At 44.3% G+C, this 288,358-nt stretch overlaps 1 protein-coding gene across 1 annotated transcript; it reads left to right on the top strand.

Annotated features, from left to right (window-relative positions):
* The first annotated feature begins 162,371 nt into the window (after positions 1-162,371).
* ADARB2 (adenosine deaminase RNA specific B2 (inactive)) lies at positions 162,372-281,965 on the top strand. The gene is made up of 9 exons (XM_038755785.1): positions 162,372-162,454; positions 176,862-177,778; positions 229,290-229,404; positions 242,251-242,419; positions 246,369-246,520; positions 254,680-254,848; positions 266,082-266,263; positions 274,236-274,414; positions 278,741-281,965. Exons 1-9 carry the CDS (start codon positions 162,433-162,435, stop codon positions 278,915-278,917), a joined length of 2,082 nt encoding a protein of 693 aa, XP_038611713.1. The 5' UTR covers positions 162,372-162,432; the 3' UTR covers positions 278,918-281,965.
* Positions 281,966-288,358: the final 6,393 nt, after the last annotated feature.

Genomic DNA, 288,358 nt, shown 5'->3' with positions numbered 1-288,358 from the left:
AATCTGTCTCACACGAGAATAGCTGAGAGCTATTGGAAGCGTTTGTGTGGTTCACCTTGGCCCACAAAGGAGAAAATACCCAGTTCCACTCGGTACCTTGAGTTCACCTCAACAAAGCATCCCGGGGTAGTCCTGCAAGCCAAGCAAGCCTTGTATTTGTAAGTCAATCCAAATAGAGTGAAAAGGGGCTTTTAAAAAACCATTGAAATGGTAATAAATATGCTTTATCAGTGTCTGATAAGGAGCTTCCTTTTTCAGAAAGATGCTCTGGGGCCAAGGAGTATTGAAGTATATACAGCTGTTTAGAACATGTGAAGTATTCTGTATTTGAAACAGGTTTTTAAATCAGTGTACTACATAGTGTCATGATGAGGAAATGAACAATTGAAAAATAATTTTCCCCCAGTGTCCCTGCTCCTTGGCGTAAATGTTGCAGAGTGGCTTAATGAACGGTTCACAGGATTAGGAGTCAGGAGACTAGGGTTTTACACCCAACCCCGTCATTCGTCTGCTATGCCCTTGAAGAGTCACTTCAATTCCCGGTGCCTCAGTTTCCTCATCTGTAAAATGGGAAGAAAGTACCCGCCTTCCCTAGCTCTTAAACTGTGACCTAGGGGTGGGAAAAGGATGGTGTCCGATCTAATTATCTTTTATCTATCCCCATATTGGGCGTATAGTAAGCGCTTAATGCAATCATTATTATTATTCGGAAGGGTTGGTTGGAACATGAACTAAATTTAATTATAGGAGGAATATTAAAGCAATGAACACATTATAGGTTAGTATCAATTTTCCAGACTTAGATCATCAGCATTCTTTACCCGTAATGATGGAGGGGAATTATTACCAGGGTTACTATGTAGCCTTCAATGGCTCTCTTGGGAAAATGTCTTAATAAAAAATGATTTCATAAATGCAGATCTAACAGTATTTAAGAGATCTCATCCCCCAGCTGCTAAACTCTTTCAAAGAGGAGTACGATTCAATCACTCACCAGGAGAATGATCACAAGTATATATTAAGACTCCTGGACTGCACACTCCTGGAATTCTGACCCTTCAGGGTGAACATGTGACCAAACCAAGTTGGGGAAGTGGCCACAACCCAATTTCTCCACCATAAAATGCAGTCTAGATTGGACAAATAGTCTATTCTTTTCAGTCCTGCGGTTATAGCCAAAAGCACTTTAAATTAGCATTGCTCTCCATATTAAAAATACTCCCAGAGAAGCCACTAAGGTTTTTACTCTTTCTTCTCCTCCAGTGATGAGTTGTACTTCAGTTATTACCAGCATCTAGAAATGAACATGTTCTGTAACCAGATGATTTATTAATAATAATAATAATGGGATTTGTTAAGCACTTACTATGTGCCATGCCCTGTTCTAAGTGCTGTGGTAGTTAGAAGGTAGTCAGGTTGTCTCACGTGGGGCTCACAGCCTTAATCTCCATTTTACAGATGAGGTAACTGAGACCCAGAGAACTGAAGTGACTTGTCCAAGGTCACATAGCAGTGGCAATTGTCATGCATCTTCTAAGGGAGTTTTTTCTCCACTTTTAAATGCCTGCTTCAAAGGGAACATCAAATACACAGTGTGGCCTAGTGGAAAGCTCACCTCCTCCAAGAGGCCTTCCCCGACTGAGCCCCCCTTTTCCTCTCCTCCTCCCCATCCCCCCCACCCTACCTCCTTCCCCTCCCCACAGCACTTGTATATATTTGTACAGATTTATGACTCTATTACCTGTACATATTTACTATTTATTTTGTCAATGATGTGCATATAGCTTTAATTCTGTTTGTTCTGACAATTTTGACACCTGTCCACATGTTTTGTTGTCTGTCTCCCCTTTCTAGACTGTGAGCCCGCTGTTGGGTAGGGACCGTCTCTATATGTTGCCGACTTGTACTTCCCCAGCGCTTAGTACAGTGCTCTGCACACAGTAAGCGCTCAATAAATATGATTGCATAAATGAATGAAAGAGCATGAGCCTGGGAGAGGACTTGGGTTCTAATTGCAGCTCTGCTACTTGCCTTCTGCGTAACCCTGGGCAAGTCACTTAACTTCTCTCTGCCCCAGTTTCCTCATTTGTGAAATGGGGATTCAGTACCGGTTCATTCAATCAATCATATTTATTGAGCATTTACTATGTGCAGAGCACTATACTAAGCGCTTGGGAGTACAGTGCAACAGTAAACAGGCATTCCCTGCCTACAACAAGGTTTTAGTCTAAAGATGACTTGTTCTCCGTCATACTTAGAATGTGAACCCGGGTTGGGACAGGACCTGTGGCTAAGCTAAATATCTGGTATCTGTCCCAGTGCTTAAAGTAAAGTGATCACCACATATAAGTGCTTAAAAAAATATCTTTATTATTATTATCATCATCATCATTATTGAACAACTAGACATCCTAGCATTCAGAGCAAGGAAGAAAACTTTCATTCTCTACCGCAGCTGGTTTTAGAGTCCAGCACAAGTAGTTTGGCAGACCTAGGCTTCAAGGGAGAGGGAGGACAGAAGGGTTTTAGGAGTAAGTGAACCTTCCTACCACCCTTTCCCAGATTGAGTCCTGAAGGCATTGGATCTGAGGATCGATAGGGAATGATTTGATGAATGAACCAAGGCAGCAAGTAGTTCCTATATTAAGCCATCCATCCAAGACCCGTGAACTGCACCTTGCTCGAGACCACCAACTTTTCCAACCCCTTGACTGCCACCTGTACAACTGCCCCACTCAAATCACCCTAGTTATAAAGCCTTGCAACAAGCAGGAAGTCAACTGGTATTTTAGGTGAGTGCTGAGAGGGCATGGAAGGATAATTGTATGGTGCATGACTACAGTGGGATCCTTTTTCAGATTTATGATGTCCAGCTTTAGTTCTAGATCAACGTTGACCTTTGAGATGAACCCGCCTTGATAGTCCTCTCACCTCAGCCCATTAGATGATTGCTTATTGCTAACTAATCTATATGCATAACAATGTCGGATTCAACTAGGGGTATATTCACCAAGCAAGAATATATATTTAAACTGTTCAGCAATTCCTGCTGTCTCCTATAGACCCGGGTTTGAATTCTTACCAGTCTGAGTAAACCAAGGAAGCAGATTGTGCAGTTGAATGTCCATTTTGCTATACCCACTTTAACTGAATTTTGCATTGAAACTAGTCATTGGAGAAGACTCAGTTAACGCCTTACCACAGGGGACTTTGAGCCTTGGAAGAGCTAGGTTGGAAGCATTACCCACTGAGGAAAAAGCTTGGAACATGGTATTAATTTGCAGCATGCAAAGCAGGTTGCAGTTGGCCGACCAAGAGAGTCTAACAGACCAACCATACAAAATTCAGTTCAGCCGAAGGCCCAGATGCAGTTCTTTCTGCATGTTCCTTGTCAGTCTCTGTTAACGGCATCAATAGGCTGAGTCTCACACTTGATTTCTGTGACTGAGAGGTCAGAACAAGAGGAACCACGTGTATCTTAGAATTCCTTCCCCCTGTACTTCTATTGTCTATACCATTGCCTTTTGCAGCATTTTACATTTCTTACTTTTGAGCAGTAATATCCTATGTTAAAAGAATATCCTATCCATTTCATTCATTCATTCAATCGTATTTATTGAGTGCTTACTGTATGCAGAGCACTGTACTAAGCACTTGAGAAGTACAAGTCGGCAACATATAGAGACGGTCCCTATCCAGCAATGGGCTCACAGTCTAGAAGGGGGAGACATTTCATGTGGCAGTAATGGGGAGAATATTTTATGGTGCCACTCTAGAATGGTTTTTCTCTAAAGGCTATCAGTGGAACTAGTCTGAAACATTCTAACGTTCTAGAAAATTGCAGTTGAAAAGAAAAAGCCCCAAACTACCCATATATCTTATGGAGAACTCTATGGTTATTTATCTTTTTTAATTGTACCTCAAAAGGAACTTGCTGTAGCCATAAATAACAAAGGCAGCAGCGTGGAGTGTTGTCACATGGTTTACGTTTTTCCTCTCGATTTTTAACCTTGATTTTTAAAGCGACAAGGGTTTTTCCTCCCTTGCCGTTTGATGGATTCCAGACTGCTGTATTTCTGGAATCCAGTGAAACCCAGCTGCTGGCTGATTAAGGGTGTACAGGCGATGGCAGGATGACATTAGTATGATGCATGTGCTGTTACTAGGGGACTAGCAATTTCCCAAATTTAGTGCCAGGCACACACACATGGTCACACCTGAGCACATTGGAAATGCCATGCTTCTACTGGAGTCTCGGTAGACTGCCCGAAAACTGAATCGTCTTCCTGAAAAATCAGAAGTGGGAAACTCAGTGGCCAGGAAGGAAATAATTTTGAGGGATCCATTTAGTTGCGGGGAAAAAAAGACATGCCCTACTTAGCTCTGTCTGAGAGCTGTGCCTCAGTTCTGATCAGGCGATTTGCGCTGTGGTGTTGACGAGTCAAAGACGACGACTTTTCTGTAATCATGCTGTTGGCAGTATGACAGTTCATCATTCCGACAGCCCCAACAACTATGTCATAATTTCAGAAGCTTAGCAGTCTTTCAGATTTAGATCAGCATGGGAGAAGAGTTGGGATTTTTTTTTTTTTGCAAGGGTTTTTTTTTTTTCCTCCCTTTGGAAAAAAAAATAGGAGTGGAAATATGGAATATAGATCATCCTTCTCATTAGCATTTTAATGGCCTTTCAATTTTTAACACACTATGTACGTACCAGAAAGATAAGGCTGAGTTCTGATTTATTCTATACCTTTCAAGCCCAGAAGTCACTCAGTTTTTGTTTCACTAAGGGATATTCAGACCTTGCTGGAAAGTGGCAGCCCTTTAGTTGTCTAGAAGTGCATGGGAATTTTCTGGTTATTTTCAGGCTATGCATGTGAGAGGTTTCCTACCTGGAAATAAGCATTCAGATGCGCTCCATAGTGAGCCATTCTGCTATCACTCCTTTGTTCCATAAATTGGAAGGGAGATGGAAAGACCACTTATCCCTCTTTCCTCCAGTTTTGGAGGTCGGAATGTTAAAAGGCTGAGACACACCAAATTCTTCTACTTATCCATTTATCAGGGAATTTTAGAAATGGCCACCGTATCGAGTATCCCAACATTTCAAATGCCCACATTTCCTTACCGTACTGTCTGGAATTCCAGAGGAAGGGGGTGAATGATTCCACAGGCTGGTTATGGAGAGGCTACTGCCATGCTGCACAAAAATTGTGCTTCTCACAGCACACACAGACATCCCACCTGGGATGAATCAACTTGATAAATATGTAGAGGATGTGGGGGACTGGGACCAGGCTGACTGTGTTTTGGCTAACTCCCATTATGGAGAAGATGAAGGTGAAACAAGAGGAGTAACTGGTCTGGCCAGCCGCCTGGCATGGAGGGCCTCTACTTTTCATACTTTGGAATACTAGATGTCGTTCATATAGTGAGTGACAGAACCAAGAGCCTCTTTCCTCTTCCCCAGAGAAGCAGCATGGATCAGTGGAAAGAGCACAGACTTGGGAGTCAGTGGTCATGGGTTCTAATCCCGGCTCCCCCACATGTCTGCTGTGTGACCCTGGGCAAGTCACTTAACTTCTCTGAGCCTGTTACCTCATGTGTAAAATGGGGATTAAGACTGTGAGCCCCACGTGGGACAATGTGATCAGCTTATATCCTCCCCAGCTCTTAGTGCTTTGCACATAGTAAGCGCTCAACAAATGCCATTATTATTATTATTATTATTCCCACTTAGAAGGTGAGCTCCAGAAAAGCAGGGATTCCTATCTTTCCTACCTCCTCATAATGTCCTGCCCAAGGTAGCGTCTCAGCCAGTACTCCCAGCTCACAGTTCTTCCATTCACAATTAAACAAGGAAAAGTGGAGAAGGAACAGCAATCATCATTTTAAAATCCCCTTCTCCTAAAATGTATTGAAATGGTTTTAAGCACAGAAATAATCCCGATATTGCAGATATCAATGTCTCAGTGCTGTAGGCTCTTTCTTCTCTTTTCCATCCTGATATGCTCAATCCCCACTGATGTGGGATATCAGTTTTTTCTAACCTAGGAGCATTTGCTGTTCCTGTAGGATTGCTTTTCTTCAATCCAGAAGCGGATTATGGACTGAATATTTTTTATATATAGCGAACATTTATATGACACAGTACTCATCCAGAGATAGTATCAGCAAAGCCCTCAATCTTGCAGAGAGCAAGCCTCCTTTTGTCTTTCGGAGTGGAAATTTTCAAGTCATAAATTTTGATCCTAAAAAGAGAGCAAAATATTAGGGAGTTCAGGGCCTGCTAAAAGCTGTATTTTATCAGGCAAATCACTTAGTCTTCATAAAATAGTCGAGAAAATGAGACACAGCAATGCTTCAGAACTCGAGATGCTCCAGTCAAGGCAAGAAAAATTACCCATGTGGCAGCCTGATCCACCAACTGTCCGCTCCACCCTGGCACGCGGTAGGAAAAGACAAAGCTAAGGTGACAGCCTGAGAAACAGCCTGTACATTTCTCTGTCAGTGCTTGTGATAACCTGTGGCCCCACAAGCGTCTGTGTTGTTTTTAAGAAAAGGCTGGTGTATTTTTTTTTCCTACCCTGAAGCCTTGAGAGGAAATTGTCTTGATAGATGTAGATGGCCAAAAATAGTGTATTTTGCATGTAACATACAAGCAAGTGAATAATTCTCTGCCGCACTCAGGATGCCAAGGGATGGGGAAAAAACCTGATGATAGTGGCGGCTAAAGGCACCGTGATGGAGCACCGCTCCCTGCACAGTAAATCAGTGGGAGCACAGCTCAGCACACTTGCAAATGCTGCTGCAGCCTAAGGAAAGCCCTGGAGAAATACTTCCTGTGTTTAAAACTTACACTTTAGCTGTTCATGGTTTATGCAGGCGATTTGATCATTTCTCCTGGCAACACAAAAATGGTGCTGCTGCCATGAATGTTGGCCTCATTATATGAGCTGCCTCCTTCCCTGCTTCCCAGATCATCCGGAATCTCAATCATCAGCCAGGCGGATCTCTTAGAATGCTGTGTATGTGTGTAATTTGTTGGTGTGTAATTGTAGTGGTGTTCATTGTTTAATGACATCCAGGGAGAATGGTGCACACCCACTTTGGGTTTCCCATTACCAGTTTAATGTAGCATCCAGCCTGACCTTTTTTATTTGTTTTTTTTTTAAATGATATTTAAGCACTTACTATGTGCCAGGCACTGTATTAATTGCTGGGGTAGATACAACCAAATCACGTTGGATACAATTCATGGCCCACATGGGGCGCACAGTCTTAATCCCCATTTTACAGATGAGGTAACCGAGGCACAGAGAAGTTAAGTGACTTGTCCAAGGTCACCCAGCAGACAAGTAGAGCGGGATTAAAACCCAGGTCCTCCTAACTCCTAGGCACCTGCTCTATCCAATAGACCATACAGTGCTAAGCGCTTAGTACAGTGCTCTGCACATAGTAAGTGCTCAATAAATACTATTGATGATGATGATGACCACACTATGAATGAACGCCTTTTAGCAACCATCAGTATCTTCAGTCCCTTTCCCATTCTACATCCCCACACTCCCAAATCATCCTCAGTGCTCTGGGATTTGGTTTTCATTTCTGCAGAGATGACACATTTACCAGAGGATTTCTGTTTGATTTGGGGGATGAACATCAGGCCCTTCCCTACCACTCATCCCCACATTTTTTTGTTCGTGGTCTGAAGTCCAGAAATTGTCAGTGCCCCCTGCACCCTGGAATTGTGAACACTGCTATCAGTCATTCAGTAGTATTTATTGAGCGCTTATTCAGACCACTGTATTAAGCACTTGGGAGAGCTCCATACAACCAGGCACATTCCATACCCACAACAAGCTTACAGTCCAGAGGGGGAAACAGACATTAAAAATAAAGTTACATAATGCTACAGCGTTAGGAGAGGGGTTGAATAAAGGGAGCAAGGCAGGGTGGCACAGAAGTGGGTGGGAGAAGGGGAAAGGAGGGTTTAGGGAAGTTCTCTTGGAGGAGATGTATCTTCCGTAAGGCTTTGAAGGAAGTTGGACAGAGTAATTAATTAGAGTTGGGTGATGAAGGTCAAGACTTTCCCTACCTGCTCTCCTCCTCTTCCCCCCATTTTTTTGTTCTTGATATACAGTCCAAAAATTTTGAATGCCCCCAGCTCCCTGGAGCTGTAGAGTCTGCTGAACTTGTAACCTGATTCCAACAAAGGAAGATTCCTTTTGTGCCAGCGGTTTCCTCAAGAAGCAGCATGGTTTAGTGGATAGAGCAGAGGCCTGAGGGTCAGAGGGACCTGGGTTCTAATCCCTCTTCTGCTACATGTCTGCTGTGTGACCTTGGGCAAGTCACTTAACTTTTCTGCCATGGTTACCTCATCCTCCAAAAGTGGGGATTAAGAATGTGAGCCCAGTGTGGGACAGGGACTGTGTCCAACGTGGTTAACTTGTATCTACCCCAGCACTTAGAATAGTGCTTAACACATAGTAAGCACTTAACAAATACCATCATTATTAAGTGCTTAACAAGTACCATTATTAGTACCATTATTAGTATTATTGACAGGAGGAATTCAGAATGGGCAACTGCGGATTTGAAAATATAGGCGAAGAGAAATTCATTCCAAAAGATTTAAGTGAAAATTTTAAAAACAAAAAGTTAGAAAAGTGTAGATTGTAAGATCTTCTGAGGGCAGGGATCATACCAACTGATTCTGTTGTACTTTCCCAAGTGATTAGGAGAGTGCTCTGCACTAAGTGATCAATAAATGCCAATGATATAGATTGAAGGAGTCCTCACTGTTACAAAAAGCAAAAATAAATACAACCTAATTTGAATGGCAGTTCAAGGCTCAAATATGTAATTGTGTAAATGGAGTTTTAATTATTTAGTTCTAAGAAGGTTGGGATTTTTACTTGAGATTATGGTTGTTTATCACCATACTGTTGAAAGTGGAAGAGAAAATACTCCTTTTGCTCTTTAAAAATATACTGCAGTGAGCAAAGATCCAGACAGTTGCAAGAACTGTTATAGGACGTGCACATGATTATCCAAATGAGATTTCAATTATATGCCCTCTGCATGCAATCACGTTCAGTGCAGCAAGTACAAGGACATGGCTAGAACATCTTTTGGGGACTTCTTTGAAGGCTATCTCGATCTTCAGATCATTTCAAGGTACCTCACTGCCTTTAATAGCCAGTTTTTCGATTTCATTAATGAAAGATGATTTCATTGGAATTTAATGTCAGGTTTTTAAAATTCTTTAACAGTGCTTAAACTGGCACTTCTTGGTTGCTATATTAACCTTGGCCTGCTCCTTGAATCGGGAATTTGTACTTTGTTGAAGCTTTGCCTGGAATTGGCTCATCCTAATCTCTCTCTCTCTCTCTCTCTCTCTCTCTCTCTCTCTCTCTCTCTCTCTCTCTCTCTATGGCAGAACTAATTACCCAAGTTCTTTACCTAAAGCTAAATGTGCTCTGTGGGTATTTAGGGCTCTTAGCAACTTTATAGGGTAATTCTTTCCAGTCCAAGCAAAGGGGAACTACCTTCATTTCAATGCTTAATTTAGCCCCTGCCCCGTATATTCTCACTCTGTTCAAATGCTTTCCAGGCCTCATACATCTTTTCCAATTGGTCATTGCCCCTAACAACTCGATCTGTTTAGAGGATCCATGGAACTAATCAATCCATTTGTCTAACAATTTTCTAGATTGAAAACTTATTGGTAAGGAATGTGCCTACCAACTCTGTTATATTGTACTCTCCCAAGCACTTAATACAGTGCTCTGCACTCCATCAAGGTTCAATAAATACAACTGATTAACAACCCTTCAGACAAGGAGGCACAGAAGGGTTGGAACTGCCTTTCTGAGTAGCTCCGACTAGGATGCATTGTCTGACCCATTGGTCTGCCCTTCCAAAAGGAACACATTGGTCAGTTTTGAGTCGTGATTCTTAAAGGGCCAAGCATCCTAAATAGCATCAAGCACTTGGGTAATTTAGACACTCCCCCGAGGGATACTCAAAAGGTATCTTACACCTTTTCCATCTCTTGGGGGTTTAATTTTCTCAACTTCACTTCCCTATGAGGCAGAGTCTGCACTGTTTCTGTAGATCAAAAGCCAAGGCAACGATTCTTTTCTTCTCTTCAGTCCGGGGAGGTGACCAGTTCTTTGCCATTAAAGGAGTTTCCTTTGAGGATCCTTCCAAGCTAGGACACTGGTCGAACCTCTTTAAAAGGGAGTAAGTGAGCTCCTGGAACATCTTGTACTTCCTATACACCTCAACACTGTGCTTTAGTGGGGTTGCAGATTGCAAATAATGACAGTCCTTTCTACTCTGAAATGTGTTTTCATTGCAGACTTGGCTAAGATCTGATGTGTTTTGGGGAATTTCCTCACAATATGAATCTATTTAGGTATAACACAAGCAATAGGTTAGCACAAGTGAATTTTGTGTACCAAGAAACTTGCGCATGTGTGCAGCAAAAGTGACAGTATATGTCTGTAGACTTTGTGGAGGCCTTGCAGAGGCCGGTTCTGAAAGTATATTGCATGGTTTAAAAGTCATATCTAAAAATCAGTGTTGTTTGTCTACCAATAGCCAATGATTATGGTAATTGACTTTGAGAAGAACCAACAGAGCCAGATGAATGAGCAAATTCACTGGATGCTTATAAAGAAGGGTTGGGTGTCTTAAGCTATGTTCATGTTAGCTTTTGTAGCTCCCATTTTCATATTTATCTAGCAAGGTCTGTTAGAAAATTACACTAACATACGTGTGTGTGTGTGTGCATATATATATAAATAATGCACACACATATGTGTATATACGTTTATGTATTGTTTTTCATTTAAATGAACTTTATCCCAAAGACACATTGGGTAAATGGGTCACCTTTTTCCAGTATCATTGCTAATTGAAAAGCTAATGAAAGGTTTGCGTCCACTTTCATTTATTGGCATGCAATTCTAGTGTTCTAGTGTCTTTTTTCTTTTATTGAATGATGAAAAGTCTCTTCATTTGTATTGTGTCTCAAGTCTGGTGTAATTTGGAAATGTGATAGTCGTTAATGAGACACCAGACGGAATCTTTCACTGTTGCACAATTTCTGCTGCTGTCATGGAAGCAAAACTGAAATTCCCTCATTCTGTTCTGCCCTGACAGCCAATGATCCAGGCTGCTGCAGACAAGGTAATTGAATGGCCATTATGACCATACAATGTGGAGGCTCCTTTGAGGTTGCCCCTTTCAAAATCAGTTCCAATTGTGTGAGCAGGTTTCATAGTGTTTGCTGAGCTTTTACTGGAAGCTAGAGGTAAACAAGCTTGGCTCCCCTCCTACCTCTTTTTCTCCCCCTTCCCCACACCCACCCACCCACCTAATATTTACAGTTAAAATCAAGAGATTCACTTCAACCACTCCCCCTCCCACCCCCCAGGTAACTGCTTTGTTTCCCAGCCCCCATCCCTGGTCCCTACATCCAGTTCCAGTGAGGCAAAGATACATGAAAGGAGCAGAAGGACCTTGCTAATTAAACTACAGATAGTCAGGCACTTAAAAGGCTTTAGAGCCCTCCTTGCATGTTAATTTAGTTGTGAAATGAATTATTCAAACTAATTGATTAATAAATCATTAGGTGCAAATTTTGTTCTTAGAATGCTTCTAAGTTCAAAATATATACAGCATTGCCCGCGATCTTGGTCCAAGACAAAATTAGTGAGATGCTTTTCTGAGTGTACCCCACCTGAATTTCCCAGGGTCAACCATGAAGGATACTCTATACTTTCTCCTGGTGGTGTGGCGATGTTTCTTTGCTCACCTCTTCCCATCCATTACCCTTGAAATTGCGGTTATCATTTTCTAGTTCTGGTTCCATTTTATTAAGACAGTCCTGCTGCGAGTGTCACAATTTTTGAGTGGGATCGGTGGGGGCGTGTGTGGGGGTTGGGGATTTGGTGTCCTGTGACTTGGTTTGAAACAGAAAATATTTCGGTGGGTTTCACATGTCAGAACTTTCAGAGAACTAGAACAGAACCGCCGAGGGAGAGGTCTTTCTGGAGGCCAGGAGTCCTCTCTGAGCAGGGATTCTGGCTACATTCTCCAGCCAGATGGAAGCGTGACCAGAAGTGGAGGGGTATTCGGGCCTTCTACCGTCCCAGTTCCAGTCAAGGAGACACTGAACCACCCAGCTTTTGTCGGGGTTGGACTAAATCGGTGCCTATAGAGTCTCTGGGGAACTGCTAGGCTTCGTAAACAGGATCAATCACCCTCATTCTTGGAGGTGGCGGTGATGAACTAGGTGACCCCTGAAAGTCTCATGAACTCTTGGGGTGTATAAATACGCTTATAACAAGCTTGATTAATTTCTCACCAGCCTTAGCTATAACAGCTCTTCTGTCATCTCTAGCATTTATGAGTCATTTATGAGAAGCAGCATGGCCTAGTGGAAAGAGCATGGGCCTGGGAATCAGGACCTGGTAATCTGCCATTTACCGCCTGTGTGACCCTGGGGAAGTCACTTAACTTTTCTGTGCCTCAGCTTCCTCATCTGCAAAATGGAGATTGGATACCTCTTCTCCCTCCTACTTAGACTAGGAGCCCCACATGGGACCTGATTATCTTGCGCCTACCCCAGTGCTTAATATAGTGCCTGGCACATAGTAAGCACTTGACAGATACCACAATTATTTTTAATTATAGCTGTTTTCACCCTTCTTAGCACCCATCTGTATACTATTTAAGTAGTTATAACTGACGGTTTTGTAAAATACTTTTTCCTCCATTAGAGAGTAAGATTCTTGTGGGCAGGGAACATATCACTTTATTATCCTGTCCTTCCCAAATACCTAGTAGAGAGCATTGCACAAAGCGGGTGTTCAAATGCTGCTTTTTCCTTTGTATCTGCATTTAGTCTACAGGGTGCATATAGTCTATCCCTGAGTTGCAATTAATAAATGCTCATTAGGTTTATAGTGGTGGACACTGTGCTGTAGGGCACACTAAAATACTTTCAAAATACAAATTTAAATTGCCTGTGTATAGACATACATTTGCATGTAGAGCTGTTAAAGAACCTAGTCGATTTGAATTATAAGCATTAATCAATTTAAAATAGATTTGGAAAAATGCAATGTGCCATAAAACGGTATTAGTTTCAGTTACAACATGCCCAATTTCAAAAATGTATTAGTTTCAGTTAATATGCATTGGATCCTAGAGAGATGCTGAGGTTTAAACCAGCTTTCGAGAGTTTAAAAGAAAATTGGCTTCTGTAAATACTAACTGGTTTACTTAAACGCATCCAACTGTGACAAAGAGTTGGTAGGAGTAAAAATAAATCAGAAGAAATTAAAATGCATTTGTTTTAGAAAGTATCTACTGGTTTCTGTGAAAGCTTAGAGTTAATGAAAATGGTGTTATTAATGAATATTTGCTCATTTTTTCAAGATATATCATTTTCAGTAACAGTATTGGTTCTTATGGTAATGAAGCAGATTCAATTAAAGTATTGTCATCATACATACATTATCTCAGCAAAAAGCATGCCAATTGGAAAAATTAAAAAAGGTACTGTTGCACCTCAGGTTCTTGAGGGAAAGTAGAATCCTGTTAAAATTGATAGCTCCAAATATACACAAAATAGGGAGAAAATAGTATGTTAATTATAGGTATGATCAGTTAATATAATGATATTGAGTAGCTTTTCTTTCTACTTTCCAAAGTAGAGTAAATCAAACCTCAGGTGACTTGGGAGAAAGTAACCAAAAGGAAATCAAGTCTGTGACTACTGTTTTTCAAAACTAATTTTTTATTACGTTAGCTGTGGCTATGCAACTTCTAAATTCAGAATGTAAATTCTTATGGGTAGGATAGGTGTCTTTTGGTTCACTGATCACGCAGCACTATGAAACTGTGGATATTTGATGTAAACTACCATGATTCTGAGTGGGTTACTATGGGCCAAAGTGAAAGAGTAAAAACAGTGGTAGCATCTTCTGATTCTAAAGCACTTTCATACCCATCATCCCATCTGCCGAACAACATTTCTATGAGGCAGGGAGTGGCAGGTGTTCGTGATTTATCCAGCATATGGGGAAACTGAGGCACAAAGTGATTAAGGGATTGTTGCTGTGACACAGTAGGCCATGGCATCCTGAGATGGTAACCCAGGAGTTCTGCCTCCCTCCCGGACACTTCCTTTGAGACCATTCTGAAGTATGATCGTGGCACTGAAGGATCTGAATTTCTTTTTCCATGAATATTTTAGGAAAAGTGCCTTTGCTGAATCTTATTCTTTCTCACTCTTGATGTGCTCCCACTAAAGGAGGCTGGGGAGGAAAAATCCTGGGGTTTGTCTTTGGTATCCTGTGAATCCTTCAATATCTAATTAAGATTTTTTTTTGAATGAAGGGGTTTCAAAAATTTGAAATTAAAATTTTCTGTGTCTGAATTGTAACATCCTTTGACTTTAGTAAAAATGTGTGGCATTTCTCATTTACAGTTTTGCACTGCATTTTTAGCAGTTGGATGGGTCTATGTTGTTAATGTTGTAGGTATGTAATACAAAGCTTTATATATTCCTGAGTTCATTATCATGCCATTTAGATTATCCCATTTCTGTATAAGCAGCAATTGTGAACTAAAAGTGACTCCTTTTTAAGAAACCCAACTTTAAAAATCATCGTTAGCATTTCATTAAAATGGATGTTATTCCTACCACACTACCCAAATGTATTTTATTCATACCGATTTTCTCTTTGAAAATAAAATGTTCTCTAGAGATAATACATGTTATTCAAGATGACACTAATTGATAGCTCTTTCAGCAGTTTTAATAGAGGTGAACATTTTAATGAGAAGGATTATTATTATTTAGCATTTCTACAGCACTTTATATTTGCAAAACTACCACATGACAATTTGGGTAAACTCATCCAATAGCCCTAAATAGGTGTCAGGAATTTTTATGATTCCTCAAATCTTTCCTCCCCTTCCCACAACATACATACCTTTTGAAGGAAGAAAATCTCTGATGTAAAGATACCAAGTAGCATGTCAAAGGCTCAGAAGATTTTGGAAGACGTAGATCTAGATCTCATTTTCCTCCTTTTATTAACTCCCTACCTGACGATGTACTCATTTTAGAGTTCCACCACCAAGTTAATGTATTTTCTCCTAGGAATGGAAGGTGGAGCCCAGCGGTATTTGTGCTAAGACTCCATCTTGACATTGCCATCATACCAGCCGAGTCTGTCATGAATAAATTCCCAGACATGTCCTGTTATCTCAGGGTGGTGCTGACAAGACTTGGATGAAGATATTGTCATTTTTGGAACTACAAACTAGACCAGCGGTGGGTGGCTTGAGCTTAAAGGGCACTTACTATGTTCGGTAAATAGCTGCCAAGGTGGAAGATTCAAGTGCGGTCATTTCTTCCCGATTTTAAATCAGGCACAGATCCAGTTTGTATCCCCCCTTGGTGCCACTGGTCTCAGGCTGCAATGGAGATAGGGATAAGCCGCTTGGCAAGCTGGAACTGGCTCCTGGACCATTCTTGGCCCCCCCTGACCTAGACCTTGCTTTTTTTGCAGTTTTAGGGTGAATCATGGATCCAGGATTCTTTCATGCCTATGCACACTTTTTTTCTGATTAATTTTTCAGTATTGTATGTTGAATCAACAGACTGCATATGGTACTTCCTACCATAGTAGTTAGTGAGCATCCACTAGATGAAAGGCCTGGTACCAAGCACTTGGGAAATAGAAAACAAGCAAATGAACACAATCCTTGCCTAGAAGGAGCTTACTCTCTAGAAGTATTGGCATGCATCAAATCCTTACTGAGACAAAGCCCCAAAATACTTGGGAAAGTATGACAGAAGCACAAGACCCATTTCTTGCCCACAGGGAGTTCACAGTCTCTCTAAGGTAATCTCAGCTGAGACCATAGTCCAATGGCAGGTATTCTGTCCTTGAAGGAGCACGACCAAACCTCCTCAGTCCTGCAAAGGGATTCACAGTCACTCTCAGGACACTCAGTGGCTTAGTTGAGGGAAAGCTGACATCCAAGAGTCTTCAGAATTGCCAGGTTTAGGAAACCTCAAGAAGAGGTCACTCTCATGCCTCAAATATATTTCTTAAATTCTGAGAATTACACCTTCCGTTTACCAAAGGTGACATGCAATTTCTTGGAACCAGGTGACTTTTGGGGGAAAAAAAGTGGTTAATAACAGATGACAGAATACCAGAATATTTCATAGTAAGTTTATGTAAGGGAATAAAACACACATATGTGTGTTTCCATATCCCTAGTACTTAAAAATGCACCTGTATGCCTATACCCCCATCTATGTATTCCCTAAAACATAATATTCAATAGCCTATTTTTGCCATTTCCCATCCATCAGGCTAGGCCTGGGCACACTTTTCCTCTGAGGCAGTACAGTGATAGTATTAATAGTGAGAAAGTATAGTAATCATTTGGTTTGTGGCTCCCTTCTCTCTGATGTTCTCTATCTACTGTAGCTTCTACTCTTTAAGCAGACTAGTGATAGCCATGTAATACCATCATCTCTCTCTGTGATGTAATATCCAAGAAATTTTATTGTTCCTATTCCTCCCACTAGCCTTTAAAAGTGCACTACCAGAGTTTTCCCCCGCCTTCCCCTCCCAGATCTTCAGCATGGCTGGGTTGTTTGCCTTTTTCACTGTCATTTCTGTTGAACCAGTAATCACATTGTTTTATATCAGACTAGACAGAGATGTACATGCAACAGTTATCTTGGGCTGTAGATTTTGTTCCGGAATAAAGATCCAAGAGAGTGGATTTATAGGCATTTCAAACTCTTTAACAGATTGAAGTTATTTGCTTGTTTTATGGGTCTCTTAAATATTTTACATTTTGATTTTTTTTCCCTGATATTTGATTCTGTTCTTTTGGAACTTGAAAAGTCATAGTAGAACACAGATTCCTCCTGACTGCATTATCTAGGCAACTCAACGCATTGTTTCTATTCTCCAGAACAGGGCAAATTGGTGAGAATGGAGAAAAAAAGATGCCCAGAATGTTCCAAAACAACTGTTTAATTTTTTTTTTTCAATCATCAGCTGGGGCTCCCTAGCTCTCAATAGACAGAGCTTCTCTGTCCTGAAGAGACATAATGCACAACAAGAGGGTGATGGGATTGACCCTGATGTAGCTTTGCTTTTTTCTTTTTTCTCATAGTCTCTGAAACCCTCCATCACACAACTTGATTGAAATCTCAATTCAGACTCCTTGAAGTGCCTTTCTCCCATCTCAGGGTGGTCTTTTCCATGCAGCCTCATGTAATGCATAAACAATTTAAATGGGACTACTTTCAGAGCACCCCTTAGCCACTCTAACTTTCTTTTTGAAGGTGGAATCTATCTGGATTTAAAGTCCAAATGGTTCTGCATAGTGAAATCAACCTGGGAACAGAAATACTTCTTTTGTTCGGTCCAGCGTGTTCGATGAAATTACCTAGCTGCAAATTTAGAATGGTGGTCTCTTTATTTTGCCCAGGCCTACGTTATCATCACCCATACTTTGGTAATCCGTGAGACCGATAATGAATCACAGGCTCATCACCCAGCTGGCAAGGGAGGACTGGGAGTTTGAAATGGGGTAAAGAGGGCAGAGGAGCACAGGGTGAGGAATGGAAAGGGGGGAAAATGGGAGCAGAAAGGCACTGGAACAAATGACAGGCAGGATGGGAGAAGAGGGAGAATGGGCTACAAGGCATTGATGAGGAAAAAACCGGAGAAGGCCAAAGGTGGACAAATTTAGGAAAGGACAGAGTAAGTTAAGAGGTGGCAAAAAGAGAAATGAGGGACAGTGCATCATATTTGAGTGCTTACAGTGTGTGGAGCGCTGTACTAGGAGTTTGGGAGAATACGCTGTAACAGATTTGGTAGTCATGATCCCTGCCCACAGGGAGCTAAGAGTTTAGAGAGGAGAAGAGAAGACAGCAATAAAAGGACAGATAAGCTGGAAAAGGATGGGTAAAAAAAACCCACAAGTGTTGAGGGCCATCTGGTAGAGGAGGCCATGGTAGAGGGAGGGGAAGGTGACAGTGGATTACAAGAAGAGCAGAAGAAATGGAAAGATAAAGAGGGGGTGAAAAATGTGTCTACCAAACCTGGAAGAAAATTGGATATATCCACTTTGTAGTACAGAAAACTTTCTTCTCTGTTTCAACAGCCTTATGCCTTGTTTTGGAGTTTGAAAGCCCTTGAATACTACTAAGGTATTTCCTGTCTGAAAAAGTCCTGACAATCACACGTTGAATCCCTTGGTTGGAAAGGTTCAGGGCCTGGTCCATGACGTTCTGGCGCTTTGGAATTTCAAATTAGGCCTCTCCCTTGTTTTGGAGTCTGTCAGAATTAAACAGACAAAACTGCTTGAGGGCATTCTCTAAAGGGCCCAATAAAGCGGGATCAACCTAGAATTGAAATCTGAATTCTGGCAGGTAACATTCTGACATCTTGAAAGGTGTAAAACCTCAGTCTAAATCGTAATATTGATGTTGGAGAAACTCGATTTTTGGAGTGCATTAATAAGCGAGACCTCACATCAGGGAATTCATCTCTTCAACTGGGGTAGTAGCCTAATAGTATTTTATAGTTCATGAGACGTTATTGCCTCTTCATGTAGGTACTCAGTATTCTTCCAATTCACAAGGGGAGCAATAACAAGAACTTGATGGAAAAAAATATACGCAAAGCTTGGGAGTTTAAATTCTTCCCCTTTTTATCTTGCTTTCTGGCTCAGATACCAGAAGATACTGCTCTCTGAGTAGGTGGATTAAAAAATAAATTCCAGTGAAGTCAAGTTGGGATGTTGACATTTAGCAGGATGTTAGAGCACCTTACAGTCTGTGATAGCTTGGTAATAGAGAATGTAATTAAATTATTTGGAGCTTTTTAAAAAGTATGTGTTTGTCTTTCTCATGTAGAACGGCGGCTTATTAAATTCTTCTCAATGCTGTTACAGTACCAGAATTCTAAAATGTTTTGAAAACATCCCTTAGAGCCACACAACAATAATTAACAGCACAGCAAATGCTGAGCAGCAAGTTGCTGATAATAGCACAGTCTAATGATGACTGAATGCAATTAATCATGGATACAACCCATAGAGCCCAGGATTTATAATCAGTTACCATAAAGCACTGATGAGGTCCCCTCTCGATCCTTCTCATTGTGTGTATTAAGGGTATCTCTTCCCCAGAAGCAGAAGAAAGCAGAAGGAACGCTTGGAGACTTGTATTTCTTAATATGTTTACTATCACTCCATTATGCAGTTAGTCACCAGTATCCTCAGAGGATGCCAGTATCGTGGATAGCAGCAGCAGCTCATCTGCCTAATCTTTCCAGCAGATGTGACAACAGGCAATCAACAGCACAATTCCAAAGTCATGAGCTAAAGTCGGTGTTGAGACTATGCTCCTTTCCCCCATCTGCCATTGCTGGTTGGCAACGGCTGTCTGCAGGCGATCGTCTTTGCCTAGATTTAGGAAGGGATGAGCAGTGTCCTTATTGGGGTAAAGGGAGCTTTGATTTGGAAGGCATGAAAAAAACGACGTGACCTTTCCCTTTCTTTTTGCTCTAGCACTACTTGACAAATCGGCTATAGTCACTTCATAACATTGGCTGGAACCTTGGCCATCCAGTCAAGTCTGTGATGAGTATAATGGATAGATGTCCACCACTTCACAGAAAGACTCCAAAATTATCGGCCTGTCATTCCTCTAGACTCAAGCCTGTTGTGGGCAGGGAACGTGTCTACCAAGTCTGTTTGTATTCAACTCTCCCAAGCGCTTGGTACTGTGCATTCTACACACAGTAAGTGTTTGGTAGAGTTGGTAGACCCTGCCCACAGGGAACTCTCAGTCTAGAGAAAAAACTCATTCTCCCCATTTTATATAGGATCAAAAATCTAACTTCCCTACGAAAGTGTCAAGGACAGAAAGAAATGTTTGGTATGAAAGGATTTTCAGTCCCACATCAAAACAAACCTAGTATATTCTGGGTTTACTTTCTTCCCGCTGTCAAAGCCTGACTCCTTATTTTCAGATATATGCATATCTGTAATTTATGTTAATATCTGTCTCCCCATCTAGACTGTAAACTTGTGGACAGGGAATGTGTGTACTGTTCTTATATTGTACTCTCCCAAGCACTTAGTAAAGTAAGCACTCAATAAATTCGATAGAATGAATGAATGGTGAACCTGGAAATCAGGAAAATCCATCAGTGATATATATTGAGCCCTTACCCTGTGCAGAACACTACTAAAAACTTGGGAGCGTATAGTAAAGTTAGTAGACATGATCCCTGCCCTCAAGGAATTTGCAAACTTGCAGGGAGTAGACGTTAAAATAAGTTACAGTTAAGTGGGAAGCAAGAGAGTTTACAAATTCATTAAAAGCTGCAGAGGGGGAGAGGGTGACATGAGTACCCAAGTGCTTAGGGAACGGAGACTCGTGTGCAGAGGTGATAGGGAAGTGTTGAAGCGGCAGTGGGACCGGGCAGAGGAAGTAGGGGATAAATGGTGTGTTGTAATCCTCCTGCCTTGCCACACTTCCTGTTTCGGGAACACCATCCCAGGTGGTGTACATTTATTTTTCCAACCCACCCCCTATCATTGCTGCCCACTCCTTAGCAGGCTGAGAAGTTGTCAGGTGGAGCAAGGCACATGGAGTGGCAGAGGAGCAGGGTTTTTTTGCATTTTTCCCAGTGGAAATTAGCCCCACTCATGAAAAAGTGAATTGTGGTGCCAATGCAAGTTTCACTTGAGCCTGTTTCCCCTGTGTAAGGGGAAAGCAAGCAGGAGTGCCTGAGAATTGGGCCTGATAGGTGTCAGTCATTGATTGTGGTTCTTTGAATAGAAAAGCAATGAAGTCAACAAAGCTTCTTGCTCTGAAGAATGAGGCCACCCCCTTATTGGTTACTCTTGAAGACCTGCCTTGGAAAAATGTGATGCGAACTCTCGACTATCCCCATTTCTCTCCAACTCTGGGGGAAATAAAAAAGCAACCTATCGGCCCTGTTTCCCCAGTGAATCATAATGGCTTAAAAGGAATTTTATAGTGAATATGTTTTGTTTTGTTCTCTGTCTCCCCCTTCTAGACTGTGAGCCCACTGTTGGGTAGGGACCGTCTCTATATGTTGCCAACTTGTACTTCCCAAGTGCTTAGTACAGTGCTGTGCACACAGTAAGCGCTCAATAAATACGATTGAATGAATGAATGGTCTCTCCAAATTGCTGTGAGAACCTAGAGAAGTTGAATTTTGCCCACTCAGCTAGGGAATGAGTTGGGGAGGGAAGGATAGATAGAGTCGTTGACCACCGTTGGAGTAACTACATAATTTGTCAAATTCCACCGGGAGGGACAGAGACTGCTTTGAGGTTCATTATTGTAACCCAGCTTTACTGCTGGTTCAAGTTTCCCGTCGCCATTCATTCTGCTGTCTTAAATGTGGCTTCCACCTTGACTCATTTCAGCAACATTAGATGGCAAGACTGGAAAGGGCCTTGTGGGTTTTCTGCTCCCAAGATTCATCATTAATTCTGAATAATACATGGCATTCTTGCCATTCTTTGTGAATACAGCCAAGTGCAAATTTATCCAGAGAGCTCCCCAAAGTGTTTAGTTAAAATAGCAGGGAAGGGGATGGTTTTTTTTAGCTCCCATTCATTTTTCTTTAATTGGACATTTGCTTTGAATTAATGGAAAAACACTAAGGCTTTTATCTGTGATCTTAAAAAAAGACCACTCTTTTTCATCCTAAAACCTACAAAAACTCAATCTATGTCTTCACAGTGGGACTACCATTTTTCTAAAAGCCATCTTACTTTTAATACTCTAAGGATGAAATTAGAAGTAATTTTGCACCTGGAATATTCTCATTGAATAATTATGTTGTCACGCTGTGCATAACTATTAATGTAAAGGATACCTTTTTTATTTCCAGGAGTTTATTTATTTTTAAAAAATGAAGTATCATATCCATGTGTGACTCTCTTAGATGAATGAATGCTATTTTCAGAGGGGGAGAATTGTCATAACCTAGTGAAGCTTTATTCTGTTTTTGGGAAACAGACTTGGACACAGAACTCACTGGGCTTTCAAAGAGCTAAAAAGCAACATGATTCTGTGATCCAAACAATGGAGTCACTATGAAACTGTGGGCCAGAATTTGGAACCAACCACGGCCTAGGACAGCCTACTTGGAAACTGGACAAAATGGAGAAGAAGAAACATTAGAAAAGCCACTGCTGCTCTGTCTTTTTTTTTTTCCCCCCCTTGATGTCAATGTGTTCTTTCAGGGAAGACCCACGATTTTGCTGCATACAAGAAGCAGCATAGCAGAGTGGATAGAGCACAGGCCTGGAACTCAGAAGTACATGGGTTTTAATCCTGGCTCTACTACTTGTCTACTGTGTAACCTTAAGCAAGTCACTTCACATCTCTGGGCCTCAGGTACTTCACCTATAAAGTGAGGATTGAGACTTTGAATCCCATGTCGGACATGGACTGTGTCCAACCTGATTTGCTTGTATCTACCCCAGTGCTTAGTACAGTGCCTGGAATATAGTAAGTGCTTAACAAATTCTTCTAGACTGTGAGCCCGCTGTTGGGTAGGGACCGTCTCTATATGTTGCCAACTTGTACTTCCCAAGTGCTTAGTACAGTGCTGTGCACACAGTAAGCGCTCAATAAATATGATTGATTGGTTGAAATAAGGCTGCAAGCCCTATGTAGGACAGAGACTGTGTATAACCATATAAACTTGTTTCTACCCCAGCTCTTAATACAGTGACTGGCACTTAACAAATGCCATTTAAAAAGTATACTGAGAATTGGTGTAAATAGACGGGAATCGGGTCATACAGTCTCTGTCCCACATAAGGCTCACAGCTTAACAGGGAGGGGAAATGGCTATTTAATTCCCATTTTATAACTAAGGAAACTGAGGCCCAGAGAAATGTGGGACTTGCCCAAGATCACAGAAAGGGATTAGAACTTATGTCCTCTGACTCTCAGGCCTGTGCTCTTCCTGTTAGGCCATGTTACTTTTAACAGAAGGTCCCAGTAAGAGTGATTGTGGTATTTGTTAAGCACTTATTGTGTGTCAAGCACTATTCTAAGTCCTGGGGACGATAGAGGATTATCAGATCAAACACATGCCCTGTCCTACATGGGCTCCCAGTCTAAGTTGGAAGGAGAACAGGTACGGATGAGGTAACTAAAGCACAGAGACATTGAGATTTCTCCAAGGTCACACAGCAGGTATGTGGTGAAGTCAGGATTAGAACCCAGGTGCTCTGTCTCCTAGGCCTCACTAGGCCTAGCCACTTCCCAACAGCACTGTCCTCAAGGCGGGGGGGGGGGGGGGGGAACCAGGGTATATTTCTCAATAAGAAATATTGCATGTGATGCAATAATAATAATAATATTGCATGTGAATTTGCATTGCAAATATAATAATAATATTGCATGTTATGCAAGAAATAAGCATGTGATGACTCATTTATTTTGGTCCCAAGGATCAGAACTCAGAACTTCTGATGAGCCTTTTTGGTGGGACAGAATTTTTTTTTTCTCTTCCATTTATTCTTCGCTCACTCTCCTGAGTGCCTATTGTGGACTTTGCACCTTGTGCTGATGCTTCCCTAAAGATGAGAGTTTCTAGACTGTGAGCCCGTTGTTGGGTAGGGACCTTCTCTATGTGTTGTCAACATGTACTTCCCAAGAGCTTAATACAGTGCTCTGCACACAGTAAGCGCTCAATAAGTACGATTGAATGAATGATGGCAAACAAACCAAGTACAAATCAATTAATGGTGTTTACTGAGTTTTAGGCACTATACTTTTAAGTGTTTGGAAGAGTTCAACTCCTTGAAGGAGTTCAAGGCATTTCCATTCTCTTGGGAACAGGGAGGAAGGTTTACTGACTTTCCGCAGGCCTCTGCCTGGTTTCTTTTGTAATCAGAGCACTCAGTCGTATCCTCGTAACCTTGGTTGGTTTGATTCCTGTCACCTCACTACTAGCAGAAGACTATATCTGCTCCAGTTTTATCATGAAACATGTAGACTCAGTTAATGTCCATATTAAACCTGGTCACTTCTTGATTGAATAGACAGTTGGGAGCTTGGGGTGGGGTCAAAATTCATAACGTTTCCCAGAGTTTTCTACTCCTAGCTTCTCAAGTGTAATGTTCAAAGAGCTTAATGGGTAGCCAGTCTAGTGTAATGAAACCTAATCATTTTAATTAATTATTATATAATTATATTTATATCTATATTATACAATTAAATATATTGAATTATTTAATGACCTTGTATCTACCCCAGTGCTTAGAACAGTGCTTGGCCCATAGGAAGCACTTAAGAAATACCATCGTCATCGGCATTAAAAACAGTCTTCTATGTTACACACTATTAATTGTTTATGCTGAAGATTTTTTTTAATTCATTGAAAACTATGAATCGCTGTTCTTTTGATTCTGAAACTCAGGAAACCTGCTAGCCGAATTTACCAAGGATACCTAATTTTAGACTTCAGTGCTCAAAAGGAGAATGCTTGTTAGAGGTGAAAATGAGTTTTTATTACAACTGTTAAATTCCCCTGCGGTCAATTATTCCAGCATCAGCGTTCATTGTGAATATAATTATCAGGGTTGTAGAATCTTCTGTATGTTCCTCAGCTTGTTAACATAAGCGGTCTTGTCTAGTGTTGTGGGGAGCTATTTTTGCTCGTCACCCATTTTTCCAGTTCAGAAACTCTTGATTTTTCTGATGTGCGAATCTTCTGCCATTACCCAGGAGGCATCTTCAAGTAGATTTTTGTCCTCATTTCTTACTTTAAGGAGATCAGGATCACATGGCATGGATTACAGATGTTTCCTTCCTTATCAGAGCCCTCTATCCCTAGAATTGTATATCCCATTTTGACTCTGGGACAACCCAGTAGTGAAATGTCCCAGTAGCTTTAGCAGAAAATATCAACATGTTTTGAAAACATTCTTCAGGATGTTTCTTACTCCTCAAAAAGTCCTGTTGCTCAGAACTATCCAAATTAACCAATGTTTTCTACATGGTTGGGCTTCCTTCCTGTTTTGTTAATAACAGTAATAATGTGGTAACTTAAGCACTTACTACATAACAAGCACTAGGCTAAACATAGGGACGGATTCAAGATAATCAGATTGGATGTAGCCCTATCCAGTGTGGAGCTCACAGTCTGAGAGAGGGAGAACAGGTATTTAATCCTTATTTTACTGATAAGGGAACTGAGGTTTGGAGGGAAAAAATGAGTTTCCCAGGGTTGCACATCAGTTGCCAGCACTGAGACTAAAAGCCCCACCCTTTATCCATTAGGCCCCATCCTTCTTGGGAAGCCGCAAGAACTTCCCATGCTGCTAAATCATTTTCATATGTGCTTTAGATTCTAACAGTAAAAGTTGAATTTGACTCCTTGAAGTTGAGCTAATCTGTCAACCAGTGGTATTTCTGGAGCACATACTATGTGCATAGCACTGTACCAAGCAGGCTGGTAAGCACATTCCCCGCCCACAATGAGCTTTTAGTCTAGAGTGGGGAACATCATTAAATGTTCTTGGGTGCTTGCTTGAGTCGCCTAGCTAAAGAGAAGCAAGAAACTGGTGAGACTCCTCCAATATCTCAGATCTGTATTAGAGTTAAGAAATTTAATCAACTTTTCCCGTGCTTCACTTGTCTTCGTACAATATTTTAACCTCTAATTACTTCAGGTTGAATTTTTTCTTTTCTCAGCAGAAGATGGAAAACTAAGTTTCTCACTTTAACCACCCCCAGCTGCTCTTGGGTCTGAATTAATGTCTCTGTCTAAGTGTTATTCACATGATGGACATTTAGACTTCAAGGTATGATTTTCCTCAAAGTCATTTTATTTCCATCTCAATAAGCACTCTATCGTACTAACCGAGTCAAACAAAGTTATTATTTGGCTTTTTGCCAAGGCGGAGAATGTAGAAAGGTCATATTTTTAATAGCTTTGCACTCCATAGTAATCAAATTTGTAAGCCCGAAGAAATAAACTATTTGAATATATCAGTGTTCCCTATGCATGTTTAACCACTGTCATGCTGTTTGCAAGGCACAGTCCTAGAAAGGTACAACAGCCTGCTTCAGGTTTAACTGTTATTAGTGTTGTACATGAAGGCAGAATGTGCCAATCAGAAACTTGCAGGAAATAGCTAATGAGATGCACATTTTACTGAACTCTTACTTTAAAGACTGCTCTGAGGTAGCTGGACCGATCAAATTTGAGCTCCCGGACAAACCAAATTGCACTGTTGCCTACTTAAAGTGTTAATGGCTCCTCGAATCAACATTAATTAGAAAGAACACCTGCTTTAAAAGTCACTTTTGCTCCAGATGACAGCATTGTATTTCTTGAAAATGTACACTGAAAGCTTCTGAGTGTAGATAGTATAAACTTGGATATGTTTCTCTAAAACTGATGATAAATTATCCTAGTGCTCTTTTATATATTTTAACTCACAGCCTCTATGGCATGAGGTGTGAATGCCAAGGAAGAGGTTGTCATGTCATGAATTTGGGGTCAAATATACTGCCACTCTCTTGGCATATTTAATTATTTCTTCTGAGTAAGTTAAAGAGAAGCAAGAGTTACAGATTTCAGCAGCTATGAGATTGATGTGATCTCTGGGCTCGCAAGCCTTGAAGATCCAAGAACAAAAAGAAAAGATTGGGTCCTCATGGCAGGCAGCCATTTTATTCAGGGTTTCCAAAATGGCCTTGCTTCGAAGAACCCAAGCATAACCATTCCCAACTGGCCTTCTGAACAACGAGAAAAGTGCTGCCCTTACGTCATTGCTGAAAACCCGATACTTCATGGGGAAAATGAACACCCAACAGTTAAACGGTTGTGCTTCTGTCCATTCTGTCCACTAACAACAGGTGAAAAACATTTACAGAGTGACACTGTGCACACTTTGCAAGCATCCCACTCAACTTTCCCTATTCTAAACCACTCCAGACTGGCACTTTTGCTGCTTTCTTTCTTGGCACTTTGCCACCTTCATCCCTGGCACTTTCATTACATAAAACTGAGAGAGTTCTGCATAAAGCAACAGGGAATAGACATTCTGCAGTGGATAAGGACTGTGGGATAGAGCCAGGATCCCAGTGGGGAACAAAGAGACATCATAGAGGAGGTCTACCAGCACCTAGGATGAGTTCTCCAGGTCTTCATTGTCCATTATTCTTTAGGGCTTTCCACCCTGAAAATTCCAAATGATTTTTTGCGTTTCGTACAGTTCCTTGTGGGCAGAAATAACAACTATGGTATTTAAGTGCTTTTGTGCCAAACCTTGAGCTAAGTGCTAGTGTGGATTCCATATTAAGCAGATCAGAGACAACCTCTGTTCCACATGTCTCTTGGTTCTGCATTACTTTCCAGAAAGCTAAATACAGTACATTGTGCTCTGGTGCTTATTAAATGCCATTACTACTAAAATAGCTATTTAGTGAGTAGAATTCCCAGGATCTTACCGTGTAGAGATAAAATAGACCACCTTTGACCATTGATTGAAGTCAAGTGGGATGAGGTGATTGTTTTACATTGGGTGAAATGCCATACCTTCTCTGCTTTATCGAAGAATACTTCTTGGAAGAAGGGAGTTACACATTACTCCCTGGCTTGGAGAATGTGGGAGGGGATAAGAACAGAGGAAATTGGGAAATAAACTGTAGGGAATTTGAATGATTGAAAAATTTTCTGCTTCCCTATCTTGGATAACTGTCCAAGACTCTGTTTCCCATTTCCAATATCAGGAAGGCGAAAGGGGCACGTGCAGAAATTGAATCTGTAGGAAGAACGTGGTTGAACAATATTTTAAGTCCTTTCAGTCCCAACAGGCAATCAATTAGTGCTGCTAAAGAGAAAGGAAGACAGTGTTTCAGGACTGACTACCAGAGCTATTTAGGACAAGGATTGTATCTACCAACTCTATTGTGTTTAGCCTTGTGCTCTGCACACAGTAAGTGCTCAGTATATCAGGCAATCGGTGGTATTTATTGAATGCTTACTATGTGCAGAGTGCTGTACTAAACGCTTGAGAGAGTACAACACAATAGAGTTAGTAGATACTTTCCCTGCCCACAGTGAGCTTTCAGCCTAGAGGATACTATTGTTAGTTATTTCCTGAATCAATACACTTTGATTTTTTTCCTCTTCCTTGTCACCTCCCCAAATCCTGTCTGGGCCCAACTTGTTATCTTACTACATTAGGATCTTTCCTCATTTCAAGTGGCGGAGCTGCAAGCCACTTTAAAGAGAAGACTATGATCATTAATTGCTGCCTATTACGTTTTATCACTGTGCCATTTAATGCCTCTGACCTGTTGAGCGCTCTCATAATCAAGCCGTCTTAAAAACTAAAATAGGCAGTAAAAATACAGAAGACATAGCAGTCCATTTCTGCCTGTGGCCGCCCATGCTTGAAGGTCTCTGGGTGCCGCAGCCTAAAGAACCCAAAACAAAATTATAATAAACAGAAGCATTATGGTGCCTGCTCTGAGGCAGCCCTCCTCAAATCATAATGAAAAGGGCAGAGCAAACACCGCCAAGCCGCTCCGCTATTAATTGCTTGCCTTTAAATGGAGGAAATGTGTATTTAAACCAGACACCTGGAGGAGCTAGTCTCTAATTGTATGCATGGTAATGACTCTAGACACACGGCATAAAATCCCATTACTGTTCCGAAACTTACCCTGTCCACACAGATTTAATAGATTGACTCAGGCGACACCTGCATTCCTTTCACCATGGCCATAGTTACTGAAACCACAGAGGGGTGAAAGTGTGTCCATAGTACATTCCAGTCGTCATCCCTCAGGTCTGCCGCCCCTGTACATTTAGGAGGGCATGAAGGCTGATGCCGTAGCAAAAGGGGAACCTTAAAATAGTCACTGTGAAATGGAAGAGGAGGAAGAAGGATGCTACATTTCTAGTAACGTAATTCACTAAAGGAATGAAATGATGAAATCGTAGTCACCCAGAAACTAAACATCATCTGGTATTGTGCTCCTCATATTTTTGTTCATACAGGTATTACTTAGTCCATGCCCCATGTGAGGCTCACAGTATGAGTCTGACCTGATGAACTATATTAATATATTCCCCGCCCCCCCCCCCCCCCCCAGATTGTAAGCTCATTGTGGGCAGGGAATGTATCCGCTTATTGTTGTATTGTACTCTCCCTAGTTCTTACTACCATGCTCTGCAAACATTAAGTGCTCAATAAAGATTGTATGAATGAAGTGCCTAACAAATACAGTAATTACTGAAATTATCAGAGCCATCTGAAGTCTGTGTCTATGTGTAGCTTTTTATACATCCATTTAGAGATAGAAAACTATATGTACAGACATCCCCATTTTCAGTCCTCTCCAAAAAAAAAAAAATTTTAATCAAATTGGAGACACTAAAGCAGAGGATGGGGAAGAGGCAGGATGCTGAGTTTCCTTTTGTGCTCTATTTATATCAAAACCCAGGGACAGCAAAGGGTTAACGGAGGAAGACAAAACCCACTGTGACCAGCAGGTCTCTGTGCAATCATCAGTAGAACTAGCTATTATAGCCAATTTAATAGCTTGAAAATGAACTCATTAGTGGTCTTTTATCAGTGGAAAAAAGTCTATTAAATCCGGATGTGTGAAGAAGCAGTCCAGAGGCTCATTTCCATCCCACTTGTGACCTGAACAAATCAGAGAAATGCTTTTCAAGGAACAGGGTCAGGCTTGACTGCAATAAGATATTTTCTACACCCCGCTCCAAACTTGTATCTTTCCTTCAGGTTTCTAATGCAGTGAATTTTAATTTACAATCTGTTTGTCGCTGCCCCCTCCTTCCTCACCACAGGCATCTTCCACAATCTCGCATGCCGTTTACAGGGCAAGGCAAAAAGCTGCTGGGTGCTGGATTTCTAAATTATTGTATAATAATGGAACCCATCAGGATGATCAGGGCCTGCTCAGACTTTTTTTTAAAAATGGTATTCAAGGGCTTATTATGTGCCAGGCAGCGTACTGAGTGCTGGGATAGATACAGGTTAACCAGGATAACCGGGTCCCTCATGGGGCTCACAGTCTTAATCCCCATTTCACAGATCAGGTAACTGGGGCACAGAGAAGTGAAGTGACTTGCCCAGGGTCACACAGCAGGCAAGTGGCAGAGGCAGTATTAGAACCCCAGGTCCTTGGGGCTCCTAGGCCCTTGCTCTATCCACTAGGCTATGCTGCGAACCTGGCATTATGGGACTGAGCCCCCTCCTTCCCCTCCCCATCCCCCCCGCCTTACCTCCTTCCCCTCCCCACAGCACCTATATATAAAGATATATATATATATATATATATGTTTGTACGTATTTATTACTCTATTTTGTACACATTTATTCTATTTATTTTATTTTATTTTGTTAATATGTTTTGTTGTCTGTCTCCCCCTTCCAGACTGAGCCCGCTGTTGTGTAGGGACCGTCTCTATATGTTGCCAACTTGTACTTCCTAAGCGCTTAGTACAGTGCGCACAGTAAGTGTGCAATAAATACAATTGAATGAATGAATGAATGGCACATACAAGGACTTGAGGTCAGTGGAGCTGTCCTGATGAGTGCTTGTTAGCATGTACTGTGCATCATCATTTTTCTTTCCTGATCTTTAAAGTTACCCCACTCCAGTGATTCTCTTCCTCGGGAACAGGAGGCAGGGAAAAGTTGTGAAATGAAGCTCACTGCCAATCTACAGCTTCATTTCTGCCTGCTGGTCTACCCCATTCATTTTAAATAGCAGGACGCAATGTAGCCTAGTGGAAAGAGCTTGGGCGTCAGAGGACCTGGGTTCTAATACCGGCTCTGCTTTTGCCTGCTGTGTGTCATTGGGCAAATCACAACTTCTCTGTGCCTCAATTTCCTCAACTGTAAAAGATTCAATACCTGTTCTCCTTCATACTTAGGTTGAGAGCCCCGTATGGGGCAGGGACTGTGTCCTACTTGATTAACTTGTTTCTACTCCAGCTCTTAGAACTGTGCTGGACACTTAGTAAGTACTTAAAAAATACCATTTTAAGAGGGGGAAAAATCTTCTTCACCATAACTTTTGTTCAGGTGATTACATGGCGCTTTCGTTTTCACCATGTCATTTCCCTCACCCACAATCTCCTGGATGGGACTAAAGTCTAGCAAAGTGGACGAAAGGCAGGCAGAGAAGAGAACCACCAAAAACTTGATTTATCTGTAAAGTGGGTAATGAGCCTGAATAATTGAGTGTTTGCTATCGCTCCCAAGAATACAAACACAAATCAAAAAGCCCCAATAACTCCAGGCCAAAGGCTGGCCACCTGGAGCACACAGGTGAGGGTTTGGTCCATCAGGCCATCAATCAATCACATGATATTTTTTGAGCAATTTATTGTGATATTTATTGGCAAGGAGTGTGTCTGCTAATTCTGTTATACTGTACTCTACCAAGGGCTTGATACAGTTCTCTGCACATAGTAAGCGCTCAACAAATACCACTGACTGAGTGCCTAATTTGTGCAGAGGTTATATTAGGCTAATCTTCCTAGAAGCCTAGTCCCAGACTCCTCTTCAGTCACACCACCACTGCCTATATCAGTCCAAAAGCCTTGTCTTTCCTTCTCTACTGTGGCCGCCCTGGGTTTCTTTCTGCTCTCCCCATCTAGATTGTAAATTCGTTGAGTGCAGGGAACATGTCTGCCAACCCTGTGATATTGGACTCTCACGAGTGGTTAATATAGTGCTTTGCACACAATACAAACAACTGATCGATTATGACCCCACCTCTGGCAGAAGGGCCTAGGAAGAGGATGTATTTCTGAGGTCACCAGCTTAGTGCAGAGCCTTTGCAAAGGGTGGATGGTCGGGATAGGTGCCTGAGGCCCTCCAAACTGGAAGGTTGTCAGTTACACAAACCCTCACTTGATGCCAAAGGGGCCGCTACCCTAGGGTGACCTTTCCCTTGGAAATAGCCCTGACTGTCCCATGATACTCATTCCAGAACCTCTGCCTCCCTCTTGACCATGGACTGGTAAGAGCTATGAAGATACCGGTAAATGAAGAATCATTGTCCAGTGTTGGTTCCTGCTATGCCTATCATTTATCTACTCCAATACTTAATATCAGGCACTTACTGTAGGCCAAGCACTGTGCTAAGCACAGGGGGAGCTAAAAAAACTATAACAGATCATAACATGCTTGGAACCTGGCAAGCACTTTATAAATACCATAACTACTGGGGTGATATTTCCTTCACAATAGTGATTGGTAAAGAGAATTTTTGTGTTTCCATCCAAAAATGAACACTGATACGTAGCTTTTATAGTACAAATGGGTTTTTATTTGTCATGATTAATTCTTTACTGATTCTCTATTGATTTGATGGTAGGAGGATGGCGTCATTCATCTGGTGGTTAATGTGACGTAACATCCCTGTCCCGCATTCCCCTCGAAGTGGCCAACAGCCACGTTGTGCCGCTGCCTTATGATGAGGACGCTTGTGCCCCAAGGGCCGGATTAGAGTGTGGCAATCTCGTTCCCTGCCAAAACGGCTGCTGAAGGGGTCCTCTGATTTCTGGAAGGGAGGCCAGTGAGCTGGCCTCTTAGGTCATCTGGTCCCAGCCAACAAGGCCGTGGACATCACCTTAATTAAAGTAGAAACTGCATGTAATCAAAAAAACCTGATTAGATTAGTGCCTGGCGATCCTCGGAAGGTTCATTTGAAATCGCAGACTGATAGGAATGAGAGAGCAATGGACCTGCCGGGTCAAGTCCGGCCTTTGACTGTGAGGAAGGAGGGAGGGGAGTAGAGCAGAGCTAGCGCCGTGTTGCCCATTGCAATAGTGCTGTATCAGGGAAGCTACCACTGTGATGAGGTTTCTGCCCCCTTTGGTTATCTCATCTAAGAGATACTGCCATTAGTAAACTATTTTCTAGGACGGTAGCAAACTCCATTTACTACTTCTTAATTTCATTCTGCGCTGAGTATCTATACTAATGGATTTCCCCCCCACCCCGCCTCCCTCTGGACTGTAAGCTCACTGTGGTCAGGGAATGTGTCTCTTATATTGGTGTTGTATTCTCCTAAACACTCAGTACAGTGTTCTGCACATAGTAGACACTTGATCAGTAAGATTGGTTTTCCTATAGGAAAACAACAGAATGAGGGATCCAGAAACCTATTCCATTCAGTCTTCACATTGCCTTGTTCTGAGTTTGCGTGAGCACATGTGGGTTGCTCAAAATACTGGCAGCACTTGGGGGTTTTTTTGTTGTTGGTTTTTTTTTTTATGGTATTAAACACGTACTCCGTTCCAGGCACTGTATTAAGCACCAGGGTAGATACAAGATAGTCAGTTTGGACACAGTCCATGTCCCACAGGGGGCTCAGTCTCAGTCCCCATTTTGCAGATGTGTTAACTGAAGCTCAGAGAAGTAAAGTGACTTAACCAAGGTCGCCCAGCAGACAGGTGGTGAAAACGGGATTAGAACCCAAGCCCTCTGACACCCAGGCCCATGCTCTTTCCACTAGGCTGCACTTGTTTCCTTGACCTCCCCACGTCACCTCTGCCCCATCACACGTGACCCGAGGCTCAGCTGTGGCCTTAAGGTGGTCATTTGGGCAGGCGGGAGGAGAGACCAGTAAACCTTGGAGGGAAGACCCTGGCCTAGGGAGGCAGGCGATTGGGGTTCTAATCTTAGCTCTACCACTTGAATGGCCCACAGCCTACCACCCTCCGTTTTCGAAAGCTTACTAAAATCACATCTCCAAAAGGCCTTCCCTGACTAACCCCTCATTTCCCCACCCTTTTCACACTCTTTTCTGCATCATTTATGCACTGGGGGCTTATCCTCCTTAAACACTTTTAATACCTCACCCCCAACTCCCTTGGGCTTATGGACTCCACTGCTGCTTCTCTCTGTAATGGATTTTAATTCAGTCTCCCCCACTAGGCTGGAAGCTCCTTGTGGGCAGGATCATATCTACCAACTCTGTTGTACTCTTAAACTTAATTTCAGGGCTCTGCCCACAGAACGAGCTCAATAAAAACAATTGATTGATTTTAAGAACGTCACTTAACCTTTCTTTGCTTCAATTTCTTCATTTGTAAGACGGGATAAAATACCTGTTCCCCCTTCCCCTTAGACTGTGAGCCCATGTGGGACAGAGAATGTGCCTGAACTAATTGTCTGGTATCTTCAGTGCTTAGTGCAGCATTTGGCACCGTTGGATGGTTGTCTTCCATTGAAATGAGAGACAAGACTCATTTCTGTATATATGTTTGTACATATTTATTACTCTATTTTACTTGTACATATCTATACTATTTATTTTATTTTGTTAATATATTTGGTTTTGTTCTCTGTCTCCCCCTTCTAGACTGTGAGCCCACTGTTGGGTAGGGACTGTTTCTATATGTTGCCAACTTGTACTTCCCAAGTGCTTAGTACAGTGCTCTGCACACAGTAAGCACTCAATAAATATGATTGATTGATTGATTGATTCCCCACTTGCAGAACCAAGGGGACCTTGCATTTCCTGATTCTCGGAGCCGTGCTCTTTCCTCATTATAGCATGGTCTAGTGGAATGAGCGTGGGCCTGGGATCGAATCCCGACTCTGCCACTTATCTGCTCTGTGACCTTGGGGAAGTCACTTCACATCTCTGCCTCAGTTCCCTCATCTGCAAAATGGGAATTAAATACCTGTTGGCCCTCCCGCTTAGAATGTGAGCCCCACATGGGACTTTATTATCTTGTATCTACCCCATTGCGTGGCCCATAGTATGTGCTTAACAAATACCACAATTATTATTATTATTACTACTAAACATTTCGTAAAAGGGAAAATCCTAAGCAAATGAGAAACCTTCTGTCTGCTTCTGAACTTGAAATGACAGTGATATTTTTCAGGGCTCCTTTGGTCCCATATACTTTTAGAGCTTTTGGGCAACACCAGACTGTATCCACAGGCTGAGAGAAAATGGAGAAGTAGCATTTTGTGTGCAAAATATCAAGACAGTATAGAATCACTTACCCTACTTGGGAAAGCTCTTTGCAAGCTGCCAACTTCTATGCAAAACTCTCCTGGGCTTTTCATAAAAACACATACTAACAACTGCCTAGAATGAATTGTAACTGTGAAGTAATTTGATGTTACCTGAAGACCTATTTTTATATATTACAAAGTCTTTCTCCACACCTGACCGGCCAAGTTAAGCTTTCACAAAGGCAGTGAGAACGAGGGATCTAATAACAACATGAACACTGATATCTTGTTGCCCTTTTATTCCTCAGTCTTCGTGCACTATGCAAGAAAAAAAAAGTCATCTATCCCCTTGCTAAAGAAACTGTCGTTCCTAATTCGTTTATACAGGGCCCTATAGATGCCTAGAGCAAACTGAAATAGCTTTTGAACACAATTAATCTAGTCAAACTGAAGTTTACTGGGTTTTTTTGTAAAAAAAAAAATATATTAAACTCCTTAGGAAGAGTAGGTACCGTGATTTTGTGGGTTCACCTTTCGTGTCACCTGCTATCTTTGTGCCGAGAAAAAACTGGAGAATGATAACTGTGGTATTTAAGTGCTTAGGTGGTATGAGAGCTTGTGGCTCTGAAGCATCATTTCTAGCTCTGTTGCTGGTGCTAGCTGCCATGTCACCTTTCTTAATCAAGGGCATGAGGGAGAAATAGTGTGGCTAGTCAAAACAGCGTAGACCTTGGAGTCAGAGGACTTGGGTTCTAATCCCTGCTCGGGCACTTCATTCATATTCGGCCATTTATCGAGCGCTTACTGTGTACAGGGCACTGTGACGTGCTCCGTGACATTACCTGCTGTGTAACCTTGGGCAAATTATTTAATTTCTCTTCCTGTTTCCTCAATTGTAAAATGATTCATACATTCTCCCTACTACGTAGATTGAAAGCCTCATGTGGGAGGGGACTGTGTCCAACCTGATTATCTGGTATCTAGCCCAGTGCTGAGAATCAATAATCAATCAATCAATCGTATTTATTGAGCGCTTACTGTGTGCAGAGCACTGTACTAAGTGCTTGGGAAGTACAAGTTTGCAACATGATATAATAATATTTGTTAAGTGCTTACTGTGCACTGGGGTAGATACGAATTAAGACTGTGAGCCTGTTGTGCAGGGACTGTCTCTATATAATGCCGACTTGTACTTCCCAAGCGCTTAGTACAGTGCTGTGCACACAGTAAGCACTCAATAAATACGATTGAATGAATCAGTGAATTAGACACCAACCCTGTCCCATATGGGGTGCATAGTCTAGAGGGAGGACAGGTATTGACTCACCGTTATACAGATGAGGAAGCTGAAGCATAGAAAAGTTAACTGACTTGCCCAAGGTCCCACAGCAGACAAGTTGCGTAGCCGGGATTAGAACTCATGACCTTCTGAGTCCCAGAGCCATGCTCTTTCCACTAGGCTATGCTGCTTCTCTAGTTAGTATTCAACAAATACCACAATTATTTTATCATTATTATTTGGCCATCGTTATCCTGCCCGCTCCACTCCAGGTTTCCTTTTCTTCTGAGTAAAAAGATGGCCTAATCACCTTTTTGTCTCTCAGGTGCTTCACAGTGAGGTCAGTAGTTGAAGACATTCTCGGGTTCCAGAGAAAAGTTGATTGGGAAAGGAGTTTGAGTCTTGATGATTACTGTTTCTTAGATCACCATACCCATTGGTTCCTTGTTCAAAGTCATAGAAGTACAGTAAAGCCCTACATACCATGACTTCAGGAGTTGCTGACTTACCAACACATTTATATACCAACCCCCAGGGTTGTCCTGTAACTTGCAAGCCAAATTTAAACTAAACTCGGTGGGAGGTTAATTAGGGGGAAATACCCATAAGAGGGAAATAATCGGCCACGTTTGCAGCAAGGGCTTTAAAGCTTTAATTTGAACAAGTGGCAACAGTCAGAGCTGCCTCCCGCCAAGGAATAAGAGACCAAGGGAACCTGGGGGAGAAGTGAAAGAAAATCACTTAGGGTGGGAGGGGGGAACTCAAGGTAATCAGAATGCTAATGTGTCTGGTAGCCAGATGGGATTCTGGTCAGGCTGCCAAGGACTTCCAACTGACTCATGCCTTCAAGGCAGTTCCACCAGCTCCTAGGAAGCTGTGGAGCAAAGTTGACTGTGCCTTGGGGAGCCCAGCATGCTTAGTGTTTTGGGATATGTAAGCAGCAGGGCCTAGCAGAAAGAGCCCCAGCTTGGGAGTCAGAAGACCTGCTTTCTGATCCTGACTCCACCACTGCTGTGTGACCTTGGGCAAATCATTTCACTTCTCTGTGCCTAAATTACCTGATTTTTTAAAATGGGGATTAAGCCTGTGAGCCCTGTGTGACTGGGACTTTGTATAACCTGATTAGCTTTTACCTACCTCAGTGTTTAGTACAGTTCCTGGCGCATAGTAAGTGCTCAACAAATACCTGTTGTTTTTTTAAAGGCACCCCTTAGGGAAAGCCAGTGAAAAGAGAGGAGACAGGGAAAAGAGAGTCATGGGAAGTTTGTGTGCTATGGGGTTAACAGTAATAGGAAACAGAGACCCCAGGAGAAAAGGCTGTAATATCCTCCTAGTGTTATCGCTGCCACTGCTCGGGAGCAGCAGTTTTACGAAAGGTAGTTCCAACAGTTTTTATACGGTTTTTCCATCTTCCAGGAGCCTTTCTTCTCTCCCAGGGTTCCTGGGGGCCCATTCGTTACCTGAGTTTCATCATCACCATCTCAAATGAACCTCCCCACCCTTATCAAAGGCTTGAGTCTCCCAGATCAGACAGAATAACTGGCTTTCCTCAAGTTGTGCTAACATCTCTACCTTGGGTGCAAAATCTGGCAAGTAGATCTCACAGGGCTGTTTGTCCAGTCTTCTCCATGGCATTGAGAATGGACCAGGGGTCCCCTCAAGGCAGCAGCACTAACCCGTTCCCCAGGTTTCTTTGACCCCACTGAGAAAAATGCCACAGGATGGTCAGGCAGGACCTGGTTTTCCGGTGAAAGGAAAGAAAGTGTCTATTGACAGCCACGAGACAGGAGTGTTTTCGAACGGTGGACCGCTGAAGGATGAACTGAAACTGGGAGCTAGCTGTCTTATGTGTGAGTCAACACTTGTATTCAAAATGCATTACAGAGATCAAATCAATAAGTAAAGCCAAAGAATGCAGTGCTCTCATCCATCAATCAGCACATTTCTTGACTGCTCATTTGGGCAACATACACTTCCCTGGAAGGATTATTATGACTAGGTGAAGAATCCCTTATAAATTGCTACCATGCTAACAAGATGACAGCAGTATCTGATAATTACTTACACGTTCAAGCCATCCTTATGTCACCGTTTCCTTCTTCAGACAGATGAATTTCATAAAACTACAGTCGATAGGCCCCGTAAATATAGCCGTTCTGATCCTGGAGTCACTGGCTTCTAATGAAAGTGAACTCGGGAAGCCAATGTGTGATTCATTTTGATTTACAAGATAAGAAAGAATGATCTTTTTCTTATAAAGGTGTTTGGCCAGAGAGGGATAATTTAGAAGTTGTCTTCTGAACCGGTCAGCCACATATCATAGTTTTATTGCTCTTCCAGCCAAATGGGTTTTAATATCATTTCATGTTTACTGAATTAATTACTTCCCGACTGGTCATCCTAATTCTTCTCGGAAACTGACGAGGATTAATTGATTCCCTTTTTTTTTTCGTATTTTTCATCAGGCTGGATTGTTCAGGATGCAAGCTGGCTCTAGGTAGATCCTTCTGCCCCACCCTCAGTATTACTTTTGGTACCTTCCATCCTGGTGGAAGCTAAGCTACGCTACAGCAGCGAAGTTGAGATGAACACCCCATCAACCCAGACAGGCGGAAGGAAATCTTATTACTCAAACATATACTTTCCCACACACCCAGACAAACAAGGCTTAAAACCATCCGATTTCCTTATGAGACCACTTCTGAGAAAACTCATTAGCTGTTAATCCTAACAGGAGGTGGGCACCCAGTTTCTCTAGCCAGCTACATTTAGTTAGCCTCCGTGAAGCATCTGCATGAATTAACGTTACGTGAATCGTGTTTCATCTTGATGTGAGAATGTGCTGGTGTGTGCATTTCTAGCTCTTCAGTTTTGAAGATGCTACCTACCTATATGCACGAAAAGGATTTCACCATACAATACTGATGAATGTATTACCCTTAAGGGTCAGTTGTTTCTAGTACCCCTAATAATCAGTCAAGTGGTCTTTCCAAAATTTCCACTCCGAGTCTCCCAGTTCACATTGCTCTATGTCAGACAAACTGTTTTCTGCTGATGTCTCCCACCTCTTTCGAGGTTTGGCTTTGTTATGCTTTAAACTTTAAAAACTAAAATTTAGTTTTTACCATATTTCAGCTCACTTGGGGAGGAGCCCTATAGGTATTCTATTTTCATCCGGAGCCAACGTATGTCCACCCCACCAAAGGTATATTGTGCGGAGGGTTGCCTTAATTCTGGTGGACTGACTTCATTTTAGGACCTCAGTATCTATGAGTCCGGCTTACTGCCCAATAAATATTGCACGTGGGTGGTACTAGTGAAAATCCTTTAGAAATTGGCTGAACTTTCTACATTAGGTCAGGGTTTCCCAGCCAAAAGCATTACAATTGCTCCGTAGACCTTCGGTTGGCTCTAAAAGTCGTGTCAGTGTCACATTTGGTCTTACAGTTTTCTGAAACATGAACTAGGATTCTTGATTCATGTGCCAACCAGGTTTTCTGTCCTTGGGTCCTTGAATGGTGTGCTGCCTTTTTAGCAGAAATCAATTTTGCCTTCAGTTCTGTCATTTTGCCTTGGTATGGGATTTCTTGGGCTCAGACTTTTTCACAGACTTGATCCTCTTCTGGCAATTGCCAGTCCAGAGAGCTTTACTGATTCTGAGAAGTCATTCATAATCTTGTGCTTGTCTTTTTCTTTTTAATGGTATTCGTTAACCTCTTTCATTGCCAGGAACTGTACTAAGCAGTGGGTTAGCTACCCGCTAATCAGGTTGGACACAGTCCATGTCCTACATGAGACTCATTGTAGTAATCCCTATTTTACAGGTGAGGGAACTGAGGCCCAGAGAAGTGAAGGGACTTGTTCAAAGTCTCAAGGCCGGCAAGGAGAGGAGCCTAGACTAGAACCAGGGTCTTCTGATTCCCAGACCTGTGGTCTTTCCACGTGGCTTCTCACTGCATGTTGTACACTGTCTTGGGTGGTGCTTCCAGAGCACAGGGAGCAGCATATAGGAGCCCTTGGGTGAGTAAGGTTTTCAGGGGGTGCATTCAGCCTAGCTCTATTTTTTGATGATGATGGTATTTATTAAGTGCTTACAATGTGCCAAGCACTGTTTTATGCGCTGGGGTGGATACAGTGTAAGCAAGTTATCCCACGTGGGGCTCATAGTCTTAAACTCCATTTTACAGATGAGGAAACTGAGACAGAGAAGTTGTGACTTGCCCAAAGTCACATAGCTGACAAGTGGCAGAGCCAGGATTAGAACCCACGACCTCTGACTCCCAAGCCCGGGCTCTTTCCAGTAAGCCACGCTGCTATTTTTTGGCCTTCAAATTTGAAGTTGCTGTATGCATTCTTGCCCCTCAGAATGAAGTGGCCCAGGTGCTATCAGGACATCCAGTGTTGTACTCTCCCAAGCGCTTGGTACAATGCTCTGCACACAGTAAGCGCTCAATAAATACAGTTGACTATGCTGATCCTGGGAGCCACTCTTCCAGTTTTCTCACCTGTGTGGTATCATAAATACTTGTCTCACACGGTTCTCTTCAGCTTGCCGTGTGTTTCAGCTGTTCCGACCTGTTTGATATAGTATGAGACGCTTCCTGGTGCTTTCTGTTTGTATTTGTTCTCTCTCACCTTGATTCCAAGCAAGCTCTTCTTTGATCAGTGACCTGTGACCAGCAGTTTCCCATTAGGCCTGCTGGAGATAGTAATTCTGAACCGGGTGCCGAACATTTCAGCGCCAGCCCATCAAGGTAGATGACGTCTGCGGATATTTCTTCCATCTCTGGTCTAACAACTTCAAAGACCCCCGTAGATACAGAGGGGATGCATTTTCCCACACACCCTTCTGAGTTGGCTAGTGTGAAGCAGTTGGGGCGGGCCGGGAAAATCACCACTGCACGAAAAGTGATTCACACCAGTGAAGCAGGCTCAAAGCAGGAAGCCAGTGATGGAAAGATTTTAGAATTTTATTGTTGGAATAACCAGGGCTTCAACCAAGACCATAGTGTATAGTCTTGGTTGAAGCCCCAGTTATTTCCTTATTGTTACATGTATATTATATATCACATGATATATTGTTTGTGTACATATGCGTGTGTATACGTATTATATCTATATATATATAATATGTATATACATGCACACTCACCTATAGGAGGAATATACACACACATATGTACATATATATATGAGGAATATACGTATACATATAATAATGATAGCGTTTATTAAGCGCTTACCATGTGCAAGGCACTGTTTTAAGCGCTGGGGAGGTTACAGGGTGATCAGGTTGTCCCACATGGGGCTCACAGTCTTAATCCCCATTTTCCAGGTGAGGTAACTGAGGCACAGAGAAGTTAAGTGACTTGCCCAAAGCCACACAGCTGGCAATTGGCGGAGCCAGGATTTGAACCCAAAGCCCGTGCTCTTTCCACTGAGCCATGCTGCTTCTTTATGTACATATATACATATATACATATATATGTAGGAAAAGGATGTAGCCCTGTACAACAGGCAGTAATATCTTGGAATATATCTTATCATGGGCAGAGAATGTCTACCAACTCTTTTGTGTTGTACTCTCCCAAGAGCTTAATACAGTATTCTGCACATAGTAAGTACTCAATGAATACCATTCACTAAATAGATTTACAGACTGTACCACAAGCTCTCTGTATGATAAGGACCAGAGAAGGGTTGCGTTCTTTTGAAACCCTATTTGATGGAAACTCATGCTGTAGTAATCACCATGCCCGACGCCCATGCAACGTGCAAAATGCTTTTGTCCCAACACTGCAGCATGCTGCATACAAACAAGCTTGCCTGGTCAAACCCAGATTCCTGAATGTGTAGCCAAAATGTGTAAAGAAGTCATAGCAGAGCTGAGCATACAGAAGTGCTAATTGAGAGAGGTGGGGAAACCTGAACAATTCAAGACACATGGGCCTTTTAGTAATGGTACAGACAGCCCCTCTGAAATTTCATAAGCTGGTCATTACTGGATATAGAAGGATGCCTTTATTGTTTACATTTCTTACTACAGTTGCCTTGGAGATAAAATTTTCTCTGACACTTGTCAGATGCTGGAGAGAGACTCAGAAACACACATACACACACACACACACACACACACACAAAAAAAAAAAATCTTTTGCCCTTCCATTGAATAATTGATTTGGTCTAGTCTGTGCTGTTTTTATTTTCATTTTTCTTCTGCACACTGGAATCATGCAACCATCTCTACTCTGGGTGCAAAATCTGGCAAGCAGGTCCCTCTGGGCCATTTGTTCGGTTATCCACGGCCTGAAGCCGCCTGCCTCCTCTGCATCGTTTCTTACTGCTCCCCCTCCCCCTTGACTCTCCCTAACCGTCCCGTGCACCACCAGGATGAGGCGAGACTAAAAGGCCTTTCCTTCATTCCCAGACACCAAACACTTGGGTTTTTATCATCAGTCATGTCCCAGTTCATTGCACGGCGCTCAGAGAAATTGTACTCGCTAGGTTTTTGAACTCTTGTCTTCCTACAAAAAAGAAAGATCTGGGTATTTCAGTAGGGCCCAAGTTCCTACAGTTGAGAGCTTAGCCTTTCTCCCTCTGCTTTTTCAAGGCAGTCAAATTTAATTCTCATACTCCTGGCATGAATATTATCATTAATTCATTCAACATAGACATCTCTGGATAGACAGCACAGTGAAGTACATTTAACACTAACTTCCCTTTTGCATTCCTTTTTTTCATTACTACAGTTAGATCATTAGAGCACTTGGCAGAACACTGAGGAACTCTTGCTTTATCTGAAAGGAATGGGAGTTGGGCCAAATAATAATAATAATGATGGCATTTGTTAAGTGCTTATGATGTCAAGCACTGCTCTAAGCGCTGGGGGGAGGGACGGGATACAAGGTGATCAGGTTGTCCCACGTGGGGCTCACAGTCTTAATCCCCATTTTACAGATGAGGTAACTGAGGCCCAGAGAATAATAATAGTAATAATGGTATTTAAGTGCTTACTATGTGCAAAGCACTGGTCTAAGCACTGGGGGGATACAAGGTGATCAGGTTGTCCCACGGGGGGCTCACAGTCTTAATCCCCATTTTACAGATGAGGTAACTGAGGCCCAGAGAAGTTACGTGACTTGCCCAAAGCCACACAGCTGACAAGTGGTGGAGCTGGGATTTGAACCCATGACCTCTGGCTCTCAAGCCCATGCTCTTTCCACTGAGCCACGGTGCTTCTCTAAAGAAAAGAGTGGTGTCGGTGTAACACAGTTGTAATTATTTCTTTAGTAAAACTTATTTGTGGAGGAACATTCATTCTTGAAAAAAGTACAAAGAATTTACAATCCATTTACCAACTCACTTTTCCCGTGGAGAGACACCGTTATTAAAAAAAAAAAATGAGGTGATCCGGTGGTCATGAATTGGCAAAGTCCATGTCCTTAAAAATGTCAAAATTTGAATTAGGTTGTTTTAGTATTTGTATTTAAGTGTCCCCTAAGTGTATTGAACTGTACTCAGCACTTGAAGTACCATACAGAGAAGGGACATATTACCTGCTCACAAGGAGCTTCCACTGTGAGGGTTAGGAACAAAAGTAAGTGTAAGAAAATCTTTAGCAATATCTTTCTATCAGTGGTATTTGTTGAGTGTTTACTGTGTGGTGAGCACTGTACTAAGCTCTTGGAAGAGTACCATACAACAGAGTTTGTAGACACATTCCCTTCCCATTAAGGACCTTACAGTTTAGATGGGGAGACAGACATTAAAATAAATTATGGATATGTTAAGTGCTGTGGGGCTGAGGGTAGGGTGAATAGCAAGTGTTTCAAGGGTATAGTATAGGAAGAGGGTGAATTGTTTAGTTAATTCTTGGCATGTTAGTGTCACATGTGAGATTTGGAGATGTTGATTGTTCAAACCAGTACTCAGTTCTGCCAGAACACTCCAGCAGAATCAGGGAATATACTTCTGACCACACAAGCCCATCTGAGCACAGCACGAAGCTGTATTGGAGAGCACAGGCCTAATGGAAAGAGCACATGCCTGGGAATCAGGACCTGGATTCTAATGCCGGCCTTACAGCTTTTCTGCTAGTGACCTTGGTCAACTCACTTAACCACCCGTGCTTCAATTTCCCCATTTGTACAGTGCCTCGCACATAGTAGGTGCTTAACAAGAACCATAATTGTTATCCGGCAGGGGAAAAGAAGTGTTTCTACAGGCTGGTCAGAGCAACTGGGAGTACCTGTCTCCCTATCCTTCTCCCTGTTTCCTCAAAGTCATTGCTTCCAGAGCAGATTCCATTTCCACATCCAAGGGAGAAGTCTGATCCCAAGCCAGAAGTCCTCTGAAATGTCTGTGTCATCCTGCTGGCCAGGGGGCTGGTTGGACCAGACTGGATCCCTAAATCTACCCAACTACCCTGCTGCGATGGGCTTTTATCCCAGGCACGCTTATACCTCCCTCTCACAATTCCTTCCTCTCTGGCCCCACCGACCCTCCCATAAGCCTGCAGTGGGATCAGCCAGAGGATACCTGAATGGAACAAATCTTTTATTCACTAACAGGCTCTTTCATTTTGAAACTGGCAGCTGTACTTTAGGGAATGCCGAGCCTTAACCTGCTACAGAGCAGCTGAATTTCTCAGATGCCTTGTAATGTCTTTAGCTTCTTAGCCAGGTGGCAGCTGATTGTTTTGGAAATTTCCCAGTCTGTACACAAGCCCTGTGAACCAATATTTTACCAAGGATTTGGTTTTTTTTTTTTAAATGTTTATTCAGGGTTAGGTATTTGTCAAAAATTGTATTCAGGAAAACTGGGAGTGCAGGCTAATCCACCAATAAATATATTAATTTTCCTCCCACTAATAGTAGTTGGGCTCTGTGACAAGTAAATATCAGTGGGAATTAATGATAATCATTACCAAAACTTTTTTTTTTGCAACTCAACTAGATGGAAAGCTTCTTACTGCCAAGCTCTAGATTTAAATAACCCTTTGGACAAAATCTTTCCCAAGTAGGAGAGAACAGTCATATTAATTCTTCTTGCTGCCAGAAGCCTAATAATTAACTTCCAGAGGGCTTTAATTGCAAAGCACTAGGCCTCTTTCCCAGCCCTTTGCCCTGGACCTCACTCATGGTGGCTTTTGATTTCAAACCCTATGGGAACCCAAACTAGCGAAGCCTCTCCTGAAGGATGGGAGGAGACAGGAGTTACAACATCGACACTGTCTCCACTGCAGTTGCCTTCCCTCAGTGAATAAAACACTTGGGGTTTCTTTGGCTTCCCCAGCTGGACACTTTTGCTCTTTGCTTTTCCAATTCTCTACCAGTTGGGCTAGCGGGATGTTTTGCATGAAACTAATTTATCATGATTCAGAGACTGCTGAATAATAGATGAAATTGTACTGAACCAAGTCCTCGCCCTAAGGAACTCTTACAGTAAAAAGATCTGCAGAACCATGTAAGACAACAGAAAACAATGTTTGATCAAATAGAACAGATTGATTAAGAGGTTTAGGAAGGGAAAGGGATGAGCGCGGATTGGTAGACCGTCTCCAAATAGTGAGTTTTGGGGGCAGTGTAAGGGGAGACAAGTGAATGAAAGAGCTGAAGAAAGGGGGAAAGAAAGCCCGTCAAGTTACTTCTTGATGTTAAAAATGGGAACCGAGAAGTCACATGGACCATTTTTTTTTAAAAAAAAGACCCCCTGCCTGAGGAATGATACCAATGTCGTTTTCTGACAGTGGAAGGAGATTAGGCAAAGAACCTACCTCATATTGGCAGAACCACACAAACTTCTTTGTTCCTGGAGCCTCATTCTCCATCCCAAAAGTGGATGAAAAGCAGAATTTCTGGAGTAGACCGGCCCCCTTGATGATGATGATGATAATAATAATAATGATAATGGTATTTAAGTGCTCACTGTGTGCCGAGCACTGTTCTCCCCCTTCAGTGAGATTATGGATGGAAGAGGAAAGGGCAGAAACAGAGAGAGAAGTTGGAGAGAACTGAGTACTAGAAAGCCTGGAGAAATGCTAAGAGAAGTCCTTCATTCCCATGTTCCACTGAAATCAATCAGTGGGACTAATTGAGTGCTTACTGTGTGCAGAACACTGTACTAAGGGCTTGAAATAGTTCAGTATAGCATAATTGGTCGACACATTCCCTAGAACTTCAGGAACCCCACTGCCACCTGGAATTAGGGTTGCCATTTGTCCGGCTTTATACCAGGAAGTCCGCCTTTTCTGTTGGTCATCCCACCCCCATCTGATAAGGATTCTGCATGTCACCTTTATGTTTGCCGTGTTTCTTTGCAGTGCCCAACTTACCTCCACCGCCTGGCTGGAAGCTTTTTTTTTTTTTTTAATGGCATTTATTAAGCACTTGCTATGTGCAAAGCACTTGATTTTTCCCACTGGCCATCTATACCTGGGGTTTTAGTGCAACCGTTTTGGACTTTCAGAAGCAGTCCCAGTTAGACTTATTTTCAGTAGCAGCCAAAAGACACTAGACTGGTTTTTATGATAATTAACATAGGCTCGTTGGAGCAAGTAGAGAACTGGATTGTAGCTTGCAATAATCTAAAGGTTGTGAGTTCACACAGGTACTCCTGCATAAGATTTTCTGGTCGTTTTCTGGCTCATCTTCTTGGCTAATACAGCAAGGGGATTTATCTTTAACAGAGTGGAATTGCCTGAGGGCCATTTTCCTAACCCACTACCATGCTGCTATATCCGATGGCTTTATCTCGCATTCCCGGATGGTTAGTCTGCTCTGTTTCCCAGTGTTCTCTGTCCGGCTCTGAGTGCGTTATCCCATCCGCTTCATCTCGGGGCAATGATCAAAAGGTGGATTGCCCTTGCTGCTGGGTCGCTGTCGGACTTATCTGCTCCGAGTGTCCCCGGGCCTATCTCCGAGCAACCATGGACTGGTCAGATGACCACACTTACAGAAAGGGTTCCTGGATGGGTATGCTCGTGGAAGTCAGAAAAGGCTTTTGGAACCCAAATGTTTCTCAACTGCCAAGTCATAGCTCACTCTCTAAATAGATAGTGTTAAGGGAGGATTTGAGGTTAGAAACTTCGATCAGCCTGAGATTATAAAGAAGGGTTCCTTTTTTTGCTAAGGTTGTATGCTCAAATTGTGTGCTTCTTTATTGGTCTAATAATCCGCTCATCAACAAATGTTGGGTTGGGGATATGGGGAGAGCTTCAAACGTGCACGCCCCATAGTAAATGGAAAATGACAAAGTTGAAAACCAGTTTTATCTTAGAAATAATTTTGATGCCCTAAGATTGGGTCATTTGATTTAGTAATGACTCCAGTGTAACAGCATAAAAGAAGTCCTCCCTTACCTGCCAAGTTCCTTTTTGCATGCAATTCTTTATAAATGATTTATATGAATATCTGTCTCCCTGCTAGACTGCATGTTTGTTGTGGGCAGAGAACGTGTCAGTCAAATTTGTTGTAGTGTACTCTCTCAAGTGTTTAATACAGTGGTCTGCACACAGTAAGCACTCAAAACAGAAGCAATGTAGCACCTGAGTTCATTCGTTCATTTGATCGTATTTATTGAGCGCTTACTGTGTACAGAGCACTGTACTAAGCGCTTGGGAAGTACAAGTTGGCAACATATAGACATGGTCCCTACCCAACAACGGGCTCACAGTCTAGAAGCGGGAGACAAAATTCCAATCCGGGCTCCATCACTTGCCTGCTGGGTGACCTTGGACAAGTCACTTAACTTCTCCATGCCTCAATTACCTCATCTGTAAAATGGGGATTAAAATTGTGAGCCCTCTGTGCCCTGTGAGCCCAACAAAGGGCTCACAGTCTAGAAGGGGGAGACAGACAACAAAACAAAACATGTGGACAGGTGTCAAGTCATCAGAACAAATAGAATTAAAGCTAAATGCACATCATTAGCAAAATAAATAGAATAGTAAATATGTACAAGTAAAATAAATAGAGTAATAAATCTTTACAAACATATATACTGGTGCTGTGGGAAGGGGAAGGAGGTAGGGCGGGGGATGGGGAGGAGGAGAGGAAAAAGGGGGCTCAGTCTGGGAAAAAGGGGGCCATATGATTGGATGGATTGATTCCATCCTACAATAAAACAAACATAACCAGAACTGTCTAAGTGTGCTTCATCCATCTGTCTCCGCCCGGGGAAACAAGTGCTCAAAGAACAGGATGGGGATCAGCCTGGCATAGTAGATAGAGCACAGGCCTGGGAATCAGAAGGTTGTGGGTTCTAATCCTAGCTATGCCATTTGTCTGCTGTGTGACCTTGGGCAAATCACTTTACTTCTCTGTGCCTCATTTATCTCATATGTAAAGTGGGGGTTGAGACTGTGAGCCCCATGTGGAACAGGGACTGTGTCCAACCCAATTTGCTTGTATCCACTGCAGCGCTTAGTATGATGCCTTGGCACATAGTAAGAGCTTAACAAATACCACAGTTATTATTATTATTACTTTAGTGCCAAGATCAGTACTTGGCACACAGTGGATTCTCAATAAATGCTCTGATTAATGAGGCATAATGGCTCTCTTCCAAAACCAATTTTTCCACCTCAAAGTAAGGCGAGGGTGGTTTCGCCCGACCATAAAGCCACATCAGTGGCAAAGTGCAGTAGCGCTGATATAATTTTGGGGATAAATGAGGCCAAAAAAAATCTCTTCTATTTAAGACTTTCTAGGGCTTGCATTATTCAGATTAACTATCTAGTAGCGTGGCCTAGTGGATAGAGCACAGCTCTGGGAGTCAGAAGGATTTAGCTTCTAATCCCGGTTTTGCCACTTGTCTGCTGTGTGACCTTGGTCAAGTCACTTCTCTGGGCCTCAGTGCACTCATCTGCAATATGAGGATTAAAACTAAGCCTTATGTGGCACAGGGACTACGTAGAGACAATTACCTTACCTTGTCTCTACCCCCATCGCTTAGTACAGTCCCTGACACATAGTAAATGCTTACTTAAAAACACCATTACAAATAAACAAATCTCAATCTGATATTAACAATTCTGGGCCCCTTGGCGTTTATAGTTGTAGGTTGGATGTGGTCAGATTTGAACATCTCAGTAACCAGGGGTGTGAGAAAATAGCCCATAAGGGTTGGGGCGACGGAACCTATTTGTGGTATCTGTCCATGGCTTAGAAATAGACCAGCAACCAGGAGCAACACAGAGTCAGGCTTTCCACACTGCAGAACCTGAGAGATGATCGGGTCCAAAACTCATTTCTGAAGATTGAGTGGCATGTCTGAGCAGGTGGGCCGGAGAATTCTTCCAAGCAAGAAGCAGGCAACTGTCCCTAGTGAACCTCATGGAAAAGCTTTGGCAATTTTATGTTTTATAAATCAGTTTGCTTCTAAAATGGTCGGTGAAGGTTAGGGGCTGGAGCAGAGGGGCTGGAGGATATCAACCACACAGCCTGGGAAAACCATGTTTCTTAATAGGGGAAGGAGAAGCTAAAATAAGAGCGGCCCATAAAATGGAACCGTGAAGTCTTGGATTCCTAAGCTCACGGTTTAGGCAAGTTCAGATTTCATTTATGAACTGCCCACTCTCTTGTTTTTGGTTTCTCCTCAGGATCCAAAACAAATTTAGTAAGTATCTGTGGACCTTGAAAAATGTGTCCAAAGTGTGCCATGGTGCCTTCTCAGCCCTAACTAATCTCAAGATCTATGGGCGGTTTCAGGTAAAAGAGGCCACCGGGCTTAAAATGTACAACACCCTGTTCAGTTTTTAATTTTAAAAGCTTTGGCTGCTGTGCAAAGGTCATACAGTCAACTTTTAATTACACACTCTAATGGAGGAGGGAAGTGGTATGGATAATACAGAGCAGGGAATAAAAAAATGGGGAAATGGCATGTTCTCCAAAGCAGCTGGGGAAAGTGGCATAAAGAGTTAGATTGTGAACCCTTTAGGGTCAAGGACTTGTCCCATTTCATTGCAGGGATCATGTCTGCCAACAGTATCGTACTCTCCCAAGGGCTTAGTGCAGTGCTCTGCACACACTGAGTGCTCAATATATATTTTTTGTTGGCTGATTTTTCCCAGTACTTAGTGCATAGAGGAGCTTAATAGGTACTATTCCTAGTACTAAGTGGGAAAAGGCAGGTCTGGGTCAGAAAATCCTTGAGAGACAAGGGCTCCAGAAAGGGTGAAGCAGCATGCCATAATGGGAGTCAGAAGGTCATGGGTTCTAATCCTGGCTCTGCCACTTGTCTGCTGTGTGACCTTGGGTAAGTCACTTAACTTCTCTGTGACTCAGTGGTCTCATCTGTAAAATGGGGATTGAGACTGTGAGCCCCACATGGGACAGGGACTGTGTCCAACCTGGTTTGCTTGTATCTACCGCAGCGCTTAGTAAAGTGCAAGGCACATAGTAAGCCCTTAACAAATACTATTATTATTATTATTATTATTATTATTATTATTATGTCCCTTATTGGTCAGGGGCTGGGGGGTAAAGAGGGAGCTGTCCCAAATGTTCAGAGTCTCCACTGCTTCATGTTGGACACCGTTTGGCTGAAGAAAGGTGTCTGTCTTCCCCGTTAATTGTAAGCTCCTTGAGGGCAGGAATCATGTCTACCAATTCTGTTGTACTGGCCAAAACATTCAGTACAGTGCTGTCTACACACAGGTACTTAATAAATCCGATTGATTGACTGCCTCAATACCTGCTCACACATCTCCTTCCCTTTGCAGGGGAAAAAGAACCAGAGGAGAGTAAATGGATGGAAGGGGAAAGAGAAGATCCATAGTGGTAGTGTCTGCCCAAGCTGTGGGTAGCAGCTTCCCTATGCTGGGCCTGACATAGGGGCAAAAGATGTGCCCAATACCTAGGCATATCTGTCCTGGCACACAGTAGTAACCACACGTTTTAGATTGTGAGCCCTTTGAGAGATAGGAACTGTGCCTAATTCCCACCTGTGTATGTTTTCCCAGCGATTAGCTAGAGAAGCACTGTGGCTTAGTGGAAAAGAGCCCGGGCTTTGGAGTCAGAGGTCATGGGTTCAAGTCCAGGCTCCACCACTTGTCAGTTGTGTGACTTTGGGCAAGTCACCTAACTTCTCTGGGCCTCAGTTCCCTCATCTGTAAAATGGGGATTAAGACTGTGAGCCCGCCGTGGGACAACCTGATCACCTTGTAACCTCCCCAGTGCTAAGAGAAGCAGCGTGGCTCAGTGGAAAGAGCCCGGGCTTTGGAGTCAGAGGTCATGGGTTCAAATCCTGGATCCGCCAGTTGTCAGCTATGTGACTTTGGGCAAGTCACTTCACTTTCCTGTGCCTCATCTGTAAAATGGGGATGAAGACTGTGAGCCTCATGTGGGACAACCTGATCACCTTGTAACCTCCCCAGTGCTTAGAACAGTGCTTTGCACATAGTAAGCGCTTAATAAATGCCATAAAAAAAGATTAGTACCGTGCTCTGCACATAGAAAGGGCTTAATAAATACTGTTATTACTTTTCTGGTGACTTTAGACTCTCTCTCCAAAACAGTGGCACCCATCCAGAATACTAAAAGCTTATGCTTTTGGTTCACTGGAAAAAGTCTTTGCTGATATAGATTCTGTTAACGGAATCTATGTTGGACATTTTTTGAGCATCTGTCCTAATAAGATGCTGGGTAAAGGCCCATACAAAGTAAACTGGCCATAATCTCTGCCCTCCAGGAATTTACAATCTCAGTCCAGCCATACACAAATTAAATGTACCCTTACCACGTTTAGAGCAAGGGGTATGAGCATTTGGGAGTTAGTAATTAGAGTTGATCATGGCAGCTTGACCTAAACATGCCAGGTGGTAGATATTTGTAATTCTGCATTATAAAGGAATGCATTTTTTAATGTCTGAAGAATGGATTTTGAATACTTCTTTTTCTGAAATAGAGAATTAGGGAGCTTAAATCCTAATTAAAAAGTCTGTTCATTCTTATTCCAGCAGATTGTATCTCATTCCAGTTTCGCTCATTAAAATGTAAATGATAATAAAGAGATCAGTTGATTTGTTTTGTTCTGCCCCATAAATATTTGACCTAGAAGTCATGTCTACCTAGTATATACTTGACTCATTAAAGTCATTTTAGCTGCATCTTCAACTTGAGTCAAATAATTGAAGATAAGCTGCTAAAGCATTGCTGGTCTCTAGGGGGACTGGATTGGCCAATTTCAAGAAAAAAGGAATTTCAATTTTCCACAAGAAATGTAGTCCAGAGGGGCCACTTTGGGCCCTGCTGAAGGGAACACCAAATACTCAATTCTGGAGGTTTCCTCATTTAGTGTGTACTTCAGTGGGGGAAAAGAAACAAACTGTAGTGTCAAAGGCTTTATTTAAAACACTTTTAAGATGCTGCTATTTTGTAATTAATGTCATGAAGAGACTTCCCTTCTTGGTTGAGCCTGAGATACTTGAATCCAAAAGGAATTAGGAAATATGAGTGAGGCAGACCTGTGTTGCTGTCGCTTTTCCCTTCTTTCTTTCCTGCAGTAAATAAGAGCTGGTGCTTGGAGAATGCTGTTTAAATTTTTTTGCAAAATACTTTCACAAAAATGATCTCATTACCTTGGCAGCATTCCTGGGAAAGTAGGATGAGTCAGGTAGTTGAATCCCCATTTTGCAGATGAGAAAACAGAGGCACATAGAGGTGGTGAGCTTTCCATGTTTGCCCAGCTGGCCGATGGTAGTGCTGGAATTCAAACTCAGACCTCCAGACCCCAGGCCCCCAGGCCCTTTCCACTAGGCTACACTGGCTCATTGTCAGGAGTTGACCTGACACTTGTCTTAGGAGGAAAGGTGGAAAATGACTGATCACTGAATATTGAGAAGCAGTGTGGCTCAGTGGAAAGAGCGTGGGCTTGGGAGTTCGAGGTCATGGGTTCTAATGCCGGTTCCACCTCTTCTCAGCTGTGTGACTTTGGGTAAGTCACTTAACTTCTCTTTGCCTGTTACCTCATCTGTAAAATGGGGATTAAAACTGTGAGCCCCATGTGGGACAGCCTGATTACCTTGTATCCCCCCGGTGCTTAGAACAGTGCTTGGCACATAGTAAGCGCTTAACAAATGCTATTATTATTATTATTATTATTACTATCTATAAGACAAGCAAAGTGGTGTTCTCCAAAGTTGACGTAGCAAAAAGTGTTGCCTGCTATTACTGGAAGTAGCAGATTTAGTTCCGAAGTTTAGATGGGTTTTATTTTTCATTGGAGAAGCATCAGGTTTCTCATCAACCTGGCAAAAGCTAAGAAAAAGTTTAATATTGAAGGACTTCTTAGACTTTTGGGGCTAGAAGGACAAAAGGACACTATCTCAAACTGAGGCATGATTATCGCAAAACAGTTGCAGAAGACTATACATGAATAGGAATCTGACAGTAGATCAGTCAGCTCATTCGCTGATTTTTTTTTTCTCTTACCAACACAAAGCTTCACAGATGGAAAGCAGAATCAATGCTAATATGATTTGTTGTAAATGAGGCTCTTCCTTGGGATGCTGGCATCCAACCTTATCTTAAGGTGTCAGGATCTTGGGCAGCATGGTCTAGTGAAATGAGAATGAGAGTCACAGGATTCAGGTCCTAAATCCTCCTCTGCCACTCTCCTGCTGAGTGACCTTGGACAAGTTGCTCAAACTCTCTGTATGTCAACTTCCTCATCTGTAAAATGGATATAAAATGCCCATTCTCCCTATCTTTTAGGCTGTACTTGGCCCAGAGTAAGCCTGTAGTAAATGCAATATTATTATTACAAGCCCTGTATTCAGGCCCAGCTTCCCAAAGATTTCTCCCATAATGCCCTGTGAAACCTGAAGCTAATATGTTAAATTTAAATAGCATGTGCTAATAATAATAATAATGGTATTTGTTAAGCACTTACTCTGCACCAAGCCCTGTTCTAAGCACTGGGTAGATACAGTGCAATCAGGTTGGACACAGACCTTGTCCCACGTGCGGCTCTCAGTCTCAATCCCCATTTTACAGATGAGCTTACTGAAGCACAGAGAAATTAAGTGACTTTCCTAAGGTCACACAGCAGACAAGTGGCGGAGCGGGGATTAGAACCCGTCAACTCTGATTCCCAAGCCCGTGTTCTTGCCACTAGGCCATTCTACTTATGAGAAGGTATTTTTTCTAACTGGTGAGCCAGAGAATTGACACTGAATTTTGCTCCACAAATCCCAGTCGGTAAGGCTAAAATCCGCAGCAAAGGGGGGGTGGGGGAGGGTAAATAAGATCAAGATCAAAAAAGTGTTTACGCTAGGCTTCTATGAATTCTCATTCCTGTAGCAACAGCAAGTCTAGTAACATGGAATTATGTCCTTTTCCTATTCCAGCTGAAGTATTTGGGATGGAGGCAAGCTTCGAGATGATTTTCACTTCTGTCCCAAGGTGCTCATCCACTACTTAATCCATTTCCACATCTCATCCATCATGTAAATGAAATGTGGAACAGCCCCAAGTTTCTTCAAGAGGCTATTAGCCCGCTACGTCAAGTATTTTAGAGTTGATTAGATTAAGTAGGTCTTCTTGGACTTCCGATTATCGATGCAGTCTGAGTGAGGTTGTTAGACAGTAAAAGACAGAATGTGGCTCCTCTCATTGTCCGGTATTGTCTTGGTTTCTCAGCAGCTCAAAAATCTCAATTTAATAATAAAAATAATAACAATTACAGTATTTAAGCGATTACTACGTGTCAGGCACTGTTCTAAGCACTGGGGTAGATACAAGATAATCGGGTTGGACACAGTTTATGTCCCACATAGGGCTCACTGTCTTAATCCCCATTTTACAGATGAGGGAACTGAGGCACAGAGAAGTGAAGTGACTTGCCCAAGGTCACACAGCAGACAAGTAGCAGAGCCGGGATTAGAACCCATGACCTTCTGATTACCAGGCCCATGCTTTATCCACTAGCCCCATGCTGCTTCTGCCTCCCAAGTTAAATCTGTGTGGTAGGATTTTTTAAATACATAGCCAGTAATATTCAGGGTTTATATTTAATGCTTAAAGTTGGCCCACTTTTGTCATGTCAGAGGGCCCCTTAATAAACACGGGAAATCCAAGGAAGGGCTCACGTTTTCCAGTTCTGTTTCCTCATCTTTGTTCCACGGTTCAAAAGGTGGACTTTTCATTTGTGGGACAGGAAGGTTGACTGTCTTTTGAAGCCCTTTTTTTTGACATTCTTCCCTAATTCTAAGTCTAGTCTCCAGTTTCACCCTGGCCTCTGTATTCAGAGGTTGTGTGGGTGGTTTGGTAGTAAGATGGTGCCACTAATGCAGTCTTTTATTCTGCTATGACATGCTAAATTCCAGCTCCTTCTGAAAAAAAAGGGAGGAAGAGAGGGGCAAAGTGTTGAGTTTATTTTGGCAGTTTTTAGGCCTCCTCTAGTAGAGCATCCATATGGATCCAAACCGAAGAGCATCTGTTTCACTAGCTATGTATCAGTGTATTGATTTTACAGTTGAGTGACTATCTCATTATAAGGGCCAAGTGGCTTCTCTTGGGCCAAGAAAAAGACAATTTTAAATTGTGAACATCCGGTCATTTCCTTATTTCGAAGCTTTTTCAAGCAGGAGAAAAAAAAGAATGTATGAACTCAGCCACAAAATGAAGTACATACTCAGGGCTAAAGGAACTTGGAGACTAGCCTAAAAGAAATGCATTATATATTCCTTCTTCCTTCAGGAATTCCTATTTTCTGCCAACTGTGCTCTCTTAGCCTTATGGGGAGCAGGAGAAGGGACAGGCAGTGGCATTGGTATATGTGAGCAAAGGCCAATGAAAATTTTGCAAACTGAGGAGCATTTCTGTAGGCCTAATGATTTTTGAAACTATTTGCAAGGCTGCCATAAATTATAAAATAACCCCTAGGCCCCGGGAACAATAAATCGACATCCTTCCAGTAAAAGAAATGACATTTTCCATTTTCCCCAACTCCCATGTGGTAAAAAGACTCAGAAGCACTCCAATGGCTAGGTAACAAACTGAGCCTCCTAAAGAAATTAGGGTAAAGAAAGGACCTCGTTCCTTCATTGTGTGGGCTTGCTTATCTGATTTCCCACACTGACCTCTTTCACACCCTTCATATAAAAGGGGCAGGCATGGCTAAAAATAGAAAAATGAAAAAGGGGTTCTAATATGCAGTTCAGTAAGTAAAAAATTCCAGATCTATGGTGTGATTTTGCCCCAGAACCTATTGTCTTACTCCAGAACACTGGTTTAGTTGATCCAGTAAAAAGCAGCAGCTCAGGTAAACTAGGTTCTAGTCTTGATTCTACTGCTGTTTTACTATGTGATCTGGGGCAAGCCATTCAATCTTTCCTTGCCTCAGTTTCTGCATTTGTAAAATGGAGTTAATGATATAGTATACAATGTACCGTCTATAAAAGGAATGTTGGAAGAGAAAATGAGACACACTGAAGCAATTTGAGTTTTCTGGAAGGAAGACGATTGTAAGCTGAATGACGTATTATTGCTTTTTGTAGTTTCTATGGAGTGGCAGTGGTTAGGACTAAGGATTGGTTCAGTAGAGATAGACTGTTTCTGCATAACATCTTTATTGGATTTGGTGTGGGTTTGTTGGAAAGAGCCATCTGGCCTCCTTTCTCTCCACTCCCCTCTCTATAACTTGAGATCTTTGAAATTTAGGAGGGCAGACTTGGCAGATTCCTGCTGCTAGCAAGGGAGATAACACGAGGCACAGAGTTGATGGGTTTGTGTGAATACATTGAAGCAGACTGTGCCTTTTTCACAACCATAGCAAAATTTTTTGCCAACTACCAAGTGGTTTTCACTTCCTGGGTCAGAGTGAACTCCAGTGTGAATATCACTAGTCATGTGACACCCATAAGCACATGAATATGTGTGCTAGTGACACCTTTAAGGGTGATTCTGTTCTCTGATTCCCACAGGCAAGTGTGTCAGAAATAGGTTCATCTTCCCCCTCCACCCCCACAAAAAGGTCCGAAGGAATAAAACAAAATCAAACTATCATTGTTTTAATGAGCCAAGTTCACCAGACCCTAATTTATGGCTAGTTTCATGCAGCCATGGGCATATATCAGTTTTATTTTTTTCTTTTTAAGAAAAGCAATATAAAAACAGATATTACTTTGTGCACACATGGTTATTTTTCTGGATTACAAGAGAAGTAGCAAGGGGACTCCAGCACTCCCGGAGAGGGCCGCATTTCAGCCTCCCCTCAGTATTGGCTTCTGCTCCTCTGGCTCCCTCAATAAACCTACTGCCTTGTCGTCTTTGTCTACTGGACTTCGTGCTCCAGTCACGATGCTGGGTGTTACTAAGCATGTGCAACCAGGGCTCTATTAGTAAGAGCAATACAGAGACTGCCAGAGGCCATTTGTATTCAAGGGAGCGAGGTATAATGTGACATTGACAGGGCGACCTTCCTGTTTTCAACATTCATCATCTGAACAAATAGAAGCCGTAGCTCCTCTGGCTCGTTGTTAATTCCTAACCAACCATTTTGAAGCTGTAAAGTCCAATTTCGAAGCCTGGCTGACATCCCTCCATGCTTACACTTCCCTCCTTGAGTGTGCCATCCCAGGCCCATGCCCTGTGAAGCGGCTGGTGAATGGTGTGTGGGACAAAGCCAGTGAGCCAGTACCCCCCACCCCAGTTGGCAAGATCAGGAGCTGGGAGGAGGAGGAGGAGGAGGAAGAGAGAAGGGCTGCTGCACTAAGTGAATGTTTGCAGACAAAACCCCCTTTTATTTTCCAGCTTCCTGATCTAAAACCAGAAACACTAATTCCCAGATCAGTTATCGGCTGAAAACAGTCATTGTATAACAGAAAGCTACAGCCTGGCTGAGCAACGCTGCAGATGTTTAAATATCGGGCCTGCCCTCCCCAGAGACCCAAGGGCCATGGGGCCCCGAAAAAGCTCTTGGGGGAAGGGAGATTGACAGAGTGCAAAGGGTTGGCACAGACCCCAAGACAGCTTAATTGCCCACCACCCAGCTCCGCTTCCCAGAGAAGCCAACGAAAGTCCTTTCATAGCCAAAATGTTCGTGTAAAATAAAAAAAGATGAATAGTCGATGCGCATCAGGAGAACCATCAAGGCCCATGTGGTGCTTAGAAACACGCATTAGCAGAAAACAAACAGAGGGATAATGTCCTATTACAGGAAGGCCTTGTGGGGGCCACTTTAGCAAGTGTGGCTCCTTGAAATGCCATTATGGGTCCTTAGGAGGTTCTGTTTTCCAGCATCTGTGCTCTAGTCCTCCACTTCAGCATTGAATTTCTCTCAAGCCCCCCAGGAAGCAGACAGGAAAGAATGGGAAAGAGCCACCATGCATCCCAGTACAATAGTGGCACCCTCCTTAAAATTTAACATGCAGCCTTTCAGAGGGTGTTGCACAGAGCTTGGCATAACTATTATTTTAAGAATTTCCTTGCCAGCCATAAGAGCCAGCTCACTATCATACTCACCTTTCTGGGGAGAAAGTCACAGCGAGTCTCAGTAATTCAGGCAGTGTGCTAAGTAAATATGATTAATTGATTAATTAGGGAAAGCTTGAGAAGCAGTGCAGTCTAGTGGATAGAGCACGGGCCTGGGAGACATAAAGACCTGGGTTCTAGTCCCGGCTCTGCCACTTGTATGCTGTATGACCTTTGTCAAGTCACTTAACTTCTCCGTATTTAAAATGGGGATTAAATCTGTGAGCACTATGTGGGAGAAACTGATTTGCTTGTACCCACCCCAGCGCTTAGAAAAATGCCCAACAAATAGTAAGCGCTTAACAAATACCATTATTATTATTAGTGTTGGGAGGGAAACACGTCCAATCGGTTTGGAGCCTATCCCAGTCTTTAGCACAGTAAATATCTTATGTATTATAAATCATATTAATGTCTGCTCCCCCCCTAGACTGTGCACTCATTATGGACAAGGAACATGTCTGCTCATTCTGTTGTATTCCTCTAAGTACTTAGTACAAGTGCTCTGCACATAGTAAGTACTTAGTGATACACTTGATTGATGGTGTGGCATTGTAATACCTGTATCCTCTGGTTCTTTTGGCCACAACATCCTCTGAATCTAAGTGATTACATTGGCTTTTCTTCCCCAGCCCACACTGTGCCTTCATAGGATTTGGTTCTTATGTTTCTAGAAAGGGAATCCTCTGCAGGAACACCATTATGAGTTGAAGTTAGAGTATAGCACTTCGTGGGGCTAGAAATAGGTTATGAAATGAGAACTGTTGATCAGAAAAAATCCCAAAATAGACAAACACCAACAGTTTTGAACATGGATTTTTTTCCCCCCTTTCTTGAAATGTCTGTGTTGGGGAAATTCAGTAAAAGGGCTTGACAGACACAAATCACCCTCTGTTCTGATTTAAGAACCCCGGGCCCCCATGGACTTCTCTTTTGGTCCCTGCAAACCAGTTTGTGAGGGAGAATCCAGTTCCACTGAACTCTTACTTAAATGAACTTTGTCCTTGAGGTCTCAGATTGACACCACGTCACTTGCAGAAATTTTCATCTCTCTTTGTTCTGATGGGTAAACCAAAGGCAAGAGACTGACCCAAGGTCACAATCAAATCGATGGTTGAGTCAGACCAAAAACGAGTCCTCAGCTGGCTTTCAAATGCATGTTAGCTGAGGGAGCCCCGTGCTTTGCCTGATCGTTCTGAAAGGATCTGCCCCCAAAATAACCAACTCTTGGTGGGCATGACAATCCAAACAACCAGCAGAATGAACACAGCCTTGCCCCTTCTATTCCATAGCTCCATAGATATTGTCCTGCAGCGTGGCTTAGTGATGATGATAGCATTTGTTAAGCGCTTACTATGTGCAAAGCACTGTTCTAAGCGCTGGGGGAGGTTACAAGGTGATCAAGTTGTCCCACGGGGGCTCACAGTTTTAATCCCCATTTCACAGATGAGGTAACTGAGGCACAGAGAAGTAAAGTGACTTGCCCAAAGTCACACAGCTGACAGTTGGCAGAGCTGGGATTTGAACCCATGATCTCTGACTCCAAAGCCCGTGCTCTTTCCACTGAGCCACGCTGCTTCTCCATGCTCCAAGCCATGCTGCTTTCTCTTAGTGGAAAGAGCACGGGCTTGGGAGTCAGATCGTGGGTTCTAATCCCGGCTCTGCCACTTCTCAGCTGTGTGACTTTGGGCAAGTCACTCAACTTCTCTGTGCCTCAGTAACCTCGTCTGTAAAATGGGGATTAAGACTGTGAGCCTCGCATGGGACAACCTGATTACCTTGTATCTACCCCAGCGCTTAGAACAGTGCTTGGCACACAGTAAGCCCTTAACAAATACTATTATTATTATTATTATTTATTAGAGCACAGGGATTGGGATACAAGTAAATTTTTCAGGAGTTGATTAAATCATTTAACTCTGCAGCTGGAACAATGTTCCAGTACCTCTATGTAAATCATAAGGGAAAAATTTTAAGAAGGTGAAAAGCAGAAACACAGGGAATCTTTCTCACAGTAAGGGCTCAATACCCTTAGGGATGGCTGTTTATTTGTAAATGGGTCACCACTGGGTTTTCCTTACAGAATCAATAATTTAAGTTTTATATAGGCCTGGGTTGCAAATTCAATATAGAACTTTCTGACCTTAGTTTGGAACCCACTGTATAACAATATGCAGTGATGTGTTCCCAGAGGAAGATGGACAGCTAGTTCTCTGGCTGCTGGAAATAAATAGTTTCCAACTATGGCATGAACTGCTTTCTTCCAAAAGTGAATTTCTTTGACTTAATAATTTATTAAGCCAAGAAAACCATGATGGATGGTGCAAATCATTTTTAGTTTTCCTTTTTGATTTAAGTAATAATTGCCAGTATCCCAAGGCAGTATGGAAATGTAGGAATAAGACAATATACACCCATGTCACTTTTTCAAGGAAAAGTAAATTGCAGAAAATGCTGTGGTGCATTATATATTAACAAAAGTATTGTCTTTTGGCAGAAACCATTTGTCTGATATATATTAAGCTCACTGTGGGTGGGGAATAACTCTGCCAACTCTGTACTCTTATGGTACTCTTCCAAGCGCTTCATACAGTACATTGCATGCAGCAAGCACTCAATAATAAATACGATTGATTAAAGCAAAATATTATCAGCCATATAGACAATTTAACCTTTAACCCATATGAAGAGATGCCAAGGTAGCATTTCTAATTTTTAGATGTTGGCCTACAAACACTTACTTCCTAGGGCTTTTCTCTCTGAGGCTTATCAAGGTGGACTTTAAGGATAAAATTAGGAATTGAAAGACAGGCTGTAGGAGAACCCAGAGGTGGCAACTCCTGTTGACCTCATTTTGTAGTTCACACGTTGACTTTAACAGCGTTTCTCCCCGATGGGAACAGGAAACACAGCATTCTCTGATGCATAGCGCTCCTTTCCTACAGCTATATCTGTCCTGCTCTTTCACTCCATCAAGGTACCAGGGAACAGAAAGATATCTTCTCCAAGTTGCTTAAAGTTCTGGAAAAAAAAAATTGCAGGAAACCCATGAATGTCCCCACAGCCTAATGAAGCAATTGTAGCATCAGGGACTTTCTCCCTTCCGTGTTCCTTGCTGGGCCCATTGTCTGTCTTCCCCACTTTCCCACACATACTGCTCTCTTAATTTCCTTACTTTTCCCCCCAGCTTTTCTTTAAGTCAAAGTGGTGATGGCTTTACCAAGTCTGTTTTCAGTTAATGAAAAAGTCCTGCTTGGGGACAGGAGGCCCCTCTGCCACAGAGTGGAATGGCAGCATGCCAACATATTAGGAGCATGGGACTAGGAGTCAGAATAATCGGGTTCAAATCCTGACACTGCCACAAGCCTCCTGTGTGACCTTGAGCAGGCCACTTCACCTCTCTGTGCCTCACCTATAAACTGCGGATCAAAATACCTGTTCTCCGTACCTTGTAGAGTGTGAGATCCATGTGTGACAGGCCCCTTCTCTGATCTGATTATGCTGCATCTGCCCCAGGGCTTACCATATAGCAAGTGCTTAATAAATGCATTATTTTTATTCTTGTTCCAAGGAGTCTTTTAAAATGGTCTGAGCTTTGTTTTCACCACCAGAGTAGACCTGTGCAGAAATCCACCAGAGAGCAATGGCCACCTCACTTTATACCCTTTCCGTGTAGTAGGACCACCAAACAAGCAGGTTTTGTCTGAGGCCAGATTTGTGGGTTCTACAGATTGCTCCAGCTGATGACTGTGAAATCAATTCCAGCTAATCAGTTTGCCATTAAATGGCTGCACCTTTTGTTGGTTGGACCATTTGTAATTGCGAACCACTGGCCTATCTGTATCATCAGCTGAACTGCAATCTGCCCCAGTGGCGAGCTCTTGGGAGGAAGCCCCTTACTCTAATTTTTCCTCCGATGCAGCATCCTCCTCTCTGGTCCCCAGGAAGTCCATTGTTCTCTGCTGAGCCCACTTTCCTCATGCCCCCATGCTGAACTCTTCAATTTTTTTCTTTGTCAGGGAATCCGCTAGTCAGAGCCGAAGAACAGGGACTCTCACAGCTTTTTCTCGGGTGAGAAGCAAACCGAGTTGCCACACCTTCCTACTGCCACTGATGTTACTAATGTTTAGCGACCCAGTTGCTTGGAACTAATGATCACCTTTGGGGATTTGCAGTCGGCTCGCCTAGTGCCAGTGGTGGTTAGAGGTAATCGATAAGCCTGCCAGTGAAGGTTTTTCATGTTGAATTTCCCACTAGAATCAAATGAATGTGCCGTTGCTGATCAAGGGGGCTTGTCCGTCATGAGAAGTACTTCTGCATTAGAATAATTTCAGTTAAAAGGATTACTCAGGTCCAAAACCAAAGGTAAATAATGTCTAGTAGAAGATCAACAGAAAACAACTGAGGATTTCTACTCTCTCTTATGCATGCTTTATGCTAAAGGAGTAAAATAGATCATATTTGAATGAATTCTTCCTTGTTTCCAACCTTGTTCCCAGTCTTTTGACCATACATCTTGAAGGTTTCTATCCCTTTTTAGTGGTAACATTTTATTAGGCACTTATTGCAGGCAGAATACTTTTCTAAGCACTGGTAAAGAATCTCTCAATCACAGCCAGTTGTTATACAGCCATGAAAATTGTTCTCTTAGGCTACTGGGTTTTCTTTATTTTTGTTTTCCAGCCATATGGAGGTTTTATTTTCCCTGAAATCCAACCAAGCACAGACCAGAAGATATGTCATTACCATGTAACTGGGGAATTTTAGCAATTAAAATGGTTAAAAGTAAACAGTGAATGACTTTCAGCTGTCAATAGAAGGTGCACATCACTATATCTAACCAAGTGACATTTATTTTTTAATTAATGATTAGAGTTGTAATTCCTTTAGTTTCCCCACCATCTGTTATTGCAAAATAAATAGCACTTTGACAAGTGCCAATTGTTGCACTGACAGTGAATGTACTAACTCTCTGACTGTGGAGACTTCCACCAAACTGCTGTACTAGGTTCTCTATCCTTGAGTGTCCAGTGTCTCCGTGGACAGAGTTAATGAATGGAAGTTAGTATAATGAGCAACGGCTTTGGGCATCAGAAGACCTGGATTCTAATCCCAGCTTCGTGCCTTGTCTGCTCTGTGACCTTGGGCAAGTCACTTAACTTCTCTGTGCCTCAGTTCCCTCATCTGCAAAATGAGGATTCAATAACTATTCTCCCTGTTACTTAGACTATGAGCCCCATGTGGGGCCTGATTATCTTGCATCTAACCCAGTGCTTAGTACCGTGTTTGACACATAGTTAAGCACTTAACAAATGCCACAATTATTAATACGTACTTGACAGGTCTATAGGATCCTTCGTTATTCCTTTGTTAAATAGTAATTCCATTTTTTTAAACTGGGTTTTCACTTTTAAGTCCTTTTTTCATACTGCTCTGCTTTTTTGTATCTTCGAAAACCTTTTTCAGATGATCTCAATAAGCGCATTTATAGGAGAAACTGGTAACTCCAGCCTTTATAAAAATTAAATATTTCCATAATTTATTACCATTCCTCAGTAGCCACTCTTCTGCCAGTGGATTTTGAATAGGGTCCAAAATGTTTTTCTGCCATGTAACTCTGGAAATTTAGCAATTAAAATCAGATAATGCTAAATGATTTATTACTTACAGATGTCAAAGTATGATTGAAATCACTGAATATTGTACCAGCAAACTGATATTTACTTGGTAATTAATGATGAAAATAGTAATTCCTCCAAGGTTACCAACCACCTGCTGATTCATGACACAAACAGATCAGTCTTCCTGTTACCATATGGACTCTAAACCTCGTCAATCCATCAAAAGTATTTAAGTGCCTTCGTAGTACAGAGCACACATGGGCAAGTGCTTTTAGAAAGAAAATAAAGACCCTTATTTCAACAGTAAAAAAAAAAAAAGATATTTCTGTCCTTCTTTCCTTACCAATGTCATATAGATCACCTAGGCCTAATAAGAAAACGCTGGGATCGGAGGTGGGGGAAAATAGAAGGGGATTTTTCAGTCAATCGTTCAGTGGTATTTAAGGGTTTACAGTGTGCGGCACACTGTACTAAGCCCTTGGGAAAGTGCAACAGAGTTGGAGAATGTGTCTGCCAACTCTGTTACAGTGTACTCTCCTTAGTGCTTAGTACAGTGCTCTGCGCACAGTAAGTGCTCAATAACCTTGCTCGATTGATGGACACGTTCCCTACCCATGGCAAGCTTACAGTCTTCCTCTAAAAACACAAATCTGAGTTTATTCTAGGCAGAGTTTTGGGCAAACAACTCCCAACAGCCTTCTAGCAACTTTTCCATTCTCACATTTCAGTAGTCAGCCCCTCTCTCATCTATGGGTCTTGGATGGATGGTTTCCAGAGACAGACACCGCTTAGATGCCACTCCAGAGGCCACCTGCTCCAGCAGATTGGAACCCCAAAAAGCTATTTCAATTTTCAAATTGGGTTTTGGCCTGCTGGAATTTGCAGTGATTATGCAGACATAAGTGGATGGCATTGTCACAACAAGGCAGTCGAGACCAAAAAAATGAGAAAGCCAAAGCACAATTATCATCATTATTCATCAGACTATAAGCTCTTTGAAGACATAGTTTCTGGCCTTAAAAAGCGTCTAGAATAATAAATATTGCTGACAAACACAAGCAGATGGAGGAAAAAGAAAGGAAGCTGCAGCTACTGATAATAGGGATATGGATGTTACTCTTGATGAATTGTTAGCTCTTTAAGGGCAGTGATCTTGCCTACTATTTATTTTGCACGCCCGCAAACATTTAGTTCAGTTCTCTGCAGGCAGTAGCCATTCGGTAAATATTTTTGATTGGCAAATAGAAAAATAAATAAGTATAAGTTACTGTTATAAAATGACATCCTCTCAGCAGCTCTAATTGTTTTTTATCTCATTTATCATCTTTATCATCATTCTTATTATTGTCAGACATTTCCTGTGCATGGCAGGTAACACAATATCAAGTACTGTGGAGTTTATAAAATTTTACTGAGATGTTTCCTTGTCCTCAGGAAACTTACCATCGAAATGCTTGGATTTTTGACCCTTTGATTACACAAAACGTAGCAGCCTGCCCTAAAGGGAAAGAGCATGAGCCTGTAAGTCAGAAGACCTGGGTTCCAATTCCAATTCTGTCACTTACATGCCGTGTGACCTGGGGCAAGTCACATAACTTCTCTGAGCCTCAGTTTCCTTTCTAGGACAACCTGATCACCTTGTAACCTCCCCAGCGCCTAGAACAGTGCTTTGCACATAGTAAGTGCTTAATAAATGCCATCATTATTATTAGTAGTAGTAGTATTAGTATTATTATTACTGTGGTCAATAAAAGGGCATCAGATTGGACCCAGGCCCTATCCCACATCGTTTCACAGTCTAAAATTCTAGTGACCTGCCAAGATATAACTTGGTGGGCAGAGCTAGGACAATCAGTCGAACATGCTGAGAAGCAGCACAGTCGAGCACGGGCCTGGGAATCAGCAGGACCTGGGTTCTAATCCCAGCTCCACCACACGCTTGCTGTGCAACCTTGGGCAAATCACTTAACTTCTCTGTGCCTGTTCCCTCATCTGTAAAATGGGGACTAAGACTTAGTCCCATTTGAGACACGGACTGTGTCCAAGCTAAGTAGCTTGCATCTACCCCAGTACTTAATACAGTGCCTGGAACATAGTAAACACTTAACAAATGCCATAAAAAAAGCCAATCAATCAGTGGTATTTATTGAGCACTCACTGTCTACAGAGCACTGCATTAAGCTGCTTGGGAAAGTACAAGAGAGTTGGTCGACACTTTCCCTGCTCACAACCTAGAGGGACCAGTGGCAGGGACTGGTCAAAGTGGTGTCTTGGGAATTTTCCCTGGAAATTGTCTCCGAGGTGGCAATTCTGTGGACAAAATTCTAGGGAAAGAGGCACCTGCCTCCGCTAACAAGTTCAGTGCTGCAAAGGAACACTGGGAAACAGGCCACCTCTCCTTGCTGATAGAAGAGACATTCAAACAGAACTGCTTGGATTGACTAGATTTCCATCTTTTCAAATATCAGATGCTTTCAGACCACACTTGTCGTATAGGCTAGTGTTCATGTGAGACTTAAGCTTGCAGTTCTCTGGGAGACATCGACTTTTCTGTACATATGAGCCATTCAGCCTTAATGAACTACTAAGCTTACACAGTGTCTTATGAAACCATTGGTGGTAGAAATATTAATTTTTTCTATTCTTTTTTTCGGTTCTTAAAGTCCAGGTTGGCAGTGAAGGTTCCCCGGAGCTTGTAAAATCAGCCAAATTGCACTGAACCTCTCACAGGAATGGACTCTTTCAGAAAATATCCACTCCTCCCTGCTGTCAGGTCACAGATACATTGAAGACAGCGTATTCCACATTATTTTGAAGGCTGTACTTCCAGGAAAAAACACCCAAACTGAGTAGTAAAGAGATGCTTGAAAATTTGCGGTGGGGGAGGAAAAAGAAAAGCAATTCAAACATAGCTGATGCTCTCTGTGTAGTCTCTAGGTGGATAACAGGCTCTGAATGGAATCTTTGGCCGACTGAGTCTGCATTCATTCATTCATTCAATCGTATTTATTGAGTGCTTACTGTTTGCAGAGCACTGTACTAAGCGCTTGAGAAGTACAAGTCGGCAACATATAGAGACGGTCCCTACCCAACAACAGGCTCACAGTCTAGAAGGGGGAGACAGACGACAAAACAAAACATGTAGACAGGTGTCAAAACCTGTCTAAACCTGTCAAAACCATCATTAACAAAATAGAGTAGTAAATATGTACAAGTAAAATAGAGTAATAAATCTGTACAAATATATATAAGTGCTGTGGGGAGGGGAAGTGGGTAGGGCAGTTTACAGCCAGAATGGGTGACCCGAGTCAGGAGAATCATAGTATTGGAGTAACTGGGGTGTGTTTTGGGGCTCCAGTAGAAGGAGCAAGCTATGAAAAATCACATACCATGTGTTGTATTACCTGGAGATCTATCAGTGGTATTTATTGAGCACTTACTTTGTGCAGAGCACTGTGCTAAGCGCTTGGGAGAGTACACAATGACAGAGTTGGTAGACAAGTGACCTGCCCGCAATGCACTTGGAGCCTAGAGGGCAAGTAGACTTTAATGTAAATAATATATATATATATATTATAGATATATAATATATATATATTATAGATATATAGATATCTCTATATCTATAAATTATATTTTTTATATATATATAGATTTATTTATATATATATATGGTGGGGCAGAGCAAGGACAATCAATCGAACATGCTGAGAAGCAGCACAGTCAAGCACAGAACCCAGGTTCTAATCCTAGCTCTACCATACGCTTGCTGTGCAACCTTGGCCAAATCACTTAACTTCTCTGTGCCTGTTCCCTCTATACCTGTTCCCTCTATACTTATTATATATTATACACACACACACACCTAGAAGGGGAGACAGACATTAACATAAATGAATAACTAAGAGCTATGTACACAAGTGCTGTGGTGTTGAGGGTGAGGTGAATACCAAATGTCCAAAGCGTCCTTTACCTCACTTGAAATGTCTCTCCGAGTGTCCGTCCGGGCTGCTCCACCACTTTCTTCTCCTCCTCATCCAGTTTCCCCATTTCTTCCCCCCACCCAAGACCCCACTGTGGCTGGGTGTTTTGGCTGAATCCCATGCATTCAGAATTAGCAAATGTGGAGTCCCAGCCCTAATCCACCCCCACCCCCTGTCAACCCCCACCCAGTCCCCTGAAGCAGTGCGGTCTAGTGGAAAGAGCACAGAGTCAGAGGACCTGGCTTCTAATCCCAGCTCTGCCAATTGCATGATGCATGACCCTGGGCAAGTCACTTAACTTCTCTGTGCTTGTTATCCTCTTCTCCTTCCTATGCAGACTGTGAGCCCCATGTGGGACAGGGACTGGGTTCAACCCAATTAATTTGTAGCCACCTCAGTGCTTAGAACAATGTTTGACACATAGTAAGCACTTAGCAGATACTATAAGGAAAAAAAGTAGTATTAGAAAAACAAATCTGATCAGAAATGTCTTGGGATCCATTTGTACCCTTTGGGCAATGGTATTCACCCCATTCTCAACCCCACAGCACTAATGTCGTTATACAAAATATTGTGCACCTCCCTCTCTAGACTGTAAACTGTATGTGGGCAGGAAGTGTATCTACCAACTCTGTTGTGCTCCCCCAAATGCTTTGCACTCAATAAGAAATCAATAAATTTCAGTGATTGATTGATTGATCTGTAGTAATTCAGTAGCTTCTCAGCCAAAAACCAAAGCGCTCACTTGTAGCAAAAAAAACCCTCAATTTAGTAGACCTCAGCAGGAGGAGATGTTAATGCCGTAGAATAGAGAATGGGGTATTTGTGGTATTTATTCCAAGAAAATTGGTGAAAGAATGCTGTGTCTTAAAGAGGTACAGTAAAGCCTTATTCCTTTCTCCCTAGCTCAGCATATGATGATTAATTTTAGTGGCTTATCCAGCTTTCTGGTGAGCAGTTTGTCAAGTTCATTTCAGGTGGAACTGTTATCAGCAGATAGGTAATGGGTTCTGCAACCTTTCACCTCCCACTCACCATTTCCACCCTAACCCAGGTTGGTGGACTCTGAAAATCATTACCTCTTGGGGGCTTGCAGATGGCCTCTCTGGGAGGGATTTCCAGCCTCCCACAGAATGGGCAAGTAGACATGCTTGGAATTAATTATCTTCTCACCCTAGAGTCCAGGACAAGGACCACGTTAGGGAAATGGCCATTGTCTGGCCTGAACAAAATGATTTCTTGGTAGGGGTGTTCCTATCCAGTGATAGTGATTTTTCGTAATACCAAGTTCACTCAGGGAAAAATCCATGGCCGAGCCTGTGATGTTTAATTCCAATATTCTTTGAAGACTACTCTGATGACATTCCTGATATACTGGCTTCCCTATTTATTTTGTTTTTCTGACTTAAATTTTTTGTGGGGGGACTGCGGCGGAGTGTTTTGTTCTTTTTTCTATTCCTCCCTTTTGGCCTCTGGTCGTACTCCTTGACAACTCCAAAGAAGTGGACAAAGAAAGGGAAAGGAGGTGAACCCCAAAGCAGGTGGTTTAACTTCAGTGCAGGCAGGGCCAGTGCTGCAACTTTAGTGGCCGGGAGATCCTGGCATGTTTTGGCCTAACACCTGGAGATGGAGACGGGGAAGCGAGGGGCGATGGTTCTGAAGGGTTGTTGTCTTGTCTGGTTGTCTTGTTCGCCTTGTTGTCCAGGCAAACGTGGGATGGATTGGTTTGGGGGTCTCACTCCTCCATGAAGGAGACAGCTTAAGGTTTGAAGCTACTGCCAGAAAAGTAGTTTCATTCTGTAAATATTGCTTCCTTCCCCTTTTCTTTGGATTGAACTAGGACCGTGAAATGCAGGCCATTAGATTGTAAATTCCTTAGGGGCATGTTTCTTGCTTTTCTTGTGTTCTACCAGGCACTTGGTATATTGCTCTGTGCTCAAATGCTCAACAGATGGGATGGATGAGGATGACAATGTAATGCCATTGACCTAACAGGGAGGTAGAGAGATCCTGTCAGGGTGTCTCTCTCCCACCTACATGGGGAGGGTGGAGCCATTCAAAGTACAGATTCCAGACAGAGGCTTAATTTTCTTCCCAATAATAATAATAATAATAATCAATCAATCAATCAATCAATCGTATTTATTGAGCGCTTACTATGTGCAGAGCACTGTACTAAGCGCTTGGGAAGTACAAATTGGCATCACATAGAGACAGTCCCTACCCAACAGTGGGCTCACAGTCTAAAAGGGGGAGACAGAGAACAGAACCAAACATACAACAAAATAAAATAAGTAGGATAGAAGTGTACAAGTAAAATAAATAAATAAATAAATAAATAGAGTAATAAATATGTACAACCATATATACATATATACAGGTGCTGTGGGGAAGGGAAGGAGGTAAGACGGGGGGATGGAGAGGGGGACGAGGTGGAGAGGAAAGAAGGGGCTCAGTCTGGGAAGGCCTCCTGGAGGAGGTGAGCTCTCAGCAGGGCCTTGAAGGGAGGAAGAGAGCTAGCGCGGTGGATGGGCAGAGGGAGGGCATTCCAGGCCCGGGGGATGACGTGGGCCGGGGGTCGATGGCGGGACAGGCGAGAGCGAGGTACAGTGAGGAGATTAGTGGTGGAGGAGCGGAGGGTGCGGGCTGGGCAGTAGAAGGAGAGAAGGGAGGTGAGGTAGGAGGGGGCGAGGTGATGGAGAGCCTTGAAGCCCAGGGTGAGGAGTTTCTGCTTGATGCGCAGATTGATCGGTAGCCATTGGAGGTTTTTGAGGAGGGGAGTAATATGTCCAGAGCGTTTCTGGACAAAGATAATCCGGGCAGCAGCATGAAGTATGGATTGAAGTGGAGAGAGACACGAGGATGGGAGATCAGAGAGAAGGCTAGTGCAGTAGTCCAGACGGGATAGGATGAGAGCTTGAATTAGCAGGGTAGCGGTTTGGATGGAGAGGAAAGGGCGGATCTTGGCAATGTTGCGGAGCTGAGACCGGCAGGTTTTGGTGACGGCTTGGATGTGAGGGGTGAATGAGAGAGCGGAGTCGAGGATGACACCAAGGTTGCGGGCTTGTGAGACGGGAAGGATGGTAGTGCCGTCAACAGAGATGGGAAAGTCAGGGAGAGGACAAGGTTTGGGAGGGAAGACAAGGAGCTCAGTCTTCGACATGTTGAGCTTTAGGTGGCGGGCGGACATCCAGATGGAGATGTCCTGAAGGCAGGAGGAGATGCGAGCCTGGAGGGAGGGGGAGAGCCTGGAGGGAGGGGGAGATAATGGCATTTATTAAGCACTTACTATGTGCAAAGCACTGTTCTAAGCGCTGGGGAGGTTACAAGGTGATCAGGTTGTCCCATGGGGGGCTCACAGTCTTAATCCCCATTTTACAGATGAGGTAACTGAGGCCCAGAGAAGTTAAGTGACTTGCCCAAGGATGGAGCCAGGATTTGAACCCATGACCTCTGACTCCAGAGTCCGTGCTCTTTCCACTAAGTCAGAGTGGCTCTGACTTGAGTTACCTGTTCCGGTGAAAAGTTCGGCAGGAGCCAGGATGGAAACAGTTGACTTAAAGTGAATTTTGGAGTTTGTCGGTGGATTCTGGGGATCCAGGCTCTCCAGTGACCTGATAGAATAGGTAAATCAACTGTATATTATTTAACATGAAATAAATATCTCATATTTAAAAGCTGAAAGTGTGTGAATTGTTTATAGAAACATAGATATGGAAATATTTGTAAATGTCAGCCTTGATGGCTTGTGGCATTTTTTAATGAGTATGCAGCCCTGTCAACATTATTTCCCGTTGCTTTTCAGTGACAGGGTTACTGTGATAAGAAATAGTGGCATTATTACCGTAAGGTAAGGAGAGACAGTTTTATCACCACGGCAATAGAGCAACCAACAGCAAATTCACCATTTTCAGATATTCAGGTTGAGCGTCAGCCTTTATGTAACTGCAGATCTCTTTTTTTATGGTATTTGTTAACAGCTTCCTATGTGCCAGGCACAGTGCAAAGTGCTGGGGCAGATACGAGCTCTAAAGGTTGGACACAGTCCATGCCCCACATGGGGCTCATGGGGCTCACAATCGTCATCCCCATTTTACAGATGAACTATCTGAGGCACAGAGAAGTTAAGTGACTTGCCCAAAGTCAACCAGCAGGGAAGTGGCAGAGTGAGGATTAGAACCCAGGTCCTCTATCAGTCATCTGTATTGAGCACTTACTATATGCAGAGCCCTGTACTGAGCACTTCGGAGAGTACAATACAACAGAATCAGCAGGATGCGTTCCCAGCCTATAATAAGTTTACACTCGGGAGGGGGTGATAGATGTTAATATGAATAAAAGACATTAATATGAATAATTCCACCATCCACTAGACCACCCTGCTTCTCAGTGTGGGTTAGGGGACATCCACTTTCTACTGTCTTTGTCATTTTCTTGGAAGTCTCTAGAATTAGGATCTCTAGAACCTGACAGCCCATGTCTTCAGGTGGCTAAATAGCCTTCACAGACTTTAATACCTTTTTGAATTCCCTGTACCTTGGACACAGTAGACAGGTATCTCTCACCGAGACTCGTTTTCATCGTCGTTGCGAGGCCTGGTTCTCCTCCTTTTCTGCCCATCTTTCTCTGAATACTTTGTTGGCTCCTTCTCTCTTTTTGCCTTTTAACTGTGGGTGTTCCTTAATGTTCAGCTCTGAATTCTTCTTGCTAATAAATACAAGGGATTGATTGTTCACACGCTTGCTTGGGGCATTCAGCTGCTCACAAGGTTTCAGCTTTGATCTCGCTGCAGATAATTTTCAAAATCTACAGCAGCAACCCTGACCTCTTACCAACTCTTACGTCTTACATTCTCTCATTTTCTCTGGCCCCTAAGATATGTCCACCTGCATTTCCCACTGCCTCGTCCGGTTTAGCAAGTAAAAGTCTGAGCCCTTCATTTTCCCTCTTAGACCTTCACATCCCCACAGAACTTCTTTATGGTGGGCAGCACACTCACTGAGTTGCCTACCACCCTCATAGAGAGTTATCTAAGACTTTTCTCATTCAGCCCCTGACATCACCGCCGTCAATCAGATGCTACTCATATCAAATTAGCCCTCATGTCTCTGGGTTCTCCACATGACTCCCTCAAATTTTACTGCCCTGCTTCCCCACTGTTTGTCTGCCTGAAGCAGTGTGGTCTAGTGGAAAGAGCACTCCTCTAGGCTGTAAGCTCATTGTGGGCAGGGAACATGTCTGCTAGCTCTGTTGTATTGTAATAATAATAATAATAATAATAATAATAGCATTTATTAAGCACTTACTATGTGCAAAGCACTGTTCAAAGTGTTGGGGAGGTTACATGGTGACCAGGTTGTCCCATGGGGGACTCACAGTCTTAATCCGCATTTTACAGATGAGGTAACTGAGGCCCAGTGAAGTGACTTCCCCAAAGTCACACAGCTGGCAACTGGCAGAGCTGGGATTCGAACCCATGACCTCTGACTTCAAAGCCTGTGCTCTTTCCACTGAGCCACGCTGCTATCGTACTCTCCCAGGTACGTGCTCTGCACGTAGTAAGTGCTCGGTAAATACCATTGATTACTCGTGACCCAGAATTGAATTTAAAGAATGGCCCTTTCCTATTTCAGGTTATTCCTTTATTCAGTCACATTTATTGAGTGCTTACTGTGTGCAGAGCACTGTTCTAAGCGCCTGGGAGAGTATTCAGTCACTAAGCAATGTCCTCTATGTGCAACATTGTATTAGGTAAGGGTACTAATGGTAAACTAAATCATCTCTTTCTCTGGTACTGAGCAGCACATAATAACAATAATAATGATAATAGTAATTGAGAAGCAGTATGGCCTATTGGAAAGGACACCAGCCTGAGAGTCAGGGGACCTGGGTTCTAGTCCTGGTTCTTCCACTTGTCTGCTCTGTGACCTTGGAGAGGTCATTTACCTTCTCTGTGCCTCAGTTCCCTCATCTGTAAAATGGGGATTAAGACTGTGAGCACCATGTGGGACATGGGCTGTGTCCAACCTGTGCCCAGCAGTTAGTACAGTGTCTGGCACGTAGTATGCGCTTAATAAGTACTACTAAAAAATAATGTTCATTATTAAGCTGTTATTACACGCCAAGCACTCTTCTGAACACAAATATAAGTTTTGGATTTAAAGATGGTGGGTAGTGCAGTAAGGTTGGGGCTAGAAGACCTCAATTTGTTTCTTTCGTATTATCATACATTGGGTTCCAGTGCTGTTTAGGGAAAAGTATGGAAAGCTACTTCCTTCTTACCTTGAGACGATGTTTACAACAACTTTCTTCACCGTAAAAAGGCTTTTATCTGTCCATCATTAGTCTGACTACGTAAACCAACCTAACAAGAGTCTCTTCTCTCTTTGAAGCACGAGAAACACTTAGAGGAGCAATGGGGAGGAATGGGTAACCACTGGTGGCCATGGTGAACTGTATTGGGTATTCCTAGAACTTCCTGTTCTTATAGGCCTCAATCATATACCTTTCAAAATTACTCGAAATTTTGTTTTTAATCAAAGCTCTGATCAGCCCTTTAAAATATACAGTCGATCACGGTTTTGCAAAGAGAAGAGAGTTTGAGATCAGATTTGACTGAGTTTTGGTGTGGCGTGTTGATTTTTGTCAGGAGCTGTCTTCCGTCATAATGGCAGTCATAAATTTAATACTTCTCTGCTGCTTGAGCCAATAATTTAATCTGGCGTTCCTCCCTGCAAAGTGCTGAAAGCGGATGTAAATTCGTCGTTATCAGAAAGAATGTAGGAACAAATATTTCCATTTTCCTCTGATGAATTTTTGGTTCACTGCCTCATTTTTCAGATGCATCCCATACTTCACATGCTTGCACTCATCCAATAAGGAATTGTTGGTTGAAATTTATGTTTCTACTGGTGTTAACATATTTTTTCCGTGTGAAATCTCTGCCTGCCAAATGTTAGTGTGGATATGAATAGTTTGGAGATTGAGCAATGCAGCAGTAGATAATGTCATTTGTAAATGACTGTGACGCCTAAATTGTTCTTTAATTAAACTCAAGAGTTTCATGAGGGTTTAAATTAATACTCTTTTTGATACAATGAGCTGCCAAAAATGGAATTTTAAACAGTGTCTGTTGGCGGGGTCCGTGAAAAAGATTAGGACAATATTTTGAAATGAGGGAGCCATGAGCTTTCTGACTCCAAGGATGCTGCTTCTAAGTCTACAAATCCACCTCTGCCTGTGCCAAGCTTAGTACAGTGTTAAGCGCTTAGTATAGTGCTCTGCACACAGTAAGCGCTCAATAAATACGATTGATTGATTGTACCCTGGGGTTCCCTGATGATCTGGGCTAACTGGGCACCTTGGACTCCAGGAGAATCCCACCTGCACAATGAAGTCCCTCATGGTTTCAGCTTCCATTTCAGAAACTCGGCCCCTTCGTGCCAATGTATTAATAATCGTGTTTTGGCTTTCTCGTTCTTTTGGCCATGATTTCCGTATTTTGCCAATGCCATCCACTTTTGTCTGCGTAGTCATTGAAAATTCCAGCAGGCCAAAACCCAATTTGTAAATTGAAATAGCTTTTTGGGGTCCCAATCTGCTGGAGCAGGTAGCCCCTGGAGTGGTGTCTAAACAGGGTCTCTCTTTGGAAACCATCCATCCAAGACCCGTAGATGAGAGGGGCTGACTGCTGAAATATAAGAATGGAGAAGTTGTCAGAAGGCTGTTGGGAGTTGTTTGCCAAGAATAAGCTCTGATCCATGTCTTTTAGACAACTGAGCATCTATTCTACTGAAAGACTGTAAGCTTGTGGGTGAGGAACCAATCAATCAATCAATCGTATTTATTGAGTGTTTACTATGTGCAGAGCACTGTACTAAGCGCTTGGGAAGTACAAATTGGCAACAGATAGAGACAGTCCCTACCCAACAGTGGGCTCACAGTCTAAAAGGGGGAGACAGAGAACAGAACCAAACATACCAACAAAATAAAATAAATAGGAAAGAAATGTACAAGTAAAATAAATAAATAAATAAATAGAGTAATAAATATATTTACTGCTCACTGTGCGCAGGGTATTGTACTAAACACTTAGGAGAGCACACTATACACATTCCCCAACTCTGCACTCTCCCAAGTGCGTAGTACAGTGCTCTGTACACAGTAAACCCTCAATAAATACCACTGATAGATTGATTGAAAAATCCCCTTCTATTTTTCCCCACCTCCCAACCCACCATTTTCCTATTAGGCCTAAGTGAGCTATATGATATTGATAAGAAAAGAAGGAACAGAAATGATATATTTTAATTTTTTCTCTGTTATTGCTGAAATAGGAGCCTTTATTTTCTTTCCAGCTCAAAGGAGCCCTAGTTTCCACTGCTCAGATAAAATCCGAACTGTCTGTTAAACCTCTAATTATTAGCTTGCCTTGTGGGTAAAATGGTATCGTTCAATTATTGTTTTTTGTTCGCTTGTCAGCTGCAAAAATACCTATTATCACTGCTTTTCAAACCAGCAAAAAGAACAGAAATTCGGCAAATAGCTTTCTGAATGTAGTTACTTCAGACCTAATACCTCTCTGCAGAGTGTCAAAAATTGTATAATGCTGTGTTGCTTGCAAATCGTATTTAATGTAGCTGTTTCAATGATTTGTTTTACATTATATAATTTTATTGAAATGATTTTCTCTGCCACCACTTTACATGTGGTGCATTTTGACACGTCCTACTTACCACGTAAAATATATGGTTTATCAAACCATTGTAAACAAAAGCAAATTTGCCAAAAAGGGGTTTGTTGATTTAAAGACCTGTGAGGCAAGAGGGGAAAAAAGGCACTTTTTGGAGAATGGTCATTTCAGTATTACATTAAAGATCACCCTACTGTTAACTATTCAGGAGGCTGGCTGGGTCCAAATAATTTACCCTTCCTCTTTATTATTTCTAGGAAACTGTTACTGCCTTTTTAGATCACAGCTGTCCCAGCTCCCCTGAATCCTAGTCTAGCTATAATCCATGGCTCTAACTGCCATGAATTTTGGAAACCGAATCTCTTGAATCTGCTGAAATAGAGGCAAAGAGGACTTTGACCCATTAATATCATACCTTGAATTTAAGGGCTTTAGTTTTTCCAAAGCACTTCATATCAATTATCATCTCATCATAACCTGTGCCCAGCATGGTCCTAGGCCTTTGGATGAAGTATAATATTATAGAACATACTATATACTAAGAGGTAAAATATGTGATTCCTACCCTTGACCCGTTACAGGCAATGGAAGAGAGGCAGATGGTCTATGAAGAGTTGAGTTGGAGAATAGATATAAAAAACAAACACAAATGGATGATTTTTCATGGTATTTGTTTAGCACTTACTATGTGCCAATCACTGTACTAAGCGCTGGGGTAGCTATAAGGTTGGACACAGTCCATGTCCCTCATGAGGCGCAGTCTTAATCCCCATTTTACAGGTGAGGTAACTGAGGCCCAGAGAAGTTAAGCACCTTGCCCAAAGTCACACAGCGGACAAGTGGCGGAGCCAGGATTAGAACCCAGGTGCTCTGTGTGACTTTGGGCAAGGCACTTAATTTCTCTGGACCTCAGCTACCTCATCTGTAAAATGGGGATTAATACTGAGCTCCATGAAGGGCATGGACTATGTTCAGCCTTGTATCTACTGGGAACTCTGATTACACCTAAAACGGTTGATGTCACAAATGTTTGTGCATCACAACTAGCACACGTCAAATCCAAGAGGAATCAAAGCTCCATACCTTTAGGCTGAAAGGGACAAAATCAAAGCCCCAAGATATTTTTTAAGTCTCCAATGCTGCTTTTTTTCACGGGAGAAACCATCTGTGTCGTACTCTTCCAGCCCCCCTAAAAAATACTTTCTGGACCAGACGTCTGCTTAAAAAAAAAGAATTGTACCATTAAGTTGGTACTGGGCTCTCCTAGTAGCCACCCAACAAAAGTAAACTGGGCCCTGACATGATGTAGAACTAGGTGTGAATTTTGACAGCAGGCACTCACAGAAGGAGATAAAGAACTTTGATTGTGTGTTTTTAAGGTGGGGAGAAGGGGACAGTTTCATATTTTGCCATGACACAAAGTAGAGTTAGGAAACAACTTGGCCCAAGTTCTTCTGGCTTTCCCCGTTGTTCGGTCTTTACTACATGACAGATATGGTTTTGACTTCTGTCGACTAAGAGAAGACCGCAAGAGGTCAGAGGCAAGGAGATTCAGTGAGGCCAAGCAACCCCACATCCATCCAAGAAAAAGTCATACCTCATTAGGAAGCGGGCAGGTATCGGAGTCTTAGATGTGTTTCAGACCCTGTTTGCAAAGGTACCTTGACAGCTTGAATTATGTTGACAGGCTTTCCTCAAAGGGAAAGAGTGTGTCATGCAGGAGAGATGAAACATGTTTCACTGTCACCCTCCACACAGAATAAATGGATGGCCTAGAATCTTGCCATCAGCGACATTCCCGTCTGGGGAAAAATGGAAGAGTTAAGTTTGATGTTATAAATCACCATAATTTGTTACAATTTCCGAAGACAAATATGACAGGGTGGAATTACTTTGCAGCACTGAGACAGTCATTTGCAGAAGCCATAAAGTGCCAGTATAAATCTGAGGGTGAGATATATTTAATCTGAGGAAACAGAGCACAATATCATCTTGGTATATTGTGTTTACCAAGAACTTAGCTACACTGATGCTGAAGTATTGCAAGATGTTCATTTCATTTTACCCTGTGAATCAACCTGACTCTTGTATAAAGATTACATTAGCAGCTATAAAGGAGCCCCTCTATGTTTTCACATTTACCAAGTTGAAAAACAGAAGGGAGTTGTTTCTGACACCTAACTATAATATGTCTGATGAAATAAGTAATTTTAGTGTGACCCTGTAACCAGTGAGAGTAAGTGTTTGTGGGGTTTTTGCTTTGTCAAAATAGAACACGATTATTCTGTTTCCCATTCCTATTTCAGTGTCACATTATTATCACCTTATTGATGAGGCCGCAGAACAGCAGTTTACGAATAATAATAATAATAATAATAATAATAATAATAGTGGTATTTAAACACATAGCAATAAATCAGTGTTGTTTATTATACAGTTACTATGTGCCAAGGACTGTACTAAGGGCTGGGGTAGATGCAAGGTAATCAGTTCCCATATAGGGCTCACAATCTAAGTAGGAGGGAGAACAGGTTTGCAGTTGAGGGAACTGAGGCACAGAGAAGTTAAGCAACTTTCCAAAGGTCACACAGCAGGTAGTGGCAGAACCAGGATTAGAACCCAGGTCCTCTACCTCCTAGGCCTCTGCTCTTTCCAGTAGGTCACGCTGTTTCTAGTCACAAATGTAAACTACATCTGGTAATGAGGCACTTGGGTTAGAATGTCTCACAGAGAAGTTGGCACTGGAATTTGGTTCCTCAGTCTACTCTGTTGTCTGTTCTGTAAAACAGGTTCAAAAAGAATTACATCCCAAGGGTACCAATCCTATAATCACCAATGAAGTCGTGGAGAAAAGGAAAACGGAGTTCCTATCCAAATGTTGCATCTTCCTCCCCAGCCAAATGACCACCTTTAAAAAGCAAGCAAGGTCTGGAAGTAATAACTGGTTGATTGGTGCAATTGTGATCTATCAAATGGTCAGATTTTCAAGAGCCTAAAATAGACAAGGACTTCTAGGGTTCAGAATTAAAGCAACAAAGGTGTGGAGTTTGTTCTTGAAGAAGCAATGACTGAAGGCTCCACTCCACTACGTACTTCATTTCAGCGTTCTTCCGCTTGCTTTTATCTGCTTTCATTCATCCATTCAATCGTATTTATTGAGTGCTTAGTGAGAGCAGAGCACTGTACTAAGCACTTGCAAAGTACAATTAGGCAACAATAGAGACAATTGCCACCCAGCAACGGGCTCACAGTCTAGAAGGGGGAGACAGACAACAAAACAAGTAGACAGGCATCAATACCATCAAAATAGATCAATAGAATTATAGATACGTACACATCAATAGAATTATAAATATGTACAAATATACACAAGTGCTGTGGGGCAGGAAAGGGGGTAGAGCAGAGGGAGGGAGTAGGGGTGATGGGGAGGGAAGGAGGAGCAGAGGAAAAGGGAGGCTCAGTTTGGGAAGGCCTCCTGGTGGAGGTGAGCTCTCAGGAGGGCTTTGAAGAGGGGAAGAGAGCTAGTTAGGTGGAAAAATATGGGACGCTTCACAAATTTGCGCCTTCAGCCTTGCCCCAGTTGTGGGCTCACTCCTTGAGCTCTGAGTCACATTTTCTACAGCAACGATGCTTCATTTCCCCAGGTTTGGAGTAGTAGAGAAGCTTGAGGAAGAAGTCTGATGATTGCCTTCCCTCTGTTGATTCAGCCAATCCAAGTGGGTGGCTGAGGTGAAGCACCAAGTCTTCCCTTACGCTCACGTGTTGGGGGGACCAGACCTTGTAGTGAGGGATGAAGGATTATAGGCCATGGGTAGCCCAGCTGAAATAGGCCTACTTTTCTGCCTCAGTTGTCTTCCTTATTGCTTTTGTGGCTGAAAGCTCCACTTCTTCAGTGTTAGAGGTGATGTGATTTATCCCCATTTTACAGACGGGAAGCTGAGGCCAGAGGTCTTAAGTGATCTATCTCAAGATGGGCGGTCCCTCCGAGGGACCTGAGAAAAGACCCCACGGGACCTAACTCTCAGCCCCACTCTCTTCTGCTAGTGGACCGTCTCTGAAAGGCCTCTGGGCCCTTCTGGCCCTGCTCCCAGTTCCTCCCATAGGGGTACAGAGGAATGTCAAGCAACAAAAAGCCACAAACCCATCATTCCCTCTCCCAGAGGCTTTCTGAGGAGAAAAGCAGTGTGGTCTAGTGGAAAGAGCATGGTTCCCGGGGATCAGAGGACTTGGGTCCTAATCCCAGCTTCATCACTTGTCATCTGTGTCCTTGGGCATGCCACTTAATTTTTCGGTGTTTCAGTTTTCTCATCTGTAAAATGGGAATTCAGTCCCATTTCCTCCTAATTAAACTGAGAGCCCAATGTGCAGCAGGGACTGTGTCCAACCTGAATACTTCGGATCTATCCCAGTGCTTAGAACAGGGCTTGGCCCATATAAGCACTTGGCAAATGCCATTAAAAAGGAGAGAGAGAGAGAGAGTTTGTCAGCTTGGGAAGGCTGCTCCCCAGCCAAGATCCCGAACTCCCCGGACCCTGGCATCGGATTCCACAATGAGAGCTACCAGAAAGGCATAAACTCCTCAGGGGCTACTGGCCAAAATTAAAAATCCCACCTTAAACAGACCCAAGCACGGGGAGTTTACTGCTTACACATTGGTGATTATGGGCATCGAGATTATTCAGATCATAATGATCGGGACATCGAATGTTTCCCAGGGGAAAACTTGTACTGAGGGTACACTTGAATTTAAAAAACAGAGCCACCCTGATTGGGTCAAAACATCAGGAACCCAGCCCTGCAGAGCCCTAGAGGGAAATAAAATGTGATTGTTAAGCTCCTGAGAAATTGTTTGTTCCCCCCGGTTCTCATTTAAGGATGCTGTCATTCCACACGTTCTGGATGGTTGTGGGTTTGTGGTAGCCTCTTGAGGAGAAACCTGAGGATTTGAGACTCACCTTGTTATCAGGATTTATGTCCCTTGAAATCATACACAAGCTCATACTTTTTTAGGGTCTGGCCTGATTTTTTTTTTCCCCTTGAACTAAAGGAATTATTGACCAACCGGGAGAATGTGCCTCTAACCATTAACCCCAGCTGGTCATTAATTCCTGAAGAAATGCCTTGGTCTTCGATCACTGTTGGTGGTGTTTCGGTTTATATAAGCCTCCAAATAACATCATTATGTTCTTTCTGTGACCCCGCTGTCCAGCAGAGCCCTGCCGTCAGAAGAAAGTTGGCAGCCGCCACTGCCTGACTGAACGATTCTGAATTATTGTGATTACCTACTTAACACCTTTTATTTAGAATTTCCAGAGCACTTTTATCTTTCCTGGGATTTTTCTTATTTTTCCCCTCCATGAGCCTGAGAGGTCTATATGACAGCTAGGAAAACTGAGGTACAGAGCGGCCAAATCGTTTTCCCTCAGATCAGTCAGTTACTGTTGGACCTCCTAGCCCCTCAGTTTTTAATCAGTTCAGAAACACCCTTCATGTCACCACTGGCTGGTCCCTTTCACTACAGAGGCCAGTTAGTTCCCCTCTTTGAGTCCCGTCTCCTCTTTAGTTGACAGATAATTGGGGTCCTCCTCAATAGGCTGTTAGGCCACAGTCGTTTAGGCCAGCAACCAGAGCAGAGCCAGGTGGGCTGGGGCCCAGAGAATAGCCACTGGGTCGCCTTGTTGTGGGGGCACTGGCTTTGGGAAAGAGGGGGCTGTCACGGGAGAAGTGGGTGAGCCTGTCCTCCCCTAAGCCCCCACTCCTCACCCCACCATTTCACATAGGCTGTGGGACAGAAAGGTGGTAGGAGAGAGGAAACAGGGCTCAAGTCACCTGTATCTACCCCAGTGTGTAGTATAGTGTCTGGCAAATAGCAAGCCTTTAACAAGTATTATTATTATTATTATTATTATTATTATTATTATTATTATTATTATTATTATTATTCCAAAGGGGTGCCAGAGGGACTTGTCATGTGGAATCTCCTTTGTTCCAGGGCTGTCTCTGCCGCTACCTCAGTTTCCTCGGACAGTGAGGTGAGCGTGCTGATGAGAGCAGCTGTCACACAAGGAGGTGTATGTGAGTCACTGACCATCATTACCATCTCCTTTCTTCTTTTTTTTTTTTGGCATTTCCTCTCCCCCCACCAGGGGATTGAAGTGGATAATAATGATGGTATTTGCTAAGCGCTTACTATGTACCAAGCACTGTTCTAAGCACTGGGGTAGATTCAGGATAATCAAGTCCGGGTTCAAATCCCGGCTCCGCCACTTGTCAGCTTTGTGACTTCGGGCAAGTCACTTCACTTCTTTGGTCCTCAGTTACCTCATCTGGAAAATGGGGATTAAGACTGTGAGCCCCCCGTGGGACAACCTGACAACCTTGTATCCTCCCAGCGCTTAGAACAGTGCTTTGCACATAGTAAGTGCTTAATAAATGCCATCATTATAATCAAGTGGGACTCACAGTCTTAATCCCCATTTTACAGTTGAAGTAACTGAGGCACGGAGAAGTTGTTACACTTAACGGAGAAGTTAAGTTACAGCCCAAAGTTACACAGCTGACCAGTGGCCAAGATGGGATTAGAACCCATGACCTCTGACTCTTTCCACTAAGCCACGCTGCTTCTCGTGGAGTGCATGAGCTGTAGAAGTACTTGAAGGTTAGTGATAATAATAATAATGATGGCATTTGTTAAGCGCTTACTATGTGCCAAGCACTGTTCTAAGCGCTGGGGGAATACAAGGTAATCAGATTGTCCCACATGGGCTCATAGTCTTCATCCCCATTTTAAGATGAGCTAACTGAGGCACAGAGAAGTTAAGTGATTTGCCCAAAGTCACACAGCTGACAAGTGGCAGAGCCAGGATTAGAACTCATGACCTCTCTTTCCACTGAGCCACACTGCTTCTCTCACAAGTTAATTATAATCACAATAAATTAAATAATAATAAGTTTCAGAAGCAGCGTGCACATGCACACCCTCCTCACACACACATACCCTCCACGCAACCCTCTGTCCTGCTGCCTGGGCCTCAGGACTCAAGCAATATTTAGCTAAATGTCTTTTAAAGAAATGCTCTCTTGCCCCTCATTCTTTCTGCACCTTCTGTGTTGCAGCCTCATTCGAGCGGCAGCTTTTTGTGGGAAAACCATGGAAAAGTGGTTCCCCGGCTGGACACAGTTCCGGGGGGTTGAGGGGAGATGTCAACTAAAGGCAGAGGGAGCTGCCAAGGGAACACAGGGAAAAGGGAGCTCAAGGCTGCAAGCTCTTTGTGTCGGCCCCTGAATGCACTTGTGATGCGGGGCCTGTTTTAACAGCAAGAGTGGCAGGCTTCCTGACAGCTCAGCCCTGGGCTCATTCTCTAGATTCGAGCCTTCGTAGGGTTTTCCAAGTTACTTTCCGAATTGGCGTCTTATTTCCTGGAGCACAGATGGGCCTGTGGTTTTTTAGACTGTGAGCCCACTGTTGGGTAGGGACTGTCTCTATATGTTGCCAATTTGTACTTCCCAAGTGCTTAGTACAGTGCTCTGCACATAGTAAGCGCTCAATAAATACGATTGATGATGATGAAGACTGGGTTTCTTTGGAGAGGAGGGGGTTTTTAAATAATAATAATAATAATAATGATGATGGTATTTGTTAAGAGAAGCAGCGTGGCTCAGTGGAAAGAGCACGGGCTTGGGAGTCATTCATTCATTCAATCGTATTTATTGAGCGCTTGCTGTGTGCAGAGCACTGTACTAAGCGCTTGGGAAGTACAAGTTGGCAACATATAGAGACGGTCCCTACCCAACAGTGGGCTCAGAGTCTAGAAGGGGGAGACAGACAACAAAACATATGAACAAAATAACATAAATAGGATAAATATGTACAAATAAAATAGAGTAATTCATTCATTCAATCGTACTTATTGAGCGCTTACTGTGTGCAAAGCACTGTACCAAGCGAGTCAGAGATCATGGGTTCGAATTCTGACTCTGCTACTTGTCAGCTGGGTGACCTTGGGCAAGCCACTTAATTTCTCTGAGCCTCCGTCACCTCATCTGTAAAATGGGGATTAAGACTGTGAGCCCCATGTGGGACAACCTGATCACCTTGTAGCCTCCCCAGTGCTTAGAGCAGTGCTTTGCACATAGTAAGTGCTTAATAAATGCCATCATTATTATTATTTATGTCAGTGGAAGTTGCCTTGCTAAATCCCTGGGTGCTCCTTGGAAAATAAACCCTTCTTCCCCACACCGTCTTTCCCCCTGACGACACAATTTGCAGGCATCTGCGTGTAACTTGTCAAACTTGCCAAATCCATCAAAAGTGTCCCAGTTACTTCAGCAAATGCTCCTGGCCCATTCCATCAGTGTTATCTAAAAGGCATTATTACCATGCAAACTTCTTCGTGAAAATCAAGATTAGCTTGAGTGAAACATTAGACATAATAGTTGGAATTAATGGAGATGTTTTGTTCCCAGATTTGCTCAAAGAGAAGGGAAACAGGCATGCAACATTGCCTGATTTAAAGTCACTGCTCCACCCTAGAGGTCACTGACAGGAGGAGAAATGGAGGCTTTGGAGCACAAAGATCATACACCGTGTGATAAAGTTTTAGGGAAGAGGAAATAGTATTGACTGGGCTCTCCTCAGTGTAATAAAGTGTTTATTAACTGCACAAGATTTGGAGACAGGACCTGATAAAGTCCTGAATTCACAGGCTATTGGCCATTTTAAGAAAAGAGAGGAGGAGGAGGATGTCAACAGAAACTGGGAGTGTTGTTGCATTGATCAATATGAGTCCCAATAGACCACAGATTATCCTGTATCTACCCTGGTGGTTAGTACAGTGCCTGACACATGGTAAGTGCTTAACAACTACCATTTAAAAAAGGGGTGGGAAGGGGAAGGAACTTAATGTGAGAATATTGAGGTTGAATACCAGGAATACACTTAACAAGAACTTATAGACTAGAAATAAATGGGCAGATGCCCTTTAAGTTGAGGCTTATAAATTAGTTGGGGCAAAATACTAGAAGGTCTTTGTCAAGGAGAAAATCTGCCCTCCGTCCCTAGGTATGGACAGGATCCAGTTAAGTTTTCAACATCTCTAATTTATATTTCCCCTTCGATATAATGCATGAATCGTTCATGCCGTCAGCAGGACCAGCTCTACGTTTACCAAGCTGGGTTGAGAATTAATCCCTATTATTCAGGAGGTGGGTTACAGTATCTCTTCACCATTGATTGTCACCCAAAACGATCACAATTAGAACTGACTTCGGTGCTTTATCGAAACTAATGTGCTATAAGCCACGGTGAAGAGTCTAACTCCTTATATTTCAGCAGAAAAGAGGATGAGATTCAATACACTGGAGACCAGTCAGAAGTTTCCCATTTCCTCTTAGTAACCTGACAGCTAAACAATACAATCTGCTTTAAAAAATACCGTCTTGCCACAGAGTCCTACCTGGGGATGGAGCAGGAAAAAGGAAACATTTGAATGTTCTACATCTCTGTTGTGCCTATCTGTCAAGGTTTAGATGGGCTTTTAGAAGCTGCTATTAGGATAGAAGGGTTGAATTGAGAAACTGCTGTTCAAAGTGGAGAATTTCTTCCCCAGAGGCTTAGGGGTGGTAGAAGAGGCAGTGACTGGCCTTTGTTGCAGTAAGATTGCAAGAGCCCATTGTTAAGGTAGGAAGAAGTATTTTCTCTTTTCCTTTTCTGGTTTATCTTCCAAGTCCATATACATTTTCTTTGCATGTGTTAGATAAAACCTCTCTCCTCCATCCCAGCTCACTTCTGTTCACAAATGGCCATGCTGCTGCCCAAGGGGATTTTCCTAACTGGGAATCGAACCCGAGCTGCAGCGGTGAAAGCGCCATATCCCAAGTACTAGGCCACGAGGGTATACATTTACCATGCTGGGTTGAGAATTAATCCCGATTACACAGTAGTTGTGTTTCAGTATCTCTTCACCATTGATTCTGACCCAAAACAATCAAAATTAGGTCAGATGAGAGCATAGTTAGATGTGTATCTACGTGGCCCCAAAACAAGTTAGATTAGAAAACTCCTCCACTAGATTGTAAACACCTAAACAATATAGATTATTTCACGCTGCAGAGAAGCAGCGTGGCTTAGTGGAAACAGCCCGGGCTTTGGAGGCTGAGGTCATGGGTTCAAATCCCAGCTCCACCAGTTGTCAGCTGTGTGATTTTGGTCAAGTCACTTAACTTCTCTGTGCCTCAGTTACCTCATCTGTAAAATGGGGATTAAGACTGTGAGCCCCACGTGGGACAACCTGATCACCTTGTAACACCTCCCCGGTGCTTAGAACAGTGCTTGGCACATAGTAAGCGCTTAATAAATGCTATTATTATTATTATTATAGATCATACCACAGCACCATAGTAATCATGATTACTGTTATTATTATCATTATTTGGGTATTTGCTAAGCACCTTTGCCAAGCAGCGTACCAAGTGCTGGGGTAGATGCGTGATAATTGGGTCAGACACCGTCCCTGTCCTACAGGGAGCTCACAGTATAAATAATCAATCAGTGGTATTTATTGAGCACTTACTATGTGCAGAGCACTATTCTACGTTCTTGGGAGAGTACAGTACAAGAGAACTAGAAGACATGCCCCCTGCCCATAATGAGTTTGCAGTCACGAGAAAGTACAGGGATTCCCCATTTTACAGATGGGGAAACTGAACCACAGAGAAGTTGAGTGACTTGCCCCAGGCCTAAACGGCAGCAAGTGGTAGAACTGGGATTGGAAAGTAGCATGGCAATTGTCTGCTGTGTGAACCCATGACTGGCATCATCATCATCATCAATCGTATTTATTGAGCGCTTACTGTGTGCAGAGCACTGTACCAAGTGCTTAACCTGCCATGGCATGACCTGCCATGACTTGGCAGGAGAATCCAACACACAGAAGATATGTGTTCAGTCAATCAATTGTATTTACTGAGTGCTTACTGTGTACTGTACTGTACTAAGCCCTTGTATTTTCAAATATAGTTGGAATGAGGACCCTTTTAAATAACTTCCAAACTGGCTCAACCTATCTAGGCCCACAGCTTATTGGGCCTGCAGCTAAATGCATCTCCTCCAACTATCCCAACCCAGTGAGAAAAGAAACTGCATTCGTGGCTTTCACACATCAGAGAACCTAAGCAGCCTTTTGTGTCAGGCTGAAACAGTGTCATTCCCTAGGAAACAAAGTCATCCTCTAGGAAATAGACATATTTAGATTACAGGGACTTCAAACAAGTCCCAAATCACAATACAAAGCACCAAGGTTAGAAATGTGAGCTCTGTTGAGGAAAAAGAAGCAGATCAAATGCTTCCCGGAGCTGATAATGGCCAGGCTGTCTGAAAGAGATGCCTTTAAGAAGGCTACAAAAGTAATAAAAATAGCCCTTATTCGTAAGTAGAAATAGAAATTAGCCTCTGTTTGAGAGCTGTCCCATAACTATTAGTGTGAAAGAAGGTTCATTTGGGAGATATGAGAAGATATCGTGCCCTCTCAATTACTGTTTTCCGAAAAATCTGATTATCTTATCGATCAGTCAAAATGTCCACTGGTCATCATTCATCATGCTGAATGTAAAAGGACATGAAATCAACTGCTCAGAATGAAAATCTAAATGAAACAGTCATAAAAAGCAAATCATTTTTCTCTTCAAACAGTTTCTTGACAACTGCCCCGATCTTCCAAAGATCGAGCAAGATGAATTCTTGGAGTGTTCCCTGCATAATACACATTTCCCACAAATCAGTATTTCTTTGAAATGGTTTTTTGCCAAGCACAGACCTTCTGAAGCACTTTTATAATTATTAATAATTGCCTTCCGTATTGCAGTCTAATGTATATAGCGTGTATCATATGAGGCATCAATACAAACAGTAATCCAAAGAATATTCCTAAACCTGGACAATCAACTTCCAACCCACTTCAATCCATACTTCATGCTGCTGCCCGGATTATCTTTGTCCAGAAATGCTCTGGGCATATTACTCCCCTCCTCAAAAATCTCCAGTGGCTACCAGTCAATCTGCGCATCAGGCAGAAACTCCTCACCCTGGGCTTCAAGGCTGTCCATCCCCTCGCCCCCTCCTACCTCACCTCCCTTCTCTCCTTCTCCAGCCCAGCCCGCACCCTCCGCTCCTCTGCCGCTAATCTCCTCACCGTACCTCGTTCTCGCCTGTCCTGCCATCGACCCCCAGCCCACGTCATCCCCCGGGCCTGGAATGCCCTCCCTCTGCCCATCCACCAAGCTAGCTCTCTTCCTCCCTTCAAGGCCCTACTGAGAGCTCACCTCCTCCAGGAGGCCTTCCCAGACTGAGCCCCTTCCTTCCTCTCCCCCTCGTCCCCCCTCCATCCCCCAATCTTACCTCCTTCCCTTCCCCACAGCACCTGTATATAGGTATATATGCTTGTACATATTTATTACTCTATTTTACTTGTACATATCTATTCTTTTTATTTTGTTATTGTGTTTGGTTTTGTTCTCTGTCTCCCCCTTTTAGACTGTGAGCCCACTGTTGGGTAGGGACTGTCTCTATATGTTGCCAACTTGTACTTCCCAAGCGCTTAGTACAGTGCTCTGCACACAGTAAGTGCTCAATAAATGCGATTGATAACTTGAGTTTATACTTAAGAGTTTATGCCTATCAAGAAACATAGGCAGAGTCTAGGTCTAATTTCTAGGTCTAATTTGTGGGGTAGGAAATTTTTGCTTTGAATTTACGTCATCTTAATAGGATTCTATCTTTATTGACAGAGTGTTTGTTTTTCTACTAGAAATCCCTCCCAAAACTAAGCCTGGGGAAAGGCAGAGGGGGGATAAGACTTCTCATTAACGTTGGTACCAACCGTTTGAGCTGGAGGCTCTGTCAAGTGGTGGCCAGGAAAACATCCCACTAATCTTCCTTCTATTTTCATAGCCTCGGTGTTTGCTCTTGTTATAGTGGTGCGTATGCACTAGCACTGCCCGAGTGGTTGAGGATCCTGAACTCCAAACGTGGAGGGCTCCTGGATTATAGTCAAGCCAGTTTCAGGAGTTGTGATTACCCAATATGACCTAGGAGCTCTGCTTATTTATAAAAAAATTTTTAGTAATTCATAATTTGCACTGTTAGTGCATCACTCAGATGTAGACTTTTAAGCATTTTTAAGTATTTTCTTTTTCAAGCATCGCTAGAGGCATCAGTGATCAACGGTTCTAATTATAATATAGAAAAAATGAGACTCCTATTTATTTAATGTACTGTGTGTTTTCTGACTCACAAGATGCCAAAATAAAAACTCAGCAGTCCTAAGTGTTCACTTCCTGTTCCACCCCCGCCTTTTTTTCAAAGTTTTCAAAGTTTTTTCAAAGCATCCTACTTCTACTACAACATACCTAAATGATTTTTAAAAAAAAAAGACAGGTGAGGATGAAAACAGAAGTGTCTCCAGTCTCTACAAGAACAAGGGCCTAAAAATAGCCTGCGTTCCAGGGGATCTTCAAGGCCTCAATGAATCTTTAAAGACCTTAACAATTGTGCCTTGTTTCTTGCCAGTATTGCTTACTCTGCATTAGTTGTTGATCAGTGTCCTTTTGTGCCTAATGATAGCCTTGCGTTGGACAAAAATGCGACTTCATAGATAAAATGATCAATCTTGTTGACTCCACTAGTAAACATGTTTCATCAGGGGGTCACTAATATGCTTTTATTACCTCACTGTCAGAGATGATACCATTACCGAGCTTGATAGAGTATTCTGTGGAGGGTTCCTTTTAATTTTTTTATGTGATCATGGGAGACCATAAACCAATAAATTTAGCTCAATGCTTCCTCACTATTAACTAATTCTGAGACTCTCCTCTGGGACAGGCACAAACACTTCAAAGAATTTTTGCAGGATATTGAAAATGATCTCTACCCTGGGACAGAGGTTTAAGTACTGATCTGCCACTGTTTCCCTGCCATTAGAGTTACAATACGGATAAATGTCATTTAGTTAAAACACTGTATTAGGAAGGATTTTCAGGGTGGGCTGGCTATTTACTTTTAATAAATTCACTGCACCAGAGAAGCTGCATTGTACTATTTGTTTGAGAAAGAAAGTGTGGATGGTACCAAACTGCTGTTACACCATGTCTCATTAGCTCTGTGCTGGCTCAGAGTGCTCAAATCCAAATTAAGCTCAAGAGCCTTTTTGGAAAAAAGCTGTGCCAGCTGCAGAAGGGAAAAGGGAATTGACATAAAGGCCTCTGATGGAGAATCTCTGGGCAGTTTATAGAGCCCTAAAACTCAAGGCCCAGGAAGGGAGAGGGGAGAGTTGGGTTTTACTGGTGCTAGCACTGAGTGTCTAGACAGGAATTCACAAGGAAGCTTCCATCCCCTTGACTGGAAGATGGGAAAGAAACACCAACCATCCTCCCACCTCCTCCCTCGTTTTCTCCACTGGGAGCTAGTTATGCCAGCCCTGATGGGGAGGCAGAACCAAACCCCAGGCTCCAGCCCACCCAGCTTCTCTGAAGTCATTAGGAAAGGGGGTGCAGGGGTGTGGTGGACACCAGGTTGAAGGGTGCCTGACCTTGCTATTTCGACTCCCTAAAATGGTCCTTTAATACATCCCCGATGTTCTGTTCCTACGTGGAACTTCCCATTTGAAGCCGGTGGGACAGAGGGGCTGTCAAAAAAACTCCATCAGGAAGTCCTTTCCATTTCTGTTTCTATGAAGCTTATGTCCATGTTCCCCCTCACACTGTTCAAGCTTCTCTCCCTTCCTCCATCTCACCCCCTGCCCCAATACAGAGAGTAGGCAGCAATTTTGTCTTTCTGGTTTGACTTGAGTCCTAGGGGGAAACTGAGGGGGTGGAAGGGGACATGTCTACTGACTCTTTTTGTATCACCTTCTCCCATGCACTTTTTATGGTGCTCAGCCCACAGTAAGCGCTTAATAAATACAATTGATGGCTTGACTAATAGATAATGGGTTCAGTAAGCTCGAGAGTTCTCTTTCAGCCCACAGAATGCAATATCCAAAAGTCCATTTTAGGGATTCACTGACAATATTGGTGGAAATCTGTTGCTTGAAATATAATATTCTTAGATTTGCTTGATATATTATTCATTCATTCATTCAATCGTATTTATTGAGCGCTTACTGTGTGCAGAGCACTATACCAAGTGCTTGGGAAGTGCAAGTTGGCAACATATAGAGACGGCCCCTACCCAACAATGGGCCCAAAGTCTAGAAATGGGCTTACAGTCTAGAACACAGATGAGACCCCTGCCTTCAAGGAACTTACAGTCCAATGGGGGCGACAAGGTTACCCAAATCAATACCTTACAGGTAAAAGAATGCATACTACTAATAAAGACCCAAGTAAGCAATTGGCGTAGTGGATAGAGCACGAACCTGAGAGAAGGTCATAGGTTCTAATCCACTTGTCTGCTGTGTGACCCTGGGCAAGCCACCTCACCTCTCTGTGCCTCAAGGATCACTCATGTAGGTCACTGAAAACAAACTTTTTTTGTTCTCCTACAACTTTCATCAATTTCACCAGATGAGAGAGTAGTATTATGAATGCAACATTCTGTACTAAGCACTTGCGAAGTACCAGATAATAATATTAATAATGATAACGGTGTTATTGTGGTATTTGTTATATGCTTACCTATGTGCCAAGTGTTACATTTAATGCTGGGGTATATACAAGGTAATCAGGTTGGACACAGTCCCTGTCCCACAAGAGGTTCACAGATGCACGTGGCACATTCCTGGCACACAAATGAATAACTGTACAAGCAGAAGTGCTGAGGATGACTGTAAATTGGCACACAAGTGCTAGAGAGAGCTGATGCTAGACAGGGATGTGATTGGAGATGCTGGGAATTAATCCACTGAGATGAGAGGAGGGTGCTATTTCTACAATGTTTGAATCATCTTCCCCATAAATTATTTGCCCTTAAAACAAAGGTTGACAACATACATTTTTGACAATGTAGTTTTCCAGATAGTGTATAATTCACTATCTATAATCAAATAATTACGAGACCAGGAGGAGGAAGCTCAGAAGCAGCTGAGGCATCAAGAGGAGTGGTTTACATATCTCTGGCTCAAATAAAGACTGACTTTTGTCGCTACTGATCGTTCAGACTTCTTTCAAATACAGAAATACTACAAAAATCATTAGCCTTCACCATTTCTATTCTGGTTTTCCCAGACCTAAGGGCATAATCCCACTCTGGATGAAAACCTCCTCCGAGAATACTCCCGGCCCGGATAGGAGACTTCAGATTTTCGCGCTCTTGGCTTGAGAAAGTTACTGGTGATTCCTCACCAGAAAGTAGCATATTTTTTTCTCCCTAAGAGGTAGAGTGCAAGTTCTAACTCACCCATCATCCAGTCATCTATTCTAATCAAACACCATTCACAATGGGCGTCTGTTGACTTACTGATCATATTTATTGAGTGCTTTCTCTGGGCAGAGCACTGTACTAAGCACTCGAGAAAGTACAATATTGCATGTAGACATGTTTTCTGCCCACAACGAGCTTATGGTATAGAGGGGGAGATGGGCATTTACCTAAATTAAGGATATGTGAATAATAATGTTGGTATTTAAGTGCTATGTGCCAAGCACTGTTCTAAACACTAGGGTAGATACAAGGTCATCAGGTTGTCCCACATGGGGCTCACAGTCTTAATCCCCATTTTTATAGATGAGGGAACTGAGGCCCAGAGAAGTGAAGTGACTTGCCCAGAGTCACACAGCTGTCAAGTGGCAGAGCCGGGATTAGAACCCACGACTCCCAAGCCCTGGCTCTTGCCACTGAGCCACGCTGCTTCCCGATAAAGACTGTGGACCTGAGGAAGGGGTGAATAATGGGTGCAAATCCAAGCGTGAGGGTGATGCAGAAGGGATTGAGAGATGAGGAAATGAGGGCCTAGTCAAGGAAGGCCTCTTGGAGGAGATGGGCCTTCAAATAAGGCTTTGAAGGTAGAGAGAGTGATTGTCTGTTGGCTATGAAGAGGGAGGGTGTTCCAGGGCAGAGGCAGGATGTGGGTGAGAGGTCTGGGGTGAGATAGATGAGACTGAGGTACAGTGAGTAAGTTGGCATAGAGGAGTGAAGTGTATGGGCTGGATTATAGTAAGAAAGCAGGAGGCAAGGTGACCTAAAACCTTAAAGTTGATGGTAAGGAGTTCGTTGCGTTGGCTGTTCCCTGCTTTAGAAAATGAAGTTTAGCAATATTTCTTATGATACTGTCACCTGATTACAAGGCATGATCAGGAACAGAAGGAAAACACTTATTTCAGTGGAGTCTCCTAATGCCTTCCAAAGTGCAGTTCCTCATAAGCATAAGCGCTTAGTACAGTGCTCTGCACACAGTAAGCGCTCAATAAATATGATTGAATGAATGAGTCCCTCTTCCACATATACGTATATTTATATATGTATGCTTCTGTTAGAGAGTAATTTATAAAAGGATGCACAAAATAGATGAAAAAGGCCTCCTTTTAAGCATTCTTATTTCAAAGGTCTCATCCAGTGATTCCAAACTGCTGCTCAGCCTGAAATTTGATTTTAAACGTATTTGTTTAGGGCTAGAGCTTCCATGCACTAAGTTGGAGGAAAGTCGTTTTTCATTTTAAGTACCGACGGAGATCGGGACCAGGTCAGTGCTTTTTCCCAGCTTTTCATCTCTGTGCTTACTGAGAGCAGGAGGGAAGTGTTGATTCCGGTGATTCAGACTGTTAGTCCCCTATCTTACTCGAGGAATAACTTCCATTACAGAATTTAAAATTCCAAGTTTGAACACGGGCAGCAAGTGCTTGAGAGAGCCTGTCACTCAGTGAGTGCCCAGAAAATAAGGGAGATAAAAAGCAGTGAAGGAAACCTGACAGCAGCACCATTTGCATAAATAGTGAGTTGAGCAGAAAAACGATCGGTGGTCATATTTTTTAGAAGGTATTTGCTAAGCCCTTACTATCTGCCAAGGACTCTACTAAGCAAGCTAATCAGGATGGGCATAGGCCATGCCCCCCTGCCTGGAGCTCACAATCTTAAGTCCTCATTTTACAGAGAAGGAAACTGAGGCACAAAGAAGTTAAGTGAGTTGCTCAATGTCACACAGCGTGCTAGTGGTGGAGATTGGATTAGAACCCAGGTCCTTCTGATTCCCGGATCCATTCTGTATCCACTACACCACACTGCTTCTCAGCATTTCCCGACATGAAACACATTTTATTCACATTAATCAGTAGAGTCATAGTTACTTGTCCTCTCTTATTAAAGGGATAAGGAGGAGAAGAGATCTTGGAATTGTATAGATTGCTAGAGGAAGAAGACAATCATGGGAATGCAGTATTGCCACTGGTAAATTAATAGTTTCACTGGTTGCCACTTATTGGTCAAATTAATTACCTTTGATTTCTTTTAGAAATTGATTTAGAGAAACTACACTGGGCACTTCCTCCTGACTTTGAATCTGGTGTTTACCTCTCCACAGCTGCCTTTGTTAAACTCAAATTAACCTCCTGCTGAGAAAGCGCCACAGTATCCAAATTTGCAGATAAAAATCCTGGTGATCTTTCTGCTGCAAGAGTATTTCTGTGAATACTCGGAGGCAAGAAGGGATTTACTCCTTGGACTCGTTCTGGGCATGGGATGTATCTGCTAATTCTGTTGCATTGTACTTTCCCAAGGACTTAGTACAGTGCTCTGCACATAGTAAGCGCTCAATAAATACATTTGATTAAGTGGACACCGGAGAGGACTCAGATCCTTGGAGACTTGTTTTAGTTCCTCTCCAGTAAATATATGGTCGTAAAGACGGTGATGGTGGTATTGTTTGAGCCTCCCTGGGTATCATACATTGTACCAAGGTCTTGGAAAAGCACACAAAATAATGACACAATAGTCTCCCTACAATGTATTTACCTTCTAGTGGGATAAATGGGTATTAAAAATAGTTACAAATAACCTGCATATAGAAACAGCATGGTATTTGGATAGAGCATGCTCCTGGGAGTCAAAAGGTCTTGGGTTCTAATTATGGCTCTGCCACTTGTCTGCCGCATGGCCTTGGGCAAGTTACTTCACTTCTCTGGGCCTCAGTTACCTCATCTGGAAAATGGGGATTAAAACTGTGAGCCCCATCCGGGACAGGGACTGTGTCCAACCCAATTTGACTGAATCCACCCCAGTGCTTAGTTCAATGCCTGGCACATAGTAAGGGTTTAGCAAATAGCACAATTATTATTATTGTTTTTATTATTAAGCGCTTAACAAATGCCATCATTATTATTATTATTATTAATAATGATAATAAAAGAACTAAGTGGTAGAAAGCAGCAGCTCCAGAGACCATTATATGGATTCTTTTGTTTTTTTAAGAGATAATAAATCACTCCTTTGCTAACTTCTCATTGGGAAATGAGACCCTTCTCTTCAAAATCCATATCAGCAAAGAAGCCATGTCTTAGTAGTAGTAATAATAATGATTGAGGTATTTAAGTGCCTGCTCTGGGCCAAGCATTGTACTAAGTTCTGTGGTAGATATATGATAATCAGGTCCCATGTCAGGCTCACAGTCTGAGGGAGAACAGGTATTGAATCCCCATTTTGCAGTTGAAGGAACTGCAAATTTAAGTAATTCACCCAAGGTTACACAACAGACAAGTGTCAGAATCAGGATTAGAACCCAGATCTCCTGGCTTCCAGGCTCACGCTCTTTCCAGTAGGCCACACTGCTTCCCGAGAACAGATGGCCAAGAATTTGCAAGAGATAGGTATCCAGGATGCAGGCTAGTAATCTCCTTCCTCAGAGGAGACTTCTTTGTTTAGAAGTAAATGTCAGTGACTCAGAGCTGAAGGTGCCTGGTTTCTAATTCTGGAAGACCTGCAGCCTGTAGAGTGTGGGTGTATGAAAGAGTGCTTGCCAGAGAGAGAAGAAAAGGAGAGGGATGGAGGGAGGGAGAGGAGACTTGGAGAAGTCATCTAACTTCCATGTGCATTCATTACTTAGTCCCTCAGGAAAACCTGCTAGGAATTCAGGCTGCTTACTCCTTACAAATGACAGCCCCAAAATGTTTATGCCTTGCTCAACCTCCATCTGAAAAAGCACCAAATGGAAAAAGTTGAATCCCAACAATATGAGGTTCATCCAAACCATATTTGTGCTCAGCATTTAAAATGAGTGGATACCACTCTTCACACAAAACATCCCCCTGAAATCAATCAGTGGTATTTATTGAGTGCTCTCTGAGTGCAGAACACTATACTAAGTGCTTGAGAGATTATAATAGAGTTGGCAGAAACAATCCATGCACTCAAGAAGCTTATAATCCACTGGAGGAGTTTCAGGAGATCCCCAAGGCACATTGAATAATACCAAGTCCGTGTCCCTTTTCTATTCTGGGATTGACAAATTTTATTTACAGTATACTCAGTTCCCTCTAACAGAGGGCTCATGTTTTTGCAAAAGACCACTTTCAGGAAAACTCAGAGTACTCCCATGTTCTAGGACCTGTGGATATGCAGAAGCATTTATTCTGAACTTGAGACACACTGCATTATAATAAATTGGCATTTATTAACTACTTAATATGTGCTGAGCATTGGGCTAGTAGATGCATGATAATCAGACCAGACAGTCTGTGTCCCACAAGGGGCCCACAGTCTGAGCGTGTACTTTATCAGAACATTCCTTAATTCTACTGTCTCATTCTAGCCAAAACGCATGCACACACACACACACACACATATACACACACCTCTTCCTCCCCTTTCTGGTAGAACTGAGTATATTCTTCTGTCAAGAAAAACTGGAGTGGTTTATGGATCTCAGTCCAAGAAACTCTAATTTAGTTCCACCCCATTTCCAGAGTTTATGGAATTTATTCGGCATGGAATATGCTTTCTGGTCTTCTTTCCATAGACCTATTCATATGGGTCCTGCGAGTGTTAAACCTGGCACAATATTAAGGGAAAAAACCACATACACATAGGCTCTTCTTGCTACCATTGTTTCTTGTCAAGTTAGTTATTGCTTCTTCTCACTCTACTCAAAGTCTTTCACTCTTTTCTCTCCACAGACCCAATCTTAATCTTGTCCCCAGTATATGTTTCTGAAAGTTCTTTATTAAAAATAATTAAAACACTCTCTTTGATGATGGAGCATAATGAAAATATGAACCGCCTTGTATCTGAAGAGACAGGGTTCCACCTTTGGGGCAATAATAGGCATTCCTTAAAATACCTTTATGAAAATAAATTCCTGTTTGTGGTCTTAGAGTCATTCCTTCCTAGAAGCCAGACACTTGCTTCCGTTTCGCTTTTACTGTTATCCCTTGAAAGGGAAAAGTGAAATAAAAGTTGAGTAAAGTAAGCCGATTGGGCGGAAAGGGGAAATGCTGCAGGTTCTTAGCTGGGCAATGCTAATTCACCATGATCGCATGATGAATTCTCATGTTTAGAGTTCCTCATGTACCAGCTGCTGAATGGGTGGTTCAATAATTCGTGGGCGGGTAGGTGAAAGACAAGTAAGGCATCTTCCATCCTGCTGGCCTGTTAATCTTCATGTGTTCCCTCAGATGTGAACTTGACCAGTTTTTCTTAACCGAAATCTGGAAAGCCTTAAATGGCCTTTGGAAATGACCCCAAGCCAACAGAGGCAGAGTGGGGGGCTCTTTTACAGATCTTTCAGTCTAAGAAGAGCTCACCTCCTCCAGGAGGCCTTCCCAGTCTGAGCCCCTTCCTTCCTCTCCCCCTCATCCCCCTCTCCATCCCCCCATCTTACCTCCTTCCCTTCCCCACAGCACCTGTATATATGTATATATGTTTGTACATATTTATTACTCTATTTATTTATCTATTTATTTTACTTGTACATATCTATTCTATTTATTTTATTTTGTTAGTATGTTTGGTTTTGTTCTCTGTCTCCCCCTTTTAGACTGTGAGCCCACTGTTGGGTAGGGACTGTCTCTATCTGTTGCCAAATTGTACTTCCCAAGCGCTTAGTACAGTGCTCTGCACACAGTAAGTGCTCAATAAATACAATTGATGATGATGATCATCATTTCATCTAGCACCTACAGCTGATTGACCTTGGGCTAGCCACTTAACTTCTCTGTGCCTCTAGTCAAAAATTAAATGATCTCGCTTTAAGAACACATAGCTATTTGCATTGAAAATTAGTTATGCAAGTGTTTAGAGATGGGTTTTTATTAGAAGCTATAGAAAAGAGTGTCTTTATCATATTGCTGATTGATAATGGTGGTATTTGTTAAGCACTTATTGCCACTGTGCTAAGTGCTGGAGTAGTTACAAATAATCAGATCAGATAAAGTCTCTCACAAATAGAGCTCACAGTCTGAGTGTTGGGAGGAGGGGAGATATTTAAACCCCATTTTGCAGATGACGAAACTGAAGCACAGAGAAGGAAAGTGACTTGCCCAGAATCACACAGCAGCGAAGTAGCAGAACTGTTTGTGTCCTGTCTCTACCAACCTGGAGTAAAAGGGGTACAAGATTCCAAGTCTTCTCAAGAGCAAGTGCTATGTTATCTCTGTAAATCTCCACACTGTTTAGGACAGGGTATTGCACAGAGCTGATACTCTATAAATGTTACTTCCTAACTTGAGTTCTGTGCTTTCTCACAGTATTAACTGCTGAATGGATTAACAGTCACTGAAAGGTTTATGATCTCTGGACTCAGCAACTTGGCACTTTTAATATCACTCACAAAACCATTCATTCATTCAATCGTATTTATTGAGTGCTTACTGTGTGCAGAGCACTGTACCAAGGGCTTGGGAAGTACAAGTTGGCAACATATAGAGACGGTCCCTACCCAACAGTGGGCTCACAGTCTAGAAGGGGGAGACGGACAGCAAAACAAAACATGTGGACAGGTGTCAAGTCACCAGAATAAATAAAAATAAAGCTAGATACACGTCATTAACAAAGTAAATAGAATAGTAAATATGTTCAGATAAAATAGAGTAATAAATCTGTACAAACATATATGCAGGTGCTGTGGGGAGGGGAAGGAGGTAGGGCAGGGGGGATGGGGAGGGGCCATAACCCTTCCTATTTAAGAAGCAAAGATCAAAAATGCAACAGGCACTTAAGAAAATACACCCACACACAATGCGCGCACACACACACACACACACACACACACACACGATATACTGATGAGCTCAACAACCAGGGGATTTAGCAGATGTGACAGAAGACGGGAAGAAGGCTGAGGGAGTTTTTTCCCCCTCAGACCCTTTATCCTTGCCACAAACACTGCTGTTAGCAGGTATAACTCCAACTTCCATACTCCCCTTTTTTCAAGGAGCTTTCTTATTAGGAGGAAAAAGACTGTGAGCTCATTGTGGTCAGGGAATGTTTCTACCAATGTGGATGTATTGTACTCTTCCAAGTGCATAGTACAGTGGTCTACACGCAGAAGGGCTCAATAAATATGATTGATTTGGATATTGGGAGGAGTGTGGTAGGCCATCAATTTCAGAGGCTATATGATCCCCAAACTCTAGAAATCTATAGAAAGTATATTAAAATAGCAAAGACCTGTGGAAAATCTCATTGTATGGGCAGAGTAGTTATTATAAAGAGATTGTATTTTCTGGGGCTCAAGCCAGAGAAATGTCTCGCTATCATCCCCCACTGTGAAAAACAAGTTATTTTTCTTGGGATTTCATAGCTTTAGATGGTAATAGCTATCATACATTACCCATCCTTTCTGGCAGTCCAACCATGTCAATTATTTTCCTGCAAGAGTGAATTTGTCCAATTAATTGTAAATTGAGTGAAGAAAGATTTGTCTTCCCTTCATTTAGTTATAGTATTTTTTTTTGAATACCTATGGTTGGAAGGGCACTCTCCTAAGTGTTTGGCAGAGTACAGTAGAATTAGTAGACGTGACCCTGGCCCTCAAGGAGAAGTTATATAATTTCGTTGCCCAAATCCTCATTTTAGTATGCTCAGACAAGTTCAGAAAAATTGGCAGAGGAAGCACTGATCCTCTTTTTATTTTGCCCTGCATAGTTGGAAAAAGATAAACCAGATAAAGACTCTCACAGGAAGAAAATGAAAATGAACTTTTTCCTCTGTGGGAGAGAATCATTTTTTAGCTTTACCCATCTTCATTTTTTATTCTCATGGAATGTGAAAAAGCCAGCTGCACAAAGGCAGCTTGCTGAGGAAAAGGAAAGCTGTGTATTTTGTTTGGCTTTAAGGCTAAGCGGGCAAATAAGAAGGAGCCTGGTGTCGTGGTACCAGTGCTACTTTGAAGAACCTTTCAGTTTTTTGCTTGGGTGCAAAAATCCTTTAACACGCAATCCCCAGTTAATAAACCAGATGCCATTTTGTTTGTAGTTATTTAATCACTCTAAAACTGCACATTACTGGTGTCACATGGCTGTAGTAAATTTTCCATATTTCAAGGGAAGCAGAGCTGAAGGGTAAGCGAGGGCTTGTTGTTCTGCCAAGCTGAAAATAGCATTTAACAGGCTTTTAATCTATTGCATAGGTTATTGTCCCCCCGAGTGCTGTTAGAATCCTCAGATAAGAAAAATGAGAACAAAGGGTTATTTTCACTTACAATTCAGCCACTGATGGGATTATTACTGTGCTATTAGTAATCAAAAAGAGGTTCACTAATAATCGAATCCTTTAAAACGCTATAAGGCTGTAAATATTTATGGCAATGCAGAAGTAAACAGGCAGCAGAAATTAAAACTGTTCCAGACCAGAGCAGCCGATAGAACACCTACAAATCCAAGTCTCAGAAGGAGACTGCTCTGCACACAGTAAGCGCTCAATAAATATGATTGATGATACATACGATTGATGATGATTGAATGAATGAGACATCCACCTATGATTTGGTGAATTTCTGAAAGATCTTAGTCTACTTGTGTTGACAAAATGTTTGAACAGGAAATGCACTTAACTCATAAATTTATTTCATCCTGTCATACCTTTAAATCTTGACCCCTAAGTGGAATCAGAAAGAAGGAAAGAAATACTATGGTAACACTTTTGTCCAGAGCAGTGTAGTTAATTCTTTTTAAATTATTCTTTCTCCTGACCTAAACCCCCTCCCTCCAGTATTGAGGTACAAATCCACATGTTTTTGTTTCCATGTATTTTTATCTTGCAAAGTTTCAGTAAGGTAAGGGTGAATAGTGGCACAAAGGGAATTGCTTTTGGAAATTCTGGGCCCTTTACGCCCCGCCCCCTTGGCCTTGTGTCACAAGACATTATCTCATTTCTAGGCCATCCTAAGTTTTGGGGGGTTTTTTAAGTAGTAACTTGAGACTGGAGCCTTCTCTCCATGAACTGAATAGCTGAAATGTGTTTTAGACAATCGTGATGAGCAGCACTACGAGAAACACAAGCAATTTCTTCCAAAACATAGCGCAGGTTGGTGCAAATTCCCAATTGTATTCCAGCTAAAAACACGTATTGAAAACTTGCATTCTGGCAGAACCAAGTGTACATTCATTTGCATTTCCTGTGTGAATGATGGACCTTGTTTTTAGCACTATTTAAATGAAAGTAGTGTGACTTCTGAAGGGAAAGGAGTGTTGAGTCACCAAGGCTCAGAGAAGCAGCGTGGCTCAGTGGAAAGAGCCCGGGCTTTGGAGTCAGAGGTCATGGGTTCAAATCCCAGCTCTGCCAATTGTCAGCTTTGTGACTTTGGGCAAGTCACTTAAATTCTCTGTGCCTGTTACCTCATCTGTAAAATGGGGATTAAGACTGTGAGCCCCCCATGGTACAACCTGATCACCTTGTAACATCCCCAGTGCTTAGAATAGTGCTTTGCACATAGTAAGTGCTTAATAAATGCCATAAAAAAGGCTGGAGGACAATGGGTAGTATTAGTAATAATAATAACAATGGTATTTATTACTAAGTAGTTACTATGTGTTGAGCACTGTGGTAAGCACAAGGGTAGGTGCGAGAAAATCAGGACAGACACAGTCCCTATCATAAGTGGAAGAGAGAATAAGTATTTTGTCCCACTCACAGTTGAGGAAACTGAGGCACAGAGAAGCAAAGTGAATCGCTCAGACCACACAGCAAGCAGGTGGCAGAGCTGGGATTAGAATCTGGGTTTCCTGACTCCCAATCCTCTCTCTTTCCACTAGCCCAGCGCACGGGGGACTAGCTTCTGGGATTGGACTCCTTCCGGCTCATTTTTTTCTGCCTGGCAGGGTAGCGTGGAGTAGGAGCAGACTTGAAAGTCTCCTGGAATGCCATCCCAGAAAAACATTAAGGGCTAGTACAGCCATTCCGGGAGGAATTACTTTGAAGCAGACTGTTTTTCCCCTTCAGCGCCCACCCTCCCTCTTTGGTGGCTGAGTTGAGCCCTGGCCAGGGATCAGGAGAGCTGGAGCAGCTACTCCAGGACGACTCAGGGCCCGGATGATACCTCACTTGGCTTAGGGGCTCACATACTTGGCACGGATTCAGTGACCACTGGAGACGCAGGCCCTAGGCCATCAACGATGCCATCTGCTGTCATGTGACTTAGAAAGCTGGGGGCCATGGGGAAAATCCAGCCTCCTCACTCTGCTCCAGCAGCCCACATCCTCCACTACAGACCCAGAACCTGGTGGCTCCTTGCATCCTCTCCAGAAAAAAATTAATTGTGAAGATAAGGGACTGCTGTATGGAAAATAACTTTATAGCCTATCTCATCTTCCCACTTAATAATCAAGAGTTCATCTCTAGGGCCTTGAAAATTTCTAAAAACACCGAGCCTAATCCGAGATTCCAAGGGGTTGTTCTACCCTCGCCAGTTTAAACCTAGATTTTACCCTGGATCTGCTATATTTGCTGCTGTCTTGCTTATTCTTTCTCAAACAGAACTGCTTACAACATCCCAGTTACTTGGCAGAAAAGATAAAGAATGTTGTTGCTTTCTTCAAGGAGCAAACATTCTAAGTCCAGAAGGGAAACATTCTCCCCAGATGCTTAGGCTCTTCTCGAACCAAGTATGTGATTGTCCACCTCCCTGAAAAGATGCATTCCTCAGTAGATGCATTGGCATTAACTAAATGACCTCTCGTAGCCTTCCTCATTCTGGGATTCGAGTTTTCCTAATGGGATTTTTAGAAATAATCTTCCACCTTCGATTCTTTTTCTCAGTGACTCAACAAACTATTCGAGATTGAAGTATAGATTATCTCTCCCATTAGTCAGAAATATTCCACTCTGTTCATTGAGAAGCAGCGTGGCTCAGTGGAAAGAGCATGGGCTTCGGAGTCAGAGGTCATGGGTTCAAATCCTGGCTCCGCCAGTTGTCAGCTGTGTGACTTTGGGCAACTCACTTCACTTCTCTGGGCCTCAGTTAACTCATCTGTAAAATGAGGATGAAGATTGTGAGCCCCCCGAGGGACAGCGTGATCACCTTGTAACCTCTCCAGTGCATAGAACAGTGCTTTGCACATAGAAAGTGCTTAATAAATGCCATTATTATTATTCAGATGCTCTGCAGGCTGCACAAAGGTCAGCAGAAATTGGGAAAGTGGAGAAGTGGGCAAATCTCTATTCAGACACTGTAAGTAATTACTCTAATGGTATTCCCATTTTCCTGTTTTCACAAGACCCCACCCGCTGCCCAAAGTGTGCCCTGAGGAAAGCCTGGAAGGAAGCATCCACAGGGAAGTTGATCACTGGAAGGGAATCCTGGGAGTATTCTGGTTGCCACTGTTGTGGTCAAAAAAGCCTCACTCCCTGAAAAGGGAGATCCAATGGCCATACTATTCACCCTAAAAGACAGAAGTCATTTGGGGGGTGGTGAGAGTACAGACAGCAGAGAAGGAAGAAATAATAAATAAATAATGATTGTATTTGTTAAGCGATTACTATGTGCCCAGCACTGTTCTAAGCACTGGGGTAGATGCAAGGTAATCAGGTTGTCCCACGTAGGCCTTACAGTCTTAATCCCCATTTTACCGTTGAGGTATCTGAGGCACAGAGATGTTAAGTGACTTGCCCCAAGTCACACAGCTGTTAAGTGGAGGAGTCGGGAATGGAACCCACGACCTCTGACTCCCAAGCCCGGGCTCTTTCCACTAAGCCACACTGCTTCTCAATGAGGACAGAATAGAAGAGAGGAGGAGAGTAAGAGTTCAGAGAGCATAGACGGCGTTAAGACTGAAAGAGGGACAGAAAAGATACGGGGAGGAGAAAGACAGATGAAATGGAGAGGCTGCAATTCAACCAAGTACAATGTCAGAATAGATGAGGGACTTTAGGGACAAGGAATGGCAGAAACAGGAAAAGAGGAAAATTGAGTGTTCAGCAAAGAGAAAAGGGAAAGTGCAGGGACAAATGGGAGAGAGAGGGATATAAATGGTACGTTGGTATATAAAAGGAGAGAAGGAGAGGCAGACAGGCCAGCAGAAGAGTTGGTGGTAAGACAGTGGATGTCGGGGTGGGGAGATTTCAGGAAGGGGGAAAAGTGAATCATCATCTTGAAGCATCACTCAGACCATATCTCCTTCTCAAAACGTTTCAGTGAGTTTCTGGGGGTCTCCAAATTAAACAGAAACTCCTCACGATTGGCTTGAAGACTCTGCAACATAACCAACCTTACCATCAGATTGCTTCAACTGCTCTATTCCCAACTCCCTCTCTTCGTTCCTCCCGAGCCAATCTTCTAGCGGTACTGGAAGTACCCACCACACACACACACACACACCAACTCTGACAGACCACAGCTCTCACCACATTCAGTTGGACCAGCCAGTAAGATAAGAAGTCCGTGACCAATACAATCTGTGGCTTTAACCACAACGAACTGTCTTTTCTTTATTAAAATTACTTGTCCGCTGCACAGAGATGAATGAGAAATTGGAGACTCTCTCTCTACACTCCAGTGGGAGTCCATATTTCTTCCTGTAAGTTTCCATTTAGGAAGACACACCCTCTCCCCCCTTCCCTGGGGCCGCAACAAGCATTCAGTCCTAAATTTCAGTCAATCCGTGGTATTTATTGGGCTCATACCCTGTGTGGAGCACTGTAATAAATGCTTGGGAGAGTACAATAGAATTAGTAGACGTGATCCTTGCCCTTAAGGAGCTCACAGTCTAGCTGGGGAGACAGACACTAAGATTACAGATAGGGCATCAAGCACTTAGCATAGTGTTCTGCACACAGTAAGTGCTCAATAAATACTATTGATTGATGAGGAAGCAGCAGAGTTTAAACATTGGTCCAGATGTGCTATTGGGATTTGCTACCATGGATTAGGCCTGCAGAAACAGAGCTGAAAGAACTCACCTTGGCTGCCCTAGGAAGGAGAAAATTTCTTTCCTATTTATTCTTTTCAACATTGCATTCCAGAAAAAGTTATATATGCACATATGAAGTATAGCAGCAAGAGGCCCGAGAACACTTTCCTCACGGGACATTGGATGTGGAACATCCATTAAAAAGGATAGTCATAGCTAAATACCATTTTTCTCTCCTTTGTATTGAGAATTCACTACTCTGAGAATGCAGAGCTAATTGATTACTATAAGTATATCACAGCCGCTTAGATAGCCATAATAGCAGAATCTTCAAAGGGGAAAAAAAATACAATGAATGCCACCCCACAGTTTCACTAGTGCTGTTTGGGTGTTTATTTTTATATCAATTTAGGAATGCACTCCCTGAAGGTCACTCTTTAGGAAAGGCCTTAATTAAGATTTCTGCCTGCAGCAAATTGTGGGAACTATAATACATCACACTGTAAGCAACCCAGATACAGATCATTGGCTACCCTGATCTCATCATTTGGTATGAACAAACATCACCATTTTCATTTTGCTGAGGATATGATTTGAATATAATTTAAAATGTAGCACCCACCATACGTTTTTGCCAAACCAAGGAAGTGTGCATGAACCCCCTTTTAAAGGAAATGTCTCTTCTGTAAAAAAAAAAAAAAAAAAAAAAAAAAAAAGTACCATTTTGAATTTGGGGGCAAAAAGTTCTCAGATTTATGTTTTCACCTATTCGCACACCAACAGAGTATGCAGAGACATATGTTCACATCCCATCAACTGGTATTAAGAATTTCCAGTTATTATATAGTGAATTATATTTGTTAAGCGCTTAATGTGTGAAGCACTATACAGAGCACTGGAGTTGATGAAAGATAATCAGGTCAGACACAAAGCAGTTACAAGTCTTTAATCTGCTCTAAACTCAATGCATTTTCTTCCATCTAATTTTAATATCCTCTCCACCACAAACTTTGATCCATTCTTCCCAATTTGTGGATTCCCTCCTACATCGATTGAAAGTGAATGTTCACCTCCCCTACCAAAGGTGCCCTAAATGTCTGATGATCGTAGTTCCAAACTCAACCATCGTTTCTGACCGTGCATTCACATCGTTCTGTCTTCTGATTTCCAAACCAAATAGTGAAAACTCTCAAAACACTTCCACATAGCAAATAATTAAGAATTGGTTCCTGCTGGCTTTATAGTGGCACGTGAGTTAGTAGACATAATCCCTGCTCTCAAGGAGTATAAAATCTAGCTGGCTGTACAGTACAGAACCAGAATGGAGCCATACACTCTGGGGGGAGTGTATTTATTGATGTCTGTGAAGTGGAGAGTTCGGGCCATTATCTGGATAATTCAAACCAAAATACCTTCTTCCATGGAAAAAAAAAGCTTCTGGGTGGTGGGTTGGAGCAAGAGGAAGATGAGGAAAGGGAAATGATCTACACTGAGCCATTGACCAGTCAGTGGTATTGAGTGTTTACCACGTGCAGAGTCCCAAACTAAATACTTGAAAGAATACAATGCAACAGAATTAGCAGACACTTGACCATGATGAGTGGTCAAAATACCTGCCCTCAAGAAATTTACAATCTCATGTGGGAGATGGAAATTAAAATAAATTGCAGCTAGGGGAAGTGGTTGAATATGAGGATATGTGCATAAGTGCTGTGGGGGTGGGGTGAGTATCAAAATGTTTAAAGAGTGTAGAGCCAAGTGCATAGAGGATGCGGAAGGGAGGGTGAATAGGGTGGGGAAAAAAAAAGACTATTCAAGGAAGGCTACTTGGAGGAGAATATGATTTTAACTGGGAGTGAGTGAGAAGATGGCATATAAGAATACTTCTACTTAGTGTCTGTCCATTAGTAGCATCCTCTGTCGTACCAGAATTCATCTACAAAAATATTTCTATATGTAGAGATAATTCAGACTTTGCTGCAATCTCAGGATACCATTTCTTCCAACAGCTTCAGTAATAATTCAATTGATTATGTTTATTGATTGCCCGGTGGGATGCAGAGTACCATACTAAGCGCTTGGGAAGAGAAGTGAAAAACACAATCCCGCCCCTCAAGGATTTTGCGGCCTAACCGATCATAATATTATAGTTCAGTGGATTCATAATCTACAGGATAAACCCCCAATTCTCCTAGAATTAGAAGGTCATGGTCTGGACAAACCTTGAGTTAGGGAAAACCCATGCTGTAACCCACACATTTGGACTATGTGGCAGATGTGCTCACAATATTTTCTTTTTGTATTGCCTAACATTTTTGTTTTGCTTTTATGGTATTTGTTAAGAGCTTACTCTGCTCCAGGCACTGTTCTAAGCACTAGGGTAGATGCAGAATAATCAGGTTGGACACAGTCCTTGTACCAAGTGGGGCTCACAGTCTTAATCCCCATTTTACTGTTGAGTCAAATGAGGCGCAGAAAAGTGAAGTGATTTGCCCAGGGTCATCCAGCAGACAAGTGGCAGAGCCGGGGTTAGAACCCAGGTCCTTCTGACTCCCAAGCCCAAGCTCTGTCCACTAGGCCGTCCAGGCAGAAGCCCGCGGCCGCAAGAATGAAACCTGATTCCCCCACAGTGTATTACCCAAAATGTGCAGGGAAGAAGGTGTTCTTGGACAACTGAGTGGACCCAATTTGGGCTTAAGTGGTTAACCCTGACACCACCTGAAACTGGATCCACTTTATTCCAGGTAGCTGTGGGTGAGCCAAGAATGCTTCCTCCCCAACCTGCCCCAAGTTTCCAAGAGCTGAAATGGTTACACGTTCCCTAGCACTGACTCTCCAATATCACACTGCTGAGGCCTATTGGTGCCGCTAAAGGAAGGGCTGGAAAGGGAAATATATTCCTCCTCTGGATCATGGCTGAATGCTCCATTCCAAGGCCAGAAAATGTCTGTTCCTTTCATCTCACCCGTCAGCCTCTGCGCAGGTGTGATCCTGAATTTTGCAATATTTTTTTTTTTTGAGGGAACGTGAAGAAAATGCTCAGGCACCTTATTTTTGTGCTGTTAAACGATGCTTCTTGTAAACCTAGCCTGTTGTTGCAGAGGGGTTTTTTTTATTATTATTATTGTCTGCCAAGGCATATGTCACTGCAAGGTGACAATGCTGCAATGAGCAAGTTAGTGTTTTAGCCTTGTCGGTCAGACAAGGCTACTGATCAAAGGATGCTAGCAAAAGCCTCTGTAACATTTATTATAGCCCCTCCTCGGCCTGGATGGCAGGAGCCCTGGCCTTACAAGCCCAATACTGGAAAAAATGAAGCAAGGTTTCAAAATCTATCTTCTCCTTCCAGGCAGTCATGGAAATAAGACAAAACATACACCCAGGCCGTAAACGAAGGAGCCCTGGGAAGCGATGTGGCCTAGTGGATAAAGTGCGGGCCTGGGAGCCAAAAGACCTGGGTTCTAATTTTGACTCCACCACTTGCTTCCTGTGTGTCCTTGGGCAAGTCACTTAACTTCTCTGTGCCTCAGTTCCCTCCTCTGTAACATAGGGATTAAGGCTGTGAGCCCCATTTGGGGCGTGGACCGCGTCCAACCTGATTAATTTGTATCTCCTGCGGCGCTTAGTACAGTGTCTGGCACATAGTAAGCACTGTACAAATACCCTAAAGAATAAAAGAAAAACAGAGACATTAGGGCAGATCTAAAGAAAATCAGGATGTGGGTCTAATAAAAATTAGAGGACCTGATGAGGGGGTTGACATGCTCCTGGTTCTCCTATAGAGCAAGAAAACTCACGTTAATGATAGCTTGGTGTAGTGGAAAGAGCTCAAGTTAGGGAGTCCGGACATCTGGGTTCTAATTCTGACTGCAGCCCTTGCCTGCTGTGGGATCATGGGTTAATCGCTTAATTTCTCGGGGCCTCAGTTTCCTCATCTGTGAAATGGGGATTTAGTACCTTTTCTCCTTCCCCCTTAGACTGTGAGCTCCATGTAGGACAAGGACTGCTTATATTGTATCTACTGCAGTGCTTATCACATCGTAAGCCCTTAACAAATACCACAGCTATTGTTATTTACAATTGGAAAAACTCAGGCTGCAGCACTGACTCAATCCAACACCATATGCATAAACCATTTCTCCCACAACATGTCAGGCGAGCCCAGACAGACTTGTGCTGTGTGCAGAGCTCTGTACTAGGTACTTGGGAGAATACAAAAGAGTTGGACGACACATTCCCTTCCCACAAGGAGCTTATGCTCTAGAGCAGAAGACGCATTAAAATTAGTTACAGTTATGTACGTAAGTGCTGTGGAGTGAGGGTGGGTGAATGCCAAATTACGTTCCAACCAAAGTACGGACAGAAAACACACAGTCTGGCCGTTCCGAGTGGACTTTCTACTTAATAATAATGGCATTTATTAAGCACTTACTATGTGCAAAGCACAGTTCTAAGCACTGGGGAGGTTACAAGGCAATCAGGTTGTCCCATGGGGGACTCACACTCTTAATCCCCATTTTACAGATGAGGGAACTGAGGCACAGAGAAGTGAAGTGACTTGCCCAAAGTCACACAGCTGACCACTGGTGGAGCCGGGATTTGAACCCATGACCTCTGTCTCCAAAGCCTGGGCTCTTTCCACTGAGCCACGCTGCTACTTGTGTTCCAGTTCCAAGAGACTCCGTGTTGGCAGAGGGATGTGGGTATATATGCTGCAGACAGGAGCTTGCATGGTTGAGATGTAAAAGGAGGGGGGTAGACGAAGGATGTAAGGAAGAGATGGGCCGGACCACCTAGAATTTTGAGGGGGTCTGGTGATTTTGGAAAACTGCATAATAAGTTTCCCTGAGAAGCAGGGCAGAGAAAAGTCTTTTCTGACATATAAGGAGAGCAAGTAATGCAACCAGTTGTAAATCACAGTGGCATTTGAAAGCAGAAGTGGGATGCCAGGGCAATATGAGTGACCTTTTTAATATCTGTCCACCATGGTGCGTGTGGGTTAACATACTGATGCATCATGAAATGTTTTCCAAGTTTCCTGTGGTGAGCACAGACCCCTTTACCTGTGCTCTTCTTGCACATCGTTTTTCAAACCAACTTTCCGGGATTCTTTTCTTTGCAGCCAAATGAGAGAAATATAACCTGCATGCGAGAGATAGTATTGTCCTGGGAAATATCCGGTGGATTAATGTATTTCGACTGAAGCGAGTAGGAAATTGTATTTCAGTTTGTGCTTATGAGCTTATTGTGACTACGTCATATCAAGAGCAATTTGTTCAACAAGAAATATAAGATGTAAAAGGAAGGTAGAAGAAACTGGGGAAGTCCAGTTCTATAATTGCTTTGCTGTGTATCTGCCTTGTTAATAGCTGAAATGCGACATGCCAGATTCTTTCCTACTTTAAAAGAGAAATTCTCCATTTCGCGGTGAAACAAGGAGGGATGCTGTCATTTAATTTATTTCAATGTCACGTCTGAAACTGGCTTGATAAGGTATTCCAGCATGGCTGATTTATAAATTTCCTTGGAAGTCAGACTATTTTAATGAGCTAAAATGGGTTTAACTTGATTAAATGTCACTATATTCCATATTTCCGTCATTTTAGGTAAACTATCTCAGAAATGCAGACTTCTTGAAGAAAAGCAGAAACAGGATTTTGAAACACCTGACTAGCTAGGATGTCATTGTACCATAAATAGATGACCTCACTGAAGCAGGCCCAGGAGTGAACTATGAAGGGTCATTAATAACAAGTTGGAAATAACCTCGAGTCATACGATTCCTCGTACTTTTCTATGGCTCTGGCTTCAGCTTTGGTAGGGAGAAGAGGAGAGTTGTTCTCTTTATTTTGATGGTCTCAGTCTTGCCAAGACCATCTTCTGGAGTGTGTCCAGGGAGAACACCTATTGATGGATCAGAAATAAGTCATTGTAAATTAGCCAGAAAAAGGAAATCTTTTACTCTTCCAGGTATATCTTGATTCCCTGACACCCCCCCCCCCCCCCCCCCCCCCAGCTGGAAACTGTCTTCAGAGAGCCTCATTTTGTAGCGGGCTGGTAAAAGAACGATTAAAATGTCTTTCAAAAGATTATATTCTAGTTGCACGTTGCAGCAAGAGGGGACTCAGAGTCCTGAAGCTTTGTATAGCCACTGCTAAAGAACATTATGTGGTTTGTGCAATGGGATGTCCAGTAGGGTGCAAGGCCTGGCAAAGATTTAGAAAACCATTACTGTGTGGTGTAAGAATGGAGGCATTAACCTGCCATCTTGATGCCGTAGCATTCTTGCCCCGAATTAGGCCTATCACCTTAATCAGCTCAGTTTTGTCAGTAGAAAGCAGGTGAGAAATGGGACTTCCAAATCATAGATTTCTATTACAAATTTAGGAAATCTGGTACCTTTCCAGGCAAGTTCCCACCTCCTTTTGGGTGGCCCAACTCTCAGTTGCATCATCAAAAATTTACGTGACTAAAACGAAAGTTTTAATGAGAACTATTCACTTTGACACCTAAAGTCCAATTTGATGCCCTGTATTTAAGGGTTTTCCTCTCGGAATACATATTTTTCAAACCTCTGCACTGAAGCCATCAAGTAACACTTAATTGCCTAAAACAATTTCAAGGTAAACATGTCCCTAAAAATCTGCTTTCTGTAAATTTATGCAGAAATTTATCTGTAGACATATCTTCCAAAAAGGGTTACTTTTATGAGGGAGAGGAATTTTTGTTATTTCAAAATTTAAAAAATGCCCTGTTAATAATGTGACATTTAAGTGAACCAAGGAGCCAGCTAGTATAATAGATGTGGGTAAGGAAAAAAGTATGACAGAGATGAGGGGAAAATATTTTTTAAAATATGGTGTAATATTCTGAACTATGAATAGCTGGAAGTGCCTAAATTTGTTGTCAGATTAGGTTGTAAAATTCCCTGAGGGCAGCCACTTTGGGTTTTAGGGTATCTGTTTAGGGTATCATAATTGCTTATTGAGTGCTATTGGTGATTTATGCCTTCGTTCACGATTCTCAATACTTTTTCTTTTCATAATCCCTATAAACTATTCCCTAACACACACTCTCTCTCTCTCTCTCTCCCTCTCTCCCTCTCTGCCTCAGTTCAGAAGACACCTAAGGTCATTAGTGATGATAATCACAGTAATAATAATGATAATTGTGACATATATTAAGCACTTACTGTGTGCCAAGCACTGTACTAAGTGCTGGAGTAGATAAAATCTGATCCAATCGGATGTTATCCTTATCTCAGATACATCTCATAGTCTGAGGAAGGGAGAACAAGCACTAAATTCCCATTTTACAGATGAGGCAATGGAGGTACAGATAAGGTAGGCGACTTAACCCAAGGTCACACGTGAGGCAAGTGGCAGAGCTTGGATTATAACCCACATCCTCTGACTGATTAGAACCCAGGTCCTCTGCATCTTATATCATTGCAAGAATTAATAAGGAAAGCACCAATATGCACCCAAAAGGCATACTGTAAAATACACATGACCTCCCCAGTATAACAAAATAAAGCAATAGACTATTGATAGGGCTACTCCAGAAAATATTCAGGACACCTGGCATCATTGAGTGTTGTTTTTTTTAATTGTCTTTATGGAGCTACCCTTGGGAGCAGATCTTTAGTACCAAGGAGAATGATTCCTATTTTAATTCTTCCTTTCTCCCTCGGGAGGATTCAGGGTGGCACATAAGATGGCTGCCTTTGCCTCTCCTGGAGGAGGGTGGTATTGCCTCACTGTTGTTGAAATCCATCTACTGTACAAATAAGAGTACTCGCTGCTGGTGGCCTTTCTGATCCGGTTTCCATGGAAACCTTGGTCAGATGGAAGAGGGTAAGGTAAGGGAAAGTTATAAAAAGAAGTCTGTCTTTAAAACCCTTACCTTGTTTCCCCCAATCTCTTGTCTGTTTCCATGGAAGCAGAAGCAATAACCATCCACCAGATGTGTCTAGGGGCCTTCGGTTTCCCCGGCTGTCAATCAGGCCCCTTTCTTGCTCACTAAATTCAGATTTTACAAAACCGGGAATTTTATGAGTGCATTTACAAGGCAGTTTCGTAGAACAGTGGTGGAGAAAAAGAGCGTGAACTTTCCCCATCCTGCTCTGGCAACACCTCTTGTTCCTGATTCTAACACCCCTAGCCTTCCTAAGCAGAGACGGGAGACCGAAGGCAAGCAATGTGTTGGAATGTTGTAATGGAGCCAGAAGGCCAACAGCACAAGTTACTGGATCAGGGCCTCCTCACTGCCTGTTGGTGCTCACACTCTCTCGCTGTCTCTTTCTCTCCAGTCCTTCCTGCCCCTCCAATCTCCTATCCCTGCACATCTTCCTTTGCCGTTTTCCCCATTCTGTAACCAAAATGGCAGATGGGGAAAGCCAGTGTGTTTAAGAACTAGCGGCCTAAATATGGAGGCAGAGGACCCCAGCTTAATAGAGGAGAAAGAGTCAGTGAAGGATTGGCCAGGGAGCAGAGAATCCTGCTGACAGGATTTTGGAAGAGGGTCCTCTGCCCTAAGATGATCTGATAGCTTGATTTAGATGGGACTGTTCTGAAATTTGGGGATTTGGCCCACCTCAAACTTTAGGCTCTTTAGGTACCAAAGAAGCCTAAAGAAAAGAACGTGGCTGGCTGCGAGGAGCTTGTGTCTCGGTTAATAGGGTGGTCACTACCCAAGGGAGGATTCAGATTAGACTGGAAACCCCATTTGGGATTGGGATTGGATCTGACCTGTTTATCTGGGATCTGCTCTAGAGTTTAGTACAGTGCATAGCACATAGTAAGCATTTAACAAATCACAATCAATCAATAGAACACTTACTATATGCAGAGATCTGTACTAAGCACTTTGCGAGAAGCAGCATTGCCTAGCGGATAGAGCACGGGCCAGGCACTGCTCTAAACCCTAGGGTGGATACAAGCTAATCAGGTTGAACGGTGTCCCCGTCCCACGTGGGGCTCACAGTCTTAATCCCCATTTTACAAATGAGGGAACTGTGGCCCAGAGAAGTTAAGTGACTTGCCCCAGGTCACACAGCAGACAAGTGGCAGAGTCAGGATTAAAACCCAGGACCTTCTGATTCCCAGGCCCATGCTCTGTCCAACAGGCTATGCTGCTTCTCGCAAAATGCTTTGTATTAAGGCACACGGCAAACCAGCAGCAGAGCTGAGAAGAGAACTTAAGTCCACCCGCTCTTTTGGTCCCATCTCTCAGAATTTCAAGCATATTTAAAATAACTGTGAAAATAAAGGAGGGTTCTTAGGCTTAGGTCCTTTAAGAAATCAGGCAGCTGGACTAAGAAAAATCAAGCCTCAAGATTTAAAAAAAATGGAATATCCCTCATTTGTCTTTCACCTTCCTTTTAGTTTGGCTTTCCTGTGTGGGTGAACACTTATGTATTTGTTCAGTCAATCATTAGCATTTGCAGAGCACTGTACTGAGCAAGTATGTTTTTTCCATGATTACTTTGCTGTTTTGGTGGGAGAAAAGCTAGGCCTGCAGAGTCCAGGTGTAGAAGTCCAAGAATTTAAAGAAAGTAAGAGCGAGTGAGATCTGGTCTTAAGTAGCCAGCCACTCTATCCAGGACAATACCAATCCACGGACAGATGAATTTAATTCTAAAATGTCCCTCAACCACCTACTGAATTGTTGGACTGACCCAGCTAAACAAGCTTGAATGTACAGTCAGTCTGTTTCTAACCCAGTCTGGTACTGACATGCCCTGTACCTTTCTTTCTTTGGGATTTAGTTTTCTTTTCCACAAATTGAAGGTGATTCCTCCCTCCCCTCATCTCACAGCAGTGCAGCAGTGCTGGGAGGACAGAATGACATAGTTGATGAGAAAGTGTATTGGACAAATGGAAGCATGATATAAAATTACTATAATAGTGTTATCAAGGGAGCAGATTAAATTTCTTGTGAATAGTCCTTGGCTCCAAGTAGTAGCAACCCAAACACAAAAACGCCCTTTAATCTTCATTACCAACATTCTCACTCTCCATTTTTGTCCAGAGCCATAGAGCACTAGTCCTCGCTATATCAATTAACTGTATTTTTTGAGTCCTTACTGTGTGCAGAACACTGTACTAAGCACTACAACAGAGGTGGTAGAAACGTTCCCTGTCTACAGTGAGCTTACAGGGGCCTGAGGGAAGGGATCGTGTGTACTTTGCTGTACTCTGCCAAGCCCTTAGTACAGGATTCTGCGCAAAGGAGGTGCTTAATAGATATCTCTGATTGATTGATGTTACCCTTTGGAAGCTGAGATTTCTCCCTTTGTTTTCTGTCAGAAACCCTAGGGGTTGACTGGTGTCCTTTGCATTTCATGCTGTTTTTAATGCAATCGCACCTGCTGCAGCAGTGGTGCCCTGCAATGGGATAACAACATGGGTGTGAGACAACTGTACATAATAGGAGTCGATTAACTGCACAATGAACATTATGGGAGGAGGAGATTTAGTGGATGTCAGGTAGTTATCGGGCATCATCCACAGGGTAAGGCTCATTAGCCAATTGTTTTACAGCTGAGATCGAAAGCATTTCCTTATAGCATTGCTTCCCTCTCTCCAGTGGTCCAAATTCTCTCTGCATCCTCGCTCCCCTCTCTCCCATCCAACTCTCCCCACCCTCACAGTCATTTTCTCTGTCAAAAATTCAATCGCAAAAAAAACCCTGGCTTCTGTTTTTGTTGGGCTTGATATAAGTGCGTGTTTTTTTCTCTTTTGATTGCGTAAATATTTACATTTTCAATTGATTTGTGGCACTTTACAAAAAAGAAAGCTAGAAAAAACCCCTAGGTGAATAAAGGAAGGGTGCCTGACAGGCTTGCGTAGTGACATATTAAAAACATATTGGCTGCAAAGTGACTATTATAAATAGCTGGCATGGTAGCTCAATACATTAGTGTTCTAGTCTTTTGATTCCACTATAATTATAGAATGAAAGCTTCAATCCCTGCAGTGGGCGAGCATTTAAAATTACAGCTGAGGTAGTAAATTACCGGTCCTCAATGTCCTAGTCAGACAGATTGCTTTCAGTTCATGAAGAGGGACTCGACGCTGTGTCAGAGCCAAATTCCCCCGGTGAGCTTAATGTGTTCTATTTAAAAGCAAAAACGGAGTAAAGGAAGTAGTAGGAGATTTTACAATTCAGCAGCAGCAACATTTATTTTTGTTTTCCAAAACACACAATGCCGGCTTTGCATCCTGAATGCGAACATGATTCGTATTGATATTAGCTTTACATGTCCCCAGGAACAAAGCTGCCCGGTTAATAGCCTGTTTTTATTGGTTTCACTGGGCACCGTTTCAGTAATGGGTTTAACTCAAGAAGGTGGCATTTTGCCTTTTGTATCTATCGCTTTGCATTCGCTCCAAACCTCCATCTTGCCCCTGTGCCAACCCACCGAAGCAATGTGCTGCTCCAGTATGGCAACCCAGCCCAAACAGAAAACAATTGGAACAGAACTGTGATTCTCTTTCCAACCTCAGACTCATTTCATTTTCAAGGGTAGGCTAGGAGGAGACAAGGAAAGAGAAAATCAGATCTCGAGAAGAAGATCTGCTATCCCAATCGATGATATTTTTTAAATGGTACTTGTTAAGCACTTACTGTGTGTCAAGAACAGTTTTAAACACTGGGGTAGATGCGAGAAAATTAGGCTGGTTAAGGTCCCTGTCCCACGTGGGGCTCACCGTCTAGGTAGGTGGAAGAACAAGGTATTGAATCCCCATTTTGCAGTTGAGGAAAATGAGGCACAGAGAAATGAAGTGACTTACCCAAGATCACACAGCATGCAGTTGATGGAGCCAGGATTAGAACCCAGGTCCCTTAACACCCAGGACCATGCTTTGTGCACTAGGACACACTGCTTGATCAATAAATCAATATTACTACACAAAGGGTACTGTGCTTGGGAGAGTAGACTACTTCAGTAGAGTTGGTAGGCAGAAATCCGTGACTGCAAGGAGCTTACAGTCTAGAGGGGATGTATAGGCATTAAATCAGGTACAGATTGGGCAAATGGCAAAGAGTAAGGATATGTACGTACGTGCAGTGGGGCTGAGGTAAATGGCGGGATAAGGTGATAATCTGTAAATTATAGTGATGTCTGTCTCCCCCTCTAGATTGTAAGCTGGTCTTGGGCAGCGAATGTGTGTGTTTATTGTGATTTTTCACTCTCCCAAAGGCTTAGTACAGTGCTCTGCACACAGTAAGCACTCAATAAATACGATTGAATGAATGAATGAAAATGCTTAAGAGGTAGAGATCCAAGGCATAGAAGGGAGGGGTGAGAAGAGGAAATAATAATAATAATAATCGTGATATTCATTAAGCTCTTACTACGTGCCAGTCACTGTTCCAAATGCTAGATAAAAGCAAATTGGGTTGGACAGAGTCCCTGACCCACGTGAGGCTCACTGTTTAAATTCCCATTTTACAGATGAGGGAACTGAGACACACAGAAGTGAAGGGACTTGCCCAAGTTCACGTGGCAGATAAGTAGCAGAGTCAGGATTAGAACCCAGGTCCTTCTGACTCCCGGGCCCATTCTCTATCCACTAGGCCATGCTGCTTCTCTACTCTCCCACTGCCTCCTCTCCAGGGTGCCCAAAGCTCATTTACTTTTAGTCTCTGGGATAATAATGATGGCATTTATTAAGCGCTTACTATGTGCCAAAGCACTGTTCTAAGTGCCGGATAACCTTGTGTGGCCCCAAGCCCTGAGTATAACAAATCGTAGATATGCTGACTGAACTTCCCAGTCACTTATTTCCGAAGAGAAATGCAAATGTTTGGGCAAAGAGCTCTACCAGTTGAACTGGTTGCTTAATATATTTTTATAAATTAAAAATTCCCCAAAATAAATGGAAGTTGCAAAAGGGGCTCATTAGGCCTTCTTTTGCTCATTGGTTTGGATGCAGTTTGTGTGAGTTTGCTTGTCCTTCTCTGTGGTGTCCCAGTTGTTGTTATAAATCCTTACTCAAAGAGTTAAAGAAGAAAGCTGCACACAGACCAGACAGGCAGCAAAATGTTTGCCAGGGATAAGGTCTCCTTTTCTTGTTTAGCTCCACTTGTCTTACATTCTTCAGAGTTTGAGTGGTGGAAACCAGAGGGAAATGGGAAATTTGGAGTGATTTTTGCCATTTTGAACCCAGATGGACCTTTAGCAGCCTTCTTTGCCATAAGCTAATATTTTCAAGTCAAACTGCCCAAAACCTTGGTCACAAATCTAACAAAAATAAAAAGCGAAGCTTTCCCCTTGGGGTTCACTTTATGGCAAAATGAAAACATTCTACTGGCCAGATGTAAGCCCACTGTCATTACAAACATGCTCTATAAGCTCCTTATGGGCAGGGAATGTGTCTGCCAACTCTGTTGTATTCTGCCAAGCACTTAGTTCATTGCCTCTACACATCGTAAACACTAAATGAATACCATTTTTTGATTGATTTCACTTCCGTTGGACTTCAGCTGAGTTCGAGATGACCGCGGTTGATGAACTGGAAACCACTGGGTTATTACAAAATACAGTTTCACTTGGAACCACCCGCCCACTCAATCAGTCAGCAGAATTTATGGAGGTCTTACTGTGTGCAGAGCACTGTACTAAGCACATTGGGGAGTAGTACAACAGAGTCGGTTACAATGATTCCTCAAGAAGCCTGTAATATAGTTGGAGAGACAGACATTAAAATCCATTTCAAACTCCCTTTTGTATTAGATTTGCACTAGGATTTGCACCCTTTAGTCACTCCTCTTTCAGCTCCACAGCACTTTATGTTCCTGTCCATAGTTTATATTTATGTTTGTCTCCCTGTCTAGACTGTAGACTGTAAGCTTGCTATGGGCAGGGAGCATGTCTACCAACTCTGTTATAGTATTTTCTCCCAAGTCCTTAGTAAAGTGCTCTGCACACACTAAGCCCCCAGTAGATATGGCAGGATATAAGAATATTTACCCAAATGATGTGGGCCTGGGGTGGGGGGAATACCATAGTATTTAAGGGTGATGTGGGTTGGGGAAAGAATCAAGGTGTTTTAGGGGTACAGAGCCAATTGCATAGACACAGAAGGAAGTTGGAAAAATGAGAGCTTAGTCAGAGAAGACCTCTTGGAGGAGGTGTGATTTGCCTAGGGCTTTGAAGAGGGGGGGAGTAGTGGTCTGTCAGATGTGAATGGGAAGGGAATTCTGGGTCAAAGGGATGATGTGGGCAAGGAGTGAGAAACTCTATTCACAAATTTAGAGAAAGTCCATCTGTGAACATTTGTAATGATGCTGTGGTGGTGACATACAGCGCCTTGTCAGTGGGAGTGATTTTTATGAATTCTCAAGGACACAGTGATTGCAAAAAGCCTCCAGATCTGCCTTTTGATTCCAACCCCACACCCCAGTGAGCTGATGAAGTTTCATACTTCTCCCAAAGGGGGACCCGGGATGTGCAAAATGTTTAGTGGAACCAGAAGTCATCAGATGGATGTAAACATTCCAGCCAAATAAACTGGGAATCCAATGTCCTTGGTCCCTTCTGGTTTTGCTCAGTCTAAACGGTTGCCTGCAAGTTAAAGGAATTGGGAGCTAATTTCTCACTTCCCTCCTATGCCTATGGTGTGCTTTATACTGAGCATTCTGAAACCTTGTACCATCTGGGTCATTCTCCATGATGTCATTAATCCCGTCTGAGGTGTCAGAAGAAGTTCCTATAGGAAGAATTGCATTTTTCTCATTCATGCAGAGCACAGTGGGGTCAGGGAGTTGAGTCACCAACAGAAGTGTCTTGTTGAAATGGTGATAGTAATCGTTCTACCCGAGATGTACGTAAGAAACAGAAAGTTTCTCACTGTGTAGATCATGCATGATCTCAACAACAGAATTTGTTGCGGAGAGTCAAACCTTGTCATCATCGATACTCAGAGGGCAGCTGATGGCTTCTTGTAGACAAAAACATCAATCATATTTATTGAGTGCTTAATGTGCAGAGTACTGTACAGAGCACTTGGGAGAGTTCCAGATAGAGTTGGTTCATGCGTTCCCTACCCACATCGAGTTTACTGTCTAAAAACATGAGCATCCCATCCCTTTCCAATGGTTTCCAAAGTTATTTCCTGGTTCTCTTGCCTCCTTTACTGTTGTTCATCCTACAGCACTACAAATTTACAGTCTGTACCATAAAACAAAGCAAGTTTCATTTACTAGAAAATTATGCATTTTAATTCAGGGAATATTTGAATCCACATGAAGTTACATAAGCTTGGACTCCAGCAGGACTTGTACTTATTTACTTAACAGTTCATTGGTGCCATAAGAATTTATGGCTACTGGGATAGCGGTCTGAAGTGCTTGTTTTGCACATGGGAATTATTTGCACAAAATTAGAATGCAGACATACGCTAATCTTGCTGGAGAGACTTTGAGAGATGCATATATGTGTCTATTAAGGGCAAAACAGGGAAGCTAGAAAGGCAGTCATATGTTTTTATGTATATAGGTTAATGAAGTGTATCTTCCATCCCACAGCTAGAAGTCTTTTATAGTGGCAGATTCAGAAAAGAGTGAGAGAGAGAAATTGAAGAGGGAGAGAGCGAAAGAGAAAGAGAAACAAACTGACCCAAGAAGCAAGCTTGAAGCTGCTTTCAATAGCTAATTCAGAAACATTCAGGAGATTGTGAGCTCCCTTGCAGCAGGAATCATGTCTCCCAATTCTACTGTATTGTACTCTCCCAAGAGCTTAATACAGTGCTCTGCGCAGTACTCAAATTCCACTGATTGATTGGTGGTCTGCACCATCAGTTTGTTTTTTTCCAAACTTCTCATTCTTTTAGAGTTCTGCCTACCTTTGTCTTGCGTTGGAGACCTTGGTTGGCCCTGATCTTCAAGGGGAAAGACAAATTTTAAAGCTGCTAGCCAACATTTCTGATTTTGGGTCACCTGATCAAAGAGATGTTCACCAAAATGAAAATCTGGGGTCTTGAAGAGTGACTGTATGACCAGAAAGGAGTGTTTGCCAGGAAATGAAAAAGATGCGATTTTTTCCCCCTAAAATATAGGCCAACTTCCACTGTGGCTCCAGAAAGGCTAGAGTTGGAGATTAGTGGAGGAGTGGAAGGAAAGGAATCATACCCTTCCTTCCAGGTACTGAAGAAACTTTTAAGAGAAAGTAGCTCCTACATCAGGCTGCCACTGACCAAGCCTCTTCCTTCCAAAGAGGGCCTTTGGATTTTCTTTATTTTCAGATCCTACACTAGACAGGGGTGGGTGGGTGGAAGTTATCCACTGGGCACAGCTGGCTCCTAAGTGCATGTGAAACCACATGCAAAGTGCCAGAAAGGGTCAGAAACAAAAAGGCATCTCTTTAATACAATGAACTTTCAATTCGTAAAGTACTAAATCAGTAAATTAGATTGAGACTCTTTGGTCTGTTTGTAATTATATAGCTGAGGTTATCTCATCTATTAATTACCCTAGAAGAGGCACATTAATATCATCAGAATGATATTATGTTCTCTGGGAAAAGAGTCTCTGTATAATGAATGAAGTCTCTACCCGGGGACTTACATAGTCTTTTAAGGAGTTGGCTAAGGAAAACTTTTGCCCCATATGAACTAGTAAATGGCTTGCTATTGAGAAAAAGAACAGGTTTCTTGATTGGAGGTAAACTAGTACACTTGAATATTCAATTCGAGATCAGTTCCAAATCCACAGGTGTCACTGAAGCTAATGGATTTGCCCCCAAATGGTTTCCGTACCCAATGGTGAGCAGCTGAAGCTAGGCTTTCCCAGACCTTGGAGCCAGAAGGAGAGCAGAGGTGGAGCTAAGATGGCATCAGGGTCCCAGCCAAGATGGTGCCAAGAAGAGGCAGACACCCCCATTGCTGCGACACCTCTAGTACTTGCTAAGTATTGAGTGTGAGAGGTTTTCACCCCAAACTCCCATGAGAAAGAGCCATCCATCTGCCCATCTTCCCCCTTCCAGATATGCTCAGGAAGCCTGGAGTTTTCCCTGCTGGTGAGGGTCAGAGTACTGGAGTCCCAGCAGCTGCAGTGCACAAACCACTGGATGCATATTTTCTCCTCCACTTTGGGGTTGGAATTGGCGTCAGCAGCAATGGAACTGGGTTGCTTCTTCCTCATGATCAGCATCAGGTGGCAGATTCTGGCTTGAAAGAGGAGAAACAATGATGCTGCCCCAGAGTGCTCTGGAACTCTGACCCCCAGTCCAGCCCCAGTGGATTCCCTGGGCCACCTGAGGAGAACAGGTGGTTGAAAGGTAGATGATCAGTACCTCCTTTTGGGGCTCTGGACTGAATGAGGGCCAGAACAACTCCTCAGGGCCCAATGAGGCCCAGAAATATGACAGTGGAGAAGGGAGGGCACACATATTTAGGTATCCTTTCTCTCCTCTTCCTTCCCCTCTTTCTCTCCTCTTTGCTGCCATTCGTCTTCCCTCATTTCCTCTCTTCCCCTCCTCTGCTCCCTTAGTGGTCTTCCCTCCCAACACTCCACTCTAAAATTTGCCCCCACACTCAAAATGAAAAGCTGGCATCCTTGGTGGAAATATATTTTGGATTGGATTTGTGATGTTTGGAAGCTTGCAAATCATGAATGACATTTCTTTCCTCAGAAAGAGTGATAAAGAAATGGCAAAATGTCACAATAATGAGAAAATTTAAAACCCAGAAGCCCAGTGTTGTCGATTACCAGAAGCTTAGCTTTCCATAAAGACATTAAATTCAGCTGGGACTGAGTAGTATTTATCCAAATAAATAAAAAAAAACCCCTGAAGACATAGGAGGCATTTTTCATTGTTCTAATTTTTGGAAATCTGCAAGAGTAAGAATTACCCTACTTTTATCATCACCTGGTTTACTAGTCACCCTCTGTTAGTAAATTAATTTCTTAGTCACTTGTACCAGTCCTAAAACATTATAAATGAACATTTTAAATTCAAAGAATGAATATTTTAGAATGCATAGCCAATGATTAAATTCCTTCCAGGTGGTACTTGATATGCATCTGGCAAAAGAATATGGAAGCATCTGCTCTTCAACAAATAGCCTTCTTTTCACCTGTACGTTCTTACTAACAAGCATCTGTTGGCTGGTTGTCTTGGTAAGCAGGACTTGGAATTTGCTTGTAAATAAATTGTACCTGTGAAAATTATGTTGCACAGTGTTAGGTATTGAGAATCTCCATGGGGATTAAAAAAAACTTTTAAGGATCTTGTTCTAGCACTGTGGTACAAGCAACTTTATGTGATACTTTAAAACTCATTTAGAACATGCTGTGCAATTTGTGATGCTGAAATAAGGATTGGCAACTAGTAAAAGTATGCAAAGCTCTATAGGTCACCAAGGGCTTATAGGTCACCAAGGGCTTATTTTGTTTTCCCTTGCAGGGCTAGGCAAATGTCTTTTCTCAGTTTTTCAGTATATCTCTGGGCTTTCATTTGGTTGACTGTAGGTAGAAGGGGTTGGGAAAGGCATTTTGGTTGATCTAGACAAATAGGTGGTGGTTGATTTTAACCGCTGCATTGGGCCAGTGGACGATACTTGTTGCTTTCTTCTCCTGGGCCCCAGTTACTCAAAGAGCAACACTCTTGAAGTTACCTTGACTCAGACATTTTCCAAAGAGATTATCTCCAGTGCTGACTAGGATGAATGGAATCGTACTATGCCTGGCACATAGTAAGTGCTTAATACCATAAAAAAAATTAACTCCTACTCATGAACTGAGTTGGTGTTGTCCACCTGCAGGTTATATGATCCTCTGTTGGGAAGCACACACTCCCCAGGGCAATGTGTGAAATAAATGGTAATTCAGCAGTGGGTACCAAAGGCAGAGCTTTGGCGATTAAAAAGGAGAGCATTCTGGTTCTGTAGGCCAGCCTTCACCAGCTGGGGGAAGCATCATGTATTTTAAATGCACGTGAATGTGGCCATGTAACATGTTACTCTCAGGGTCTGTAACGAAGCAGCATGGCCTAGTGGTTAGAGTACGGGTCTGGGACTCAGAAGGACCTGGGTTCTAATCTTGGATCCGCCACTTGCCTGCTGTGTGACCTTGAGCAAGTCACTTCACTTCTCTGGGCCACAGTTTCCTCATCCGTGAAATGGGGAATCAGTACCTGTTCTGCCTCCTGCATAGGCTGTAGGACGGAGACCAGGTCCAACCTGATTATCTTGAATCTGCCCCAGTGCCTTGGCACAGGATAAGCCCTTAGTAAATATTATTGTTATCATTAGCTTTATTATTATTCTCTTTATTGCTGTTATCGTCATCGTCGAGTTGAATTCGTTCCCTCTCCAACACAGGACTTGTCATTCAAGTTGGGATAGGTAAATCCCAGCTTCGTCTCCCAAAGCTGTCCAGCGAGAATGGGTGATGTGGGGAAGACTGTAGCGGGGATTGCTGGCATCCTGGCTCCGAGGGGAATTTGCAGGAGCAGCAATCTGGGAGGTTCGATTAATGGGGAAGTTTGAGTCTGATCTACCAACCTTCTGCCCCTCCCCCGGAGTGTGTGTTTGCTTGTTTGTTTTTTTTACACTGGTATGTACAATTCATAAGATATTTGTTACTCATTGACTAGGTAGAGGTTATCTGTCTACAAGACTTTCTCCAAACAATGAAATTCTCCAATGCCCTGCTATGGGACAAGGAAGATTCAGATGCTGGTGGTATCAAATATTTCTTTCTGCATCCAATATTTGAGACATGTACAAGACTGTGTTGAAAATACGATTGAGACTTTTTCCTCTTGTCTGGGTCATCACAACACTATGTTAGGAAATATTTGGACAGTGTTAACAGCCATTGGAAAACGTTTAGTACATATTTACTGTTCTTTTTATTTTGTTAATGATGTGCATCTAGCTTTAATTCTGTTTGTTCTGACGATTTTGGCACCTGTCTACATGTTTTGTTTTGTTATCTGTCTCCCCCTTCTAAACTGTGAGCCCATTGTTGGGTAGGAACCATCTCTATATGTTGCCGACTTGTACTTCCCTAGCGCTTAATACAGTGCTCTGCACACAGTAAGCGCTCAATAAATACGATTGAATGAATGAATAAATAAATAACAGTTGTGGCTATAGGCCACAGCTTTGGGGATGAATATTTCAGCCTTCCCGGCTTATAGTTTGGGAAAGAGTGAGGCGGGTGTATCGAGGTGATGGTTGGGAGGGCAAAAAAGGCTCTGAACTTCGGGAAACCCCTAAGCGGTTCTGGAATTCATGAGGTGGAGGCAGCTCCAGACTTGAGACGGGGCTTCTCCTGTTAGGGGCAGTTCTCTTTGTCAGTCTTCAAAATCAGAATGGATCTGTTTGGGATGGCTTAACCGTGGCTTTGCCCTGTGACAGTGGGATGGAGAGGACGACCTCTTAAGGTCCCTCCCAGCCTTATTTCTCTGAGAACAGATAATGGTTTTACTCAAATCCGAGGTCAGTAGAGTAGGTTTTCCATCATTAAACAAGCCTACCGATTGTCAAGAAGAACACCTTGCACACTAGAGATTAAAGATCAGGGGTAAGAAGTCCAAATATTCATTTCTTGGGTCATTTCCTAGTAAGCAAAAATTGATTAGAGATTTAATATTAGTTCTCTTAATGAATTCAAGAAAAATCCATGATTTTTTCTCTTTTGGTGTGAATTTTATTCAAGGAAGCCTTCAAGGTTATTGTGAAATAAATGTTATTTAAATGCATCATTAAAAATATTTGTGTCAGTGCTCTGGGGAGGGTACCATTGATTTCCGGGAATGGTGGGTTCTGCCTCCCTCTTGACTAAAATTGTGTGCCAAAGCCAAGGGCGTGTTGCAGAAATCACTTCAAACAACTAGACGTCCCTGGTGTTAGTTACTTGTTTCACAAAGACAATTCATCTTCAGCTAGCGAGTGCCAGTGCAGTGACTGCATAGGTTTTCCTTTGGTAGTTAAAGCTTTTTTTATTTGGTGTGGTTCTCTTTGGTAGTTTACTTGGCAGTTTACAGTGCTATTTAAGAATTGCTTACTATGTACCAAGCCCTGGGGTAGATTCAAACCAATTAGGACACAGTCTGTCACCTGCACAGGGCTCAAGGTCTAAGAGAGAGGGACGACAGAAGAGCTGATTTTCTGTTGTCAGCTAGTCGCTTATCACTAGTGTTGATAGCATCATTACAGGGGATCATTATAATTATTTTAGACTTAGGACTGTAACATTGTATTTAAATGCCAAATAATATTGTACTTAGGCTGTCAATTAGAGAGGTTGCCATTCTTGAATACTGCAGAATACTGAATACTGTGAAGCACTAAGATGGAGTAGACCTCTTAGTAATGATTTTGATGAGTTTCTTGGAAACCAAATCATAAGCAAAGTATGTAGATGAGTAGAGCATACGCTACACTGAACAAAATTCTAGGGAAACATAGGCAAGAGGAACTGCTGAAATTGCAGGAATAGCCTGCTTAGTTTATGACTTTTAAGATGGAGGAGACAGGTTGAATGACTTTTTTTCTTTCTTTAGCATGAGTATGCTTCAAGGCAGAGGGAGAAAAGATGAATATGAGAGAGGAGAGAGAGACACATGATGATGAAGGAAGGAATACTCAATCTATCAATGGTATTTATTTAGTGCTTACTATGCATTGAGCACTATTTTAAGCACTTGGAAATGGCAAGGTTTCTCAGCAGTCAGAGATGGAGTCGAGAAAAAAGCTTCATGTGTTAAGGGATTTTTACATAGGAGCCTATGGGACAATCGGGACTGGAAGCCTTGCAGGAGGAAAGGTGAATAGAAGCAGAGATAAACAAGTGGGGAAAGAGAATGGGGTAGCTATGGACTTCTTGACCTGACAGATTTGAAGTGTTTTGCCATTGGAAACCAGAATTTGAATTTTTAGATGTCTTTAAGCCTCCATGTCTTAGGTCAGAGAAGGAAGAAAGAGGAGGCAAGCATTCTCTATAAGTGAAAAGGAAGGGGGTTGGAAGTGTGGGTAAAATTTGAAAGCAGAATAGAGATCTCCTCTTGAGAGATGTCTGGGAAGAATGAGAGCAGAAATGGGAATAGGAGAGAGTTGAAAGTGAGGTAGAGACTCTGGGGCACTCGTGCTTGATGGCAAAGTCATCGGGGGTGAAAGAGAGGAGAGTCTGGGGCATTGGAGGCTTCAGAAAGGAACTGAAGGTCTGACAAATGGTAGGGACAAAGGGCATGGAAATCTGAGGGAGAAGAGTACTGTTGTCAAGTGGAAGAGGGGATGGAGTTAAAACCTGTAAGAATGAATTTAAAGTGCCTAAAGTCAACATAAGTGCTTAGTACAGTGCTCGGCACACAGTCAGTTACTGGGTGATTTGGTGGAATAGAAAACCCATGTCGCTTAGTGGAAAATGAGAATTAAGACAGTGAGCCCCGTATGAGACGTGAACTGTGTCCAAATTGATTAGCTTGCATCTACCCCAGTGCTCAGTACAGTGCCTGGCTCATAGTAAGCACTTAACAAATACCAAAGAAAACAGCTCCCGCCCTGCCCCAGAAACACATTCTAGGTTCTGCAGATTCCAACAAAAATCTGTTCCCGGGCTTTTTTGCCATCGTTTCATCACTTTACATAACCTATGTAATGCAACATGCGTTTATTGCTTCCAGGTCGGCAGAGGGGTTTGCTAGGGCTGCAAGTAGCCAACCTACCCTAGTTGGAAGGTCCCAAGAGTCAGGCACCAGAGGAAGAGAGAGGTGTTCCCAAAACTCATGTGAGGGTTCTGCAGGCAGGTCTTTCACTTGTCAAATGAAGTCCCCTGGCAGGCTAGGGGGTAACAGTATCCCCATTTAGATTGTAAGCTCCTTTGAGGGCAGGGATTGCACCTGCATACTCTCTATTGTACTCTCTCAAGCGCTTTGTACAGAGCTTGCACACAGTAAGCTCTCAAATACGAGGGTTTATTGCGCTTTTTTATGGTATATGTTAAGAACTTACCAAGTATCAAACGCTGTTCTAAGCTCTGGGGTAGGTACAGGTTACTTAGGTTGGACACAATCCCTGTCTCACATGGGGCTCTCGCTCTGGGAGGGAGAGAATGGGTTTTTAATCCCCATTTTCCAGCTGAGGAACTGAGGCACCGAGAAATCCAGCGACTAGCCCAAGGTCACGCAGCGAGCGGTTGGCAGAGCCGGAATTAGAACACAGGTCCAAAGGCTCCCAGGCCCATGCTCTTTCCACTAAGCTGCGTTTGGATATTGGGTGCCTAGAATTGCATAGGACGCCATTCTATACGATATTTTTATTTAAAACACCCGTCTCCCTCCATCTTGACTACCGAAACTGGGGTTCCATGTCCAGTGGGACCCGAGAGGGGAAAGCAAAACTCTGGAATGAGGTGGGGAAAGGTGTGCCCCTGGCAACTTGTTCCGCAGCTCTAGGTTCTGGAGTGTTCTGCCATATCCTACAAAAAAATCTTCCTGTGTGTGTCAGTCAGTCAATCATTGGTGTTTATTGAATGCTTACTGTGAGTGGAGCGCTGTACTAAGCTCTTGGACGAGTACCATACATCAGCGTTGGTAGACACGTTCCCTGCCCACAACAAGCACCCCTTCTTTAAGGGGACAGCAGTGAGGGAGTGCAGAATTCTTTAGCACCATCTTTGGCTACCCCAATATTAGCCCTTAGTCTTTTCAGCCTCAATTACTCAACTCGTAGAGGATTCCATTAGTTTCCGAAACAGAATGAGCCAGTCATGCTGCTACATAGGCCAGAAGAGGCAATTTCCTGCAGTTCAGGTGGAAAAGATGGAACATCAGTAGGCTAATTCCATATTACTTTTATGTAAATGTGCCAGAGATACTCAGCCTTCTAAATGGAAAACTAAACAAAATAATATGGCATTAAATATGAATCGATATAAAAATTATGTCTGGAAAGGGTATTTTCTCCCTTACAAAAAAAAAATCCTGCCTTTTAGTAGAAAATATATATTTTTTTCCCTTTTACCAAGACTCTTTTCTCCTTTTCCCCTTTTTGAAAATCACTTTCTAAAATTGGTCACACTGCCTGTCAAATGTATTTGGAGAGTAGGAAAAGAGGTTTTCTAATTCCCTCATTTCTCCATTCGCAATACTTTCAAAATAGATAAGTGTTCTTTAACTCTGCTCACAGTGTACAATAGACTAGCTTATTCAGGTGAACAGAATATATTCAGTATTGCAAATGTATTTACCCAAATATGTAACTACTGAATTTTTCCAATTTTTACCCAAATGGCGTGAACACAGATACTGTGAGATTAATACAAAATGCCAAGGAATGAGAAATAGAAGGCTTACTGCATAATGTCTTCAAGGTGAGTCTTCCTGAAGGAGTGTATAGTCAATAATAAATCAAGATGCTGCAGGGTTACATGAAGAAACTGCCTTTTCATCACAGAAAATAAGACCCTTTTATTTGAATTAAATCACTAGTTTAAAAGCAGAAAGTAGGACCTGAAATGATAGTTAAGGATTCTCCCCCAAGGGAAATTTAAATAAATCTGTGTGCATTAACGTCCTTTAATGTCCTTTTCTTAAAAAGCTCTTTGAAGTGTAGGGACTTTTTAGAATTCAGAAATAAAATTTTCTTCCTACTAATGTTTTTTGTTGTAAAATTGTTTACAGTAGTACCCTTTTAGACCAAGGATCATTCCATTCAAGTCTGAACATTGTCACATTCTATTGCGTTTTGTCACATAAAAGTATCTATGGAAGGAAAAGTCCAACATAATTGCCATTTATACTATCAGCACAGGCAGCCTTTTTGTAAGACAGATATAAATACAATCACAAAAATAAATGGTAATTAATTCTTTTAAAGAAGCTATTCTTAACTGAACTCAGAAAAGTTGAAAAGAGCTGATGGAAAATTGCAGGCTGCTTGTTATTGTTCTCAGGGTGGCAAACATTCAGTGAATTTATGAACGGTTCATAAATGTAAATGTTTCTGAAGAGATGCTACATTTGCATAAAAGTATTCATTCTCTTCACACAAAAGAAACCTGGGAGTTTTTCTAGATTTATTTCCATAATAAAAAGATGTTGCCTTACAAAGAATGATGATTGGTGTGGTGAACCTAAAATATCCTTTTGCCTTTTCTAGTTTATAAATCATTCCACCCATTCAGCTACATTTTCTTGGTTAATAAGACATATAGCCAGAAAAGTACTATGCTCAGCAAGAGAAATGGGCAAACTAGTTGAAATAGTATTTGCAAATGTACTATAAAAGTCCCTCGTACCTGAGCAAAAAGAAAAATACAGAAAGAGTTCATCATACTCAGAATGTGTTTCTTTCTTAGGTCAGCTACCCCAGTCATAGATTGGTTCAGTTGATTGGCTAATATACATTTGTTCTTCAAACTATTGTCAGTTGAAGAATTAAGATGGTATAAAGAAACAAAATACAGAATCTCAAGTTTCCTATCGTATCCTTCTCTTCCAGCAATACTTTTATCTTTCTATTTACCCAGAGATCTAGCAATACCTACCAAAGCACTATATGTGACAATTTCCATAAAAGCAGTAGCCCTGTTTTGTAGAGTAGCTGAGATTATAAAACCTTAATACACTATTTCCAACCATGATTGATACCCGAAGGAAGAAATTGGTTTATAAAACCTCAACCACATCAGGTTTTCTTTAAGGCCAGCACAATAGACTGATTATGAGGATTAATCCAGTTGATCCCATTAAGGTTCCTATCTGGCAGTAGCCTGCTTTGGGCAACACAGCCAAACCAAAAACACAGGTCTCCCACTGTAAAAACCCTTCTACATCCACACCAGAAATGTTGCCAGCGGGTCTGGTCACTGCCTGTTAGGGAGGGAGAGAGAAGTAACCAAAATAACCAGAGATGGAGCAGTGCTGCCCTGAAGATGGCTGAAAAGCATAAGCCGCTCCATTTTGGTGAGAAGGGGACAATTTTAGTTTGCTTCTTGTTCTTCAAGCAGCCTATGGTGCCACTGTGAGACAGAAAATGTGCCAGTTGAATCCCTGGCATACCTCACGTTCTTAGGAATCTTTCTGGCTACAGCCTCTTCCTTATATCCTCTGATCCCCTTTCCTACACCTTCACTCCAGCCAGGCAGCCTCTTCTTAGCTCATTGTGGGCAGGGAATGTGTCTGTTCTACAATTATATAGTGCTCTCCCAAGGGTTTAGTACAGTACTGTGCACACAGTAAGTGCTCAATAAATCCTGTTGATTGATTGATTAGTTCTGATGTTTCCACTGCCAACTGCTGTCTTCCACCAATTTCTTGGGCAAGAATAACCTCACACTGTCCTCTGTCAGCCACTGTTTTCCCCTCATTCTCAAGCTCTCCTCCTCCTAGAAGTCTGCTCCAGTAGCTGAACGTGACTGACAGCCCCCTTTCTGCCATTCTCTTGCCCCCACCACCAAAACTTAAGGATAAATGATTTTAAAGCAGCCCACAGCCCGCCCCCGCATAGGCTAGACAGAATATAAATCCAGCCAGTGACCGTGCTATATCTAGCATTTCAGTCATTCATTCAATCATATTTATTGTGCGCTGTGTATAGAGCGCTGTACTAAGCGCTTGGAAAGTACAATTTGGCAACTGATAGAGACAATCCCTACCCAACAACAGGTTCACAGTCTAGCACTGGAGTAGACTAAATACTGTAAACATGAATGAAGTCTTATGAGAGCCCAAGGATACAGCCACCTTCTGAAGTATACAATAGGTTTGTTTCATAGTTCTGCTACATCTGTTACCATTCCTAGTAGCCTGGTATTTCATGGAAAATGGTCTTGAATGGGATGCCTTGCTGATGCTAAGCTGATTTCTCTAAGTGCCACTCAGAAAATACACATTTTGATCCCGCTGTATCTTTATCTTGCCTATTTTCAAATAGAATATTTTTCTCCACATTTCCTTCCCTATCTTCTTTCCAGCTCATTAAATGTGATGTTTGACAGACTCAGAAGCTGACATTAGGGAGGTCTGATGATTGACCATCAGAGCTTGACTGGAAGCAAGGTGATTGGTCCAAAATATTCCTACCTAGGTCACACGTCCTTCTCCTCTTTCAGCATCAAGCATATCCCTTCCCACTGGGAGAGAAAAAGATAGAAATTCTGGGCATTTTCATACTGTGCAAAACTATCATCACTAGAGAAGACATGGGCGGGGGAGAGAGCCCTTTCTTCTGTAGAAAGGATATGCAGACCTAAAATAAAGAAAGATGTGATATGTTCATCAAATTTCTCCAATCTGTGAAATTAGACACTAAAGGGCTCAAAGGGGCAGAATTCCTTTAAGGTTTCCTTTTATCTCCTGTTGATTTAGAAATAAAAATGAATTGTCTTTCCCAGGAAGTATGAGAAAATAAAGAAGGACTTTTGGTCAAGTTGCTCAAACTTAAAATCCTGAATGAAAATGTCCTTTATGGAAGAGAGAGGGGAGGTGAGCAGAGGCACAGGTTGTTAGTCATTCCTTCCCAAATGGAATTAATAGTCCACCAAATCCAGTGGTTAAATAATCAAGGCAAAACACCCCAGACCCTGGTCCCACATCCACGGTCCTGAGTGGGTTTGACATCTTTCTTTTCCTCCCTCTCTCCCTCATTGTTGGAGCCCACCTCTCAAGCCTCAATTCTGCAGATCTCCTATTACACCCCTCCTTGTTGTCCCATCCCCAAAATTAAACTCCCTTGCCCCCATCCCTCTGTCAGTTTCACATCACCAACCCTCAGCCCTGGATCATCTCTGCCGCTTCCTCATACCTCCTCCTAGAAGCTCTCCCTGATTGGTTTATAATTTCCCCAGGCTGGATTCCTGACAGTGGCTACCTCAGCATTTCTGCACCAACTGAGTACTTGTCAACTCTTAGGTCCCCGTAGCATTTATGTATATATCTTACACACCTATTACTTAAATACTAGCTCCCGTCTTTTCTCTTTTCTCCTACCTGAAAATTATATGTGTCTATTCCCTCCCTCCAAACCCCAAAGAATATAAGCTCACTGAAGACAGGAACCACCTACTGTGTGTACAGTGCTCTGCTTAAAGTAGACGCTCAATAAACACTATTAATTGATATTCAGAGGCTGATTATCCAGACTGGGGTTTACCCACATCCGTAATCTCTTCCCCTTCCTTCAGTAGTTGTCTTCTGACCAGTATCACCTCCACCAGGGGATAGGCAGGAAAAAGACAGTGAAATGACATCAGTAAATGTTGCTACCTATTAGTAGCTTTAGCCAAATATGGATGAGTAAGCGGTAAAGACTATTGGATACAGTGCAATTTGGGGATTATCCACAAATTTTAGACTGGGTCCAACCTGATTAACTGTATCTACCCACAGTGCTTAGTACAGTGACCGGCACGTAAGTAAGCGCTTAACAGATACACTGTAAAAAGCATTAGCCTGTTCTCCTCCTCTTGGGGCACCTTAGGAGAGGTTGCAGAATACGAGTACCGTAAAATGCAATACTCACATTACTCATCTCTGCAGATCAGTGCATCAACCCCATTATATTACTTGAAGTCATGTTAGGGATTAAGGTGGGCAGGAATTGGGGGAGGGAGAGAGAGAAAGAGAGAGTGTGCGCACACAAAATTGAATACTGTCCTTTAGACGAGGCCTATTATACCATGTTAAAGAAGTTACCAATTCTTATTTTAGTGTAGGGTGCAATTCATATTTTGCATAAATAACCATTAGAATGTATTGATTTTTTATTAAGTCCTGATATGGACCGCATTCAGTTTCAAGGATCACAAGAGGAAAGATTCAGAATCTCATTAGTAAATACCCAGAACTGCTGTGGCTTAGAGCTTTATCTTAAAATGAAACCATTGATCGCCCTAATTATATACCCATACCCTGGAAAAGTTCAGCATTTCTAACATCACCTTTGAGCAAGGCACCTACTACTTCGAGATAGGTAAAACGGACAGCAAAAATGTGGTTTATCAAAAGAAAACCTTGTCTTGTCTGTCCCAGCTACTCTCCAGAACAAAGCCTGGTTTATCATTCAATGCTGCTGTGGGCCTAGTGGCAGTTTGAAAAGTCTAAACAGTGAGAAGAGCTTATTATCAAATTAGACCCTCAGAATAACAAGCTCCATTATTGCATGTTCAATTCCCAAAGTATTCTACTCAAAACATGTTTTGCAGTCAGGAAAATGAGTCCTGATTCTGAAGACACCCACGAATTTACTCTATTTGCTATAGAAGTTGAGGGATTTTTTTTTTGCCTCATTGTGGAGCCCTTTGTCTCTTCCAGACATGTAACACAGGGAACAGGAGGATTTAGATGTCCCTGAAAACATTGTAGTTCTGTAGTCATTACTCTAAGGGTGTCATTACTCTGTGATTCACTCTGAATTCAGTCATGCAAATAGGTTCAGTAATTTTGGGGGCTTGCAAAAATGTCTGTGTGCCCTTGACATAAATTCATATCAACCTACAAGTCTCAAAGCCCTTGACCAGGTGGACCAAAGCCTGCTAGTTCATCTAGACCAACTTGTACTACTCTTCCTGTAGTAGCCACTTCTTTCTCCAGCACCCACTCTTTGTAAATAATTTTTGTCTCCCTCCCCTAATAGATTAGAAGCCCCTGAAGCACAGGGAATTTCCATATCACCCTTAACCAGAGCAGCCTGCAAATATTAAACCACAAAAAGCAATCTTTTCTCTATAAATGTAAGCTTTGTGATCAGTCATTTGAGAGGATTATATATATATATATATATATATATGTACCCTTTGTGTGTGTGTGTGTGTGTGTGTGTGTGTATTCAATTCATTCAATCGTGCTTCATTCGAGTGCTTACTGTGTGCAGAGCACTGTACTAAGCGCTTGGGAAGTGATACACACACACACACACACACACACACATATGTATAGGGTACATGTATATATTCCTTTCAAATGAGATTTTAGACAGACCTAGAGGAGAAACAGGCTTGTTCTCCAATTTAAGTGACAGGCCTCCCGTCTTGAACATCTTACATGCCTTTAGAGCTCATGTTAAAATTTTAGTTTGTATTAAAAAAAAAAAAATCCCAGTCAGTGTTTCTTGGAACAGCTGGTGATTTCCAGCATTTGCTCCCAAGTGGCCAGCAGTCAAAATTTGTGACTACCCTTGTCTTCAGCCATCTCGGGGCGACCAAATTGCGACAGGATGACAGATAGTCCTCTCAATAGATACTGACAAACAAATTAGTACAAAGATGCTCTTCATTGCATACCAGATGTGTTGAGTTCTATCATATGGAACAAGCAATGAAAAACTGTCCACGTCCCATCTGTGCTTTTTTTTTTCCAATCACTGATGCACTAGCTGTGGAATATAAAGCACAGTAAACATTAGGTCTGGGTTTCTGTGGGAAATAAAAAGACGATTTGAAGGCTTGGCCTCGTCACTGTTGTCGGGCATTTTCATGGGATGTGTCTGGGATGGTATTAACCCAAAGAGAATTCTCCAGTGGTGTTTAGCATGTGTTTTCAATTCTCAAATAGAAGTTTAGTATATATAAATTAATAAGCATCAGAAGAGTGTGGTGAAATGTTCTCCCCGCTCCGTCCCCCCTCCGGCTGGAAGAGGCAGCTATGATCTCCCATTAAAAACTCTGCCTAAAAAAGGGCTATTGGGATTTGCATCATCACCTCTTATATTGGGCTCAGCTGCCCTCAGCCTAACCAGATTTTAGTTCTTTGAGCTTAAGGTATCTATGTGAGCTATTCTAGGCTTACTGAGGCACGAACACTTTGGCTGATTTGTCCATTGTCCACTGTTGCATCTTCCATTGTGATTCTTTAAGTGCCATAAAAAAACAAAGCCTTTCTCTAGTTGTGTTATGTCTCTGTAGCCCATGAGGGCATAGTGGAGGGTTTTACTCACCCTCTGTGAGCAAGGCTGTTTGAGAGAAGTGACTTATGAATTGGCAGAACCCTGGTCTCGTATTACATGGGGTTTGTGCATCCCCACGGGCAGTTTCTTTGCTATCATAGCACGCTTAGTCCAAACAGAGGTATGCTGTAGGAAGAACTTTCCCTAATTCCCTATCCACATTCTAGCCAGAATGTGTGCTAAAGGCACACGTTCTGTGGATGGACTGTACCAGAATTTCTGTAGGGGAAGTGAAAACCATCAATAGTCCAGACACAGCTGCATGCTGGTTAATAGTAGAGGTTTATGTATTTGAGATACAGAATACCATGCTGATGTCATTTAGCCCTGCTTAACTGGCACGGAGAGAAGTGCTGGGATGCTGAGGATTGGCATCTCCCCCATTGTCAGCTGGCAGATTGAGACTGGGGAAGGGGAAGCTCCTCTACTTGCTGGCATTGGCTCAGGTTGAGGTTGGCAGTTCCATCTAGTCAAGAACCGCTGCCCTCCTCTCATCCACAGCACCCTCTGACAGCACCCTTCCAGTTTATAGCACCCTGTAGCCCTTGGGCTCAGTCCAGAGATGGGCTGGGACCCTATTCAGTCGTACTGAGCTTCATCCTAGATTCCGTACTTATCCACAGCCCAAATCGGGGGCTCTTTTCCTCTCACCAGGGAACAGCACTGCCTCCACTCTTGTGTTCTAATTCTAACCTTGCTAACTTAGGTTCTCTGGCCCACTACGTTTGGCTTTTCCTTGATCACCTTGTGAGATCAGAGCTGTAAATCAAAGTGAAAGAGAACTAGGGCAGTGGATGGACGAAATCTGAAAATGTAGTTTAAGGTTTAGGAGAATCTTATTTCCAAGGAGAAGTGTTAGCAATGAGAGAATCAGGTTCAATAGAGATAATAATGGAGGTATTTTTTAAGTTCCTACTATGTGCCAAGCACTGTACTAAGGACCAGGATTAATCACAAGATACTCAGATTGGACACAGTCCCTGTCCCACATGGAGCTCCCCATCTAAGGGTGGGGCTCACAGTCAACTTGGCTTACAGAACCCCCAAAATTTAGCGACTTGTAAATATTTTCATTTGCTTTTTCCATCGTAATCATTTCTCCCCCTGACTTCTCGAATGACTGTGACAGCACCTGTTCTCAAGTAAAGTCAGAGTTCATTATCAGGCATCAACTCCTAGGGAGAGAGAGGCAGAGCTCATCCCATTTCCTTTAGACAGCCTGATCGTTCCTGGACTCCAGACAACAGAAAATGGCCCTGGCTGTACTGTATTATAGCCTCACTCCATTTTCTTATTCCCTTGCAGACTTCTCATAATCGTCCAACCTGCATGTTAGTCCACTGATTGTCAGGATGGGCCCAAAGCGAGCACCTTCACTTAATATTTGGCAGTTTTACGATTCCATTTCCTCTGCTTTTCAATTTGATTCTTCCTTTTGGAGGACAAGGACTTATCTATCTGGCACTTTATTCTTCATCATGCAAAACCGTTGCTTGGAAGCCTGCTTCTGCTAAGCATGAAGAGACTGAAGATCAGCCTTGAGTCAGGGTTTTTTAAACCTCTTTTATCAAAATCCCCTCCGACGTGACTGTGCTGTCTCAGTAATTAGAAAAATACACCAGGCCACTTGTTACTAGTCCAGCACAGGAACTAATTGTATTATTTTCCATGACTGCACTAGTGTAATGATCCTTCATCAAATAGCATGTCTCTGTATCTGCCTATGCCGTTTTTTGTCAGCCTCGCCTGTCGCTGTCGATGTAAAAATACTTAGAAAAATGAGTTTCTAAGGTAAAAATCACACATTATGAGAGAATGAAACCAAAACGTGGTATGAGGATGTTTTTATGTTGATATCCAGAACTTTAAATATTTTCACTAAGGAAGTGCCATGAGTTTTTAAATTCTCATTTAGTTATTTACCAACAGTTCCTGACTCATGGTTGAATGTTTTCTCTTGTGCTTCAATTCTGTGCTCCAGATTATTGAAAATTGACTTTAAAGTATTTATTTTACTTATCTGCCTGAGCCAGACTGAGCTTAGCCCACAGATTTGTGAATTATTAATTTTTAAAGGCAGTTTGTTCTAGATTCTACACTCGAGTTATGTCCAGAGGGAAACAGACCTCTAGCCCAAAACTTAAGAGAATTGGATCACTTTGATTCATCTTTAATCTAAGGACTTTTAAAACGGGCACCCAAAGATGTAAGACGTAATGAATCTCTCCAGTGTAATGCTTAAAGCTAACAAGCAGTTAGTTAACATTTAGGAGCATGTGATGAAAGAGAAAAACTACAGTTTCAATAGGTTATCTGAGCAATAACCTTGGACAACATAATTCATTCAGTCTTATAACCAGAACTATTTAGGAACATAATGAGAAACTAATAAAGGTCATTGTGCCTACAAAAACCTATATATCACCCATATCCTATTACAGCAATCCAATACTATCTCTCCCTCCCTCCCTCCCTCCCTCTCTCTCTCTTTCTCTATCTATGTATACACATATATATAGATATATCTCCTACTTTAGTCATCCCATATATACCCAAAAAGTATAAAAAATTTGGATTTAGAAAATTCAGAAAGCATTCTATTAGGTTTGTGGGATAAAACAAAATAATTCTTCAGATTTTAAGTTCCTAATTTGGGAGGGGGGTAGGGGGTTGTAATACATTAGTTTTATAAAGCTGTGTTTGCCTGGCTCGGCTATTTTGCCGAGGCAACCCCATGGGGATAAATTGCCCTGTTTCCCAGGATGAGCAGGTGCAGACACAGGAGGAGTCAGAACCCCCTAATTTCTCCACTGCGAAACAAACATGCTGCAGCAAAGGAGAATTTCTAAAACAAAAATGATTATTATGCAAACTCCAGAGAAACACCTATCAAATAGCAAACCGTTCCCGTCAACAGACTTCAGCATTCAAATAAAAAGCCATTTTCTCATTAAGGAGGGTTCCGTCTAGCTCAAGATCCCCATTTTCCTTCTGGAAAATTATTTTTGTGTTCCACGTCTCAATGAGCTTTTTTAAAAAAAAGATCTCTCATAAGCCCAAGCATCTTTGCAAACAAATCAGGAGTCAGCCCATCATTTTGGTAGAGCAGAATAGCTGTTTCATGGTTGTCAGGAGAAACTTTGAGGGCAGGGATCATGTCTTTAACCTCTTCTGTACAGAAACCAACAAAGTACATTATTCCAACGAGCATCCAATAAATGCTTTTGATGAGGATGAAAGAAATGCCTCCAGTGCTGCCTTCTGAAAATACTAGCCATGTTCCCCTTCAAAGAAAACATGTTCTGCTCTTTCTTATCCAAAGGTCTTTTGCATCCTGTGGATTCCCCCTCCTGTACAAATAAACAAGACATGCCAGCCATCAAAGGCTTCATTCCACAGCTACCCTATGAAATAATTGAATAGGCTTTCCTTGAAGCTTGTCAGTACCTGTGGCCTTATACAAAAGCAACACAATCAGTCAGTTGAGCCCTGCTGATCGTCCTCGGGACTAGGAGGGAGCGCGACTCTTCCTATTTGCAGTCACTGCTACCAGGCCCAGGTTCAGACTCATCCCGGTTCTGCTCCATTTCTTCTTCCATCCTTTTCCCCATTCTGATCTAGCGACTGATGGAAAAGTTGTCTGTCCTCCTGGTGTATGTACCTTTAAATTGATGTAGATATCTGTAAACTACATATTTTAAATTTACTCATATTAATGCCAGTCTCCCCCTCTAGACTGTAAGCTCGTTATGGGCAGGCAACATGTCTGATAGTTCTGTTGTATTATACGCTCCCACGTGGTGAGTACAGTGTTCTGTATGTCATTAGCTCTCAATTAATGCCATTGACTGAGGCTGGAGGAGTGTTTCGGAGCATTTGTGCAGCACTGTATAGTCTCTTCCAAATGCAGAAGTGAAGGTCTTGAGTCTACTTTTCATTCTAATAAGAATATTAATTGTGGTATGTGTCCAAAACCATTTCTCAGTAATCCAAAGAATCTTACTTAGAAGCAGTGTGGCTTAGTGGATAGAGCATGGATCTGGGAGTTTCTAGACTGTGATCGTGGTGTTAGGTAGGGATTGTCTCGATTTGTTGCTGAATTGTACTTTTCAAGCGCTTAGTACAGTGCTCTGCACAAAGCAAGTGCTCAATGAATACGATTGAATGAATAAGTCAGAAGGATCTGGGTTTTAATCCTGGCTCTGTCACATGCCTGCTGTGTGACCTTGGGTAGGTCACTTCTCTTCTCTGGAATTTCTTCATCTGTAAAATGGAGATTAAGACTATGAGCCCCATGTGGGACAGGGACGGTGTCAACCTGATTAACTGGTATCTCTCCCAGTGCCTAGAACAGTGCTTGGCACAGAAGGAAGCACTTAGCAAGTAACTTAACAAGTAACACTTAACACGAGCACAGGCTTTGGAGTCAGAGGTCATGGGTTCAAATCTCGGCTCCGCCAATTGTCAGCGGTGTGACTGGGCAAGTCAGTTAACTTCTCTGGGCCTCAGTTACCTCATCTGTAAACTGGAGATTAAGACTGAGAGCCCCACATGGGACAAACTGATCACCTTGTAACCTCCCCAGCGCTTAGAACAGTGCTTTGCACATAGTAAGTGCTTAATAAATGCCATCATTATTATTATTATTATGTTTAGTTATTTATTTAAAACACACTACCATTGCCTTCAATTTCTTGATGTGTTAGAATTAGCTTTGTTGCATTTACAACTTCAGAGTTTGAATTCAAAAATGAATTTGAACCAGACATTTTGAGGGTATCTGGGAAGGCTCATTTCCTTCTTATTTTACATTTTACACAGTAAGCGCTCAATAAATACGATTGATTGATTTCAGCATTTCCTTTTGCCAGCCAACACCCAACTTTTAAGCCCAGTCCTCCAGAATTTTTTCAGCTATGTTTCAAAACCCCAAAAGGATCAGATAGCTCAGAGCAATCTTTTGGTAAGCAATCTGACCTTCTCAACATGCTAAGCATTATCCTAGGACTGCTTTCTCCCGGTACTTAGTTCAGTAGCTTCACTTTCTCTCTATTTGGAGGCCCTTTAGAGATGATACGAACATCTCTGCTCATAGTTCAATATTCAGTATCCGTTTTAGATTTTCTGAATGAATGCTTCCTCGAAACTGATTTTCAGGTAGCTTGTGGAGAAAAATAAGAAATGCTGTTGTATCTGTTTTGCATTTGAAAATATTATAATATCAGAGCTTCTGAGAATCCCCAGAAAAAGGAGTTTGAGTTGCATAACAGGAACTTGATGGGTTGGAATTATCCTACAAAACTGAAATCCTATTATTTTGGGGATATTATGCTAATGATTCAGAGTTGTCATTTTAATGGATTGCCATCTGGCTAGTCAGGGTGTACACCAAGAGCAGAATGAACATCCATACCACCTGACCTTGTCAGTGCTAGAGTGAGTCTCCTCCATAGACAGGCCTTTAGTTTCTGCTAATATTTTAAGCGTTTGCATGAATAACAAAGGGCAAGAGTAGTAAAAGGAATGGCATTTATTGAGCTCCTGAGTGCAATCCACTGTACTAAGTCCTTGGACAGGTTTAACAGAAGCACAAACAAGATCTGTTTCCTTCCCACAAGGAGCTTACACTCTAATGGGGAATTTATAAAGTTTTCCAATGGTGAAATCAGAATAAATACATTGAATGTTCACTCAAAATATACAGATTTACACACATGCTAAAGAAGGAAAGGGATAGGATGGTCCCCAGTGTCCTCATTTTGTTTCCTACATATGTCTACAGTGCACGTACTCTTTCCTGAGACATTTCAGTGTAACATTTCAGGGCCCCAAATGCAAACTCAGATGATTTCATGTATTCCCATGATGATAACCAAATAGTGCACTTACGGAGCCAAGGAAATGGAAAACAAAAATGTGGGGTGGAAAAAGGCAGCTTGGATTTAGCTATAAGTAACATTCAGGTTGCAAAACAGACTGACCAAAGCTGGGAAATTCATTGTTTGAATGATGTTATTATAGCAGGGAAAGATCTTGGTGGAGGGGTTGAAAAGATCCCAACTGAATGATATGGTAATGCCCCTCTCATGCTCTATTATCCCATTCGGGTGGGCCAGCTTTCGTCGTGTGTCTTTATAATGAGGTCTTTATGTGATATAAAATAAATGTGGACAATGGGCTGAGAGTGGACTGTAATCAAATACAGCCATCCCTCCATCAGAGCCAGCCGTAAAATTGAGTAGGCTCGCATTAATCACCCACCTCCACCATGCTGGTTTGGAGGGAAGTGTCTGCCTTCGTAACCAAGAGAATCCCTCCCTTGAGAAGCAACGTGATGTAGTGAACAAAGCACGGGCCTAGGTTCTAGGTCCGGCTCCATCACATGTCTGCTATGTGACCCTGGGCAAGTCATTTCACTTCTCTGTGCCTCAGCTTACCTCATCTGTAAAATGGGGATTGAGACTGTGAGTTCCATGTGGGATGGACTGTGTCCAACCCGATTTGCTTGTATCCACCCCAACACTCAGTACAGTGCTTGACATACAGTAAGTGCTTAACAAATACCACAATTAGTATTATTATCGTGATTATTATTATTCAGTTAAGATGCAACATCTCTCTGCTCTACCAAAAAATAGAAGCTATAAGGGTGTAAAACTTAGCAGTGTTCAGAGTCACTGGCAAATGCATAATGAATAGGCAGTGCAGTTGGCATTATTTATTTTTCTGAGGAAAACCTTCTAAGGTTATAGATGATACTTCTCAGAGGATGAAGATTGAGAGCAAACATATGACTTTGAGCTAAGTATGCCATTAAAGTGATTTCATTTTCCAGGAGATATGTGGTTTTTGTGCCTTCCCTCCAAACCCCAACAGCTATAGTGTGTGTTTGTTTTTTCAGTCAGACAACAAATATTGATTACACTCCCAGTGGATTTACGGCACTGTACTGAACACTTGGGGGACATGTTAAAGGGAACGTGCCTGCTGATTCTGTAGTATTTGTGCTCTCCCAAGCGCTTAGTTCAGTGCTCTGCACATAGTAAGTCCTTAATAAATATCACTGATTGATGAGAAAGCCTAGTCCCAGTCCCTGACCACCAGGAGCTTACAATCTACTACAGGCTTTTGTGGTTTCAGAGAGCTGTACCTGCAGGTCATGGTTACTCAAGGGAATCATTTATAGAGTCACAGGTGGGAGGCTGTTATATGAGGTGTGTGGTGCCTTAGGGTTGCCCTAATGTAAAATTCAATCCAAAAGACCACTTGGTCTACAAGGAGTGTCTGTGAGTTCTCATATGCTTTGCTGAGCCCGCTGCCTGCTTTGAAATCGTTTACCAAGTCTAATAAAACAACAAGAAAAGGGCCAATGTGGGGGAATGACGTACAGGTTGGGGAGAAGAGATTGACCAGTGGATGAATCCAAAAACCATCCCCAGCGGACGACAAATAGGGGTTAAAAGCAGCCACCAAGTGATGGGAAAATCTCTTCAGAAAGGACAGGCGGGGACGCACAGCTTGGACTCCAGCCCTGGTGTGAAGCATCAGGGGTCAGTAACGGGAGCCACTAGGGTGATGGGAAGGTCACCACAGGTCTGTTGTCCTGGGAGACCTCTGAAGGGAGATGAGTGAAAGAGGGAGACGATTAAAAGTAAATTCATTCAATTGTATTTATTGAGCGCTTACTGTGTGCAGAGCACTGTACTGCTTGGGAAGTACAAGTTGGTAAATGAGGCTTCCCTCCTAAACCAATCCCTTCTGTGATAGGAACAGTGACTGTTCCCGCTGCAAATCAATGTGCTAAATCAACTCAGCTCCCTTGTGACTCCTGTCATTCATTCATTCAGTCGTATTTATTGAGCGCTTACTGTGTGCAGAGCACTATACTAAGCACTTGGGAAGTACAAGTCGGCAACATATAGAGACGGTCCCTATCCAACAATGGGCTCACAGTCTAGAAAGGGGGAGACAGACAACAAAACAAAACATGTAGACAGGTGTCAAAATCGTCAGGACAAATAGAAATAAAGCTTTAAGCACATCATTAGCAAAATAAATAGAATAGTAAATATGTACAAGTAAAATAGAGTAGTAAATCTGTACAAATATATATACAAGTGCTGTGGGGAGGGGAAGGAGGTAGGGCGGGGGGATGGGGAGGAGGAGAGGAGAAAGGGGGCTCAGTCTGGGAAGGCCTTCTGGAGGAGGTGAGCTCTTATTAGGGCTTTGCAGGGAGGAAGAGAGCTAGCTTGGCGGATGTGCGGAGGGAGGGCATTGCAGGCCAGGGGAAGGACGTGGGCCAGGGGTCGATGGTGGGACAGGCGAGAACGAGGTACGGTGAGGAGGTTAGCGGCAGAGGAGCGGAGGGTGCAGGCTGGGCTGGAGAAGGAGAGAAGGGAAGTGAGGTAGGAGGGGGCGAGGAGATGGACAGCCTTGAAGCCGAGAGTGAGGAGTTCTTGCTTGATTCGTAGTTTGACAGGCGCCACTGGAGATTTTTGAGGAGGGGAGTAATGTGCCCAGAGCGTTTCTGCACAAAAATAATTTGGGCAGCAGAGTGAAATATCGACTGAAGTGGGGAGAGACAGGAGGATGGGAGATCAGAGAGGAGGCTGATGCAATAATACAGTCGGAATAGGATGAGAGATTGAACCAGCAAGGTAACAGTTTGGATGGAGAGGACTGTCACTGTGGCAGTCCCTAACAAGGGAATAAAGAGTGCCTTTATTGGATATTTAGAGGACTTTTTAGTGCTTGTATAAAATAGCATTGAATTTAATGCAAAGTTATAAATGCAGTTGGGTTTTATGGACATTGGAGCTGCAGCGTGACTGAGAATGAGTATATCTGTTGAAGACTCTCAAGAACTTTTCGAACTGACCCAGAAATATCGATTAGGAGTTGCTGCTGTGAGAAATTTGGCTTTTTCAAGCTGTCTCATTGCCTCTTCTCCCTTTCAAGTAGGCAGGGAACATGTGTCCCAACTCTGTTCTACTGTACTCTCCCAAGTGCTTAGTACAGTGCTCTGCACAGAGTAAGTGCTCAATAAATGAGGCTGATTGATCGATTGAAGTAATCCAGGCCTACAAGTGTCACTGGAGTGACTGATGTGGGATGGATAATTAATTAGTCAATTAATTGTGATATTTAATGAGCACTCACTGCTTGTAGAGCATTATACCTAGTGCATGGGTGAGTACGATAGAATTAGTCGGGAGCTATGATCCAAAAATTCTTGGTGCTTATGAACACCCTCCCACATTGCTTTCAAAGTAGGATAGATCCTTGTGAGACTGATGAGTTTTTCATTCTTCTTTCTCACATCCTGGTCCTCTCCTCTCCTCTCTTCTAGAAGAGCCTTTCCTTTAGGAGACCATGTTGCTGGCCTGACTGCCCACCCGGCTATCAGTGGTATTTACTTAGCATTCACTGGAGTTGGAAGGACCTGTGTTCTAATCCTCGGTCCACTCCTTGTCTACTGTGTGACCTTGGACAAGTCACTTCACTTCTCTGTATCTCACTTACCTCAACTGTAAAATGGGGATTAAGACTGTGAACCCTATTGGGGACATGGACTGTGTACAACCTGATCACTTTGTATCTAACCCAGCACTTAGAGCAGTGCCTGACATAGTAAGCACTTAACAAATGCCATAAAAAATAATTAGCAAGAGCTACAGAAGAACCTCCCCATGGGCACCTTTGGACCACTATAGAAAAGATTCCCTTTGTGACTTTCTTGAGATCTTGGACATCTCACCTCGCTAACCAGAAAAAACATACGGGGCCTCAAAGATTTAAATGCCGAACATGGAAAGGGTATCATTTAATAGAATTTATTGAGCATCTACTAAAAGTGGCGCGCCATACTATGTGCTTGAGAGAGTACAAGAGAATGAGTAGATGTGATTGGGGCTCTCAGGGAGTTTACAGTCTAACAGGGGAAATAGACACTAAAATAAATTACAGACGGTAAGAAATCTCGAAGTATAAAATTATTCACACAAGTGCCGCAAAGGGGGAAAGTACTGCAGTGGCAGTTGGGGATATGAGATGGGGAGGTTGGAAATCCATCAGGGCAGACTACTTGGAGGAGATGTGATTTCACAAGGGAGAGCAACGGCCTGCCGGATACGAAGTGAGGGGAGTTTCAGACAGGAGGCAGGAGGACAGTGGTGGAAAAGATAGGCACGAAGTACAGGACAGAATTGACTTGGGAATAGAAACTGTTAAGGAGAGAGATGTGGGAGGGGCTGATTCTATGCGGAACTTATACTGAAATCCATTGAAATGAAACAGATGGAGAATTGTCTCCCGAGAGGAAGATTGATTGGCCCTTTGTTTCAATTATGAACATTTGTGCCTGATCCCATGAGGAAGCACGTTGCAAAGGAATCGATACTGTTGCACCCAGAGGAGAGCAAAATGGCCCTGATGTTTCTTTTCCCATATCCCACGTCGACAGTTCAAATGCAGTACACATCAACCCATCCAAGGGGGTTATTGAGCACCTGCTGAAAGCAGAAAACTGTACAAAGCACTCAAGTGAGTAGAACAAAAGCTAAACACACATTCCCTGCCCGCAAAGAGTTTACAGTTTAATGGGGGAGACAGGCGAGCAAAAAACATTTACGAGTAATGGGAGTTGGAAGAACAACGAAGATATGAGCATCAAAGATAGAAGCAGCGTGGCTCAGTGGAAAGAGCACAGGCTTTGGAGTCAGAGGTCAGGGGTTCAAATCCCAGCTCCACCAATTGTTAGCTGTGTGACTTTGGACAAGTCACTTAACTTCTCTGTGCCTCAATTACCTCATCTGTAAAATGGGGATTAAGACTGTGAGCCCCCCATGGGACAACCTGATCACCTTGTAACCCCCCTGTGCTTAGAACAGTGCTTTGCACATAGTAAGTGCTTAATAAATGCCGTCATCATCATCATTATCATTATTATTATATATCAGGATAAAACATCAGAATAAACAGTTGACCATACAGTTGACCGTACGAGTATACATAAGTACTGAGGATGGGTAGAAATCCAGAAGTGCTGAGGGGCAATTGAATAGAAAGTGCTGGAGGGGTTGGAAATTAATTAAGGAGGGCTTCCTGGAGGAGGTGGGTTTCTAGAAAGGCTTTGAAGATGGAGATCTGGTGTGTAAATTGGGGCAGGTAAGCCAACCGTCTGAGTAAGGGATTGGAGGCAGGAGAGTCAAGAGTGAGGTACAGATAGGAGGTGAACTTGGAAGGAGTGAGGGGTAGGAGCTAGGGAGAGTTGGCTGAAGAGAGCCAGTTTGGATGACGAGGATGCTTGTCCGGAGCAGCCTGGACCTTTGGGAGTCTGCCCTACATTCCAGTTTTTTTCAGGAATTTCACTGTGGAATGATCGGCATTCAAGCAGCCCCAAGTCAGATTTCTTTTTATTCTGGGCTTGGGGCTATCGCTTTGCCATCCACTAAGCCCTATAGTGCCATCATTTAAAAAAAAAAAAAAAGATAGCCTAGTCACATAATGATGTATTTAAAAAAAAAAATGCACCCGAGCCAGTGGTGAAGTTTGTACTCTTTAATATACATCAATCCCAAATCATCCTAACGCGATGCTATCCTTGGAAGTACTTACTCTGACAGGCGGTACTTCTGGGAATGCTATAAAAATGCCAGTGGAGCTGCGACAGCATAGAAAATAAGCTACCTCATCTTTGGAGAGTTATTGGACGTTCCTGACACTCAAGGGTACACTGTCAGCACTCTGCCTGGGAACCAAGATGCACGGCCCCCATTATTGTTGCTGATGGGAGTCGCATAGCCGGAGCAACGCCTGGAAAATCCCCCCCGCCAAAGCCCGCAGAACTCCACAAGGGTCTCCTCTTCCTCAGTGATGCCTCTGCAGCAAACAGCGTCCACTCTGTGTGTCCCCTGTTTGGGCTCGTGCTGCAGCCAGTTGGTTATCCGGCAGCTTCCCCTCACCTCAAATATTATTATTATTCATAATAATAATAATAGTGATAGTTTTTAAGCACTTACTATATGTCAAGCACTGTTCTAAGCACTAGGGTAGATACAATAATAATAATAATAATGACGTTTGTTAAGCACTTACTATGTGCAAAAGCACTGTTCTAAGCGCTGGGGAGGATACAAGGCGATCAGGTTGTCCCACGGGGGGCTCACAGTCTTAATCTCTGTTTTACAGATGAGGTAACTGAGGTAATCAGGTTGGTCAAAGCCCCCGCCCCGCAGGGCTCACAGACTTAATCCCCGTTTTACAGATGAGGTAACTGAGGCCCAGCGAAGTTAAGTGACTTGCCCAAGGTCACACAGTAGACAAAGGGCGGTTTGTGGCTCAGCCCCTTCAGTAACTACAAAATTCACACGCCCCAGCTGGGTCACAGAGATTCAGGGTTGGCCTGCGTCACGACAAAATGGGGTGTCCTGAGGAACAGGGTGTAATGAGCTGGGAGGCCTGGTTAAAACATCCCACCCAACGGAGCTCTGATAAATCTATCACATGCAGTCCAGCCGAAGGGAAAGCGGTGACCTGTATATATGTTTGTACATATTTGTTCCTCTATTTATTTATTTTACTTGTACAAATCTATTCTATTTATTTTATCTTGTTAGTATGTTTGGTTTTGTTCTCTGTCTCCCCCTTTAAGACTGTGAGCCCACTGTTGGGTAGGGACTGTCTCTATATGTTGCCAACTTGTACTTCCCAAGCGCTTAGTACAGTGCTCTGCACACAGTAAGCGCTCAATAAATACGATTGATGATGATGATGATGACGACCTGTAGCTCGCCCTTCTGACACTGTTCAGGAGGTGAGCTATTCAGATTCGCTAGCTATTCGCTATTCAGATTCAAAAAATGGAAAACATCCATATGCCAGACATCATTATAAAACCATGCGAAATGCAGAAGAAACTCATGACAAACGAGCCTTCTGATAATGGGAAAGGCTTGCATCCCCCCGTTATTTGTAAACTGCATTGTATTTTCGAAGGCAGATCGCTTAGAAAATACATAATACTGTGTAATTCTCACCCAGACGGAGGTGCACATAAACTGATAATAACTCGAGGTATTTTATCACTGTGTGTCCTCAGGCTAGGCATCAGAAGGGGAAAGCACTCTTGAAACAAAATTAAATAGTTTTAGATCTAATTTTACCAGGCTGAACAAGATTTCAGATTGATTTCCACCGAATCTAATAGAGAACAACACACACATTGCCTATCTTATAGAAAATCCATCTACCACATTGTGCTTTTTACTTACTTTGCTGTTTACTAGAAGTAATAAGAAACTAATATTTCACAATGCAATGTGTTTCATTCTGTAAACGGCCTTTCATTTTAAAGGCGCTCAGCGTAGGCTGTTATGGACTGCCGAAGTGGAGCCTCTGAGATTTGTCTCCTCAAATGCCTGTTTACATTTATATTGAAACACTGCTCCCGAAATCCACCTTCTTCATTCTGCTGAGTGGGAAGGCTTGTAGTAATCGATCGATCAATCAGTGGCCATTATCAAGCGTGTACCATGTTGCAAAGCCCCATACTGCTAACTGTGACGAGTACTACAGAAGCAAGGCATCGGTCCTGTCCTCAAGGTGCTTACAGTCAAATGTAGTAGAAGCCTTGTGATGCCAAAGGGATGGAGTATCCCATTGGGAATGATAACTGAGGCTTGACGAGGAGGATGATGATGATGGTATTTGTTAAGCGCTTACTATGTGCCAAAGCACTGTTCTAAGTGCAGGGTAGATACAAGGTAATCAGGTTGTCCCACGTGGGGCTCACAGTCTTAATCCCCATTTTACAGATGAAAAATGAAAAAGGATGGAAAGCCTGTGTTCCAGGAATTGATTAGGGGGCTCATAGCCTGTGCAGTGGCACTGGCATTAATACTATTACTACTACTAATAATAATAATTGTGGTACTTGTAATAATAATAATAATGGCATTTTTTAAGTGCTTACTATGTGCCAAGTACTGTTCTAAGTGCTGGAGCACTTAGTACAGTGCTCTGCACACAGTAAGCGCTCAATAAATACGATTGATTGATTGGAGGGGATGCAAGTTTATCCAGTTGTCCCACATGGGGCTCACGGTCTTAATCCCCATTTTACAGATGAGGTAACTGAGGCACAGAGAAGTTAAGTGACTTGCCCAAAGTGACACAGCTCACAAGTGGCGGGGCCGGGATTAGAACCCATGTCCTCTGACTCCCAAGCCCGTGCTCTTTCCACTGAGCCATGCTGCTTCTCTGCTTGTAAAGCGCTTACTCTGTGCCAAGCACTGATCTAAGCGCTGGGGTAGATACAAGGTAATCAGGTTGGACACGGTCCCTGTCCCACAGGGGGTTCACCATCTTAATCCCCATTTTACAGATGAGTTCACTCAAAAGCTAAGTGACTTGCCCAAGATCACACAGCAGACAAGTGGCGGAGCCAGGATTAGAACCCAGGACCTCTGACTCGTAGGCTTGAGCTGTTTCCACAAGGCCACATTCTCTCTTCCCTGTCAGTTTATGCCTGCCGGAACACAGAACGCAAGGAGCAAGTAGGTGGGCAATGGTGTAGCACAGTGCAGAATTACAGCACGTGTTGCGTTTGAGAGCAGCATGGCCTCATGGAAAGAAAGCAGTTAGGAGACCTGGGTTCTAATCCTGGCGCTGCCACTTGCTTGCTGTGTGGCCTTGGGCAATTCACTTCTCTCCTGTGTACCAGCAAGCCTGGTACCCAGGTCTGCTGACCCCCAGAGCAGTGCTCTTTCCCCTCTCCATCCCCCCCGTCTTACCTCCTTCCCTTCCCCACAGCACCTGTATATATGTATATATGTTTGTACATATTTACTACTCTATTTATTTTACTTGTACATATCTATTCTATTTATTTTATTTTGTTAATATGTTTGGTTTTGTTCTCTGTCTCCCCCTTCTAGACTGTGAGCCCACTGTTGGGTAGGGACTGTCTCTATATGTTGCCAACTTGTACTTCCCAAGCGCTTAGTACAGTCCTCTGCACACAGTAAGCGCTCAATAAATATGACTGATTGATTGCTTAGGTCATTGCGAGCCACCAGCATCGGTAATGCTACCTTTCTGGTGGTTAGTTGACTGCGGTCTGTCAAATCCGAGGACGAAAGGCTCATTGAAAAAGGCTATTTTTCTCCGTCCCGTGGTGGTTTGTTCCTTTCGCTGTTCGGTTTCAGTGGACGCAGAATCATGAGGTTACAGCCATCACCCTTGGCAAGCTCGTTTGCCCCACAAGGCATCTTCAGTGCCAGAATCTTCCTCCTGTTGCTCGTCAGCCTCAGTCGGAATCTGGCTTACAGAAGCGGAGGTTCTTGAAACTGGAAAGGAATCCTGCAAATTAAATCGGATTTATTGAGCGCTTACTGTGTGCAGAGCACTGTACTAAGCGCTTGGGAAGTAAAAGTTGGCAACATATAGAGACGGTTCCTACCCAACAGTGGGCTTACAGTCTAGAAGGGGGAGTCAGAGAACAAAACAAAACATATTAACAAAATAAATTATATTGCAGCCCTCTGGACATCCCATCCTTTGCCTCTCTCTCTCTCTCACTCCTTGCTTGCCGTGTGACCTCGGGCAAGTCTCCATGCCTCAGTTTCCTCAACTGTAAAATGGAGATTAAATCCTACTCCCTCCTACTTAGACTGTGAGCTCCGTGTGGTTCAGGGACTGTGTCTGACATAAATAACTCTTATCTACCCCAGTGCTTAGAACAGGGCTTGGCACATAATAAGCACTTAAATACAATGATAATAATTATTGGCCTGAGTGGGAATAGAGGCCAGCCAGTGGCTCAGTGGAAAGAACACGGGCTTTGGAGTCAGAGGGCATGGATTCAAATCCCGGCTCCGCCACTTGTCAGCTGTGTGACTTTGGGCAAATAGGTTCTCTGTGCCTCAGTTACCTCATCTGTAAAATGGGGATTAAGACTGTGAGCCCCGTGTGGGACAACCTGTTCACCTTCAAAGAACAGTGCTTTGCACATAGTAAATGCTTAATAAATGCTATTATGATGATGATGATTCCAGACTCCACTCTCAGTTCACAAAAGCAGTGATCCAGAGTGCACCAACAGGTACGGAAGGCAAGGATAGCCAACTAAAGGGAAGTGCGAAAGTTAACTGGCGAATCCACCGTCGTCCTCAAATGTGACCGAGTGTCCACTGTGCTGGACAGTACAGTCACCCACTTAGGGAAGGGAAACACTGAACTGTTTCACCACCTGTTGCACCTCCTGAGAAGATAGTTTGGCCGTGGGCTGGTAAACCTTTGATACTTATATGCTTGGCTGTTTCCATTTAGGCTACCCTGTCCTTGCAGCATTAGCTAAGCTTCCGCTTAGAGAGGGGAGAGGTTCCCCCAAGCCTTCTGCAGTGTTCTGGCTGGAGGAGGGGACAACTGGGTGATTAGCAGTTATCTCCTCCCATCAGCGTATTTATTGAACACTTACTACGTGCAGAGAACTGTACTAAGTGCTTGGGAAAGCACAATGCAGCAGAATGAGCAGGTGCATTCCCTGCCCATAGCGAGCTTACAGAGGGTGAGACGGACCCTGCACACCTCCAAGGACAGGAGAAACCGGATGCTCACTCCCCTGATTTTTCTTTCCTTTTTTTTTTTTTGTTGTTGGATGATCTGCCAGGTGACAAGATATGCAGCGAGGTTGCAGGGCGACTCTAAACTCCAGCCTGGGTGACACTTGTTTTCAGCCTGGATTGTTTAGCCTGGTAACTGGTAACTTAGTAACCAGTTTAGTATCCAACTTAGACTTAGTAACCATCTTCAGGGACAGGAAGGATTCCTATAAAGGTAGATAGATGGTGGTCAGTTGTTCTCCAGCCTCAGAACAAAGAACAAGAGGAATTTGGCTGAAATTGCAGAGAAAGGGTTTGGTTAGACTTGGCTATAAAGAGGATGGAAAGTTGGAACTGTCAGCAATCATCTGTCCTGCAAATAGAAAACTGGATCTCTTTAATGTCCTTTCTAGTTCTAAGCTGTTATTATTATTAGGGTGAGAGGATGAAGGTGTTTCCTGCCTTATGTGTCGTATATGACACCACAGTGAGAAGAGGGAGCTTGATATTAGTATAAAAAAATAAAGTATGGTTAGGTACATAATTCCTGTGGGGCTGAGGAAGAGATGAATAAAGGACGCAAATCCGAGTGCAAGGGTGATGCAGAAAGGAATGGGAGAAGAAGAATTGAAGGCTTAGTCAGTGATGGCCTCTTGGAGGAGGTGGGCCTTCAATAAGGCTGTGAAGGTAGGGAAAGTGACAGCCTGGCAAATATGAAGAGGGAGGGCATTCCAGCCCAATGTGGATCAGGGACTATGTCTGACCTGATTATCTTGTAGCCACGCCAGCGCTTAGGCCAATGTTTAGCACCTAGTACATGCTTAAAAAATAAGATTATTATTAGCAGTAGTTAATATCTCCACAGGAATGCACAGACATCGGAAGGTTCTTCTAAACTCCCTGCTTACCAGACAGTTAGGTTAGCATCAGATTCGAAAAAGGAGCATTTAACTATTCTCAGTGGACCAGAGACAGGAGGGACAAATGAAGCCTATTAGAAAGGTTAAAATAATAATAATAAACATGGTCATTTTCATCTATTATCCAGACACAAGCTGGATTCTAATGGAAGATAATCAAGTGAGTTACATGCAAAGTCAGGTATTGCCACTCTGACCTGCTCTCAAAAAAATTACTCTATGTGATCCCTCAAATTTAACTTATTACGGAATCTAAACCATCTGATCATGCATTGGAAGAGATGAGGAAGTAAAGACAAAATGGTGTCAATTATAGGTGGGGTTTAATCTCTGAAATGGGGCCAGATCAAGCTGAAGAAGCTTCTCTGTGAATTTTAAAACTCCAAGTGAATTCGTAGGGGGGGTTTTCCCCCTTTTCTGCTGCAGCCCCGAAAGCTCTTTCATCTCTCAGCACTTAGAACAGTGTCAGCGCTTAGAACGGTGCTTTGCACATTGTAAGCGCTTCATAAATGCCATTATTATTATTATTATTATTAAATGTGATTTCAGAGGTGCTCCAAAGCTGCTACTACAGGCAAAGTGGAAATGTACTTTAAGCAGGTGACTTTCCCAAGGTCACACATCAGTGTAGTACTCCACAGCATCAGCCTTCCCCAGTCAAGGCCCTCTGGGGTCAATTCCTCTAAACCAGATGATTCCCGCTGAACCCCTCACCTTGTCAGCAATCATGTGACCAGACTATGGCTAGTGGAACTTACACCCTGGAAAGGAAAGCTCTGAGCCAAGGGCAAAGCGTTTCTCTGGAAGCACCCGCTATTATCACTCAACGGGTTGATTTCCTGTTGTTGTGATAAAATACATCATGATGCTTTCAACCTTTACGCTCTTCCACAGTGGGACCCCTACCAGTCCCTGAAAGAATCGGCTCTCCCCACTTCTTCAAGGCCTACCCTGTCTCCCCTTTGACTTGGTGCAAAGTCTCCCAGAGAAAAAGAAAAGTCACGTCTGCTTGAGGTGGACGTTAGTAGGCCTGTGCTGCTGACACCCTCTGATTCTTTTCCTTTCCTCCGCACATGACCCAGGCTGGCAGCAAATGGATGCAAAAACCGCTTGCAATATTTAAATACCGTTAAGAGGTTCCTGGCCGTATTTTTTGTAATTCAGAATCGTATAGGTTTGTGTATATTATTCCTAAGATGTTCCTAAGTCTTCGGTCTTACCGTTTGTGTCCTCCTTTCTATAGGGACATTTAATTAGAAACGGCTGTGGCGTTCACGTGGGGCAGCAAGCTTTCATGCCACCAATGCTGTTACTTTGTCTGAAGGACCACCAAAGGCGGGGAGTGGCATGAGGAGTGTGAGAGGGGAGAGAAACTCTTCCCTCATCCCAGATCCCTGAAGTAGATTCCATGAGAAAGGAAAAGGATTGAAGTTAGCCAGATTTAAGGAATACTAGCTGGGTGGTCTCTTCACAGGCAAATTAAAGTGGATAACTGAGCAATTTCCTCGTTACTAGAGATAGCCAAATAATGTCTATTCTAGCCATAAAGGCCGTGTAACTTCCAGATGGTACTTTGAAACCCCAGACAAGAATAGAACCAGAGGAAACGTTAGTAAAAGATCTAAACAGTTGTTCAGTGGGAATGGTTAGTAACGGAGGGGGATCCTGCTGGCGCTCGAGCTGTGAGATTGAACTTTTAGGAATGTCCAGAGCAGATTATTTCCCAGTGTCCACCTCCATTTAATTATCCTGCCATCTCCCACCTTCCCCTTCTGGGATTCAGCGATTCTTTTATATTAGGTGTTCACAGCAATCCTCCCTCTCTTAGATCATTCGCTCAGTAATCCCTCCCCCCTGCTTCTTCCTTCCAGACGAGCAGTAAATCTTCCATTCCTCTGCCGACCAATAGGTTTGAAATCAGAATGATCATCTTTATTACTTTTATTGATTGAGCTGCGTCCTTGGGTATATTGGGGCCATGTCAGATGTGGCGTATAATTACTTCTCGAGGTCTGATTTCCCGAGCTGTTCCCTTTGCTATTCCAAGAGGAGGGTCATGTCAGGCCTTCTCGTGCCCAAACAGCAAAGGGTTCTTTAACCTTAGGGAATAGGAAGTCCACACATTAAGACCCCTTTACAAATCTCCCACCTACAGGAGCGTTTGGGACTTTCACATGTATCTTGACATACTCCTTCGATCTCCAAGCTCTCTAATTGCTGAATGTCATTACCAAAATGTTCAAACACTCCTGGAAAGGTATAGGAGCATGGTTACGCTTCTTTCACCAATTACATTCCAAGATTAAAGCCCCACATGTTTATTCCCCGAGCCATAATGGGACCCTTTAGAAAAGCAATCAAATGAAAATTTCCTTTTCCACCAGAACGGTCGACTTCAATTTAGAAACACAGAAGAAAAACATGGGGAGGAGGGAAAGGGCAGGAGGTGACACAGGGGTAATCTTGGGGTAGCCCAGAAGCAGCATGGCCCAATGGATGGGAACAGGCCTGAGAGTCAGAGGATCTGGGTTCTAGTCCTAGCTCCACTAAGTGCCTGCTGTGTGACCTTGGACAAGTCATTTAACTTTTCTGGGCCTCAGTTTTCTCATCTGTAAAACTGGTATTCAATACCTGTTCTCCTTCCTACATTAACCGTGAGCCCCCTATGGGGGACAGGGACTGTTTTCTGCCTTCTTATCTTGTATATACCCCAGTGCTTAGCACAGTGCATGGTGTGGAAATACTATTCATTCATTCAGTCATATTTATTGAGCGCTTACTATGTGCAGAGCACTGTACTAAGCGCTTGGGAAGTACAGGTTGGCAACATATAGAGATGGTCCCTACCCAGCAGTGGGCTCACAGTCTAGAAGGGGGAGACAGAGAACAAAACATATTAACAAAATAAAATAAATAGAATAAATATGTACAAATATGTACAAATAAAATAAATATTACTTTATTATTACCTCAGAAAAGCAGCTTTTGGCAGCATGCAAAAGGGTAAAGATCCCAGAAATTCACCTTCTCACAGCCAGAGACTAGTGGGAGAATGTCCTGCATTCTTGAGCAGTAATTGGTTTGTGCTTATTTGTAAAACTGATGTATAGTTGGTCCTCCAGAAAGGTTAAAAGACCACCTATTGACCTACATCAATGTTTTACCAGCTCATAAAATTTTCACCAACTCTTTCAAAGCCTTTAAGTAAAATCATTTACCCCTTAACCAATTTGGCTTTAAAGTGCTTATCCAGCCCCTGCAAGAAAGAAGAGTCCTTTAGCCAGGCAAGTTCCGTAGAGTAGAGGGTACCTGGCTTCCACTGACCAGCCTTCGAGGAAGGAGGAGGAGGAAGCAATGCGCAAACATAGCTCCCCGTCTGCCTCAAACACTCCCCATCGTCACCTTCCCTACATCTGCTTCTGTCTCCTTGATATCCCCCATCATCATCTCCCCGACCTGCACTCTCCCACCCTGATAAAGCCAGTGCCCACCTTCTACCCGCCACTTCATCATCATCAGTGCTATTTATTGAGCACCTACCATGTGCAGAGAACTGTACCAAGCATTTGGGACAGTACAGTACAACAGAGTCGATAGCTGCCCACAGCAAGCTATTTCCATTAAGAAGAGAGACAGGGAATGTATGGGATGGGGGAAGAGTTTCTCTCCCCTCTCACACTCCCCATACATCCCCAAGGGATATTTCATACTGGACAGGATATTCGGGTTTCATTTCAAAGAGTAGTCATGCCGACATGGTTCTGACCCTCTGGAAACTCACAGTCTAATTGCAGAGACACACAAGGGAAACATGCCCTCATCATTAAAGAGTACAGATAGGTGCAATAATAAGGATGGATTGAAAAGGGAGTAGAGGGTCAACAATTGTGATTGAAAGTTAAGCACCAAGCAGTGGGACTTAGAAATATAGACACATTTGGGGACCGCAAAGGGAATTACCCCATCTAGTTCACAGTTTACCATAAAGGCTGTGTAGGACATTACATGTGCGATCATTTATAAATTATTTCTCCATTTCATCTCCTGAAAGAGGCCATTTGACAGTTAGAGACACTAAAGGGGACAGAAAGTAAGATCGGGGAAATAGAGTAAATCAGCACAAATCAAGAACTTGAAAGCTTGGACACCTTTCTTCCCTGCCCCGTGCTTAATTCCTTAGGCCTTGTTTCAACTTTTATCAATTCAGTAGTCACTGTAAACCCAGTACCTTAATATTTTCACCAGCCTTTTCACAGTCACTCACCAGAAAAACAAGGATGTTCTTGAACTATGGATAAACTTCTCAGATCATTTTGTATCAATTTTTTCTAGTCATTTGCTTCACTTGCAGCTATAAGATTGGCTGATATCAAACAATGTGAGTTTTAGTGTTGCTTTTGAATGCTGTATTTCAGGTCAAGGCACATTTTTTATGAACAAGTGGGTAAACGTCTAAAAATAGCATCTCATTGGTCTTCATTTATTAAAACGGTGTCATGTCCAGCTGGACTTTTTTTTTCAGTCACAATGTTTCCTGAACATCTGTTAGCTAAAATATTTATATTTTCTGGGTGAAGAAAATGAATCTCAGGAGCGGCCCTGGAAACATTGTCCCAGCTCCACCTCATTTATTGTTCCCTTCTTCTCCTCTGCCAAATACGTGCTCTTATTTTCCTGGTCTCGTCTTCCTCTGTTTTCCTCACAGGGTCAAGGCCTTGTATTTTACCATCAGAAGGCTACTAGCAGCGAACTACTAGAATACTAATCTGCGAGGTGGCTGTACCAAAGTGGGAGTTGTCCTCTGGCTACTCCCTGGGGTATTTGATACCAGAGTCAAGGGTACCTATAGTGAGTGTGGGATTTGCCTTCAAATCATTCATGATTTCCATAAGTCCAGATTTGCGGCATCTTCCTTGACAGTTTGCTAGGCTTTGTTTGCTTTTTCACGGTTGCGATATTCAGACAGCCGCATCGGCTCTAGGACTTATGGCTGGAAGAGAGGAAGAAGGAGGGGTCAGAGGTGTGCAGAGAGGAAGCTCACTGGACTCTATCCCCAAGCCAGCCCCTGGGGAGGAGGCCAGCTGGCATACTTGGCCTTCGTCCTGGCCTTTGTCCAACCCGAGTTGGGAGATTAAAGACTCTTTAATTACAGCTGTCCTAACTGGGAGGCAATAGAAGCCAAAGCACCCAAGTCAAAACTGGAATAGGATTTTGCCATTGGCTATCACTTACTAGCCAAAGATCACTCTTTGCCCAGACAGCTTTTTAATGCACCTTCAGCAGGTGAAGACTCCTAAGTCCTGAAAATGTCAAGCGAGTGCCTTCTAGTCGCAAAGTCTGTTGGAACCACAGCTAAGGATGGCACCCATAATCCTGTGCCCCTGCTCTAACCGACTCTTTGTTCTCTATCTTAATGGTGCGGCCAAATGGAGTCCTAAAGGATAGGAGAACAAGTGAATAAATACTGTAGCACCCTTCAATTCCGCAGAGAATGTGTCTACTAACTCTGTTACATTGTACTGTCCCAAGCGCTCTGCACAGACTTAAGTGCTCTATAAATAAGATTGATTGATTGAAAGGCAAAATTTCTCCTTTGCAATAGAGGCACTGTGTTTATTCCAGGGGCAGTCAGGCATATTTTCTTGGAATGGTTGTGACCCCTTCCATGGTTTTGAGATTGTCATTTCATTTTGTGATTCTCCTGACTAAAACATTTGAGCTTCACACTCTGTGTTCATAACATCGTGAGAATCAGTCAATGAAATTAAAACAAGCATTCTCTGCTTGTGAATTGGCCTGGGCCAAGGGATTCTGGGGCAGAGCCCTGAGTTCATTCCCACTGGATGCAGGCATACAAAAGACCTTTTGTAGACTTCCTATTGCACTTGAGTAAGTCCTCCTTTTGAGTTGGTCCTCCCTCCCCTCTAGATTGTGAGCTCCTTGTGTCAGGGAATGTTAAATTGTATTCTCCCAAGGGCTTAGCACAGTTTTCTGCATATAATGAGTGCTCAATAAATGTGATTGATTAATTGCTCTAAGCATAGTTGTGGATGAATGTTGCCAATGTTAGTCCTTCTGAAGTTTGATCTCAGGAAATCAATGCTAAAAAGGGAAAAACCCCATATCAGAACTGAGAGAGCTTCATTTCAGAGCAGGCAGAGTGTGAAACAGAATTACTACTACAACAGACTACTGTTGATTCATCACAGAAGTCTTAATTTGGAGGGAAAAAGTTTCAAACACCTCGGGGCTAAAATGAATCCAAATCATTTGTAACGGTTCAGCGGCTTTTCTGACAAGAGGCAGACTCATTTTCAAAATGATTCTGCCCCACTACAATTCAGAAAGTATCCTGGAAATGTCAATGTGTAACCTACTTCTTTATAATGTTCTGGTAAATAATGGGAAATTATTCTTATTTGATAATGTGACATCTCCCAAGTGGTTATGGCTGTGTTAACCAAGGTCATTACTCTGAAATAAATTTGGTCAAGAGCCGCAAACTTTTTCTGCAGTATTTTTGGCACCGAGAGCCTCAAACTTTTTCCACAGTATTTTTGGTACCGAGATGGGAAAGCCAGTCTTCCAACTGGCACTCAGGGATCTGGATTTCTGAAGCAAATGTTTCCAGCACTCCTCAAAGCATCATTGAAATGATTTCTTTTCTCAGAATGAATATTTGCAAAAGCAAGGAAAGAGGGCACAAGGGGAGAGGAAAGGAGCAACAGAAAAAGGCGCAAATCCCATTTAATGTTTAATGCAAGAGCATTTTACTAAGAAACAGATTTTCTAGAATGCCCATTCACCATCAGCTCAGTTCAGTAGGAGTGGGATGCCTTACTATAATCAGTGTTGCTTTTGGCTCCCATTAGCATCTCTCCTTCTCTGGTCACTCCTCCCCACATCTGTCTTCACACCCCTTTACTCTGACTTCTTGCGGGAGAGATGCCCTTTTTCTACATAGCATGAGCCACCTTGCCTCTTTTCTTCCTGGGGGGCCATAGCCTTACGCCGATATTTCACTTGTGTGTTAAGGCTACTGCCTATTATTTCTCTTCAGACTTCATCAGTTTTTAAATACTCAACTCATGATCCATGGAAAAAATTGGTCCAGGCAAAATAAAAAGTGCTAGTGCTATTTTCTTTATACTAGTTTCAGAAGCAACCAAGTCCTCACTAGGTGGAAACAGTGCCCCATCTGGGATTTAGTAAGGATTCTGACAATAGAGCTATTACTTGAAGTTTTAACATCTCTCTCTGCCCTTAGAGGTGGGGAAGGAAAATGCCAAAAGCGAGAAGGCATGAAAGATAGAAATCATCATCTACAAAATTGGGTGGAGGGAAGAATTTGATAAAATGCTGTCAGAAATTCAATGAAGGACTGAGCCAGAAATAAAATGGTTGAAGCCGAAGCCACCTCCTGACCTTTCTTGTCTGAAGAATCAGTAATAAGAAAATATGAGCAGTTTGGTACTTGTGAAACACTTGTGACAAGAGTGTCTCTCCTTTTTTTTTTTCTCCAGAAAAAGTAAACCTGTTATCAACCTTCATCACTCCCTTCAAGTACCTCAGCCCTGCTGCCCCAAATATGGAAGACGAAGACAATTTAAGTAAGCTGCTTCTCTTCTCCATACAGAGACAAATAGTAAGGCAAATTTGAAGTATTGTGTGTATTGCTGGAGCCAGTAGCTTAGGGCAGGCAACTGCAGGGCTTGGACTATCAATCTCTTGCTCCCAAAAGGAAATTAACTCAAAACATGAAACCGGCCCAAATCTTAAGCCAGCTCAGGAATGAAGCCAGATGGGGGCCTTCATATCCCACAGTCAATGCCCCATGATCAGCTCTGGCTCATTTGACCTGCCTTAGCCATTGTTACCTCCCGGAATCAGGGCAGCATCTTGGTTCAGGAAAAGGTCCAGGGATTATCCTTCCTCTGCTGAACATAAAGGGAAAGAAAGATCAAATTGCAGGCCGTGACACTGAGAAGAGTAGTGTCAATCCATCTATTGTTTTATGGTATTTATTGCATGCCTACTGAGTGCAAAGCACTGTGCTAAGAGCTTGGGAGGGCATAACAACAACAAATAGCATGTTCCTGTCCCTCAAAGAGCTAACAGTGTAATGGAGGAGATGGACAGGAAAAAAACTGGTTACCAATAGTGGGGCAGGATATTGCAGGGAGTGGACAAAGGTTTCAGAATGAAATAGCTGAGTAGATCTAGAACTCACAAATAAATATCAATCAATCATACTTATTGAGCACTTCTTGTGTGCAGCATACTCCACTGAGCATTTGGGAGAATACACTATAACAGAGTTGGTGAACATTCCCTGCACACAGTGCTTAGAGTCTAGAGGGGAAAACAGACATTAGTGTGATTAAATTACAGATACGTACATAAGTGATGCAGAGCTGAGGGTGGGGTGAATAAAAAGTACAAATCCAAGTGCAAGGGTGATGCAGAGGGAGTGGGAAAAGAAATGATGCCTTAGAGAGGGAAGGCCTCTTGGAGGATACTTACTTATTATAGATATATGTGCATATAACATATGTCATATAAATAGACATGTTCAAAAGTGCTGGGGATAGGATTAAGATGTGTTAGGATCAATGGTGACCGTTGGGTTGAAGCGAATAGGAGAAGACTTTCTGGAGGAAGAGTAGGGAATTTTTAGGGTGGCTTTGAAGGTAGGGAGAGTTGCAGTCTGGTGGTTGTAAAAGGGGAAGGAATTCCTCACTGGGGGAACAGCGTGAAGGTGAGGAAGTCCATTAGAAGTGAGCTTGGGAAGAACAGAAGGTGCAATCTGGGGAGTAGCCGGTGAACAAGAGGGAACATGCAAGATGGGATGGGCTGGTATGCGAGCGTTAAGTGGCCTTTCTCCATTCTGAGAGCGTAGGTGAAACGCCTGGCACCAATTAGCGAACATCATGCTGCCGTCTTGTTTGTGACATATTGTTGGGCACTTAAAATACGCAGATAAATATTCCAAACCTTACGAACACCTCTTTGCATTTTAATGTCACCGAACAGATGGGTTACTTTGTGAGCCAGAAGCGGTAAAACGTTGTTCTCCTCGAACGGGGAGGGGGAGGCTGGGGGATTTTGTCAGTGCGGCGGCGAATCTTTCCTGGTTTGACCGTGGAAAGACGGAGGGAGGGATTTCCTGGAAGGTTGTGGCCTTTTCTGCCATTAGCCCAGGCGGCAGGCACTAGACCCGACCCGAGTACCTACGTTGGCAGGTATCGACAACGCCTTTAAGGACCAGTAACTTGGACGATGTTGAGATTCCCCTGGGGATGACCACCCCAGCCCAGGAGTATATAATCTGCAAAGGCCCATCTGAATTCAGCTGTTTCCACACTGACACTGGAGGGTCTTGAAAATCGTCTCCGATTTGTTCGTGGCCAAAGGCAGACACTGCCGGACCCTTTACTGACGATGGCAATTCGGACATTAGCAAAAACTCCAGAGCATATTTTCTGTTAGAATGATATTAGTAGCAGAGCTCCTCTCTAAACCATAAGCTCCCTTGGGGCGGGGAACGTCTACTAACGCTATTGTACGCTCTCCAAGCATTCAGTACAGTGCTCTGCACACAGTAAGTGTGTATTGACTGATTGATTGCAGTACATCATACCGTGCATTCGGGAGAGCGTATAGCGGGCATGAATTATATTCCCTTCAATTGAACAAACAATTGAATGTGCCTATACACACGACTGCTGAGGACGTGGGTACGTAAAAGTACGTAAGTTCCGGTTGTCGCTGTCAAGTTGACACGACTCTGGCTGCTGGCAATTAATCGGGGAAGGTTTGTTGGAAGACCAATCCAGCAGGGAAAGAGAATGGTCTAGAGACAGTTTAAGCCAGTTTGGAAGCTGTTTTTCACGGTCCAGTCAAGGCCTCAAAGGACTCCCCCAGGTATAGTGTGTTTTGAAAATGCAGCATTAATCTACCCTGTGCCTTTCAGCACCTGAGCTGCACCAAGACGTAGCCTAGAGGTACAAAAGCTCTTCAGGTGACATCAAAGGGACTAAAATTGCTATTTTCTCTTAAAGAAATGGGGAATCCTGTGCCTCTCCTTCTGTTTTCCCTTTTAATGCTTAAAAGCTGTCATTTGCCCATCTCTGCACTCCCACGTTTATGTGAATTAAACACTGCTTCCTGTCATTAGCAAAATGACTTATGAGTTATAAATCACTTTAACTCCTCCAAAAAGAGAGCATTCCAAGACCGAGAGGCTTTCTAGAGTAGGTATCCACGGAAAGCTGGGCTCTTCCTAGGTGCAGAAACCAGGCCCTGTAACACAAGGGCTCACAATCTAAGAGGAAGCAGCAACAGGTTTCTTACCCCCATTTTACAGCTGGGGAAACCGATGCCCGGAAAGGTTAAGTGATGTGCCCAGAGTCACCCAATAAGCCAGGGGCAGAGCTGGGGCTAGGCCCTTCGGACCCTTGGTCTTTTCCACTAGGCCATGCTGCTTTCTCCTGACAGAGTGACTACACACTGGTTTGCCTTTGGTGCTTTTTCAGGTGACCCGCCTCTTTCTTTCTCTGTGCCGCTGCTCGCAGAGTTTCAGTTAAAACATTCTTTTAGTTGCAGCCCTGCTCACCAGACAACTGCAGCTGAAGCTCTCCCCCCTAACCCAGAACTGGGAATCCAAAAATTTAGAAGCCCAGAACTTAAAGTAGCTATACCCATTCTTCCTTTCTTTCTTGGGCCTCCCAATCCTAGGCATATCAGCCAGTCCTTTCCTTTACATTATTTGGAACACGTATGTGTCCCAGTGAACCTAAAACAGAAGATGGGAAAGACTCCTCCTTTTCTTCTCCCCTGCCTGGTCACTTTAACTCAGACAATCACCTGGTCTACCTGCTCTCAAGGCAGGAAGCCTGGCTACCTTGAGAGATCAAGGAAATCTCCAAAATTCCCTCGTGTTGAAATAATCCCTAAACTATAACAAAGGAAGATAATATGAGTGGGCCAGGTTCTAGCTTATAAAGACAGTAAAGTGTACCTCCTAAACTGGGCAGATAACTGTCGTGAGATGCGGAGGTCAGTTGAAGATGAAAATTCAAATTCAAATGGCAGAAAGTTTTAAAAAAAAAAAAAAACCTGGATCATCCCAAATATATGAATTAGTTTAATATGGACACAGGCACGATCCATATCTCTTTATTTGCTGACACAAACTAAATTGATGGCTGTATAGCACCTAACGAGTTCATTGTTATCAAGTAGTATTAGAAGCAGCATGGCTCAGTGGAAAGAGCCCGGGCTTTGGAGTCAGAGGTCATGGGTTCAAATTCCGGCTCCGTCAATTGTCAGCTGTGTGACTTTGGGCAAGTCACTTCACTTCTCTGTGCCTCAGTTACCTCATCTGTAAAATGGGGATTAAGATTGTGAGCCCCACGAGGGACAACCTGATCACTTTGTAACCTCCCCAGCGCTTAGAACAGTGCTTTGCACATAGTAAGCGCTTAATAAATGCCATTATTATTCTTATTTATTAAGGCTCTATCTGCAAATGGCTTAAGCTGAACTGGTGCTGGCTTCTAGAGGCCTCCTATCATCTCGTATAAGACATCGTCATTCAGAAGTCCCTTTTGATTTTTTTAAATTGTGTTTCTGACTCACTTTCCTCGCAGTTTGTACCAGTGGAAGTACCATTTGACCCGGATAGGTCATTACATGTCCAACTCCTCTTCCCAGCTTGGACCCGGCATATTTCTGTTTGAGCGTTGGGTGGGGGAAGTTATGGACCGATCATGTTCCAGGGGGAAGAACTTCCATTTCTAAACTGTCCCCTCACGCCAAGCCTTTACCTCCTACCTCCAGGGCTTCCACCTGGGGCATTTCCCAGTGCCTGATTACCTTACATCTGCCCCAGCACTCAGTACAGTACTAGGCATATGGTAAGCGCTTAACAAGTAGCACAGCTCTTAGTTACTAATCGGCAAAAGCGGTGGACACTGACGACGGCAGTAAGGCAAATCCACGCACCCTTCTGCCCTCATAAAATACAGTAATAATAATAATGAGACTGGGAGGCCACTGTTGGGTAGGGACCGTCTCTATATGTTGCCAGTTTGTACTTTCCAAGCGCTTAGTACAGTGCTCTGCACACAGTAAGCGCTCAATAAATACGACTGATTGATTGTATTAAGCGCTTAACAAGTAGCACAGCTCTTAGTTACTAATCGGGAAAAGCGGTGGACACTGACGACGGCAGTAAGGCAAATCCATGCACCCTTCTGCCCACATAAAGTACAGTAATAATAATAATAATATAATAATATGATGGCATTTACTAAAAGCTTACTATGTGCAAAGCACTGTAATAATAACAATGAGACTGAGAGCCCACTGTTGTGTAGGGACCGTCTCTATATGTTGCCAATTTGTACTTCCCAAGCGCTTAGTACAGTGCTCTGCACACAGTAAGCGCTCAATAAATACGATTGATTGATGTATTAAGCATTTCCTATGTGCAAAGCTATGTTTTAAGTACTGTGGGGGTTACAGGGTGATCATGTTTTCCCACGGGGGGCTCACAGTCTTAATCCCCATTTTACAGATGAGGTAACTGAGGCCCAGAGAAGTTAAGTGACTTGCCCAGAGTCACACAGCTGGCAAGTGGCGGAGCCGGGATTTGAACCCATGACCTCTGTCTCCAAAGCCCGGGCTTTTTCCACTGAGCCACGCTGCTTCACATAGGGATAGGTGCCATGAGAACGTGTGAGAAAATTATTTGATGAAGCTCACCGAACCTCGAGTCCATCTCCAGGAGGCCCCAGCCTCTTCATTGCTCCAGAATTGTTGTCTTCAACTCCCAGTTCCCCGGAAACAAGCGCGCCGAGCCAGGGGTGTGGACCCATGCCGGACGTAAAGGAATCTAGTGCAACATCAGTTTGGGACAGGGGGCAATCAGTCGGTCATTTGTACTGAATGAGCGCTTACTGTGTACTGTACTGTACACTGTACTAAGTGCACTAAGCACACTGTACTAAGTGTACTAAGCATACTGTACTAAGTGTACTCAGTGGAAAGAGCCTGGGTTTTGGAGTCAGAGGTCATGGGTTCAAATCCCAGCTCCGCCACTTGTCAGCTGTGTGACTTTGGGCAAGTCACTTAACTTCTCTGCGCCTCAGTTCCCTCATCTGTCAAATGGGGATTAAGACTGTGAGCCCCCTTGGGACAACTTGATCACCTTGTAATCTCTCCAGTGCTTAGAACAGTGCTTTGCACATAATATGTGCTTAATAAATGCCATCATTATTATTATTATTACTAAGCAAAGTGTACTAAGTACACTGTGCTGTGTACTAAGTACACTGTACTGAGTGTACTAAGCACACTACTAAGTGCACTAAGCACATTGTACTAAGTGCACTAAGCACACTACTAAATGCACTAAGCACACTGTACTAAGTGCACTAAGCACACTGTATTAATTGCACTAAGCACACTGTACTAAGTGCACTAAGCACATTACTAAATGCAGTAAGCACACTGTACTAAGTGCACTAAGCACACTGTACTAAGTGCACTAAGCACACTGTACTAAGTGCACTAAGCACACTGTACTAAGTGCACTAAGCACACTGTACTAAGTGCACTAAGCACACTGTACTAAGTGCACTATGCACACTACTAAGTGCACTATGCACACTGTACTAAGTGCACTAAGCACACTGTACTAAGTGCACTAAGCACACTGTACTAAGTGCAGTAAGCACACTACTAAATGCAGTAAGCACACTGTACTAAGTGCACTAAGCACACTGTACTAAGTGCACTAAGCACACTACTAAATGTAGTAAGCACATTGTACTAAGTGCACTAAGCACACTACTAAATGCACTAAGCACACTGTACTAAGTGCACTAAGCACACTGTATTAATTGCACTAAGCACACTGTACTAAGTGCACTAAGCACATTACTAAATGCAGTAAGCACACTGTACTAAGTGCACTAAGCACACTGTACTAAGTGCACTAAGCACACTGTACTAAGTGCACTAAGCACACTGTACTAAGTGCACTAAGCACACTGTACTAAGTGCACTAAGCACACTGTACTAAGTGCACTATGCACACTACTAAGTGCACTATGCACACTGTACTAAGTGCACTAAGCACACTGTACTAAGTGCACTAAGCACACTGTACTAAGTGCAGTAAGCACACTACTAAATGCAGTAAGCACACTGTACTAAGTGCACTAAGCACACTGTACTAAGTGCACTAAGCACACTACTAAATGTAGTAAGCACACTGTACTAAGTGCACTAGGCACAGCGTACTAAGTGCACTAGGCACAGCGTACTAAGTGCACTAAGCACAGCGTACTAAGTGCACTAAGCACACTATACTAAAAGTGCACTAAGCACACTGTACTCAGCACTTGGGGGAGTGAGATATAGCAGAATCAGTGGACACGTTCCCTGCCCACAAGGAGTTTACAGTCCTTGTAAACCTGCTGGTTTAATAATAATAATGTTGGTATTTGTTAAGCGCTTACTATGTGCAAAGCACTGTTCTAAGCGCTGGGGGGAACACAAGGAGATGAGGTTGTCCCGTGTGGGGCTCACAGTCTTAATCCCCATTTTACAGATGAGGGAACTGAGGCACAGAGAAGTGAAGTGACTTGCCCAAGGTCACACAGCAGACATGTGGGGGAGGTGGGATGCAGAGGAAGACCTGCTGAATACTGGGCTGGTTGGTGTAAAACCAGTGGGGTGGCAACCCCCGAAGTCCGGGGCCGTGAACTTCACCCTTGCCCAGTGGCAGCCCTCTAAGGGTGCCCAGAGTAACCTCCAACCCCTCTTGCCTGCAGCCCCCGAGTGCAAGCAGAGACTGGGCTGAGCAGCTCTTCCTCTTCCCCGTGTACGGGGCTGCTTGGCAACAGGGTAACCTTCAGCAGGAACAATATTATCTCTTCAAATGTAGCGTGGAGAATCGGATGGCTAGTTCTCCAGAGCCCTTCTGACCCGGAGACATAGGCAGTGTCATTATTAGTGATGCATTATAGTTCTGAAAAGCACTTGATGATGCAGGCTAGCCCAGTTAACTCTTGTGTGCATAATAACCAGAGGAGGGAAAAAGGCAGAAATGAAAGGGGAGAGGAGAAGGGTGAGAAAATGAGTAAATACACGTAAACCCGGTAACGTCTTTCTTTCACGCTATTAAAGTTGATAACAATAACAGCATGGTGTTACAAAGCAAAGAAAGCCTTCCCCAAGCCTCTCCAATTTCTGAAAGATGATAATCAGGGCAGTTCATGTAGGGACTATTATAATGGCGAAGTCCCATCAAAAACAAGACATTTTACTTTGAAAGCAAAATGGCAACAAGAACTGCAAATCTGTATTTTAGTTCCTCAAAAATGCCACTTCTTTTATGTCTTAAACCTTTAAACTTGGCTCTATGTTCGAGGACATCTATTGTCAAATTAGATAATGGAGTGTTGGCTCCTCAAGGGAAAAAAACCAGGGTGAGTTAACAAGGAAGAAAATGATCTCATTGTGCTTTCCCCCCCAACATATGCATCTCTGACTTCCACATTTCCTTTTAATCCTTTGCAGTTTTGAAATTGTCCGTGATTGTTCTGTTATGGCTGCTTACAGTGTTTTTCTAATGTAGTTTGGAGTCATTGGCCTGCCTTTTCTGATTTTCACAATAGGCATTCAGTCCTTATGCAACTGTGAGATAATCTCATGTTGTCTGCCAAGATCCTCAAAAAACCGTATTTTCCAGATATGCCATTGCAAAAATGTCTGAGATATAAAGTAACCTAGTAGCCGGTTTAGGTAGAAGCGAATGTTGCCTGTCAGGCCACCAGATTTCCAAGTATCTTCAGAAGGTTATTCCTTTTAGAATTTGGTCCGAAAATTCCTTCCTCGAAGCCCATTAAATGGATAGAGGAACGTAATGGGATTTGGGGATTAGATTGTCGGATCGAAAACGTAGAGACCTCGGTTCTGCTACTGACTCCACCACTGACGAGTGTGGCCTAAAGAAGAGCAGGTCACCACGGTGTTGGACAGAGCTGAAAATTGTGGCTAAAAAACACACACCTGACACGAGTGGGAGTGGAGGCGTCTGCGGCTCAGACACCTTCCTGCTGCAGTCGGTGGCTGCTTTGACAGAGGAAGTCAACTGAGGTCTCAGAGTCGCAGGGAAGAGTTTGCAAAATGTCCAGGAGTGAAAGTTGTGGATTAAAAAAAATGCAAAGGGAAGTGACAGTGAACAAAGTGGAAACCCCTGGTTTCCCAGGCCTTGAACCTTCCTGAAGGAACGGGTTGAAATTGATCCAACTGGTGGAGGCCAGTTTTATTCTCTTACCCTGCCTTTTGTTTACTACCTGAACTAGCCTTAGTTGGTAAAACCAACTGGTGAAAAATAAGTTCAGCCAATCGACAGTATTAATTGAGCCCTTGTTGTGGCAAGAGTACTGTAGTAAGTGCTTAGGAAAATGTCAGTCAATCAGTTGTATTTATTGAGCACTTACTGCAGAGCACTGTACTAAACGGTTGGGAGACTACAATACTGAACAGACACAGTCCTTGCCCTAAAGGACCTTTTAACTGAGTGGGGTAGACTGACGTTCAAATGACTCACAGCTGGAGAACTAGAAGAGTTGTTATTATTATTATTATTATTATTATTATTATTATTATTATATCTGCTGTGTGACCTTGGCCAAGTCACTTCATTTCTCTGTGCTTCAGTTACCTCATCTGTAAAATGGGTATTAAGACTCTGAGCTGGTGTGGGACAGGGACTGTGTCCAACCCGATTTGCTTGTATTTTCCCCCCCAGTGTTTAGTACAGTGCCTGGCACATAGTAAGCACTTAACAAATACCACAATTAGTAGTAGTAGTAGGTAACAGTAGTAGTGGTAGTAGTAGTAGTAGTATTGAAGAGGAGGAGACCTATAGAGATGAGCATTGTTCTCTGGTCTTTCTGCACAGTTTTTCCAGGGATTGGGTGTCCATGTCCACTGGATAGGCCAGTTTTCACCCATCTATTATGATTTGGCCATGGACACCTCCATGTCTACTATTTTTATTTCAAGCACTTAACCTACCTCCCCCTTGGCTAGTCCTGTGGCTCATAAGTGGCACCGGTGTTTTCAGGGTCCAGGGAAGGGAACAAAATGCGTGGAGGAAGGGGGAGGGTTAGGGATACCCCCAGAAACATGTTCCAGGTTCTCTGGATTTCTACAGAAGTTTGTGCACGACATCGTTATGTTCCTTTCTGTAATGCAGCATTGAGAAGCACCATGAAATAGTGGCTAGAGCATGGGCCTGCGAGTCAGAAGGTCATGGGTTCTAATCCTGTTCTGTCATCTGTCTGCTGTGTGACCTTGGGCAAGTCACTTCATTTCTCTACGCCTCAGTTACCTCATCTATAAAATGGGGATTGAGACTGCGAGCCTCACATGGGATGGGGACTGTGTCCAACTCGACTGGCTTGTATCCACCCGAGCGCTTAGTACAGTGCTTGGCACTTAGTAAGCACTTAACAAATACCTTCATTACTATTTTTATTATTATAAATTAATTAATGGTGTTTATTGAGGGCTTACTGTATGCAGAGCCGTGTACTAAAATGCTTGGGAAAGCACAGTCAGAGTTGCACAGGACTTAAGCCTGTTTCTTCTGCGTCGAGAAAGGCCCTTCCAGAATTAGCAAGTGCCGTCAGTGTTTGCCTGAGCCATGATCTGACCTGTGTCTAAAACATTTAGACTTCTAAGCCCCTGCCAACCCCTACATCTACAGGTGTGAATTTAGCGGAAATCAGAGTGAATCTGCTGAATACCCACATGGACCCTAACAAACATACACACGCACGCACACATGCAAGACAACAAGACACAAGCCCAGCAGCAAGAGCTATGGCTATAAGTAATCCCCTAAATGTTCTTAGACTGAGATATGTTTTAGTCATTAAGGCTGAGAGTCAACTAAACGGAAACATAATCGATAAATAGGCTTTTAAAACTTGACTACCAAGTTCCCTTTTTCTTTTTCCCCTTCCCTGCCTCTGGAGTCATTACGCATGCTAATTAGGCTTGAAAAAACCTATTAAGTAAAAAGAGTGCAAGGTGAGGTGAGACATATAAAGCTTTAATAGTTCCTTAAAAAAAAAAGGGGGGAGTCCTAAACATTTCATGAAGGAAAGAAAAAAAGCCAAAATTGTAAAGGAGCCAGTGTAACCTTTAAGTATGCAACTTTAAAACAATCAAGGCAGAAATTTGTTCATTCCATAGTATCTGTTGAGCGCTTACTGTGTGCAGAGCACTGTACTAAGCACTTAGAGACAATCCCTACCCAACAACGGGCTCACAGTCTAGAAGGGGGAGACAGACAACAAAACAAAACAAGCAGACAGGCATCAAAACAGCTAGCAGAGATAAATGAAGTTTGGCAAGTTGGATCCAGTCACTGTTCCTGGCTGACACTTTCCTTTACATGGAGCTTAAAGGAAACTGGTTACATTTTCCTGAACCTGCGACAGGATTGCGTTCCTTTGTCTCACTTTCTTCCACTATCATTTCTCCCCTCATTCTACTCTGGCTTCCCCACTCCCATCACCCCCACTGAAAGTGGTCCTTCTGACTCTGCTCTCATTTTCATACTAGGCAGCAGGTTAGGAGCAAAATAAATGTCCCAAGAGAAGTGCGTGTTTTGAGTGTTAATGACTCTCCCATTGCTTTCATTAAGTGGGTTGAGATATATATAAATGAAAATACAGGCAGTGGACTGAACTACAGTCCTAAAACAGCTTAGTGCTGTGGGAGCCAGAAGGAAGAAATTTATTCTGGTACTGTGATGAGGAGTGAAGTAGCCATAACCTTGATTTGTGATTTCAAAGCACAGCCAACGGTGAGGTCACATGAAGCTTGAGGGTGTTATCAATTGAAACAGCAGCCTGACTAAGTTTTGAAATTAGAGGGTCAGGTCCAGAGCTTAAAAAGTGGGGTCTGGGAAGGTAGCACAGGAAATTCAAAGATAGTGGAGGGATCAAGGACTCCGCTGGAGAAATATTCTAGGTTTGGAGCAATGTTTACTGCCATAAAAAGGGCGCGTGTGATATCCTGTTATGCCCCATTGCTGGGGACTCTCTCAGGGCACATCAAGATTGGAACTCGAGCCTGGGAGTCAGAAGGACCAGGGTTCTAATTCCAGCTCTGCTACTTGTCTGCTCTGTGACCTTGGGAAAGTCACCTGACTTCTCTGTGCCTCAGTTACCTTATCTGCAAAATGAGATTAAGACTGTGAGCCCCAGGTGGGACATGGACTGGGTCCAACTTGATTAGCTTGTGTCTACCCCAGTGCTTAGTACAGTGCCCGGCACAGAGTAAGCGTTTAACAACCTCCATAAAAGCAACAAAACGTGATGGCTCCTGGAAGAAGATTGGGTGTCACTCTGCAGGCCACAAGAGTGGTCCCTTGGGAGAATCTGCACCTCTGATGTAGCCAGGAGAGGTGGCTGGGGTGACCAGGCCAAGTCGGCGGTCTTTCCAATGAAATCGTAGACCGTTTCCTGGCCACTTTTGGCCCTTGAAAGATCCCAGGGCATTTTTCATCCAAGCAAGGGAGCTAAGCCACAGTGTCCTGGCAGCAGCCCAGCCTCAGTAATTGCATTCTGCTTCCACTCTCTGTCTTTCCCTGGAGTTTCAGGTTGGACCCAGCATCCTTGGCTTCCTGACATAAATGGAGGCGCAGCGTGACCGTGCTCTCTCAAAGTGCAGCCCAGGCCCAAGTCGGGGGAGAAGGACACTGACGCTGTGTCACCTGCCTCAGAGTAGGGGGAGGGAAGGGTGCCCGGGGCAGGGAGGACCGCCAACCAGCTCCTAGGCCCGAAGCGCTCAGAATGGTTTCCGTGGGAGGGCAGAGAGAGTAGCAGCTGCTGGGTTTCCTGTAGCGGAACAACTCCCTGACAGCTCTCTGCCCTCTCCCAGCCTGAGATCTCAAAGCTCTTACAGAGGCAGTCAAGGGTGCCCATGGATTCCGAGATCAGCACTTGAAATCATCAGATAAGTCACAGCCCCTGTCTCCCAACAGGGCTCACAGTCCAAGGGGCAGGGAGAACAGGAATTTAATCCCCATTTTACAGGTGAGGAAATCGAGGCACAGGGAAGTTGAGTGGCTTGCCCAAGGTGACACACCAGACAAGTGGTCCCCTGACTCCCGGGCCCCTTTCCACTAAGCCACAGTAACCGCAAGGTGATTCTGCAGGTTAAAGGTGACCCTCATTTAAGCCAGGGCTAATGTTCCCAATTTTCCATCACCCCTCTTTCTCTCTGTTGGTCTTTACCCTGATGATTAGGACCTCCACTTGAGAGAAGTGATAAACCAAACTGGGCTGCTTGTTGGTGGCGCTTATAAAAACAAGAAGTCTAAGATCCTTGCGGTCAGGGAATGGGTCTCCTCCTTGTTATGTACTTGCTTGGCACATAGTAAGTGCTTAACAGATACCAGCACTCCTAAGCACTTAGAACTGTACCTAGAATAATCACTTAGAGCTGTGAGGATACCTAGACGAGAGGAGATAGGAGCCCAGAAGATCAGTTCAGCAGCCTGGCTGAGGAGAGAAGCGGCCTAGCCTAGTGGGTAGAGCACAGGCCTGGGAATCAGAAGGAACTGGGCTCTAATTCCAGCTCCGCCACTTCTCTGCTGTGTGACCTTGGGCCAGTCGCTTCATTTCTCTCTGCCTCAGTTACCTCATCTGTAAAAATGGGGTTTACGACTATGAGCCCCATGTGAGACAGGGACTGTGTCCACCCTGATTAGCTTGTGTCTACCCCAGAACTTAGTACAGTGCCTGGCACATAGTAAGCGTTTAACAAGTACCACTTTATTGTAGGTGTGAGGCCCCGGGGGGGAGCAAGCAGGGCAGCAGCCTTCCAGAAGTGGGGGGAAGGTGGTAAGACCTGAATTCTGCAGGGCACCCAGGAAACGCAGTGGGGAATCAGCCCAAACTGGGAATTTACAAACAAATTTCCTCTAGACACAGACTAGACACCCTACGCTAGCGTGAATTGGGAAGTCTCTCCATTGCAAAAGGCTTCCGTGCTCACATGCATAGCCAGCTTTGCGCAAAGCCACTGACCTGGGTGAGAAATGATTATGCCAGGCAAGAAGTAGAACTGCTAGTCTCATTGATTTCATACCATTAATCACCTATGGGCTTGAAATGTTATTAATAATGAGGAGCAGTGTGCCCTAATGGATAGAGCACGGGCCTCGGAGTCAGAAGGACCTGGGTTCTAATCCCAGCTCTGCCACTTGTCTGCTGTGTGACCTTGGTCAAGTCACTTCACTTCTTTGTTTCTCAGTTCTCATCCGTAAAATGGGGATTAAGATTGTGAGCCCCATGTGGGGCGTGGACTGTGTCCAACCTGATGATCCTGTTTCCACCCCAGTGCTTTGTACATTCATTCATTCTATCGTATTTATTGAGCGCTTACTGTGTGCAGAGAACTGTACTAAGCGCTAAGTACAGTGCCTGGCCCATAGTAAGAGCTTAACCAATACTGTTAAAAAATAGTAATAATTGTTGCATGTATTAAGTGCTTACTGTGTACCAAGTGCTTCACTAGGCACTGGGGTAGATACAGGGCTCACAGTCTAAACAGGAAGGAGAATAAAGCCGTTTACCTCTACTTTACAGATGAGGAAACTGAGGCATAGAGAAGTTAAGTGACTCGCCCAAGGTCTCATGGCAAGCAGGTCTCCTGACTCCCAGTCCCTTGTTCTTTCCACTGGGCCCTGCTGTTTTTCAAGTGCATGGTCAGTGATGTGAACTTATTCCAGCGCTTAGAACAGTGCTTTGCACATAGAGCTTAATAAATGCCATCATTATTATTATCATTATTTACAATACCGATTTACCTATGTTTTTTGTGCCTCTCGGGTTCCAAGCCCCACGATGTTATTTCATTGCAATGGCAACAACGCATCTCCTCCTGCATCTGAGTGTATTTATTTTTGCCCCTCAGGTACCAGCAGCACAGAAGTCAAGGAAAACCGAAACGTGGGAAACCTAGAAGCGAAACCACTCCCCGCCAGCGACAGGTCGCGGGGAGGGTCGGCAAGCGTGAAGAGGAAAAGGCCCCTAGAGGAAGGGAACAGCGGTCCTTTCTGCAAACTGCAGCTGATCTGGAAGAAGCTCTCGTGGTCGGTGGCCCCCAAGAACGCTCTGGTCCAGCTCCACGAGCTGAAACCCGGTCTGCAGTACCGGACGGTCTCCCAGACGGGCCCGGTCCACGCCCCCATCTTCGCCGTGGCCGTGGAAGTGAACGGACTGACGTTCGAAGGCACGGGCCCCACGAAGAAGAAAGCGAAGATGCGGGCGGCCGAGTTAGCCCTGCGATCGTTCATTCAGTTCCCCAACGCCTGCCAGGCTCACTTCGCCATGGGCAACGGCGCCAGCCCGCCCACGGATTTCACCTCGGACCAGGCCGACTTCCCGGACAGCCTGTTCAAGGAGTTCGAGCCGTCGGCCCGCGGCCAGGACTTGCCGGGCTGCCACCCCGTGAGCGGCCCGTGGCTGGCCGGCCCCCGGAGGCGCGCGCTGCCCTTCCGCCACACGCTGGACTTGGTGGCCGCCCCCCAGCCGCCGCCGAACCCCGCCAAGACGCCGCCGTCCTCCGTCGAGAGCGAAAAGAACCCGGTAGTGCTCCTGAATGAGCTGCGAGCGGGACTGAGGTACGTCTGCCTTTCGGAGACCGTGGAGAAGCGGCACCCCAAGAGTTTTGTGATGGCAGTGAGAGTGGATGGGAGAACGTTTGAAGGCTCAGGACGTAGCAAGAAGCTGGCCAAAGGCCAAGCAGCGCAGGCTGCACTGCAGGCCCTCTTTCACGTTCGGCTGCCCTCCCGCATCCCCAGCAGGAGTAAATGTACCCGTTTGCCACAGGTGAGACCCATCAGGGAGCCGTCACCCAGGTGAAAGAATGCTAAGATGCATGCGAATTGTTATTGTTCTTGCTGTAACTGAGGACCGTCCAACCACTCTCCTCCAGTTACCGTAAGCACCCGGCCCCTTCGCCGCCTGCCATCGAGCGCTTCCTTCCCCCAAAACGAGGCTTCACCACCGCGCACGCACAGAGGCCTTCCGGGTACTTATCGTTAGGAGCAATTTTGCAGGCTTTTTTGGTGAGAGGGCTGGGTGAATGGAAGGAGAGGAGAGCAGAGAATGTCAACACTCCAACCTCCCCCCAGGTAATGAGAGAATTAATGAAGCCAGGTAATTGTGGTAATGATGCCGCCGACTGCCGGAGCAGAGGCTGGAAGGAAAGCCCGCGGGGACGGGGCGGGGAGCGTCTTAGGTCTTACGGAGAGATTGCGTTCAGCTGGGAGGGGTGCGGGGGCGATGGTCCCGTTTCTCTGAGGACTGATGACGGGGAGGTGCGCTTCCCACCGCTAGCTCTCCGGCACCCTCGGAGGGCGTGGTGATGTGGGCTTCTTTTCTTCAGGAAACGGCTGCTATCGGTGGCTTTTTTTAACTTTCGGAGGTAGACTTTGAGGTTGTTGGAGAAAACCAGCAAAATGAGAAACGGCAGCTATTCCCCCGTGGATCCAAATGGAGTCTCCTTTCCCCTTAACGTTTCCCATTCTCGACTTTGGCTGCCACCTCTGGGCTGCCCTCTGCCACGTGAGGCCAAAACCCGGGCGGAATAGAGGGTCCTGTCGCTAGGTTTGAAATGCCACTGAAGTTGGGGAAGAAGTGGGGACGGTTCATTCATTCAATCGTATTTATTGAGCACTGACTGTGTGCAGAGTACTGTATAAAGTGCTTAGAAAATACAATTCGGCAACATATAGAGACAGTCCCTACCCAACAACGGGCTCGCCGTCTAGAAGGGGGGAGACAGACAGCAAAACTGAACAAGTAGACAGGTGTCAGGTGGAAAGGCTGTAGGAGCGCTCCGCATCGGGCCTCGCCAGCCAATTCCTGATCACCTCTGAGTAGTTATACTAGTACATTACTACTAGTAGCTGCACGTGATTTGGTTCAGGCCGCTGAATTAGGTGCTTGGAAAATACAGAATAAAGAAGTGGACATGTTTCCTGCCATTGATAGTAATAATAATAAGCACTGGGCAAAAGCGCCAGGGTACATCCAGATAATCAGTTCCAGTACAGTCCTTGATCCACATGAGGCTCACAAGAGACTTAATCTCTAAAGGAGGAGACCAATATAAGAACACTTACAGCTGGAGTGGACAAAGTAAGCATATATTCATGAGTGCTGGTAGAGCTACTTGGGGAAAAGCCTTGGAGCTGATTGTGACGAGTTTTTGTTTGAGGTGGAGACTCACGGGAAAGCATTGGAGGGTTCTGAGGAGAAAAGGAGACATGGGCCAAATGATGCTTCGGAAAGATGATCTGTGCAACGGGATGAAATGTAGATTGGAAGACGGAGAGGCTGGAGGGTGGGAGAGAGGTGAGGAGGCTCACGCAGTTGTCTAGCCAAGGGGAGACCAGAGCTCACACTGGGTGGATCCAGGAGGCAGAAAGAACCGACAGGATTTGGAAGTGGATCACATGAAAAAAAGTTGTAAGAGAATGATACCGAGGCTGCAAGCCTCTGGGAAGGGGAGGATGGTGGTGGTGTGTACTGAGATGGGAAAGTTAGGGGAAAGAACTGGTTTAGGGGGACAAAATGAGGTGCTCTGTTTCAGACAAGTTGAGCTTGAGGTGCTAGTGGGACATCCAAGTGGAGATGCCCCGAAAGGAAGAGGAGATGTAGGATTGCAGGTCAGGTGAGAGGTCACAGCTCTGAAGCAAGGCCGTTTACCCTCTTACCCTGCAGTTTTATTCGGACAGGTCACTGCCACTTCTTAGACCAAACGAATGCTTTCCAAACATGCAGCCGAGCTTCAGGGCCCCAGATCAGAGGGCAGCTGACAGTCGCCTTCAGAACTTTCCATTCCCACTCACCAGCCCTTAACCTTACTTTTGAGGACACTTTTCTTTTAAAGAATGGAAAACGATCCCCATCCTTCATTAATAGAGGATTAGCAAATGAAAGAAACACTTAGGGTGGAATTATTAACAGTGTCCTGGCCTTCATCACCTTATCCTTGTAATTAGATTCCATTTTCCTGTTCTGCTAGACGCAAAGGTCACAGATCTATTTAAACAATGCTCAGCATCACAAAAAATGTCCCCACATTATCAGGGAATGTTTCTGTGGATCAGCATAAAATAGCCACACAGATGTCTCATGTAAATAAACCCCCTCTAGAGATGAATAACAGGGATTATAGAGTAGTAATATTTACTCTCACAACCTGACATCCTTACTAACTACACATGCTGCTGGTTTAATCTCAGCTTTAAGCGAATTTCTGTTTAAAGGTCTTGACTACAGTGGGTGTATGGTCTTGGTAGCGAACTATTTGGAATATCACAACTGGTCTTTTTATGGGCTCGGGATTCTTCCTAGTATTAATAGTATTTATGAAGCCCTTACTGCGTGCAGAAGACTGTAGTGAGCACTGGGAGGAAATATCCAGGTGGGAATTAGCCTCAAGGAGGTAGGGGGGCTCACGTTAATTCGGTGGTATTTATTGAGCACTTTTTGTGTGCAGAGCTGTGGACTAAGTACTTGGGAGCATAGAATATAACAGAGTCGGGAGTGGATGATGAGAGAAGCAGCATGGCGTAGTGGATAGAGCACAGGCCTAGGATTCAGAAGGTCGTGGGTTCTGATTCCTGCTCTGCTACGTGTCTGCTGTGTGACCTTAGCCAAAACACTTCACTTCTCTGGGCCTCAGTTTCCTCATCTGTAAAGTGGGGGTTGAGGCTGTGAGCCCCATGTGGGACAGGGACTGTGTCCAACCCAATTTGCTTGTTTCCACCCCAGCACTAAGTACAGTGCCTGGTGCATAGTAAGTGCTTAACAAATGCCATCATTATTATTATTATTATTGTAAGCATCAGCCCAGGCCCCTCCTCTCATGTAGTGCTTCGCTCCCTGCTTGTCATCATCAGTGGTATTTATGGAGGGCTTACCAGTGCAGAGCTCAGTACTAAGCGCTGGCCATCACAGCTACTGGCCTGGAAGTTGAGGCGTGGGGGACACTGTGAACCGAACCCTCTTCCGCCAGCCCACGATGAACGGCGTCGGCAAATCTTCGCCCCGCTGCCGTCTTCCCCGCACCGTGGCGGAGCAGGGCACCGCTGCTACTTTGTAATAGTCTTTTGACCCCGGCGTGCAACACATCGGTTAAAGCCACCGCTGCTAAATTATTTTTTCTGACAGTCCACTAACCAGCGCGACTAGATGATGAAGGGCACGCCGCACAGCCCTCGTTGCAGGCTATTTATCACCCCCAGCGGCATCGCCGTCACTCCAGAAGGCTCATTAACCTCCTCTCTGGTTTCCTCCTCACCCGGCTCCCTCACTCTCCGTAGCCGGCTGCCGAGGCGACGGTTACCGGAGCCAATCGCCAACACCGGGGCGCCTCGATTTTGGCGTCCCGCGGGAAGAATGGGGGTTTTCCCAGTGGAAAAACCTAGATCCAGGGAAGTCATCTTGAAATGCTGTTCTCTTCCCGCAGCCTGGCCTCCCCCAGTTTTTTACTCCAGCTTCATTCAGCACCCTTCCCATGGGGTCACCCCTTTTGGTTCCAAGTGGCCGAGGGCCCCACCAGGGGTAAGGAGGGTGGTCAGCGACTTAGGAGAGAGAGCGTGAACATCGCCAAGGGACGGAGCAGCCACAGTACCTGCCCTGAAAGGGGTTCTCTGAGACACTTCGCTTTTCTGGACTCAGTTGTCCTCCCACCATTGCAATGACCCTGAAAAGCAATCCCCAGTAGGACATGAGATGGAGTATGTAGGTGTGTGTGTTTTCCTGCGTTCACCAATCAATCAGTAATACTTACCGATAGAGCACTTATCGTGTGCAGAGCACTGTACTGAGCACTTGGGAGAGTACAGTACGACAGAGCTCGTAGAAACGTTCCCTGCTCACAAGAAGCTTAAAGTCTAGAGGGGGAGACTGATGTTAATATGACTGAATTATGGATAGGGACATAAGGGCTGTGGGGCTGAGGGCGGGGTGAATAAAGGGGTGAATAAATCAAAGTACAGGGGTGATGCAGAAGGAAGTGGGAGAAGAAAAGCCTCTGGAGGTGCCTCCATTAAGGCTCTGATGTGTGCAAACACACCCTCATAGTGTATAGAAAGAGAGCGAGAGACCCCTTGGGTGCTAGTTCATCTTTTCACCCACCTCTCAGGCAGCCTTCCTAGACAGTCACCCACATGCTCTTTCCGAAGGCACAAGGATGCTACTTCAGTGAGTGGAACAAAGTGTAGGATGATGCCAAAAGCAGGGCACCTGGCTTTGGGTCCTTCTGTGGTACTATCATTGTTGTTATTATTCTTGTTGTTGTATTTGGTGAGCACTTACTATGCCGCAAGAGCTGTACTAAGCACTGGGGAAGATGTGAGACAAGCAGGTCAGACATAGTCGCTATCCCATAAGGGGCTCACAATCTAAGGGACAGGGAGAACAGGCATTTCATCCCCATTTTACAGAGAGGGAAGCTGAGGCCCAGAGAAGTTATGTGATTGCCCAAGGTGACACAGCAGGCAAGTGGCAGAGCCAGGATTAATAGTAATAATAATAATAATAATGGTATTTGTTAAGTGCTTAACTAACTCTTGCAGCATAGTAAGTGCTCACCAAATACAACAACAAGAATAATAATAACAATGATAATACCACAGAAGGACCCAAAGCCAGGTGCCCTGCTTTTGGCATCATCCTGCACAGCAGGCAAGTGGCAGAGCCAGGATTAATAATAATAGTAATAATAACAATGGTATTTGTTAAGTGCTTAACTATGTTCCAGGCACTGTACTAAGTGCTGTGGTGGATACAGGCAGATCGGGTTGGACACAGTCTCTGTCCCACGTGGGGCTTACAGTCTGAATCCCCATTTTACAGAGGAGGTAACTGGGGCCCAGAGAAGTGAAGTGACTTGCCCAAGGTCACACAGAAGACAAGTGGAGGGGCTGGGATTAGAGCCCATGACCTTCTGACGCCCAGGTCCGGGCTCTATCCACTCCGCCAGGATTAGAACCCAGGTCTCCCAGCTCCCAGGCCTGGGCTCTTTCCACGAGGTTGTCCGCAGTGACTTCCCAGTAGGCCTACTGGAATATGATCGGAGAGGATCATTTTCAGAGCAGCTCAGGAAAACACGGGGTATCCTGGTATAATAACCCCAGAGCAAGCTCTGAATTGAAACAGGTTAATAGGAAATACAGCTAATCGACAGCAAAGCGCTCACCTGGGCCTGGCCATCTGGTAGTTCCTAGGGACCTGAGAACTCCTTAACCACTGAAGAGAGAGGGCTGCAGAGAACTTCTCCCCCTTTTAGACTGTGAGCCCACTGTTGGGTAGGGACTGTCTTTATATGTTGCCAACTTGTACTTCCCAAGCGCTTAGTACAGTGCTCTACACACTGTAAGTGCTCAATAAATATGATTGATGATGATGAAGTGCTTACTATATGGGTCAGGTACTGTTCTAAGCACTGGGGTGATTACAAGTTAATTGATTCGGACACGGACTAAGCATGATATAGTTGATACAGCCCGGGCCTGAGAGTCAGAAGGTCATGGGTTCTAATCCTGGCTCTGCCACTCGTCCGCTGCGTGACCTTGGACAAGTCACTTCACTTGTCTGGGCCACTGTGACCTCATCTGTAAAATGGGGATCGAGACTGTGAGCTTCATCATGTGGGACAGGGACTGTGTCCAACCCGATTTGCCTGAATCCACCCCAGCGCTTAGAACAGTGCCTGCCACACAGTAAGTGTTTATAACAAATACCAGAACTATTATTATTGTGCTATTGATACCTGTCTACTTGTTTTGCTTTGTTTTCTTGTCTGTCTCCCCGCTTCTAGACTGTGAGCCTGTTGTTGGGTAGGGACCGTCTCTATATGTTGCCAACTTGTACTTCCCAAGCGCTTAGTACAGTGCTTTGCACACAGTAAGCGCTCAATAAATATGATTGAATGAATGAATGAATGAATGAACTCTCCCGACAGAGTTGGATTGAATTTGCAGAAGACGCATCGCAGGATACGTCAAGAAGTTTTCCCACATGTTACTTTCCAGAACACCAAGGTCACCCCCAACTGCCTCTCACCAGTTTACAGATTGTTTTTCTAATCTAATAGCCCTACTAATCTATCTCACTCAGTATAAACAGCATCCTAACCACTGTAAAGCAAAAGCATTAATTAATATTGCCAGAACAAATTAGCAGTAGAGGGGTGCTCAAATTTTAAATAGACATAAATTAAAAATGAATAGGTGTGAAAATCGCATTTGCTTTGCCGTGAAATGGCTTAACACTGCTCTTGCTGGCTCTCTACAAGTGAATTTGAAAGCGCTCGGTGAGCCGGGTTCTGGGATGTTTAAGCATCCCATAGGCTCCTGGTGCACTCCCGGTGTTTTGTTCCGCCAGGAGACAAGGTGGGATCTTTTTCTGTTTGTGCAGCTCGTGTGAACGTACACTGGGACTCCAGTTAACGGCCTCCGTTTGCCAAAGCGAGCATGCGGTCCCCTTCCCGTGATCTTTTATTCAGTGCAGGTCAGGATTTCCCATCCGTCAGCAGAAGCACCATCTTCACCCTCACGACAGTGGGCCGAGAGTAATCGTGCCAGATTGAAAAGACCATTTCTCATCCCCTCCGAGCCCGCCCCAGCAGAAGGCCGGCTGCCCGCCAGCCTGGCAGAGGGACGCTTTTCCATTCCCATCTTGTGTCATTCCCCTGAAGCTCACCAATCTGCTTTTCCCATTCACCAGCTTCCTGCCAGGTTCTTTGTTGTCCCGCCTGCCAATTTCCCTTCCACTTTGCCCAACGGGGTCGGCGGGCGGGGAGGATCTCGTGCAGATGAGGATTCCCAAATCCCCCATCCACACTCTGGGAGCCACAAATGGAATTTTTTTTTAAGGATATTTGTTAAGTGCTTACTATGCACCAGGTACTGTATTGAGCACTGAGGTGCATACAAGATAATCAGGTGGGACACAGTCCATGTCTCACATAAAAATGATGGCATTTGTTAAGCGCTTACTATGTGCAAAGCACTGTTCTAAGCGCTGGGGGGGGATGCAAGGTGATCAGGTTGTCCCACGTGGGGCTCACAGTCGTGATCCCCATTTTACAGATGAGGTAACTGAGGCTCAGAGAAGTTAAGTGACTTGCCCAAGGTCACACAGCAGACATTAGGGAAGCAGCATGGCTCAGTGGAAAGAGCAAGGGCTTTGGAGTCAGAGGTCAAGGGTTCAAATCCCGGCTCCGCCACTTGTCACCTGTGTGACTTTGGGCAAGTCACTTCTCTGTGCCTCGGTTACCTCATCTGTAAAATGGGGATTAAGACTGTGAGCCCCACGTGGGACAACCTGATCACCTTGTATCCTCCACAGCGCTTAGAACAGTGCTTTGCACTTAGTAAGTGCTTAATAAATGACATCGTTATTATTATTATGTGACGGAGCCGGCATTCGAACCCATGACCTCTGACTCCAAAGCCCGTGCTCTTTCCTCTGAGCCACACTGCTTCTCATATGGGGCTCATAGCTTTAATCCCCATTTTCAGATGAGGTAACTGAGACAAAGAGGAGTTAAGTGATTTGCCCAAGGTCACACAGCAGACAAGCGGCAGAGCTGGGTTTCGAACCCAGGTCCTCGGACTCCCAGGCCCGGGCGGTATCCACTGGGCGCTGCTACTTCTTGCTCAGATTCTCTTCTGGAGCTCCACGCTGTAGGAAGGGAGTTTGGGGCTCTGGGAATCACACGCCAAGGGATTCCATTGGCAGTAGAAATCCATGACCGACACAGTATCCAGGATCAGTCTAATTCCCAGCAAATAATAATAATAATAATAATAATAATGGCATTTATTAAGCGCTTACTATGTGCAAAGCACTGTTCTCCCCCTTCTAGACTGTGAGCCCACTGTTGGGTAGGGACTGCCTCTATATGTTGCCAACTTGTACTTCCCAAGCGCTTAGTATAGTGCTCCGAACACAGTAAGCGCTCAATAAATACGATTGATTGATTGATTGATTGTTCTAAGCCCTGGAGAGGTTACAAGCTGATCAGGTTGTCCCACCGAGGGGGGGCTCACCGTCTTCATCCCCATTTTACAGATGAGGTAACTGAGGCCCAGAGAAGTTAAGTGACTTGCCCAAAGTCACACAGCTAATTGGCGGAGATGGGATTTGAACCCATGACCTCTGACTCCAAAGCCCGGGCTCTTTCCCACTGAGCCACGCTGCTTCTCTTTCTAGGGGAATACTTGGGCCGTGGGAGGCGTGCTTCAGGTTTGGGGTGTCCGTCCGTTCAGACTTACTTCTTGGGGTGCAGCATCTAGTTCAGGGCTTTGCCCCAAGTGACTGCCCAATTAAAAAAAAAATGATGGTATTTAAATGATGGTATTTAAGTGCTTACTAAGTGCCAAGCGCTGTTCTAAGCACTGGGGTAGATACAAACTCATCAGGCTGGGCAAAGTCCATGTCCCACATGGGGCTCACAGTCTTAATCCCCACTTTACAGGTGAGGTAACTGAGGCCCAGAGAAGTCAAGTGACTTCCCAAAGTCACACAGCAGACAAGTGTCAAAGTCAGGATTAGAACCCAGGTCCTTCTGCCTCCCAAGCCTCTGTTCTATCCACTAGGCCATGCTGCTCTGGAATTTTACTTTTAATGGGAGCTAAAAGGTCTGAAACCTAATGATGGGTGGGTTGTGATACCCTAAGAGAGAACTCAGCGTGAGCCCACTGTTGGGTAGGGACCGTCTCTATATGTTGCCAACTTGTACTTCCCAAGTGCTTAGTACAGTGCTCTGCACACAGTAAGCGCTCAATAAATACAATTGATTGATTGACAGTACAGTGCTTGGCATCTGGTAAGCGCTTAACAAATACGATCAAAAAAGACCTCAAGTCATCCAATATGGATGAAGTAGAAACACCCATAATTGCACGTTTCTACATAAGAGATTAAAGTCCTTTGTGAATAAAATTGAATTACTTTTAACAAGAACCCTAAGAAATTGTGGTTGGCTACTTGCTTTGAAGCAGCATGGCCTGGTGGATAGAGCCCGAGCTTGGGAGTCAGAGGTCCTGGGTGCTAATCCCTGCTCTGCCCCTTGCCTGCCATGTGACCTTGGGCAAGTCACTTAACTCCTCTGTGGCTCAGTTTCCTCATCTGTAAAATGGACATTCAGTACCTGTTCGCCTTCCTACTTAGACCTTGAGCCCCATGTAGGGCAGGGACTAGGTCCAACTGGATTATCTTGTGACTACCCCTGTCTTTAGTATAGTGCTTGGAACATAGTGCTAAGCAAATGTACCATTTTAATACTATTCAGTTCAGTTTCTGTAAGATTATGTCACCTAAAAGTTTTTGGTCCACCCTCTCACCCATCCTCATCCTTTAGACCGTCTTCCATTTTGAATGTCCGTTTAAGGATACATCCCACTGGGGTACTTTATAAAAGTTTCAAAACCGATTTTTTTTTTGCCATAGAAGGGAACCTATTATATTGCAGTCTACCCCTTTGAGAAAACTGAATTGTTAATGTCACAGCATTGTCACGGGGATTTACAGTACACACAGAGAATTTATCCCAAGTGTGATGTCCTGGAAGTGTGGGAGAGGTGTAGTGATCCTTAGGTATTTTTTATCCAAGACTGTAATGTGTGCAAGCATCCTGAAGTGTAACATCCCCTTCTTAAGACCAGTAAGTTACTTAGTCTGGACAAATGTACAGGAATTTCAGGTCCGGATTTACAGTCCCTGTCTTCAACTGGAAGGCAGTGTGGCCCAGTGCCGCAGTTTCCTCATCTGTAAAATGGGGATAAGCCTTCTGCTTAGGCTGCAAGGAGTGTAAAATTGTCATGGACAGGGAACATATTTACTAACTCTGTTTTATTGTACTCACCCAAGCGCGTAGAACAATGCTCTTCACACAGTAAGCGTTCAATAAATACCATTGATCGGTTGACTGTAGCCAATCTGATCCAAATCTAACCCAACTCTGCTTGGCACAGAGTCAGTGTCCAGTAAATTCCTTCATTATTACAATTCACTGAATCAAGGCCCAGAACCTCTGAGCTCAAGCCCAGCCATTCTTGAATTAATATCTGTCGATATGCGAGGTGGTCGCTTGGGTTCGCGGTGGTGGTGGTCTGATAGCTCCATTTTCCGAAGCTGTCCAGGTGGCTTCCCTGCTCCACTAACTCACGCTTAGCCCTGATACAGATGCCCTGGTTTTACTGGAGAGGGACCTGAATTGAAACTAGGGCCATCCTCAAGACCAGCTAGAAAAGTAGCTAAATCCTTCTTTGAGCTTGCCATAACGTACCCACCGGTTTTTCCTAATGTCCAACCTAAATCTCTCCTGCTCCAGTTTCAGCTGGTGTTGTTTCCCCTCTCTTCCTGTCCTCAGGGCCCCATAATTTCCAAAAGGAAGGGCCTTTCCAGGAAACCCGTTCATCCTGGACTCTGACAGACAGATCTAGAAGCTGAAGCAAGAGCACCGTATCTACCTGATGGGTCCATCTCCGTGGAAATACCTGCTAATAATAATAATAATAATAAATAATCAATCAATCAATCGTATTTATTGAGCGCTTACTGTGTGCAGAGCACTGTACTAAGCACTTGGGAAGCACAAGTTGGCAACATATAGAGACAGTCCCTACCCAACAGTGCGCTCACAGTCTAAAAGGCTCACAGTCTAAATAATGCATTTTTAAGTGTTTACTATGTGCCAAGCACTGTTCTAAGCACAGGGGGAGATAATCAGGTTGTCCCACGAGGGGCTCACAGTCTTCATCCCCATTTTACAGATGAGGTAACTGAGGCACAGGGAAGTTGTGACTTGCCCAAAGTCACACAGCTGACAAGTGACGGAGCCGAGATTAGAACCCATGACCTCTGACTCCCAAGTCTGGGCTCTTTCCACTGAGCCACGCTGCTTCTCTGCTCATGTAACTAGTAACCCAAAAATGTAGTCAATTTGACATCCTGAAACACTTATATTGAGTCAACAATCAGCTCAGTGATCATCCCAAAGCAAACTCAAGGCAGGCTAAAAATAAACAAGTTAATAGATCCCACCTTCCACTAAATGACACTGTAGCCAACCTAGCTAAAATCTATACTACTGACTGATTGATTTTCTTTCTGTGGGTCTCTAAGACTGACAAGAGAAAACAGTTTTAAATGGAAACTGTTAGAAATTAGACAAAAGTAAGGCCCGGTTTGTGGAGCCTGACAGAATTATTAAGGACTCATCCCCTGGAAGACTTTAAGGAAGTTTGCACACTCCCTTGCATTGGGTCATCAGTCCATCAATCAGCGGTATTTATTGAGTCGTGCACTGTATTGAGCACTTGAGAGAGAACGACAGAGTAAGTTGATACAATCCCTGCCCAAAAGATGCTGAATTATCCAGGCCTAAAGCTCCTTCTCACTCTCTGAACTGGATAATGTTTTAAAGGGAGAATGTGAAAATAAGGACCCTTTCAATTCCCAAGGTGGCCCAAGCAAAGCAAAATCTTCCTTCCTGGGAGCAACTAGCCGAATGAAGGCCCAGGCCAGGGGTTGGGACCCCCCTCCCAATGCCCTCATCCAGTCATGGACAGAACTCAGGTGGTTACAGTGTCTTTTGACCACAGACTGGGCCACCAAACCAGTGGTTCAGACTGTTTTTCACGCTTCTTACCTGCCTCAGCTGCCCAAGTGAGAATTCCACCACCAGGGAAAGCACCCTCCCCACAAATAAGCTGCGCCATGGGCACACTGATCAATCAATCAATCAATCAATCAATCAATCGTATTGAGCGTTTACTATGCGCAGAGCACTGTACTAAGCGCTTGGGAAGTACAAATTGGCAACATATAGAGACAGTCCCTACCCAACAGTGGGCTCACAGTCTAAAAGGGGGAGACAGAGAACCAAACCAAACATACTAACAAAATAAAATAAATAGAATAGATATGTACAAGTAAAATAAATAAATAAATAGTGTAATAAATATGTACAAACATATATACATATTTACAGGTGCTGTGGGGAAGGGAAGGAGGTAAGATGGGGGGGATGGAGAGGGGGATGAGTGAGAATGATTGTTGCTGGGCAGGAGCGAGCCTGGAGGCTGCAGCAAAACCACCCCACTCGGCCTCCGCGGCCACACGAGACTTCTTCTAGAGGCCGGTGCTCTCAGGCGTGTTGGATTTCTTTATTGCCTTCCTGATTCAGATGAGAACCAGCGAAACTTCAAAAAGCTCGGGACCTCGTTAAAGTCCTAGGTTTCCTTGGGCTGGTTAAACTGCACGCATCGGTGTGAGATATTTTTTGCTATTATCTGCTTAACCCTGCCCCGCTAGTGGGGGCCGGAACCCAAGCTCCCGATTGAAGCCCCGTTTCCCTTTGGAGTCTCCAGGATGTTTGAGACATCCTGGGAGGTCTTTCTGAAGTGAGTTTCTCTAACCGCTTCAGAGTGACTGTGCCTAGTTTTGAAGCTGTAATTACTCAAGCTGGTTTTTTTCCTTTCCTTCATCCCCCCAAAGTCCATTGAGGAGTCACAGAGCTCCTGTTGTATGACTCTGGATGCTCTCTGGTGGAGCTCCAAAAAACAGCAAAAGTCCCTCCCTGGAGGGTAATGTTTGATGGGTTTTTTGATTTTATTTTAAAAGTATAAACTCCTCAGCCAACCAGATCGTACCATTCACTGAACATTCCTCGGCCTCTTTTATCCCCCCAGCAGAGACACTGCTGCACGGGCCACAACAACAATAGATTTGCTCATTTTTAAAGCAGGTGAAAGGATTCTTTTTTCCCGTAATGTAGGTAGTCTTTGTGGGTGCTTAGTAATACTTTAACCTAGACAGCCTGGTTGCCTCTCTTCGTATTAGAGCATGATCACACTCGATTTGAGCAAGACTAACTGCTTCCTAACACCAGGAAAAAAATAACAGCTTGAGTAATTAATTACACATGCAGCCGGTGGTGGTCACAATCATTCATTCATTCAATCGTATTGATTGAGCGCTTACTGTGTGCAGAGCGCTGTACTAAGCGCTTGGGAAGTACAAGTTGGCAACAGATAGAGACGGTCCTTACCCAGCAATGGGCTCACAGTCTAGAAGTCTCACAATCCCCACCCACAAGGGCCTTATATTCCAGTGGGGGAGACAGACATAAAACTACACTACAGGTAGGAGAAGCAACATATTATAAGGGCTGCTGCGGGCAAGTGTCAAAGTGCTTTGTGTGTGTGGGAAAGGGAGACTCAAGTGTATATAGGTGATGCAGAAGGGAGGGTGAATAGGGTGGAGAAATGATGAAGGGTTAGTCAGGGAAGGCTTCTTGGAGGAGGTGGGATTTTAGTAGGGTTTCAGAAGTGGGGAGAGTGGTCATCAGACGGGTATGAAGACTTGCCACTCGCTTGCTATGGGTGGTTGCTTGGGCTGATCAAGCATTATCTGTAGGCCCGAGAGAACTGAGGGAGGATGGTGAATGGGATCCTCTTCCCAGATTCTGAGGTAGGAGGAGCCCACCCTGACTGAGGTGATGGTAATTTTTTTTAGCATCTGTCTCCCTGGCCAGACTGAAGCTCTGTGAGGGCAGGGATCATGTCTACTGATTCTGTTGGACTCTCCCAGGCGCTTAACACAGTGCTCTGCCTGGAGAAAGAGCTAAGTTAATACCGTTTGTTGAGATGTAGCCTGCCGGTGCTCCGCAGGGTTGTCCAACCCAGGGGGGCAGTGCTGTTCTGGGGTGAGGGAAGGCGGACAACTCAGTCCAGTCTAGAGGCCCTGTGGGAGCAACTGAGGAGTTCAGCGGGGCAGCTTGGGCCTGCCTCACTCCCTTCCCCGGGGAAATGTGGTCCCGAGCTGGCGGCAGCACTGCCCTGGCCTGGCCTGTGCTGACCAGCCCGCACCCTCCGCTCCTCCACCGCTAATCTCCTCACCGTGCCTCGTTCTCTCCTGTCCCGCCATCAACCCCCGGCCCACGTCCTCCCCCGGGCCTGGAATGCCCTCCCTCTGCCCATCCGCCAAGCTCGCTCTCTTCCTCCCTTCAAGGCCCTACTGAGAGCTCACCTCCTCCAGGAGGCCTTCCCACACTGAGCCCCTTCCTTCCTCTCCCCCTCGTCCCCCTCTCCATCCCCCCATCTTACCTCCTTCCCTTCCCCACAGCACCTGTATATATATATATATGTTTCTACATATTTATTACTCTATTTATTTTACTTGTACCTATCTATTCTATTAATTTTATTTTGTTAGTATGTTTGGTTTTGTTCTCTGTCTCCCCCTTTTAGACTGTGAGCCCACTGTTGGGTAGGGACTATCTCTGTATGTTGCCAACTTGTACTTCCCAAGAGCTTAGTACAGTGCTCTGCACACAGTAAGCGCTCAATAAATACGATTGACCAATCAATCAGTGGTATTTATTGGGCGCTTACTGTGTGCAGAGCAGTGTTCTGAGTGCTTGGGCGGGGAGTACAATAAGACAGAGTCGGTAGACACAATCACTGTCCTCAAGGAGGTTACAATCCAAGCCGGGTTCAGCACCTCCAAGCCCCAGCCTCAGGCCTGGGTTGTCTTCGGGGACAGTGGCGTGAACAAGGACCCGGACTTGTGGGGTCCCAGCACCTGCCTCGGTGCAAGCTAAGCCCCCCTCCACCTCACTCCTAGGGAATAGGAGACAGTAAAGCCTCCCTATCCAGCCCCCAACGAAGCTGACCATCTTGCCCGCGTTAGCTTCAACCTCGGCTGCTCCTTTAGCGCCAGCCGGGTTCACGTATTGTATCAGCAGGTTTTTCACTTTAGAAAGACATGCGGCCTTTCTGTTGATCTCCCTCCCGCTTCGAGTCCCTCGTATAAAGAAGCGCCATATGGTGTCATGTTATATGCAGCAGAGAAACGTCTGCTTGTTTGGGAACATTGAAAGAAAAACACAATGCACCCGTCACCAAGTTTTGACATCCGATCCGTAGGCTCTCCCCTTAAAATCAGTGAAGAAAGAGGGAAAAGGGCATGTTTGTGGGACTGGAGGAGAGTGCGTGTGTGCGTGATTGTGGCGGGGTGAGTGTATGTGTGCGCTTTTCATTTAAAGCCGAGATTTTCAGATCAAAGCCTAGAATGATTACACCTGGCAGATTGCGCTGCGACTTGGGCTAGAGGAATTTGTGAGACTACCACGCGAGGTGTTTACTCTTATTCCATCAAATCAACTCCATCTTCGGGCTGAATAAATCAGACCTTCTGGGGGTCTGCACAGGATACGTAGGGAATAATTTGGTCTGAAAACCACCCAGCAGCCGGTCTTCACTCCCACTGCCCACATTTCCTTTTCTCGTTTCATTAAGATCGTGGCTGGCTGCAGCAGGCCGAGGTGTGACAGAGGCCCATGGCGTGCGGTCAAACAGCCTTGGCTGTAAGTGCCCCGCTGTGTGTGCCAGGAGCACTTCCTCGGGTGATCTGGGCACTACCAAGGGCAGGCAATCAATGGTATTTATTGAGGACTTACCGTGTTCAGCACACTGTACTGGACACTTGGGAGAGTGCAGTTTAACAGAGTCGATAGACACGTTCCCTGCCCACAAGGAGCTTATAGTCCGGACCGGGAGGCAGTCATTGATGTAAATATATAAATTATGGATCTGGATGTAAATGCCGTGGGCGCCATCCCCAGCTGCCCTCAGGGAACTTTAGGAGTAGGACAAAAGCAAATAAATCTATTCAACATATACAATTCAGAAGTGAGTGAACAAGAGCAATAAAGGCAGACACAGATTTATACTGAAGGAGATGGATGACTGAGAGTTCCGTGGAAGACAGTCAGAAAAGGCAGAATGGGGGAGGTGGGTTTTTATTCGATTCATTCATTCATTCAATCGTATTTATTGAGCGCTTACTGTGTGCAGAGCACTGTAGTAAGCGCTTGGGAAGTACAAGTTGGCAACATATAGAGACGGTCCCTACCCACAGTCTAGAAAAAAAGAGGCAGCGGGGTCTGGTAGAAAGAGCTCAGAGGACCTCGGTTCCGGTCCCAGCTCTGCCAGTTGTTTGTTGTGTGAACTTGGGCAAGCCACTGAATTTCTCTTTGCCTCAGTTACCTCATCATATGTAAAATGGGGATTAAATCCTTCTCCCTCCAGTTTAGACTATGAGCCTCAGGAGGAACAGGGAGTGTGTCCAACTTGGTAAACTGCATCTACCCAAGCACTTAGAACAGTGCTTGACACATAGTAAGCACTTTAACAATTACCACCGAAAAAAAGAAGGAATATGGTTTGGGGGACGGGGAGGGGAGAAGGCGGCATTGCAGGTGGCTGGAATGACCTGTGCGGTGAAATGGAGGAAGTCAGTCTGATGTCTGGGACAGAGCATGCAGGAGTGATGAAGAGGAGGTCAGGGACAGGGACTTTCAAATCCACCTGCAGGAGCTGTAAGAAGTTCAGAGTGAATCCAGAACAGCTGTTCTAGTCAGGAAAATCAGGACCAGAACTATTTTCGGAGACCCCAAAAATTTTCGAAGAGTCTTACTGTGCTCTGTGCACAGTAAGTGCTCCGTAAATACAATTGATTGATAAAAGTTCCGTTTGCAAAGTTTCAATAGTTTTTTGTCCAATGCAAAAAAAAAAAAAAAGCTATTTTCTCCTGAGTAGTTCTTCTTTAGAATTACACCTTCCCGCAGACACAAGCAGTGGATCCCTTGAATGAAATAAATGGTGAGACCAAGGGAGGGGCCTGAAGGGAGGGACGGAAGGTGGAGTTCTCTTTTCTGACCCAAGCTGCATTTCTGAATTGAAACAATGCTAATCGACTGCTTTCTCCCTTCTGGAGTCTCTGCGTAATAGGTTAAATGCCACAAATAATGTGCCTCTCCAAGGCCTGATATGGGGTTTAGAAGCCAATGTTCACTTCCCAGATAGATTTGTAGAGAAGAAAAGCAGGCTCACATAGCTGTTGGGTAGACATGAACTCATTATTCCTGGCTCACCTGCTGTCACCTATGATTGCGCATCTCTCTCTCTCTCTCTCCCTCTCTCCCTGACTCCTCTCTCCCACTTTCTTTCCTCTCCTCTCCTTCCCTTCCTTTCCTCTCTACTTCCCCTGTCTGTCTCTATCTCCCTCCCTCTACTCTCTCTGTGTCTCTTTCTCCTCTCTCGCCACCCCCCCCTTCACTCTCTCGGACTCTCCTTTTCCTCCTCCTATCTCTCTCTGTCTCACTCCTTCTCTCTCACTCCTCCTTTCCCCTCCCTCCCCCTTCCTCCTTCTGTTTGGCAAATTGCAGAACTTAATGATGCCTAGGAAATGATCATGTGGAACAATAGTTTGTAACAAAACCACCACAATTAAACATTTAGAAAACGCATTTTTCTAAATTAATACATTCAGTCCAATTGTAAGTTTACAGAAGTTCTCAGAATGGAAAGCATAAAGAATCTCAGTTACCATAGAAACACTAAGCATAAGGAAGACATTTTTATTTTGGGAATGCAGGTCCTTTTTCTCTCCTGGTCAGGATGATCATGATTGCAGTGAGAGGTGATGCCCTTTGCTTCATACAGTCAGAATCTTTCAGTTAGTTTTTAGACAGTTCCCCTTTGATGTGGACTAAAATGGGAGAGGCATGAAGGGGGCGTTTCCAGGAGAGGAGTGAAAAGAAAATTTCCAGTGTGGCAAGCAACAGGACATGTTTTTTGGCTTTTCATCAATCAATCAACCAGTGGTATTTTTATATGGTATTAAGCACTTTGTGTCAAACTCTGTTCAAAGCGCTGGAGTAGGTACAAGTTAATTAGGTTGGACACAGTCCCTATCCTACATAGCGCTCACAGTCTCAGTAGGAGGGGGAAGAAGCATTGAATCCCTATTTTACAGATGAGGTAACTGAGGCACAGTGAAGTAAAGTAACTTGCCCTAGGTCATACAGCAAGCAGTGGTCAGGGCTGGAATTAGAGAACCTGGCCCACGCTCTCTCCTCTAGGCCATGCTGCTTCTCACTTAATGAAAATTTACTGTGTTCAGAGCACTATACTTAGCAGTTGGGAAAGTCCAAATACAGTAGAGTGGGAAGACATCATCATCATCATCAATCGTATTTATTGAGCGCTTACTATGTGCAGAGCACTGTACTAAGCGCTTGGGAAGTACAAATTGGCAACATGATCCCTGAATCTTTCAGTCTAGAGAGGGAGACACATTAAAATAATTACAAATAGGAGAAATGGCAGAGTATAGGAATAAGTGCTTTGAGGCCAAGCACAGCCCAATTCTTTTCCCTCCTCATATTCAAAGGCCTCCTGAAAGCCTTCCTCTTCTAACGTGTCCTTCCCAATTAAATTTGAGCTGCCCAAGTATATTAACCCATCAGTCATCCTTAGCTGTTCTCTCCATCCTCAACACTGCACTCTGTATCAACTTGTACTTCCCAAGTGCTTAGTACAGTGCTCTGCACACAGTAAGCGCTCAGTAAATATGATTGATTGAATGAATGAATGAATGTTTTCCACCCATCAACTGATTGAACTCTTACTTTGTGCAGAGCACTGTACTGAGTGCTTGGGTGAGAAGCAGCGTGACCTGGTGGATAGAGCACAGACCTGGGTGTCAGAAGGACCTGGGTTCTAATCTCGGCTCTGCCACTTGTCTGCTGTGTGATCTTGGGCAAGTCACTTCACTTCTCTGGGCCTCAGTTACCTCATCTGTTAAAGGGGGAGCAAGATTGGGAGCCCCATGTGGGACAGGCACTGCGTCCAAACTGATAACCTTCTATGTACCCCAGCGCTTAGAACAGTGCTCGGCACATAGTAAGTGCTTAACAAATACCATCCTTTTTTTTCTTAAAGATACAATTGGTAGACATGGTGCCTGTCCTCAGGAAGCTTACATGATTATTCTTTGTAAATATGTTTATGTTTGTCTTCCCTGTGATAGCATAGGTCATATAGGGAGGGAACATGTCACCTGCTTGTTTTGTACTTCCCAAGTATTTAGTACACTGCATTGCACTTAATGTACATTAACCAATACTCTTACAAATACTCTCAATCAATCAGTAATATTTATGGAACCCTTACTCTGTATAGAACACAGCACTAACAGTCAATCAGTGGTATGTACTGAGCACTTACTAAGTGCAGAGCACTGTACTAAAACGCTTGGGAGAGTACAACAGAATTAATGGACATGTTCCCTGCCCATAACGAGCTTATAATCTAGAGGGTCTTCTATAAATGGTGTCGACATTTTTAAAAGCCTTAATTTAATGGTTTTCTGAAATATCAATCTTTGCTTAAAGGACAGAGAGATTTCCTTCTGCTAGATAAATGAGGCATAAGGAATTCCAAAATGGCACCAGTAGAAAGCCAGTGTGTGACCAGCGGTCCTCTCGCACTACATGTTCACAAGGACAGCCTCATGCATAACTTCACTGACTCTCTGGGTTGTGTCAATCAATCAATCAATCAATCGTATTTATTGAGCGCTTACTGTGTGCAGAGCACTGTACTAAGTGCTTGGGAAGTACAGGTTGGCAACATATAGAGATGGTCCCTACCCAAAAGTGGGCTCACAGTCTAGAAGGGGGAAATATATTTTGTGTATATTTTGTGTCAAATATTTTGTGTTCTAGATCCCAAGAAAAAAAGAATAAATTCAATTTGCTCTGTCTCTTAGAATTGAAGGAAATACAGCAGTGTTCTAAGGATCATAGTTTGAAGAGGGGGCAAGAAGTACATTTCTTACCAGTCAATCAGTAATCCATGGTATTTATTAAGCCTCACTGTGTGCAGAGAACTATACTGAGCACATGGAAAGGTACAATAATAATAATAATGGAATTTGTTAAGCACTTACTATGTGCAAAGCACTGTTCTAAGCGCTGGACTGTTCTAAGAGTTAGAAGACACAAAGTCATTTAGGAAACAGGGAAGTAGTGTTGCCTAATGGAAAGATCACAGACCTGCATTCTAATCCCACTTCTGCTCCTTTCCTGCTGTGACCTTGGACAAGTGGCTTAACTGCTCTGTGCCTCAATTTCTTCATCTGTAAAATGGGGTTTCAATACCTGTTCGCCTTCCTACTTAGATTCTGAGCCCTATAAGGAATAGGGACTATGTCTGACTTGATTATCTTGTATTTACCTCACTGCATAGTCCAGTGCTTGGCACAGAGTTAGAGTTTAGCAGATACCACAATCCCAGGAGCCTAGCAGTCGAGGCAGAGACTGTCACATTTGAGACCCAACTTCCTCAAGAGAAGGGAGCTGGCAGATGGAGCACGGGCCGGAAAGTCAGCAGGATCTGGGTTCTAATGATGGCTCCACTGCTGGGTGACCTTGAACTAGTCACTTCACTTCTCTGTGCCTGTTACCTCATTTGTGAAATCAGGAATACGATTGTGAGCCCCATTTGGGACATGATCTGTCTCCAACCTGATTATCTACCCCAGCACTTAGTACAGGGCCTGACACAGAGTAAGCACTTAATAAATACCATTAAAAGAAAAAAAAAGGGTCTAATGTGCCCTGCATAAGCAGAAACCACGGGTCATGAGTAGTGAAACAATACTGATCAACAGGAACGAAAGAGATGACACAGAGACAAGCCAAGAGGCTTTCAAGATACCTTTGGCAGATATTGATCGGAGAAAATTAAATCTAAAGACCTCAGTGGTTAGCAGCATTGGAGGGAATGTAAGGTGTCAGGCAGCCCTGGAAAAATTCATTCATTCATTCAATCGTATTTATTGAGCACTTACTGTGTGCAGAGCACCGTGCTAAGCACTTGGGAAGTACAAGTTGGCAATAATCATCCAAAAATCATGTTGGATTATCTGCGTGGGGAAGACCAGGACTGACACAAAAACATGTGGTCACTGAGGTGCTCCAGGAAGATGGGAGGAGACATGGAAAGAAGTCTGTAGGCCAATCTATTGAGACAAGGAGAAACCTGTATATAAATAGGTGATTTGCCTGAGGTAACTGACAAAAACAGGCCTTGTGTGTGAAATGCTTGAAAAGTCCCAGGAGAAGCAGGGAACTAGGGAACTGAGAAAGAGATGCCCAAAAAACCTCCCCTGTTCACAGTTGTGGTGGCTTTTAACGGACAGGCAATAATGGTTAAGTGCTTTACTATGTGTCAAGCACTATTCTGAACACTGGGGTAAATACAAGATAATCACGTCAGACACAGCCCCTGTCCCACAGTCTAAGGAGGAAGGTGAATGGGGTTTAATCCCCATTCTACAGATGAGCAAGATGAGGCCCAGAGAAATGAAGTGACTAGTCCAAGGCCGTGCAGCAGGCAAGTGGCAGAGCTGAGATTAGAATCCAAGTCCTCTGACTCGAGAAATCAATCAATCGTATTTACTGAGCACTTACTGTGTGCAGCGCACTGTGCTATGTGCTCAAAAGAGCCTGTCCTCTTTCCACACTGGTCCTACAGTCTCCTTGCCCTCCCATCCCAATTCCTACTCCTCTCATCAGCTCTGCCCATTTCTATGGTAGTTAATCTCTGAGAGCGGAAAAGCATGTTGATTTAATCAATATGTATGGATCTGCGCTAGAGATTCCACAGAACTAACAAAGATGGAGCAAGTACCACAGTCAGTCAATCAATATATTCCTTGCCCTCAAAGACTCCCACCCCATATTTTAGGAGCTAAGGAAACCTTGTGTTTTATCATTAACATTCTGCTTTTATTGAGCAGCTATCGTGTTCTAGGGGCTGTAAAGACTATTCACGTAACACAAGCCCTGACTTCTAGAGCTTTAGCCCAGGGTTCTGCAAACAGTAAGCCCTCAATAAATGTCATTGATGATGAAGGGGATGATGAAGGAGCCCTATATTTTTTTTTGCCCCTACCCCAAAAGAGTGGCATCTCTGGGCTCCAGGGTTATTTCACCTTAGTGGTCCCCAGAAAGAAAAAAAAAGACAATCATTGGAGACATAGTAAGGGCATCTCCAAAGGGACTCAGAATAGCGAGGAACAAAGAGAAGAGGCAGGCGGTAGCTGGAAAAAGGAAAAGGATCCTGCCTCATTTCATCCACATTGAATTGGCCCGTGTGAGCCCAGAGGTTCTACTTTATTGAACTGCTCTGGAGAACGGCAACAGTCTTTCCACCTTTTCTTCCGCCAGTGAGGACCGTGAGGTCAGAGGCTCACCTGCTGAGTGCCGTGTTTCACTGGAAAGCAAGAGAGAGTGTTTTGTTTCTTAAAGGAAACTTTGATTTAGAAAACATTCACAATATTGTTAAAGTTCCAGAAAATAAAAGTGAATGTGACACTCGGTGCATTCAGGGCTGGGAACACTATATGGGTAGAGAGTTGGGCAGAGCCACGAAGACGAAAACCCTCAATCTTTTCAGATTTTGATTTGATTATGTTCCTAATTTCCTCACATTGATATGGAGTGGTCATGGAATTTGCATGATCCTGGATCTTTAGTTTTCATTTTAGCAGGTAAAGTATTTGGGGGGCATTTTTTGTTATAGCTGAAACTTTTTTTGGATCAAGGTTTCTTGGAATGCACAAAAGAAGTGAGACCTGTGAAAAGAATGATAAAAATGAAAGTTATCTGCAGTGTTAGTTATGAGGCTAGAAGCAATGAAATGGAGACCGTCAGTTGAAGTGGTGTGGTTGAAGATAACTCAACTTTTTGCTGCATTAATTTAAAATATGTAGGAGTGAACTTTTGATGGCTTATAGATTAAGAATTTATCAGCCAGCATGGTGGAAATAAGGAATGACTGCCACAATTTTAAAATGTTTCTTTTTTTTTTTTTCAATGAAAAAATGCAGTTTAGAAAGCATATTTCTTTCCTAAGAATCTCCTATATGGACATGCTTCAGTCCAAGAGGTTTAAACACCATTATTGTTTAATGATGTGCTTATTCATACTGATTATTTTAATGGTCTTCTACAAATGTAAAGGGCCATGGACTTGGTGAATGATAACATCATGAAAAAAGAACTGCTCAACTATGTGTGTGTGTGTGTGTGTGTATACAGTTTGTGATGAGTTGGGTAGTGATGAGTTGTGATGAGTTGTCCTGATTTACAGGAGAGAATTAGATTGGTTCAGTGAAGAAGGTGGCATTTCAAGCGAGACTGCTCTCTGGGGCTGGGGATCAGAGAGGGAGGGCCTGGCTCACAATCTTGTATGTATTGACCTTCTCTCTCTCAGGTTCTTTTTGACCTGAAAACAGATAGTTAAGCCACATCAGTTCCAACCAGCAAATTGGAAGATAGGTAGTAAGCAATGAATGCAAAGACTTTGGTGTTCATAGGAGTTGTGTGTGTGTGTGTATATATATATATTTAAATAATATATATATTATTTAAGTGCTTATGTGCCAGGCACTGTACTAAGTGCTGGGATGGATGCAAGTTAATTAATCAATGGTATTTATTGATACCATTTGGGCAAGCCACTTCACTTCTCTGGGCCTCAGTTACCTCATCTGTAAAATGAGGGTGAAGACTGTGAGCCCCCTGTGGGACAACCTGATCACCTTGTAGCCTCCCCAGCGCTTAGAACAGTGCTTTGTGCATAGTAAGCGCTTAATAAATGCCATTATTATTATTATTATATGGCTTACAGTCTTAATCCCCATTTTACAGATGAGGTAACTGAGGCACAGAGAAGTGGAGTGACTTGCCCAAGATCACAAAGCAGACAAGTGGTGGAGCGAGGATTAGAACCCAGGTCCTTCTGACTCCCAGGGCCATGCTGTATCCACTAGGCAACACTGCTTCATGCTGTGTTGTTTGTCAGCCAACAGCAAAAGGCCCAAAAGATGTTCCCCCTTTTAGACTGTGAGCCCACTGTTGGGTAGGGACTGTCTCTATATGTTGTCAACTTGTACTTCCCAAGCGCTTAGTACAGTGCTCAGCACACAGTAAGCGCTCAATAAATACGATTGATGATGATGTACCAAGATCGGCATCCTGGAGCCAGAAGGCAATGTTTCTGAATTTCCCATCATATGACGTGGCCCAACCTGACCCAGATTAATTGGAGTTTGCTCAACAGCAACAACTCGATGACCCCGCTTCTGCTCACTGTACGATGCACTAGTGAGCCGAGTTAATGGGATATCTAAAAGTCATCAACAACTTTTCTAAAAGTGTGTTCATTCAGACCAACCCCGCTTTGAGCAAAACCAGCGGCAGTCACAACAACAAAAAATCCCAACCCCATTGTTTTATTTTTCAGTCTTCCGAAGGGAGATTTGGCAACTGGTATTAATTTGGGATCAGATAAAAGCCAATTGCTTTAGCCTGTGCAGATATAGATTTTGACTGTGAGGTATATGCTATCCAGTGTCCCATGATTGGCCCGGGAGTCCACCATTTGACAGGTTCTGCCTAGGAATGTCAGGGACTGTACACTGCCCTCGCCCTAAAGCCACCTCCGTGGACTCTGGAGATTTCTGTGAGGCTCCCAAAGGTAATATGAGGGGGAGAAGAGGACTCTGAGAGACCTCAGCAGTAGAGCAGCTCAAGATGAATCTGTCCATTTAGGTACCTTGGGGGCATTTGGTGGCTTGTGATTGCATTGTCCTTGATTCATCTCTCTCTCTTTCCTTCTCTCTCCTCCCCCTTCCTTCCCCCCGGCCCTCCACCCGCCACATATTCAGTCAGTCACCAAATCCCGACAGGACTTTCTTCACAACATCTTCCAAATCCACCCCATCCTCTCTATCCAAACTGCCACTGTGCTAGACAAAAGCATTTGCTGTTTTCTGACTCAGCTACTGCATCAACCCCCTCGCTGCCTCCAGCATCTCCCCAATCCAGTCTCTACTTAGCTCAGCTGCCCAGATCATTTTTCTAAAGCATTGTTTTGTCCACACCTTCCCTGTTCCTTAAAAGTATCTGATGATGATGACAGTAGAGAAATGGATAGCAGCAAAATAAAATTTTACCATTGCCATTCTTGAGCAAGCATGGCTTAGTGGAAAGAGCCCGGGCTTGGGAGTCAGAGGTCATGGGTTCTAATTCCGGCTCTGCCACTTGTCAGCTGTGTGACTTTGGGCAAGTCTCTTAACTTCTCTGTGCCTCAGTTACCTCATCTGGAAAATGTATATATGTATACACCTGTATATGTGTATATATGTTTGTACATATTTATTACTCTTTATTACTCCATTTATTTTGCTTGTACGTACTTGTACATATTTATTCTATTTTTTTATTTTGTTAATATGTTTTGTTTTGTTGTCTGTCTCCCCCTTCTAGACTGTGAGCCCGCTGTTGGGTAGGAACCATCTCTATATGTTGCCAACTTGTACTTCCCAAGCGCTTAGTACAGTGCTCTGCACACAGTAAGCGCTCAATAAATACGATTGAATAATAATAACAATAATAATGGCATTTATTAAGCGCTTACAACGTACAAAGCACTGTTCTAAGCGCTGGGGAGGTTACAAGGTGATCAGGTTGTCCCACTGGGGGCTCACAGTCTTAATCCCCATTTCACGGATGAGGTAACTGAGGCACAGAGAAGTGAAGTGACTTGCCGAAAGTCACACAGCTGACACTTGGTGGAGTCGGGATTTGAACCCATGACCTGTGACTCCAAAGCCCGGGCTCTTTCCACTGAGCCACGCTGCTTCTCCTCTGATGATGGAGGAATCTCCCATTGGGAACAATGGATGATCCTTGGGTCTAAGGCTTCAGGATTGAGAACTAGCACAAAGAAATTAATTTTAGTAGTAATGGTTTGCACGGTGTGACTCATTCCCTTCTGCCAGCTGCATTCCCACTGGGGCACAGAATCCAATGGACAAGTAGGCGGGCTGCACGCGAAGGTGTTAAACAATCTTATTTATTTAAGTCATACCTCTTCGCTGGAGTAGCTAACTGGCTGTATAAAATATCAAACTCACAGATGTGTAGAGTAGTCCCGAAAATCTCCAAGAACATATAAATAGACTGAATTCCTTGGCGGTTCCATGGAATTAGTTCCAAGGCATTTCCGTTCATTACTTTGGTCTTTTATCTGCTGTTTTCCTATTTACCGAAACCATTATCCGCTATAAAACCCCACTCTGTTTACTTGTACACTGAAGAGCGAGAAACGTGGAATCGATAGTCTGGAGATGTACTACACTTCTACTCCAAAGGTTATCGCCGGTAAAAATAGCTGATGAAGGCTGGGGAGTTAATGAGCTGAAACACCCTGAAAGTAATTTCTAGCCGCACGAAAGACAGTGCTGTAGCTGCACCTGACACGGGTAATCCTCAGTAGACTGAGAAAGTATAATTTTTCTAGGAGAGAGTGCTGTGGTACAGAGTGGGTCTGAGTGAGATGTAGGGGCTATCTCGCCAGTGAGAACCACTCGTAATTCATAAGCAGCAAAACCTAAACCAAGTTGCAGAGGTCACTCTTATTTTACCACAGGAAGAAATATTCACTCTGGGTCCCTTGAACCCTTTCCCTTCCACAGCAATGAATCGCCCATGTCGTCCCACTGTAGAGGTCACTGCTACGGTGTGCCTAAACCTCCCTTTGAAGATTTTCTTTGTCCTGCTTTGGGTTTTGAAAAGTAAACGCGGATCTTGAAGCGAGTTGGCCTAATGAGGCCAATGTGTGCTTTCTAGGGTGAGATTCGTTGAGATGGAAAGGGACTCAGCCATTCAGCCCTTTAAGTTGGTTTTAGCTGTGGGTCCTACTTAGAAAAAGCATTTCTCAGCTGTGGTGCAGGCATTGAGTGGGCCAATAAAGCGGTCAGTGAAATTTCCGTTATGTTTATTTCCCTCCGTGGCCCAGCCATCCATGGAGCTGTATGACTCTTCTTACTCGACTGATTTTCTGCAATTTTGCAACCTTACTCTTCAGCCCAAATGCTGTGGTAACATTATTATTTTTCTCTTGCTAATCTACTTGACTTTCCCAGAATGATTTATAAGCGTCAAATGAAGTAGTCAAGTCCCATTTTCTTCGGGATATTTTCATACTGTAGATTTGGACCCCAAATAATTTTTCTTTTGCCCACATTCACGCTCAGAGAAATAGTTTTACCTACAGTAGCCCTAGCTTTTCCAAAGCTCCTATTTCAATATAAAATAGAACGAGACTGAAGCTGCATAGACATAATGGAGGCCACTGGGTGTATCAGGTAATGTTTGCCTCCAACAGCTGATTCCTTTCAGTTCAGTTGGGGTAAAATAGGTTTCAGCTTATCAGTAATAGCAGGATGTGTGCACTGCCTCAGGCCTGCCAGAATGCTCCGCAGTGAACTTTCTGATGTACAAGTAAGTGTTGGTTTGACCACCATTTATCCCTCACCTTTTCTTGAGGCCCAGCTAATGACCCTGTAAACTCTTCCATTAAAGTGTAATCTCACTGTGCTCTGCTGCACTTTCCCAGGGCCCTTCTCAGGGACAGTGCATTGTACCCAGTGGGTGCTCAGTAAATACCATTACGAATACCCCTGTGAAAAATCTACTTCATTTGACACTTCTAAATCATTCTGGGAAAGTCAAGGAGATTAGCAAGAGAAAATCTGCTTGGCCTAGTGGAAAGAGCACAGGACGGCATTCTAACCCTCACTGTGGCACCTGCCAGGAGAATGGCCTGGAGAGTCACTTCATTATCATCATCATCATAGCATTTAATTTATTTCACACAGAGCATGTATTAAGCACTTAGTATATGGCAAACACTATGCTTTGCCCTGGGACAGTTTCAACATCATCAGATTGGTTACACTCTCCATCCCCCACTGGGCTCACAGTCTAAAGGTAAGGGAGACCAGGTATTTAATCCCCATTTTACAGATGAAGAAACTGAGCCGGGGAGAAATTAAGGGACACGCCCCAGCTCATACAGCAGGCAGGAGCCAGAGTGAGGGTTAGAACACTGGTCTCCTGACTCCCAGTCCTGTGCTCTTTCCACTAGGCCAAGAAGATTTCTGTGGAAAATATTCCCGGCATCCCTACAATGTGTGCAACACTGTTCTTGATGCTCACAAAAAACTCCACAAGGAGCTCACAGTTTAAGAAGAAGACAGGCATAGGAACATTCCTATAGGCCTATTCCATAGGCCCTGCTGAGAGCTCACCTCCTCCAGGAGGCCTTCCCAGACTGAGCCCCTTCCTTCCTCTCCCCCTCGTCCCCCTCTCCATCCCCCCATCTTACCTCCTTCCCTTCCCCACAGCACCTGTATATATGTATATATGGTTGTACATATTTATTACTCTATTTATTTATTTATTTATTTATTTTACTTGTACATTTCTATCCTATTTATTTTATTTTGTTGGTATGTTTGGTTCTGTTCTCTGTCTCCCCCTTTTAGACTGTGAGCCCACTGTTGGGTAGGGACTGTCTCCATGTGTTGCCAATTTGTACTTCCCAAGCGCTTAGTACAGTGCTGTGCACATAGTAAGCGCTCAATAAATACGATTGATTGATTGATTGATTGATTGATTGATTCAAACGGGGAATGAACCCCGCAGGAGCCTGACATTTCCAGTTGCAGCTGGGAAGGGGAGAGCTCCCAGCTTGCCAACTTTTAAGCAGGGATCTCACTCTCCAGTCATCACCTGGTTCCCCCCCTGGGAAGGGAAGAAGCAGGCAGAACAGTCAGAGTTGTCTAGGAAGCCTTTAGTTGACACTTCTTCTACCATATTTGTCAAATAGCATTCAGTAGTTGTAGTGAGTAATATTTACTAAGTCCTTCCTGTGCATAGAAGACTGTTTGAAGCACTCGAAAAGAATTCCCAAGTGGGAATTAGACACAGTCCCTGCATCTCAGGGGGCTTGATTTGTGTTCCTGTCAGTAGTTGTGATGATCTTTTCCCGAGTCTTGTCCATGACCTCCGGGCTCAATTAAAGCGGATGTTTGATGAAGTGATGTCCAAGGAGCATTGCATGGGGAGGTCAAGGAATAGCTAGGAGTGAGTGGTTTGATGCTCTGGAAACCTAGAAAGATGTTCCCAAGGAGTCACGGGGTGGTGCAAACCGTGGGGACTCTGAAAGGAGACCAGATGGCATGGTTTAAAAAGAGGGAGGAGCGAAAATGAACTTTGAAGAGCAGGTGCGCCAGTGTTCACCAATTGCCCCACTTTTTCGCCGGGCCTGTGAGTCTTCACAAATAAAAAGTCTTTATAGTAATAATAATAATGCTGGTATTTGTTAAGTGCTTCCTGTGTGCCAAGCACTGTTCTAAACGCTGGAGTAGATACAGGGTAATTAGGTTGTCCCACATGGGGCTCACAATCTTAATCCCCATTTTACAGATGAGGTAACCGAGGCACAGAGAAGTGAAGTGACTTGCCCAAAGTCACACAGCTGACCAGTGGCAGATCCGGGATTAGAACCCACGACCTCCGACTCCCAAGCCCGTGCTCTTTCCGCTAAGCCACGCTGCTTCTCTTTATCGGTTGAGAGAACTGAATCTCGTCGTGTGAGATATGAAATCCTCAATTACTGTGGAAACAGTTGCATGTGAAGAAGGCCCATGAACATCAAGGAGGGTTAGTTTGGGCTTTCAATGATTTCTCCTGGTTTTTAAATCCAAATTCATATGGTTCTCTGTTGTGACAAGCCTAAGTAAAGACATGCACCTGTCTTTTTGGGGATTTGAAGTTCGCTTTTTCCCTGCATTTGTGCCAGGTAATGCTAAACATGTTCACGTAGATGAAATCATCCTGACAGTCAAAGTTTGCCATAATGCTTGCTATTCATGGGCCAAGCCACCTCAGGGAATAGATCGAATATCAGGTGGTAGTTACTCCCAGCCTGAGAGTCCACTGAGAATTTCCGAAGCCATATTTGACTTCAAAAGCTATTTTACTAAGGTACTTAAAAAGTAGGAATGGAACATTTTATCCTATTTCCCTGCCAACCCTTCTAGGTTTCTCTTTTCCTCTTAAGGAATTGTTTTTATCATCTGTCTTTTACTTTGTATCACAGTACACTATTATCTTCTCCTGTTATGGAAAAAAAAACGAATGGGCTTATAGGGTACAATAGACTGGCAGCAAATCACATCCTGGATGCTCCCTGAAGACCGACAGTTATGTCCTAGACGGCAAAGTAACTAAATAACTCATTGGGAAAAACTCGGTTTTCACAGACAGTTGTTAAATTGGAGGTATTACAAAAAGGGAATATAAGAATTATTTTTTAGTCTTTGATCATTTTTCTCTGGGTTGGGAAAGTAGGCGTTCTTGGGATGAAACTGGAGAAGCCGTGTGGCTCAGTGGAAAGAGCCCGGGCTTTGGAGTCGGAGGTCATGGGTTCAAATCCTGGCTCCGCCAATTGTCAGCTGTGTGACTCTGGGCAAGTCACTTTGCTTCTCTGGGCCTCAGTTACCTCCTCTGTAAAATGGGGATTAAAACTGGGAGCCCCCCGTGGGACAACCTGATCACCTTGTAACCTTCCCAGTGCTTAGAACCGTGCTTTGCACATAGTAAGCGCTTAACAAATACCATTATGATTATTATTATTATGAAACCACTGATTAGACACAACCCTGAGACCAGCTGCTAATGCCTTGCCAGATCTGGTCTACAAAGAGTGTGAGCTCATTGTGTCTGTTTGTTGTTATATTGCAACAACATGAGAAGCACCGTGGCTTAGTGGAAAGAGCACGGGTTTGGGAGTCAGAGGTCATGGGTTCTAATCCCGGCTCCGCCTCTTGTCAGCTGTGTGACCTTGGGCAAGTCCCTTGACTTCTTTGTGCCTCAGTTACCTCATTTGTAAAATGGGGATTAAGACTGTGAGCCCCATGTGGGACAACCTGATTACCTTGTATCCCCCCCCCCCCCCACCCAGCGCTAATTAGAACAGTGCTTGGCATATAGTAAGAGCTTAACAAATGCCATCATCATTATTATTATTATTATTGCACTCTCCCAAGCACTTAGAACAGCTTTGCACACAGTAAGTGCTCAATAAATATGATTAAATTCATGATTGACTGAATACAAAGGCTTTTTTAATGGTATTTTAAGCATTTACTCTGTTCCAGGCACTGTACTAAGCTCTGAGGTAGATCAAGCTTATCAGGTTGGACCCAATCCCTGTCCCAGGTGGGGCTCACAGGCTTAATCCCCATTTTACAGGTGAGGTAACTGAGGCACAAAGAAGGTCACACAGCGTACACGTGGTGGTTCTGTTGTATTTAACTTTACCAAGGACTTAGTACAATGCCCTGCACACAATAAGCACTCAATAAATACCATTGATGATGAGGACGATGATGATATACAACGCAGAGTGAAAAGTTGGGATCTGGCAGTTATTTGGAGACTCTGAGCTATGTAGGCTACCAGTTTAGATCATCCAATGAGGAGCAGCATGGCCTAGTGGAAAGAGCATGGGCTCGGGAGACAGAGGACCTGGTTTCTAATACATGAATAATTCGTGAAGCATTCCATATTTTTCTATTCTATTTATTTTATTTAGTTAGTATGTTTGGTTTTGTTCTCTGTCTCCCCCTTTTAGACTGTGAGCCCACTGTTGGGTAGGGACTGTCTCTATATGTTGCCAATTTGTACTTCCCAAGCGCTTAGTACAGTGCTCTGCACATAGTAAGCGCTCAATAAATACGATTGATGATGATAAGAGCTTTGAAGGGGAGACCCACCATGTGCCAGCCGTGAAGGGGGAAGGAAGTTCCAGGAGGAAAAGAGGGTGTGAGCCGAGATCGGCAGTGGGAGTGAACAGATCGAGTTGTAGTGAGTAGGCTAGCTTCAAAGGAATGAAAAATGCAAGCTGAGATGTATTGAGAGAGGAGAGTTGTTGATAAGTAGGGGGAGGAGTGTTGATTGATTGCCTTAATGCCAGAGGTCTAGAGCTTCTGCTTAATTTGGAGAGGGATAATAATAACGATGGTATTTGTTAAGTCCTTACTGTGTTCCCAGCACTGTTCTAAGCGCCGGGCAACCAGTGGAGGTTTTGAGGGAGTGAGGAGATGTGTGCAGAATGGTGTTTCAGAAAAATGCTTTGGGCAACAGGGTGAAGTAATGCATGGGACTAGGGAGAACCTGGAGCCAGAGAGGTACAGACATACAGAGGGCTCAAGGATGATGGCAAGACTGTGTCTTTCCTTATTCAGTCTGACGAAGTCTGTCTTGTCAAAATCCTTGAGCCAGCGATTCCCCTTCGGGCCTACGAAGGGTCGGGAAAAGGTGCTGCTCTAAGAATCAGGGCCTTGTAATTTGAGGAAGGGATCACATTGAATCAGAAGCCACAAGATTTCAAAGCCAGAACCCTTGGCTTTGATCATCACCACCCAAAATAGGGATTATTTCCCCCCATTATCCGGGAAGATAGCATCCACATTTTATGTAAAGCCAGAAGGGTTTCATTCAGGAATGTGTGCAGATGGGGTCCAGTGTTTAGGTAAATTAAAACTAAAAACTGAGAAACTCTTAAAAGACTAGTGACGTTATGTATTTCCCTAGATCTGTACGGGTGTTTTTCTGAGGTAAGCACGCAAAACAGAGCCATAGGAAAACAAGAAGAAAGAGGCAAAAAAGTAGAACGGGAAAGATGCTGTCAGGAAAGAGGAAAAAAGCCAAAAAAACCTTTTTCCATGTGCTTTCTAAAAATAGACCCATTTGATTTTGCCATGGCAGTGCCCATAAAAATGCTTTCCTTTCCAGTGTGACCAGTGACAGCATTTCAGGAAACTGTCCAAATTTAAACAGAGAGAAATTGCAGTGCTGCATTTTGGACACAAGCATGCAAACTTCTGCCAGTGCACACTGCAACTCTTTGGGTCCAGAAGAATGTGGCAGAGAATTCTTAAGCCTCCATCCCCTTTTGCAAAAAGATAGAAAAATCCATTTTTTTAAAAAAATTTTTTTTAGGTCCAGGCAGGTTCAATGAAAATTCAGTTGTCTTTTAGCCAGATGGCATTTTTATTGAACTGGCCCAAAATAAATGCACGGGAAAGGATTTCAAAGATTTCTTCGAAATTTCATGACAATTTCATTCATTCACTCATTCAATCGTATTTATTGAGCGCTTACTGTGTGCAGAGCACTGTACTAAGCGCTTGGGAAGTACAAATTGGCCACATATAGAGACGGTCCCTACCCAACAACGGGCTCACAGTCTAGAAGGAGGAGACAGAGAACAAAACATGTTAACAAAATAAAATAAATAGAATAGTAAATATGTACAAGTAAAGTAAATAGAGTAATAAATCTGTACAAACATATATACAGGTGCTGTGGGGAGGGGAAGGAGGTAGGGCTGGGGGGCGGGGGAGAGGAAGGAGGAGGCTCAGTCTGGGAAGGCCTCCTGGAGGAGGTGAACTCTCAGTAGGAGAGACAATTGTATTGTGTGCTGGAAAAGAAAAAAACCTTGTAGCACTGTTTTGGTGTTTCATTAGTTTTAAGAAAATCACTTGGGTTCATTTTTAGCACATAGATTCTAAATTTACCCCACATTTTTAACTCCAAGTTCAGTGCAGAAGGAAAAGCACTGGAAGCAGCTGAAATCTTCTAGAAACCAGGTAGTGCTTCCTGGGATTGAAATTACTTGGGAAAGCGAATTCGAAAACATTCTTACTTGAAAAAGATAAATGAAGTAGCATTTATTCCTTTCAAATAATGTCTGAGAGATTGAAAATTAAATGCTCTAAAGTTCATATACAGTAAATCCTTTAGCATTAATTGCTCCTGAACATTTGTGAGTACCCAAAATCCTGACATAAAAGCTTTAATTTCTATGCAGAGTAGATAGGATGATTGAGTTATAATTAAAATGGTAATTATACCCTTAATGCTGCACATTTGACTTTTCAAAAAATGTTATGCTCCAAGAAAAGCTATTTAAAGAGCAGAGAAAAATGTTTGAAAATGAATGTATTCAAGACATTTAAAATCTTTTAAAATCCCATTATTGATTTTTACAAGCTTTCAAGTGTAGTCTGAAACATTTTCTTCATTTATTTTGGTCGATGGGAATAATAAAAAATCACTGGGACGTGAAGAACGTAAGCGAAGGCAATGTTCTTGAGGTTGATATTCAGCACGATAAATATTTGCAGTGGGGTGGGGGGGAAAGGAACATCAAAACAAGACGAGTGAACAGCAGAGCTCTTAGTGCGCGACCAGTGACAAAATACGAATGCGCCATTTGGGATCAAGCCATCTTTGGCGACTCCCTTCCTGGCCTTGGAAGTGTCGCTCCAGCTCTGCCTGGCGCAAAGATGACATTTCCTTTGATCCCTCATTGACTGTTTAGAATTAGAAAGAGAGCACCCTAAGCTATAAATCAAATGTCAGGCGCGGCAGCCTAGTGGAACCATATCAATATTTCATGATGTATGGTTTGCTGGGAGGCTTTAGAAACTCCGACCGTGCCAGAAATGACATCCGGGATGCTTTGCGTTCACTCAGCCATGAGGCGAGCCCGGAGCTGCAGGGAATGAATGGCGAATCATGTAGTGTGGCTAGGATTTAGTTCACAAAGAACTCAAGGTTCACTCCAGAATTTCCCTAATCTATCCTCTTCCAATTTAAGAGCCACCTATTGATTTTCCTGCTGGGCGCTTTTCTACGTAAGGAATCCCCGCATTCCTCTAAGGACGTTCTTTTTTTATGGGACTCTGTCCGTCAATAGCGGAGAGCCGGAAATCACCTCAAGTCAAATGTCTGGCCAGGCTCCCGGGTGGTCTCCAAATAAATCCAGCCTCCTGAGAGCCTCAGAGGGGGAGTGGGAGGGTCTGCCCAAGGCTGGGTGGGAAGCAGTGTAGCCCAGCGGGAAAGAGTGTGGGCCTGGATTCTAATTCTAGCTCTACCACTTGCTTGCTCTGCATCCCTTGGGAAAGCCACTTAACTTTTCTGTGCCTCGGTTTCCCCATACATAAAATGAGGATTTGATGCCTGTACTCCCTCCTACTTAGACTGTGGGATTCTGCCCAACGTGATTATCATGTATCTACCTCAACGCCCTAGGATAATGCTTGACACATAGCAAGCACCTAATTTTGTCATAATAAAAAAATAAGCGCTAATGGACTCCTACCCCATCCGTGTGGGGACTCGGCCACCCTTGGCTGTAGAGAGGATCAAACAACACTCAGCCTCCCTCCAATTTCTGGGCAGACAACAGTTAGGGAATAGGCAGTGTCCCTCGCACCATTCAGTTCAAACTGTAGGAATCAGAGGTATTCCCCCGCATAAAATGCTTGCAGTAGTTGTCTTCCAAAATTATTCCGTGGGCTTACTACCAAGCTTGAAGCCCTAAGGCCAATTGTTCAGACTTATTAGCCACTGGGTAGACTTACCGGGTTTTGTAAAATCAGAAGAAGCATTGGAACTGAAGCCTTTTAAAGTTCTCCCATCCTGATTATCTTTCATAGATGGTCTTTCCTTTCTTCATCAAAATCTCAATGTTAGAAATTGCCCTGCAGAATGTTCTAAGTGACTGCTTTTTCAGTCATTGCGTATTTCAGAAATATTACCACTTAGCAAAAAGGCCCGTTAGGAATCTTTAGCCGTGCCAGTTGGCTGGAAAAATGTGTAGGTCGGCAGCAATGATAGCCATTAGCGATTCAAAATATTTACAAACTCAAAAGAAAGTTCAGGGTACAAGCACATTTTTATCAAAGCTTGGCATAAAAAGTTTGATCCTCCAAACTAAAGAAACTTTTCTCCATAGTCCAACGAAAGAAATTGCGGATTGCTATTTCAATAATAATGATGGCATTTGTTAAGCACTTACTATGTGCAAAACACTGTACTTCAACTGAATTAGCTTGTCTAGTTTTAATAACTGGGGTACTGTTTAAGCACTTACATTGTGCCAAACACTCTACTAAACACTGGGGTAGAGACAAGATAATCAAGTCAGTCACTGTCCCACATAAGGCTGTCTATGGGGGAAGGAGACAGGTATTAAATCCCCATTTTACACGTGGGAAAGCTTAAGCAACAGAGGAGTTGTGACCTGCCCGCCATCACACAGCAGGCAAGTGGTGGAGTCAGGATTAGAATCCAGGTCCTCTGATCCCAGGCCTGTGTTCTTTCCACTAGGCCACACTGCTATCTTTCCATGTAGATCTAAAATGGGGAAATCCTCCTGTATTAGGTCAGCAAAGTGTCCTCCTCTTTTTTCCAAGGAAGGGAGGGAAGGATTATAAAACACCCCCTGTGCTCTCAGGATGACTTGGTCAGTCTTTTGAAATCCATGCGTTCAAGGATTACTGGCCTTGTGAAAAGAGAGCACTGAGACTGGGAATCAGGAAACCCGAGTTTGAGATCCACTGGCTACAGTATGACCTTGGACAAGTCACTTAACCCGTCTGGGCCTCAGTGCCCTCTAAAATGAGAATGAAATCAACTGTGAACCCTGTAGAGTTCAAGGACTGTGTCCAATCCCCAATGCTGCATCTGCCCCAGCCCTTAGCACATGTAAGTGCTTAACAAATACCATAGTTAGTATTAACCGAAATTACTTAGCATCCGTGGAGTGCATTTGGTGCTACAGCCCAGTTATCAAAATCACTTTAATCTGTGGCATTAAACCTTAAAAACCACTGCATGATCATGAAGAGGGTAGTCGGCATGAAATTGCCGGATTTAGCACATTTATGCACATCTTCTAGCATTGGGGTTGGGGTTGTATTCACTTTTATTAAAGCCTCTTCAGCCTTGAGAGAGGTGACTTACCCAGCCACCCACAAAGGGTCAGTGGCATCACCATGATGAGAGTTCAGCGGTCAGTCTCTTAGCGCCTACTGCATTTAGCCAGTCATGGTGACTGCCCTCTGACAGCTGTTGCCTAAGTATGATCGTCCATCTCCACCGCTCAAAAAGATTAGCTCGCTCAGTGCTGTTTCCTGGAGCTGCTCATTCAATTACCCTTGTTTCTGGCGAGGAGCGAAACAGACACACACACACACCTGCCCAAAAGCTTCTCGCATCTCTGTTACAACACCAGTTTCCAGACAGTTTCAGAGATCAATGCCAGTGGCCAAGCTGCCTAAGATTCACATCAAGGTAAACGGAAGAGTTATTTTTCTACCTCATCTCACCGCCGAGTGGAGGGTTGGATTGTACAGAATTTTAGTTCTCCTCAAGTTTCTGCTATCTCCTTGCTTCTTAGATCAGGCCCACAAGGAGAAAGTGAGCTTCTGGTAACTAATAAGGCTAATCACAGGGAGCCTAAGCCAGCAGAGATCAAAATTATCTCAAGGATTAAACCACTCACCCACGTTAGCCAAATAACTCTCACATCCACCCTTCTTTTCAGTTACTCTGTCCAGTTTCCTGGATAAGCTTCGTATTACACCAGCACTCATAAATAAAATAGTAATAATCTTGTACTTCTAAATATGCATCAAATTGCATTCCACTACGCAACCTTTACCAAACATTGAGACCCAAAGTAGATTGCTGATTTTGACTGGAGGTGTAGACCTGCCTGTTGTTTTTGAAGATGGGGCTGTGTATGGGGGCATCTTGTCTCCCAATTCTGTTGTACTTCCCCAGGTATCCAGTAAGCGCTCAATAAATGCCAGGTGAGCCCGTTTTTGGGTAGGGACCGTCTTTACATGTTGCCAACTTGTACTTCCCAAGCGCTTAGTACAGTGCTGTGCGCACAGTGCTCAATAAATACGATTGAATGAATGAATAGGTCTTATCCAAGTCTGTGAGGGTGGATGAAAGGACTAAGGTGAGACTGAGTTAAGGCTAGCCAGCCCCTTTCTCCACTAGCAGGTTTGTCCTATCTAGATCCTGCCTCTGCTTTCAAGCCTGTTTCTTATTTATTTATTTATTTTATAGTATTTGTTAAGCACTCACTGTGTGTCAAGCACTGATCTAAGCGCTGGGGTAGATACGGGGTGATCAGGTTGTCCCACATGGGGCTCACAGTCTTATTCCCCATTTAACAGATGAGGGAACTGAGGCAGTTGGAAGTTAAGTGACTTGCCCAAGGTCACACAGCAGACGAGTGGCAGAGGTGGGATTTAGAACCCACGTCCCACGCCCGTGTTCTTGCCATTAGGCCGTGCTGCTGCTTGGCCCTTTGGTGAATCCACCGCTCAAGATCAGTCAAGGTGGGGTATGGAAACATCCGCCAAAGCTTCTTTAGAAGGAACAGTTTCCATTTCTCTCATGAGATGCTTCCACTTCACTTCTGCAACCAGGTTACTACATTATCAGTGTGGAGGTTTAAGAAATGCATTCCTCACACCCCGATAGGAGCTGTTCAGTCGGTGTTTAAAAAAAGAAGAAAAACGTTCTGCAAGAGAGTTCACTGACCTGCTAATCACCTGCCAAAAAAAAAAGTACTACCCGGATTAATTACCTGACAGGATTACACCAGAGCTGTCAGCAGTAAACTCGGTGGTGGTGTGTTGATGGAAAATAAAACACAAGCAATTCCAAAACAGTTTCCCTGGGAGACCTAATATTCATCTGCGATTCTAATTAGCCCACCTGATAGTTAATCAGCTAAACTAATGGTCCCTGCAGACTCAGAAAGGGAACAAAGGGAATCAGGAATTTGTTGGGGTTATATTGTGCTTTATTGATAGCTCTGTATTTTGGTATTTGGGGCGTTCCAATTTTTTATATCAAAATATTGGATTTTGAATAGAAAAAATGCAAAAATGTCTTGTGTCAGTCCAACGGTAGCACAGAGAAAGAATCCAATCCGGTTTGAGAGTTAAAGAAATAAGGAAGGAGTCCTGTGGCACTTGTGGAAGGAGGGTGCCTAGTGGAAAGAGAACGGTTCCCAGTGCCACCTGGGTTCTGATCCCGGCTCTGCCATTTGTCTGCTGTGTGATCTTGGACAAGTCACTTAACTTCTCTGTGTCTCGATTACCTCATCTATAAACTGTTCTTCATCTTAGACTGTGAGTTCAATGCGGGCTCTGATCATCTTGTATCTACCCTTGCACTTAGTTCAGTGTGTGGCATATGTAGTAAGCACTTAAACATCATCATCAATTGTATTTATTGTTAGTATTATTAATAGTATATGCTTCACAGGGTTAGATAGTGCAGGGACCTAATTGGAAGCCCAGGAAGAGGCCAATTCTATATGTCCCGGATGGTTTGGTTTTCCTGATCCCTTCATTACTGGATGGTCCCCCCTCAGAAGCCGTGGTGGGTGGTCTCTCATGGACGCATAGAAGTCCAAGCACATCTGAGGGACCCTGTGTGGTGTGGCCCTGCCATCAGGTGCCTTTGTGGCTGATATTTTGACTGAAAGCCCCAAGCCTCCCTCTGCCCCAGCTCCTTTTACCGAGTTCCATGGCTCAGACTTGGTGTCCACAGGGAGAGGAATGTAGGAGTTTTGAAGTAAGTTGGGATTATTGGGGATCAACCTGTGGAAAGGTTTGGGTAGACTCTACAAAATGTTCAGCACAATTACACTTTGTGCCCTGCCAATGACAGCTAGGCCAGGGAAAACTTTTGTGAGTCCGTCTTCTCCTCCTCTCCCCACCTGTCCCTGCGTCCCATCAATCAATCGATCATATTTACTGAGCGCTTACTGCACTGTACTCATTATGGGCAGGGAATGTTTCTGCTAATTCTGTTGTACTCTCCCAAGCACTTAGTGCAGTGCTCTGCACATAGTAAGCGCTCAGCAAATAACGATTGACTGATTATACTAAGCGCTAGGGTGAGTAAAATATAACAGAGTCAATATACAGGTCCCAGCCCATAGCGAGTGTGCAGATAGGTTGGAAATTAGGTTCAGGCCTTCATTTACTGGGGATCAGTTCCAGACAGGCCTTGTGCCCTGCTAATGAGTTGATCAATTGATGATATTTATTGTACCCTTACTCTCCGAGTAACACAGATAACATCCCGTGTGCCTGGGTGTCTTATATCTGCCACTGCTACCCTGGAACACTCAATCAATCAGTCAATTGAGTGGTATTTATTGAGCACTTACTGTGTGCAGAGCGTTATAATAAGCACTTGGGAAAGTACAGTACAATTCAGTTGGTAGCCCTGATCCCTGCCCACAAAGAGCTTATAGTCGACAGTCGAACACCAACCTAATTACTTTTCAATCCCTTTCCTCATCTGAAAGGGCACTCTTTCCAACATCTTCTCTATTCACTTGCCTTTCTTCTCTCCCACCCTGACAGCCGATGATGAGTGCACGGCCTTTGGTTTTACATTTACTAAGATTGAAACACAGTGCCCTACTAGCTCACGGGCATCAGGACGTAAAGCCTGTCATACAGACAGCAAAGCCATCTGGACTTCGCTTCTGGAAAGGTTGGACATGGTTTTAGGCAAGATTTTTATCACACATGAACAACAAATCGTGAACACACATTTTCCAAAGTTGACGTCGGATTTGTTTTCTTTGTCCATTGCAAAACAATGACAGAAAAAGATGACATACAGTTGGCAGGCAGTAAGGATGGAGATATAAATCTCCAGAGGAGGCTTTGTCAAAGGTAGTGGAGTATAAACAAAAAATAAATTAGTTTTGGTTTTATCAGAAACTGGACAGACTTCGATTTGTATAATAGTCTGTGATTTCAGAACCCTCGCAGGCTGTGTTCTTAAAGTAATTCCCTCCACCATAGCAGAGCTTTGCTTTCAGAAACCTATTAGCAGTTTTTAAAACACAAAACACACACACACACACACAAACGAATCAGGTGCGGAAAAATACTAAGAAACATTTCATGTAAAGTGAAAGAGCTCTAAAATTTTTTGCCTTCTCTTTTTTTAAAAATTTTTTTGCTGGTAAAGGAGGGAGCAAGGGGGGAAGAGAGTGAACGTGATGCACTTTTCTCACAGAGTTCAACTCTTCAGTCCGAGAATTTTACGTATCTTAGCAACGTGCGGTCTTCCAAAAGGCTTTGTTTTTTGTGTGGGTGTGAGGTATAAAGAAAAGGCAGAGCAAGGCCTTGAGTCAGAAGTAATCCCTCAACAAGAAGCTTTGGGAAGAGAACAAGATCCAGCGAGTTACTCGCTTTTTGTTGTTTCTTTCTTCTCGGTAATTTATCGTGGTGCCCTTTGGGTTATGGACATTTTGGCAAGTGCACTAACAGCAAGCAATTGCTTTTAAAGATACAGAGTGGAGAGCCCGTTAAATCTTCCAAGAACCGTATGTTCAATGGTGCTCGTATTGACTTCTTTTTACCTTACGGGGCTGCCTTATAACCTGTGATAACACCTTGATAAAACACCAGAATAACTTGCGTCAGCCGTGCGTGTTGCCTCCCAATCAATCAATCAATCAATCAATCGTATTTATTGAGCGCTTACTACGTGCAGAGCACTGTACTAAGCGCTTGGGAAGTACAAATTGGCATCACATAGAAACAGTCCCTACCCAACAGTGGGCTCACAGTCTAAAAGGGGGAGACAGAGAACAGAACCAAACATACCAACAAAATAAAATAAGTAGGATAGAAATGTACAAGTAAAATAAATAAATAAATAAATAAATAGAGTAATAAATATGTACAACCGTATATACATATATACAGGTGCTGTGGGGAAGGGAAGGAGGTAAGACGGGGGGATGGAGAGGGGGACGAGGGGGAGAGGAAAGAAGGGGCTCAGTCTGGGAAGGCCTCCTGGAGGAGGTGAGCTCTCAGCAGGGCCTTGAAGGGAGGAAGAGAGCTGGCTTGGCAGATGGGCAGAGGGAGGGCAGTGGCACGGAGGGAGTAGCAGGCCCTCTCGATCTTGCGACAGAAAACGTTATTTTGACATTTTATCAGCTGCCGATCTGGAGCTATAAACTACCTGGAAAGTGTGGCATCAAGTTTTAGCCCAGTAGTAAATACATTTTGGCTTCTCATCACTTTAATTTTTTGCGCCAATCAGACTTTTCTCAGGGGCCCAGCACCACAGCGGCCGTTTCTAAGCGGCATCGCCCATCGCTCAAGTGTGGCCAGTTCTGGGGTGGAATGGCACAAATCCCAGGGAAGCAAGGGAAAGGAATCACGGTCAGCGGCACTGAAAACAACTCACTGCCTTGTGGAGGGACCAGGTCATCGATCTCTCCGTGGAGTGTAGACAGGTGGTGTTTTCCACAGGCCTGGGAGTCAGAAGGTCGTGGGTTCAAATTCCGGCTCCACCACGTATCTGTTGTGTGACCCTGGGCAAGTCGCTTAACTTCTCCGTGCCTCAGTTACCTCATCTATAAAAAATGGGAATTAAGAGTGTGAGCCCAATGTGGGGCAGGGCCTGTGTCCAACCTGATTGACTTGTGTCTACCCCAGCGCTCAGAACAGTGCTTGGCACATAGTAAGCGCTTAACAAACATCATAATAACTAACGTGCGAATCTTTACATGATCGTCTCAGTCACCAATTTCCTTCATCACCGGAGATGCCACCTACACCTTCCTGGACGCAGCTCTGGAAGGCACTTTGAATAATTAGGGGACCTGGGTTCTAATCTCTGCTCCCCTATTATAATTGCATTTATTAAGCGCTTACTATGTGCAATGCACTGTTCTAAGCACTGGGGAGTTTACAAGGTGATCAGGTTGTCCCACAGGGGGCTCGCAGTCTTCATCCCCATTTTCCAGATGAGGGAACTGAGGCCCAGAGAAGTGAAGTGACTTGCCCAAAGTCACACAGCTGACAAGTGGCGGAGCTGGGATTTGAACCCATGACCTCTGACTCTAAAGCCCGGGCTCTTTCATCATCATCATCATCATCATCATCAATCATATTTATTGAGCGCTTACTATGTGCAGAGCACTGTACTAAGCACTTGGGAAGTACAAATTGGCAACATATAGAGACAGTCCCTACCCAACAGTGGGCTCACAGTCTAAAAGTGGGACTTTCCACCGAGCCACACTGCTTCCCCTACTTGTCTGCTGGGTGACCTTGGATAAGTCACTTCACTTCTCTGTGCCTCAGTTACCTCATCTGTAAAATGAGGATTAAAGCTGTGAGCCCCATGTGGGACAAGGACTTGACTATCAGCTCAACCAACTTGATTATCTCGTATGCACCCCGCGCTTAGTACAGTGCACAGAATAGGCACTTAGAAAATGCCATTTAAAAAAGTCGTGATTTGGGGTAATGCCTTGCCGAGTTCGGCAGTTCAGGGTAGATGAGATGCATTTTAGACATCGACTGCCATCCTATCTTATTGAGCAAGCGTATGTGAGATGTGAACTGCCGTTAGAACCCAGCTTCGTAATAAGAACCGTAAACACACTGGAGTTGATCTTCAATATAGCACTCATGAGATTTCTGCGTGCCCTGCTTTCACATTGCTCTGAACATTTTCTGCAGAGCAGCTAGCCAGTCAGACTTCACTTAAAAAGCGAACCTTGAGCGGCCAACGGTATTGTTTGTGATATGGATGCTTTATTCTGTTCTTAGCTTCCAAAACTAGTTCACGAGTGTATGTGATAGAAGCAGAGAAAGAGACGCAGAAGCCAGAAAGGACGCGTTCGATAGAAAACACCAATTTTATTAACGAGGTAGGACTGGTGACGTGAAAGTAAAATCTAATTTTGGCATAATGGCTTGATTCGTCTCTACCCTAGAGTCCGTTATTCCCAAATGTCGGTGGCTTTATAGACCTTTTGTTCCAAAGCAAAGCCAGTCGTGCTAATTTAATTCTGTAGTAGTACGACCTTACCCAGAAGGCCCTGTCACGTGGCTACGGGGATGCTAGCTGAAGATCGTTTCATAGAGTCCCAGGGCTGAAAGAAATCTTAGGGAAGCAGTGTGGATTGTGGATAGGGCACGGTTCTGAAAGTCAGAGGACCTGGGTTCCAATTCCGGCTCTGCCGCTTGTCTGCTGGGTGACCTTGGGCAAGTCACTTCACTTCTTGGTGCCTCAGTTACCTCATCTGTAAAATGGGGAATAAGACACTGAGCCCCATGTGGGACAGGGACTCCGTCCAACCTGATAAGATTGTATCTACCCAGCGCTTAATAAATACCATAGAAAAGGGGGTCGGGTGGAGTCGTATTAGGGTGTGACAGCAGGAATGAAGTCACCTTCCCTGCACTTGATTGAAAAGCTCATAATGACTGGAAGAAGATCTACGAGCACGAAGGCCCACAAAAGCGAGGGCATGTGCGGGAGACAGAAAGACAAACACATTAAACTAGCAGCTCCTCCAGGGCAGGGATGGCATCTCCTACTTCTGTGGGCGTTTTGCAAACGTCAGTACAGTGCTCTGCTCAGTAGATGCTCAATCAGTACCATACACGTGATAAAACACAGCCAACTGCCTTCCATACCGAAGATTTGTGGTGCTGAGTGTTTTCTGGCCATGTCTCACGGGACAGCTTCAGAGTCTCCACTGAAGTTGGGATGAATTACAACTGGCCGGGCCTTTCATTCTGCTGTGAGAGGTTAAACTGGTCAGTCCGAACTTGCTCTTTAGAAACCCACGTTGGTGATTACCCGGGACTCTGCTTTTGCTCCCTAGTGCTCCCAAATTGGTCATTTTTCCTAACATTTTTCTGCTCACAAAGATGCAGTTTTCAGGTTTCCAAATCCAGAGTTGCCCCTTTTCCTGCCTGGGCACCACCCTGGTCCAGCCTGGGGTTTGAGCAGTTCTCCGGTCAGTCGTTCATTCATTGTCGTATTTATTGAGCGCTTAGTGTGTGCAGAGCACTGTACTATACACTTTGGAATTACAGTTCAGCAACAGAGACAGTCCCTACCCAACAACGGGCTCACAGTCTAGAAAGGGGAGACAGACAACAAAACAAAACAAGTAGACAGGCATCAATAGCAGTCCTTCACAAGTTCTCAGAACTGTCTGCCATCGGTCCTGTAGCCATTTCCTTTTTTTTAGTACACCTAGATGCATCGTTTTGCATTACTTGGCCTTTACAGCGAAACGTATTTATGCCCTCAAAGGAACAGATTTGGGGACTAGAGATCAGTAAAGAGGATTTTTAAAAATCCTTTTGGCTGTTGAACAGGTGCAGCACCAACATCAAGAATGATCCTGTAAAACAGGCCCTGATATTCCTCATTTCCTAAGTAATAACTACAGAACCGTTCTCAGCGCTAGCAAGCATCAGGAAACTAAATATTACCTTCTTTAGGGAACAACTGCTCTTTCTGTGGGAAATCTTGTTTTCTCTAAATTCATGGAGATGGTGCTTCTTGTTTACATCTTTTTAAATCAAGATGAATGCAAACAACAATGAATCAACCCCAAACTGGAGGCTCATCTGTTAGCATCCCCGCATTAACACGCTAATGTGAATTTAAAGATTCTAATTAAAGCCAGATACAAAATGTTTTCCTGAGTCAATTGAACAACACCATTTTTTTTTAAGAGTCAGGGCAATTAGATTGGAGGGTTGTGTGTGTGTGTGTGTTTTTTTCTTCCCCTAAAATGCATTTCTTTCACGAGTCCCATTTCCTATGGTCTGTGGCATGGAATTCCCTACCCCTCCATATACGCCAGAACACCACTCTTTCCACTTTCAGAGCATCGTTAAGGTCACCTCTCCTCCAAGAGGCCTTCTCCGATGAATCCCCATTTTCCCCCAGCTCGCTCTGCCTTCTCTGTCATTTATGCACTTGTATCTGCGACCTTTGGACATTGGATAGCCACCCCATCCTCAACCCCACAAAACATATGTAAATTAGATACGATAAATCGTGTACCTAATGAATGCCTGTTTCCCCCTCTAGACTGAAAGTTCAATAGGGACAGGGAACATGTCCCCTAATTCCGTTATATCGTACTCTCCCAAGTGCTCGGTACAATGCTCTGCACGCATAGCTCTGATCAATAAATAGCATGGATTGATTGACTGGTCTTCCAACCTGAAGTTGCTCTTCACATACTAAATTCCATAATGGTAATAATAACAGAAATGCCAGCGTGTAGGTTTCAATAATTTCTCCCACTTCACCTTCCTCTAGAGCTCCTGCTAAGAGACTGGTTTGAACACCTGGCTTTTGATGATCTTGAGCAATCACAGTTGTGGTGTTTGTTAAGTGCTTACTATGTGTCACGCACCGTATAAACTCTGGGGTAGATGCGAGATAATCAGATCTGACTCTTGGCCAGAAAATTGAGTAGCCAGTGAGAGCAGGAGAGGTGAGAAGCATGAATAACCCACGATCTGGATTGTTCATCCTGAATCCTCGAGAGTTTCGACCCTCGAGGCGCTGACGACCTAAGAGAAGCAGCATGGCCTAGTGGATAGCGCCACGTGGGGATCCTGGTCTTAGTCCTCATTTTGCAAATGAGGTCATTGAGATACAGAAAAGTTAAGTGACTTGCCCAGGGTCACACAGCAGGCATTTGGGAGCGCTGGGATTAGAACCCAGGTCCTTCTGATTCCAAGATCCATGCTCTATCCACTAGGCCAAGCTGCTTCATTTTGGACAAGTGTGCAAATAGTTGTACACACTTGCGTGGCCTTGGTTAGGGTTTGATGCTGCTACTCTCCCCAGTCTGTTACTCAGGTTTACTCTACTTTTGGTTTCTTTGTGTTTTTCCTACTTCACAGCACCTGAGACGGTAAAATAGCAGTGGGAGCCAAAGTGTTCCACTATTGGTGGATGCGATGCTGACGTGGGAATATATTTCAAAAAATGTTAGTTGTGAAGGAATCTAGGAACCATCTTACACCTCCTCCCCTCCCGATTCCCAATCAATCATAGTATTTATTGAATGTTTTCCCTAATCTGCTGAGGGAGACAGACACTAAAATAAATTATAGGTAAGTGGAAGCAATGGCATTTAAAGGTGTGACGTAATATTACCAAGGATGGTTAAGGGGTGAGTTCTCAGGTGTAGGTGAATTCCCATTGAATGGTGGTTATTCCAACCCAGGTTCTCATACCAGGTTCTCTGAGGACACAACATCTCAGTTATAGAGAAGCAGCATGGCTCAATGGAAAGAGCACGGGCTTTGGAGTCAGAGGTCACGGGTTCAAATCCTGGCTCCGCCAATTGTCAGCTGTGTGACTTTGGGCAAGTCACTTCTCTGTGCCTCAGTTCCTTCATCTGTAAAATGGGGATTGACTGTGAGCCCCCTGTGGGACAACCTGATCACCTTGTAACCTCCCCAGTGCTTAGAACAGTGCTTTGCACATAGTAAGCGCTTAATAAATGCCATTATTATTATTATTATAAGGGAATGCCCTGGATCGTTTGTCGTCCTGCTGAAGGCTCTTTGCCCGAGAAAGGCTTCCTGTCTCAAGAAGCAGCTTGTTTGCTGTTTTCTTGCTTAAAATGGGACAGAGAATTGGGGTGGCCGAACTTTTTTTTTTTTAATGGTGTGTGTTAAGGGTTTACTATGTGTCAAACACTGTTCTAAGCACTAGGGTAGATACAAGTTAATTAGGTTGGACACAGTCCCTGCCCTGCACGGGGCTCACAGTCTAAGTAGGAGGTTTTTGATCTCCGTTTTACAGCTGAGAAAACTGAGGCACAGAGAAGTTAAATGACTTGCCCAGGGTCGCAGAGCAAGCAATTGGCAGAGTCAGAATTAGAACCTACACCCTCCGCACATCCGCCAAGCTCGCTCTCTTTCTCCCTTCAAAGCCCTACTGAGAGCTCACCTCCTCCAGGAGGCCTTCCCACACTGAGCCCCCTCTCTCCTCTCCCCCTCCCCATCCCCCCGCCCTACCTCCTTCCCCTCCCCACAGCACCTGTATATATGTTTGTACAGATTTATTACCCTATTTTACTTGTACATAGTTACTATTCTATTTATTTTATTTTGTTAATATGTTCTGTTGTCCGTCTCCCCCTTCTAGACTGTGAGCCCGTTGTTGGGTAGGGACCGTCTCTATGTGTTGCCGACTTGTACTTCCCAAGCGTTTAGTACAGTGCTCTGCACACAGTAAGTGCTCAATAAATACGATTGAATGAATGAATGAATGAGCCTAGGTCCTGCTACTCCCAGGCCCTTGTTCTTTCCACTAGGCCATGCTGCTTCTGACCCACAGAGCAGAATGCGTTCAGCTGCAGAACTCGAGAGGCTTAAGAGCAGAGGTGCTTATTGCAGTGGATGGCTGCTTTTGTCTCTGTGATGGCCACCACAGCTATGCTTTCCGGGGAGGGGGGGGGCCTGCTTCCCCAAGAAGCGTGGCCCCCAAAAGACTAAGAAGTAGCTCAAACCATGACTTCTGGCCCTCGGCGATCAGACAGTTATGCTTTGCTTGGGAAGGTGGCCGTGACATCGAAATCACACACCTCAAGCCCCAGAGTTTTACATTCTTCGGGGGCTTTTTTCCATCGTTGTCAGTGAAGGGGAGTCATTAGAGACAAGGGAAAAAGCCTCCTTATTCAATTGTAATTCTGTCTACCGACATTGAAGAGACAAGCACTGAGTCTGAGGGATGCCCCTCCCAAGTACAGTGCTCTGCACACAGTAAGCGCTCAATAAATACGATTGATTGATTAATTATAATTACCTCCCCCGGCCTGCTTTTCTGTCCGGAGGAATTACTTTTGCTCTAGGAATGATACTGCTACACCCATACATTTCCCATGAAGTTTAGAGGCCCATCCCACCCGTGGAGGTGACACACTGCACTGCATTCTCTACTCTCCACAGTCCTTTTCCCCACCACAGATGACAGGAATTTCCAGCAGAATGAAACGGCAGGAAGTCGGAAGACCATTCTGCAGTCCTTGCTGGAAAAATTATGCCTATCCCTGCCTATATGCAAATCTAACCTTTCCGCTATTTCAGCCCTATAAGTCCGGACAAGATTTCAATGGAAAATATTTACTAGAGGCTTTCTTCTGTGTAATCTATTGATTTTAATATCCTGACCAGTTGTGCTGAATGTCAATTTTACCCTGAAGGATGCCACGGCAAATTTGAACACATTTTAGTTATTTTTGCCATTCAAAATATTAGTACTGGGAATGGATAAAAATTGCCACTTGGAAGTATTCTGATTTAAAGGGGGATTTTTCTTGTTTAAGTGATGCTGGCCATTGGCTGCGGTAATCGAAAGCGAGAACAAGGGGCAGCACCCAAAATGTGTGTGTAGCATTCATTCATTCAATCATATTTATTGAGTGCTAACTGTATGCAGAACACTGTACTAAGCGCTTATCCAACAGCTCATTACCCAAGGGGCAGGCTTGCAAGACTAACCTTTGTAGCCTGGAGCAGCAGATTATTGGCATCATCTACTAACCAGCCATGATCTTCTCTCCCTGTCACCATTCATATTGTAAAAGTCAAAGGAGTATCAGCCCATGAATATGCTGAAGTTGCAAGTTTAAGAAGTCCGGGATCTTTGCCAGGTGGAGCCAGTAGAGCTTTCCTCAGTGACTTGAAAGAGTTAATTAACCAATCAGTCAATGATATTTATTGAGTGCTTACTGTTTGCAGAACACTGTATTTAGTGCTTTCCCCCTATTAGACTGTGAGCCCACTGTTGGGTAGGGACTGTCTCTATATGTTGCCAATTTGTACTTCCCAAGCGCTTAGTACAGTGCTCTGCACATAGTAAGCGCTCAATAAATACGATTGATGATGATGATGATGATGGGGGAGTCCAGTGCTACTGAATCAGCGGACAGGATCTCTGCCCTCCAGGACGGTTTTATTGTTTGGTTTTTTTTTAATGGTATTTGTTAAGCGCTCACTATGTGCTGAGCACTGGGGTAGATACAAGATAATCCATGTCCCACATGGGGCTCACAGTCTTAATCCTCATTTTACAGATGAGGGAACTGAGGCACAGAGAAATTAAGCGACTTGACCAAGATCACATGGCAGATAAGTGGCAAAGCCGGAATTAGAATCTATGTTCTTCCAACCCCCAGGCCCACGCTTGGTCCACTAGGCCATGCTTGCCTCACAGCCTACGGGGGTCAATCCATCATGCAACAGTATTTATTGAGCTTTTACTCTGTGCTGAGCACTGTACTAGCTGCCTTGGAGAGAACAGAGCGGTAGAGTCGATAAGAAACTGTTAAAGCCGATTAGGCCCAGCGGTGGAAATCTGATTCAGTGGGTTAGAGTCTTGCCTAAATCCTTAATGAGGAGGAGAGATGACTCTTTTAAATTATTAGGGGGCTGTTTGGTAACCTGCAGGTATGCAGTGGGTTGGGTAATGGTGGAGCATTGATCTCTGGGATCAATGAGGAGGGAGCCAGTGTCGGGCTACCAAATGGTGGCTGTGACTGTCGGAGTCAGGAAGGGGGAGCTTAGTCAGTCATTCATTCATATTTATTGAGCGCTTACTGTGTGCAGAGCACTGTACTGAGCGCTTGGGAAGTACAAGTTGGCAACATATAGAGACGGTCCCTACCCAACAGCGGGCCCACAGTCTAGAAGGGGGAGACAGACAACAGAACAAAACATGTGGACAGGTGTCAAGTCATCAGAATAAATAAAAATAAAGCTAGATAATAATAATAATAATGATATTTGTTAAGTGCTTACTATGTGCAAAGCACTGTTCCAAGCGCTGGGGAGGTTACAAGGTGATCAGGTTGTCCCATCATTAGATGCACATCATTAGCTCCCGTCCAGGCTATTGCTTTGGGCTAAAAAAATCCAGATTTCCGCCAGCCCAACATGAAGCCCTCAGGACCTCGATGGGGGAATGACAGAAAAGAAAAAGGAGGGATGTTGGGGGAGAAGAAAAGGAAAGGAGCAAGGGCAGAGGAAGATATTCCCCCGCCCCCCGACTTCTGCCCAGGGGCAGCAACATCCGAGCAGCCCTGCCGGGGGTGTCATCAGGCCATAAATGGGCATGCCCTGGGGGTCTCATGGGGCTATAACGGTGCTCAGCGCTTAGAACAGTGCTTTGCACATAGTAAGCACTTAACAAATACCGTCATCATCATTATTATTATTATAATAATGTGTAAGGCACCCTTTGGAGGTCACACCAGCATATAATGTGCAGTGTATCCTGGGTGGCATGTTGCCCTCCCAAAAGGAGTTTACACTTTAGCGGTAGATGGACATAAAGATAATTGGAACTAGAGTAGTCTAAATAATTAAGTGTAGAAGTGAATAAACATGCTTATAAAAGTGCTGGGAATGGACATTAAAATAAGTTCAGAAATGCTGGAGTTGGCTAATGGATTTATCCATTATAGGGGGCTGGAAAATTAATCAGGGAAAGTTTGGAGGAGGTGGGATTTTAGGAGGGCTTTGAACATGGAGAGATGGGGCGGCAGCGTGAATGAGGGGAACGGAAACAGAAGAGTCCAGAGCAAGTTGCAGCAAAAGATTGTGCATGGGAGGAAACGGGAGTGAGCTGGAACTGTGTTTGAACAGTGGTGGTAATAGTATTTATTGAGCACCCACTTAGTGCCGTGTACTGTACTAAGCACTAAGGAAGTACGAAACAAGCGACATACCCCTGTCCACAAGAATCTGCCCCTCTGGATTTAAAGTACCGGTTTGGCTGCCCACGGCTTCTCCTCAGCCAAGTGAGAGAGTTCCCTGTGGTCCTGTGTTTCAGGAATTCGCCGACTCAGTTTACCAGCTGGTGACGCAGAAGTTTCAGGAGCTGACAGATAACCTGACGTCCATGCAAACCCGCCACAAGGCCCTTGCAGGAATTGTCATGACCAGAGGTAAGCTACCCTCCAATCTGCCTCTCTTTCTTGCTATAGGGATATTCGAGGGTTGTTTTGAAGGACGTGAAATACATTATTTACCTGGTCTCGGGTAGCCAAGGATCCTCCAGCTCATACAGAAAAATAGAAAGCAGGGAGAAGCGACATTAAATATTTAAACTCTAAGCAAGTTCTCTGGGGGAAAGAATTTGACAACAGAAACCCAATTATATGCATTTTTTAAAAGCAAGCAGAAAGGGAGTATTCTTAAGGCTCTTTCTTCACAAGAGGAAAAGTGAAGCCAGCATCTGGCTCTTTTCTTTCCCTTGTTGGGTGTTCTTCTTATCTTTTTTGTTTTTAAAGAATAGTTGAGACGTGGTCTTTGGTTTTGGTTTTGAGCCGGAGGCTTTGTAAAGGTTAGTCATCATCATCATCATCAATCATATTTATTGAGCGCTTACTGTGTGCAGAGCACTGTACTAAGCGCTTGGGAAGTACAAGTTGGTAACATATAGAGACAGTCCCTACCCAGCAGTGGGCTCACAGTCTAAAAGGGGGAGACAGAGAACAAAACCAAACATACTAACAAAATAAAATCAATAGAATAGATATGTACAGGTAAAATAAATAAATAAATAGAGTAATAAATATGTACAAACATATATACGTAGTCAAGGCCTCCACACGGCATCTTGGAGCACGGCAGGTGGAAACCAACCCCGGTCCCCTTCCGAGTAAGCCCTGAGGGCTCACGCTTTCAAATCCAGCTCCGTCTAAAACGGGAAGTGTTCGTCATTTCACAGCTGCTCCTCATTTCACAGTTATCTTTTAGACTGTGAGCCCACTGGTGGGTAGGGGCTGTCTCTATACGTTGCCAACTTGTACTTCCCAAGCGCTTAGTACAGTGCTCTGCACACAGTAAGCGCTCAATAAATACGATTGATGATGATGATGACCTTCTCCAGCAGGTCAGGCCAGGAGGGGTACCCAACCTAGAACTCCTCATGAACAGTAGGAAGAGGGAAACCCCACCCCAAAGGAGCAGCGTGGCTCGGTGGAAAGAGCCCGGGCTTGGGAGTCAGAGGTCTTGGGTTCTAATCCCAGCTCTGCCACTTGTTTGCTGCGTGACCTTGGGCAAGCCGCTTCACTTCTCTGTGCCTCATCTGTCAAATGGGGACTAAGACTGTGAGCCCCACCTGGGACAGCCTGATTACTTTGTATCTACCCCAGCGCTTAGAGCAGCGCTTGGCACAGAGTAAGTGCTTAACAAATACCGTAAAAATAAAACGCACTATTCTAAGCCCTGGGGGAGATGCCAGATAATCAGGTCAGAAACAGTCCCCATCCCACTTGGGGTGCACAGTCTAAGTAGAAAGGCGAGCAGGTATTGCATCCCCATTTTACACATTGTTGCCGACTTGTACTTCCCAAGCGCTTAGTGCAGTAAGCGCTCAATAAATACGATTGAATGAATGAGGAAATTGAGGCACAGAGAAGTTCAGTAACTTGCCCAGGGTCGCCCAGCAGGCCGGTGGCAGAGCCAGGAAAAAAATCCAGGTCCTCTGACTCCCAGCCGTTTGCTGTATCCACTAGGCCATGCTGCCTCCCTCCTGCAGTGGGAAAGGAGCTTCTGTGGAAGCAAGAGCAGTGTCAGGGTCAGTGAGGGGGGCATGTTGTGTTTGTGTGTTTATCTGTGTGTGGGTGTGGTGTGTGTGTGTGTATATGTGTAGACAGAGACAAAGAAAGAGTGAGAACCACCTCATGGCACATATGCCTCGTGGAGACTTTGAAAGCAGAATTAATAGAGCCGTGCGTCCATTTTGCGCTGCATCTAAATATCCTGGACAAGCAAAAGAATACCTGTCAGTCAACCTGTCTAGGACATATTATTGCCAAGATCCTTACTTGAAAAATGAATCCCATTATCGCGGCCAACAAGATCAGGCTGGTATTTAAAACCTATTTTCCCATTTGTATTTGATAAGCCCTGACAGTTTAAATATAGCCCCAAACTTCTGTTCCGTCATCCATGTTGCATTCATGAAAGTTTTCCTTCATGAGGGCCAGGTGGAGGGAGGTTATAAGTAGATTTTTTTTTTCCTCCCATGATCCAATTTTCTCACTCCTTTTTTTTGTATGGCTGACAATCACTTTGATCTTAAAAGCAAACAGAGAGGTCTTTTCATTTGTCCCACACGAAATCAAGATGAACTGGACAAAAGGCCCCCAAACAGCAATTTTGTGCTGTGATAAAAGATGGTAATTATCGTCCGTGTCTCAAGGAATTGATCTTAATAATTGCTGAGTGAAATAACGGAGAAAAGGAAAGTTGACAATATGTCTCCGTGGATCTTTCCAGGCATACTGAGATTCATAAAGCCTGGCCTCTGAGTAGAATCAGGAATATTCTGATGGGCCATTGATTTTAGACCTTTCATTTAAACTGTGAGTTTGGAGGCTCATAAAATGCAGGCACTGGATTATGTTGGAGCCGGCGTCATCTGAGGGACACCAGAGTGGCAGCTTAAACCTTTTCATTACGTGAGCGTAGGGACGAAGATGAGAAGACATAAATATGGGCACCCGTAAGCCTACTGAGAGCACTAATATTTGTGATATTTATTAAGCACTTAACACGCGCCAAGCCCTGGACTAAGCACTGGGATAGATCTAAGGTAATCAGGTGGGACACAGTCCCTATCCCCCATGGTGTTTCACACACTAAATAGGAGGGAGGATAGGTATTGGATCCCCACTTTACCGATGAGAAAACTGGGGCACAGAGCAGTTCAGTGACTTTCCCAAGGTCTCACAGCAGGCCAGTGGCGGGGGTGGAATTAGAACCCAGATCTAGAACCCAAAATTTATTTATTTTACTTGTTCCTATCTATTTATTTTAATTTTGTTAGTATGTTTGGTTTTGTTCTCTGTCTCCCCCTTCTAGACTGTGAGCCCACTGTTGGGTAGGGACTGTCTCTAGATGTTGCCAGCTTGTACTTCCCAAGCGCTTAGTACAGTGCTCTGCACACAGTAAGCGCTCAATAAATACGATTGATTGATTGATTGATTGATCTAGGTTCACCCAAGACATTGGCAAAATAATTGTACTCCCTCAGATAAACAGGCATGAGCCTCTTTTCTGGGATTCTTCAGTACACAGTCTCTTTGAAGACACATCATCAGAATTGGGTCGGCCAGCAGCGTACATTTTGCAAACTTGCCCTGTATGGTCTGGATTTTGGCCCTTCCCTAAGCAGATGAAGGGGAGAGTTGGAGCTCAGCTTGTAACATCATCATCATCATCATCATCAATCGTATTTATTGAGCGCTTACTATGTGCAGAGCACTGTACTAAGCGCTTGGGAAGTACAAATTGGCAACATATAGAGACAGTCCCTACCCAACAGTGGGCTCACAGTCTAAAAGGGGGAGACAGAGAACAAAACCAAACATACTAACAAAATAAAATAAATAGAATAGCTATGTACAAGTAAAATAAATAAATAAATAAATAAATAAATAAATAAATAAATAAATAACACAGTGGGGTAGGGGTTGAAGGGGATAAATCTCACTTAGAAACCATTTAATTCCTCCCCAATAAGAAAAACTGCATGCCAACTCCAGCTTACCCGTGTTTTGCTGGTAAGCAAGCCAGCCTGCAGTAAGCATTTGCATGTGACAGGTTTCGTTTACTTTCCAAACAAACAACAAAATTGGATTGTTTGTGTGTAACACTTTGGAACACATGTAGTTTTGAAAACAGCTTCCAGATAAATGGATTTGGCCCGGTATTTCACATTTCTGACAGCCCAGTCTAGTGGAAAGATCCTGGGACTGGGAGTTAATCATCATCATCATCAATTGTATTTATTGAGCGCTTACTATGTGCAGAGCACTGTACTAAGCGCTTGGGAAGTACAAATTGGCAACATATAGAGACAGTCCCTACCCAACAGTGGGCTCACAGTCTAAAAGGGGGAGACAGAGAACAAAACCAAACATACTAACAAAATAAAATAAATAGAATAGATATGTACAAGTAAAATAAATAAATAAATAGAGTAATAAATATGTACAAACTTATATACGGGTGCTGTGGGGAAGGGAAGGAGGTAAGATGGGGGGGATGGAAGTTAATAAATGCTTAATAAATGCTATCATTATTATTATTATTATTATCTCCTTGTAAGCTCCCCAGCACTTAGAACAGTGCTTTGCGCATAGTAAGCACGTAATAAATGCTGTCATTATTATTATCTACCCCAGCGCCTAGTAAGTGCCTGCCATATGGTAAATGCTTAAAAAAATACCATTTAAAAAAACACTCAAATGAATCAAAGATAGGGCAAAGGTTTCAGTCCTGGCATAGAACCAACATGGTCACTCTGCTGAGCCATTTCAAAAGGTTTCCAATTTTTTTGTAAACCTCAGGGAACAATAGAAAATCCTGGTGACTGATCTCTTAAAAATGAGAAGGAGAAAATGCCAAATTACTGCTTACCAGCGAGAGTAGCTGCCCCACTTAAAACATTGGGGCCTATGAATTATTCACCAGGTCTGGCTTTACACTCATTATTTCTGGCTCTGCCGGTGGTGAGTAGTATTCTATGTCAATCATTGTCATCAGAAAGGGGAAAAAAACAGTTTATCAATCAAACCCAAATGTTGCCAATTCTCCTCCTTGATGTGAGAGAGTGAGTTAGTCATCGGGTGAGGAGTCATTCTGGAATACATGAATGAGAAAGCAGATTTCTCCGTCCGTTAGTTGTTAACCAGCTATCGTCATGGTGGCTCTCTCTCAGGGATGTGGCCTTCGCACTGAGCACCCTGAGTAAATGTAAAAATATAGAAAGTTTTTTGTTCTTTAAAATCAGTGCAGATCCACAACTACTCTTCTTAGACTAACTCATCTCATGACTTTTTCATTAAGCATTCAATCAATCAATCATATTTATTGAGCGCTTACTGTGTGCAGAGCACTGTACTAAGCACTTGGGAAGTACAAGTTGGCAACATATAGAGACGGTCCCTTCCCAACAATGGGCTCAATCAACCAGTCGTATTAATTGAGCACTTACTGTGTTCAGACCACTGTATTAAGGCTTGGGAGAGTACAGTATAACGGAGTTGATATGGTCGTGCCCTGCCCACAGTAAGCTTGCAGTCTAGAAGGAAAAGGAAGGCATTAATATAAATTAAAAAATTACAGATACGTAGGGGCTGTGGAGCTGAAGGAGGGGTGAATAAAAGGAGCAAATCAGGGTGACAGAGAAGGGAGTGAGAGAAGAGGAAATGAGGGCTTGATTAGGAAAGCTTTTAGACTGTGGAGCTTTTAGACTGTGAGCCCACTGTTGGGTAGGGACTGTCTCTATGTGTTGCCAATTTGTACTTTCCAAGTGCTTAGTACAGTGCTCTGCACATAGTAAGCGCTCAATAAATACGATTGATTGATTGAAAGGCCTCTTGGAGGAGATGTGCCTTTGATAAGGCTTTGCCCGGGGGAGAGTAAATGTCTGTAGGCTATGAGAGGGAAGCGTTCCAGGCCAGAGGCAAGATCAATCAATCAATCAATCAATCGTATTTATTGAGCGCTTACTGTGTGCAGAGCACTGTACTAAGCACTTGGGAAGTACAAGTTGGCAACATATAGAGACAGTCCCTACCCAACAGTGGGCTCACAGTCTAGAAGGGGGAAACAGAGAACAAAACCAAACATACTAACAAAATAAAAAAATAGAATAGATATGTACAAGTAAAATAGAGTAATAAATATGTACAAACATATATACATATATACAGGTGCTGTGGGGAAGGGAAGGAGGTAAGATGGGGGGATGGAGTGGGGGACGAAGGGGAGAGAAAGGAAGGGGCTCAGTCTGGGAAGGCCTCCTGGAGGAGGTGAGCTCTCAGTAGGGCCTTGAAGGGAGGAAGAGAGCTAGCTTGGCGGATGGGCAGAGGGAGGGCATTCCAGGCCTGGGGGATGACGTGGGCCGGGGGTCAATGGCGGAAAACCCCAAGATGTGGGCGAGAGGTCGGCCATGGGATATACGACATGGTGGTACGGTGAGTAGGTTGGTGAGGAGCGACGTGTGTGGGCAGGGATGTAGTAGAAGAGCAGCAAGATGAGGTAGGGGACAGGGCAAGGTGATTGAGTGCTTTAAAGTAAGACATTTCTGTTAGATGTGGAGGTGGATGGGCAACCACCAGAGGTTCTCAAGGAGTGGGGAAAAAAGGACTGAACATTTTTGTAGGAAAATGATCTGGGCAGCAGAGTGATGATTAGACTGGGAAGAGACAAGAGGCAGATCCTGCTGCCATTTATAACTACCCCTTTCCCTAGTCAGATATTCCAACTCTTGTCAGATATTTCCCCATGAGACTGTCGCATGTCCCACATTTTGCCCCGTGTGCTGGAAGCGGGTACTTATTGCCTTCCTTACATGTGGCGGTTCTCAGTCTCAATCCCTCTAGACTGTAAATCCTCTCTAAACCGTAAGCTTGTTGTGGGTGGGGAATGTGGCTGCCAATTCTGTTATACGTGCTAAAAAGATCTTTTCCTTTTTGAATCTCTAAAGTGTACGCTTGTTTCTTAAGGTTGGTGTCATTCACATGGAATTTCATTCTTCTAAACTCTGTATTGTTAGGACTGTAGTTTTCCCCCAAAATCAGGAAGTGTAAGAAAACCCTACAGCAGTGTGAAACTTCGATTCATCAGTGGTATTTATTGAGCACTTTCTACGTGCAAAGTAGTTGGGAGAGTACAGTAAAAGAGATTGGGTAGCCACAGTCCGTGCCCAAAATAATCTTGCAGTCTAGAGCTTCTTTCAAATGAGATTGTTGGAGATTTTTTGGTGTTCGTTAAGCACTTATACTGGAGTTAGAATTGCTGTCCTTCTAATGTCAATATCATGAAGAAGAAGAAGAAGAAGAAGAAAAAGAATGATAGTGGTATTTGTTGAGCTCTTATTATGTGCCGAGCACTGTCCTAAATCTTGGGGTAAATGAAAGATAATCAGGCTGGGTGCAGTCCATGTCCCACAGACTAAGGCAGAGGGAGACCAGGTATTTACACCCATTTTACAGATGAGGAATCAGAGAAGTTAAGTGACTTGTCCAAGGTCACACAGCAGGCAAATAATGGAGCCGGGATTAAAAGTCAGATCTCCTGACTGTCAGGCCCATCCTCTTTCCATTAGATTACATTGCTTCTCTTGTTGAACTAGGTGAATTGCAAGAAAATGATGCTGATATTAGTTACAGGTAAACATGGTCCATTTTTGCTTCCTTCATTTGAGGTGCTGTTGGCCAGGTAATTGCGGGAGCTGAAATATCGGCTGAACTGTTGAAATAAGGATTGTGGCCGCTCATCCAATCTCATATTCACCCAAGCCATCGAATCCAAGATCCAAATTCTGGCTTTGGTTGTATTGAAAATTTCTAGTAGGTGTTTTTGCCTCATCCAGAGAATGTTGCAATATGCCATGGATACATATGCCGATATTGTATTTGTGGCAATACAAAGAACTAGTGTCAACAGCCTTTTTAATGTATACAAAATTTGTTCTTTAAAAAGTGAGGAGCTTGGCTTCTATCTCTTTTTGAAATCAATCAGTGGCATTTATTGAGCACTTACTAAGTGCAGAGCACTCTACTAAGCACTTGGGAGAGTACAATAGAGTTGGTAGACTCGATCCCTGTCCTTGAGGAGTTTACAATCTCATACTCTCTCAAGCGCTATGTACAGGGCTGTGCACCCAGTAAGGCACTCAGTAAATGCAACTGATTTTTAATTGGATGTTGATTTTTCAAGGCATTTCATCCTCAGTTGGTGTCGAACTTGAAAAGCGTTTTGATCGAGGAATGTTTTCACACACCAGGGCTTTTCCTGACTTCGTCGAGAGCCTGTTACTCAGGAGATAGAGGTTTTCCCTGACATCCCCCTCCCCTGCGGAGCACAACAGAAGGTCTAACTATGAAAAGAATAAAACATCGTCGTTAAAAGCAGCATAATCCTAGATTCTTAGTAAATACTGGAGTGCACTTTGTTTTGAGGTACTAGATCATGCCTACCAACCGCTTCACACCAGGAATAATAAGCCAGAGAGAAACGGGCAGGTTCTGTTCATGGTAATAGCAGCAGTGGGGTGGAATATCAATCTGTCAGTAACGGGAGCACCTGGTCAGGTAAAGAAAGACAGCCCCCCATCCCTGTCTCCCCCATTTCTTCCATCATTTGAAATTGGCTTTAAGAAGCTGACGAGGAGAGTGCTGAGGAATTGCACTATAAGATCATTACAGGACCAGATGGATACAATTCAGTCCTATCTCTTCTCAGCCTCACCTTTCCAATAATAAGAATTATTATGGTATTGTGTTAATCAATCAATTGTATTTATTGAGTGCTTACTGTGTGCAGAGCACTGTACTAAGCGCTTGGGAAGTACAAGTCGGCAACACTTAGAGACAGTCCCTACCCAACAGCGGGCTCACAGTCTAGAAGGGGGAGACAGAGAACAAAACCAAACATACTAACAAAATAAAATAGAATAGATATGTACAAGTAAGATAAATAAATAGAGTAATAAATAAGTACAAACATATATACAGGTGTGGGGAAGGGAAGGAGGAAAGATGGGGGAGATGGAGAGGGGGACGAGGGGGAGAGGAAGGAATGGGCTCAGTCTGGGAAGGCCTCCTGGAGGAGGTGAGCTCTCAGTAGGGCCTTGAAAGGAGGAAGAGAGCTAGCTTGGCGGATGGGCGGAGGGAGAGGCAGAGGGCATAGTTAAGTGCTTACTATGTGTCCAGTACTGTTCTAAACACTGAGATAGGTACAAGTTAATCAGGCCAGACACAGTCCCTGTCTCACATGGCATTTCATTCCCATTTTACAGTTGAGGAAACAGAGGTGCAGGGAGAAGTTAAGTGACTTGCCCTAAGTCACACAGCAGGCAAGTGGCGGAGCCGGGAGTAGACACCAGGGCCCCGGACCCCGGGCCCGTGCCCTTTCCTGTAACCCACACGGCTTCCTTAGGCTGGTTTTGTGTCCCAGCGCCAGACAGATAAGTAGTCCTGTTGCCAAGTTTGATGAGGAGACACTCTGTCCTCCTTCCCTCTCCTTCCCCCATCCCCGGGGAAAACTCGGACTCGCTGTTCACACTCAAGTACCAGCACCATCCTTCGGGCTGTACTGATGGTTTTAGCCATGAAGTCCATCTTCATAGGCACCATGTGGAACTTTGCAAAACATGACAGTGACCTTGTTTCCCTGCCTGGAGCCCAGATAATAATAATAATGATGGTGTTTGTTAAGCGCTTACTATGTGCTGTTCTAAGCGGTGGGGAGGATACAAGGTGATCAGGTTGTCCCACGTGGGGCTCACAGTCTTCATCCCCCATTTTACAGATGAGGTAACCGAGGCCCAGAGGAGTTAAGTGACTTGCCCAAAGTCACACAGCTGACAATTGGCAGAGCTGGGGATAGGTAAACTGAATTCCACGGGGGAGCGATTCACTCTCAGAGATCGGGCTGACTGGGGTGTTCACTCAAGTAGACATTTGCCCACTCGACTCCCTGAAGGATCAGCTGTCTGTAAATGAGCATGGATTTAGCCTCCTGAACCTTTCTCAGCTGGAAGGCCCCTGAGCTACCCCAGTTTGAGAGAGAAAGCGTCCCAGTAGGTGAATGGTGGAAAGAGAAACGTGAAACAGCATGGACCTGAGGGAGGGCCTGGGTTCTAATCCCAGCTCCGCCACTTGTCTACTGTGTGACCCTGGGCAAGTCACTTATGCCCCAGTTAGTTTTACGTAGGATATAATTAGTTCTTGTATCATTATCACTGTTTATATAAAAAGTGCTTGCATTTTCAGTAATTGCATTTCCTCCCCCTCTCCATCCCCCCCGCCTTACCTCCTTCCCTTCCCCACAGCACCTGTATATATGTATATATGTTTGTACATATTTATTACTCTATTTTACTTGTACATATCTATTCTATTTATTTTATTTTGTTAATATGTTTGGTTTTGTTCTCTGTCTCCCCCTTCTAGACTGTGAGCCCACTGTTGGGTAGGGACCGTCTCGTTGCCAACTTGGACTTCCCAAGCGCTTAGTACAGTGCTCTGCACACAAGTGCTCAATAAATATGATTGATTGATTAACGTCTCTAGGCCTCAGTTACCTCATCTGTAAAATGTGGGTTAAGTCTGTGAGCCCCCCGTGGGACAAGGACTGTGTCTGACCTGATTACTCTGTATCTACCCCAGCACTTAGAACAGAGCCTGGCATTTAATGAGCGCTTAATGGATATGATGATAAAAAAAAATAATTAACCCCCATTCCAAGCAAAGCTGATTTTTCTTCCTTGTTCTAGGGGAACAGCCTCGAGCATTTCAGCAGGAGAAGCAGTCCCTCCCGCTGAGATTGCTTTTATTCTGAGCACAGAGCTTCTTAGCCGAGGGTGCCTGGGCTGATATCTCTCTGTTCAATTCCCACTCTGGGGCTCACCCTGCCTGGTGTATGTAGAACCAACAATTAGAACTGGGAATTTAAGTTCCCCTGCTCCTTGGTCCCTTGTTGATGAGATCATCATCATCAATCGTATTTATTGAGCGCTTACTGTGTGCAGAGCACTGTACTGAGCGCTTGGGAAGCCCAAGTTGGCAACATCTAGAGACAGTCCCTACCCAACAGTGGGCTCACAGTCTAAAAGGGGGAGACAGAGAACAAAACCAAACATACTAACAAAATAAGATAAATAGAATAGATATGTACAAGTAAAATAAATAGAGTAATAAATATGTACAAACATATATACATATATACAGGTGATACACATATATACATGCCATCCAATGAGATGTCATTGGACCAGAATTTTTTTGATGTTGTTCTGGTTCTCCATCCCCGCCCCTTTCTCCCCCTACCCGGAATCAATCAGTGTAATAGGATACTGAAAAGGGATGCGATTAGAGGAACTTTGGGCCATAATTCAAGTGGGACTGCTCGGTGGCCTTGGATCAATGCGCCTTTAACTCTTCCCTGGTGGCATTCAGGGGTAGACCTTAGAGCAGATGTTAGGTGCTTTTATAGGCTCTCCAAGGCACAGATTGATGTACACACGATACAGTGTGTGGCCGAGTCCTTCGGAGCTACTGAACCTTGAATTCTGAAGATTTAGAGATGTGTTTGGGCTTCAGCACGAAGCCCAGTTAAGACAGGTAAATCAGAAGAGCGGGCATTTTTGAGCGGTATGGCAGGCCCCTATGGAATTGCAACCCCCATATCGTGTAGCCTTTGGCGGTTCTTGAATTTTAACTGCAGCTCCTGGGTGGAATGGATTTCATTCCTTTTTATCTCATCATTTGGCGTCTGAAGTACAGCTTCACTTCCCAAAAGGTTTTAAGTGATTGAGGGCTTGAGTCTGTTGTAGGAGTTTTGCATAATTTTGCGTAAAGAGTTCCACAGAGTAAGAAGGCCTAACTTTTGCCTGGCACCAGAGTGTACTGGTTTCTAGTGTGGAACTTCAGAATTGCTCCAGAGCAGAAATCCTCCAGTTTAGCATCCGTCTGTAACCGTGGTAACGGGATGGGTAGGAGAACCGGGAGATGGTATTCTCCTTGACGCCCAACCTGAGGGCTACAGATGCGTCATCTAATATCCCTAACTTACTCCTCTTGCTTCAGTGGTCCGAACTAACAACCATCAGCTTGAAATTACGTCTCAGCCTGAGAAACAGCAGTCTCACCTGACCAAGATGGGGCAGTTGAACCAATAAGCCAGTGATTCCTCACCGCAACACCCTGATGTAAAAATAGAAATAATAATCACAGTGGTATTTGGTTAGTGTTTATCGGGACAAGCACTATGTTAAATGTTGGGATAGATACAGGATGGTTCGGACACAGTCCCTGTCCCAGAGCTACAGTCTAAGGGGGAAAGAGAACGGTATCTTGTCCCTATTTTACTTTATTTTATTTTATTTTTTATTTTATTTTATTTTACTTGTACATATCTATTCTATTTATTTTATTTTGTTAGTATGTTTGGTTTTGTTCTCTGTCTCCCCCTTTTAGACTGTGAGCCCACTGTTGGGTAGGGACTGTCTCTACATGTTGCAAATTTGTACTTCCCAAGCGCTTAGTACAGTGCTCTGCACATAGTAAGCCCTCAATAAATACGATTGATGATGATGAGGAAGCTGAGGCCCAGAGAAGTTAAGCGACTTGCCCAAGGCCACACAGCAGGCAAGTGGCAGAGCCGGGGTTAGATTCCAGGATCCCTGGTTTTGCTTCTTTCTGGACCTTCAAAGCCACTTGGTCCCTGGAGAGCCCGAGGGTGTCATTATTGATGTTGTTAGGGAGTGTGCTCTCACAGGGTAGCACTGCCGTGGCTCAGTGGAAAGAGCCCGGGCTTTGGAGTCAGAGGTCATGGGTTCGAATCCCAGCTCTGCCAACTGTCAGCTGTGTGACTTTGGGCAAGTCACTTAACTTCTCCGGGCCTCAGTTACCCCACCTGTAAAATGGGGACGAAAACTGTGAGCCCCCAGTGGGACAACCTGATCACCTTGTAACTGCCCCAGCGCTTAGAACGGTGCTTTGCACATAGTAAGCGCTCAACAAATACCATGATTATTATTATTATTACCCAGTCCATTCTGCCTAGTGCACCTGTGGCAAAGCTTCAGTGTGAGAACTGCGAGGGGAGCCATACCGGTAGCAGCTGCCGCGTCAACCCGGTGACTCACAGATGAGAATGTGTTTTTCTTCCAACTTTCGGCAGCCCCTTGGCCATCACTGGGGGCGGCGGGATCCCACTCCGCTCCAAGCAGCACTGAAGGCCTTTCTCTGTCTCCGTCTCCGCAGGCCTGGACGTCCGACAAGCCCAGGTCATCGCTCTGTCTTCGGGCACCAAGTGCATCAATGGCGAGTACATCAACGACCAGGGGCTCGTGGTCAACGACTGCCATGCCGAGATCGTCGCCAGGAGGGCATTCGTTCACTTCCTGTACTCGCAACTGGAGCTACACCTGAGGTACATGGAGTCCCGGCGGCTCCCGAGAAACGCTCCGTGGATGTCCGGGGAACAGATGTATCCCGGGAACACGAGCGCTGGCGGTTCCTTGCCGACACGGTCTCTGCTGTGGCTGACGGGGGGCCGGTAGCCGGAGCGAAGCTGAGTTAGCCCTGCCGCAGACTTGGATCGGTTGTCTTAATGTCTCAGTCATATTTAATCAGTTGTCTTTATTGAGCACTTACTGTGTGCAGGGCGCCGAACTAAGCGCTTGGGAGAGTACAACAGACATATTCCCTGCTCACACCCAGTTTACAGGCTAGATGGGGGAGACAGGCATTCATATAAATAATTTTATATTTCAGCAGATTTTTCTCCATCATCATCATCATCATCAGTCGTATTTATTGAGCGCTTACTATGTGCAGAGCACTGTACTAAGCGCTTGGGAAGTACAAATTGGCAACGTATAGAGACAGTCCCTACCCGACAGTGGGCTCACAGTCTAAAAGGGGGAGACGGAGAACAAAACCAAACATACTAACTAGCTAGGAATCAATTGTATTGATTGAGCACCTACTGGGCGCAGAGCACTGCACGAAGCACTTGGGCAACTTCCAATCTAACAGACTTGGCAGACACATTACCTGCCCACAAGTGAAACCCTCAAATGGAAGTTTTTAACGAGGGCCACCAATGGCCCTGGAAATCCTGGCTTCATTTCGGTGCTGACTGAAGGGAAGTTAAAACACAGTCATCCTTTGTCTCCTTCCCTGATAAAGACCCTCCCCCGCTGATGTGTCATAAAAACAGACAATTTCCATGGCACACGCACACACGCTTGAGTGATGTTGAGCAGTAAAACGCTCGAGAATTGACCGAAGGGCAGGATTTTTGGAACACACCATTGCCTGGATCCAAATGTGGACAATTCCTGCCCCTCCACTCTGATGCAGAAGCTTGGTCATCAGGAGAAATTAGGGGAAGCGAAAGCCCGGCACCCCTGTTGCGCCCATCTTTTGTTTCATCCTTTTAGGTTCAGTTAACTTCCAGTGGAGGCATTTCTCCACTTGATTAATCATTCCAGTTATATGGACAGAGAGGGGAATTGATTAAGCAGAAGGAAATTAGTTAGCCCGGGGCAAAAGGCTAGGCCCGAAAGGAATGAACCACCCAGGGCTTGTTCTAGTTTAATCTGGAATTCCTTTGGTTTGGATTGCTCTGAAATCAGTATTTCTCTCACCCTCCAATATCATCATCATCAATCGTATTTATTGAGCGCTTACTATGTGCAGAGCACTGTACTAAGCGCTTGGGAAGTACAAATTGGCAACATATAGTATGATATATAATATCATATATATAATATTATATTATAACATATAGTATGAATCCCAGAGCTGGCCCCCTGTTACGAAACGGCACCGGTGTCTCTCCGGATGCACGGGCTGTTACTCTCTCTGAAAGATATAATTGCATCGATCGAGGTTGAGCGTGTGTTCAGTTGCACTATTATGTTTTTTGGATCAACGTTACCTTCTCCCTGGTCAAGTCTCACGTGGCCCTGCTTTGGTGCCAAGCTGCGCTGGCTCATGGGACATCGCAGCTGCTGGGAAGAGGCCAACTAATTATCATTCCTCTCAGCTCCAGGGCTCATAAGGATGATAATGATAATAACAATAACAGTGATATTTGTTAAACGCCGAGTCTGTGCCCAAGCACTGTGCTAAGTGTTACGGTAGATGCAAAATAATCAGGTTGGACACAATCCCTGTCCCCTATGGGGAGCACAGTCTATGATGAGCACGTCCTCCCCCGGGCCTGGAATGCCCTCCCTCTGCCCATCCGCCAAGCTAGCTCTCTTCCTCCCTTCAAGGCCCTGCTGAAAGCTCACCTCCTCCAGGAGGCCTTCCCAGACTGAGCCCCTTCCTTCCTCTCCCCCTCCGTCCCCCTCTCCATCCCCCCATCTTACCTCCTTCCCTTCCCCACAGCACCTGTATATATGTATATATGTTTGTACATATTTATTACTCTATTTTATTTGTACATATCTATTCTATTTATTTTATTTTGTTAGTATGTTTGGTTTTGTTCTCTGTCTCCCCCTTTTAGACTGTGAGCCCACTGTTGTGTAGGGACTGTCTCTATATGTTGCCAATTTGTACTTCGCAAGCACTTAGTACAGTGCTCTGCACATAGTATGCGCTCAATAAATACGATTGATGATGATGATGATGATGGAGGGAGACCGGGTATTTATTCCTCATTTTGCAGGTGAGGAACCTGAGGCATAGAGAAGTTAAGAAACTTGCCCAAACTCTTGCAGCAGGCAGGTGGCGGAGCCAGTATTAAAGGCCCGGTCGCCTGATGCCCAGCCTCTTTCCAGTAATAATAATAGTAATAATAGCATTTATTAAGCGCTTACTATGTGCAAAGCACTGTTCTAAGCCCTGGGGAGGTTACAAGGTGATCAGGTTGTCCCACGGGGGGCTCAGAGTCTTCATCCCCATTTTACAGATGAGGGAACCGAGGCCCGGAGAAGTGAAGTGACTTGCCCAAAGTCACACAGCTGACAAGTGAAGCAGCGTGGCTCAGTGGAAAGAGCCCTGGGCTTTGGAGTCAGAGGTCATGGGTTCGAATCCCGGCTCCGCCACATGTCTGCTGTGTGACCTTGGGCAAGTCACTTCACTTCTCTGAGCCTCAGTTCCCTCATCTGTAAAATGGGGATTAAGACTGTGAGCCCCCCGTGGGACAACCTGATCACCTTGTAACCTCCCCAGCGCTTAGAACAGTGCTGTGCACATAGTAAGCGCTTAATAAATGCCATTAAAAAAAAAAAAAGTGGCGGAGCCGGGATTTGAACCCATGACTTCTGACCCCAAAGCCCGGGCTCTTTTCACTGCTTCTCCAGTAGATCAGGCATCCAGCCTGCAGAGGATTCCCGTCTCGGCACTGCCCAACACAGAAGTGCATTCAGCTCAGTGGTCTCCCTCGTGGTCAGACCACCCCTGCCTTTCCCCACCTCTGCCTCCCCTCCCCACACCACCTGTATATATGTATATATGTTTGTACGTATTTATTACTCTATTTATTTATACATATTTATTCTATTTATTTTATTTTGTTAATATGTTTTTATTTTGTTGTCTGTCTCCCCCTCCTAGACTGGGAGCCCGCTGTTGGCTAGGGACCGTCTCTATATGTTGCCAACTTGTACTTCCCAAGCACATAGTACAGTGCTCTGCACACAGTAAGCGCTCAATAAATACGATTGAATGAATGAATGAATACTCATGAGGAGGAAAAGCATCCCCCGCCTGAGCCAGGTGAATGGGCCTCGCTCCGAAGCTGTAATCCTGGCCTATTCTGTCCTCCCGCAGCCGCTGAAGTGGCTCCCAAAAGGAGGAGCCGCTTTTCCCAGGCTGGACTTTCTGCCCATCAGAGACCGAAGTTTCCTTGAGCAGATTCCTTGAGTCGTGGTTGGCAGAGGAGAAAAGGGGGAACCCTTTATTTAGATAAGAGGCCCGATTTCTTCCGAGTCATTAAGCCTTTTAATCCTGGCCTCCTCAGTTCAGTCTCTCTCCCCAACGAGAAGGTGTATTTCCTACTGAGGGTCTTCGGAGCGAGCGTCTTACCTGGGCACCGTGATGGTGAACCGTTGGCAAACTCGGAGATGGAGAGAGCCCATCGAAGGGAGAATAAACCTTTGGCAGGACGGGTCCTATGAAAGCCCCTCTGCCTTAGGGGGAAGGCAGAGGAGATAGAATGGACTTTGCTGTTTCCGGTTGTCATGTGGCGTTTCACACGCCTCGCTATATAATATTTCACAGGGTTTATCCCAAGCAGGAAGAACGCGGCACCAAGGGCTGGGGGCGGAAACGTTTAGAAGGAAAAGGCAAAGCGATCCTGAGGTAAATATGTTTCTGATTTGGAGCGTAATAAATGACCTGGAATCTCTTTCTGATGGCAGCAAACGACGAGAGGACTGGGAACGATCCATCTTCATGCGATTAAAAGAGGGAGGCTTCAGGCTGAAGGAGAATGTTCTGTTCCATCTGTACGTGAGCACTTCTCCCTGCGGAGATGCACGCCTCAACTCTCCCTACGAAATCACCACCGACTGTAAGCGACACTTTTTTTGAATGGTATTTGCTAAGCGCTTGCTATGTGCCAGGCACTGTACTAAGCACTGGGTAGATTCGAGCTAATCAGGTTGGACACAGTGCATGTCCCACAAGAGGCTCACAGTCGTAATCCCCATTTTTTAGATGAGGTAACTGAGGCACTGGGAATGGTAATTATAATAATGATGGTATCTGTTAAGCGTTTACTATGTGCCAAGCACTGTTTTAAGAGCTGTGAAGCGACTTGCCCAAGGTCACACAGCAGACAAGCGGCGGAGCCAAGATTAGAACCCAGGTCTTACTCCCAGGCCTGTGCTCTTTCCAATAGGCCATGCTGTTTCTCTCTGTCTCTCGGTGTCACAACCGTCACCCATTTGGGTTTTTGGGGCCTGTGGACTTTGTGTGGTTGGATGCCCGTGTATCTGTCCCCTTTACCCACCATAGCCTGGTTAACAGCGGGCACAGCTCTGCTCAAGGTCTTCAGCTCCCGGTGCCCACGGCACCAAGAATGGGCCACTGGTAAATTCTGACGGTGGTTCTGCAATAATAACAACAATAATCATAACTGGGATATTTGGTCAGTGCTAAGTGTCAAGCACTGTGGTAGGTACAAACCAGTCAAATTGAAACCAATCTTCTAGACTGCGAGCCCACTGTTGGGTAGGGACTGTCTCTATATGTTGCCAACTAGTACTTCCCAAGCGCTTAGTACAGTGCTCTGCACACAGTAAGCGCTCAATAAATACGATTGATTGATTGATCAAATCAGACACAGTCCCTCCCCCACTAGGGGATCACAGTCTCAAACTCCTCAGTCTAAAAGGCCTCAGTCTCGGAGGCCTTCCCAGACTGAGCCCCCTCCTTCCTCTCCCCCTCTCCATCCCCCCCGCCTTACCTCCTTCCCTTCCCCACAGCACCTGTATATATGTTTGTACATATTTATTACTGTATTTATTTATTTTACTTGTACATATTTATTCTATTTATTTTATTCTGTTAATATGTTTTGTTTTGTTCTCTGTCTCCCCCCTTCTAGACTGTGAGCCCACGGTTGGATAGGGACCATCTCTATATGTTGCCAACTTGTACTTCCCAAGCGCTTAGTACAGTGCTCTGCACACAGTAAGCGCTCAATAAATACGATTGATTGATTGACAACCTGATCACCTTGCAACCTCCCCAACGCTTAGAACAGGGCTTTGCACATAGTAAGCACTTAATCAATCAATCAATCGTATTTATTGAGCGCTTACTGTGTGCAGAGCACTGTACTAAGCGCTTGGGAAGTACAAATTGGCAACATATAGAGACAGTCCCTACCCAACAGTGGGCTCACAGTCTAAAAGGGGCCATCATTTTTATTTTACCCTTGTGGCAGAGGTATCGTAGGGCAAGGGCTGTGGGCAGTTGGCATCTGGTTTTCTATATGGGATTCTGTTGAGGCACAGAGAAGTCTAGTGACTTGCCCTAGGTCACACAGTACGCAAGTGGAAGGACCAATGGGATTAGAACTCAGGTTCTCTAACTTTCAGACCCATTCTCTTTCCATTAGGCCACGCTGCTTCTTTCTCTCATCATGTCTTTCTCCCCATCCCGTCTCCCCCTTCTTCTCCGCCTCCTTTCATCCTTTTTCTGTCTCTCCCTGTTCTCGTTCCCTCTCTCTCCCACCTCCTTCATCTGTCTCTCCCTGTTCTCTTTCCCTCTCTCTCCCACCTCCTTCATCCCCACTCTCTAACCTACCCTCCAGAACCACTTAAAAAAAAAAAAAATCCACAGGTGGGCTTTGGACTTGATTTTTACTCCTGTGGTCCTCTTTAATAGCCGTCTATTTCCCCCGTAAATAAAAAATAAGCCCTGGCTTTCACCAAAGCCACTTTCAACCCCTCCCCACCTTCCTCTCCCACTCCTAGACCCCAAAGGTAAGGAATTTCACCTCAAAGCCTCTGCAGAAAGTTCGATCGTTCAGTCACCGCTCCAAAGCCTTCATCGGATTCTGGGTGTTTGCGGGTTTTCAACACGCAGGCCTTTAATAGTCGGGGCCCCCTCTAGTCTTGGGCACCTGACAGAGCCACTCCAAGTGATTTAAAATCAGTCCCCTTTAATTCCTGGTTGGATTGACATTTTGCTGTGGCTGAAGTGGCATCTTCAACTTCCCACGACTCCTGCAATTAGCTAAGCCACGGGGGACAGGGACTGGGGGGATCAGAAGTACTCAGAGTCACAGGGGCTTTGATCAGAGCAAACAGGGGAGAAGCTGGAGAGTCTGCAGCTTGCGACTTCAAGATCCACCAACAAATGCTCCGGGAGAGAGCTCTGCGTGGTTCTTCCAGAAAGACAGAAAACTTGAAGTTAATTGCGGGGCGCAAGTTTATAATGCAAATCTGGTCTGGTGCTTCCGCGCACATCAAGAGGATGTAATGTCAGCTTGATGTACGATTAGCTCTTGCAGTGACTGTAGGGAAGAGCTTGGGAAAACTTTTTTTTGGTCAAAATTGGGAGATATTTCCAGAGAAGAGGAGGAACCAACTGTGTTTATGCTCACCAAACCTGTGGCCCGTTCAGCACTCAGAAAATATCCTTTGGTGCAAATTGACTGACTCTTCAGGGTGATGGTGTTGGATCTCCTTAAGGTAGTCATCATCATCATCGTCATCAATCGTATTTATTGAGCGCTTACTATGTGCAGAGCACTGTACTAGTCGCTTGGATGTAGCTCTGGGGCTCTGTTGGAGGATCTGGAACATGGATGTGGATGTGGTTCTTCGAGAAAGACAGAAAACTTGAAGTTAATTGCGGGGCGCAAGGTTATAATGCAAATCTGGTCTGGTGCTTCCGCGCACATCAAGAGGATGTAGTGTCAGCTTGATGTACGATTAGCTCTTGCAGTGACTGTAGGGAGGAGCTTGGGAAAGCTGTTTTTTTGGTCAAAATTGGGAGATTTTTCCAGAGAAGAGGAGGAACCAACTGTGTTTATGGTCACCAAACCTGTGGCCCGTTCAGCACTCAGAAAATATCCTTTGGTGCAAATTGACAGACTTTTCAGGGTGATGGTGTTGGATCTCCTTAAGGTAGTCATCATCATCATCATCATCATCAATCGTATTTATTGAGCGCTTACTATGTGCAGAGCACTGTACTAGTCGCTTGGATGTAGCTCTGGGGCTCTGTTGGAGGATCTGGAACATGGATGTGGATGTGGTTCTTCGAGAAAGACAGAAAACTTGAAGTTAATTGCGGGGCGCAAGGTTATAATGCAAATCTGGTCTGGTGCTTCCGCGCACATCAAGAGGATGTAGTGTCAGCTTGATGTACGATTAGCTCTTGCAGTGACTGTAGGGAGGAGCTTGGGAAAGCTGTTTTTTTGGTCAAAATTGGGAGATTTTTCCAGAGAAGAGGAGGAACCAACTGTGTTTATGGTCACCAAACCTGTGGCCCGTTCAGCACTCAGAAAATATCCTTTGGTGCAAATTGACAGACTTTTCAGGGTGATGGTGTTGGATCTCCTTAAGGTAGTCATCATCATCATCATCATCATCAATCGTATTTATTGAGCGCTTACTATGTGCAGAGCACTGTACTAGTCGCTTGGATGTAGCTCTGGGGCTCTGTTGGAGGATCTGGAACATGGATGTGGATGTGGTTCTTCGAGAAAGACAGAAAACTTGAAGTTAATTGCGGGGCGCAAGGTTATAATGCAAATCTGGTCTGGTGCTTCCACGCACATCAAGAGGATGTAGTGTCAGCTTGATGTACGATTAGCTCTTGCAGTGACTGTAGGGAGGAGCTTGGGAAAGCTGTTTTTTTGGTCAAAATTGGGAGATTTTTCCAGAGAAGAGGAGGAACCAACTGTGTTTATGGTCACCAAACCTGTGGCCCGTTCAGCACTCAGAAAATATCCTTTGGTGCAAATTGACTGACTCTTCAGGGTGATGGTGTTGGATCTCCTTAAGGTAGTCATCATCATCATCATCATCATCAATCGTATTTATTGAGCGCTTCCTATGTGCAGAGCACTGTACTAGTCGCTTGGATGTAGCTCTGGGGCTCTGTTGGAGGATCTGGAACGTGGATGTGGACCAGGGGTAGCCAAGACTCATGAACTGAATTAATTAATCAGCAGCATCTTTTGAGCTCTCACTATGGGCACAGTAATAATAATAATGATAATAATAATAATGGCATTTATTAAGTGTGTACTATGTGCAAAGCACCGTTCTAAGCGCTGGGGAGGTTACAGGGTGATCAGGTTGTCCCACGGGGGGCTCACAGTCTTAATCCCCGTTTTACAGATGAGGGAACTGAGGCCCAGAGGAGTGAAGTGACTTGCCCAAAGTCACACAGCTGACAATTGGCGGAGTGGGATTTGAACCCATGACCCGTGACTCCAAAGCCCGGGCTCTTTCCACTGAGGCACGCTGCTTACCGTACTCAGCACTTGGGAGAGGACAGTACAACAGAGTGGATGGATATGGAGATTTTCCAGCCTCTCCAGCGTTCCTAAATTGGAAGTCCCCGCCGCATCCAACTGGTGGAACTGGCAGCAGGGTGGTGGGACCCCCCCAAATGCGGGACCCTCCTCCCGTGAAGCCTGCACCACATGACCCTAGTCCTTCTTTCCCGACTTTGTATTTCCAAATGCTCCCCACCGCTATAGAGAAGCAGCATGGCGTCGTGGATAGAGCCTGGGCGTCAGGAGGTCATGGGTTCTAATCCCGACTCCGCCACTTGTCTGCTGGGTGGCCTTGGGCAAGTCACTTCACTTCTCTGGGCCTCAGAGTCCTCATCTATAAAATGGGTGTTGAGACTGGGAGCCCCACGTGGGGCGGGGACTGTGTCCAACCCGATTTGCTTATATCCACCCCAGCGCTTAGTACAGTGCCTGGCACGTAGTTAATTAAGCGCTTAACAAATGCCATAATTGTAATAATTATTATTATTGCTGCCCTGCTTCTCCGGTTGCTGAAAATCACACGCAAGGAACGTGAAACGTCGGGAGCGTACATAAAATGTCGAGGAACGCCCTACTGGCTCAGACCGATGAGCCGTTCAGACCAGTGTCTGAGGCGGCTTGCCCTCCTGCCCGCCCTCCCTCAAGCGCTTAGTACAGTGCTCTGCACACAGTAAGCGCTCAATAAATACGATTGATGATGATGATGGCTAGGATGCATTTTTCAACACCCTTCTCCTCACCCTAAAATGCCCCCTCCTAGCTGTATCGCGTAGGGCCCTTGAGCCATTTATCATTCCTCATTTTCCCCCACTCACCTTCTTTCCTCTAATAGCTTATTATAGACCTAGCTCAGTCGATGTATTCATTGTCATATTTTTTGAGCGCTTACTGTGTACAGGGCACCGTACTAAGCGCTCAGGAGAGTACAATAAGGTCGGATGGCTCAGTGGAAAGAGCCCGGGCTTTGGAGTCCGAGGTCACGGGTTCAAATCCCGGCTCCGCCAATTGTCAGCTGTGTGACTTTGGGCAAGTCACTTCACTTCCCTGGGCCTCAGTTACCTCATCTGTAAAATGGGGATGAAGACTGTGAGCCCCCCGTGGGACAACCTGATCACCTTGTAACCTCCCCAGTGCTTAGAACAGTGCTTTGCACATAGTAAGCGCTTAAAAAATGCCATCATTATTATTGGAGAAGCAGCGTGGCTCAGTGGAAAGAGCCCGGGCTTTGGAGTCAGAGGTCAGGGGTTCAAATCCCAGCTCCGCCAAATGTCAGCTGTGTGACTTTGGGCAAGTCACTTCACTTCTCTGGGCCTCAGTGACCTCATCTGTAAAATGGGGATGAAGACTGTGAGCCCCCCGTGGGACAACCTGATCACCTTGTAACCTCCCCAGTGTTTAGAACAGTGCTTTGCACATAGTAAGCGCTTAATAAATGCCGCCATCATCATCATTACAATATAAGATTAAACAGACACATTCTCTGCCAATCAATCAATAGCTCAGGCCGTGCAGAGAACTGTTCTAAGCGCTCTGGGAGAGTTCAATGCAACGGAATTAACAGATACGTTCCCTGCCATTAATAAGCTTCCATGAAGTTATCAAATCTCTTATTGAACCAGTTGATATCTTCTGCCTGCTTATCTTCCTGTGGTAATGAATTCCAGAGGCTTACTGTCCGCTAAGTGAAGAACCGTCTCCTTTGTCTTGAACTTACCTCTTTGGAGCTTCAAGGGGTGCTTAACAAATACCACATTTTATTGATGAGGATGGCATTTATTAAGCACTTACTATGTGCAAAGCACTGTTCTAAGCACTGGGGAGGTTACAAAGTGATCAGGTTGCCCCACGTGGGGCTCACAGTCTTAATCCCCATTTTGCAGATGAGGTAACTGATGATGATGGCATTTATTGTTTACTATGTGCAGAGCACTGTTCTAAACGCTGGTATTTTATTTTTATTTTATTTTATTTATTTATTTATTTATTTTATTGTTGCTATTATTAGCAGTAGTAGTAGTAACATTGTGGATTTATTTTCTCACTGTGGGCACATCCTGCCCCTCAGGTGGATTTCACACTGGCAATGCACAAAACCCCCACCAGGCAAGAGGTCACAGCAGAAATAGAGATAATGATAATAATGGTATTTAAGTGCTTATTGTGTGGCAAGCACGGGGGTAAATACAAGACAATCAGGTCTCACGTGGGGCCAACGGACTAAGTAGGAAGGAGAACAGGGATTGAATCCCCATTTTGCAAGTGAGGGAACTGAGGCACAGAGAAGGTAAGTGACTTACTCAAGGCCCCACAGCAGACAAATAGAGCTGGAATTGAACCCAGGTCCTCTGACTTCCCAGGCCCATGGTCTTTCACTAAGCCATGCTGCTTCTCAGACATGTGAAATGGAAACTAATGCGTGGCCTTGTTGAAAAACTACAGTATTTTTGCCTGCTCTTCTTGGAGTGAAATTTCCTTAGACTTCACGATCACATAAGAGTCTGCTCAGTCCTGCTTCTCATTCCAACTCACAGCTTTTCTGACACTACATTTGGGTTCCAAAAGATCTAGCTTCTACCTAAGTCCTGCACAAAATAAATTAAAGACCATAAAGTCCCTCTCTAGTACCTGAAAACAAAAAAAAAAAGGCTTTAAGATTTTTGAAAACAAATAAAATCTCAGCTGTCAAAATGCGGGGGGCGGGAGGGGCGGGGACCCTTTCCACTTCCCCACATTCCCAGCCAAAGCACATCCCAAGGTGAGGTCAGGGATGCCGTGGCATCCCACCTCCTCCGCAGGGAGCAGCCTCCGGGATCCTAAAATGATTTGTCCTCCCCCTCCACATTTGCAGAGAGGAACTGGGGCTCAGTTGGTCTAGATTGTACGTGGTACCGGAGTGTGAACAGGGAGGGCGAAGGGGGAGGAAAGAACATAAAGCCGAGCACGACTTAAAACTTCCTGTACGATTATCGCAAAAGAGCCACTCCTACATTGTAGCGCGGCCAGGGCGTGAGGTTGGTAAGTGTCGTCTAGTTTTTAAAGGCTCCTAGGGGTTTTGGATAATAATTATATAATAATAATAATAATATATATAATATATATTGTTGAACACTGTGCTGAGCGCTGGAATGTCCCAGTGGCCAATCCCCCACAACATCAGTCAGTCCATCGATGATACCTGAGTGCTTACTGCATGTAGTGCACTGTAATCAGTCAATCAATCAATCGTATTGAGCGCTTACCGTGTGCAGAGCACTGGACTAAGCGCTTGGGAAGTATAAGTTGGCAACATATACAGTCCCTACCCAACAGTGGGATCAATCAATCAATCATATTTATTGAGCGCTTACTGTGTGCAGAGCACCGGACTAAGCGCTTGGGAAGTACAAGTTGGCAACATATACAGTCCCTACCCAACAGTGGGCTCAATCAATCAATCAATCATATTTATTGAGCGCTTACTGTGTGCAGAGCACTGGACTAAGCGCTTGGGAAGTACAAGTTGGCAACATATAGAGACAGTCCCTACCCAACAGTGGGCTCACAGTCTAAAAGCGCTGTACTAAGCGCTTCGCCTGTCACCGCCTATCACAAACGACAGGACCTCTCTGGCCATCCTGGATGTTGCTTTTGGGATCGGGCGCCCCGGCTGCCGCTGACGCGGCGCGATTCCCGGTATTCACCCGGCTGCTTCTTGCCCCCCACCCCAGTAAACAGCAGCAAGCACGTGGTGAGGAAATTCCGGGGACACCTGCGGACCAAGATCGAGTCAGGCGAAGGGACCATCCCCGTCCGGAGCCACAGCGCGGTTCAGACGTGGGACGGCGTGCTGCTGGGGGAGCAGCTCGTCACCATGTCCTGCACGGACAAGATCGCCAGGTAAGAGCCGCGTTGGGGCCGTCTGCTCCGCTCACCTGCCGCGTCCTCGGGCGGCTGGCGGGCCCTGGGGGTATCCTTGGCGCAGAATCCACCCGAGGAAAAGCTGCAAATCCTGGGAATGACCAAGTCTGACGGAGGCCCGGCAGGTTAGACCGTATCGGCCAAATCGTCACCACCATCACTGTCCTTTGAGCACTTACAGTCCCAGCAGTAACGCTATTTATTGAGTTACGTTTGTGGGAAGTGCTACAGCCCTCTAGATTTTAAGCTCCTTGTGGGCAGGGATCATGTTGACCAACTCTATGTTGACTAGAGCTGTGAGCCCATTTCAGACTGTGAGCCCACTGTTGGGAAGGGACTGTCTCTATATGTTGCCAACTTGTACTTCCCAAGCGCTCAGTACAGTGCTCTGCACACAGTAAGCGCTCAATAAATACGATTGATGATGAACTCTGTTGTACTGAGCTCTCCCAAGCATTAGTACAATGCTCTGTACTTGGCAGGCACTCAGTAGATCAATCAATCAATCGTGTTTATTGAGCGCTTACTGTGTGCAGAGCACTGTACTAAGCGCTTGGGAAGTACAAGTTGGCAACGTATCATCATCAATCATATTTATTGAGCGCTTACTGTGTGCAGAGCACTGTACTAAGCGCTTGGGAAGTACAAGTTGGCAACATATCATCATCATCATCAATCGTATTTATTGAGCGCTTATTGTGTGCAGAGCACTGTACTAAGTGCTTGGGAAGTACAAGTTGGCAACGTATCATCATCATCATCAATCGTATTTATTGAGAGCTTACTGTGTGCAGAGCACTGTACTAAGCGCTTGGGAAGTACACGTTGGCAACATATAGAGACAGTCCCTACCCAATAATGGGCTCACAGACTGTGTCACAGTCACAGTCTCACAGTAGATACCACTGATTGATTGACCCCCCAACAGGCCAGAAAAACGTTGGCCTAAAGTTTTCACCAGCTCTTGCCGCACTTAGCGAGCTTCGGTCCGTCAATCAATCACGGTATTTATTGAGTGCTGACTCTGCAACAGGAGCAGCTGAGCAAGGGCCAGTGCTGTGGAGAGCACTTACCATTCCACTAATAATAATAATAATGTTGGTATTTGTTAAGCGCTTACTATGTGCCAAGCACTGTTCTAAGCACTGGGGCGGATACAGGGTAATCAAGGTTGTCCCACATGGGGCTCACAGTCTTAATCCCCATTTTGCGGATGAGGGAACTGAGGCCCAGAGAAGTGAAGTGACTTGCTCAGAGTCACACAGCTGACAAGTGGCCGAGCTGGGATGACAACCCATGGCCTCTGACTGCCACTGAGCCATGCTGCTTCTCTAATCAGTCAAATCAAATCTATTCCCATCCAATTTAGACTTGCCAGCAGGCGGATTTCATTCACGCAGATCTGATTTCTTCATCATCATCAGTCGTATTTATGGAGCGCTTACTATGTGCAGAGCACTGTACTAAGCGCTTGGGAAGTACAAATTGGCAACATATAGAGGCAGTCCCTACCCAACAGTGGGCTCACAGTCTAAAAGGGGGAGACAGAGAACAAAACCAAACATACTAACGGAATAAAATAAATAGAATAGATATGTACAAGTAAAATAAATAAATAGAGTAATAAATATGTACAAACATATATACATATATACAGGTGCTGTGGGGAAGGGAAGGAGATAAGATGCGGGGGATGGAGAGGGGGACGCTCTCGGCTGCAGCTTAGCTGCCTCAGGGGAGAGCGCTCCTCCTTTCCTTTTCCATTTTGTACCCGTATGGAAGGAGAGTGGACGCCTCATCCCTCGGCCTCCATTTTATCCATCTGGGAGGGGGAAAGGTCTACTTTGGGGTGACCATCTCACCCATGAGAAGCGCAGCTCCAGACCTCTTTGGGAAGGTGGCTAGTGACCAGTGGGAAAGGGCTGCTGTGACCTTTCCTATATGGGTTTCATCCCAGTCCAAGAAAGAGCCAGCGTGCAGATCCCACGACAACGGATCCGACGGCTTCTGTCCCTATCTAATGTGAGGAGGGGGAAACGAATCCCTTTCCTTTGCAGTCGGGAGAACCGCTGTGTCCCTTGAAATATTTTCATTTATTCCATTAAGGGACGACAGCAGAAACCAAAACTATTTTCTGTTTAACCACAACGCCCTCACTGCTCCCCAGTGTGACCGGGTTACTAAATCAAGTCTTTGGCTCCCTAGAAAAATGAAACAAGTTAGAGCTTCAGAATGGAAAATGCTGTGGTCCCTGTGGTGTTGAACATCAATAGACAGTAAATTATAAGCAGCAAAACCAGCATTTTATTTGTGGTTGATGTGTATGTCAATAGTAATGTAGTCTCTCCAAAGCCGGCTTTTCTTTTCTTTTCTTTTCTTTGAAATCTACTTGTCTAATGAAACTCTAGGTCTGCATCACAACTATTCAGGGAAAGTTCCCAAACATGACAAGTGGGCAAGTCACTTCACTTCTCTGGCCTCAGTTCCTTCACCTGCAAAAATGGGGATTTAGATGGTGAGCACCATGTGGGACATGGATTGTGTCCAACGTAATTACTTTGTATCTAGCCTGGTGTTTAGAACAGTGCCTGGCACATACTAAGCGCTTAACAAATACCATAAAAAATTACAGAAAAAATGAACTGTTATTCTTGTCTACCAGGTACCTTGCATACTGTCTAAACTCCAAAAGTACTATCTAGGCCACAGTTAAAATACAGGTAATAATAATAATAATGATGGCATTTGTTAAGCGCTTACTATGTGCAAAGCACTGTTCTAAGCGCTGGGGGAATACAAGGTGATCAGGTTGTCCCACGTGGGGCTCACAATCTTAATCCCCATTTTACAGAGGAGGTCACTGAGGCTCAGAGAAGTTAAGTGAGTTGCCCAAGGTCACACAGCAGACATGTGGCAGAGGCGGGATTCGAACCCATGACCTCTGACTCCCAAGCCCGGGCTCTCGCCACTGAGCCGTGCTGCTTCTCTCAGATCAAAAGCTAAAGTTTACAGTTCCAAAATCAATAATAGCTAAATAATAATAGAAATAATAATGGCATTTGTTAAGTGCTTACTATGTGTGAAGCACTGTTCTAAGCGCTGGATAATCCTATAAATAGGACAATGGTAGGTATTCTTCAGGGAACAGAGCATCATGAAGAACAATTTATAGAGTTTTAAGGCATAAAAGGATGTTTTGGAAATATATTCTGCAGTAAGGTATTTTAAGGAAACCATAAGTACAGTTTAAACCTTTGACAGTACCTGAAAAAGTATTTTTTTAAACTCTTCCTGTGTCAGCCAGAAAGGGAACCATTTCAGCCTCCAGATAGGGTTTCCAAATCATTTTTTTTTTTATCATTATTATTTCTCAGTCTCCCAGAGCACAGATTTTCTCTTCAGTTCCCATTGTCTCAATTGCTAACTGGCAGGAAAATCGTGGTAAAGGGACAGTGCTAAATCTGATTGAACAATAAGCCCATCCCAAACTGTCCCATGTCTCTTTATAAGGATCCACCATCAGAGTTCGGAGGGAAGTTTGGGTGGGGAGGGTGGGGGTCAGTGTGGGGAAGAATGTCTTTCTGACAGAAGAAACAGTTCCTCTTCTGCATTTGCTTCAGAGTTTCTCCCAGGGATTATCGTTCAGCTCTGTTCTCCCCTTGGCCCCTTAGTCCAAGTAAGGAAAATATTGTCCTTTTGACCGCGTTAAGCACTTTTCAGTCAGCACGAGCACAAATCTCAGCAGACCAGGGCACTTGCGGTGGACTCTGACAGCTAGAAGACAAAGTTGCAGCAATACCGGAGGAGTGGCCTTGCCTAATGGGAAGGGCACCAGCCTAGGAGTCAGGGAACCTGGGGTCTAATACCGGCTCCAACTCTTGTATGCTGTGTGACCTTGGATAGGCCGGTTAACTTCTTTGGGCCTCCGTTTCCTCATCTAGAAAATGCGGATTCGATACCTGTTGTCCTTTCTACTTAGACTGTGAGCCCCATGTGAGGCCTTCCCAGACTGAGCCCCTTCCTTCCTCTCCCCCTCGTCCCCCTCTCCATCCCCCCCATCTTACCTCCTTCCCTTCCCCACAGCACCTGTATAGATGTATAGATGTTTGTACATATTTGTTACAGTGCCCAGAAAATAGCAATTAGTGCTCAGCGCCATCCCTCATCATACCCCTAAACAGAATGCTTTCCTCCTGACGAGGAGACCATGGAGCCACTTGAGCCAGTGGAAAGTACACAGCTTGGGGAACTCTTTCCCCCTCTAGATCCTAAACTCGTTGCGGGCAGGGAACGATTCTGCCATCTCTGCTGGATTGTGCTCTCCAAAACAGTAAGCATTCATTCAGTCGTCTTTGTTGAGCGCTTACTGTGTGCAGAGCACTGTGCTAAGCGCTTGGGAGGTACAAGTCGGCAACATAATCAGCACACAGTACATACCTTTGATTGACTGATCGGGAGGCTTGTCGCAGCCCTGCAAGTCGGAGAATGCCTGTTAGGCCGTGCCGGGATGTAGGTAGGGTCAGTGGGAATCCTGAAAAATAGTTGGCTAATGTGGGTGGCAAAAAACGGCGGCGGCTACCACGGCAACTGTCTGCTGGGTTATGGCACTGCACAGCCCGGCCTAGGTTGTAAACACATAATAATAATCATAATAATGGCATTTATTAAGCGCTTACTATGTGCAAAGCACCGTTCTAAGCGCTAGGGAGGTTACAAGGGGGCGCTCACAGTCTTAATCCCCATTTTACAGATGAGGTGACTGAGGCGCAGAGAAGTCAAGTGACTTGCCCAAAGTCACACAGCTGACAGTTGGCGGAGCCGGGATTTGAACCCATGACCTCTGACTCCAAAGCCCGGGCTCTTTCCACTGAGCCGTGCCGCTTCTACACGCGCTTCACCCTGTGCGTTTGTCCATGTTAGGCTAAAGAAAGAATCTCTTTATTGTCCAAAGGTAAAGAAAAATGTTGCCATATGTCAAACCAAAATTTGAATTTCCATCTTCTCAGATGTATCTGGCTTCTAGAAAATTACCCCATCCCTTTAGCTGACTTTCCCTCTATTCCAAAATTCTGCCTCTTAGAGCCATTTGCTTCCACTAGGATCTTCTCACCCAAGGAGCACAGGGAAATCTATAAAACCCTTGGTGGGACTCAAGAGTATTTGCACATAATTTGTATATCATTTGCATTTTCCATACATACACTGGGTCATTTATTCTCAGGCCGTTTTTGACTTAAAATGTTAGTGCGGCTCCTCGGAAAGCTAGCAGGACTTAACTTTGTCCACATTCAAGACGGGTAAATCTCCCTACCCGCTCCAGCCTCTAGTCCCTCCGTCGTATATGGGTGAGAGGATAAAGGGGGTGCAGACCACCCAGAACTCCCAAATTGGGGGTCTCCCCTCTTTTATTTTTTTGTGTGAAATTGGATTTCATAAAATAATTTTTTCCCCAATTTTTGCCTCTGCCGTTCCTTAAAAAACAGCAACACTGCTTTTAAAGAACACGAATTACTACTTTCTGAACTGTCAGAAAGGGGCCCCATATTTTACCTGGTACAGCCTCCACTCGGGTGCCACCCTGTCTTCTTCCATCTTGAAAAAGTCAGCGTATTTACACTTTCTAGTTTTGTAAAAATAGAAACGTCGGAGGGTTCCTTGGTGGTGCTGCCCGGAGACTCCGTAATGCCACAATGACTGTAGACGGCCTCAATCCATAGCAGAGACCGATGGTGCTATATAATGGTTGTGGTATTTGTTAAGTGCCTCCTACGAGGTAATCGTTGTACTAAGCGCTAGGGTAGAGGCAATTCTCTTAGATTGGTCACGGTCTGTGCCGCACCCGGGGCTCACAGTCTGTATAAATAAAGGCTCGAGAATCCCTTCTGGCAACTGGATGTTGATGGGGAAACTGAGGTTGTCATTGCCTCAGTGAGAAGGGCTAGATGGCTGGCTCAACCCCCCATTTTGGAACGGTTCGGCCCCGTCCTCTACCAATGCCATTCCTGAAACCTCATGAAACCGAAGTCATCTTTTTCTCTGAAATTTGAAGTCAAGGGACTTTTAAAAAATCTAAATCACCTGGAACTAATGTCCTTTTAGCTATGGTTTCTAATTTTAAGCACCTCGGACTGATTATTGATCAAAATGTGTCTTGAAATGAGCAGATTAAAATTTTCCTCTTCAAAAACGAACTGTAAAAACTACAGGTGCTCTCTGGAGAATAAAGCGGTGGCTGATCCCTAGCGAAACTTCAGCTTCAGACAGGAAGACTGATTTCCTCCGACTGATTGCGCAGATTCGATGCTCCGTATCGAACCCTGAGTGAATTTTGGCTTTCTCCCCCCGACCCCTCAGAACGGTACCTTGACGTTCTTTCTGACTGTTTCAGGTATAATAGGAAAAGAGATGTGTATCATTCCATCTCGTTTAAAAAGTCGTTTTCTCTGGAGGTGAGAGGTGAGAAGCAATTGCCATTTGAAGGTGTTGTCCCTAGAGGCTGGAGCTGAGGAGCTCTGCAGAGCTATAATAATAATAATGGCATTTATTAAGCGCTTTACTATGTGCAAAGCACTGTTCTAAGCGCTGGGGAGGTTACAAGGTGATCAGGTTGTCCCATGTGGGGCTCACAGTTTCAATCTCCATTTTAAAGATGAGGTAACTGAGGCACAGAGAAGTTGTGACTTGCCCAAAGTCACACAGCTGACAATTGGCAGAGCCGGGGTTTGAACCCATGACCTCTGACTCCAAAGCCCAGGCTCTTCTCCACCGAGCCACGCTGCTTCTCAAGGCAGAGTGGGTCCTCCCTCCCACGTCGCCTAGGAATGTACCCTCCTGCGGTGACAGCTAAAGTTCACTGTGTTTTTCCCTCCCCACGATAACGGAGGCACCGGGACAGTTCCCCGCAGAGAGCCGATCCACGGGAATCCGAGCATCGGGCAGGATCTCGGAGTCCGTAACGCGGGACCGTCACGTTCGTTCAAGTATCGGCTGATGGCGAAGGCCTCTCAGGCGGGAATCTGCGTTCCCTGCTACTGTGGCGGGATGGCGGAACCCAGTGAGCTCACTTCCCGTTATCCGCTGATCCTATTCCTGGGTCGTGTCCAGGGGTGGGAGAGGCTCCGGGTGGTTCAGCTGCCCCTAGCAGCCTCCTGCTTCCTTCACAGCCTGAGGCCATGGTTCTTCTTCCTTCCAGCTTCTTCCCCCTCCTCCTCCGCTCCCCCCCGTTCCTCCATCCCAACCTTGGATCTCATCTGAGACATTCCCCATTTCCAGCGGGACTGGCCGGGGCCTATCCCCGGAGTGATCTTGTAATTGTTTCCGTTGTTCTTCCACGGCAGGGCTTTATCCGGAGCCAGGAGATTGCATCCTCTGCCGAGAGACAGGCAGCCTGTCTCACGATCTCTTCCCCACTCATCTGTGGCATTTCGGTGATTGACAAATAGACAAAACTGTATTTATTCAGGGATTATCTATATTGAAAACTGGCCGTGGGATTTTTTTTTCCTCCGTAAACACTGCAGTAATATCAGCTGTTTGAACAAAGGGTGAGGTAGTTTTCCATTCAGTCCAGAGCCCCGAAAACTCTCCGGTTTACGCGCAAGACATTTGGTTTTATTGATCCTCTTAGCCGAATGTTTAAAATCTTATAATGAAGCAAGCAGAAGGTTGATTTTCTTTTTATTGTAAAGGTTATTAAGAAGAGGACAAATATAGAAGTTATATTTCTTGAGGAAACCTCTTTGGAAAATCTGGCACAGCTAGAATCCTCCAAAAATGAACAAGCAATTTTTTTTTTTCACTTTCCAGCTAGACAAGTCGCACTGACGCGATCCGAAAGACAGCAGAGTGACGCCTGAGCCCGCGGCTCAGACTTGGGGAAAGTTACAGGGGATGAAGAGTTCCCCTGGAGCCGAAGGAAATGTGATCATTTCCTCGCTTCCGGTGGAGGCTGAAGATTTTTTGCTTCCATCCAAATTCCAAGACATTATTTCGAACATCTGTAATTTTACTGAATCGGCCAGAGAGCTTCAACGTAGCTGACCCCCTAGTTTCATCTGCCTGACTAGAGGCAGAGCCATTTGCGTGATCAAAATAACAGAAGGGGTAGTGAAGTATCAGTCGATTATTGAGTGCTTACTGTGTGCAGAGCACTGTACTAAGCGCTCGGGAGAGTACAATATAACAGAGTTGGCAGCCACGTCCCCTGCCCGTAATCCAGAGGGGACGCTAAATAAGCAAGCCCCCTACGACGTTTTGCCGTAGTCACTGGGAAGGACACGGGTCATTCCCGATATCTGCCATTTTTTCCGTGCCTTCAGAAAAAAACGAAAGCTACTTCATCGAACAATGATAATTTTATCAGGGAAGCCCCCTTGTCCTCCAACCCCCCCGCCCCCCAACAAAGTGTTGTGAAAGCTACTGATGCCCAGATTCTCTATCCAATTTCGGTGGTAGTAGCGCTAAAAAAAGTCTACAGAAAAATCAGAGGCTCAAAGGCCAGACAGGGGGATGCCTATAGAGTAACAGTCAAATCTTCCCAAATTGGGCCAAAAGCCAATTATTCCCCAACCTTGCGGCCTCAGGGTCGGCACGCTTGGCAGGGGAAATCACAGACCGAAAGGCCAAACTCAAAATGTCCGTGCTGATAAACTCCTGGGTGGAAATATCAGATCCTCACAAATCCGGCCTAAGGCGTGATGTTGCCAGCGAGCTTTTCTTTTCCCTCTCTCTGAACCTTGCTTTCCTAATCTTGCATTACGGTAAGAGAGGGTTATTCCAAGAGGCAGCCGTTGCATTCCCTGATGGAGGGAGATATGGTCTGACTTGGTCTGACCGCTATTATTTTTTCCCCCCCCAAACGAAGTTATGCGGATCTGATAGACTAAAGTAAATGTTTCATAAAACCAATGACTGCTTAAATTGTGGGACTAAATTGTTTGTATATAAATATTACCTTTTATATTCCATTTGAGTTTTATGTAGATGAACACATTACTTTAATGACCTGCATTTACGGAGGGAAAACGGCGGAGTCTCTCTCAGAAACCCTCGGCGGCCAGATGGCTGCCTTTTCTTGCATGAGATTAAAAGATGCTTCTCATTCACAGCATTGCTTCTGAGGCAGATTAATATCGCCAGCTAATTTGCTTGTGTTTTTGGACTAAAATTTCAAGAGAACTTTGTAAAGCAATTGGTGTCACAGGTTCCTGGAACAGATTGCTCTTCAGGTACGGCGGGCTGGCTTTAAACATTCAGTAATTAATGGAAAGTATCCCGTGTTAATTGACTGCTTCCGGAAAGGGAAAGATAATGACTCCTTATTAATCATGAAAAGAGATGTACAGCACGGAGGCACCACAATAATGGCACTAACGGTGGAGGAATGTTAATTAATGAAGAGAACAATGGTGTAAGAAATTAGCTCCATAATGCTGGCTACTGACGGAGGTTGCGCGCTAAACACAATACTCAGTATGGCAACCTCTGAATAACTGCCTTCTAGTGAGAAGCCTCTCACCTTTCCTTGCTCATAGGGAAAGGGAACTATCTAAAATGGTTTTGAGAAGCAAAATCATCCTCCCTTCATTGTTTGAAGGCAAAGGACATGCTCAAGCAGTTCTCTTTTAACCTTAATAATAGTCATAGTAATAACAATAATAATAAACGCGGCGTTTGTTAAGTGCTTACTGTGTGCCAAGCACTGGGGTAGATACAAAATCATCAGGTCCCACAAGGAGCTCGTTGTCTAAGTGGGAGGGCACTGAATCCCCATTTTGCAGATGAGGGAACTGAGGCACAGCGAAGTGAAGGGACTGGTCCAAGGTCACACAGCAGACAAATGGCAGAACCAGGCCCATGCTTTCCACTTCACCATGCTGCTTCTGAAGTCAAAACTATCCCCAAGCAGAAATCATCATCATCATCAATCGTATTTGAGCGCTTACTGTGTGCAGAGCACTGTACTAAGCGCTTGGGAAGTACAATTTGGCAACATATAGAGACAGTCCCTACCCAGTAGTGGGCTCACAGTCTAAAAATGACATCACTTGTTGAGTGCCATTTAATTTTGATAAATTAATCATTCTCATTTGAGGGAGAGAAAAGAGGTTTCCCTAAGCTGGAAATGAACTAGGCTCAACTTGGTTTTTACGATCACCGTAGCTCCAAAGTAAATCTTTATTTCTCTTCATGCAGTGATCTGTCCCTGGAGTGATTTACAGTTTGCATCCAGACTTGCAGGCAGCTCATTTTCTAGAAAATGCCCCCCCCCCCCCCCCCCCCGTGTGTATTAAAATGCAGAAAAGCTATCACCACCTTAAATTATTTGATGTCTGTCTCCCCAGCTACGATTGCAAGCTCCTCATGGGCAGGAATCGTGTCGTCTTCTCTTATACCTCCCAAGTTCTTACTTCCAGGCGGTGCTCGGTAAATACCACCCATCAGCGCTTAGAACAGTGCACGTAGTAGGCGCTTAACAAATGCCATCATTATTATTATTATTATTATCCATTGATCGATCGATTGATGTTAATATGTTCGGTTTTGTTCTCTGTCTCCCCCTTCTAGACTGTGAGCCCACTGTTGGGTAGGGACTGTCTCTCTATGGTGCCAACTTGGACTTCCCAAGCGCTTAGTACAGTGCTCTGCACACCGTAAGCGCTCAATAAATACGATTGATCGATTGATTGATCGAAGGAGCCCTTGAGAACCGCAGTGCCTGCGAAGGGCCGTCTCCATCGGGGTGACGGGATGTATGCCGCCTCTGGAATCTAGGGGCAGGAAGCTCCTTGTGGGCAGGGAGTGTGTCTGATCTTGTTGTATTGTAGTCTCCCAATTGCTTAGTACAGTGCTTTGCACACAGTAAGCACTCAATAAATACGATTGATCGATTGATAGATCGAAGGAGCCCTTGAGAACCGCAGTGCCTGCGAAGGGCCGTCTCCATCGGGGTGACGGGATGTATGCCGCCTCTGGAATCTAGGGGCAGGAAGCTCCTTGTGGGCAGGGAGTGTGTCTGATCTTGTTGTATTGTACTCTCCCAATTGCTTAGTACAGTGCTTTGCACACAGTAAGCACTCAATAAATACGAGTAAATTCATAAATAAGTGAATGAATGACTAGCCTCAGAGCTCTTGCCCGCAGAGCTGGGGCCCAGACTGTGGGGTCCCAGGCGGGGCATGGCCTCTCCATCTTTCTCCCCTGTCTTTTGCAGATGGAACATCCTGGGGCTTCAGGGCGCGCTCCTCAGCCTCTTCATCGAACCCGTCTACCTGCACAGCATCGTCGTGGGCAGCCTGCATCACACCGGCCATCTCTCCAGGGTGATGAGCCGGAGGATAGAAGACGTCGGCCGGCTGCCGGCTCCCTACCGGCACAACCAGCCGCTCCTCAGCGGTAAGAAAACACCGTCCGCTTGGAAGGCAAACGGCCCTTTGGCCGCCGGTCATCGGGAACTTGCAAATAATAATAATAATAATGGCATTTATTAAGCGCTTAGTATGTGCAAAACGCTGTTCTAAATCAAGGGGAACACGGCCCCTGACCCACATAGGGTTCACAGTCACGTAGGAGGGAGAACTGGTATTGAATCCCCATTTTATAGTTGAGGAAGCCGTGTCTTGCCCAAGGTTACACAGCAGACAAGTGGCGAAGCCAGGATTGGAACCCAGGCCCGTGCTCTATCCACTAGGCCGTGGTGCTACCGATCAGCCCCCTACCTGAGGTGTTTCTAACTCCTTCCAACCGTGAATTGACTAAACAGGTAGGGATTCTTTGAATAATAATAATGATTTTGGTATTTGTTAAGCGCTTACTATGTGCAAAGCACTGTTCTAAGCGCTGGGGAGGATACAAGGTGTTCAAGTTGTCCCATGTGGGGCTCCCAATCTTAATCCCCGTTTTACAGATGAGGTAACTGAGGCACAGAGAAGTTAAGTGACTTGCCCAAGGTCACACAGCTGACAGCTGGCGGAGCCGGGATTTGAACCCATGACCTCTAACTCCCAAGCCCGCGCTCTTTCCACTGAGCCACGCTGCTTCTCTTTGGCCAGCAGAGTCAGTGGATGCATGGTGGGTTTAAGTGATTTGAAACTAGTCTTGAGCCCGCTGTTGGGTAGGGACCGTCTCTGTATGTTCCAAACTTGCACTTCCCAAGCGCTTAGTACAGTGCTCTGCACATAGTAAGCACTCAATAAATACGACTGAATGAATGAATGAATGAAACACAGCTCGAATCTGGCACCCGTTCCCAGGTACAGTACTTGAAAGACAAGATTTCTTCCAGGTTGGCAGAAACATCTTGGTTTTGCAGATAATTAATTCCAGGTGCTCGTTATGTTCTCCAACGGGGGATCATTTATATCAAAAGAGCAATCTAGCAGATATTCAAATTGCGAGCTTCACACACATAGAGGGATTTAAAAATCTTATCCTTCTCGGTGAGCCTCAGGAAGGCAGTTCTTTGAGGCATGGGGGTGAGCAAGTCTACTGGAAATCAATGGTTCTCTGCAAGAAGGCGTCAGAGGTCATGGGTTCAAGGGCCGGCTCTGCCGCTTGTCAGCTGTGTGACTTCGGCCAAGTCACTTAATTTCTCTGTGCCTCAGTTACCTCATCTGTAAAATGGGGGTTAAGATGGTGAGCCCCACATGGGACAACCTGATCACCTTGTATCCTCCCCAGCGCTTAGAACAGTGCTCTGCACATAGCGTGAGCCCACTGTTGGGTAGGAACCGTCTCTATATGTTGCCAACTTGTACTTCCCAAGCGCTTAGTACAGTGCTCTGCACACAGTAAGCGCTCAATAAATACGATTGAATGAATGAATGAATGAATGAATGAAAGGTGAGGGGGAAGAGCGGGGAAGGAAAGAGTGTCGTAATAACTGGTATCGGTTAAGGACTTACTACGCTAAACGCTGGGGTCGATACATGTCAGATTCATTCACTCATTCAGCCGTATTTATTGAGCGCTTACTGTGTGCAGAGCAGTGTACTAAGCGCTTGGGAGGGTACAAAACAATAAACAGACACACTCAGACGTAGTCTACATGAATCATGCCCTAAAAGAGAGGGAGACTAGGTATTTTATCGCCCCATTTTGCAGAAGAGGTAACTTAGGCACAGAGAAGTTGTTAGAGTTAACTCTAGAAGTTAGAGAAGAAGTATGGCCCGCTGTACAGAACACAAGCCTGGGAGTCAGAGGAAGTGGGTTCTAATCCTGACCCTGCCACTTGTCTGTTTTGTGAACTTGGGCAAATCGCTTAACGTCTTTGTGCCTCAGTTTCCTCATCTGTGAAATGGGGTTTAAATCCTACGCCCTCCTACTTAGGCCTTGAGCGCCACGTGGGACAGGGACTGGACCTGGATATGTACCCCATGTACATATCTATTCTATTCATTTTATTTTGTTAGTATGTTTGGTTTTGTTCTCTGTCTCCCCCTTTTAGACTGTGAGCCCACTGTTGGGTAGGGACTGTCTCTATATGTTGCCAACTTGTACTTCCCCAGCGCTTAGTACAGTGCTCTGCACACAGCAAGCGCTCAATAAATACGATTGATGATGATGATGATGATCCAACCTGATTATCTCAGTCATATTTATTGAACGTTTACTGTGCGCAGAGCCCTGTACTGAGCGCTTGGGAGAATACACTCTAATAGTTGTGTAAACACGTTCCTGGTCCTTAAGGAGCTTAGTACAGCGCTTGGCACATATTAAGCACTGAACAAGTACCCCTCAAAACTATTAAATGACTTGTCCAGGGTCACTCGGCAGGCAAGTGGCAGAGCTGACAAATAGCATCCCGGGTCTGGGCTCTTTCCACTAGGCCTTACTGATCCTCAGTTTCCCTCCTCTTCTGCTCCCTGCTAGGAAGGAGCAAATTATTCCATGGAATACTAAATACCTCACTGTCCTGGAAGATAGATAGTAAGGCCACTGTGAAGCAGGGGAAGGAAGAATTCTTTGGCCGTCTCTTCCCAGTATCCTTCGAATGAAAAGGAAACCTCGGAGTCCAGGAAGCTACTTAAGGGTGAAGTGCCCGGATGAGTTTATTTTGTATTCAGCCCGGGGCTCAGTACAGTGTAAGTGCTCATCATCATCATCAATCGTATTTATTGAGCGCTTACTATGTGCAGAGCACTGTACTAAGAGCTTGGGAAGTACAAATTGGCAACATATAGAGACAGTCCCTACCCAACAGTGGGCTCACAGTCTAAAAATTAATTAATCATTAATCCCCATTGCTGCTATAGTCCATTACTAAAATGCCCCCACACCTTCCCGTGTCAGTGAAGGTCAGATTCTTAAAACGGGACCAGAGAGCTGCTCTGCTCCTAGGAAGTGGGGCGAACTCAACAACCAAGCAGTAGTATTTATCATACACCCACGGTGGGCAAAGCACTGTACTGAGCGCTGCGGAGAACGCAAGGGAGAAATGCCAGGCTAGATGGCAGGGTAGCAAGGTTTTTTTTTTTACAAATGAGCCACCCTGGTTGTTGAGCACAAATGGTACGGCAACACAGGAGTCTCGTAAAAGAAACTCCAACGGAAAAATATCCAGACGTGAATAGACGAACGATAACCAGAAAAGCGGATTATGTGACAGAAGCAGAGTCTCAAACTGGGGTTATTAAGGAATCCTACTGCAGTTCCCAAATTGCCTCCATCTGCAGTTCCAGCTCTCTAACCCCGTGCTGACTAGGTTTCATCTTTTCTTTGTGTTTCTCATGGAAATGTTTACCCAAAAAGATCAGAAACAAAAACAACAGAAAACAGATACCCAGAATGGTGGCCGAGAAGCATTAGTTTCTGAAGTGATTTCCAATCTAGCCTTGGAAATTCCAGCTCAGGACCAATTTTGAGCCCAGCAGAGAGAGCCCACTGTGCTGAGCATGGTTGCTACGCGTAGCGTGAAGACCCTACTGCCTTAGCTCCATTTCTGTGTTTGCTAGCAGATGTCAACAGAAGCCAAACCCTTAATACTCAAATAATACACTAGTGTAGTGGGGCACTGCCTCTGCCTCTCTCTCTCTCCCACAGGTTTCTGTCCCCTTTGTTTAATTCAGCTCTTCAGTTCCAGCATTTATGGAGCCCTTACCATGTGGGAAGTTCTGGGGCGATCACAGTCCATCATATCCTCATTTTTACAGACGAAGAAACTGAGGCCCAGAGAGGCTAAGTGACTTACCCCGAGTCACGCAGCAGGCCCGTGACAGAGCTGGGATTAGAACCTATGTCTTCTGATTCCCAGGCCTAAGCGCTATTTGACTACCCATTCATTGTACTTTAGAACCGTTTCAAGCTTTTTAAGCCTAGTCTAACCTCAGAATCAAATTCAGCCCGCTTTATCTTCAAGGCTGTAGGTCCCTCTGATTAAAGACACTGAGTCACAGGGAGTCAATAGCCTCTGCTGAGGGTTTGCTGTAGTACAGGGCGGTGGGGCTTTGTTTCTTGTTCGGATCAATGCCATTGAGAATTCAGCTAACTTGGTTGGTACTTCATACCGGAGTCTGAGGTGTGATTTCGAGGAACTTGAAAATGAACATCTGGGCAGCTTGCAAGGTGAGCAAAGGAGAGATACCGAGGTGGGGAGGGAGGGCAGATAGAGAAACAGAGAATGTAAAGAGACCGTTGTCGTCAAAGGTGCCGGTACTTCAGGACTTCACACTATCTCCAAATCTATTTGTCAGAGAAGACAAAGTCTCAGCTTGTGAATGAAATTTTGGACTGCTGCAGTGGAACAAAGAGAGACCTTGGCAAGGACCTCAGCAGGATTAATGGATTAGTAATTGATAAGAAGCAATTCCCTTCTCTCCAGAGAGGAGAAAATTGAGTGGAAAGTCAAAAGTCTTCAGTCACTGGTATGCGGAAAAAGAAATTTCAAAATGCCCTAGGCAGGCTAGAAGCTAGAGGGGTGGGCCCTTTGCTGGTGCCTTTATTATTATTAATTTTTTAAGGTATTTGTTAAGTGCTTACTATGTTTCCAGCACTGAGAGCTGTGATACATAGAAGTTAATCAGGCCGGACACAGTCCCTGTCCCACATGGGGCTTTACGGGGTAAAAGTGGATCTTTACACGTGTTAGAGGAGATTCTGCATGCTAGAAAAGGTTTGGCAGCTACCTGGGGAGTGGGAGTGCTGCTTGGGGGTAGCCCACCGATTTGCAAATTTCTGTCTTGAACGAGACAGTTCAAAGTGCCCAGGGCCGAACTGTATCCATTTTTCCAATACATCCCTTCCACCCCATTCCAGTCCCTCTCCCCCTTTTCCGGGGGAATGCTGAGTTCTGAAAACGCATTTCCACCCCTTCCAGGGGGCCCCCAGGGAAAGCGACATCAGCACAACCTCAAAATAGAAGAGCTAATGGTCCATAAACCTCCTCCTCCTCCCAAGCTTGTTGTCCCTGGGGTTCCTAGCTCCTCTGCTCCTTTTTCCTGCACCAGAGGAAGTTCCCTGTAGGGAACTACATGTGGAACATCGGGACCTGTTCAAGCCGGAGAGCAGGGTCCCAGGGTGATCAGTCACTTCGCTAAGTAAAGGCCTGCTCTTTGGCCAAGTTTCCATTAACTCGGCTCCGATTTCTGTTTTCCTTCTGCAAATCAGTGTGCTGGATCTCTGTTATTACTCCATTTATTTATTTATTTTACTTGTACATAGCTATTCTATTAATTTTATTTTGTTAGTATGTTTGGTTTTGTTCTCTGTCTCCCCCTTTTAGACTGAGAGCCCACTGTTGGGCAGGGACTGTCTCTATATGTTGCCAATTTGTACTTCCCAAGCGCTTAGTACAGTGCTCTGCACATAGTAAGCGCTCAATAAATACGATTGATGATGATGATGATGATGATAAGTCTCTGGGCTGGAGCAGAAACTTTCTCCTCTTGGAAGGGGCACTGCCTGAAAATTTTACCATCAACTTTTTGACCCTTCTGCCAGTAAAGCTTTCAGTCGGAACCCTAAGAGATTGGGAGTGGAAAAGTTATCCGGGGGAGAAAGGGCAAGTATCAAATAGTGATCTGTTTACATCTTATTCTGGAACAGAGATGTTGGAATAGTCCTCAACTTATCTGATGTTGACAGATGGAAGAGGAGGTTTATATTGTGGTTGTTGATAAATGATTGGATTTTTGTAGGTGCAGTGAGATGGGTTATCTGAAGGATCAAATAATGAAAATGGCCGTTAGTACGGCTTCGGTGGAATTACCAGCCCATTGTGTCAGCCCGACCTGATTTAATCTCATCTCAGCCTATTTCCCGTCTTCGGACGGGACGGTACCAGCCTCCTGGGTCACGCCTGGGCCTTCAGTGTTGCCTCGGTGTCGAAGGGAGGGGAGCTTGAAAAAACATACAAATCCCAGCGGCCACTCTCTATCCTCAGCAAATTCAAATGGCCATTTCTTTCCCAGACAGCCACTGGTTTGCCCTCGTCCGCACTGGTGCCACTTCCTCAGGACCACAACTAAGCAAGTCGGCCAGAGTCGGGAGGGTGGTGATGGCACATCGCTAGGGAGGCAGAGGGTCCCTCCCCAGAGGAGAGCGGTTCTTAGGTGCCAGAAGGGAGGATTGTCCAGGCAGAGCCCGGCACTAGAGGAGGCATCGTCATGGCACAGCAGAGTGAGCGTGTGAGCGACGGAAAGGGAGACAGAGAAAAAGACAGCCGGGGAGGAAGGAAGGACTCCCATGACATGGTGCTGTCTTGCAGGGAGAACCCGGGGCTTCCCTCCCTACTGCAGTCAGGGTCTCTGGCCTTGCCTCAGAGAGGCAGTTTGGATTGCCTCTCTGTGAAGCCAGTCAGCTCTGACCTCGATGGTTGGCTCGTCTCGCCAAGGCCGTTCCTGCCCAGTAGGACAGTGAGCAGCCGCCAAGCTGCCGGATTGGCTCCCCCGGCTCGGCTCCGGTGGGTAGAGGCGGGGCGGGGGGCGTCTAGAAGCTAGCAATGTAAAACATTGAAAAGAGAAGAGGAGGATCGATGCTGCAACGGTAGCACAGGCCTCCATCTTGATGGACTTATATTCTATTTATTTTATTTTGTTAGTATGTTTGGTTTTGTTCTCTGTCTCCCCCTTTTAGACTGTGAGCCCACTGTTGGGTAGGGACTGTCTCTATATGTTGCCAATTTGTACTTCCCAAGCGCTTAGTACAGTGCTCTGCACATAGTAAGTGCTCAATAAATACGATTGATGATGATGATCAGCGGAGAGAAGTGACCGGGAGAACCTTTATGCTGCAGAGTCTTGAGCGAACTTCATGGTCCAAGGCTCTGGAGGCTGGCCCACCTTTTACTACGCACTAGGTTGACTGGTTCTGGAACAAGTGCTTGAAAAGGGACCATCGAATTCCAAGCCACTTGGAAAGAGACGGTTTTGTGGTTTTTTGTTTTTATTTTGATGGTATTTGTTAAGAGCTTTACTCTGCGGCAGGCACTGTACTAAGCTCTGGGGTATGTACAAGCTAATCAGGTTGGACACAGTCCATGGCCCACATGGGGGTCGCGGTCTTAGTCCCCATTTTACGGATGAGGGATCAGGTACAGAAAAGTGAAGTGACTTGCCCGAGGTCATACAGAAGACAAGTGGCCGAGGCAGGATTAGAACCAGGTCCTTTTGATTGCCAGGAACTTTTGATTGGAAGTTCAACTGCTGCTCACCTCATTCAGTCAAGATGGCTGTTTTCCGTTCTCCAGGAATGTCCTGGTTAGCATCTCCTCCCCATCCTCCTTCAGATGTACCCCCTGATGTACTCCCTGCTGCCGCCCGGCCCCTCCCCACCCCCCGGCCCTCGCTGACATCACCCTCATGGCAAGAGCTGAAAGTAACAGGCTCATTCTCACCCAGTAAGCAGCTTCTTCCCTGCAACCAGCCAGGCATCGTCATGCTTACTTTCCTGGACAGTTTTCATTTTATTTTCTGTTTTCCAGACTCTGGCTTCTGCTTGCACCCTGCTGCTTTGGCAGAAGTGCTGGGTCACGTTTCCTCTTGTGTGGGCCGGGATTCAGAAAGAGACAGAAGGGATTTAGGGAGAGTCACATCACGCAGTACTACTATCGTCTCTGTTTACGTAAAGATTTTTTTTTGTAAGGGCTTCTCTTACCACTGCTGCTTGTACCATTTAACATTCAAAAATTCTCTCATGCCATTCAGGTTTCTGCTCGTAACTGCCAAGCTGCCAAAATGGCTGGTAAGGTCCCTCTGTAAAGAAATCCAAACAGGCTCGATAACTATTCACTTACGAAGGACTGTACACATGGAACGGCGTCTACAGTGACCGAAACGTTGCATACCGTTGCAGAAAAGTGGTGACTTCCAGGAGCTCAGCTGAGGGCCGGGCAGATTAGATTAATGGTCTTGTGTCGTTGGTCTTCTGACAGGGGTGAGCCACGCGGAGGTGCGCCATCCTGGAAAGTCCCCCCAGTTCAGCGTGAACTGGATTGCGGGCAGCGCAGACCTGGAGGTTATTAACGCCACGACGGGGAAGAGAAGCTGTGGGAAATCATCGAGGCTCTGCAAACACACGTTCTCCGCCCGGTGGATGAAACTCTACGGCAAGGTAGGCCCCCGTTCGATGCAGTCGGGCTCAGTGTTCAATCTGTGTGCACGGGACAGGAGAAGAACCCCAGCTTTCCGGAGCCGGAGAAAAATGGTTGTGCCCCCACCCAGGTGGTCCTGGGATGGCAGAAAAGAGTTATAAAAGGAACAGTGGTTTAGGTTAAGCTTTTACTCTCCGCTGAGTAAGCACTAGGGTAGCAGGGAAGCTTAGGTATCTTTTCCCTAATGTCCAGGTGAGGAAGAATTGAAGGCCAGAGAGGTCAAGTCCCTTCACCCAAGATCCCATTGTTAGCCAGTGGCAGCACTGGAATTAGCTCAGGACTTTAGTGGATTGCGCTTGGGCCTGGGAGTAAGAAGGACCTGGGTTCCAATTCCGGCTCTTGCCACTTGTCAGCTGTGTGACTTTGGGCAAGTCACTTAATATCTCTGTGCCTCAGTTTCCTCATCTGTAAAAATGGGGATTAAGACTGTGAACCCACGCGGGACAACCTGATTACCTTGTATCTCCCCGCCAGTGCTTAGAACAGTGCTTGGCACATAGTAAGTGCTTAACAAATACCATTTTTATTATTATTATAGGCCACTCTCTGGCCCTGTTGACCTCCCAGTGCTGACCATAATCCGTTTTACACCGAGGCCCTCAGCAGTATGGCCAAAAGAGCACAGGCCTGGGTGTCAGGAAACCAGATCAGGGTTCTAATTCCAGCTCCCACACTTTCTGGCTGTGTGACCCTGGGCAGGTCATGTAACTTTTCTGTGCTTCACTGTCCTCCTCTGCAAAATAGGGAATTCCAGTTCTCCCTCCCACTTTGCTCGTGACAGGAATTGTGTCTGACCTTGTCTCTATCCCCAGCACTTATTCCACAGTCAATCAATGGTAATAATAATAATGATGGTATTTGTTAAGCGTTTACTATGTGCAAAGCACTGCTGGGGAGATACAAGGTGATCAGGTTGTCCCACGGAGGGCTCACAGTCTTAATCCCCATTTTACAGATGAGGGAACTGAGGCACAGAGAAGTGACTTGCCCAAAGTCACACAGCTAAGTGGTGGAGTCGGAATTTGAACCCATGACCTCTGACTCCAAAGCCCGTGCTCTTTCCACTGAGCCACACTGCTTCTCTTTTGTGTGGGCAGTGGTGGCACTTTCCAAACACGACAATTACAATTTTTCTGTTGCAGGGACCACACGCATCCCAGCAGCAAGCTCAGGGAGCATGTGTTGAGTAAAATCTGATAGGACTTGTGCTCACTAATTCGCTTACAGCCGGGCATGGGACAGCGAAAGAATCCCCTTTTTTTACTTACCCTGGCCAGGTATTTGGCTCAGCTGACCTAGCCAGAGACATTTATCTGTCTAGCAGAGAAAACCACCCCATTAGGAAGGTTTCCTCTGGCCCAGGAGGAACGTTTGCTTCCCCTGACCTTAGCTAGGAGTTCCAGGCCAGGGCTGGCTAAAGACCCAGTCGAGGAAAGAGATCGACCACACAGCCCTCTAAAACTCATTACCCACATGTACTTACTGCTCTAGTCCCCTGTTCACGCTCTTAATTGGTTCCCTGAAAGCCTGAGTACTAAATAACGTGTGAGTTTCCCGTAGGAAATAATGTGAAGTGCAATAATGTGTACCCAAGCCCACCAAAACTGACCCAAGCAATAGAAGTATATTAAAAATCAGTGATTTAAAAGATGCATTAACTATATTCATTCATTCGGTCATATTTATTGAGCACTTACCGTGTGCAGAGCACTGTACTAAGCACTTGGGAAGTACAACTATAGTTATACAATCAGGTAGGTACAGATAAGGTTTTTCATTAGTTTTTTTGGTGTGCATATGAAATGCGTTAATTCGTTTTCAATTTTTTTATGGTGTTTGTTGAGCGCTTACTATGTGCCAGGAACTGTACTATGCACTGAGATAGGAAGGGTTCCCTCTCCCATCCCGGTCAGCTAAATTGTCGTTGCTAAATAGAGTTGCCATTATCTGTGATAAAATGATTTGGGCTATGTAAATCATTCTATTCAAGTCAGTCAACACTGTCAAGGGAGGGGAAAGGGAAGAGCTTAAGCTGAGGAACCATCCTGAAAGAGTGCCAAAAGAAGAGTGATAATGAATGATTACTGCTCAGATATACCAAATAATAAGATTTAAGGATATAGCCCAACTCAGGCCTGCCGAATTCACTCCTAGGATGGATGGCTGAGGCGGGTCTGCCTTTTAACATTTAAAAAGATGTGGATATTGGACTGTAGAACTATATATTTTAGGCAGGTGTAGTATTCAGAGGTGGAACTTCCATCAGGGTGGGGGTAGTGGTCCAAGACTATTACTAATAATATCTGTGTTAGAATTCCCTTCTAGACTGTGAGCCCACTGTTGGGTAGGGACTGTCTCTATGTGTTGCCGACTTGTACTTCCCAAGTGCTTAGTACAGTGCTCTGCACACAGTAAGCGCTCAATAAATATGATTGATTGATCTGTGGCATTTAAGTGCTTACTGTGCACCAAAGGCTGTGCCAAATTATGGTACAGGATAATCAGATTGGACCCAGTTCCTGACCTACATGTGTTTGCCAGTCAGAGGAGGAAAAATGGGTTTTGAATCTCCATTTTACAGATGAGGAAACGGGGGCACGGTGACTTAGCACACAGTAGGCCAAGGGGCAGAGCTGGGATTAGAACTCAGGTCTTCTGGCTACCAGTCTTGCACTCTTACCCCCAGAACTCAGAAGAAGGCAGGAAAAGGAGATGGAAAGAGATGACAAGGCCCACTACTACACCCTGACAGCAAGGGAGAGCTGAGTTGAGCCCAGCCCCTGTCTTGCCCTGCCCACCAGCAGCTCGCTCTAGAGCTCCTGGTGCAGGGAACTGAGTCCAGAACATGTCCCTGGCAACGGCGGCGGTGGCAGCAGCATCTCCTGTAGTGCTAGGGAGCGCGGACGGGACAGGCAGAGACAGGGGAGAAGCGGCCTTGGCTGGCAGCGGGACTGTCCAACTGACCCGGTAGTTCCAGTCAGAAACGGGTAGGTCCACTCCAGGTATCCCTCTTATCTTTACCTGTTCGGTAAGTTAATCTACCTGCCTTTTCCTTCAGGTGGGCCAGTTCCATCACACCGATTTTTACAGACAGGGACATTTTCCTCAGGGCATGAGGCAGAGGTGAACCTCTCCCACATGGCAAGACCCCAGGGACTAGGTTCCCTGCCGCCGCTGCTTCTGTGCCCTGACATGATGGACTTTTGTCAGTGATAATGTCGCTGTTCAGTGCCTAGCCAAGGCTTGCTCTCCACAGGGGTGACCTAGGACTTGAACCAGCAAAAGTGGAAGACAGAAAGGGAAGGAATTGCTTTCTGTGTGGGAAACGGAAAGTAGTCTAGGAAACTACAAGATGTGTCCCTCCAAGTCACAGCCTCTTCTTCTGTGCCAGACAGACAGCATGTGTCCCTAAGGACGTGCTGTCCTCCTGTAAATTGTCATTTTTATTTGTTTGCTCCATGTTCTGGACCCTCAGTCATGCATGCTTTTCCAGCTTTTGATTTCTTCCATGTAGCATCGAGCCTCACTGCCACATTTCCTCAGCGTTAAGGGCAGGGCAGTGGAGGTCATCAGTTTTTGTCCCTCTGCAAAACAAAAGGGGCTTTCTTCTCATTCCCATGCCCCGGGATGGGGCGGGGGGTTATTGGACTGCAGGCACATATCTAAGCTGTTTGCCGCTTATTTTTACTGAAGCATATTCACCTGCGTGCCTGACTGTCCCTCTCCCTCCCATCAGGATAAGCTCTCAGCTCTCTCTCCTAGCCTGAAGCCCCCCCAGCTTACGGCATGCTGTCTGTCAGTTTCACAACTGCTCTCATTGTACCTGAAGCTTCAAACAAGGGACAATCCTCTTGCTATCATCTCTCTGGCTAAAGTCCTGAGCTTCTCCTATTTTCCTTCATTAACTCCAAACTCCTGTTTCCTCTCTCAGGACTTTCCTAAAGGCTTTCCTCATCTCTTCCCCGCCACCATCCCCCCTTACCCTAGCAGCGAGCAGATATTTCTTCCAAAATACCAAGCAATTCACAGGTTTATTTTTTACCACTCATTATCAGACACTTGGGTTGCGCTCCTGTCATTATTATGTTTTCCTCCAAATATGCATGACTGGCATCAGTGCTTGGGACTGTTAGTCTTTGGAGTTTGGGGCATTCAAAACACAGAGCAAATATCCAGTGCCCAGAGCTAGACTGGTGCTTATGAAATGTCTATTGGAAGATTACCGCGCTCCGAGTCTCCCGTTTCTTCTGCTGGTTTATTTGCTGTCTCTGGTTTCTGTTCCGCAGCTGAGCTCCCGGATACCAAGCCATGGAGACACGCCATCGGTATACTGTGAGGCAAAGCTGGCGGCGCAGATGTACCAGTCTGTCAAACAGCAGCTGTTCAGAGCGTTTCAGAGAGCAGGCCTAGGCACCTGGGTGAAGAAACCCCCAGAGCAAGATCAGTTTCTACTGACTGTGTAAGACGGCTACACTCCTTTCTTCCCCAACCCCGTTAGGGCACGTGGAGAAGGCTAGGGCAAGAGGAGAGATGGGTCGATCTGTTCTTTTCGTTCATTCTCATTCTGTCCTGAATGTCATGAGTTTACAGTCTCTGAAACATCCCACATCACCCCTGCCGAAGACCCTGGAAACATTCTGTGGGGGCTTGAGGTCATACTGGCCAGGGAAGGGGAAGGAAGCAGGCGAGGTGGTAGCTTTTGGCTCATGCTGACGCCCCGGCCCCCCAACCGTCCCGACAGCCATGCTCTCCTGCTATCCTTCTCGGTATTGCAGCCGTCAGTTTGAATAACGCGCTCAACTTGACTTTGGAAAAAAACGACATTTTGTTTCACATTGATTTCCCTCCCTGTCTTACCTGCCAGAAAGTACTTGCTGGTGAGTTTGGGGCTTGGGCTCCCAGTAGAGGTTATTCCAGATGTTTCCCACCTGCTAGTTGCTCTGTCGCTCCCAGCCTCGTAGTGGAGCTCACGGCTTTGTTTTTCACTTCCCAAGCTCTTGGAAGGTCAGTGTGTTGCCCGCAGTGAGCACTAGGTAAGTATTACTACTACTAGGTGGGGTGGGAGGGGAGAGGACGCTGATGTAGTCCTCCTCCCTTTACCGAGGAGTTTTTAAGCATGCCACTCAGCCGGACACCACCCACCCTACTAAACTTTCCGACGAGAGACTGCACCACATCGTTCTCCTTACCAGGGAATCGTGAGCATCTTCCCTCCAGTTGTTCTCGTACTGCCACTCGAGGAAACTTTTCAAACCAACTACACGTCATTACTACGCAGGTCCTGAGCTTTGTCCTGGGGAGAAGCTGAATGTGTTCTATGCAAAGCGGAGAGAGCCCCTCCCATTCCCCCTGGTGAGTGAGAACACCCTTCCACCCCGCCAAGGGAAGGAAGGAGCCTCAATCCGGCCCCACGCTACCCCACGCCTAGATTTAAGGCGGCCTCTTCTGATTGAAAAAGTCCTTAGGACGGACTTTGGAACGTGAGGCCAGAGCACCGTACCTTAAAGGCAATCTCACGGTCGGTGCAGACTGCCAAGGCTGACTGTTCAGGCCTCAGAGTGGATTTCTGGCTACCAGTTGGAGGTCATCAGCATCCAATTTCACCAACCCTAGGGTCACAAACACCCCACCCAAAGTGATCTCAGGAATCTGTGGGGAGCAAAGGAAGGGTCTGGATGGAAGTAGAGTTAACGGAGACTGGCCGTTTTGGTAGGATTTATTTCGACTTTTGAAAAATCCCACATTGAAGGGTCTGATTACCTGTATTTGCCTTCTCCCCTGCCCACACTCACCCCAACAATGCCAGTCCTCTTTAAGCCCCCTGGCTCCCTCCTTTCCAGCTATTTTTTTCATTCTCAGCACTACTTGTGCTGTTGCCAGAGGCAACTTAGAAACTGACAGCACTCACAACTAATCCAACCCAGCTATTGTTTCCCTGTCACTGAGGAAAAAGTCCCCACCACAACCTCCATCGTTCTGCTGCCAATGGAGACAGCATGACAGAATCTTCCCCCGGGAGTGAACGCGTCCACTCTCGTCGTTTAAGCTTCGAAGGTGGACCTCCGATCTGACCTACACAGGCAGTGTCGCATTATCATGGCATTTGGTTTAAAAGTTTTTGATTTTGTTTTTCTCCAAGGCAAGGATCTGCGGGTATATAAGTATTGTTTTTTTTTAATCCTGTGACTCCTTAAATATGTATATATCCTGCTGCTGCTGACTCGTGATGTGTCGTCCCGTTCCTCAGACTGTCAAGCTAAGTTACTTTTCAGACAAACCCATAGCTCATTTTTCCATGTAATTTCCTTTTCACGGAAAGCTGCTCTTAAATTTTGATGCTTTTTTTGGATAGCATTTACCATGTCTGGAGAGCCATATACAGTAAGTACTTAGTATACTGACACCCAGAATAGAATAGTTACGGTATTCTAATGCAATCCTATAAATTCAAGGTGTGTTGATAGGATCTTGTTTTTTAAGAAAATTAAAGCGCTATTTGAACCTCACTGAAGTAAAGTAGGAGTTTTTCGTTTTGGGTAAGCAGACATCCCTTCAGATACCTAAATAATCCGTTCTCTGTCAAGCTCCCAAAGCCCTCCGCTAGCTAGCTACTCGTAACCAAGACAAACGAGTGGGATCCCCCGACCTCCACATCTCTGGGAGGAATGTCTCCTCCTCCTCCCACCCCTCACAGTAATGAAAAGGAATCCAGCCACCCTACTTGCCTCCCCGCAGTCAGTCACTGCGCTGAGTCGGTGGAAGCCGGCAGATGGTTAGGAAGACGTCAGCTCCCCCGGCCTGGACCTGCAGCTCCGACACCGATATCACGGCAGGGTGTGCGACCCCCACATGTCCGCCCAAGGCAGGCATAGCTGCAACCACAACCCCCTCTCCAAGTAGTCTGGCTTACCCACTCTGGATCCCGAACAGCAACCAGATAACGCTGCTGCTTCTGCCGCACTTCTTCCGTCCATCTGATGTTAGGCTTTGAGTTGGACGTCGGCTGCGGGGGCCTTAGTTTGTATAGTCTGCCAAGGGTCTCTCCTGGAGCTTTCTCATTCAATCTGACTTCCTGAAACACCACCAAATTGAAGGGAAATCAGAATTTCATAGGTTCCGGTGTCAGTGGAGTTTGGAGCGTGGCAGGATCTTTGGGAAGAAGATGAGCACCCACACCAGAAAGGATGCGGTGACCTGATTTCAGTCCGGCACTGTTCCTTAGTATATGCATTAACACAATACAACCGGGAACACATCCCAGCAATTAAGTTCAGTAGACAACACTTTCTGCAGCAAAAGGAATCTACTCAAGAGTAATTCTTAAGGGAAGGAAGATCTGTACATAAAAAGCATGACTGAATGGCAATACTGTACTAATGGATGTACATTTGTAATATTTGTAAAAAGAAATCCAAATTTACATATGTGAATTTGCTGCTAAGTTCTGTAAATTGCACTTCAGTGATAAGTGAATGTTTCTGTTAAGTGAATAAAAATACAAAGTAAAATTGTTCATTGGCGTCTGCTGACTGCTTTTCCCCGGGAGAGCATTACAGGCTCCCCTGACTCCTCACTGTGGCTGTGGGGCTCCTCTGAACTTCCACCAACGCTGTAAGGTCAATCAGTCAACTAGACTTCCAGTCTAATGGAGAGGACAGAACGGACATAAACACCCACATCTGTTTAAACATGCAGGCAGCAGACTCAGCCACACAAATGCAAGGTGCCTATGTGCACAAATGGAAGAATATTATAAACATTTTACGTTGAGATTTACATACATGCTGGGGGTTACTGGAGTGAATTGGAATGACTCCATTATGAAAAGGAAAAAAAAATATGATTTCCCAGCACTTATGAATTCACCAGAGCCTGTTTAAATCTCCTCCAGGCTGAACTTAACGTGCAAAGCCAAAGATCCCCCAAAAAGCCCTACCTTTCTTATCTTTCTTACCTTAATGAGTCTCCCATCAAATGTAGAATTTTGGATTTGTTGGGCTGGAGGACAGCGGTCTCTCCAAACCAATCTCCTGGGCCTCGGAGAAACGGCTTTCAGGGTAAGACCACCCTCACTGTCCATGCCAGAGAGACTCCCCTGCAATAGAAGAAAGTCATCATTATGGTAAATTATCTAGATTAAGTCTGCCTCACTTCATTAAGCTTAACGGTTAGTTAAACCCAACCTGCACTTAACTTGGCTAAGTCCCAGCCTGCTGTGGGCTCCTGCCTAACCTTACCTCCGTCTAGTTTTTTTTCTCTTGTTGGGGCCTGAAAAACACCATAAAACCTGAACCGAGTGATGTATCGTTTTAGAATAAGGTTTCAGCAAAGTGCACGTTTCTGAAGTAAACAAGTCCTACTCCTGCAGTTAAGATTTGATAGGTGTGCTTGAAGGTTGAAAAATGAAATGAGCGGATCGGAGCTATTTCAGCCCTTTGATTCATTATCACTGTGCCTGCTCTGAAGCCATTACACCAGACGACTTCAGTTGGTTTGCAGTTGAGCGTGGCTCCACACTGGTATGGGCGAGTTTCAGAAAGCCCAAGCCCTTAAAAGCACTGGCCAGGCAGCCGCTGCTGTTCATCGACATCTAACGAGCCTGAAAACTGAAAAAAGAACATTGCGGGGAGAACATGATGTGCATGCTGCCTCTGACCATTTCTCTAACCCAACAGTTACTCCTGAAGTCCCTCTTCCCTTGGAATTGTCTAGTGTTTAAGGCGAGCCTGAAATTAAGCTCCTTACTAGAGCTCTGCGTCACAAACAGGTGTCTCAGTCTCAAACATTCTGCAATTTGCAAGTTTGGATATCTTGCCTATGGGGAATTGTTGGCCAGCTCTGCCCTTTTTTTCTGAACAAAAAATTATTTCTTATCCAGAATATCTCTGGCTGACTTTACTGTTTATTAAGTGCTAAAACTTTTGGTAGCCAAAAACCCAACCAAACTAAATGCTAGCAGTGTAACCCCCATTGGCAGCAACACTTTTATCTGTTCTGACACAGAATCCCAGGACTCCATTTACCTCTCTTTGTTTGGCTGCCACGTCCTGGACTAGTGGCAGAAAATATCTTTTCCCCCAAGTTGCTTCTAAATAAATGTGCTTGCCATCCTCATACAATCATATTTTTGTTCACCGTCCCCAGCAAACAAGTTTATGGTTGAGAACTGTAAAACCTCGCCAGGAAATCACCTCAATTTGAAGGGCACGGAGCTAAAGGCCAAACTGCCTTAGCCCGCTGAACTCAGAGGGCACCCACCAAGTGGAAAGACTACCTTCCTGGGGGAACTTCAGGTATCTCAGTAGGCTTCACTGGGCACTGGAAGTCTAGTTTCCACTTGCCCACACCCACAGCCTTGCTCTCTGTAACTCCTCAATTGGCCAACAATCGATATATGATCTAAACCGCTTCTACGAGTTGCCAGGCCCATCAACATCAGTGTGGGGTGTTGGTGTGGACACCCGCAGGGAATACTCACTTTTCATTATTCTCCTCAAAGACTGATCCCTCCTATCGCTTTGGCTCAAGGTTCTTCTGCCAGCAGATGATTTTCTTTAGTCGGGCAGTTCTCTCTGCATCGTGTTGTTTGGTGCTGGATGATAACCAATGCTCTCCAGGGAGCCAAGGAGACCTGCTTGGGTCTCTCCCTCCGGGAGTTTGAAGGTTTTCTAAATGGTTGGAAAAGACCGGGGGTGGTGAAAGGATGCAAGTTACTTAGCCTTCTTCAGGACTTTGTGCTCCCAGCCCAAGGGGCAACTTCCAAATACCATTTTCCTTTGGTTTCTCTGGCCCCTGAGATGGCCCCCAAATGCCCAGATACCCTGCCACCAAGGGATGGTGAGCACATCCCACCCTGGGGAATGAAGTGACACCACAGCTGGCCTGGCAGCTCCCCAGAGCCTCCCCCTCCGAAGAGAGTCAGCGGGACTCCTGCTCCATCCCGAGCTTCAACTCTGATTCGCGTGAATTCCCCCCTCAAAAGACACCCCTGGGAGCACTTGCACAGCCAGTGACATTAAGATTAATCATGGGAATGGGAAACTGCCATTCAGGCACAAGCTTAGGCAATGATCTGTGCCTCGTTCCTCCGAGGCAAACTCCAGCTTCGCTGAATCAGAAGGGGGCTCAATTCCCACTCTCCCTCCACAGGCATCACAGTTCGAATGGGGGACTAGAAATGGCCCTTCTCAGGTTAAGTCTACACAGCTTTACGGGGCAAACTTGCCAACTCTTGGCTATCGGGGGGGAATTCAGAGCCCAAGGCACAGAACGTTTGGGCTCCTTTTCCCTCTGATCTCTGAAATGGGTACCCGGGAAGGGAGAAAGGAGGTGGGAAGGACACAGAGGAGAAGCTGGAAGAGGAAGGATGGGAGAAGCGGGAGAGAAAAGGGAAAGGAGAAGACATAGAGAGGTGAGGAGGGGAGAGAAGGGAGAAGGGGTAGGAGATCCTAGAGTTGGGAACGGCGCTAGGTCCTAAAAGCTAGTGCAGTGCTTCTGATAACACAGTTTATTATCAATCCCATTTCACCCCCTAAGCATAGATGAAAGAAAACTCTCCTTAAGAGGCCCTAGGCTGGGATCCAGCATATGGCTCAGAAAGATAACCTCTCTGCCAGCCTCTGCTAACTAAACAGCTTCAAACACCAGCCCTGGGCTCTGTGGGAGGCAGAGGGGGGATGCCACGACATAGACCCCACCACGGCATGCTGAGGAGGAGGAGGAGGATGAGAAGGAGGAGAAGGAGGTGCAATTCTCTCACCTACTGCACCTTCCTTGAGGTCCCCTGGTGGTCTCCTCCTCAGTGGGAAGGGAGGCCGTCTCTGACCTTGTCTCAGTTGCTCTCCCTGGAGCTGAAGATTTTCCACTCTAAGCAATCTCTGAGTCAAATCTGAAGTAAAACAAATTCAATTGGATCAGGTTAACTTAAACCAGTCTAACATTTCCTATTTTCCTTCTTAGGAACAAAATAAGTCAACAACATTGCTCTTTTGCCTTTTGCTTGATTTTGAACATATCTGAACAGGACTCTTTGTCATCTGAAATAGTCTCATTTAAATTTTGAGCACTTCTTTGGACTCTTTGAATAACCCTTTATCTTGTTTCTAGATAACTTCCTCCTCCTCCCCTTAAACATGCTGTTTGCTTTTCTTTATCTGTGAAGCTAAAGATTCACAGTCTTCACCGTATACTCTGGGATGCTGACAGCTCTCCAGTGTCTCTACTACCAGCAAACAATCACTAAATGGTCTTTAATGAACACCCGCTGTGTGCAGAGCTGGAAGAGTACAATAGAATTAATGAATACAAACCCTGCCAGAGTTGATAGACACTTCCCTGTTTACAACGAGCTTAAAGTCTAGAAGGGGAGACCTGGGTTCTAATCCTGACTCTGCTACATGTCGGCTGTGTGACCTTGGTCAAATCACATAACTTCTCTGTGCGTCAGTTGCTTCACGTGTAAAATGGGGATTCAGATTGTGAGCCCCATGTGGGACAGAAAAGGGGGTCCAACCTGCTTAGCTTGTACATACCCCAGCGCTTGGAACAGTGCCTGGCACATAGCAAGCACTTAATACCTTTTTTTAAAAAAACGTGCTGAATCGAAGGTAGTTAATGAACATTTACTGAAGAAGGAATTGAGGGCATGAAGTGGGGAGATAAGAAATTAATTGACAAAGGCCTCCTGAAATCAAGGAGACCTACTACTTTCCCTACCCCTAACCCACTTTAATATCTGTCTCTCCCTGCAGACTGAAGCTCCTTTTTTAAAAACAGAGTAGTTATTAAGAACTTACTATGGGCCAGGCACTGTACTAAACACTGGGGTAGAAACAAGTTAATCAAGGTGAACACAGTCCCTGTCCCACATCCCCGTTTTACAGATGTGGTAACCGAGACCCAGGGAAGTTAAGGGACTTGCCCAGACAAATGGTGGAGCCGGGATTAGAACCAGGCCTTCCAGACTGCCAGGGCCGTGCTCTTTTCTCTTCCTGACTGGCAGACCACACTGCCTGTGGGCAGGGATCACATCCTCAGCAGGAAGGGAGGCCACTTCTGGCCTTGTCACAGTTGCTCTCCCTGGAGCCGAAGGTTTTCCCACTCTCTTAGTCGGACCCACGATCCTTTCCCTAAGCAATCCCTCTGAGGTGGAGATATGTGTCCAGATGACTCGAAGGCTTAAAACAAGGCAAGGTTAGTGGTGTGGTTTTTTTTTTTTCTTTCTTTTTTTAATGACATTTGTTAAGTGCTTACTATGTGCCTGGCACTATACTAAGCTCTGGGGTAGATACAAGCTAATCAGGTTGGACCCAGCCCACGTCCCACATGGAGCTCACAGTCTTAATCCCCATTTTACAGCTGAGATAACTGAGGCACAGAGAAGTGAAGTGACTTGTCCAAGGTCACACAGCAGACAAGTGGTGGAACGGGGATTAGAACCCAGGTCCTTCTGACGCTCGGGCCCGTGTACTATCCACTAGGCCTTGCTGCTCCTCTGGTTGTCCCTATTTGAAGAGAAAAATGTAGTTCCCATTGGGCTAGTTTGGCTGAATTATGGCTCCGCAGGGTCTTCAGATGTAAATGGCAATAGCAACAGTCACTATTCACGGATTTCCCTCAGTGGCTTATTTGTGTATCTGGGTCCCTTGCAATAAACAGAATTTTTAACAAGATGATCTTTTGGACTACCTCAAAGCAGTGTGAAACGAGAAGCAGCATGGCCTAGTGGATAGAAAACGGGCCTGGGAGTCGAAAGGATCTGGGTTCTAATCCTGGCTCTGCCACTTGCCTGCTGTGTGACCCTGGGAAAGTCACTTCACTCTGTTCCTCAGTTACTTCATCTGTAAAATGGGGATTAAGACTGCGAGACCGAGGCAGGATAGGAACTGTGTCTGACCTGATTAGCTTGTTTAGTAGAGTTTAGTACATAGTAAGCACTTTTTTCCCATGCTCTTTGAACAACGTAAAAGTAAATGTTACCATATAGACTTGTGCACTTAGAAGCTAGTGAAAGCAGAGTGGTATAAATATTGTACAACTCAGTAACAAGCCCTGGGCCAAGCAGGATATTTTTTTAAATTTTCCTCTCTGCTCGAGGATCACATAACCAGGTTTTCCAAAACTCAACCAGTCCCCTGGGCATATGGCTAAAGGTTTGGGTCAGGGGTGGAGAGGTGGGGAGGCAGACCAGAGAATCAGTGGTGACACACAGCAATCTTCGAAATACAAACTCTCCCTTGACCTCAAGTCCAACCGTCAGTAAAGCCTCACAGCATTTTCCAGGATCTAGAAGAGGGTCAGCAGCATTTCAGGAATTCCTGGAAGAGCGTGGAAAACCCCCGGGGCTCCCCGAGGCATATCGGGTAAGGACCAAGGGTTAGGATGGCGGGCGAGGCCTACGGTGCCAGCGCATCCCAAAGTAGAAGGGAATTGCCACAGGGTCACAGAATCTCCCCCTCCTCATCTAGGACCAGCCCTGAAGTTGAGGTGGTGAGGGGAAGAGCCGAGGGAACAGAGGATGAGGATCAGGAAGCAGAGGATTCTCGCCCGGCTGGAGGCTGCTTCGCATTGTCTAGGCCACAATGATTACTAGTGACAACAGATGACAACTGCCGATGATCCTAGCTGCACCAAACCGTCTGATATGGAACAGAACCTCTGGACCAGCCCAGCGGGGACTAGGGCTAAACATGTCCCTGTTGGAATCCGGTGTAATCTGCATATTTTACACGCTCATCACATATTCAAAAAGAAAGCACCGGGGATGTGCAGCCGTTTTTTTCCAGACCAGTGAACCTCCTTAGACGGAGCAAAGCCGAATAAAAGTGTACACTTCGCTGCATCTCCAGCTGAAATGTGGCTTTTTTCTTTTTGGCACTGGCTATCCATCACCCAGAAGGTACAGC

Source organism: Tachyglossus aculeatus, chromosome 13 (assembly GCF_015852505.1).
Source record: "Tachyglossus aculeatus isolate mTacAcu1 chromosome 13, mTacAcu1.pri, whole genome shotgun sequence".
NCBI lineage: Eukaryota > Metazoa > Chordata > Mammalia > Monotremata > Tachyglossidae > Tachyglossus > Tachyglossus aculeatus.
This window is presented reverse-complemented; position numbering and strand designations above follow the sequence as displayed.

Bases quoted from the DNA above. Each gene is read 5' to 3' on its own strand.
- ADARB2 (XM_038755785.1), top strand. From the start codon at position 162,433: ATGGAAGACGAAGACAATTTAA. The intron at 229,405-242,250 runs GTAAGCTACCCT...CCGTCTCCGCAG, and splicing joins AGGAATTGTCATGACCAGAG to GCCTGGACGTCCGACAAGCC. The intron at 266,264-274,235 runs GTAAGAAAACAC...GTCTTCTGACAG, and splicing joins CAACCAGCCGCTCCTCAGCG to GGGTGAGCCACGCGGAGGTG.